Raw genomic sequence first — 288,358 nt, 5'->3', positions numbered from 1 at the left:
GCTACCTACTCTGTCCTGAGAGAGTTTTGGGGGCCCACTTCTGCTCATCTCCCTATTGTCAGGGTTGGGGGTCAGCCTTACCTGCCTCATCAGACACCACCACTTAATTACATTTTCAGAGACATTACCCACACCACTAACCAACAGGCTGAGCTGATAGCTCTCACCCGTGCCTTCCAATTGGCACAGGGACAATCTCTAAATGTTTACACAGACTCCAAATATGCTTTTCATATGCTCCTGTCCCATGCTGCTATTTGGAGGGAGTGTGGCCTTCTCATAGCAAAAGGGGGATCCATATCTAACTCAGGCCAAATAATGGCCATGCTGGAGGCTTCCCACCTCCCCAGGGCTATAGGAATTGTCCACTGCCGGTCTCATCAGACCGATAGCTCCATCATCTCTAGGGGAAACAACCGGGCTGACCAAGCAGCCAGAACAGCAGCCCTCCAGGGCCAAGTCTCACCTCACCCACCACAGGGAATCCATACAGTACAGCCTACACCCTCACAGGGAACTCCAGACACTAGACAAATTCTTTCCTATCTACACCAGCTCTTTCATTCTAATAATTTTGCTCTGTCTCAATTCGTAAAAGCTCACCTGCAGCCCACCTCTGAGGACTTACAGTTCTTAAGAACTATTACTGCCTCTTGTGAGATCTGCCAAAAAACAGATCCCAATACCAAGTACAGGAGTCAGCCTTTTCCCACCCACCAGACTAAAGGTTCCCTTCCAGGGACTGACTGGCAGCTCGATTTTACCCACATGCCCACTGTCAGGGAGAATTAAATATCTCCTCGTGATGGTAGACTCATTTTCAAATTGGGTGGAGGCATATCCAGTTTCTAATAAGTGGGCTCAGACAGTTGCAGACCTCCTTCTCCGAGAAATTATTCCTCGATTTGGGGTTCCTGCTTCTCTTCAGTCTGACAATGGCCCAGAGTTCACTTATCAGATTTCCCAGACACTAGCTAAGGCTCTTAACATTCCTTGGCATTTTCATACCCCATACCGTCCTCAATCCTCAGGAAAGGTGGAGCGTACCAACCGGTCTTTAAAAACTATTCTTACTAAGATGTCACAGGAACTTCATCTCGACTGGGTAAGATTATTGCCTCTAGCTCTCCTCAGGCTCAGGGCTCTTCCTAAAAAGCCTCTTCCAATCTCTCCATTTGAACTAATGTATGGAAGGTCAGTTCTAACACCAGGTCTTTTATCCAACCCTCCAACTGTCCCAGATAGCCTGTTAACTCCTCTTTTATGTCACCTGAGGTCTATTCTATGGAGCTACACAGACTGTTCATTACCTCAGCCGTGTGACAATAATTGTCCACCTCCAATACACATTGGGGATCAGGTTCTTCTCTTCCCTCCAGGCCAGCACCCTTCACCCCTTTCCCCTAAGTGGCAGAGACCCTTCAAGGTAATTCTTGTGACTCCTACAGCTGCTAAACTCAAGGGCTTTCCTCACTGGGTCCACCTGTCTCATCTAAAACCTTTTATCTCACCTCCATCCCAGAAAAATCTCTCTTCATATACAGTGAAACAAACAGGGCCTCTCACTCTCAAGCTCCAGAGGACATCAGGATTCACTGCCTTGTCACCAATTCCAGAGGAATAAGGTATCACCCCTTCCTTTCCCAACCAGGGGCACACAGAGCCGGAGGCAAAAAGAACCATAAAAAATATCCAGGCAGTAAGGAATAATGTAATACAACAATCTATCATTGTTCAATACTCAGCAACTGATCACTTGCGTTTCCTAAATGCTAACCTAATAAGGGAAACAGGTGTCTTAAATAAACTACCTCTAATAAGGCTTGTCTCAGATAAAAATTAAACAGAGTACTAAGGCCAGATCTACCTCAGGTAAATGTCACATGTCCCCATCTGGGCAGGCCAGATCTACCTCAGATAAATGCCAACTCCAGAATAAAATATTAATGATTCTATTTCTCTAAGCTTTTTCTATGTCAACAGTATCTTGTCAAACAGAAGGTTCCCAGCCACAGCACGGATAGACAGCTGCAGAACAAGGGTATGGCAGAACGCCATTCCAGGACCTCCCCATCATCATCCCAAGACTTCACAAGATACCCTCCCATTCCCCCCAAGAGCCAACCAATGCCCACTATTCAGCTGGAAGCAGTCTTTGAGAGAAATGTCGCCCCATACCCACTCAACCACAATTTTGTTCTTTTTTAAAAGGAAAGAGTCAGGGATAAAGGGTTCACAATACATCCCCATGGTTGGGCGTGTTTGTGCATGCCCGGCGGACCTGGACACTTCTGCCTAGCCAGTTCCAGGTCAAGATAGCCATTTCCGGGTCAAGGCATCTAGCGTGACCAAGATCCGTGACTTTGCATGTTTACTTTAAGTGCGCAGCGTAGCCATGTGATCTATGCACATGCATAGAGTAGTTACGATGACCTGTGCACGCCCAGCCCTTATAAGCCAGCGCCATATTCCCGGTTCCTTCTTCTTCTCTACACACGTGTCTCCCACAGGCCTGAGCACTCTCTGTCCCTTTTATCTCAATAAAACTCTTATTAGCGGATTCTGTCTTGTTTCATGACATTTCCTTGCAGGGTAAGAGCACAGTGCCGCAAAATAACTAACACAGACCTCAGATGATTTTCTAAGAATGGAGGAGAACAAGGGGTTATGAATATTTCTTCCCCTTATAAGGGCATTGATATCATCAGTGTGGGATCTCACCTGATTCACTCCTTAATGGTTTTCAGGGGCCCAGTTTGGTCCATAGCACCCACTTTAAACCTCACTTTTCTTTCTCCACAATTCCACCCTGTCTCCACTCGGCACTCCATGTTAGTCACTGCCTTACCAAAGTGAATCTCAGAGCATGTTTTCCAGTTCCCTTTTCATCCACTTTGATGAGTGAATTTACATGGAGAAAACTACTGAACTTTGGCCTACTGATCCCAAAGAGCTCTCCAAAGATCTATAAATTGACAGAAATTCTAAATAGTTGCAGATGTGTACTAATTGGCAGCTTCCCCCAACCCCTGTGTTATGGCAGCCTTGAATACTCATGGGACACCTGGAAATTCTCCACCTCTACCTGAGACACAAGCCAATCATGGAAACTAAAGAGGGTAGCTTTGTTTAGATGGTGGTCACGGTGCACAGGTGGCCACATCTGTCAGTTTCCACATGTTTCCACACATTGAAGTCATTCTCCTGGCCCAGTGAGAGAAAGCCATAGCCTCCTCCCTTCCACTGAATCCATCTCCTCAGGTTTGTCTTGCAGGCCACAGAATATATTATAGAGATTCAGCTGTGTATTAAAGCTATACTTTGACTGACCAAGGGTCTGTCAAATGGGAAGCCATTTAGCATGGAATATTTGGTGTTATACAGCCTTAATATTTCAGCTGTCTTCTGCTATGAAATTCTTGAGTGCCCAAATACTTCCAGACCATTTTGGCAAATAGCTGAGCTTCTCAGACACTATTCCACTAGGTACCAACACCCCCTACAGAGCCTTGGAGATAAGCAGGTGGTAGATGCATAGCTTCATTTCTTGTGCAAATGAAGCTTCAGACCATTCCCTTCCATCTGGCCTAGGGGCATGGCAAAGAGATTGACTGAGGACAATAGGGCTTTTTGCATAACCAGGTGCAGTATGGACTGGAGCAGAATTCCAGAGGAAACACAGAACCCTGTGGTCAGAGAGAGGAGAGGAAGACAGATATTCTGTAGAGGGTAAAGTAGATCTCTTGTAGAGTTTATCAGGGCCAGCAGTAAGGAGCCAGAAAGGATAGATGGAGGATGAAGGAACAGAGGACAAAGATGTAACCAAAAGTGTAAGGGCTTAGTTATTACCAGGGCTATAAGGGGACAGAAAAAGTGGGTACAGGGAGGAACTGAGACTCAGGACAGAACTGAAGCTGTATAAGAGTTTTGTCATAGAGGAATAAAGTTTATGGACAAAAGAATGTAGTGTATGTAGATCCCTTTCTCTCAGATGCCCCACTCCATACGTAGCATCTTTCCCAGGACTCTGGGAGGAATTTTTCCAGGGCGGGAACCTGGGAAAATTCCATTATCCCTAGGTTTGATATGTCCCAGGGACAACTTGATGTCTAATAATACCTTAGCAGTCTTCCAAAACACATAGAACTCTCTGCTTATGTACAGTGTAGTGAACCATAGACATGGAGTAAAGGCCACTTTAAGTACACTAGCAAAGGACTGTGGTTCAGAGTCTCTCCAGATCACACTATTGACACAATGGTGAGTCTGTTGGATCTGCTTGGCTTTCCTCATACTGCACACTGTGGAATAAGGACTTGAGGCCCCCAACAATCAACAATGCATGGTGGTGGTGATAGAGATTCACAATATGCCCCCATGTCCGGCAGACCTAGACACTTCTGCCTAGCCATTTCCAGGTCAAAATAGCCATTTCCAGGTCAAAACGTCTCACGTGACCAGGACCCCCATGGCTTTGCATGGTTGGGTAAAGCGCGCAGCACAACCATGTGATCTACGCCACCTGAGCCTGTGTATGCAGGCGCGGCCCAGCCTTTATAAGCCGGCGCCATATTCCTGGCTCTTCTCTTTATTCACATGTCTTTCCACAGGCCTGTGCACATCTGTCTCTCTCCCTTATCTTAATAAAACTCTTGTTAGTGGATTCTGTCGTGTTTTATGACATTTCCTCGCAGGGTAAGAGCGCCACAAATAACTAATAGGTGGGATTCCTTTCCAATCGGGACTGACACCAGTTTCAAGCAGTCCACAGAAAGGAGAATCATTCTCAGGCAGAAAATGGCTTCCTTGCATCGAAAACCACCTCCTCCACTAGCTGCAGGGGGAACACAGAGATTCACGGATAAAGGGAAGATGTCTCCCAGAATGCCCCAAACATGCAGACAACCACACCAGATCCCCACAATAACCCTGTGATACTCCCGGCTGTCTTGTCTCAGAATCCCCATAAACATGTATCCCTGTTGAACCAAGCTTCCCAGGTAGGAGTCGTGTAAAAATGTTCCCTTTGTGTGGGAAAGGGTGATTTGACATCATACATTATGACTAGAGGCTTTGGCCAGTCTGTTTCCAAAAGTGGAAAGCATGTGAGTGCTGCCCCATGCAGTGACAGTGTCCTTTATCCTAACTTGAAATTATTTAACTGGAGAATATTAGGCCACCAGACACCGGCTCTATTCCTTAATTATGATTAATTTTTAACTTTAAGGATTTAAACAGTTTTAAGATTTATTTATTTTTAAATTTTTACTTTTGTGTATGTGACTATGTACGTGCATGCCATACGTGTGCAAGTGCTCTCAGAAGTCAGAAGAGGGCATCAGGCCCTGCAGGTGCAGTTAACAAGCATTTGTGAGTTGCCCAGTGTGTGTGCTGGGAACCAAACTCAGGTCTTTTGGAAGAATAGCAAGTACTCTTAATCAACGAGCCGCCATCTATCCGGCCCCTTTAATTATTTCTTAATCCTATGAAATTTTCAAATTTAAAACCTGAAAGACTTAATCATTTTTAAAACCTCAAATTAAGCAAAAATATTCCCAGTATGACATACAATGCTCCCTATGAAGCCTGGCATTGGGAAACATTCTGTTAAAAATAAACGATTGTCAAGTAAAACTATTACTATGCAAATAAGTGTGCATTTTACAGCTAGGACACTAACTGTTGAGGGAAACCAAAAACTAGTTAGGCATTATTTCTTTAGAATATTTTCAAACTGGATATTTTTATTTTTATTTATTTATTTATTTATTTTGGTTTTTCGAGACAGGGTTTCTCTGTGTAGCTTTGCGCCTTTCCTGGATCTCACACTGTAGACCAGGCTGGCCTCGAACTCACAAAGATCCGCCTGCCTCTGCCTCCCGAGTGCTGGGATTAAAGGCGTGCGCCACCAACGCCCGGCTTCAAACTGGATATTTTTAAAATGTGAAATTATATGTTTAGAGAAATTTATATTTTTAGAAATGCATGGAGAAAATGTTAATATCTTCAAGGTGAGTTTTTCTAATATTTTATTGTTTAGAAAAATAACAAGCTGCATACATTGTTTATAAAAACAGACCCTTTGCCTCCCATACCATTAGCAGCTCAGTCTGGCATCTACTCACTGAGAACAAAGAATCAGTGAACAGAAAGAGAAAACAATAAAAAGGAATCCACCCTCCTGCCAGAAGATGCTCACATATCCCAGAACATCCCAACTCAACTGCTCTGTTCTTGGCTTCACCTGTAAGTTTCTTGGTTTCATTGGACCAACTGTCCATCTTCCCACTGCCTCAGTTTCTCAGGATGTGCTAAGGTTCAGATTGCTCCTACTTAGGAAGTACCAATTACAAAGCAGAGCATTGAAAAGGCTCAGCTTGTGCCTATAAAGTATATTTACAACTCCCTGGAGCTAGACAGGTCGGAGCTAAAAGTATCATTATTTTTGTAGTTAGGAAGTTAGAATCCCTTCCCCCTCACGCTTTATGCCTTTGAAAGAGCTCCTTGTTTTCTGCCTAAGTTCTGGCCCACAGGGGAAAATATTCTCTTTCAAAGGGTTTCTTTCATAAACAGGTCCTTCTTTTTAAGTGGGTCCCACTGATTATGTTTATTAACTTGTAGTCACACTTAAGGAAGGTTTCATTTGGTACTGGGAATAAAGTAGTATAGGCAGTCAGCCACACCCTAACCTAAAAAAGAAATAATGTAAAGAAAAGGCCTGGGGCATCCAGGGAGGCCAGCACTGTTACAGCTTGCTCAGAGTTCTTGCATCACTCAAACCAAGTGCAAACAATGACTGAGCGTACCAGAAGCCCTCCTCCCAGCCTTGTCAGAGATGAAAACCACCCAGCCTCAGAGCCACTGCCATGATTGCACAGGGAGACATCTCTGTCAATATCAGGGAAGCTAAAGATGTTCAAGCTGATCAACAGCAAATGAATTAACAAGCTGTCTTCTTGTTTCCTTTTGGCATGAGGTTGAATTCTCCTCTGTTCTCTGAGCTGGACAACTCGGCTAACTCTTTCTGTCATGTTCCTCTGACCTCATATCTTACCACTTGTCTTAATTCTATATTCTCTCCAGGAGGGAGCGGAAACAGAAATCGATTCAATGGAGACCATCTCAGGAGTTTTCTAGACTTTAATCAATTTTCCCGCAGGGTCATCCTTGACATTCTTTACAAAGGTAAAATCAGGTTGAAATATATGTCCAGAGCAGTCTTAAATAAGGCCAGCTGGACGGGTCAACCTGCTGACCAAGGATGTAGAGTAAGAAAAAGCAGTGGCTTCTGGAGCTCAAACAGCCGGAAAAAGCTGAGCACTGGAGGAGCTCTCTCCCCCTTCTCCCTACTCTGATGTCCTTGCCAGTCAAAGTCACAAAGCTCAATCAAATGCCTGTTCCCACCCAGCTCCAACCCTCCAAACATCATTCCCAGTCACAGGGTCTAGCCCACCCTGGGACCTCAGAAACTGTGATAATGATGCAATGTATTTTTTGAAACATCAAAAATGTCCTCAAAGAGTTCTACTTACTTGTGTTTACTTCCTGGTCTCTAAGCACACATGCAGCTGTTGTGATGCAGACGGTATATCTGCTCTGCCCTTCCCACTTTGCACATCCGCTGTTGTGGGAATTTGTTACCAATAGCTTTGGGGTACAGTCCTTATGGCATGGCTTCTTGTCTGCCTACATGATCACTTAAAAGAGGAGAGGGGGTCACCCTCTCTTGGGTAGTGGAGACCGAGTCAGGCAGCATGGGGCAGCATGTGTCAATTTCCATCTTTCCTGGACGATACAGAAGGACTCTGCAACTGGATCTACCTTATCCTGTATTGGTGAGTCTGTTTTCCCACAGCACCCATTAATAAATTGATATATATTCATATATACACCATTTTGGCTCTCATTTCATACCACCTACGTTAGTCAGGGTTCTCTAGAATGACAGAACTATAGGATGAATTTTCTCTAGAAGACCCAAGAAGAATATAATATTACCTGAGCAAACAGGAAGTGCAGAGCAAACAACATCCAAAACTATAGTAATGGCAGAAACATCTGGCAATCTGGACAGTCACCCAAGGTTTCTCTGCAACATTGGGGCATCCATTTTCAGCCTACAGGCCTAGAATATCTGACAGACTTTTCTGTGAAGCAGAAATTTTGAAGGACTGTCCTACCTTGTCTTGGCAAAGTTCAGCAGTTGCTGTCTTTTGTGTCCTGCTTGTCCAGTTTGGACAGCATATTATCAGCAGTCAAGGCAAGGGTAGTTGCTTGACCAAATGGCTAGCCTTGCCACATTGAGAGAAAACTCCATATGGAAGTTCTTTGATGTCCGTCATCCTTTTATGAAGTAAATTGGTGCTGCCAGGAGCAGACATGTCTCACTGTCATGGAAAGTCTTATATGATTAAAATATTTTAAATGCCATATTCTATAGGTCTCTGAAATGTTTGAAAACCATCTATCTATTTAAAATATATCACTGTTTAACCTTGAAAATATCCCTAACATGACTAGAAGTTTGATTGTTATAGATGACTAACTACTAACCTGTGTTTCTTAATTATTCTAAATGGTTTATAATAATAGGTTTTAAGGAGTAGAAATTTACATTATAATGTTAAATGAACTGCATAGATGCAATACTTTAAACAAAAGTAAACACACACACACGCACACACACATATACACATACACAGTATAACAAAAACAACCATAAATTTGTATCAATATACAAAAACCCATATCAATGTAAGGTATTTGAGATTAATAGTTGCTTTTCAGTTTGAAATAGTTGCTTTTTAGTTTGAAGTAGATTCAATAATCTACCTTTTTATGTATCATTCCTGTATCCCCTTTTTTTTCTTTTCAGAAAGAGATCCTTGAATCCAACCTCCTTTGCTTAGTTTCCTCCCATACCATGACCAATAGCAATTTGCAACCAGTTCCCCACAAACAATGATAAACATCCAAAAAATGACCAGAAAACATGCACCCCACCTCTTGGGAATATGATTGCCATGTTCTCTAGAGTGCTTCCTCCTCTCTGGGGGCAATGGCTTCTTTAGGGGACCCTGGGAAAATTGGGATATCAGTAAAGTCCTGGGAGAGCTAGCTGTATTATTTTTTGTTTAGGCTCTGGGTGATGGGAAAGTGTAGGGTTTATCTAAGTCCTGCCTGTGAGGCTTGACCACCTCAGCTAGCATTTTTGAAGTTGTTCTGGATGCAGAATTTTGAGGAAACTGCAACAGAAGCGTTTTGAGGTCCTGTATCACCTGGGCTACTTGTCTTTATTGGTTTCTGGTCTTTTTTTCTGAAAACATACAAACTTTTAAAGGTAACATTTATATCTGCTTTAATACATGTATTGAATGTGTAGTGTGCACAAGTCAGTTAAAGATGATTCTCTGGTTTATGATTGAGAACTTCTTAAAGTAAAACTTTTTAAGTCTATTTGGACTGTATAACCAAACCTCTATCCATGCCATATGAAAGGATGGCATGTAATAATAAGTCATAAGGACTCTGTAGCCAACAAGATATATAATGTCTCATATATACAGTCTCAGACCTGTTCCCATGTAGAGGGATCAGCATATACATCACCTGTCTTGTAGTCTTTCTTGGTTTCTTAGTCAAGATTTTTACGAGGTCTCCCCTAGTCAAATGTGATCTTCATTAATTTTGAAGAGAACCATAACTTTTTGTTTCCTGTGGAAAGAAAGGCATAATATCTCCCCAAATGCAACATATGTTCTGACTTCCAGTTTGAACATAAGACATTTAAAAAATATATAGTCTGATTTCATTTAGCAGTTTCCATTATCCAATGTCTGTCTGCAGCTATTGATTTTTGTACATTAGCATTTAAAAAATTCAAAGTCAACAAAGCACCATACAGGATCCAGAGGCCCTGTGTATTTCCCATCCCTACATGACTTATTCTTTGTATATTACTTTATTCTTTCTTTAAAGACTTTACTTTATTATTTTTAGACTATTTTTTATGACTGTCTATATCTATTTTCTTTTTCTTTATTTAGCATCTAAGTACATTTTTAAACACACTGTAACCTGTTCAGAAGTCTTGTTGGCCTGGACCTGTTTTCTGTTTGTTTATTTGTTTATGTGTTTGTTTGTGTGTGTTTGTTTGTTTTGTTTTGCATGTCTGCAGTCTCCTCTGACCTCATGAGCCAAATTTTAAACTGCTAGGCTACGGCTGTGTGGCTTTGCTTAGCATATAGTGGACTGGCGACTGGTTCTGCCCACCTTAGTTCTGTGAGAGCTTAGCCTCATGGGCAGGTACCAGCCCTGGAGCCACATTTACCTGCCCCAGCTCTTGAAATATTGTGTCTACCTGTGGCAGGTATTTGTACTGATTCTGCCTGCTCAAGTGCTCACTGCACAGCAGGGCCTCTTAAAAGAGCTATATGTGGCGATATTTTATTTGTTCATCCCAGTAAAACTTATCTGGGGATCAGAGAACAGAGCCAGCCACCAAATTAGACATAGAGTTCAGGTGTGGTAGCACACACCTTTAATCTCAGCACTTGAGATCTCATGTCTTTGCTTGGGAAGGACACGTGCCTTTAATCCCGGGAAGTGATGGCAGGAAGCAGAAAGGTATATAAGGCATGAGGACCAGGAACTAGAGGCTTTTAGGCAGTTCAACTAAGATGATCTGGAGGCTGAGAATTTCAGTCAGAGGATTTGTGGAGTTGGTGAAGTAATAGCTGGTGCCTGGCTTGTTCTGTTTCTCTGATCTTCAGTGATCACCCCAATATCTGGCTCCAGGTATTTTTTTTTTATTATAAGACCTTTTAAGGTTCATGTTACAGCCATGCCTTAGCACACTCCAGAGACCTCAGCCACCAGGAAGCTATACCAGGAAGCCATTTGTTCAGAACTTTTTTTTTTTTTTAGCTTTTTCAGGCCTTATGTGGATATATGTGGCTGGATGTTGGTAGCCACATGTAATGAATCTTTCTCTGTCCCACTAGATCCCAAACAATGACACAGAAACTTCTTATTAATTATGAAAGTTCAATCTATAGCTTAGGCTTGTTTCTAAATAGTTTTATAACTTAAACGAACCAATTTATATTAATTCTGCCACATGGCTCATGGCTGTTACATCACCTCTTGTATATCTTGCTTGCTCTGCATCTCCTAATGACTCCACCTTTCTTCTTCCCAGAGTCCCCTCTGTCCCTGAAAGTCCTGAGTATACCTCCATATTGGCCATTCAGCTCTTTATTACACCAATCACAGCAATATATCTTCACACAGTGTACAATTATCCAAAAAAGTCCCAAGAGTGGGAAAGGTTTCCAAGATGGGGAAAAACCTTCCTTATGTGGAGTTTTTATAGGAAGATGTCAGAAACTGGACCAAGGTTGACATAATGACTATAAGATTAGTTAGCACTTTGGGTATCAAGCCAATTGAGGGCTGATATGCATATCTCTCTAGACCAACCATGAAGATGATTATATAATGACCATGAACTGCCAACCCAAGCACAGGTTACTCCAATCCATCTGTGACTTGTTCTTTGTTAGCTGCCAGCCTTGACTATCTGCTGGTTGTTACTCACTGACTGGTGCTGTTGTCCTCTGACCTTGCAGGTGTTCAGTGATGTTAACTCTGCTAGCACATCTAGCAATAAGCAGCTGCGTTTCATCTTCATAACCCTTCACCTACAGGATAGTCTGGGTAGAAAAATTCTCAGAGGCTACTTTTACTTAGTTTATTACAAAATATGAGCTATGTTAAAAGCAAGAATATGTGAAAATACCTTATACATGTTCCTCGGGGGCTAGAGAGTTGGGGAGCCAGTCTGCCATCACTGGCTTTGCTTCTCAGAGCCTCTGTCTCCAATCAGATCTGCTTGGCTATTCCATGCCATAGGTCCTTTGTTTCTCATCCTTGGTATCCCTATCCCAAAACTCACCATTTCAACTCTGACAATTTCTTAACCCTGATGTCCATTCACACTATAACTTGTGTGAACAAATTGTCATATTTACCACAAGTTCTTTTCCTCTGTTACCTAACAAGGAAAGAGTAAGAAGAAAGCTACATGGCAAAGGTAGTACTGAAGGTAAAGTCATCAGTGCACAAGATCTCGAAAGAAATAGAGAAGTGGCCTAAATGAGCAGGCATACATTCCTCATGGCACAAGAAGCACTCAGAAAGGGAAATGACAAAGACAGCACAGAGCTTTTGGGAACTTCAAGGAAAATTATAGGACTTAACAGCTGGGGGGGGGGGGAGATGACTGATTGTGCAGGTACTGACACCATAAAAAGTTTTGTCTCACATGCTTCCAGAGCAATTTTTATTCCAGGGATGAGATACAAAAGAAAAGAAAGGGAAGGGTTTTTTGGTTTTGTTTTGTTTTGTTTTGTTGTTTTGGGTTTTTTTGTTTTTTAAATTTTCTTTTTATTTATTCTTTGTGTCTTTCACATCATGCATCTTGATCCCACTCATCTCCTCATCCCTTCATATCTGCACTCTGCCCTTGTACCCTCCTCGCCAAAATAAAATGAAATAAAATTTTAAAGAAAAAGAAAAATCTTGTCACACAATCTGTAGTGTGACATAGAGAGTCACACAGTATACATCTTTATTTGTATAATGTCCATACATCTTTATTTGCAAGTGTTCAAGGCCTCTGGTTTCTGCTACAACATCTATACTGGGCCCTTTTGGGGGCTCCTCTTGGATATTCTGTTGTTGCTGCTCTGTGTCATGAAGATCCTGCAGCTTAGGGTCTGCAGTACATGCCCCTTCACATACTCCCATGGGTCATAGATGGGGTAGATGTTGGGGTGGGCCAACTCATAACCCTAGTTCCGTGTCTGGGTAGTTGCAGGGTTAGTCAGCCTACCAGTTCTCCCCTGTTCTTACCACCACCAGGGTTAACTCTCCATCATTATCCTGACTAGTTTCCTCTATGCAGCAATGAGCATGGGGTGGGGCCAGTTCTGCTTTCATGCCAACAGGGCCAGCCCCACACACATACACCATCAGAGCCAGCTCTACTGTGTTGCCGAGGTTAGGTGCAGGGGCCACTTTCCAGAGTGGTCCAGCTGGTGATGGGCAGGAACAGCTCTGTGCTCTTACAACCTCAGGGTCAGCTCTCCCACCATCCACAGGCAGCAAGGGGTAAGGGGAGGGGAAGGGCATCTTTCCCTGCCCCTGCCACCAAATGGTAGATGAGGGGCAGGACTAGATTTCCCACACTCATGTTCTCATGGCTGGCTCACTCATACTCCTGTCAGGAGGGTCAGCTCTACTGGGCCGTCCAGGTGAGGTACAGGCCCAATTCTCCCAAGTGCTACACCTAGTAAGGGGCTGGGTCACTCTCCTGGCTATATAGTAGGTGTCAAGAAGTGAGGGGGAAATACCACATCACAGATTGGGGGGCAGGATCTACTGTCCCATTCTCATGCCCTCAGAGCCAGCTTGCCCATGCCCCCTCAAACAGTATCAGCTCTACTGTGCTGTCCAGGTGAGGTGTAAGACCTGCTCTCCCAGGTGCTGCAGCTGGTGAGGGCAGGACCAGTTCTACCTAGTCCAGCCTGACCTTTAGACAACCCTCGGGGTAGGGGAGTGTGGATTGAGAAATAATAGATATGAAAAATAGAGACATAGACGTAAAAGAAAAAGACAGAGAAAGAATAGCATTGGGAGGGCTCTGGGTCAATACCACAATCACCTTGAGTTTATTCCTCATGAGCTTTTTTTTTTTTTTTTTTTTGGTTTTTTGAGACAGGGTTTCTCTGTGTAGCTTTGCGCCTTTTCCTGGAACTCACTTGGTAGTCCAGGCTGGCCTCGAACTCACAGAGATCCGCTGGCTCTGCCTCCCGAGTGCTGGGATTAAAGGCGTGCGCCACCACCGCCCAGCCCTCATGAGCTTTTTATACACCAGCAAGGGGAGAGACAAAAGATCTCCTCCTCTCAAGGACACCATGGTTTAAGGTACAAAGTACAGACAAGTATAAATGCTTCCTTAATTCTCAAAACATCTAGTAGCCATGCCTTACACCAAAGCATCCTGTAATTAGGCCTTAAAGTATAAGACACCTGGTAGCCACATCTTTGGGCATAATATCCTATTATGCAGCCTTACAGGGCAAAACAAGCTCCAACTCAATGACCTTGAGTCAAGATAAAATAAGGCCACACTATGGAGTCTCTGTGGGCCCCCACAGATTCCCGCTTCTTTATAATATATAGGGTCCCTCGGAACCCTCAGATGACTGTGCCTGTCTTAGGTCATCTTCTTCAACCATCCAGTCTTACCCATCATTGGCACATGAATTGCTCATTCATGCCCTGTCTTAGGTTGAAAGATGGAAAAAGGGCTTACCTATCTTTGACTACCAGCCTCTGGAAAAATCTCAAGTGAGGTGCAGAGCTTAACTATGTAGTTTTGAATCAACTTTCCATCAAGAGTTCACAAGTAGCTTGATAATCATAGGCAAGCAAATAATGCCTAGCAATGCACATGCTCCTGTGGCTGCAATACCTCCTAATAAAGGAGTAAAGGATGACCAAGAATGGAATGGCCTTTTTAAATTGATCCAAGATGTCTATAGTAGTTTCAGCTGCATCAAGCTTTTTTTAAACCAGTAATAAGGACTCATTAGCCTCATACCAAATTCCTCTCAGATGAGCCCTAACCTTTTTCTCGTCCAGTAACACTTTCATTGTAAATAGAAGAGGTTACAAACATTATCAGGTGAACACCACAATTCTAGTGTATGATTATTAACAATGGACACACAATTGGCTAAATTACAGTTCTCTTAACCTTGATCCATTCAAGGGACAAGAAAATGTTTTTGTGTTTGAGTTGCTCCATCCCCCAAATACCAAATAGCAGCAAAACCTTTGTCCCATCTCATCAGTCAGGGAGGCCTCTTTGGTACCTCCAATTTGATTTCCTGACTAGTCTAGCACATTACCTCTGTAATAGTGTCCAAATGCTCTAATGAGTCTCTTTTCCATAAGGGGGAAATCTTTGAGACAGCTGTTCTCTATTCCTTCTATTTCTTCTGGGCAATCAGCAGATGAACACTATGCTGGCAAAGGTGACCTCCACATCCCAAGATGTAGTGTGGATAAATGGCCAAACACATAGTCACAAACAGGCATTCCTCAACTGGATTCAGAATAATTAGAACTCACAGATGTCTGGGAAATTTTGCAGCAAGTATATTAGGAAGCCAGGAACCATTCCTTTCCTTCCCAGACTAGGATGTAACATTGGAGGATCAAGAATACAGTGGCCACCAAAGGCCCTGAATACATATCTATTGTCACATGCACATATTTTAATTTGCCAAATTCCACAACATGAGTAATATCCATTTGCCATAAATGATTAGGAAGAAGGTCTTTAGGATTTACCCCAAAGTGAGGCAGAGGAAATACTGTAGGCACACATCACATTGCTTAACAATCTGATGAGCAACTTCCCTGGTAAGGCCAAATTGTTTTCTTAAACTTCTGTTATTTGGGCATGTGACTGTTGCACCAATTCTACCTGGGATGAGGTGACCATCCATGTTAATTTATCACTCATTCACACCCACACTCATGCCATCACTCATTCACACCCACACTCATGCCATCACTCATTCATACCCACACTCACACCATCACTCATTCACACCCATATTCACTCCATCACTCATTCACACCCATACTCATGCCATCACTCATTCACACCACACGACATACCCAGAAGTTCACACTTTCAAGCTACTTTCACAGACCTAAAAAAATAAATCACACACTCAAACCTTCACAACTTAGATACTTGCTGCAGCTCTAACTTTAGCTTCTCTGGCTTTTAACGTATCTTTAAACAGCTGTCTACTGTTACCTTGTTCTATATTTGCAATTTACCCTCAAAGCAAATCACCGCACTACCATTTCCTATCTGAGTACTCACTTCAACTGGTGGTGTCCCTCACTGGAATCCCCCATATACTAGGCCACCATCTGCCGAGTCCAGCCCAACCTTTGGACAGTCCTTGGTACAGGGGATTGTAGATTGAGAAATGCTAGATATGAAAAATAGAGACATAGATGTAAAAGAAAAAGACAGAGACACAGAATGGCATCCAGAGGACTCTGGGTCAATTTCACAGTCTCCTTGAGTTTATTCCTCATGAGCTTTTTATACACCAGCAAGGGGAGAGGCAAAAGACCTCTCCCTCTCAAGGACAAAGTACAGACAAGTGTGAATGCTTCCTTAATTCTCAAAACATCTAGTAGCCACGCCTTACACCAAAGCATCCTGTAATTAGGCCTTAAAGTATAAGACACCTGGTAGCCACACCTTTGGCCAAAACATTCTATTATGCAGCCTTACAGGGCAAAACAAGCTCAGACTCAATGATCTTGAGTCAAGATAAAATAAGGCCAGACTATGGAGTCTCTGTGGGCCCCCACACAGTTCTCTTATTAGTGCAACCAGTGAGGGACAGGACCAGCTCTGTTCAGCCCTATCCTCTCAGCCTTCAGTTGGAATCAAGAGCCAGGGACATCAACACAGACCATGGCTGCAGCAGGGCCATGAATCCAGACACCGGCCCTCACAGCAGCCCAGGCCCAGGCATCACCATGACTCTGGATGGTAACAATCAAGCCACCTACCTCAGCCCGCTTCTGGGTGCTTTCACCTCTTCAGATGTTACAGGAATTATTGACACCAGCCCTCTGCCATTTATAAGGAGCAGCAATGGGCATAGTCTTCTCCGGAGAGATGTGACCTGAGAAGGAGGTGTGTGTGTGTGTGTGTGTGTGTGTGTGTGTGTGTGTGTGTGTGTAGCGGGGGGTGGGGGGTGAAGGGGGTGGGGGATGGGAGTGGCACTCGGTCTCTCTTAGTGGTGCGGACTGGCAGAGAGCCACTGAGAAGCGTGGCTGGCAGTTTGGTCCCCACCTCCCTTGGGAACAAGGAGGCAGCCACAGCTGTGTCAGCAGAGGTGTGACAGCTCCGTTCTGTATCATGAGTGCACTGTGCTGATTTTACCTGTCAATAAACCATGACTTGATCCCAGACTTTCTTCCCTCTATCTGCCACCAACTTGGCTGCCTGAGTCCACCCACGTGGCCTGGCCACGCCATTCAAGGGCACAGGAGTTGCGTGCCCAACCCCTGGCTTTAAAATTCTGTTTCTGGGATGTGGAGCTGCTCAGGCACCTGTGGCCGCTCTGTCTGCTGAGGGGTCTGAGCGACTTTAGCCAATACACCCAGGAATGCTCCTAGTTGGTCACAACTGCTCTGCAGTCAACGTAATCTCCCGCCTTCACAGGGCAAACATCCCGGTCTTGAATTTCTGCCTCCTCAGGCAGGAACTCTTGGTCTGCTGCTGTCATCCTAGATAGGTTCTGCTTGGCGCACACAGACACTTCTTCCCCTGGCAGCTTCCAGGCCTGTAGCCTTGCGGATTTGCGCAGCATGCACTACCCTTGAGCTCGCGCTGGGAGTTTGCAATCCCCCCACCAGACACCCTGGTACCCATGCATCCCCACCCCCTCCACAGCCCACACGCCAGAGCCCTGTGTGCTCTGTGGTCTGGGCTCCCAGAGACACCGGGTGTTTTCCTGAACCGGCTCTGCTCTCTGGGCACCAGCGCCTCCTAAGCCTCCATTCAGCGTGCGGACTGGCCGGCTTTGGCTCCGCACCTGCTCCACCTGCTGGTCAAACATCGTTACTACATATGAACGCCTTCCGCTGGACCCAGCCATCCGAGCATTAGCTCCACCTACTGTCAATCAACATTACTACATCTGCAACAATTATCTGAGGATCTGACCTGCTGGTAAGTCACTGGATAACTTTTAAAAGATAAACTAATATATAAATTAATAAATAATTTTTTAAAAAGGGGGGAGAATAAAGGGAAAGGACAATCTGTAGACCTTTCCCAGGTCAATGGCTGCAAATTTCACATTGCAGGGAATTAGAACCCTGCTCACTGCTACTATGGACAGGATACTAGAAAAATTTACTGAAGAGATAAGCAACCTAGCTGGGATCAATACAATTTTAGTCGTAATTGTTACTAGTCTGGCAATTCATATCTTATCCTTAAAAATTGTTTAATAACAGTGCCAAAAATGAGAAATTGGCTGAAAAGATACAGGCCTTGGGACAAAATATGCAAGTTTTGCAAGTAGTCACCAAGGAGAATAGGACAGCCTTTACTGATAAGATAAAGGAAGGCCTTAGAAGTATTTACAAATGAAGAAAACAAAGAAATGACTGATAATATGTGATTCTTAGAACAGCTCACTACTCAGGAGATACAAGCCTTACAAAAGGCGACTACTGGTAAATTCCAAGCCTTAGAAAAATATATTAGAACTGACAATAAAAGTGTTCAAACAGAAACAGAAGACTTCAGAGGAGAACCAACTTCACCACTACCTTATGTAATTAGAGAAGAGAGGCCTAAGGTTGTTAAAACATCAACCATGATTTATCCTGTTACCATTTATCAAAGACCACCAAATGACAAGTATCCCCAAGGATATACAGAATATAAATGGAATCTTATACAAATGTTAGACTTAAAGAATACTAAGGAAACAATAGTTTCCTATGGTACGCATTCAGATTATGTGAGGCAGATGTTGAATACATGGTCCTCTCAAAGGACTGGAAACAATTAGTTGCAGCAGTATTGGAATATGGTCTTCAGTTAGAATAGAGTAGCTGGTTGAGAGAAGAAGCTACAGCCATTGAACAGCAAGGTAAGGTTAGAGGTTTTGAAATTTCCTAAGATCAAACCCTTGGTGAGGTCTGTTATGCTGATATGGATATTCAGGCTACATATGATGAGCACACCTTGTCCATATGTCATACAACAGCCTTAAATGCTTGGGTTAAGATTCAAGAATCAGGAAAGAGAACCAAGCCATATACTAAAATTGTACAAGTCCCAAAAGAACCCTTCACTTTTTACAAAGACTGACTTCAGCTGTAAACATAATGATATCAGATTCAGAAGTTAGACAAGTACTAATTCAATCTTTGGCTTTTTCAAATGCTAATTTATAATGCAAAAAGATAATTGGGCCTTTAAAGATCAGATCAGCACCCATAGAAGAATGAATCCAACACACGGTCAATATTGATTCTCTTAACCATGATGATTGTTGGGTAGAAGAGGTGATTTCCAAAGGGATAAAGAAATATCAAAATGTCAAATGTTTTAATTGTGGTAAACTAGGTCATCTAAGAAGAAATTTTAGGCAGGGCATTTCTAGAAACAATGTTTCATTTTGAGATAACCCAAACAGGAGGCTCCAACCTTCTGGATTATGCAGAAGATGCAATAAAGGCCAAAATTGGACCAATGAATGCAGATGAACAAGGGACAAGTATGGCAACACTTTACCAACAGGAAATGCCTTGGGGGCTCTCACAGGTCCCCATGTCAAACTTGGTTCACTCATTCCCTGTCACCATGGGGGAAACTCCTCCCCAGAGGAATTAATGAGCCCAGTGCCTATGGTAAAAAAAAAAAAAACTATTCTGGATGATATAATAGCTCTAGAAGATAAAACAAAAGTTTCAGGAGAAACCACAAAACAAATATTTTGGCAGACTTCTATAAATGATCAAACACCAAAGCTAAAGGTATGAATAAGTGGCATTGTAATTGAAGGCCCTTTAGATACAGGGGCAGATGTGACTATAATTGCACCAGAATCATGGCATCCAAACTAGCCTCTTCAGGAGGTAGATGTTCAGTTTTTAGGAATTGTAACCTTATCTGAAGTAAAACAAAGCATCAGTTGGGTTGAATGTATAGGGCCAGAAGGACAGAGAGGAAAATTGAAGCCATATGTGGCTAATATAGCAATGAATCTATGGGACTGTGATTTGTTACAGCAATGGAATACTCAAATTAACATTCCTCCAATCTCAGAAACAGACCATAAACCAATGCATATTTCTAGGGAAAATATTCAAAGGTATTAAAAAGAGCAGTCACGGATCATTCAGGCTATACAAAAGGGTGGAGGGTAACAACAGCTGTTGATCTTACAGAAGTATCAACAGCCCTGCCTTTATAATGGCTAACTGACAAACCTGTCTGGGTGGAACAACGGCCTTTGACATCAGAAAAATTACAGGCCTTAGAACAGCTGGTACAGGAGCAGCTCAACATATTTAAGAATCAACCAATCTTTAGAATTCTCCTGTACTTGCTACTAAAAAGAAATGTGGAAAACGGAGAATGCTGACAGATTTGAGAGCCATAAATAAAGTAATTCAGCTGATGGGCTCTGGACATTCTAGAACTTCCCTGCCTTCTCTGTTACCTAAAAGATGGTCTATTATAGTTACTGATTTAAAAGACTGTTCACTATATCTCTACAAGAAAAGGATAGAGAAAAATTTGCCTTCACAGTGCATACTTATAATAATTCTTGGCCTGTTAAGAGATATCAATGGAAGATTATCCCACAAGGAATGTTAAATAGCCCAACCCTGTGCCAATATTTTGTACAACAGTCATTGGAAATAATTCATGCACAATTTCCTCAATATATAATTTACCATTATATGGACATTATCTTATTAGCTGATTCAAATGTAGATACTTTAGAAAAAAATGTTTGAAGAAGTAAAAAAAAATTTTGACTTGCTGGAGATTACAAATTGCTCCTGAAACCATAAAGAAGAGATTCTATTAATTACTTAGGATATAAAATAGGTTTACAAAAAAGTCAGCCCCAAAAGGTACAAATCAGGAGAGATCAATAGCAGATGCTTAATGACTTTCAAAAATTGCTGGGAGACATTCCCTATCTATCACTATTGACATAACAACTCAAGAACTGAGTCATTTGTTTCAAACCTTAAAAGGTGACAAGGACTTAAATTGTCCAAGAGAATTATTAGCTGAAGCTGAGAGAGAATTGGCTTTGGTAGAAAAGAAATTACAGGATGCACATGTGGATTGTTTGGATCCAGAGCTTAATTGCATTCTGGTTATTTTACCCTCTACACATTCCTCTACAGGGATTTTAATGCAGAGGGAAGACATTATCTTAGAATGGATTTTTTTTACCACACAGAGTAAAAAATTAAAGACGCATGTGGAAAAGGTTTCTGAGTTGATTCTAAAAGAAAAATTAAGTCTTTGTCAATTGATAGGAATGGACGCAGCAGAAATTGTAGTACCTTTTACTAATGCTGAAATTTCCTCTTTATGGGCAGAAAATGAGTATTGGCAAAGAGCTTGCAGTAATTTTTGGGGAGAGATTAACAGCAGATTTCCCAAAAGCAATGGACTTGAATTAATAAAAAGAATAAATTGGGCCCTCCCTCATATTGTACAGGGAACACCAAAATCTGGAGCCCCTACATTCTATACAAATCATGAAAGGCAGATTATAAATCAGGAAATTTAAGTAAAGTGGCTCAAAGTTCTTATGATTCTGTCCAAAAGTCAGAATTATATGCTATTCTCATGGTATTAATGGACTTACAGAATCTCTTAATGTAGTCACTGACTCTCAATATGCAGAAAGAGTTGTTTTACACATTGAAACCATTGAACTTATTCCTGTAGAATCAAAATTAACTTCATTATTTTTACAATTACAGGAAATAGGAATAGGAATCACCCCATATATATATAACACATGTCAGATCCCATATGGGTTTGCCAGGCCCTCTAGTACAAGGTAATGATGAAATTGATCAGTTATTAGTAGAAAATGTGCTGGATGCCTTAGAATTTCATAAAAAAAAAAACCATGTAAATAGCAAGGGTTTGAAAAAGGATTTTTCCATCACTTGGCAACAAAGCCAAGGAAATTATAAGAAAATGTCCTACTTGTTCCTTGTATAATCAAACTCTGCTACCTGAAGGAAGTAACCCAAAGTGTAATCTAAGAAATAAAAGTTGCCAAATGGATGTGTTTCATTTAACAGAATTTGGAAAATTAAAATATGTACACCATACCATGGATACATACTCAGGATTTCAATGGGCAACTGCTTTGAGTACTGAAAAAGCTGATTCTGTAATTGCACATCTATTAGAAGTCATGGCCATCATGGAAATACCTGTACAAATTAAGACAGACAATGCTCCAGCATATGTCTTTAGTATAATTAAACAGTTTTTTGCATATTACAATATAAAGCATATTACAGGTATACCACACAATCCCATAGGACAAGCAATTATAAAAAGACCTAATCACACTATTAAAGAGATGCTAAATAAGCAGAAAGGGGTAATAAAGACCTCCAGAGATAGATTACATAATACCTTGTTAACTTTAAATTTTCTAAATGCTAATGAGAAAGAAAAAAACAGCTTCAGAAAGACACTAGACAGTAGAAAAAAAAACTACTGAATTAAATCAGTTTGTGTACTTGAAGGATGTGTTGACCTCAGAATAGAAATCAGGATATGTGTTACATTGGGAAAGGGGTTTTGCTTTTGTTTCCACAGGAGAAGAAAAGCTATAGATACCATTAAAATTAATAAAGATTCAATTTGAACAGGAGAGACCTCTTGATTAGGAGAAGTGATTATTCATCACCTGAAGTGGTGATTCAACATGTTCAAATGGAAAAACTCAGCAAATTAGGGTCAGGGCAGGGTCCTTTTGCCTTTATGAGAAAAAAGTATTCATCTTGAAGACATCAAGGACCTTTTTACAGATAGTCATCAAAAGATGAAGGGAGAACTGTCCAGAAAAAAATTACCAAGAGAAGGAATAATCTGTCCTAATGGTATAATTACTTTCTGCAGGGTTAAATCTCTTTACCTTTCAAAATATTTGTAGTCTCAACTAAATTAAAAACTAAAGATGGCTTTGGAGTTGGAGTGTGGCTCTCTCCTTTTCTAAACCCAAGCATGTTGTTAAAAGAAAATTCAGAGTCTCTGTCTCATATCTGAAGAGCCACCTGGTATGGGGCAGAAGAAACCCAAAATCTAGGGACTATTGCTGTCATAAGTCTCTTACATCTTTAATTTGACTCCAAAAGTTCTAAGGAACTTTTCTTTAGGTATAATACTATTTTGAAATTTAGACTCTCCATTTTGATATTAATAATGTTTAAGTTTTCCACAGTGAACAATAAACATTCCTAACAGCGATCTCTAAAGGATAATGGGGCCCCACAACAACAATTCTACCTGGATCATTATATTGCCATTAAGCCAATAAACACCACCCAAAGATTGGCTTTGAACTATAAACTGTTCAAAACAATTCTAAGATGGCTAGCTGAGATGGCTCAACTTTTTTGTACCACTCCAGCCAGAACTGCAAATAAGCTTTACCCATTACTCAGAGACTGGCTATAAATGTTGCTGCTAGTTTTACCAAGATTTAACCATTGCTTTGGGTTTTACAGGATCCCATAGAAATACCATCACCCCCTAGACAGCAGGGAGTAATTCTAAGAACAAAACACCCACTTTCTCAAGGTGGGGTGGATGGTTTTTGGTTTTTCTCAGGGTTATTGGATAATTTTTGTCAGGTAGGGAGCTTAGAAATAAGTTGTTATAGGGTTGGGGGAAGAACAAAAGAGATTAGACTCCAGGATCTTATTTGGAAGAGAAAAAGAGGGGATAGATATAATAGGATGAGAAGGTAGATTATTAAATCTGCTTGTAAACTAAAAAACCTATCAGTTTTAAATAATTTACATTGGTATGGATTCTTGTATATTGACACAAATTCCTAGTATATATATATATATATATATATATATATATATATATATATATATATATATATATCATATATAGTTTTATATATATAGTTATATATATCATATATATGCTTCTATTTCTTTTTAGGATAATTTTGTATATTGCTATATATTCAAAATTATTTTTGTTATATCATATATAAATTCCTACTTCTATTTAAGACATTTTTTATATTGATACAAATGTAAAGCTATTCCTTTTATACTGTATATGTGTTTCTTTTTCTGTTTAAAATATTTTTGTATATTGATACAAATTAAGGTTATTTTTGTCATATTGCATTATACATTTCTAACTCTGGTTAAGATAATTTTGTATATTGTCACAATTTCAAGGTTATTGTCCTTATACTGTACATCTGTTTCTATTTTTTCATAAGGTGTTACCTCTACAGCTTGTTTATTTATATAATGTGAAGCTTTAGTCCTTAAGGTATATAGGTTAAAAAGAATTGCAGGTTAATAGTCACCCATGTTTGTCAATCCTATAGTCATGTTAGTTACATTTTCTAAGTGTGCAGGGATATGTTCCAAATAGACACAAGATCTTCAGACACTTCAAACAACTACAGAATATGGCATTTTAAATGTTTTAATAAGTTAGAATTCTTTGACATGATACACACATGTCTGCTACTAGCAGCATCTATCTACTCCTGAGAGGATGATTGGCACCAAAGACATGCCATACGGAGCTTGTTTTCTTTTTGTCAAAACTGGCCTATTGGGCCAGAAACTGTCCTTGCCTCAACTGCTGACAGTAAGCACACTGTCCAATCTGGACAAGCAGGACAAAAAGTGACTGCCAAACTTTGCTAAGACAGGGTAGGACAGTCCTTCAAATTTTCCTGCTTCTAAAAAGGTCTGTCAGATATCTAGGCCTATAAGCCAAAGTTGGATGTCTCAACATTGCAGAGAAACCTTGGGTGGCTGTCCAAGCAGCCAGCTCTTTCTGCCATTTCTTACATTTTTTGGAAATCACTTGCTTGCACTTCCTGATTACTCTGGTAATATTATTTTCCTTCTCAGGTCTTTAATGGGATTGAAGACTAGATAGTTACGGTTACAGTCATCTCAAATCTTAGTTAAAAACAAATTAGAAATGAAATTTAAAGCCTTCAGGAAAGGACAATTATTGAAGTAATCTCTATATATTTGCCTATTACTTATGGTCTGGACATCTAGAATGTGTTTCCTACTTGATATTTGTTCTTCTTATATGTTGTGGGAGACCCACCCTCACCTTTTTCCCCCCAAGGGTACCCTTGAGGAGTGAGGGATAAAAGATTTAGATAGAAATATAGAGGGGAGAGAGACAGATAGAAACACAGGATAGCATCGGGAGGGCCTGGATCCTAATCCACTGGCCCCTTCTGTCTCTTCTAAAAGGGCTTTCTAAAGGAATGCCAAGAGGTGGAGCAAAAGACCTCCCCTTAGCACAGCCGAGTGCAGACCTTTCCAAACACCTGGTAACCACATACCTGGTCAGTCCATCCCTTTACACAGCCCTGCTGAGTAATGCAAGCTCAGACCTCCCTAGGAAACCTCTATGGGCTTCAACAATACGTAGTTTCATTTTTGTTAAGTTTATTACCTTTTCTTTCTTCTGGACAATATTTGATAATAGTTTTTAATTGTATATAGTTTTATTATGTTAAGATTAGAACCTTCCTTCTTAAATAGGTAAAAAGGGGGAAATGTTACAGAAATTCTTGTCACTGGCTTGCTAGCCAATTGTAAAAAGCAGCTTGGCCCAAAGGGCGTTGTCTTCTCTGGAGAGATGTGACCCAATAAGAAGCAGGGAAGGGTAAGGGGAGGTGGCCAGTCTTGCTGGCAGTGAGACACTGAGAAGTGTGGCTGGCAGTTTGTTCCCCATCTTCCTTGGGAATGAAGAGGAAGCAACAGCTGTATCAGCAGTGGTGTGGCAGCTTCATTCTGTATTGTGAATGTACTGTACTGATTTACCTGTTAATAAACACTGACTTTAACAGAATTTTCCCAGGGGCCTGCCCTGAGAAGATTCTTTCCAGAGTCCTGGGGAAGATGCTACATCAGGCATGGGTTATCTGAGGGAAAAGAATCTATGTCCATGCTCTTTGTCCATTAACTTTATTCCTCTATGACAAAATTCTTTCTATAGAGCTTCAGTTCCATCCTGACACTCAGTTCTTCTCTGTACCTACTTTTCCTGTCTTCTCATAGTCCAAACTAAGCTCCTATGCTTTTGACCTCATCTTCATCCCCTGTTCCTTCATCCTCCATCTTTTTTTCCTTGCTCCTTACCCCTGGCCCTGAGAAACTGTTCAAAAGATCTGTCTTGCCATCTACAGAATCTCTGCCTTCTTCTCTTCTCTCTGGCCATGTGGTTCTGTCTACCATCTACAGAAAATGCCTTGTTCTTTCTCTCCTGGCCATGTGACTCTGCTTTGCCCAGGAATCCTGCCCCAGTCTTTACTGTACCTAGTTATAAAAAACCTCCTTTGTTCTGAGTCAATTGCTCTGGAATGCCTTTTTCCATGTCTGGGGAAGGGAGGTCTGAGCTTCATTTGCACAAGAAACAAAGCTATGCATCTACAGCCTGCCTGTTTCCTAGGCCCTGTAGGGGTCTTACGAAGTGGATCAGCAGTAGGTCCGAGAAGCTAAATTGTTTGCCATAATGCGTAGTAGTATATGGGCACACAAGAATTTCATAGCAGAAGACAGCTGATACATATTAATAAGCTAAATAGCATCAAATATTCCTTGATAAATGGCTTCCTCTTGAAGGACACCTTGGTCAGTCAAGGAATACCTTATTATATACAGCTGAATCTCTACAATGTATTCTTGCAGCTCACTGCATGGGTTGATCCTAGACTTCTTTCCCTCTTTACCACAGCAGGGCCAACTCTTGGCCTTCAAGAATCAAGAGCCTTAACATCAACACAGACTGTGACTGCAGCAGGGCTATGAACACAAACATGTTCCCTGGCAGCAGCCCAGGGCCAGCCATCACCATGGCTTGGATGTCAATCAAGCCAGCAACCTCAGCCTGCTAGTCGGCACTTTCACCTCTTCAGATGTGCCTCTGTCCACAGGAAATGAACCATTCTGCCTCTTTCTCCCATACCACACCAGACATTTGCTCACCATAATAGTGCCTGACTTCCCAGTGCCACAAGGAGCCAGGCAGGCCTGTGTTTCCTCCTTGGCACCTGAGGTGAACTTCACACTGTGGGTCTCCTTGTCCCACTCAGTCTGTGATGGCACTGAGCAGGGACTGCTTCCTCCTTGGCATCCAGGGCTGACTGAAAAGGAAGGTTTATAGAGGCCACAAAATGATGAGTTCTAAGCTTTATAAAATCACTGTGACTAACTAGTCATGATGAATCGGAAGTGACTAGTGAATCGAAAGAACTGCTGGAATCTAATAAAACCAATACAATAAAGCCTGGCCAGTGGCCCTCAAGAAATCTTTGTATCCCTTAGGAAAAAGTCACCATCCTGCCTCTGGACATATAAATTAAAGAAAAGAAACTTTTCTGAACAATACAGTCCTCAGGACTCAGCTTTAAGGAGGAATCATTTGCAAAAGCAGAGATATCCTTTCTTCAACAGGGGTAAGGCTTAGTAGGAGATTCTAGCTCTAGTCATTCTCTTGTCTAGGTGTCTTTGCACAGCACATGAACTGCACAGATCCATGAGAAACAGCAGTGGCAACACAGAGGGAACAGATTCTCATAGCATCAACAGGAAGCAGTAACTGATTGGGTAGTAGATTGTATGCTGAGGATGATCTCAGATCCATGCCTTGCATTGCAGAACACAGGCTAGTGAGCCCAGACTCTAAATCCAAACACCCAGTTAGGCCATTGGTTGAGGCCCCCTTGTTGTTGTTGTTGTTGTTGCTGTTGTTGTTGTTGGGAAACAGGATTTCTCCGTGTAATAGCTCCAGCTGTTCTGAAACTAGCTCTGTAGCCCAGGTTGGCCTCAAACTTCACTTTCTCTGCCTCCAGAGTGCTGGGATTAAAGGCATGCACTCCCACTGCCAGGCTTATTTGGCCTCCTTCTTCTAGAAAGTATGATCTGTTAGAATAGATGGTGTTTTGTTCAAATAGGATTGTAGATAACATGACTATAAGCAACAGCCCTAGTTGAATAACATTCAGGAGATAGCTTAGCAATAAACTTTTAGTCCCTTATAATTAGATCATGGAGGCAATCCCCTCTTCACCCTGCTCCCCCTTTTATTTATTTATTTATCTCTTGTCAATGCAAAGGATAAAACTTAGGGCCTTGTACATGCTGGGCAAGTGCTCTGCCACTAAGCTAGGTCTCTACCTGCCCACCCTGCTGCCCCCAATTTCTACTCTAGATAAACATAAATTTCAGCTAGGACTTGTGAACTGGACCTTTTCATTAGCGATCGAGAGCTGGGGGATAGCAAAGAAAAACAGGTGAGTCCAGCCAGTGGGTGCTTGAGGAAAGAGCATATAATCATGTCAGTTGATAGGTTTTTAAATGGTTTGACCAACAACTTAAAAGTAGAAAGACAAGGCTAGACATGGTGATCACGACTAATCCCCACACTTGGGAGGCAGAGAAAGGAGGATCATGTAAATTGGAGCTCAGCCTATTCTACATAATGAGCCCCAGGCCAGCCAGGTTACCTAATGAGATCCTGTCCCCAAAAAATGAAACAAGGAGAAAATATAAATGAAAAGGAGATGAAAAGGGGGAAAAATCATCAGGCAACACCACAGGACAGGAGAGTGAAAGGTGGGGGGATTGGAAGGCACTCTTCTTTTGTTTTATAATCTTAATTCTCTCCTTTTTTTTTTTTAACTTCAGAAAACATCCATCTGGGCTCACTTTTAACCAGTGTGGTGTTGGTGGTAATAGCGGTTTTGCTGTGAATTGTAGAAGCCCTACCAATTCTGGTTATTAACTTCTTATCCAATGTGTGTTTGGTAAGGACTTCCTTCCTTTCTAAGTTTGTCTCTTCACTTTGTTGTTTTTCTTACCACAGATGCAAACCCCCTAAAGTCACCCACAAGGTCAACAGCAACTGAAGAACGCAAACAGCTTTGCAGAGGATTTTGCAGACTCCACTTAGAAACAGGGGTAAATGTCACAAGACAAGCAGAGGCCTCGGACTGACAGACTAACTCCCAGAGAGGTGGACACAGGGAGAGGGCCAGGCTGAGAGACCTAGGGCCTCCTTGTCCACCGGTCTGTGCTTGCTGCTGACACGTAGCAGTCCATGATGTTTGCTCTCCTCCAGGGACGTACACAGCAAGGGCTCTGTGCATGAGAGTTCATTCTGGCCCCACCTCTGCGCCACAGGGCTCCTATGCAGATGCCCATGACAGATCTGTAGGTGTCTGGGGAGAGTGTGTCTTTGGGACACTGTCCTCTGGGCTGTTTTTCCCTTCTATTTACTGCAGCATTATGATTTGAACAAGTTTCTGCCCCACACTTTCTCAACTCTAGAGAATTCTTCCAACCCCTGTGGGTATCCACCTCTTTGTGAGAGAGAAATCAAGGACACCTTCAGACTCGTGTCCTGAAGTACGAATTATTGTGCAAAACTTCCCAGACCGATGTAAGTTCAAAGGAGGCAGATACTTCCATTTCACTTAGGGTATACTTGAGGTAGAATGTGGAAAGTGCTACCTCTGAGCAGGCGGGAACCTTTAAATGGTACCTACAGTCATGTAGTTAATAACATGCTGGGAACTGAACAGCAGATCTGGTTTCTAGTCCAACACCATCACACATCTACCCAAACTACATTTGTCTGAAGTTGGCTCTGAGAAAACAGCTTTTAAGAAATTGACTAATTAATCCCCTCTGCTGAAGGGTAATTGTGGGGAAAGACAAACCTCTATTAGTTGTGCTGAGACCCTGTCCCTTCCTAACTATGGCTGCTACTGGCAATTTACTTAAGCTGTTTCACCAAGTGAGGCAGCACGCAGTGAGAGAAACCAACATTAAAGGCTATAGAAGTAAACTCCACCGGCTAACACAGTGGTTCGTGTGACCCTGGTCACAGGCTGCTTGTGGCCAAGCAGGTGCATGAAAAGGTGTTCAGCATCGTTAACCATCAGAGAAAGGCAAAGTAAGCCACAATGACCTCACACCTGTTAGACAAGCTATTGCCAAAAATGCACTAAGTAACAGGTGTTGGCAAGGATGTAGAAGTAAAATTGTCCTTCAGTGCCTCTGCTGGGAACAGAAACGGGTATAGTCATTATGGAACCCAACAGGGAAGATCTTAAAACTTATACCTAGAGCTTTCACACAGAACACAGCAATCTCATTTCTGCATATCCATTCAGAGGAAATAAAATCACTATCTCCAGGATATAACTGTACTTCCAAGGACATTGCAGTGTTATACACAGTTCAGATATGGAAATGTATGCACATATACACACGTGTATACATGTATGTAGACAGGCATTCATTCATGGATGTCTGTACATATGTATGCATATGTATAAATATGGAATTTGCCTGACATGGAGATAGAGTGTGTGATAAAAGATGGCAAAATGATGATAAGTACTTGGGGAAGTTAAAGAGTTCTTCAGTGGAGTCCTCAGTCACAAATGAGACACTTACATCACACACTCAGGTTCCTGAACCATCTCAGAAAAAGGCACAAAAAGATTGTAAAAGTCAGAGGTCCCAGCCTGGAGCAAAACTGTCTTCTGGACAAGATGGGAGCGTTCATGAACTTGCAAGCGCTGTGGCAGCCTGCACAAGACCTGCATAAGGTCAAGCCAGTCAGCACTCCAGTGCAGGGAGAGGAAGGCGCTTCCCGAGGTGTCAGGAACAGTTGACATCTGCTGAGGGAAAGAGTCGTTGTCTTTAATGATGTGGCCCCGGCAGGTCGAGCCTTGCCCCTCACCCAGGAGCAAATGGACGGCACAAATTGGATTCCATGGTTTATTTACTTTTTAAAAAGGAGGCTGATAAGTTGTGGAGGGTAGAGAATGGGGACAAATCTAGAAGGAATTAGGGGATGAATGGCGGTAAACAGAATCAAAATACATTGTATGGTAGTCTCAAAGAATTAATAAATATTGTGTTAAAATACTTTGTTATTGCTGCTTATAATAATATTTATTCTGATTCGGGGAAGAAAACACAGAAACAAGTAAATGTTTTTCAGATATGAGCAAATGAAGAAAATTTTCATATGTACACAAAACAATGTCACAAAGTCCTTGAACAAGAAAGGAATCCTGTGTCTAAGACAACAGTGCGCTGAGTGAAGTAAGCAGGAATGTGTGATCTCACCTACACGGCTACACTGAAGACGTCAGACTCAGAAACAGAGAGCAGAGCGCTGGCTATGGGAGTGGATGACTGATAAACGTGGGTATGTTGCCAAAGGGTTCAAACTCTCTGTTATTAGAGAATAAATTCTGCGGAGGGTGTTAACTGGAAGGGGGGAGGAGGAAAGGGATGGGAGGGGCATTTACTCAACATTCAATATATGCCTGTAAAAAGTTTAGAGAAGACAGGGAATCAATCTAGGAGCTTATTAATGGGTGATAAGTAAATTAAATGAACCATCTATAGATTTGAGAGAGACAGATAGACAAAGAGACAGAGACAAGATGAGAGATGAAGAGAAAGAATAAGCTCTAGAGGTTTAATGTACAGCAAACTGACTACAAAAACAAGTATATATTCCATACTTTGTATTCACTAACACAGAACCATGAAGTAGTTATGTGAGATGATAAATGTGTTGACTAGCTGATTACAACTATCATTTCACAATGTATATCATCAAAATGTCACCTTGTGAACACACACACACATACACACACACACACACATTTAATTTTTGGCTAGCAAGATGACTCGTTGGGTAAGGGCACTTGCCATCAACCTGAGTTAAATCTCCAGAACCCACATGGTGGAAGGAGAGAATTAGTTGCTACAAAGAATGGCCTCTGACCTTCATGTATGCACTGTAACACATGTCTACCCCTCTCCTCCCCAACACATACACACATTTCATATCCACATACAACAACTAAATACATCAGTCATTTAAAAATACATTTGATACATCAACTATAGCTCAACAAAGCCAAAGAACTTAAAAATAAAGAAGAGAAATAACAATTTGTGGAATGTGAGTAGAAGAAAAAGAGCTGAAACACAATGTGTAATGAGACATGATGCTGAGCACTTACGTGAATGTGTCTAGAAAATGTATACACAAAAACCTTGCTTCATCCTTGTGACAACGCCCAAGGCCACACTGCCAGACTCATCAGAAGCAGAACTGGAACGACCCATCCTGCGTCTAACCTAGGCAGGCTGTGGGATCCACCCCACTCGCTTCTAACTGAACTACGCTGCCGGTGCATCTTTGGGTTAACTTTTTGTTGCTATAAATACATCAGAAAGCAGCTCGAGGGAGACTTTGCTGCGTCTCTGCTCTCGTGTCTGCCTTGCTTCCGGGTCCAAGCACAGGACATCTTGGCAGGGAGCATGCGTAGAGCACAGAGGCTCACCCTGTGTCAGACAGTGATGGAGGATGCAGGAGGAAGGGTCGAGGGCCAGAATACACCCTCATTGCCCCAGTAACAAACTTCCTTCAACTAGGACGCATCTTCTAGCAGCCTGTTCAGCTACGAGATCTAAACACCTCTCAACAGCACCATCAGCTAGGGACCCGGTTTTCCACACACGAGCCTTTGGAGGGATGTGTCCTATGCAAAGAGGAGCAAACAGCAGCCACGTCCGTACAGCAGCCACGTCCGTACAGCAGCTGGTTCACTGCGGGGCGCAGTGACGATCGAAAGGATTCGCTTTCGCTTCACACCTGTTTACCTTTCAGCCAAAGACGTCGCCTCTTTCACACGAAGCTCGAACGTAAATTTATAAAATGACTCACGGCTGAGAAATGTCACAATGAAAATATATAATAAATGAAAGAGAAAACAACACCCCTCCCACATTACAGTGTGCAGACCACAAGTGTAGCTCACTGCACCGACCACTTTGGGGCCAACGAAAACACCTTGCTTTCTGGCCCGATGAGTAAGTAAGCTGGAGATGAAGGGAAAAGAAGCAGGTGTATGATGAGGTTCACAAGGCCTGCACACCACACAGCATGCGATCTTAGAATGAACGTTTCCTGGATGGAAACCTGCCTAAGGGATAGGCTAGGAAGCACGTGGGTGCCCAGGGTACCGACAGGGCTGCTTTGTAAATTTAAGGTGGGTGTTTCTTAGGAATAATCCCTGCTGTTCGTACTTGGTAGTTGATCAGTTTACTAATTTTGTAACTTTGTAAAACGCATAAAGAAAAAAAAAACATTTTGTTTTTTTTAGATAGTGTTTTCCTACATAGCCAAGGCTGGTCTCCAACTCCCGATCCTCCTGCCTCAGACTTTTTGAGTGCTGGGTTTCTAAGCATGTGCTACCACAGTCGCCTAACACTAAGAAAAGCGGCATAAGCAAAAACAGTGGTTCAGCACTAAAGGCAAGGCCTGCTGCAAAGCCTGACCCAGAGTCGATCCCAGGGACCCACATGGTGGCAGAGAGAAAGTTGTCCCTGTCCTCTGCCGGTGGGCGTGACATGTCTGCCTCCCCACCCCACCCCCTTACACACAAAATAAACATCAAAGCAAACCTCTTTTTAATGGTCAGTCCCCATCTACTGGGACAGAAATGTTACATAAGCCACCTGTTCCAGCTTGTCGCGTTCTGCCTGGAGAACAGGCTGACCTGGATGCAGGGGCCGTGTTTCCCAGTCACGGGCTTTGATGCCGCCTGGCCTCTGGTTTCTCAGTCCCTAAAGGGCGCTGACAGTCTGCACCGCTCTGGAGTGTCTCCTCTCCTCTCCCTTTCCTGCTGTCCGGCACTGAGGACAGAGCTATGGCTGTTGCTTAGCCACGTTTGGTGAAACACATCCAAGTTTTAGAAACCTAAGAAACAGACACTAGGGACAGAAAGGGGGAAGCGGCCGCGACTGTTTAACACTAGGAACATCCCGGCTCTTTGGGGATAAAGGCTGAGTATTGGAGGCGGTGTGGACCTGTGCTGGAAACCTCTCAGAAGACGGGCGGTACCCGGACTTCAGGTTTCCATTGCAGACGGACCAATGGCAGTTACACTGAGCCGTCTTTCTCGATTTGGCCACGAGAGGGGGGTGCTGCTTAACGGTTGGCGCTCTCGGTTGCAAGCTGCGTGGCTCCCCAATGCTCATCCCAACACAGGTCAAACTAAGAATTTTTGTGTTCAGTTGTGGGTGAGGCCCTGCCACGCTGTTAAAAAAAAAAAAAAAATTGAGCAAAGGGTACCTTTTGTCTTCTTTGCACCCAATAGAGTGAAAACAAATCCCCTCCCTTCCCAAACCCTTGCCCAGAAAAGATAATGCTTAAATAAGATTACCAGCTGCTGAGTAACAGGCTAAAGCGGATCTGGGAGATGCTCTTTGCCGACCTAATGCCTGTGATAGAAGCTCTGAAAACTGTGTTACTTCCTAAGAGACAAGAGACACTTGGGACAGCGTCCCCGAAGCATTGCCTAGCCCTGTAGACTCCTAAGGTATGTTTTGTAGAAAAAAAGTTGTATCTTATAATAGTCTCTTTGGGCAAAAGGAAAGTCATTCATTGAACTTCAGAATTACAATGACTAAAATCTGAAGAATAAAATGATTCCAAATGGTTATTTGGGGAAGATGATTTTGTGTCTTCCCTACCCTGTAAGAGCACAGAGGGCACCTTGCTCCCTTACCGCACAGATGTGTGTAGAGACTGCACCTCCACTAAAGAGACGTAATCAGTGTCACAGGGAGCAACTCAAACATGGAGCCACGAGAAGGACTTGTACGAACTTGATGTTCCCTCTAACTATTTCATGACGCAAAGTAATTTGGTAAAAAATTCTCGAGGAATAATTCAACCAAAACGAAAGTTAATTCTTGGACAAAATATAATATTCTCACTAAAGTTTGAAAAATCCCACTTACAATAGTATCAAAGTAACTAGGAAAGATTTGAAAACACACGCTAGGGGCTGAGGAGAGAGCTGAGTCAGGAAAGAGCTTGACACATAAGAATGAGAGCTTGAGTTTGGCCCCCAACACCCGCCTAAAAAGGCGGGTGTGGTGGCAGGTTCTTGTAGCCCACGCTGAGGGGCAGAGACGGGAGGGTGCCTGGGGCTTGCTGTCCAGCAATGGCAAACCAGTGAGTCCCGGATCTCAATGGGAAATCCTGTCTCAGAAACAAAGTGGAAGGCCTAGGAAGATGACTTCATGGGTAAGAGAACTTGCTGGGCAAACCTAAGGACTGGAGGACTGGAGTTCAAATCCCCAGCACACACATGAAAAGCCGGCCATGGCTTCCTATGTCTGTGGCCAGGGTTGGAGCACAGAAACAGGTGGATCTTGAGAGCTTCCTGCAGAGCCAGCTTAGCCAGCTCAGTGGGCTCCCACCTCAGTGAGGGACGCTTTCGCAAAGCAAGACAGTAGGGCGACAGAAGACACCCAGCATCTTGCTCGGGCTTCCACATGCATGCATATAGACACACATACATTTTCCACACATACATCATACACAGATACACATATCATTCCCCACATACAAATAAATATATTATATTTAGGTGTGTGTGTGTGTGTGTGTGTGTGTGTGTGCATGTGCGCACACGCGCGTACACACACACACATGCAAAAAGAAGGCATCAGGTATCCTCTGTCCCTCTCCACATATTCCTTTGAGGCAAGGTCTCTCCATAGCCCTGAGGTTCCTGTTTCCTCAGCTAGCCTAAAAGCCAACAAGCCCCAGATATCCTCCTGTCTCCACCTGTGGTGGTCTGAGTAGGAAGGGCCCCCGTGGACTCAGGTATTCAAATGTTTGGCCCATAGGAAATGGCACTATTAGGAGTTATGGCCTTGTTGGAGGAAGTGTGTCACTATGGAGGTGGGCTTTGAGGTCTTATATTTCACTGTATACCTAGTATGATAGCAGTTCACTTCTGGTTGCCTGGGATTAAGGTGTAGAACTCTCAGCTCCTTCTCCAACACCATGTCTGCCTGCATGCCACCATGTTTCCTGTCATGATAATGAACTAAACCTTTGAAACTGTAAGCCAGCCCCAATTAGATGCTTTTCCTTTTATAAGAGTTTCCACAGTCATGGTGCCTCCTCACAGCAATAGGAACCCTAACTAAGATATCACCCTACTTGGAGCTAAGATCATGTGTGTACCAGATACCTGGCTTGTTACATGGGTGGATTAGAACTCTGGTCTTTGTGGTTGTGCAACAAGTACTTTTAACCACTATGCTCTTTCTATCCCTCTGCCATGTCTTTTTATTTTTTCCAAATGGATGTCTTAAGGAATGGCACTTAAGATTACTCTTTGGTCTCTACAAATGTGCTCATACATGTATATGCGTACCTGCACATACAAAAATAACCCCACAATATATACACATGCATACAAAACAAATAAAACCTAGTGGACATATACATTGAAAATTATAACATACCCTTGAAAGAAACCTAAATAAGTAGAAAGGAATTCCAAGTTCACATACTTGAAGACATTCTTTAAGATCTTTCATACTGGTTAAGAGTGTCAGGCGTCCTAAATTGACCTCCAGATTCAACCCTGCTCCCACCAAACTTTCAGCTGGTTATTATTTTCAGAGGTTAACAAATTAATCCTGAAAGTTCTATGGACATTCAAGAAATTCTTAGTTGTTGTGGAATATTGCTGTAACTGTGTAAAGATGTGTTACATTTGCTTATATTGTGGAATATTTTAACTATGTAAAGGTTTTTGTATTTGTTTATGCTGCATTTATTTAACTATGTAAAGATGTGCTACATTTGCTTATGTTGCATTTGTTTAACAATGTAAAGATGTGTGACATTTGTTTCACCTTGTCTGTCTGAGGAACCTGATTGGGCTAATAAAAAGCTAAACGGCCAATAGCTAGGCAGTAGAGGGATAGGCAGGGCTAACAGGCAGAGAGAATAAGTAGGAGGAAGAATCTAAGCTTGAAAAGAACAAGGGAGAAAGAGAGGGTCACGTCCTGGGGCTAGTAAGCCAGGCAGTCACCTGGCTTACTACAAACACAGAGGAAGCAGGACAGTAGGACATACAGAATGAAGGAAAGGTAAAAAGTCCCGAGGCAAAACGTAGATGAAGAAAAACAGGTTGAATTAAGTTATAAGAGCTCGTGGGACAAGTATAAGGCTGAGCATTCATAACTGATAATAAGTCTCCATGTTATGATGAAAGCCTGCTACACTTAGTAGCTGGAGTGACTTGGAAAAGGTGAACCAAGCTGACCATTCCACACTCCCCAACACTACAGCTCACTGCCAGGCTATTGTGGTCCATCTATGTGGTGTGCCATAAGCACAGACATGCACATGGACAAAACAGAGCTGAGAGTCCAGAAATAAGTCTGTGCATTTATGATCAATTGGTTTGTGACAAGGGTCTCAAGATAATATAATAGAAGAGGGTTTTCAATAAATGGTGCTACAATAACTGCTATCCATGTTCAAAAGAATTAATTTAGAACCTTTTCTCATATCACAAAAATGTAACTCAAAATGGATTAAAATGCAATAGCTGAATGTGGAAGACAGGACAAAACTCCCAGGTGGGAAATGTAGCTGTAAACATTCCATCTTTGAATGAAACAATAGTTTCTTAGATGTGGCAGAGAAAACAAGAAAAACAAATACAAAAAAAATGCTTTTAATCAAAATTAAACTATTTTGTACTACAAGGAATTATCAGGAGAAAAATTTAAAAGACCGCCCACAGACTTAGAGACAACATTTAAATTTTACGTATCTGATAAGAGTCTAATATCAAGAATACATAAAGAAGTAGACATGGATAGTAAGAAGGCAACGGGTTGTTTTTTTTTTTTTTTTAATGAGCAAGAGTTTGAAAGACTTTTCTTCAAAAATAAGGCACAAGTGACCAATGAGCATGAAAAGACATTCGCCATGCTTAGTCATCAGGGGAATGTAAGTGAGGTCACAGGGAGGTACCACTTGCTCCCCACTAGAATGGTGTGCTAAGGCATGCACACTTGGCAACGGGGTAGAGAAACCAAACCCATACATTGCTGATGAGAACGTCAAAGGCTACCTTTCCTTTACAGAGCAGTTTGCCAGCACCGAAGCCAGGCAGGGAGGGATGAGTCCAACATTCCAGTCCTCGGATAACCGAGGGTAACTGATAACTGAAGTGAACTCAGGATACTCAGAAACAAGCTCATACAAAGCCCTCATACACGAGTGCCCAGGGTGGCATTTCCATGGTCCCCAGCCTCTTTAACTAACCCAAATGCCCTCAATAGACATAGAGGACACTGGTGAACTAATGTCCCATGAAACCAACTCACATAGCTAGGAAAGAGAAGAATTCAGGGTCAAGTTTTTAGCTTCTGTGTAAACTTATATAACTATCGCTACTGATTATTGTCTTCATATGAATGAAGAATTAATGTATGTGTGTGTTTGTGTGTACTATGAATGTAACTGAGTTTTCTCTTTTGCTTTATTTTAGTGTTCTTATACACTGTAATGTATGCTTTTAAAATCCAGTCCATTAAAGTTTTTAGTATATAGTGACAGAGGCAAGTTTCTATGAAAAAGTTAAATAGCAAAAATCTGAGTGAAGCACCCAGAAGACAAGGGTCAAATCACTGGGCTCTTGTTGGGGATATATTTGTTAGCAGCAGCCTGGAAAGAAATGGCTCAGAGGAATGGACTTCTGAGAGATGCTGAGATCAATGGCATCCCATTCCCTGTCTAAAGCTAAAGGGATTTATAAAAATTCCAGCCAGCTCATATTTTGAAGCAGAAATTTTGCAAAACACCTTTGCTGACAGCAACTGGCAGCAGACAGACGCTCTTCCTACAGCTTCCTTTACCCAGCCTTGTAGACTAGCAATGACCTCAAAGAGCTGGAGCCCAGGATGACATACTCTGGATGAAAACTAGATGTCTTGCCCATGCTTGACCACTGCCATATTTAACCCTTCCTCATTAAAAAGGTCCCTGAGCTGATGAAGGAGGAGATGCAGTGGCATCAGAGTCTAGCATGCACAAGTAGGAAATGAGGCCAAAGAAAACAGGGTCCCTCTGTCACTCTCCACCCCATCTGAATTGTACAGTATGTTGTTATTCACATATAAACAATACAGAAAACTGCATGACTCATAAGGAAACAGTTTGACAGCCTCTCTGAAATCAAATACACTCCCATGGTCATTGCTCTACTGGTCCAGACGGAGAGCACTCCGTGTGACCTCAAAGCTCCTCTTCCACTTCATCCTTGTCTTCCCTCCTACAAAGGCAGCCATGTTCCAGCTCTAACACCATCATCACTTTTACCTCACTTTGAACTTGAAACAGGGCCTCCAGATGGAGCACAGCAATAGAGCACTTGCCTAGCGTATTCAAAGCCCTGGGTTCACTGTCCAGCATGGCGGAAATACTCAGAGGCATCCATGCGCCCTGTCTGTATTTGCCATTTCTGTCAGAAGTAAGGTTCCTCCGAATCTGTCTGCATGGTGAGTGGAGTTACTGGTACGAGCATATGATGCTACCCGCAGCTCAACAGCACATCTCACTTCAATACATCGTTCTGTGACACTTCCCTCAGTGGGACACAGCTCTGCACATTAGTTTACTAGGTACAGTTTCAGTAGCATAAACGGTGCTCACATATCCTCATTTTCTCACTTGTCTCTGGTTTAGGATCTGTTATGATGTCTCTTCACAGAAACATTCACATAAGGACAATCATCACAACTAATAGTGCAAATGGGTTATGGTTCAAGGAGTCCGAGATGTTTATTCTTTGCTCATGCAGGTCAGTCCCTTTACAGGGGCCCATCCCCAGATCACATGACTCCCAAGTTGCCTTTATCACATCCCCATTACAGTCAGTAAGGAAAAATAAAAGATGCGAGCAGGAGGCTGTTGAATTAGGCCAGCCTAGAAATGCAATGCTTGTTCCTGTGCCCAAGCTTACCATAACCTATCACAGGTTGTCTTAGTTAGGGTTTCTATTGCTGTGAAGAGACAGCATGACCATGGCAACTCTTATAAAGGAAAATGTTTAATTGGGGAGGCTTACTTGCAATTTAGATGTTTCGTCCATTATCACCATGGCAAGAAGCAAGGAAGCATGCAGAGAGACAAGGAATTGAGAATTCTTACAACTTGACCTACAGGCAACAGGAAGTGGTCTGTCTCACTGGATGTGGCTTGAGTATATATGAGAACTCAAAGTCCACTTTCACAATGACACACTTTCTCCAATAAGGACCCACCTACTCCAACAAGCCACACCTCCTAACATTGCCACTCCCTTTGGGGGCCATTTTCCTTCAAACCACCACATTCCGCTCCCTGGCCCCCAAAGGATTGTAACAATATCATGATGCAAAGATGCATTCACTTCAACTTCAAACATCCCCCATAGTCTCTTATAATGGTCTCAAACTTATTTAAAAGTCTAAAGTTCAAAGTCTCTTCAGAGATTCATGCATCTCTTAACTGTCATCCCCCTATAAAATCAAAATCAAAAAACAGATCACATACTTCCAACATATAATGACACAGGATATACATTACCATTCTAAAATGTAGAGAAGGGAGCACAGTGAGGAAATGCTGGACCAAAACCTAGCTGGGAAAATTCCAAACTCTGCATCTCCATGTCTGATGCTGAAATGCTCTTCACATCTCCAATTCTTTTCAGCTTTGTTGACTGCAACACACTTCTTCCTCTTAGGCTGGTTCCACTCTCTGCTATCACTTCTCCTCAACAGGTATCCCATGGCTCTGGCCTCTCCAACATCTTGGGGTCTCCAAGGTAATCCAGGCTTCAACTTCACAGCTTCACACAATGACCTCTCTAGGCCTCCCCATACAGGGACACTCTGATAGATGATTAGCCTCAGTGGCTTCCCTTAGGAGTACAGGTAAATTCCATAACCCATTTCTTCTATTCTTAACTCTAAAGCCAGAGCCACATGGCTGAGGCTGCCAAGTTCTGCTGCTTGCTGGGGCTGGAACATGGCCCCTTCATTCAATTACATCTTCACCAGGTTTCTGTTTTCCATGATTTCCTTCATTGCCTAAGCTTGGCTGTCCTGGAACTCAATCTGTAGACCACACTGGTCTTAAACTCAGAGATCTGTTAGCCTTTGCCTTGCTGAAATTTATTGCTGCCAGATAGACCAGACTCCAGACAACCCAGGGCTCAAAAGGAATCCATGGCATTGGTGTATACTAAGACTTTTCCATCTGAGGGGGCTAGGGGAAAAGATATTCACACACTCTCTTGATGGTTTCCTTCAGACCTTTTCTTTATTCTTCTTTTGCACTCTCTATTTTTTTATTTCCTTGGTGAGTTCCTTCTCTCATTCTTGATGTTCTTCTAATTTTATCTTTATTCTTGATGTTTCCTTTCTAGTTCCTTTTAATTCTCTCATTTTTGATATTTTTCTTTCTAACTCTCATTCTTGATGTTTTCCTTCTAGCCCATTTTAATTCTATCTAACTCTATCTCTATTCTTTCCCTTAAAGCTTATATACCCCAGCAAAATCTTTCAGGCAATACAAAAATCACAATGTGATTACATTTTGGTTTTCAAGTAAATGATTACAATGAATACAAAACAAACAGTAAAAAACAGCATGTTTTCCATATCCTTTACATGATTAAACATCTTACATATTACAGGTGAAAAAGAAATTATCCCAAGAACCTACATACATTCATACCTGAGCAACTTGTTATAGTTAACCGTGTGGGCAAGCAAGGTATTCTTCTCAGCCACGTCTTTTACTGGCAGGCTGCAGTTTTGTAGTTACAAAGAAAGGGCCAATTACTTTATTACTTATCTTGAAAGGTAATCTTATAAGGAATTGTAAAGGAATCGCAAACGTAAACTTATATATGAAAAAGAATCAGCCAGCTCTACTTTAAATCTTTGGGGTACATACCCACTCATCAATAGTTTCTTATATCAGGAGACTGAGCACAAAAATGGGCACAAGGAATTAACCATCACCTTTGATCACCAACCAAACCTAGCAAGGAAAGTATGTCAGCTAGCAGCAATTGGGCTGCTTTGTATTTTAGTCCCTAACCTAATGAATCTAACTCAGCTATGTGTCCTTGTGAACTTTAGATTGTTTTCTGGGGTTATTAATTGTAACATTATTATCAAAGCATCTGATCTAACCTGAAGTTATTATAAGGCTTTGTTTCAGCTAATGATGCACACCAAAACTTGTGACTGCATCTTTCTTTCAGCATTAAGAGAATTAGAGCCAGCCTGGCTCCTGGGGACTCAGTTGTTTTCCTTAATCATTAACCTGAACTGTGATCTATGTAGCTTCTTAGGTAAAACTAATATAACATTTCCTTGTATTTATTTTTATTTATCAAAACTCCGTATAAGCTAACATTATTATTATCAATTAAACAGTACAGCTTAGGGAGGAATCATCTTTATAGTAATCCACAGGTAAAAAATGCCCAGCAGAACAGGATGTTTCCATGAGACAAACACACTGCATTACAGGCAGTGGGGATCTCCCGTCACCCAGTCACACCATCCCAGATACCAGAGAAATATGGCAGCAGCAAACACATAAAAGCACAGCAGAAGCAAACAACATTCCAGGGTCTGTGGTCTCAGAGGGCTTTGTCTGTCTGAGATTGACCCATCAGAGAGTTTCTTCCTGGAGGGCTGACACCTTGAACTCCAACTGCCACCTGCTGCTCCCCTGATATGGCCACTGGCAGAGATTAAAGGTGTGCATCACCACACCCAGCTGTGTTGTGCCATAGTATGGACCAGAAAAAAAGTCCCCTTGCCACATAATAATCAAAACATGAAACACATAGAACAAAGAAAGACCATTAAAAGCTGCTACAGAAAACAGCAAAGTAACATATAATAAGGCAGACCTATTAGAATTATGCCTAACTTCTCAATGGAGACTCTAAAAGCCAGAAAGATATGGACAAATGTTCAGACTCACAGAAACCAAGATGCCAGCCCAGATTATTATATCCAGAAAAACTTTCAATTACCATAGATGGAAAAGACAAAGTCAAATTTAAACAATATCTATCCACAAATCCAGTTCTACAGAAGGAATTAGAAGGAAAACTTTTACCCAAGAAAGTTAACTACACCCAAGAAAATACAGACAATAATCTCACACCAGCAAAACTCTAAGAGGGGAAACACACACAAACATACATACACACACTACACTACTATAACAACATAATAACAGGAATTAACAACCATTGGTCATTGATATCTCTCAACATCAGTGGACTCAATTCTTCAATAAGAAGACACAGGCTAACAGAATGGATGCAAACAGGATCCATCCTTCTGTTGCACGTGAGAAACACACCTCAACATTAAAGATAGACATTACCCAGAGGAAAGTATTGGAAAAAGATTTTCCAAAAAAATGGACAAAGAAGCTGGTGTAGCCATTCTAATAACTAACAAAATAGACTTCAAACCAAAGATAATCAAAAGAGACAGACAAGTACATTTTATACTCATCAAATGAAAAATCAACCAAGATAATTTTTCAATTCTTAACATCTGTGCCCCAAACACAATGACACCCATATTTATAAAGGAATCACCACTAAAGCTTAAAACACATATCTACCCTTACATATTGATTGTGGGAGATTTCCATACCCCATTATCACCAATGGACAGAACATGCAGACAGAAATTATACAGAGAAATACTGGAGCTAACAGATGTTATAAACCAAATGGACCTAATAGATTCTACAGAACATTTCACCCAAGCACAAAAGAATATACTTTCTTCTCAGCACCTCAAAGAACATTCACCAAAATTGACCACATATTCAGTCACAAAACACGACTCAACAGATCTAAGAAAACTGAAATAATTCCCTGTATCCTATCAGATCACTATAGATTAAAGCTGGATTTCAACAACAGAAACAACAGGAAGCCTACAAACTCATGGAAACTGAACAACTCTCTACTGAATGACTGCTCTGTCTAGCAAGGCAGAAATAAGAAATAAAGAATTCCTAGAATTCAATGAAAATGAATGCACAACATACCAAAACTTATAGGACACAATGAAAGTGGTGCTAAGAGAAAAGTTCATAGCACTAGTTGCCTGCATAAACTCGTATCAGCAACTTAACAACACACCTGAAAGTTCTAAAAAAAAAAAAAAGAAGCAAATAAAACCAAGAGGAGTAGATGGCAGGAATCAAACTGAGGGCTAAGATCAATAAAATAGAAACAGAGCAATACAAAAAAACAATGAAACAAAGAGTTGGTATTTTGAGACAATCAACAAGATAGACAAACTAAAAGATAGAGAGAATGTCAAAATTAACAAAATCAGAAATGAAAAGGGGCCATAAAAACATACACTGAGGAAATCTAGAGAATCATCAGGTCAGACATCAAAAAACTGTACTCCATAAATTTGGAAAATCTTAAAGAAATGGATGATTTTCTTGATAGATACCACTTACCAAAATTAAATCAAGATCAGATAAACAACTGAAATACACCTATAACACCTAAGGAATTTGAAGCAGTCATTAAAAGCCTCCCAAACAAAATAGCCCAGGGACATACACTATTAGTTCAGAATTCTACCAGACTATAAAATGTCAATACTTTTCAAATTATTTTGCAACATCAAAACAGAAGAAACATTGTTAAATTCATTTCATGAGGCCACAGCCAACCTGATACCCAAGAAAAAGAATTACAAAACAATTTCTCTCATGAACACTGATGCAAAAATACTCAACAAAATACACACAGAATCCAAGAAAACATGAGAAAGATCATCTACCATTATCAAGTAGGCTTCATCTTAGAGATTCGGGGATGATTTAACATACAAAAGTCTGTCGATGTAATCTACCATCTAAATAAACTGAAAGAAAAAAAATGATCAACTCATTAGATGCTGAGTAGCCTTTGACAAAATCCAACACCCCCCCCCCATGATAAAAGTCTTGGAGAGATTAGGAATACAAGAGACATACCTAAACATAAAGCAATATACAGCAAGCCTATAGCCAACATCAAATTAAATGGAGAGAAATTCAAAGCAATTTTACTAAAACCAGGAATAAGACAAGGCTGTCTACTCTCTCCATATTTATTCAACAAAGTACTTAAAGTTCTAGGTAAAGCAATAAGACAACCAAAGGAGATCAAGGAGATTAAAATTGGAAAGGAGGAAGTCAAGGTATCATTATTCACAGATGATATGATAGTATGCATAAGAGACCCCAAAAATTCTACCAGGGATCTCCTACAGCTGATAAACACCTTCAGCAAAGTGGCTGGATACAAGAATAATTTTTTAAAAAAATCAGTAGCCCTCCTATATACAAATGACAAAAGGGCTAAGAAAGAAATCAGGGAAACATCACCCTTCATAATGGCCACAAATAATATAAAATATCTGGGGTAACTCTAACTAAGCAAGTGAACAACCTTTTATAGCAAGAACTTCAAGTCTTTGATGAAAGAAATTGAAGAAAATATCAGAAGATAAAATGATCTGCCATGCTCATGAATCAGTAGGATTAAGATAGTAAAAATGGCCATCTAACCAAAAGCAATCTACAGATTCAATGCAATCCCTATCAAAATCTGAACACAATGTTTACAGACCTTGAAAGGATAATACTCAACTTCATTTAGAAAGACAAAAAACCCAGGATAGCTAAATACAATCCTGTACAATAAAAGAACTTCCAAAGGTATCACCATCCCTGACTTCAAGCTGTACTACAAAGACACAGTAATTTAAAAAAGCATGGTATTGGCATAGAAACAGACAGGTTGATCAGTGGAATCTAACCTAATACCTAGACATAAATCCACACACCTATGGACACCTGCTTTTTGACAAGGAAGTCAGAAATATACAATGGAAAAATGAAAGCATCTTCAATAAATGGTGCTGGTTTAACTGGATGTCAGCATGTAGAAGAATGCAAATAGATCCATATCACCCTGCACAAAACTCAAGTCCAAACAGACCAAAGACCTCAACATAAAACCAGACATGCTGAACTTGATAGAAGAAGAAGTGGGGAGTAGCCTTAAACACATTGGCACAGGAGACAACTTCCTATATACCAATAGCACAGACACTAAAAACAGCAATTAATAATTGGGGTCTCACAAAATTGAAAAATTGCTATAAAGCAAAGGACAAAACTGCAGCCTATAGAATTGGAAAAGATTTTCATCAACCCTACATCTGACAGAGGGCTAGTATCCAAAATATATAAAGAGCTCAAATTAGACATCCAAAAAACAAATAATCCAATTACAAATGGGGTATAGATTTAAACAGAATTCTCCACAGAGGAATTTCAAATGACTGAGAAGCACTTAACAAAATGTTCAAAATCCTTAGCCATCAGGGAAATATAAATCGAAAGGACTCTGAGATTCCATCTCAGAGCAGTCAGAATGGCTAAAACAAGAAACAAGTGGCAGCTCATGCTGGCAAGGATGTGGGGCAAGGGCAGCACTCCTCCATTGCTGGAGGGATGAAAACTTGTACAGCCACTTTGGAAGTCAGTGTGGAAGTTTCTCAGAAAACTGGGAATTGATCTACCTCGAGACCCAGCTATACCACTCCTGGGCATATACCCAACGGATTCTCCATACATCATAAGAACACTTGCTCATCTATGTTCATAGCAGCTTTATTCATAATACCCCCAAACTGGAAACAATCTGGATGTCCCTCAACCAAAGAATGGATAAAGAAAATGTGGTATGTTTATACTCAGCTGCTAAAATAATAATAATAATAATAACACCATGAAATTTGTGGGCAAATGGATGGAACTAGAAAAAAAATCATCCTGAGTGAGGTAACCCAGATACCAAAAGACAAACATGGTGTGTACTCACTTATAAGGCAGTTATTAGTTGTAAAGTAAAGGATAACCATGCTACAGTCCACAGACCTAGAGAGGCTAAATGACCAGGGCAGCCCAAAGCAGGATGCATGGATCTCTCTGGGAAGTAGAAATAGAATAGATTTAGTGGGTAGACTGGGGGCAGGTGAGGATGGGAACAGGGTGATTTGGGATGGAGGGAGAGATGACTAAACCTAGTGCAATGAAAACTCCCAGGAATCTACAAGGATGATCCTAGCTAAGACTCTTAGTAGCAGGAGATACAGAACCTGAACTGGCCATCTTCTATAACCAGGCAAGACTTCCAGGGGAGGGATTAGGACACCAACCAAGCCACAAAACCTTCTACCTACAATTAGTCCTGCCTGCAAGATGTGCTGGGGTTTACCATAACTTGTGGGGACAGCCAACCAACTGGCCCAACTTGTGACCCATGCCACAAGGGGGATCCCACGACAGACATTGCCTGGAGGGTCCAGATCCAGAGGCTGGATAGCCCAGAGGCCTAGGATAAAACCAAATATGATCAGTAAAAATTAATAATAATAATAATAATAACAAAAACCAAGTCAATTAAATGCTTCCTAATGATACTCTGCTATACTTGTAGACCAGAGCCTGGCATAATAGTCATCAGAGAGGCTTCATCCAGCAACTGATGGGAGCAGATGCAGAGACCCACATCCAAACATTAGGCAGAGCTCAGAGAATCCTGCAGAAGAGAGAGAGGAAGGATTGTAGGAGACAGAAGGGTCAGGATACTACAAGAAAACCTACAGAATCAACTAACCAGAGCTCACTGGGGCTCACAGAGACTGAACCGACAACTAGGGAGGCTGCATGGGTCTAACCTAGGTCCTCTGCATATGTGACAGTTGTGTTCTTGTGTGACTCCTAACAGTGAGAGTGGGGGAGTATCTCTGACTCTTTTGCCTGCTTTTGGGACCATTTTCCTCCTACTGGGTTCCCAATCAGTCTTAATATGAGAGTTTGTGTCTATTCTTGTTATAACTTTATATGCCATGTTTGACTGATATCCCTGGGAGGTCTGACCTTTTCTGAAGGGAAAGGAGAAAGAGTGGATCTGGGGAAGAAGAGATGAGGGGTGGGAGGAGAGGAGGGAGGGGAGATTTCAGTTGAGATGCAATGTTTAAGAGAATGTTTATTTATCAAATAAAAAAATAAATAAATGAACATATCTGAATGAGAAAAAAATAATGTGTGGCCACTGTATTTCTTACCACATAAGAATGACAACTCCCTAGCCTCTTGCTGGGATGCAGAAGGGAGTAAAGCGGAACTCACTCCACAGCCAGTGACGGCCGAGGAATCCTGGGAGAGCATGGAGCAGGCGTCGCTCACCCCAGCACCTGCAGCATTTCACCCCAAGTGACTGACTGCCCTCTCAGGCATCACCCTGCAGAGACCGAAACAGAGAAGAATCAAGGAGAAGGAACAACAGCAGGCATCAGAGCCCATGTGGAGGAGCTTTGTGTTACACCGTGGGGCAGAACTGATGCCTGTGACAGAATTATTGGTGGGCCTTTTGATCATCAAGTGGAGAGCTGTCATAAATCACAAAGATAAAAGACAGTTTCATCTAGAAGACTGTGCCGTCTCCAAACATCTGGCCTGGAAAGGATCAGGGGTGAGCGTCACTCAGCTATCCTGCTGTGGAATGGGCTGCTGGACTGCAGGTATACAGGCCAAGTGTCTAGGCACAAGGATTAATGACCAGACAGGAGGGCTGGTGACCCAGTCACCCTGTTATCACTCAGCCTGGCTAGTAGACATCCCTTCAGGGTCGTGCTATCCCTTTGTCCCTGTTGTTCTGTTTATTAAGTTAACTAGTCTTTTCTCCTTAAAAGGAAAGTGGTTTCCCTCCTCTCTTCATCATTTTTAAATTTTAATTGTAAAATACACAACGTAAGCTTCACCCTCTTGACCACCTCCAGCTGCAGTACTTAGGTCAGCACTGTGCTGCTTCCTTGGGTTGTTAAGAATGGAATAATCCGTTAACTCTTTAGCATTAAGCTGAGGCACTACTGTAAACAAAACAACCCAAATACACTCAAGAAAACAGGAAATACAAGGTCTCTAGCTCTGTTTTCATCTGTGCCTTTGGAAGGTGACCAGACAGCATGAAATAGCTGGGCTAATCCAACCCATACACACACACACACACACACACACACACACACACACACACACACACATATTGAAAGTTAGACAGCCAGCCACACACACACACACACACACACACACACACACATATACACACACACTCTGAAAGACAAACAGATACACACTGAACTCCAGACAGACAAACATACACATACAAACACTGAAAGACAGACAGACAGACACACATACACATACACACACACACAAACAAACACGGAAAGACAGACACACATACACACAAACACGGAAAGACAGACAGACAGACAGACAGACAGACAGACACACACACACACACACACACACACACACACACACACACACACACACACTGAATGGCAGACATGCACACACAACTTCGGGATCCCAGGGAATCCTCAGTTGCTAAGGACTCTGATTGGCCTGTGTTCTGTCTACCAGAGCTGATAGCTCGGGATTCTCAGTCCACCAAGAACAACAAGATTCATTTCTCCTGTTTCAGATTTCCCAGCAGTTTTATTATGTCTGTGATGTCTCAGAGAGGTGTTCCAAGTCACCTTCTCTGTTTTATTCAACTCCCTTCTGCTGTGGGATGTTCTGTATGTCAAATTGCTCTGATTGGTCAATAAATAAAACACTGATTGGCCAGTGGCTAGGCAGGAAGTATAGGCGGAACTAACAGAGAGGAGAAAAGAAAGAACAGGAAGGCAGGAGTCACTGCCAGCCTGTCATGGCGATAACAAGCAGCATGTGAAGATGCCAGTAAGCCACAAGCCATGTGGCAAGGTATAGATTTATGGAAATAGATTAATTTAAGCTATAAGAACAGTTAGCAAGAAGCCTGCAACAGCCATACAGTTTGTAAGCAATATAAGTCTCTGTGTTTACTTGGTCAGGTCTGAGCAGCTGTGGGACTGGCGGGTGACAAAGATTTGTCCTGACTGTGGGCAAGGCAGGAAAACTCTAGCTACCCCCTTCTCATGAACACAACTACTAAGACCAGGGGAAGCCCTGAGTAACAGTTGTCATGGGAACCTGAGTCCCCCCGCCCCTTGAGAGGCAGAACTTGCTGCTATGTTATAGAATGAGGTAGTTTCTTCATTGCCAGGATGTCCCAGCAATGGCAGACAGTGCAGGCTGCATCAGGGACCTCCACATCCTTCCCTGCGTGGGCCTGGCTTCCTTCATCCTGTCCACCTGTGTGTGCTTCCAGCGGTCGGTCCCTTTATCATGGATGAGAGCCCACTGTCAGCACTTTCTGTGTTTAATGAGACTCCAAAGCCTGTAGCCACTCCCCAGGCATTACTATTTGCTCAGCTCCCTTGGCCACCAAGCCTAAATGGAACAGAAGGAGCAAGGCATATGAAATGAGCAGTGTGGTGTGACGCTATCCTGAGACAGCTCTCAGTCAACGCTCTCTCTTTACACGGGTCTTTAGAGATTGTCAGGGACAATTTTATTCAGATGTTTCCAGCAGCCTTTGGCAGGTGAACTGATTGCATCTCAATGCCTTCATTGGCAGGTGAGCAATTGTTGCTCACAGAGGCTCAGATAAAAGGGCTAGAAAACTGATATGCTAAGATCTCTGTGCATGCGAGAAGGAACTTGGCCCTGGTTACTCACTTTTCTAAACACGTCCGCCCTCACCAAGGCCATTCCAACAGTGGCAGCTGTGGCACCTGTTGTCTGTAGAGCCTGAAGTAAAGTTCTGATTGTCACAGAGAAGCAGAACCAATCAGTGGAAGGAGTTTTAAAAAGACATGACTTTTGGTCTTTTTCAAGGGACTTAGGGATGTGAGCAGTATGTCCTCACTACCAAAGGACATCTTCAGATTTGGACCAACCCCGGCAGGTGACAGGCCACACTGCTAAGGCAAGGGAAGGAACAGAGACTACTCATGCACGTGAGGATAGCAGTTCGCCCACAATGTGACTAGGCTGTTTGGAACCACAGGATTTTGACCAGTTTTATTTCCACCACTCTGCTCTCCCAGCAATGTGGCTACAGTTACCAATCATGGAAAGAATAAGAAGCTGAATTGTCATCCCATCCCAAGCAACAAAGTGAACCCCAGCGATTCTGCTTAAAATCCCCTCACAGATTAGATGATAAATAAATATAAGCCACAAGTTATTAAGCTCCTAACCAATGCTTATGGAAAAAATAGTAAAAATACTTTTTGAAAGTAGTAAAATTACTACTGTAACAAAAATGTGAAAACAGAAAAAATTTGGTGGTAAAATAACTTGTTGACAAATTATTTTGTATGTGTGTGTAGTATGTATGTATATGATATATGCATGTCTGTTATGTATATGATATATGTACACCCATGCCTACTGTGCAGAGCAGAGGGGATATCTGGTGTCTCCCTCTATCACTCTCCACTTCATTGCCTGGAAACCAGGGCTCTGGCTCCTGATTCCATGAGGCTGGCGGTCCAGTGAGCTCCCAGGGTCTTCCTGGCTCTGCCCCTAATGCCAGGGTCACAGGTGTGGACAGCCATGCCTGGCTTTTGATGTTGGTGCTGGGGAGTCCAACTCATCCTGATGTTTGGACAGCAAGCACTCTTATCCACAGAGGCATCGCCCCAGCCTCCAAAATATTTTTTAATTGGTGTAGGAAATATTATTCACACTGGATGTATACAGTAAATTTTCTGATTTAAAACTGATAGAAAACCCAATCTAAACAACAAAAATGAATCTTACAGAAATAATAGCTGTGCTGAGTAAGCCTTCATGAATAAAGTAGATGTCCTCTAGAGGCTAATTGGTATATTAAAAAGAAAAATCAGAAAAGCATAGACAGGGGCGGGAGAAATGGTTCTGTGTTAAAGAGCACTCGTTGATCTCATGAAGAACTGGCTTCAGTTCAGCACCAACATGGTGACTGACAACTGCTGGTAACTCCAGGTCCTTTTTCTGACCTCTGCAGGAACCAGGCACGGATATGATGCACACACATACATGCAGGCAAACATTCGTACACATGAAATAAAACCAATCTAAAAAAAGAAGTGAAAAGGCAGCATACACAACTTTATAGTGCCATATACAGTAGATAAAATGAATGACGAAATAGGTATGTTTTGCCTGTAAGAAACACACAAAAGATAAAACAGAAACTTACAAAATCGACACAAATTCAGTTCATGGGAACACATCCATAAAGGTAAAGTCGAAACAAAACTCTTCTCGATTGAAGCTTGGTATTTGGTTTTCACTTTCATACAACATAAATGTTTTACATATACCACAAAGTAGAATTAAATCAGAAACCTGGGGGAAGGAAAACTCAGTAAAGTCAGAAACCATTCTAACTAACTAACTATATAGATATATATGCATATATATGTGTATAATTAGTAACAATCATGTAGAGGAATAAAGCCACACAATTAGAACACTGTGCTAATGGACAAAGTGTCAGGACAAAGAGAACTGTTATGTAGTCTTAAATTTGATGGGCGCATTGTTGTTATTGGTTCTGAAAGTGCGAGGTACTGTAACTAGGAATAACATAACAAATAGAAAGACACTGAAGAACCAGGGGTTCATTGGCTGGAGAAATGGCTCAGCAGGTGAAGAGGTTGTTGCATAAGCCTAGAACCCACATTTTAAAAACCGCCTGACTTGACAGTGCGTGCGCTCATCTGAAAACCCAGCCTCCCTTCAGGGCATGCGAGGAGAAAGAGAAGGATGGCCGAAAGCTCATGCACTAGTGAGCTGACACAGGCAGCAGTGAAGTACAAGGAGAGACCTGTTTCAGGCGAGCGGAAGTAGAGGGCTGAACTTGCAGTTGTGAGGTTGTCCTCTAACCACCACGAGCTCGCTGTAGCATGGTGCGTACATTCATGTACACACGCACACATGCATGCACACACATACTCATGAACAAGAAGTTTCAATGTAAAAGAAAAATATATGTAAAATGGAATGGGCAAAGAGGAAAAATCCTTTATGTTTATTTTAATTAGAAGTATCAATATGACTGATAAAAGTATAGTCCTAGCTTAATCTATTGAAAAGGTCTATAACATTCGCCATTCAAAGGAGCAGGCCTCTGGATAAATAATTGGTTACCAGGTTTGTATCAGTCTTGAACATTCACCAGCACGAATGAGTTCCCACAGAGACAAGCTTTGGAAGTGAAGCACCGGCTGCATGCAGAAGAAAAGAGTAATGATGGCCACGGACTTCACACAATAAAAGAATACCAAACACAGATGCTCTGCAAGACAGCATGCCTAGACTATTCCAGGCAGTCATTGGCAAGAGCAGTGGGAAGCAGAAGATTGTTCTAGACTGGAGGAAGAGTACAGATATATTCAGAGAAACAAAGAGATAACATAAGAATATCCAAAAAGTATCTCTTAGAAAGGGTATCACATTTACTGCATTTATCAGATCCTCATGGAAGAAGCACAGCCCCAGAACCTGAATTTCATTCTTGGGACACACTTGGTGGAAGAAGAATCAACTCCCCCCATATCTAAAGGGCTTTTCAGTGTGCCATGTTAACAAGTAAAGACTCTCTGGGTTTCTGAATTATGTCTGTGAGGTTGTCAGTGCTGGAATGAGGTAAACTGGTCACATCATCCAAGAAACCCTCCTTGTTCATTGAACTAAGGGCTCCAAACAAATGTGTGTGTTGGATCCAAGTATCTGGTGGGAAGCAACATAAACTTGCCCTAAGGAGTAGAAAATGGGATTGCTGAAAAATGTCTGCCAGGAACCAGCATGCAGTTGGCAAGAACATGGGCAGAGCATGATGCATGCCTGTGATCCCCACACTCAGGAGCCAGGAGAGCCAAGTGTTCAAAATCAGCCTGGGCTATACAGTGAGACCTTGTCTCAAAAACATCAAGATGTTGCTCAGTGGTAGAACTCCACCTCTCTATTTCACTCACTAACTCAGAATTTACCACAAATCCCACCAGCCTCTGGTCTCACCTGCAAGAAGATTCTTGCCATAACTTGTTGAGAATTGATATATGGAAGGAGGCAGTCTCCTTATATTGACTGATTGACTGATTGATTGATTGATTGATTGATTGATTGCTAGGCCTGAATGTCCTATAGTTTAAGAAGCAAATGAAGTACCCCCCCAGCCCCCATCCTTAATTGGAATCTGCTTTAAGACCTAATGTTGGAGTCCAGGAGATTAAAAAGTCTCTAGTTTTCACCCAGAGTTTGTTTGCCTGCTGTAACAAAAGACATTTGTTAAATTAAGGAAATCAGCCTGTTGCTTTTGTTTACAAGAAGCAGCAAAAGAAACCAAGAAGTCTGCTTTTAAATAATCGTTAGCAAGCTGTATCTAAACATAAGCACACAGGATACAGATGAGGCTATTAGATAAATGATTAAATGATTTGGTAAGTTAAAATAATCACTTGAAAATTAGAGGTGAACTCATATGAATGTCACATAGTGTTCTTGTAACTTAGGGAAAACATGGCAAGAAATAGTCTCCTTTGGGTCTTTATGAAGAAGCCATTAGTCCCTACAAATGACCATATGGTGCTATAAAACAGAGGCCTGATTTAATAATGTTTATTTGATATTTTCTGGGTTTCAAGTGCCTTTAAAAAGCCAGGGTATACTTTTCTTTGGGAAATCAAAAATGCAAAGAGACCACATCAAGTTCCCCAGTCTGAACCAGTCTGAACTAGTTCCCAGGTCTGAACTACATAGCTAATATTTTCTAAGTGGGATACGGAAGGGTGGGAGAGTGGGTGAGTGATGGGGCTCCCTGCACTTCAAAGGGGGTGCTGGGAAGCAGGTGGGCTGCCCTGTAGGGAAGGTGAGGGACAGTTGCTGTGTTGGAATGCACATGTGGCAGGGCAGCAAATAAGGTCCAGGAGATCAAAAGGAAACCTGAAAATCACAAGTCACCCCAATCTGTCCCTCTCAACTAGGATTACAGCAGCAGGCAGCTGAGAGCCAGCACCTGATCCTTTCAAGGTCAGGAGCCAGGACTCCAGTGTGTCTGTGAGGGATCCAAGGCAGTCAGCTTCACTGCTGCCAAGTACAGAATCCAGGGCAGCTGGAGAGCTCAGCTCCAAGAGCTTCAAAGTTCACAGAGGAAACCTGCATTCCACAGGCTTCAGGGCTTGTCTGAGCATCTCTGTAAGCCCTGCTCACTTACTAATGCTCACCAACAGTAAGGGATGTTTTCCCAAACTAGGTTGTTAATGCCCAGGTTGACCAAGGACAGCCTTGTGTCCTTCTGCCCTAAGCACAGTCACACACATGCAGCAGAAACATTTATAAATCCTTTTGTGTATAATGGGATCCAGTTCCAGCACCTTACTTGTTAACCCCTGGTCTCTTTCCAGACATGGGGGGATGACAAAGGGGGAAAGCCCTTTTTAGGTTGATTTAGATTTAATTTCCCATACGCAGCATTAGCAGAATCAAGGAGTGAATGGCCACCGAGATATAGCAAAGGGCCTGGTGGGAACTATTTCCTTGAACCTTATGAAAAGCAAAAAAAAAAACCTAGTCATTGATTCCTCTAATTAGCTTTGTGAATACAAGCAATTCACAGGGTACTCTGCCCTCTGGTTTCTCCCACTGGTGCAAATGAAAAGTGTTGACTAGGTCAACATAACATCTTAAATGGTGGCTCAAGGATTAAAAAATCAGTCACCGTTTTGTTCATGTGTGTCTTAATAGATCCCATTTCCAAAATTAAAATTTTGATTGACTTCTACAGTTTTTATTTAACTACTAACATGGAAAACATGTAAAATGTGGTCACAGTTTGGGGTCCCTTGAAGCAGAGACCCTCCAGGCTGAAAATAGTTCTTTTCTTTAAGCTGGAATCACACTTGTGTGAGTAATATGAGCACCGTTACACAGGCCTTTTCCTCCTCAGTAAGTGCTAAAATCTGGACGGGTTAGAATAAAAGTAGACTTAGTTCTGGGGCTAATATGTGTGGTTTATTACATTTCATATCACATCTTGTGTGGTTCAGTGTGTCCAGGAGCAAAATTTCACAAAATAACAAATCTAGTCTAAATCCAGTGGTTAAGTCATGTTCTCTCTGCTCCGATCCCTAGTAATGTTTGCTTATTTGATTTGATTACAAAAGAGAAAATCAATAAAATGCTACCACCAGAAAATTTCAAGCTGTGATTGCTCAATAAATGTATTCATTCAGTTGTCAGAAAATACAGCAAATCATCTGGCAGAGAATTTATGTTGTCTGACTTGTGGGATTGAAGATGAAGCCACAGCCAATGAGGAGGAGACACCAGTCCTTGGTAGGGAAACTCCAATCACAGGATAATCAAGTTTGCTGTTGGTGATGTCTAAGATCTGTCTTTAAAGATAACAGGGTCTGAAAAAAATCTAACTCTGTCACAAAGATCTCTATGTGGGGGGGTTTAAGTGCCACTGACTCTTGGTGACTTTCACAAAAGGATTTTAACTGGGAAGATCTCATCATTAAATGGATAGGGTGGCGTGAGGGCTTGGCAAGGACAGCAAAGGTACAAGGTGACACAGTGTCACAGTGACATCCCTGCTGGCCATTGTGTCAGGGGTTTGACAGCACTCAACCTGTCGTGGTTTCTACCCACATTGTTTTCCAGGATTCCCAGACTCTGTTAGGCTTAATGTGCTTCTGACAGACACCATCCCTGCTTGTTTACCATGTTGCTCATGGCTGCCCTGACAAGTACAAAATATGACTGAGGAAGAAATATGTCAAATACAGCAACATCAATGTGGATCTGAGTGGGAGCCTAGGGAAGAAGTGAAACCGCTGGGACTGGCTACTTAGTTCAGGAGGTGGTGCAGCAGCTGACTAAAGAGCACAGTTTTATAGCTTCGGGTACCGAGGCTAACGCAAGCAGGAAATGGAGGAAATTTATTATGTTGGCCTATGCTGCATAAGACTGTAGTTACACACACACACACACACACACACACACACACACACACACACACACACACATATGTGTGTGCACATGTACGCATATATCTGAGCAAGATGGTATCTTGTTTGAAAGGAGAAGATTCCAGTACTGTTCAGCTGCTCAATGTAATATTTCTGGGCTTCCTCTGTAACTGTGAAATCACATCACTCCCTTAGCATCCTCTTGAGTCGCCGGCGACTTTTCTTCGAATCCATTTCAGCAGAGCCCTAAGGAACTTGAGTGCCCATCTGAGCACTGGATATGTATCTTGTTGCTAAAAGGAGCATGCGAGGAGCCTCCATTCTCTGCTCTCTCCTCACAGGAACTGGGTTTTCTTGATTCAAATCACGAGCCCTGGCACTCAAGTGCTGGACAGTCTAGGTATAACCACCTGATCCCTCACTTTGGTTGGCACTACCAAAGTCGATATCCTAGCCTCTTACTGCCCACCTCCCTTTGCATTAGCTTGGAATGCACAACCCCACAATGCCTTGCCGCTGACACAGTCCAATTCACTTCAGTTCTCTCCAACTTTTCCAATGTCGTTAAAACGAGAAGCTAGGTCTCTAAAGGTCAAGGGTGTGCCCCCAGAAGTGCTAAGACTAAGCAAGGGATTTTTTTCCTCAGAAAAACGTTTTCTACAGCTTGCTAGCTCAGGTGGCCTCTCCGCAGCCAGTCAGCTGCATTGGTGTCAGGTGGGAGCTCGCCAAGGTACCCGGCCTTGAATGGCTCTTTCTTGGCAGAATCGATCCTAGTCCCTCACCTGTACTTCTCTGGATTGTTCTCCCAAACAAATACATTCAAATATGAGTTTTGCTGGCTATATTCCCTCCAAAAACTGACCTAAAACATCCCTGATATTTCAAAATACATTATGCCCAACCTTCATCTTAGATCTCAGCCTTACCTCTTAATTTCCCCAAAGTTGAAGATGTCCTACACATTTAAGGTGTGTCTGCCAGCTTGAATTCATATTGAAGGAGGATGGGATTGCTAACCTGTGGTTCCATTTTGTTTCTCTCTGCCTTGTTCTTTCCAGGGCTGTCCTTCCCTCAGTTTACCATGAAGTCCAGGATCATTGGTCTGATAGGCCAACATTGGGAAAGGGTATTTTCTCACTTCGTCCATACTAAAATTAAATGGTGTTTGGGTCCAGATCCTCAAAGATGTGCCATACTTCGGCATCAAGGAACTGTTTCTAGTTCTTGGAAAGCCCTTCGGTATTTATAAACCGCCTTTTCAGCCCTGTATTTGTGCATATGTTGATAAATTTCACTCATGTTTTGCCATGACACATGCAGCTTGGTTCCCAGAACCATGGCTAGGGGTAGTGAGGAAATGAAGAATGGACAGACACACAGACACATGTGAAGCTGGGATCCAATGGGGTTCTTGTACCACTACCATCATAATGGGGAAGCTCAGTAGCTGCAGCAGAGCGGGGAGGTTAGGTGGGCTTGGAAGGAGGACTCTCTGGGTGAAGAGTCTCAGGCTGTAAACATCCAGGAGGAAGCTGCAGTTGCCATTCTTTGCACATACTGGTCAGTCCTCCATAAACACTCAGACTGGAACTAATGAGTGTCTTCTCACCCCTCTTCAGTCTGACTGAAACTGGTAATGGCTTTGCCAATTGTCCCACAGGTCTGAGGCCTTTGGAGTGCTATGCCCATATCAAAATGCACATTCACTCAGGACTTCACTCACTTGGGGGCTTCCTCCTCCACGCCTCACCAAGGGTTGATAATGGCTTCCAATTCTCAACCCAAGAAAAGACTGCAACCTTTGAAACCATATCTGTCTTTGGAACTCATCCTCTGAAAATCTCATTTCTCTTTATTAACTGAATATTAACTAAGGTGGTTGACAGTGGCAGATTCATCCCCATAAGGCACTGACTTTGTCCAATAATTCAGAAGAGATGTCTGCAAATGTATCAGCCAATGCTTCCTCTCATCAACAGCAACATTTCCGTTTTCCCAAAGTACTGATGAGAAATAATAAGGTGAACAGAGTCCATGCTAGTTGGCGCTTTTATTATACATGTACTTTTTGTCATAGGGGAGATAGTTACACTAAAAACTAATCACATGCCCACAATCTGAAACTGAGGTCTGTCTTAGGGTTTCTAATGCTGTGATGAAACACTGTGGCAAAATGTCACTTGGGGAGGAAAAGGTTTATTTGGCTGATGCTGCCACATCACTGTACAGGAACACAAGCAGGTAAGGAACCTGGGGGCAGAAGCTGATGTAAAGGCCATGGAGGGGTGCTGCTTGCTGGCTTGCACTGTATGGCTTGCTAAACCTGCTGTCACAGATAACCCAGGGCCACCAGCCCAAGCATGGCACCACCCACAGTGGGCTGGGCCCTCCCCCATAGATCACTATTAAGAAAATGGCCTACAGCCCAATCTTATGGCGACATTTTCTTAATTGAGTCTTCTTCCTCTCTGATGACTCTAGCTTGTGGCAAGTTGACATTAAAAATTAGCCAGCAGAGGGTCATTATGGGAGATTCTGCCTAAAGTCAGTCTGGACTATATATGGAACCTCATCTCAAAAATGCAAGGTCTGGGCATGTGGCTCAGAATTAGTGTACTTACCTACCACGCACAAAGCCCCGGGTTTGCTCCCCAGCACTGAAACACAACAAAGCCCTTATCATGCTTTATATCTTCTGTGCCATAAGTTCCCACAAGTCATATGAGCATGCCTGTGATTGCCTAGATTCTCAAGTCTGAGACTGTCACGTGATCTTGCAGTTACTAACTGAGGCCATTATGTAATCAGGGTGCATTTGACTGAGGTCCAGATAACACACCTTTGTCCTGCCTTATCTTGCACATATTTGAACCCAAGGACATAGTAGGACAGAGAAGAGTACAGAGAATGATGACCGTGCTATCAGCCATTCATACTGTGTATTCCCTGCATTTGAGCAAAGTGATGTCCATAGCCAGTGAACCCCATCCACAAGAGCTTGCCCTCTTGAGAGGTTTTCATCAGGCTAAGAGCGCACTGCAGGTAGATGATCGAGAATATACCTCTCCTCTCCAATGGAAAGCAATGCCCATCCCAGACTAGATTGCTGAGAGCAAATAAAAAAATTAAATATAAAATAAATACAGAGATGATCCAAAGCAATTCCTCAGTAATTTATGACATGGTTGGTATGGAAAAGTCACATACAGACTCACAAGGTTTACTTCAGAATATCTGCATCCCTGCCAGGCCCTCAGTTCTCCGTTTAAACTGGAAATAAGGCAGTTTCATATTCTGGTTTTTCAATAACAGAAACCAACTATTTTGTATTAACCTGTCTTGGTAGGCCAAAGCCAGGGATATATTAGCTCTTGATAGTAATATATACAAATCCCACTCACTTCAGTGGGGACAGTGCTGTGTGTGGAATAGTTTACAAAACTGTGCATCTTTTTGGCTGTCCCAATAACTAGGGAGCTGTACTGATAGCCAGTGAGAACAGCGACTCTAGACAAGCTGACAACACAAGAATGCTGTGGAATAATCCTTCTGGACACTGTGAAAATGTGTTGCTCTAATTGTTAATAAGAAGCTGATTGGCTGATAGCTAAGCAGGATTTTCAGGGCAGAGAGAATTCTGGGAAGAAGGACAGAGTCTTGGGAGTCATGAGCAGATGCAGAGAGAAGCATGATGAACATGCCGTGATGAAAGAAGGTACTACCATGTGGCAGAGGTTAGATAAGAAATATGGGTTAATTTAAAAAATAAGAGGTAGCTAGTAACATACTTGAGCTATTGGCCAAGCATTTATAATTAATAATTAAGTCTTTTGAGTGGTTATTTGGGAGTAGCTGCTGGGACACAGAGAAACTCCACCTCCACAGAAATTTGTTCCATGTTCCTGAGAATGTTCAATTATTGATCCACTTCCATCAATAAGCAAAAATACCCTATATTGCAACTGTCTATAAACACTCAAACTGGGATCTATTGCTTTTTATTTATAAACAATAGTGCTTCTTTGAAAACTCAGAAACTTCAGAGGATACGTATCAACTGAAATGGGAACACTTCAGTATTTTTACAGCCGCTAGGTCCAGATCAGTACAAACTAGCTAAGGGTCTCCAGTGTGCCTCTGCTTTATTGGTGCACCAGGAGTCTCTCACTTTTGTCCTTTGCGTTGGTGTTCAGAACAGAAAGCTTTAGTGCTGAAGGTACAAAGGCCTTTCCATGCAGGTCTTAATTCAACATCTCTTCGTGCATTAGACTTGACAATTTGGAAGCCGTCACAGAACTTACTATCAGACTCACAAAGCTTTCAGGATAATGAATTTGTACCATAGTTTGTAACTTATAATTAAATTGTCATTTCTTTTTATACTAATTCCTAGCAGAGTAAGTGGATCACAGAGATCAAATTTTCCATCAGAAGGGTAATTAATTACCAGAGCCAGGGCTAAACATTCATTTTAAGTTTTATTTTAAAATTGAAAATTTTTCATCTGGATATGTAGTATGTTTTCCACAATACCTAGCTATAATACACATTTAATATTTTGTGTATATATGCATGTATGTATGCATGTATGTATGTATTTGCATGCTCCAGTGCATGTGTAAAGGTCAAAGATCAACATGCAGGAATCAGTTCTCTCCTTCTACCATGTGTGTTCAATGGAAGGAACTTGAGTGGTCAGCTTGGCAGCAAACTCCATATATGCTAAGCCATCTTGCAGGCCCAATACACTATACTTTCAAGACTCAATATATAATCCATAGATGGTTGTGAAAGATCTTCCACTTCAATAAATCTACTTAAAAGACCGCAGTTGTACATTTCTTAGCAATGGTCACTTCAGAAGACACCATGGTATGTCCAGTGGTTCTCAGACATCCACCTTTGTCTCTCTGCACTGTTACAGTGACTCTAAGACATTTATGTTGCCAGTGTTCTGACATGGAATGATAAGTGGACAATCCCATCTGTTTCAACCTTTTCAAACAATGGGACCTCTCAGAACACAATTCCATGAGCAATGATTTCCCTGTCTTTAGCCACATCTCAGGATGGTGATGAACTCCCAACCCCAGACAGACCCAGTACCCCTTGTTCCTTCTCTTGACAGCTCAGTGGCCTGTGCTATCTTTAAGGATTATTAAAATAGTCTGACTTTTTCCTGAAAAATAATGCTCTCGTTCTGAGTAGGCAGGCATCCTTAAAGCCTGGGTAGGCTTCTAATCCCATATTAATCCCAAGTGAAGAACTCTCATCCCAAGTTCATTAGCACAGAGGTGCAATGCTCAAAGGAGACCCTCAGAATTCCCTCAGCAGCAAGAGGTGCTCTTTGGAGCCCATGCCACAGGTGTGTGGTTGGAGGTTGATGAAGGCCTCTGGTTGGAGAGCAGAGCACACTCAACGTCTGAACTGTCACTAAACAGTCCTACTGTTAAGTGTTCTGTTCTGTCACCACTGGTTAAAGCTGCTAGAAGGAGATGACAGAATGGTTGAACTCCTAACATTAGCCTTCAAGCTTAGGGACTACTTCCTGTGCTCCCCCCCAACCCCAGGCAAGGCCAACAGGCTCGACACAATCAAATCCCGAGTGCTACAGGCCTTGTGCACCAACAGGGTCCTCTGGGTGTGTGAGTAGAAACGGGTTTAAAGTAATTTGCATGCTTATGCTTTTTAAAGAAAGTGCAATTCTCAGTTTTGTCAAACTCTCCAATCACAAGGGCAAAGGTGAAGATGGGCAGCAGGGTCACACTATGAGCAGAGTGCTGGGACTGCAAATGAGCTCTGTTTATTTATGGATTTCCCAAAAGAACTTTAGTACTGTCTGCAGGGAGGAAGACAGCTGAAAACAGAAGATAAACTCACACAAGCAATAGGAAAAGGCAGTTAGGTGTGTGTGGGGGGGGGCGGTTGCCAGGCATATTTTTATAGTTAGATGTTTCATCAGTTGGTATTATTTCTGTCAGTTTATTCAAGATGTTTTCTTAATCCTCCCTAACAGCCCACTGAACCAGGAACAAAGATTTGCCCTTTCCTGTTCTTTCTCCAGATCAAAGTATTTCTCTCTAGCCACAGTGTTATTTTGTAGCCTAGGCTGGTCTGAACTTGGGCCCTTCTTACCTGGGCCACCCTTTACTGGGATTACAGGGGTGCACTACCATGCCTGGTGAGGTGGGGTGGGGTTACAGGTGTGAACTACCATGCCTGGTGAGGCAGGGTGTCTTTCAGAGCAAAATTACTTCAACCTCAATTTTTTTCTATGCTAACTTACTCCTTTCTCTGAGAATCAATAATTTCTATCTTGAGTGTGTATACCCAACAGAAAAGCAGAACATTCTCCATTTAATATCTTGAACATAGGGAGAATGTTCTTGGGGTGCAAGGTTGGGCTTTGAAAACTCTAGACTTTCTGTCAGAGAACACTTACTAGGCATTTTAAGTGTGTGTTTATTAAAAAGCATAGTAAGGCTTATAGAACAGATTATATTTTGATTTTTGCTTCAGAATAATTTTAGAATTACAAGGCAACTAAAGGACCAAAACTCGTGTTGTACACTGTCACATATACTAAATTAAAGTCCCAAACGCCACGATCTTTACTTCTATAGGCCTTCAGACACTCGTACCTTTGGAAGGTCTGTCTGGGAAGCTTCCACCACTGAGCTACCTGACCCCCACCTTCTTTGTGTTTGTAACTTTGAGACAGTAAATTGGCCAGGCAGGCCTTGAGCTTGCAACCCTCCTGTCCAGTTTCTCTTAAATCTTTTGTAATAATTACTCTTGGAGGACACAGGGGATGGGGGCAGAGAAATGGGCAATTACATGAACATCAGCAAAAACTATGCTATGTGTTGATTTGGTTTACAATCTTCAAGAGAGATGTAAGTGGTTTTTATGCTTCAGGTACCATGGTGACTGGCAGGAAGTTATAAAGCTGGTGACAGGTTTATGAGACACCACATATTAGTAGTAGCCCCAACTGCAATTTATGTAAAACTGTCCAAGTATCTCTCTATACGTAGGTCCAGAATCATGGCACATTAGCACTGGATGCATTAAAGTATATGTTAGTACTTTGGTGAATATTTAGAATATGTTTAAAACTTGATATTATCATAACTGATTTAATTTGAAGAAGGAAAAATAAGCCAGATATGGTACATAGCTGTAATCCCAGTACTCAGGAGGCTGAGACAGGAGGATCTTGAGTTCAAAGACAGCCTAGGTAACATAGTGAGATGGTGTCCAACAATGGCTCTTTGAGATAAACTCCATGCACACATCAGCCTGCTGCTTCCCAAGAGTTCTAAGGCCAGGATGAGAACTGCATTCCCTGGAGCCCCTTAGTCAGCAAAGTCCAGAGACCTACCAGTTATTTACCAGAATCTCTGGCCTCATCCACCCGGCTGACAAAAGTCCCATGGTGTTCTGTTTTTGAACCAGTGCCAAGGTATACTGTTTCAAGAGGGTCATCAGGTGATCCTGAAATACATCGATATGTCAGTGCATCTGGACCAGTACCCCAGGACATGTCCTCTGTGATGCCCTGGAGCTTTCTATGCTCTGAGCATCAGCCTGTTTCCTCATCCTCAGACCACTCCTCAAGCAAATGGTGAGCCAAGGCAATATATTTTAGAGTTCTGGCTCCACGCCAGGTTTAAGAACATAGGTTCCACATTAAAACCACATCTGGCTACCTCTCTACACTACAAAAGCTTTAGAACATCACAAATACTGTAGTCAGAATCCAGGCTTTGGAGCTGATGACTTCTGAGTACTGGCTTCATCATTAGCATGCTGTAGCCATCAGTAAATACAGGTACTTCAGCCATTAAACCGTTACATTATCCATTTCACAGTATTAATTTTTTATTTTAATAGTCTTATTGTGATTTAGCTACATATGGCACATTTCAAGAATACAGATTAGGGCATGCAAAATGGCACAGAGGCTCTTGCATGTTTGTCTGACAACCTGAACTGAATTACCAGACCCCACAAGGTGGCAGGAGAGAGCCATCTCCTGAGAGCTGGCCTCTGACTTCAATGTGCACTTTGACACGTCTGTCTGTCTGCTCCAGTGCTTGATTTCATGCCCCTCCCACCTCGCTCCCACTTTCTCACGTGAACAATGAATAAAATGAATTAAAAGCGCAGTTTAACAGCATATTTACAGAACTACACAACTATCACCATTACCTGATTTTTAGAATATTTTCCTCCAAAAAGGAACTTTACATCCATTAAAGGTTACTTCCTGTTCCTTTTCTTGCACAGACCCTGGACAAGACAACTCACCTCGCACCTCTGTAGAGTTCCTCCTCTGGAAGAGCTCATTGAAACAGAACCGTGCCTTGGCTGGCCCCTGAGACTGCTTTCTTTCACTTAGTGTTTTCAAGACTTATCACGTTGAGACATGTTGAAGTATTGTTAAATACTTCAACACTGCTGAAGAGCATCGCACTGTGTGAGCGTACACCTTGTGTACCCACTCACCTGCTGACATTTGTGTCCCTTCTATCCCTGTGCTATTATTAAAACTATAGTGCTGGAAAACATATTCGATCACAAGGTTTTACGTGGAGGCAATTCTTACTTATCATGGTACAAACCTAGGGACAGAATTACTAGCTCTTAAGATAATCCTCACCAAACATTTTGAAGAAATGGCCAAGTGGTTTTCCAGAGCAGCATTTCATAAGCCCATTGGCAACCCCCCACCCCCACCCCACCTCTCTCTCTCTCTCTCTCTCTCTCTCTCTCTCTCCTTGTTAGTGTTTATTAAAGACATATTACGGACTATGCATGGTGTTTTCATTTGTGCTCCCCTTAGTGTGGAGCATCTTCTCATGCATCCTATTTGCACATTTTCTCCCTCTTCCTGCTCCACCTTGAGGAATATCTATCTAGACTCTTTGCCTATAGTTTTGCTGGGCAGTTTGTCTTTGTCATTATTGAGTTGCAGTTCTTCACGACTCTGGATACAAGTTTCTTAACACACATATGACTTGCAAATACTTTCTCTCTGTAGGCTAGTGGTTCTCAACTTGTGGGTCATGACCCCTTTGGCAAACTCTATCTCCAAAAATATTTACAATTCATAACAGTAGCAAAATTACAGTTATGAAGTAGCAATGAAGTAACTGTATGGTTGGGCAGTGGATCAGCACAGCATGAGGAACTGCATTAGCAGGCTGAGAACCGCTGCTGGAGGTTGTCCTTTTCCTCCACAGTGTTCTTTGAGCCACAGCATTTTCACTCTGATGAAGTCATTTACTTCTTTTTCCCTTAGCTGCTTGTGTTTTTAGTGCCATATCTCAGAAAACGTTGCTTACTCAGGTTAAGAAAGACTCCCATGTACTACAGAATTCTGGTGAAGAGTCATGGGCCGAGTGTCTATGAAATCTGATAATGTAAATGTCAGCAGAAAGTAAGCAAGCATAGCAATCAATACCATCACTCAGAAACTTCCTCCAGCTCTGCTCTCCAGTTCTATCTGGGTGGTTTGGGTTCCACATAACTGTGCTCTTTCAGCTTTTCCCCGGGTTGAACTGGCTGGGTCTTTGATTTTAGTTAAGACTATTCTTAACCTACTGTCTCTGGATACCACAGACTCTTTCGTGAAAGCAAGGGATCCATCTCCTTGCTTGTGCTGGGTTCTGGATTGTCCAGAAGAGGGCAACAGCTAACTAGAAGAGCATCCCCTAGAAAAGAGAGCACTGGCCAGACAATGCCCATCATCAGGGCATGAACATGCTCCCCTGTGGATGCTAAGTGTTAAAGGGCACAGGGTTTTCAATGAACTTAAGAACTTTTCTCAACATGTGGTATATCATGCTGTTACCAACTTCCCTTATCTCTCCCAAAAAGTCACAGAAGTGGCTTTCCTGCCATACTTTCACCAGAATAAGATCTCGAGAAATACCACCCTGGGCATGGGGTTGTATCTCTATTCAGATGAGACTTTCAAGTTCATATTTTGCCTACTTAATTCTATAGGTCACTTGCCTTTTGGAAAACAGCAGTAATAAGAATCAGGATTAAATTCACTGCATATGGCCCAAAGCAGAAAGTCCAGATAGCCCCTAACTTATGGTTCTGCTTTACAATGGTACAGAAGCAAGATTTCAATAGAAAGCAAGCTTGGAAATTTGACACCGGACCCCTATCCTATATAGCACCATGCAGTACATGGTGATGCTGGGTGGTAGTGCAAACCACACCCATAGTCCAGTCACATGGTTGCAATGACCAACACTCTGTACAATGGGAACATTAATGTTTGGGAGGTCAGGTGATTAAGCACATTCTCAATTCACAATTACTTCAGCTTAGAATGTGTTCAGTAGGACACAACCCAATTTAAATCAATGAATGTCTATGTACTACCTGCCCATCTATATCTACTTGGCATTGTGGGAAAGCTTAGGACCCAAAGCAAACTTTTTATATAACTATGTATGGGTATCTGATGTTAGCTCCTAGGGTCTTCCCACATTCTCCAAAAATTACATCAGTATTGCAGCTCATGAAGGCTACTCTAATCAAAGTCAATTTTCATATTACAAAGGCCAGGTTTGTAGCACAGTATGAAAATTTGCTAGCATTTAGAAGGCCCTAGGTTCAACCCCCAGTACCAAAAAGGTAGGTGGGTAGATAGGTAGGTAGAAAGGAAGGAGACTGACTACTCACAGTGAGAAGCTCGTCATGGGCCACTCTTCGACCCTAATGTCCCTTATAAAACTCTGAATACAACAAATGTCCTGAGATTTTGAGCTTTGCAGACTCCACATAAGATTCACTGTCTCAAGCTACCAGTGCTGGGATAGGGCAGTGAGTGCTCATGCTTGCCCCCAAAGCCTCAGTGTAGTTTGACCAGTGTTCTTGGCTTAATCCTTACTCCATGTTAAACTGCAACATCCCCAGCATGCCCAGCTGGAGTAAGTGAGTGACTTCTCTGTCTGTCTCTGTCTTTCTCGGCCTGGACAGCTGGGCAGACAGGGAGCCACAAACTAAGTTAGAAGATGTAAAATGTGGTGAGAAAAATAAGATGTCAAAAAGAGGTGCCAAAGGGCTTTGCGCACAACTCATCCGTTTCAGTTCTTTGTATGTGATTAGCAGCTTGCAACCACAGGGCACAGTTCATGTTTATTTGTTCCTTTGATGTCTCAAAAAAAAAAAAAAAAGAAAGAAAGAAAGAAAGAAAGAAAGAAAGAAGAAAAGGAAACAGCAGCTGATGCTAAAACTCTTCCAAGACAATCCCCAGTGTAACTATTCCACACCAGGCAGTCTTAGACCTGGGCTTTTAGAAGATCTTCTCCAAAGATGGCTGGGCAGTGTAATAGTGCCTACTGTGGTCTCACTTGTGAGGTGAATTATCTACCATTAAGCCTTAGCTTTCCAAATAGCTTGTCCCAATCTAGTTATCTCTCAGATGTCCTGATGATTCATAAATCCTGAGGCCACTCTGAAGACAATTCTATCCCATGCTAGGTCTTGCCCATGCTACCTGCAGACAAACATGGGGTTGCCATATAGCCATTAGGGGCTGGCGGCTGTATTTATGCCTCGGATTTTATGCTGTATTTACGACTATGTATTATTATAACTGTTGAATTGTTCTAGGAAGTATCTCTGCTTCCTGATCTTCGGAGCTGTCCATTTTCTCAGTGTTTCCTTCCCTCCTCGCCTGCTCAGGTCTGTGTTGTGCTAATGGCTGTAGGTGGAAGTTTCTGTCCTGCCTGGTCCTGCAGCCATTCAGTTCCAAGAGGCTTATATTGATTATAAACTGTTTGGTCTATTGCTCAAGTTTCCAACTAACTAGCTCTTACGCTTAAATTAACCCATAATTCTCGTCTATATTTAGCCACGTGGCTTGGTACCTTTTCTCAGTCCAACATTCTCATCTTATTTCCTCTGTGTCTGGCTGGTGACTCTGTCTCTCCCTTTCCTCTTCCCAGCCTACTCCTACTTCCTGCCTACACTTCCTGCCTGGCTATTGGCCAATCAGCATTTTATTAAACCAACAGGAGTGACAAATCTTTACAGTGTACAAGAGCATTATTCCACAGCAAACAGCCATCTGTGGGATGTCCAAAATGGCTTCCAGGAAACTTGCTATCCTTCCTCTACCTAACCTCAAACTTTTGAAATTATGGTCTCTTTGTGCTAGCCCCTTAACTTTCTTACACCATATGTTCTCACCATGCTGGACCGATTCATCATGACCTCTCCACTATAGCCTTCACCTTTTGGATTCAAAGCAATGGGATTTGAAAATCATCTAATGAGCAATAGGCACCCCACTCCTCTCTTAGTGGTCTACCATGCTGAGTCCCCTTCCTTCTCTTGGGGCACACTGTAACCCAGGCTCTTAGTCCCCATCCCCTGGGAGTTCAGCTCTGGCCTGTCTCCTCACTCTATCTGTCCTCTCAGTCCAGCTCAGTCCCAAACCAAACATATGTTGGTCTTCTGTTCCTTCTTCTGCTCCTAGTGAACCAGCTTGGAAATTTTGTTTCTTCTTGAAATTGGAGTTCTAAATGTATAATCTTCATAGCAGTGACTCAATAGTTTCACCTCTGACAATTACTAGAACTTGCTTGATTTCTTTCCAAATTATTGGAGAGCATTAAGAACTGATAGTACAAAGAACATGATCCATCCCTGATATTTCCTAGAAACAGGCCCACTAATCAATACAAAGCAGTTATGATATCACCGCCCTCAGAACACTATGGTATCAGCTTCATAAAATAGCCAGATACTAATGTTCCTCTCTCATAGCCTATACAAACTTTACTGTCCTGAGTTTATCCAGTGTTATTCAAAATCCAGTCTTTTTCCTTGCAAGATAGGGTTTCCATTTGGTACCATTTTACACACTCTTCATAGGAGTCGTGAGAACCAACTGGAATTCTGGATCCACCCAGTCTCAGCTGATGTTGCAGGTTGTGTGCACTGCCTCTGTAACTAGTTTCTGTAACTGCAGAATAGAACAACACCAACGTTCACCTCATGGTGATTCTTTCACGGATACAAGAGATGAAACATACAAAGCATTTGAATGTCAAAACTCATATTATCCAGTATTACTGATAGTCATGAAAAGATGATTAATCATCAATCAAAATTCTAAAGAGCCACTCTAAACTTGCATTACAAAATGCAATGCTATTCTTATGAAATGTGAACGGAGTCCTACTAAGTTTTACCTCCATGACTACACCTTAATAGAAATTAACTGACTCTAAAGGTAGAAGGCTAAATCATCGCACTCATCTCTACACCAACACCAGACAGTGGCCTCTGTGAACTGGCTGGCAGATGAACTGAAGGGAGACATTTTAAAAATCTTACTACTTGCAAACTAGGTATTATTTTACCCATGTAAGAAAATCCCCCAAAGTAACTGCATAGTCAACAAAAACTGAAGAAATCCAGATAGCTCTGCAAAGGATACGGCAAACATCACTTAGAAATAGGGGCAAGCCGAGCATGGTAGCACATGCCTTTAATCCCAGCACTTGGAAGGCAGAAGAAGGCAGATCTCTGAGTTCAAGGCCAGCCTGGTCTATAAAGCAAGTTCCAGAACAGTCAGGGTTAAACAGAGAAACCTTGACTCAAAACAATTAGAGAGGAAAAACTAAGAAAGAGAGGGAGAAAGAGGCCGGGCGGTGGTGGCGCACGCCTTTAATCCCAGCACTCGGGAGGCAGAGCCAGGCGGATCTCTGTGAGTTCCAGGCCAGCCTGGGCTACCAAGTGAGTTCCAGGAAAGGTGCAAAGCTACACAGAGAAACCCTGTCTCGAAAAACCAAAAAAAAAAAAAAAAAAAAAAAAAAAAGAGAGAGAGGGAGAAAGAGACAGAGAGAGACATAAGGAGACAGAGAGAAAGAGAGAGTAGGAAAGGAGGGCGAAAGGAAAGGAAAGAAGAGAGGGAAGGAGGGAGGGAATACTCACAGGACAGCCATCTCAGGCTGACAGGAGAACGACTCCTGGAGAACACGCAGAGAGAAGGGTCAGGCCTGCATACCTAGAGACTCCATGTCTCAGGCTGTGCTCGTCAGTGACTCACAGCCACTCAAGGTGTGCTCTCTTGCCCAGGGACCTGGCACAGTGAAGGCTCCTGCTGGTGAGAACTCATTTTGTTCCCATCTCTGGGCAGCTCCTGAGTAACTGTCCTGTGACTAACTTTACAGTGTGGGAAAGTCTGTCGAGACAATGTCCCCACTATGTCTTCTTTCCAATCATCTAGCGATGCGGTTTGGCACCTACCCCTCACTCACCTTAGGGATTTCTCTTCTAAGAACATGCTAGTAACCTCTGCCTAAGAATGATTCTTTGCAGTGACCAGAGTCACATAAGTGGTCAGAGAACACTCTGTGATGACCAGGAGAGTCTCCTCTGCTCTTTTGACACTTGGTGCAACTGCTTATGTGAACTGTGATAGCAATCCCAGTTAGGAAGGGACGAGGTCTCAGCACCACTAATAAAGGAGTGGCTTTCTCCAAAATTACCCAGTCAGCAGAGGGGATTAATTAGTGTCTTTTTTTGGTTTTTCGAGACAGAGTTTCTCTGTGTAACTTTGCACCTTTCCTGTAGACCAGGCAGGCCTTGAACTCACAGAGATCCACCTGCCTCTGCCTCCCGAGTGCTGGGATTAAAGGCGTGCGCCACCACCGCCCGGCATTTAATTAGTGAATTCTTAAAAGCATTTTTTTCGGTCCAGCTCTAGTTTGCCATCTGAAGTTAGGCAACCCACACATCCTTCTGTTCAAGCTGTAGTTCACCACTGGAGGTAGGGCACACATGCACACTTCAGGGGCAGGGGTTAGCCATTTGAGATTGGGGGCACACTCATACTTCAGCCACAATTCCAGTCATTTGAAGTCTGGAAGGGCATCCTGATTCTCACCCCCACACCACGTGGCTCAGGGTATCAAGCCAAGAACCAGTCCCACACTCAGTCTCCACCCACCTCTAGTTCCTCTCTACAGCTCTTCCTCATTTACCTAACAGCAAGGAAGGTCCATGCAGCAGACCTTGTCACTTCCTCCATATCGCATCATCTTTTCTTGGCCTCTCCCAGGTTACAGTGCCTGTGGCTCAGCCTCGTAAGAGATGAGATTGTTCTTTACATTATTTGAGTTCCTACTTGACCTCTCTTTTCTCAGTCCACCATTAGCTAAATCTTGTATGTATCTCACCCTTCCTTTTTGCTTTGCTTCTACCATTGTTCCTCCTGTCCGGCCCCCTCCCCTAGTTCCTATCTAGCATCTCAATACTGATCTTCCCACTGTGAATTCTTTCTTTTTTCTCATTTTTTCTACTTATAGTCACAATAAGTGATATACTAAGCAGTATACACAATGTTATCCACATCTTCCAAACAACTGGTGTTTAAGAGATGACTGTTTCATAGTCAACTGACTATTTTCACAGTGGGTAGACTGCTCAACAGTGACTTTTTACAGACAGTCCTCAGCCTTCAGTGGGTGCTGGGGATGGTAGAGCCTGGTGCCCTAATAGTCTAGGAGAGGGAAATATCACCTCATCCCTACTACAACCTAGTTTTTCATGAACATTGTAAATACATCCACTAAAAGCATAAAGGTGACCTGGAAACAACAACATTCTAATCCCAGCTGGGCTGGTCCCAATGTAAAAACATCAGGAACATGAAAAACAAAGGTAGTCTGTCTCCTCCAAAACCTACAAGCCCACAGAAATGGCCCCCAATGAAAATGTACCTAGACAAAGTTTCAGACACACAATTCAAAAGAATAGTTATAAATATGTTCAAACAACTCAGCCAAAAAGGATATATATATTTGTTAAAGTTGCTTACTGTAGCATTATTATGGCAATTGATAATCACTATGAATCTAAGTAGTATAATATCAAGCCCAAAGTGCTCATTAAGGAAGTCCATGCTTTATAATGCATTGTTCGTTCCACGTGCCTTGACACATCACTACTGACACGTGTTCACCACTATGATTTCAAATTGGATACTTTTATCATCCTAAAGATTCAGTGTTTCACATAGTCATCATTCCTTCTATTTCACCAAATCCCTAGTAACCCTCTGATCCAATTAGAGAATGAAGTCTCAGCAATAAACGCCATTTAGAATTAGGCTAGGTGCATATCAGTAGATGAACTGATGTTCAGGTATCTCTGTGGATGTTGATTTATTAGAAATCTCCAGGGATATACCCAGAAATGGTATGGCTAGGTCATATGGTAGTTCTATAGTTAATTTTTTTGAGGACCCTCCATACTGATTTCCATAAAGGCTGAACCAATTTGCATTCTCATCAGCAAATGACATCAATATCATTTGTTAATGTTTGTTTTGCTAACGATAGCCATACTGACAAGGGTGAGGAAATCTCTAGGTGCTTCTAACTTGCATTTCTTTGATGGCTAAGGATGCTGAGAACTGTTTTCACACTTATTGTTCATTTAAATATGAAGACACAGGTAAGTAAGAATAAAAATGCTATACCACTCAAACACTAATTAGGAGAAAGCTGGATTTTATCTGTTAACCTGAGACAAAGCAGACTTTAAGAGAAGCAGTATCATCTAGATAAGAGGCCAAGTAAGCTACAAATGTGCCAATTAATCATACAGACAATATGAATAAAAACTAAAACATGATGCATCTAATAAAGAAGTATCAAGGACACTGTGATGCATTATCTGATGACAGAATTACATGGAGACAGAATGACACCGGTAGGGCTGGAGAGATAGCTCAGTAGTTATATACTTACTGTTCTGGTAGAGGACCTGGGTTTGGCTCTCAGCACGCGTATCAAGTGGCTCACCACCATTTGTAGCTCTAGTTCCAGGAGACTCAATGCTCTCTACTGGCCTCCAAGGGCACCTACACACTTGTGGTGCATATATTTATGTTCAGATACTCATGCATGCACATAAAATAAATACATTTCCAGAGTGACAACTGTAGTTAGATAATTTCTCAGTAGTTGTAAGATCAGCATTAGCAGGGATGCAGAATTAATGCATCATAAACTGCTGGCAGGAATATAACATGCTAAATCTACTTTAGAAAGTTAACTGGTAGTTGCTCTTTAAATTACATAAGTATTTGCACATAATTTAGAAACCCTACCCTGAGAATTTGTCAAAAAAAATACACACACATGTTCATAGACTTGTATATGAGTACTTATTCTGACATCACCTGGTGTACTTTAAGACAATCTTGATGTTAACATGAAAGCTAGTCTCATACTCTATAGGCTTAAAACACGATCCAAACAAGACTTAACTTTATGTCTGGTGCCAGCTTTACTTGTTAGTAAACAGGCCACTTGAATTTTGGGTCAACTAGCTATAAATCCCACAACCTTCTGAGGGGCACTGAAAGTTCAATAGAGAGAATCCAGAATTCAGGAAAACACTATGCCTATGACTGTAGTATTACTTTAATGTAAACAATTAGGGCGAACCAAAGAAAGAGGTGGCCTTGGAGGTTCTGCAACACAGAGTTCTATGAGACTTTCTGTGGAATCAGTCCATTATCCTTGTTATAGGAAATGCAGCAGGGCCCAAACAGAATTACATGTGCTAAGATATTCCACCACCAAACTGAAACCTAAGCTGTTTGCTTCTGAGAGTTGACCTTCATAGAAATGAGGAAATGACAGCTAAATCGAACAAAGTCAGCAAGATTGTGTTCATATCTTAAAATGGCCAATCCACCACTTCTTATTTAATCCTACCTCTACTTTCCCTGCCTATAAAACTTCCCTGCTTTCCGTAGTTCACTGGGAACTCCTTTTGATTTTGCAGACAGGATGCTGCCTGATTCATTTTTTAAAGAGTCGATTCAATTGTTGAAACTAAGTTTATTGAAATTTTGTTCTTTGTATCCATTTTGCACAATTAATGTGTTCTCCAATCAGGAAGTACAAACAATGCTGGGGTATCCAGACTTCTGCTGTGTGATCTTTCTGTATGCTGTGCATGTGTTGCTCTGATTGGTTGATAAATAAAGCTGTTTGGCCAATGGTGAGGCAGAATAATGTTAAGTGGCACATTCCAAATGGAGAGAGAGGAGAAGAAAGGAGAGTGGGGCAGATGCTGTGAGCCACTGCCAGGGGAAGCAAGATGTGAAAGTACCGGTAAGCCCTGAAGCCACGTGGCAATGCATAGACTAATAGATATGGTTATAACAGCTAGCTAGCAAGAAGCCTGAGCCATAGGCCATCCAGTTCATAATTAATATAAGCCTCTGTTTACTTGGGACCAAGCAGCTGTGGGGTGTGGATGGGAGAGATTCATCCCGACAGCAGGGCCAGGCAGGACCAGAGAAACTTACTACTTACAGACTTCTTGGGGTTTCATTTTCACTGGCATAGCTAGATGGTCATGAAGGTCATCCTTCACCCCTTTCATGGTTTATCTTTCTGAAGAGTAGTTCCATCGTACATCATCACATGATTAACAGATGACTTTTAATATCCAGGAAAAATCTCAGGATGTGGAGTTCATTCTTATACTCACGGCAGTTTTATTCATAATCATCCAAACCTTAAAAATAACTCAATTGTCCTCCAACTGGTGAATGGATAAATGAACTGTGATGCATCCAAACAACACAGATGAAAATGTTTCTGTTAACATTACTGTTAAAGTCACTGGGGAACTGGGAGGGGGGTGTCATATTCTTCTTTGGAAGCTGCTAGCCAAGTTGTTCTTGCTCAGAGAAATAAACTCCCTCCATGCTCATGCAAATGACCCTAATTCAATGCAGTGGGTAACCAACAAGCCATAAAAACAGAAGGGGGGGTTATTGGAAAGAAAAGGGGACTGGCAGGAGTAGGAAGGGTGTAAGAAAGAATCATGGTGAAAGGGTATCATCAGATACATACGACAAGAAATAATGAGTCTAGAGGTTCTCAAATGTTCTGTGAGACTGGGGAAAAAAGTTATTGAATACATTAAAAAAGTTTTTTACATTACCAGAATCTTAAACCTTTAGGGAAGATAAACAAAAACCCTTCCTTGAACCATTTAATCAACATAGGGAATTCAGTATTTAAAATGGGCTTCCCAACAGGAATAAACAACCAAGTTTCACATGACTAGAAACTTAAATATTGCTATTTATTCACTTCAGGACAAATGCCTATCGTTATTTTAAATGGAAATTATCAAACCCATATAATTTATCCAAGCACTCTGTTTAGTATTACCTAAGCTTCTTTAATATTTACATATCAAATTATAAAGACTTTGTATTTTATTTTAAAAACCAAATGCTATTAGCATTCTTCTTGCAGTTATTTGATAACATACATATCTTCACTTCTTGTAATCCAGCCATTGAGACCAACAGGTGGGCTAGCAAACTTACTCACTACTGTTTTTGTTGTTTTGAGTCCTAAAAATCATTTGGTTCTCTTAAACTTAGAGCAATTCCACTTAAAGTGGCCCATTTATGTTTATTTGTCTCTGTCAAACTTAAGACAACCTGCTGAGTGTGTTGGTACATACTTGTAAATGGAATACTCAGAAGGCTAAGGCAGAGAGGTTATGAGATGGAGAGAGACCAACGTGAATTATATAGTGAGAGTCTATCTCAAATATTTCTTACACATGATAAGAGTTTTAGCTGAGTCTTGAGTTTCCTGGAGATGCTGGGTGAGTTTAGTGATGGGTGCCTTCCTATTCCAGGATATATGAATGTTCTGCTTGTAACACTAAGCATCTGCCCACAATCTGGCTCATCTTTCTCCTTCTGAAGAACAAGAAAAGTCAAACTGCTCAACAGGCTACAGGTTAATATGAAGTCACACATGCTAGCAGCAGTCTCTCAAATGTGCCAGCTCATTCCTGATCACATGTACATTCTTAATGGAGTCATTACAAAACCAAGGACAAGTGCCTCAAGTCTTCAAAACCAAAGGAAACAAATTGCACATTTTTTTTTGTAAATCTCTATATGCATCCTTTTCTACTTAATAGTTAAGTCTGTCTTTTCAGATTATCTTCAGTAGTGCAGAGAAATGACCAGTTTCTGTACCTCATTAAGAGGCTGAGAGACACTGAGCGGGTCTGACGGCTGCAAACACAAGGTCAACAACCACCCTTGTAAAGGCTACTTTTCCAAGGACAAAGAGCCTTTTCATTTACATTCACATGTGCAAACACAGAACACACTGACACACACACGCACTTTTACAACTTCACCCATAAGTCAAAAATCCAAGAACAAACTTACCAATGTGTAGGAGATGAAAGAGCATGGAGCTGCTTGTTTCCCAGCAAACATAAAAAACACTTTTCTTGATCAGTTTTTAAAGTTCACAGTACTTTCTAAGTAAGACAAATAGATGATTTAACCACATATAGAAAAAATTGATACAGGCTGAAACATCAACAACTAAATCCTGTGGGTGAGACCAGCTGTTGCCTGAGATTATTAGCCCTCAGGACAGGCAGAAGAATCAGACAAATGGTTGCTTGATAAGAGGATCAAACCACAAAAACTGGCTCCGAACCCTGCCTCTATCAAGTAAGAAATAAAGCAGCTTTGCACTAATCAAAACCGGAGCCAAGTTTACCAAGACCCAGGGAGACACAGGGACTGAGTGACGGAAAACGGAGTCGGCACGGACTCGTCACTGGGGGCAGGTGTGCCTGGGGCTGGTGAGGGGCATTTTGTAGTACCATCACCTGGCACCCCAGGAGGACATCTACCCACCAAAGGAAAACTCAAGACAGAAGCATTTAGGAATGTGTTTACTTGCAAAGAATACAGCAAAGGAATTTTCAAGCTTTAGAAGGACAGACTCAAAACGTAAAGGCTACTAGGCATTTGAAAAAAAAAAACCTTCTGTAAACACCAGTTACTCAGTTATTAAGTAGTAAGCTATGGAATAAATGATCAATTTTCTCTTGTAACCATTTGTCTCACACTTCCGTGGACCTTGAAAGCCAGCATATTTCATTATGCCCTGTACTCCCAGTTATGGAGTGGTTATGATATGAAGGTAAAGGAAAATGCTTGGTGCTTCTGCCTTCACCCCACCCTACTCAAGGCAGTTAGGGATTCATTTATCTTTCATTAGGGAAACCACAGGCCCTCAGCCATGGCCCTATCAATGTTGTCAGGATGCCTGCCACAAGTATGAAAACCCGGAATGTCCAGTGCCAGTACTGACTGAGAAGCCAGACCATCTGGGGTTGGCTGCTTTAGTACTTCTCAGCTGCAAAACAAGCAAGTCCCACCTATAGACTGGAGAAGACAAAACTGCACCTGTACCTCGTAAGGCTGCTGAGACCATGGATTAACTGTTCGCTCTGGTAATCTTCATTGGAAATAAATGTCATTCTTCCAGTTGCTTGGACTGCAACAGACATCAATTTCATCTTCATGTAATTTGTTTCTGCCATGTTTCCACTTGAGGGTGTGGATGCTCCAACACTGTACAACTTCTCATCCCTTCCTTGGAACAACTGCTAAAGAGGTGGTAGAGCTGGCCTGGCTGTTGCCCTGAAGGAAGGGCTGCCGGTCCGGCTGCCCCCTTCTCAACTGTCTGAGAACTTTCTTTGTTGTAGGAGTGGTCCAACTAATAAAACAGCTCATTAAACCTTGACTCTATGAAAACCATAGTCCATATAGAGCAAGTTTCCTTTGAGTCTGGACTTTTGGGAAAAGTCAGGAAGCAATGGGAAGGGATGGGATGGCCTAGGCACAAAGTCTCAAAATATCTCACATTTGGTCCTAAGTCCTTGCTGGGAGAACTGAGTGCACCTTGTGTGACTTCCCTGAGAGGGGCACTGACAGTTTAAGCTCGTCACTCCCGAACTTCAGGAAAAGCTTTGCTCGTCTCTTGTCTAGCTTACTGACCGCATTACTGTGGTATGAGGCGTCTAGTGAATCGGGGGCAGGGGGGAACCAGGGGGACTTCCAACACATACTTCTATTGTTTTATTCCATTCTTACTATGTAAAAGATCACTCCCGCTTAAAAGATCACATTCAATATATTTCTCATATACTGCATTGATAAACATGACTTGAGAAGTGCATTGATAAGCATGACTTGAGAAGTACAATTTTCATTCTGAGCGCCTACAAAATTTCCTGAATCAAGCATATTATTTGTCTCAGCCAAATTCCACTTAACATCTGCTGTCCAACCAGCTCTTTATTTATTTACCATATTTTTTGTTTTCTCCCAAAGACTGGGCATTTTACAAACAATTTAAAAAATTATTATGTCCCAAATCCACATTTTTTGTTGTTCCAGTACAATTCACATTTCCTAAGCAAAGGCACTACAACTCTCCAGTGACTATCGTAGCTCAACATTGGAAACATGATCCTTAACTGCTGATGTCAGAGACTGTGATCAATGAAGCTTAGGAAAGGGGTAAGCCCAGGAGAAGCTTTCAGAGGCTCTCTCAGAGCCTGGTACAATGCTCTGAATGTGACTACTGCACCATTCTGTAGAACACTATGGACAGTCCTGTCAGAGCACATCTTAAAGGGACTGATATTTAAAGTATTGTTCTAAGAAATATTACACCAATTCATAGTGAGGTAATAGGTATTTATTTGATGTCTGAGCAGTCTGTGGATCTAGAATAGAACATGTCTAAAATACCAGTCAAAATATGAATTTCAAATGACATAAAATACAACTTGCTAATGGATTACTATTTTTCGATCTTTGTCTTTTGGAAAAATCACTATATAATTTTAGGTGACAGGAAAAGATAAAAGTTTCTTGAAGACTGTATAGCCAATGGTTTACCTCATAAAAGAAAAAAATAAATCCAGCTGGTTTTAACTATTCAGTAGCTCATCTATATTCCTGGAACTGGACTGCTCAATTTCTAAATTGAAATTAAAGAACAGAGATTGTAAAAACAAGACTGAGCAAGCATTTTTAAAAATAGCACATATTGCCAAATAAACTCAATGAAAGTGTTTGTTAATACTTTATTAGTATTTTCTAATGGACAGAACATAACACAAACCAAATCAAAATTTTAATCTTTGTAGTTAATAAAAATAACTGACATTCTGATGATTTCCCCTTTGTTAAGGAAGGGGAGCAGTGATAGAGCAGTTAGGCACAATTGACACTTATGTACAGTGATATGCACAGGTAATTTTCTAACAGTTAAAACCCTAAAGTGTGCTCTGTAGTTCTCCCTTATCATACAGGAGCCATGCTCCCATATGCAACATTTCTACTAATAAAGAATCTCACACGAGTGACAAAGACTTTTAAAACAAGTCCTTAATTAAGGTGCAGCAACAACGAATCCAGTTGTTGGATTAAGAAGACACAACTATATCTCAAAACATTAAAAATGTACTTATTTTACAATTACTCAAATAAACATGCATTAAATGAAAATATTGCACAAAATTAAAACTTTAGATTGTGAAATTTATGTTGTTCTTAATTTTTAAAAAATCGGTAACTTTCAGGTCACATTTAACTGTTTGATTTATTTTTCCCCCAAATATCTGCAGCACAAACTCATAGTGATCAAACTGAAATATTCAAGAATTTTTGTTTGTTTGTTTTAAATTAAGGCTAACGAAGTGCATCCATTGGTCAATGGCACAATTGTTTCCAGCAACTACATGAATACCCTAATGATAAGAAATAGTCATCTGAGTGCTATGTTTAAGTTATACAATCAAATTTTAGGTGAATAAGCTGTGATGGTTTCTAATTAGTTACATATTACCTGAAAAAAAGAATCAGAAAACCCCAAAAAATGATTAATTTTGAAGGTCCTTGCCTAAAGGCACCACTGACATAAAAGCATTCAGAAACTTAACATCGGAGGACATAACGCCTCTTCGTGTATCTGTTCTTCACACGGGCAATAAATGCACGGCATACAACATCACGAGTACATGTGGCACACTGCATTTGGCCTCTGGGTTAAATACTCTACACAGCTGGACCAAGTCACTCAACAGGCTACCTGCAGCCATACCACAGCCCTACTCTCCGCTGTGCAGACATTTCTGCTCCTGAAATATACACTCTTCTCAAAAAATTACTTTAAAAACATTTACTCAAATGGTTGTGTTTTCACTCTCTGTTCTGTTTTGGTATGATTGCAGTTGTCTTGCAGGGCTGTTAGGAGAATGTGCACTTTATATGACCTTTTGTCCCCTGGTTAACAGTCAAGTTTTCTCACTTTATATAGAAATGCATTTCACATGTACACACTAGGCTCTTGCATGAATCCTTCTGTATATACTTAGATTTATTCATGTAAAAATATAATTGAAATGGGCAGGGATATGATGTATGAACATCACTGCGCTTGTGGCCATGCTGATGCTCCCTACAGATGTGTTTGACACATCCAATTAAGCCTGGGGCCTGGGGCAGAGAGAGGGGCTGGCAGGGCAAGGACAGGATATATGGTGAGTACAAGAAATAGTTCTTCCACCAGAACTTATGTAATTCTGAAAGACATGCAACACATGCTGAATATATGCATACTACAAATATGCACAACAGCACTGATAAACATCATAGAGCTTTACAGGAAGGCTTCCCTCTGTTCACAGGCTTTCCTGGGTGGGAAGGATCTAAGTGAAAGCAAGACACGAGTATCTTGTTCCAATCTTAAAGCTCCCAAATAACTGGGATATCAGTACTCTGTCCTTTACTATGAGCACCCAAACTTTCTTTTAATACCAGGATACTGGCTCAGTGGTCTGAAAAGTAGCTTCACTATTTTAAGGTTTTAGTGTTAAATATTTTTAAAACAAAAAGAGCTGATATATCCAAACCCTTAGTCATTGGAAGTATTTAAAAGTACAGAAATCCTGCATACATGGGATATGAAGACTTCTTAATGGACAAAATGGGGGAATACTAGGAAATGTAAAGGCTTCAAAACTAGAAAAGGTATTTTGTTTCACTGATATATAAAATTATATTAGGGAGTTAAATGTATACACCAAAGGGTTTTGTGTACTAGCTTTATTTAGAATTTTACATTATGCGAAATATAAATAAAAGCATATTTTAAAAAATAGTACAGTTCTGTTTTCATTATTTATTTTCATATATGTACACATAGTAGAATTAGGCATCTGTATGTTTACATAGGACTATAAGCTCATTAATCCTTTGATTTGCTATGTCGGTAGTTACCTAAGGCATGTCTAGATCATATGATTAAAGTTATCATATGGTAACTTTTAATAGAGTACTGTTTAAATTTCCAATTTTTAGGACAGAATGTATTTGGCAGTTCTTACAATAAATAATTCCCCCTCTATATAATCAGTAATCTGTTAAAAGATTTAAAAAATTTAAACTTAGAGCTACCACATGCTTCTTCTGCACAGAATGCCAAAGGGAAAGTAGAGAGTTGAATACCTTAAGAGCAAGCTGAGCCCTTAAAGCACATAAAAATCAATGAAAATTTATACCAATGAATAATAAATCCAATCAAATTCTAGTTTTGATTGGTTCTATTTTATAGTGCTTTACACAACAAAACTGTAATTTTGGGAAAGGGTTATTTCCTATACTGAGGGCATTCTGTCACTTTTCCCAGACCTTGAAACATCTGTTCTAAAGATCACTCACCTGCTGACCCACATGATATCAAAATGCTGACAATGACCCACAAGATCACCAAGGGAAACAGACCTCTCCCAATCACGCACTGCAGTCTCCAACTATTAACCAAACTAGTGACCTCTGACCCATTGCTTTGTGCTTCCCTTAGCACTCATACATACACTCTGGCACTTCGTCACTGGTAGAGAATGCTGATTTGTTTGGAACAGAAGAGAGCAACTCCATTCTTGAATGAGATGGGGGCAGTATCCTCTCAATGTTGCAAATTATGCACCAAATCATTTAAGACACAGGAATCTCTCTTGGTGTTGGCTGGGTTACAGATGAGCATGAGAAGACCCAGTCTTATGGATGTACTAGTGATTTGTTGAGACACTGAAAGACTGTTGTAGACGCAACAGTATGTGAGTTATACCCCGAAGAGCTGTCCACACTATCAGTCCTGGACAAGAAGAACACCAGCTTTACATGCTGGAGTGTCACCTTTTCTGTAAAGAAGGCGCTTGAGTACTTTGAAGTTTCTGTTTATATTTCTGCATCTGCTTTGACCTTGAATGAAGTTTGTTGAAAAGTTCACGGAATTTATACTGTGGAAATAAGGTTTCTAAAAAGCCTTCTAAGAAGACATACACCATTCTCCTATTTAACTGGTTGTGCTGAAACATTTCAAAAACACGAAGAATACCTTTCCGTGTTGTTTCAGCTCCAATAATGTGCTTCAGTTCATCTGTATGAAGTAGAGAAAAACATACAAATTCATTCTTCAGAAAAAGGAAATACATGCCTAAACGATGACCATAAATCAAGACTCTACAAAGCATACAGCAGAGCAACTCATAAACAGCAGATATTCAGTTCATGAGCTATGTATAACAGTCTAAAGCCTCTGCGAATCTGCATCCAGCATCATCTACCCACTAACACTAAAGACACAAAGACAACAAGACAGAGCAAAGTAAAGAACCATACTCCCAGGTTTCATTTCACAGTCACAATCCTACTTCTTATTTCCATGCAATACTCACTCTCCCCACCAACCACTGAACCAAGATCTCAATAATCAATATCCTTATAGTTATACAGATTTGTAAGACTTTAGTAAGATGTTCACGGTGTGGAGATGTTTACAGTGAAATAACAAGAAAATGTCCTTTGCAGAAACAATGACTGTAGCAGATTTTGTTACTTGGACAAGACAAGGATGGGGACAAGGAAATTAAGGATTATCCCTGGTAAACAAAACTTAAAAAAACAAATCAGAAGTAAATAAAAAGTGGTAAGAAATGAGAGTAGAGAAATGTGGCTGAAGTTAAAAACTCCTGTACAAGAAAGTAAAGAATGGAAAAGCTGCCAGGTGGTGGTGCCCTTTTTCCGTGAATCCCAGGACTCTGGAGGCAGAGGCAGGTGGATTTCTGTGAGTTTAAGGCCAGCCTGGTCTACAGAGTGAGTTCCAGGACAGCCAGGGCTGTTACACAGAGAAACCCTGTCTCAAAAAACAGAAACAAACAAACAAAAATAATGGAAAAGTTGTCATGACTATGAGGTCAAGTAAGTGTGGAGCTTACATGAACACCACCAAAGTACCACAGATAGAACACTGGATAACTGCATACGAGTGTCTTGGAACTATTCATAAATGCCCCAAGAATAAAACAAACCAGTATTTTGCTGTTAGAAAGAAACAGAAAAATTTAGCAGTTTGCAGACTTAGAATCTATAATATTAAATAAGCAAGGTCACACAATCACAGAGAGAGAAAAAAACCCTGTGTTATCCCTCATACGTGGAATCTAGTTAATAATGTATATATATGTAAACAAAGGTACATGTCTGTACTACCTAACATGTAAAACAAGAAAGGCTAAATATTAGATGAGGAAAGGCTGAAAGCGGGTAATAGACATGAGGTATGAAAGATGATATAAAGCTGTTTTTCTAGTTCTAATTCTGCTGTGGATTTTTCTTTTTGTTGTAGATAAATGCATAAAAACATATTCAATAGTGAAAGAACAGCTATTCTAACTGTACAGAAATTCAGTGAAATGTATAGACTCTGGATCTGGTTAATTTTGGTGTATGACGTTTACTTGCAAAGTTTTTAATATTAAATTTTTAAAAACATACAAAAACTTGTAACTCCCAAAAAGTCTGTATCTAAGCAGAGATACACTATAATTTAGCACAAATATGTGACTCTACTACAAAACATAGGATTAAGTATACATAAAAATCAGTTTTCATCTACCCTCAACTTCTTTAGGTCTTCTTCACAGCAAGGCCTTCCCTGGTAATTCTCTCTGCAGCTGAACTCACCTGCCATGGCCTCTTCTCTTCTGCTGTATTACTGTTCTCTTTAGATCTGATCACTATCTAACACACTATGTTTATTTCTTTGTTTTGTCTGTTGGTTCCCCCTCAAAGAACAGCAGCTTTAGGAAAGGAAAGCAATGTGCACAAACGCCTGGCACACAATTTGGTCCAGGTCCCATGCGTACCTATGTGACTAAGAGTTCCTGCGGCTGTGTCGGCCACAGCACAAACTGCTTTACTGGGACACTGAGGAACAGCCTAAGTTACTGTTTCTTTTAATTTTTCCAAAGTGCCATTTCTTTACTTTATGCCACCATATTTAACCACATATGGGAAAGTAACAGCAATGTGGCAGATTTCTAACTTAAGATAGAAAACTAAACACTGAAAAATCTAATTTTAAGTCATAAAAAAAGTCAGGCATACTAGCTTATGCTCGTGTCTTTAATCCCAGGACTGGGAGGCTGAAGCAGCCTTACACTGAGGTCAAGGTCAGTAGGGGCTACACAGTTGTATCAGACCACTGTGTGAGACTCCACCTCAAAAATTAGAAAATGAAGGAAAGAAACAAAGTTAAATTGTAAGCAGAAAAGCAGGTAACAACAGATGAAAGAACTTATAAATCCATCTTGTCCATTCCCTATATCCACAATTAAAACAGAGGTACAATATATCTAGGCATTTATTTACAGCTTTGCATTTTTAAAGATACTTGTGACACAGGGACAAAACTACCATCTCCTTCTCCAGGCCATAAAAGCCCACTGGTCACAGGCTCTCTTTATGAGAGAAAAATAAAGGACAAGTAAATCTATGTTAATGCAGTATCACAAATAGATACTCAAATAAGAACAACAGAATACTCAGTTATGTGTTAATAAGGATTAATAATTGATCTATCAGTTAACTGCATGTAAATGGACATGCATTCTAAGTTAAACATTCTTTCTGAAAAATTCAAATTTCACTTTGTTTTTTAAGATGGGTCTCATGTAAACCAGGCTAGTCAAGTGTTAGGATTCAAAGCATGTGCTGTGACGCCTACTATATGCAGTGCTCGGGATCTCTTCGGCTTTGTGCATGCTAGGCAAGCTCTCTGCCAATGAGCTACATCCTCAGCCATACTCATGCCTTTCTTTAAAACAACAACAACAGAAAAAACAACAGGCTGTCCCCTAGGCCATGGCCTACTAGTCCCAAGTCACACTCATATTTGTATCAGCCCATCCATCTGTCATGTTGTCTTTACATAATTTTCAAAACGTTTCAAAGCAGCAGAGTAAGCTTTTTATCATTCGAAGATGAGTCAGAATTCTGATACTCACTAACTACAAATCTTGGGTCAGTGACTTGGAGCTGTTTCCTCATACACAAAATGATAAAGTTAATAGTGACTTGTTTCAAAGGGCTGTTAAGAGGATTTGTGAGCAGGTATGAGAAATGCCTCGCATAGTACCCAGTAGATAGTAAGCCATCATCTGGCAGTCAGTATAATAACAAAAATGAGCTAAACTAGCATAGTGTCAATGTCAAAAAGTCAGAAGAAATACAAATAAATCAAATTTTAATCAAATGTGTTCACTTACCTGGCATAACTGCAAATAATTTTGTTTTTCCTGCAATTCTTGTTCTCATTCGGATAGCTTTATCTCTGCATGGAACAGTCTCTGCTAAAATGCCATTGGGCCAAAATGCATCTCTATTTAAGAAAATTAAATAATATTTGTAAGTAGTTTCATTTTCTAATGGTAATAGTTGATAACTTTATTACAAACTGCTAAGAAATAAAATATTCAAACCAAGATAGCATTTCTAAAATTTTACATAGACAGTAACAAACATTATCTAAGAGCAGTATTCAATTTAGGCATAAAAGAATATAGACACAAAAAAGCAGCAGGTAAGTTCTTGCTCCCCAGTACTTCACAAACACTAATAAAATGGAGTATGTGGATCAACACATGACAGACATTTAAACTCCAGAGTGGGTGTGTGCTAAGTCAACATCTTATTCAAATCCACCCACAGAGCTCCGAACTTGGAAAGCCTCTCTCGGCCATGGCATTCCCATTCCCATCTAACTCAACCAGCATGAGTCTCAAGCTGATGCCTATGATGTATTTGCCATCTTCTAAGGATTTCAATCCTGCTTCTTGTTGTCTGGCCCAAGGGGACCTGGATTGAAAAAGAGAAACGAGGCTCTCTAGAAGACCAGAGTCCACCTTTGACCCTGAGGCATCCTGTCAATACTGTCTTCTACAGATATGTAGAAGCCCCACCCATTGCTATTGGACATGCCTGCAGAGAAATCATCTTAATGTGCACTAGAAACACCTTGGCTGTAAGGAGATAAAACCATCTTTGTTGTGAAGACCTTCTACCTGTTAAGACAATCCAAACATCTCTAGAGAAAGGATCCACATGGGGTTAAACTTCTCCAGCTGAGTGAAATCTACACTCAAGGCTGAGAATCACTGCTACAGGATTCACTGGCCCTAACTAAATGAACACACCAGGGCCGGTAGTCAGACTCTGGAAACAATACAGTACAAAAGGGAGAAACTTAGCTTCTGATCAGAAAAGAGCTTCCTCCTTTTCTATCCCCAGAGCCTTTGGGCAAACTACTTTCCTTCTCTAACCCTCTACTGTCTCACAGCCAAGTGAAAGCAAAAGGCACACCTGATGAAAAGGATATAAAATCAGGGAGAAGCAAGTCAGTACAACATTGACAGTTCCCTTCTTAACCCATCCTTACACCTCAAGTACCGATGTGAGGAACCCCTATGCATTGTCTATCGTAACACTTACAGAGGGCTCACTTCTCTATTTGCTTTCTGTGCTCTTCTGAAGAAACTGCATCTTATCTCTCTTCGGTGACTGACAGAGTGCTCTGAACACATTTTGCAATATAAACTTAAAAATTACTGTGTTAATGTTGTTTTATTTGTACTGTCCTCAAACATTAAAGATTAATGTATCAGATACAATTTTCTAAACTCTTCACTTAGTGATTTCTATGATAAAAAACGTTAAGTTTATGAAACAGGGTTTTCAAGTGCCCAGGCTGGCACCTGAATTCACAACACAGTCAAGACTAATCTTCAACCTCTGATCCTCTTGCCTCTACCTCAAATCCCACCAGGCCCAGCTTTCTAATACTATTTCAGTGATCTTAAAGCTGTTCTATGTGATAAAATCTCACCTATCATTTTAAAAATGTTCCCTCTGCATCTTTGCTAGTCTGGTTTAGAAAAGTCAATAGCTCCACAGAACAGAGGCTTATGTATTCTAATTATCATGTGTGCATATGCATGGTAGGTATATCTGGGGGAGTGGGCACAGGGGCCACAGTACACATGGAGGTCAGAGGACAGATGCAGAGGAGCAGACTCCTCCGTCACCTTTATGTGGACTCAGAAGATCAAACTCAAGTCGCCAGGCTGGTGTGCCAAGTGCCTTTACTGTTCAAATTATCTCACCAGCCCCAAATATGTATTATAAGTCTCATAAGTCGTTGTTCATCCAAACCAGTGTTAAGACCAGGAAAGAAACAAAACCATTAAGTTAAAAGACAAGTACGTATAGCAATGCTAAACTCAGTACTATGTCTTAAGATATACCTGAAACGCTTCACCGAGTCAGCTACTTGTTCGGGTGAGGTCATCCAGTCAACATGGTCAACTATTTTTCTGAAAGTTAAGAAATTTGAAAGAGTAAGCTTAAAGTCTTAGCAGGCAAATACAACTGACACAAGTCTCACAGTAACACTTTGAGTGGAGATGAGCTTCTTCTGAGAAGAGGAAAGCTAACGATCTTTAAAAGCTCCAAGGAAAAAGTCCTGATAACACTGAGCCATTCACTTAGGGAAGCGAAGTTTACGGACAGTGACATCGGCTCTAAGGAAGCAGAACAGCTACCTGTTAATAGTGTCACCATATGTGGCTCTAATAAGCTGCTGGAGCAGGTTCTTGATATTCCTTCGCAGCCACTGGTTTCTCTCTTTTAAATCAAACACCTCATCCATCAGAAGAAGCATTACCCTAAGTGGAATATTGTCATCCACCTGGAAACAAAATGAGACATAAAAATCAGGATCACTGTTTAGCTTCGTACTGTGAATGACTATTTGTACTGAACGAACAGCAACCACCTAAGATGTCAGAGAGTATATGACATTAGAGTCTTCAGAAGATGACACTGCATTTTAATTCAGAAAAAAAAACGTGTCTAACAGGTACTTTTATAGAACACAGAATTTTACAATCCTGCGATGTTAAGTAAATTCTAAGGTTGTAGTTTTAAAAAAGCTTCTCAAAGTCGATTCATGATGATAATCTTACAGAAATATGATTTAGTTCTAACTTTTAGCACTCTGGTAATATAATATTAAAATAGATAATTATTTTCTGGTAATATTTTTTCATAAAATAAAAAGTATTTTGGCCAGGTGGTGGTGGCACATGCCTTTAATCCCAGAACTTGGGAGGCAGAGGCAGGTGAATCTCTGAGTTCAAGGCCAGCCTGGTCTATAGAGTGAGTTCCAGGATAGCCAGGGCTATACAGAGAAACCTTGCTTCTTAAAAAAACAAACAAACAAAAACCAGAATAAAAGTATACTTATTATCTATATTTAAACAGATGAAACAAACAATGTTTTGCTTAATTAAGATGTTTTATGTGTGTGTGTGTGTGTGTGTGTGTGTGTGTGTGTGTGTGTGTATATGTGCGCACACACATATATATACAACTATTTTCAGGGAAAAAGAAGTTAAAGCACAACCCATTAAGTAATTAAACTATCATTATAAAATGAACAATTTATGGAAATTTTATGCTTCAATTGGTACAGTTAATATTATGTTATTAATATTAATATATTTTATATAATTGGTATAATTAATTAGTGAATACAGTTAGCAAACCTAGAAGAATTTAATTAATACACCTAAAGCTACTATAATTTTTGCAGACTTTTTACCACATATTGCTCTGTTTGGGCATTTTTTATCTTACTGACCTTTTGCTTGTACATTATGGTTTCCAATTTTGTGTTTTTATGGCTTTGGGGTTTTGTGCATGTGTGGGTTTCTTGTGTTTTTTATTTTTTAAAAAATTCTGGGTTTTGTTTGTTTGCCTGTTTGTTTTCTAAAGAAAGAAAGGGAACATAGGTTGTGGAGTTGGGTGGGTGGATTGTAGAAGGACCTAGGACAAGTCGGGAAAGGGAAATATATGATCAGAATATGTTATATGGAAAGTTTTTATCAGTTAGAAAAGAAAAAGGAAATTAATATACTTTAATCATGAAAGCCTTCATACAATAGTGCAAAATAATAATTAAAAACCAGCTGGAATGCTTTTATGTGAAAAATTATGCATACCAGTAGAAAATTGTTACTGATTTAGAACTATATGTAATGGCTGATCATTTTATAATTTTTGATAGTTTGATACTCCTTTCCCTCAATTCTGTAACTTAAATAATGAGAAAAGGCATGGGTTTTAAAGTTTTACTACTACGTTGCAAGCATTTGATTAGTATAGTTTTTATGCCATGAATGGACAGTTTATAACTTAAACACACAGCGGGGAGAGTGACTCATTTCATTATTATGGTAGAAGAAATACTGCTCAATTATGTGATTAAAATAACAACATAAGTTTGCTAACAAGACAGTACGAAAAAAAGTTAAACTATAAAATCCACATAAAAGATGCTTACAGATATTGTTAAACTCATGAAATATTCTAAAATGACCTTGAAGAAGCAAAAAAACATAATCAAGACAGTTTATTGTAAACTAATCAATCTGGAAACTGAGAAAGGAAATTGTAACTTTAAGATAAATCTGTCTAAGAGGCCAGAGCTGAAACAGATTCAAAAACACACAAAAACTGAATCACACATATAATATGTAAGATAAGGAAAAAAACAAAATAGTGGCTAAGATGGACTTCCAGAAAATGGTGCTTAGGCCAGCTGAATGCTTATCCAATCTACACATACAATTAATCACAGACAGAGTGCAGATTTAAATGCTTCCATGGTAAAGCGAGAGAGCCTGTAAAGGAAAACCACAGGGCAGCATCACTGTGACCCTAAGGTAGGCCAATCTACATAGAGTAAGTACATTGGGGGGGCATTTCAGATATACACACATACACATGCACACATAAAGTAAAGAAAGAACTCATACTCAGATTCTATGCAGCATCCACGCTAATAAAACACACAAAAGCAAAGACAGCTGAGCCAATAGGAAAATGAGTAAAAGATCTAGATACCCATAAGGCCACTGAATTAAATTCACGTAATTAAAGGAGGCCAACATACATGAATCTACATGAAGCACAACCACGACTTAAGGCCGAGTCACAGAGATACAAATGTTGGCTCTCGGCAACATGCAGACCATGAAAACTCTCGTGTGCTGCTGGTGACAACGAACGCGGCACAGTCAGTTCTGGAAAAGTATTTAGTAGCACATGCTAAAGTTTAATTTATAGAATTCACATATATTTTCTGACTTAGGAATTGAATTTCTAGGTAGAAGAATGTGTATATCTTTTTCAATTTTAAGATATGGACTAAAATGTTTCTAGAGTTCTATGCACAATCCGACACACAAACTTACCAGATTCAATCCACATATTACACAGACACAAACACTGAGAGAGACAACGACAGGACACAGAAGACCCTCACAAAGCTCAACAACAACAGACAGACTAAGGAAGTACACCCTGTGGAGTTTCATTACCAAGTACAGAGTCTGAAGACCAGGGGAAAGAGTGGTAAATCCATGGTAGAGGAGAAGGTTATAACAGCAAGGGAGGATTTGGTTTGTAGGGCCCTGATAATTTCTATTTCTTTGTTTGTTTTTTTAAATTAAGAGTGTTGATATCAGAAACATGTTCAGTCCATAAGAATTCACCATGCTTAACCCGATATGGGAATCTGAACGAATGAAACATGCACATTTATTAAAAAAGTCTGCCAAACATATTAAAATAAAATTACAGAATAAAAATTAACTCACATTATCATCAAGTTGAGCTGAGACTCGACAATGTTCAGGATCTGAATCAGTCTTTGTAATTAAAGGAGGCACCTATACATTTAAAGTAATAAAAAGTTAACACAGTAGCACAGTGAAATAACCTAACACCACCATAAACCAAAACAAACACCAGCATTTGATTTGATTTTTGGTGCAACATATTAACAAAGCTTAACATTCTAAATTTTAAACTCAACACGGTCAGGGAACAGCGCTGCAGTCTGCTTTTACTTTAAGACCTCGTGAAAGTATGTTAACAGGTTTAAGCAATTAACCAATTATTTGATGATCAGGAAGAAGGAAAAACCAGTGTTAGCTGAAAAACATCTGGAAACAGAGCACGTATTTTAAAGCCCGGGAAGGTCTGATGATGTTTTCTGCTCCAGGTCATATGAGGTAGGACCAGCAGAAGGAGTACTGCCACTCATTTCAATGTTTCACTTTTCCACAGACACATGTAAGGACAAAGCACCACTGAAAGGACAATGTTTAACAGAAAAGGAACTCTAACATTAAGGAAAATCTGTGTTCAATAAATATGTGTACATGTCATTCATAATCGCATGGAATTAGATATTACCTATGTTTACAACAACTCAAGTGTTAGGTTTATGCTTTGTCTTTTACAGCTTTGATAACATCCTTAAAAAACAACTATGTCAAAATTATTTTAAAAGTGTAAGTTAAAAATGCAACAAAGGTATTCGGTAGAACCCCACTGTCTAGGAATGTAATAAGAAAGCTTCCTGTCACTTCTGTACCACCCAGGGGTATGCACATGAGGACACACCCGCACACTGACTAGGGAAGGACCTCCCTTGACTTTGATCTGATGGGCCTCCACTGTTTGAATCAGGAGAAATTGAGTGAATATTAAGTATAACTCATTTACAAGTACAACTTATCTATTTGCAAAGAAATCTACACCATGAAGAATCAAAATAGCTCAGTGTAATAAGTTGATACAAAATATTAACTGTTAATTTTAAATATTTATTATAAATGAATTTTTAAAAATCTACCACAACAGATTGATGAAAGGATTTTTTAGTGTCAGTTTCTGACATAAATTTTCCCCTTTAGCTTTTCTTTTTTATAGATGTATGTCTGAAAATTTGGGGAAGTAGCTCAATACATTTTAGCTGACATAACAACAATTTCCTTTACATACCACTGGGAATCCTCTTACCTTAAAGAACGACTGCTTTATGTCTTGACCTAACCTCTCTGACATTCTGCCTACGTTGTCTGACATTTTTGTCACTCCCTCTGCCAAGCTATCAGGAAGGGATTTTACTGCATTTGAAACATTCCTCATAGAGTTGCGAAGTGGATTTACAAAAGTGTCCATCTAAAGTGAAAAAGAAATTATATTCAGATCAGTTACACAACTCAGAGGCAAAGAAAATATAGAGTGCAACCATGGGAAGAGGAAATGATTTTCTAGTCAACGATATGCCATTCATTGCATTTAAAAAATTATACACACACACACACACACACACACACACACAAAAACCAACTGTTGACTTGGTGCACCTTAAAATATATCTTGATAATGCATATACACGATTTTAAAGTTTGACTGGGGAAGACAGTGTTAAGACAGGAACATAAGCCTTCATTGTTTACTTACTGAAGGAATTCTGAATACCTTCCCAAATAAATATTGATGCAAATAGAATTAACCACTGCATACTTCCACCATAATCCAAAGCAATGGTGAGATATTTGCCATAGCATGAGACATGTGCCAAAGAGCTACAGAGAGTTGGACTAGCCAAGAGAGAGAAGTTCGCTGAGGTAAGCAAAGCCAGAAGGGTGGGGTCACCTAGGCCTTTTGACACCAGACATGGAACTACAGCTACCAGATTTGTAGCTTCCCTCCTGAATTTTGGTCTTGCTTTGGTCCAGCATTTCCTCACTATTCCTCCAACTTTCCCTTCTGGAATGGTGATGTATATTGTGTGAAATTACATGTTGGAAGTTTGTTATTTACTTTTTAATATTTATGGGCGTTTACAGTTAAGAGACTGCCTTGAGACTCAGAAGAGCCTTTGGACTTTGTGTTCAGATGTGAAAGACTATGGAGACTAAATGCATTTTGTATTATGTATGGCCACAAGCCTATGGGGGACAGAGAGTGGAATGTGATGGTCTGAGTGAGAATGGGCCATATATTTGAACACTGTGTCCACAGATGGTGGACTGTTTGGGATTTGTTGGGGAATGGGCGTTGAGGTTCACAGAGTCATGCCATTTGCAGTGTGCTCTCTGCCTCCTACTTGTAGATCAGATACAAGCTCTCAGCTGTCCCTGACGCCATGCCTTTGCTCTGACACCGTGGACTTTAGCCCTCTGACACCATATGCTCCATAAACTCTTTAATCAAAAGTTGCATTGGTGTTTTATCACAGCAACAGAAAAGTAAGACAGCCACCAATAAAGCTGCTATGCTTTATGGAATACTCAACCTTAATCAAGAACACACAGGTAGAATAACTTATTTATTTACTTATATTGTTGCTGCTGCTTTGTTTTCAAGACAGGGTTTCACTGTGCAACCCTGGCTGTCCTGGAACTCTCTCTGTAGACCACGGTGGCCTGGAACTCAGTGATCTGCCTGCTTCTGCCTCCTGAGTGCTGGGTACTAAAGGCTTGTGCCACCATGTCCAGCCTGATATGCAGGATTCTAAGAAAGGACCTTATGAGAATATCTATCAAATATCTATCACATTTAAGACACACAAATAATGAGAAAACTGCAACATTTAATATAATGTAATATTCACTAAAGAGAATTTCATAAGCATAAGAGTCCATCTTATGATTACTTCTACAAATACAGGTTTTATTTAAAAACAGACCTAGAAAGTGTTCTGAAATATTCTGAAAACAGACAAAAAACAAACTTTCAAACCACGAGGCACAAGAGTAAATCATGGAGGCCAGTGCAAGCACACCGAACCCATACAGCTGTCTGTTCTTTAAGGTGCCATCTCGACTCAGTTCTCTGTTCTAGTAGCACAACATACAATGGAATTTTAACTTAAATTTATACTTCTCACTATGGGCAAAATTGTGATTTCGCATCACAATGTAACAGTAGAAAAGGTACATCTAAGTGAGAGAAAGGCTGCTTGGCAATTATTCTATTAATTGTTCTACAGATTTTTTTTTTAAAAGAAATAGGGAAAAGTAATAGTCTCTAAGATAACTTCTTAAGTTGTGGAAAGTCTCTCATAAAATGCTTATAGATGAATCTAATGGCCACTTAGGAGATTCTTTAGACTTTATTAAAAATTAAAAATATAAATGCAATTAACATATATGTACTACTGCTGATTATTTAAAAAGACAATGTATATTTATCATAGAATTTCTTTTATCTCAGAAGACTTATCAATTCTTCTGTTAAAATTAAAATAATCATAAAACAGAAAATAAGGAAAATACCTAAGAGAAGACTGGAACACATCCCTATTAACATTTAAGGTTGGATAATGAATGCAACCACTCTGCAGAAAGAGTATGAAAATATGCACATGCATATATGTATGTATATACACACACACACATACACACACACATACACACACACATACACACACACATACAGTTTACTATTTTAAAGTCTATATATAGAATTTATTTTTAAAACATTCAACTTAGGAATGTTAGCATCCATTACGTTGTAGTTTAAAAAAAAAAAAAAAGGCCTCCAAAGGAAGTGGCACTATTAGGAGGTGCAGCCTTTTTGGAGTAGGTGTGTGCGTGGCCTTCTTAGAGGAAGTATGTCACTGAGGGGGTGGGCTTTGAGGTCTTCTTTACTCAAGCTATGTTCAGTGTGGCACACAGTTGCCTGTTGCCTTGGGATCAAGATGTAGAATCCTCCGCTTTTTCTCCAATACAATGTCTGCCTGCATGTCACCATGCTTCTCATCATGATGATGATGGACTGAACCTCTGAAACTGTAAGCTACCCAATTAAATGTTTTCCTTTTTTTTTTAATGACAAGGAAGGACTTGGAAGGATGGTAGGAGCTTTTCTGTTTTTATTTTGAATTCATTGAAGACATCCAACAATGTGCAAAGGGTTACTGCATATCTTCCCAAATTCTATTACTTCTGCCTCTGCTCTTATAATTAACTGCAAACATTCATTAGTTATCTGTAAGAAACGTTTAAACACAGAATAATATCTTACTTGATTTATGCTTTGGCTTAAAATAAAGAGTTACATCTTCATTTCTTGAGAAAACTGAAGTAGCAAAATGAAAAGGAATACCATGAAGGTTGCTAGCAAAGAAGGAACAGGACTTTGAAGGCCTGTTTACAAGGCTTCTGTTCATATCACAATACATAATTCCACAAACAGGTCTGGTTTCATATTTTAAATGAACTAAAACACTTTAAATAATAAACATTCCACTCAGCAGGTAAAAATACTTTCAGAACACATCCTATTTAACATTTTTTTCTCATCTTTAATTCAAATAAAAGACACTTCCTCCCTATAAAGAACATTTCCAACTCAAAATAATAAATAGCTTGTAACCTATTTTAGGTTTCCTAATGGACTAAGTTTGTTCCTTTGTTTTTCCTTCTTTCAAGCTCCACTAGATCATAATGTGAGCTTGTACATAAGGTAAGATGAACCAGTCTGCCTCCATCTTAGGCTTGAAAGTCATTTTATAGTCAAAGACAAACTAGGCTCATTCCTGTTTTGATAAAATCTGTTTCTCAAGGATTGGCTAGGCCCCACCTGTAACCTTAACTACAAATGGTTCTGTGCTCCTGTTGTGGGAAATGGCAACCACATCTTTGTTTCAAAAAGTTGTTACAACCATCTTGCAACCTTACCTTTGTTTTAAAAGGTTGTTATGATCACCTTATAGTTAAATTTTTGTTTCATGCTAATGTCTCCTCCTGTAATCCCACCTATTTTGCCCACCAAATCTGCCATTGGAAACTCCCTACCTCTGAGCAATAAAAACCTCTTCCTCACATCCAATGCTGATCTCTTGAACCCCACTTCTGGGGAGAGACAGCCAATGTACACAAATAAAAAAGCTTGCTTTAATTAACCACTTGAGTAATTTGGCCAGGATGGTTTGGACTGGCGGTCTTTCTGCTCCTGTCTTTGGAATTAACAGATCCTCCAGGCAACAGTGCAATGATTGAAGCCACCATGCCAAGACGTACTTAACATATCATTTTAAAACACGTGCAAATCTCTAGTTTTCCTCTATCAAAAAGGAACCACGAAAGAGTATCTGAAGAGGAGATTCAATAGCATGCTTACCTTGCGAGCAAAGTCACCTTTCCCTTTACTGTAGGCTTTGTTCTCAAGGAAATCAAACACACAGTGAGCCAAAGCTGGGGATGCCTTCATCATCTCAGGAGTTAAGAGTAACTAATAGGGAAAGGAAGGGAGTTTAAGATGGCAGGGCAGTGGAAATTATTTTTTATAATTTCATTTTATAAGAAGTTAAGACTATAAAATACTTTGACTTGACTCTATTTTCTGACTCTACAACTTAAACACATTAGAAAACTGTGTTGTTTATATAATAATGCTCAAGATTAAAGTTAAAGAAAATAGAATTTTATGATACACATAAACAAAAACATAAAAGTTCAAAACAAAATACTGCTTACACAAATGCTAATGAACTTAATAATCTAGCTTTGATCCTTCTATATCACAAGTTGTGACATAGTGAGTTCAGGAGCTAAAAGTATACAGTAGAGCCACTTTTAAAAATAGACTTACGCTGGGCGGTGGTGGCGCACGCCTTTAATCCCAGCACTCGGGAGGCAGAGACAGGCGGATCTCTGTGAGTTCGAGGCCAACCTGGGCTACCAAGTGAGTTCCAGGAAAAGGCGCAAAGCTACACAGAGAAACCCTGTCTCGAAAAACCAAAAAAAAAAATAAAATAAAATAAAAAAAAATAAAAATAGACTTACAGTACCTCATTTGGGAAAAGTCATTTTATCAACTATACAAACATAACTGATAGGGATCTTACTAGAACTAAAATTGACTATTTTTGAAGCAAAATGTTTAAGAATAGCTTTAGAAATGTAGCATGTATGCCTTCAGCTTTGAGCTGGGAGAAAACAAAGGTCAGCAGCCACACCTTTGCCTCCTCCTCTTCCTGTCCTTTCAGTACACATAACAAGGAAGGACAACTGCAGTTTTAAAGCCAGCCAGTCACACGTGGGGACATTTAAGAGAAGAGATTAAAAAAAAAATTCTAAACAAATTATTCAGCTTTTAAATTTCACTAGATTCTGAGGGAGGAATTTACTAAATCTTTTTCTAAAAGAGCCATATAGTAATTATGTAGGTTATGACCATAGAGTCTCTACTGTAACTATTCAAATCTCCTGCTTGTTAAAAGAAAGAAAGAAAGAAAGAAAGAAAGAAAGAAAGAAAGAAAGAAAGAAAGAAAGAAAGAAAGACAGAAAGACAAGAGAAGAGAAGAGAAGAGAAGAGAAGAGAAGAGAAGAGAACAGCTCCAGGCAACAGATAAAAATTCTTGGTTGCAAACAGACGCTTATCTGTTGGCTGCAGTTTGCAGATTCCTCCTGCAGAGACAGGGAGCTAAGTAGTGGGACACTATCAGCTGTGGTGATGCCTTTCTGAGACATGCAGAACCGTTACAAACACTTACTAGGATAAACTGAAAAGGTTCATTACCCACCCCCCCACCCCCCCACCCCCGGGTAATTCCTGGGTATTCAGGTGTAACACTTGTATCTCTGGGCATTCTACTAGCCTGTGCAATATGTAACTTGTAAAATATGTTTTGTTATTTCCTATGAGGAAATTTTATGACCAAGACGGTGGATCCAAGAAGCATCTTCAGCTATATTCCTCTCTTGAACTATTCAGAGAACAAAAAAACATTCTGGTTTTTGTGGTAACCGGAAAAGTTACTATGTATTGAATTGGGAGCATGTAACTGTTGGGTATACCATTATGATATATCTAGTCACAATAATCTGAAAAACATGTTACACATGCTCATGTAAACATAAGGAAACAAGTATTGAGTGCTTAAAAGAAAATGTCTAAATGTATCACTAAATATAGAAACAGTTAATAAACTATTAAAAAGACTACATGTCACACTGGATACACTCCTCAAAATTGGTTATCAGTCCACTATTACAGCAAAACACTCAGTTGTGGTTTTGTTCTTACTGCTAATAAGGCTGGAGATAGAGCCAGGGTCACAGGCATGCTAAGTATATGCTTCACCAAACATAACTCAATAAAGAAATCTACTCTACGTGTGTATCATAGCAAATGAAATCTGTGGGAAATAACAAAATGCCCTTACCTGCAAATAGGCATTTAAATCCTTTTTCCTCTTCTCTAAAAAGTCTCTGTCCATGTTGTTAAAAGTCTTTTTACCAGGGAGCTTCAATATGCTGGACAGATTTTCAAACTAGAAAAGAAAATACATTCAACTGTTCTTTTAAGAGAAATAATTTCCACTTAACAATTTCTCTACATGTCAAAAGTATCTTCAGATAATTTGAGGTTATATTTTCTTACATTAAACATCACAAAAAAAACTGCCCCCAAAGCCCAAAATACAGTCACCCTTCTTTATCATGATGAAGAATAACAAAGGAAGATAACTGATGAAAATGGGCATTCAGCCATATGAAGTTTCATTTTGGTGTTCTCAGATTATTCAAAATGTCATAGTAAAACAGTAACACCTTTCTTAGCAACCATTTGACTCATGAACAGAGTATTAAAGATTTAAAATTTTAATCAAAGTTATGATATTATGGCTTGTTAAAATCTAAAAGACTAATTTAATATGACAATAAAATAATCACGGTATTATATTTATAAAGCAGAAAAGACAAATTACTAAGTATAGACATCAACTATATTAAACTCTGTATACATCTATAATAAGCATTAATAATCTTTCCTCATCACCATATGAAAAATAGGCTCATGGATTACATATGAAAAAGACCTAAGAGTCACTGTCATGTTAAAGCAATACAGCAGTCTAGCCTTCACAGACTTGATGTTTAGGTACATCTTAATGGTCCATGACAGTAACCTACTACACCTTCTCAACACAAGCTGTTACTACAGCGGTTGCTCACATGGCCTAAGGGCAGGGACTTTACTAGGAACAGCTGGTCAACTGCTGGGACCTGCAGCCTTGGGCAGTTTCTTCCCTCTTTCCATAGTAAACACACTGAAGCAAGCAAAGCTTTTAAAACCATCCTTTGTTTAAAATATATTATCTCTATGAAGAAAACCAATCCTTATTGCAGAGGGGACGGGTGTTCAGAATCATGTGGATCTTCAACACAGTGAACTAGCTCACGGTTGTTTAGAGTGAAAATATGAACAGGTTCATTGCCCATTGCATATGTAAAATAATTCTTTTCCTTTGGTCATTATCAAGAAGAAAAAACGGGCAGGAGCAATACATTGAAAGTACTGTGTAGTAGTGATAATTCACAAATCTGGTTACATATAAAGCCAGAAGAAACAAGTCTTCATTGAATATACTAAGTAAAATAGACTGTCTGGTTCAATGAACCGCCCCCCGCCCCCTTTTTAATAAAAAATTACAAGGTGGAAGTCAACATCCAATGCTGTTTTAAAAGACTGACAATTTCCTAAAATATTATTTATGTATATGACTATAAATTACCCACTTAGTTTCCTTTCTTACCAAAGAGTAAGGGTCTGAACCGCATTTTCTCAAGCTCACTTGCTGAAGGCCTCACCTCTAGTACCCCATACTGTAATCATATAAGACCAGGTCTTTAGTGAGGAAATTAAATTAATCCAAGACTTCTGGAGTAGGCTGTAAGTCAACCTGACTCTGTGTTATCCTTGTAGGAGGACAGCATACATCAGGAATGTACACATACAGGAAAGAGGCCATGTCCTTGTCTGACAACTGAGAAGACTTAGGAGAAGCCAACCCTGCCAACCCTGGACCTCAGGCTTCCAGCGTTTGGAATGACTGTCATTGTGTGATTTACCCAGTCTGAAGTATTTTATGAACACAAATGCCAGTTATCATTAAAATAAGAATTTCCCCATAAACTTTAAAATGTTAAAAAACTACAACAATAACTTAACATCACAAAATAGAAAGTCTGGATTTTAAAGACACAATCCTTAGTGAGTTATCTGCCTGTACATCAGTATTCTAAAATACTGTCACAGGAAAAGGCGATAACTTTTATATAACCTATCAATACATACAGAAATATTTTAAAGAATGAGAATAATTGAAAAATGTCCAAACAAGTAAGAATTGGCACATACTAAATCAGAATGTCCTCTAAAAGGACTCATATACTGAATATAAATCATAGACACTCTAAGCCCAAAGATTTTATCTTTCAACATTAAACATATTGGGTTTAGATTCTTAATACACCTCTAGAAATTTGATGAAGCAGGTATGAAACTATGCTATGAGAAATTCAAAATGTGTAATACTCAAACACTTAATGATCGTATTCATTTGTAAAATGAGTATTTAATAGCATCAATGACATCAGTGTGTGCACTCCTACAGACTTCACTCAGGGAAACAGAAATGCACAGTATCTACAGGAATGTATATTCCTAGAGTCAAGGCACTGCCTGCCTGGTTCACTGTTATTTTCCTAGAACTGAGTAGAGTCAGGCACATAAGAAAAACTTAATAAATCTTTTTAAAATAAATGGTCAGTTCAAGCCATTTTTAAACGCATATAACATTCAATTTTTAACTCTTAAGTTTATCAACCTTCTCCATAAATGTAAGACTATTTATTAAAGTCTTTAAAGAAAATAAATGATAGTTCATTTACTTAGATTTAGAAAAAACATTATTCACTAAATTAAGCAAAATGACACTAATTTTAAAATCATTTATTTCACTTTTAAGCACTACTTATTTATTTGTGTTAAGAGAAAAATTGTAACTATTTGTTCACAGAAAAATGTCCTATAAAACCAAATTCCCATTAATTTGCACTAAGTGAAACTATTCTTGGCCATTAATAATTTTTAAAAACTTATAATTGGTTCAAGTGCATGAAAGAGCTACATGAGCTGCCTGCTTTTAGACAATGATCTAATACATAAGAAGTAAGCAGTTTTTCTCCAATGTGAGCTGGAGAGTCCTTCATAAAAGATTATTAACATAGAAAAATATAAAGGAAGAGACATGTCCAAAGACAGTTACTTATTTCATTAAAAACAGTCCTATTAGTGATGTTCAGAAGTTGATCAACACCTCCTGTTTTTAATCATTTCAAAGCTCTAGTTTATCTTCCTGTATCTGCTAAATATTTTAATGAGATTATCATGGTACCAACCATATTTTTCCAAATACATTAAATGAAAAGGACATTTTCTGATTGCTATAGTACAAAGTCATTTGAAATCCAATTAGGTGTTATCTTTATTTTATTGGCTTGATATTACTTAGATAACTAAAATTTTGAATCAATCAAAGACTTTCAACAGTGAAAATAAGCTCCACAGATTACCTATTCCATCTTAACTGGTATTGTTTTTTCTAAGTTAAGGAGGAGAAGAAAAAATAGCTTTTCAAAAATAATAAAGAAAAAGTTTGTTTTCATTTAACTTTAAAAGTCTTTATAGTTATTTCTGCAAAATAAGATTAAATTTATTAAGAATTTAAAACAGTATTTGGTTAATGCCAGGTTCATTTTAGACTGTGGTTCAATATAACTTAAGCAGGTTTTAGCAACATTGTTGGATGGAAGTACCATTCAAAATAACCATAGCTTTAAACTATGCCTCCAAACCCACTACTGTGTTCAAATGAGCAGCTACAGCAGTCTCCTTCCCTGCTGCAAACCAGCATCTCTGCAGAGCACAGGATCTCCTCCCTCCCTCCATCCATTTGTTTTCTCTCTCAGGTCAGAAGTGACATTCATTTAACTCTTCCATTTTAAAGTACCACTGGTGCTTTGGTGTTACTCCATAATGAGCAGACTGGTTCAAGTTTCCACATCTGATTTAGTGGCTCATTGCTTAAAATCATGGCAGTTATATAAAAAATCAGTACCTTATTTTCTCTCATTAACTTTATTCACTGTGAACATTCTTAGAGAAATGTAGATCCAAAGCTGAACCAAGAAACAGTATAAAGGCCACAAGTTTTACAAACCTCATTACCTGCTCAGTGATTCTCATGTGGAAGTCATGGAAGTCACTATACCGCCGATAGGTTTTCCACATCTCCTCGGTGTTTAGACTGCGCCGGTGGACAGTGATGGCATAGAGCGCATATGTCTTGCCATGATCATTACAAACGCCTGCCACAGCATATGGGTCATAGTCAGCATATACTAGTCATTTCAAACAAATGAAGAGGAACAAAAGACACAAAAAGGAGGAAATGAAGAACAAAAACAAACAAACAAAAAAAGACAACATGAAGAATTTGAAATGACAGACAACAGAATGGCAGCAATGATGAAAGAGATTCCAGTCCTCTGTGCTCACATGACTACGGTATTATAAGCAATGACTACAACATAAGACAAGTTAAAAGTCTGATGATGCCACTGGCCACTGGAATCTCTTCTCAAGAGCTTCTATTCATTTTTAAGAATATTGTCACAGTACTATTCAGTATACTAGGAACCCAGAAACCAAGCAATAAGCTTTTACTATTTATTTATAGTTAACTAAAATCTGTTCAACTAAACAACAACAAAAAAGCTATAAGGTAAAGCTTATCTCCTGGTAATTCTTTTCTCAGAATTACCAATTACAGTCAACAATTTACAGATACAGTTTATTCTGGTAAGTTAGCAACAACAACAGCAATAAATAAATAAATAAATAAATAAATAAGTAAATAAGTAAATAAATAAGTAAATAAATAAAGCCTTCATCCTTCTGACTTTCCACACACCATACAAGCCAGGGAGCCTTTAAAGTTGAAATCTGTTTCTACTTTGTACTAATCTTAGATAAAGAGAAGAACTCTTAATCATGCTCTTGTCTTTCTAAGCTTACTGTTTTACTCTAGAGCAGTGGTTCTCAATCTTCCTAATGCTGTGACCCTTTAATACAGTTACATTGTGGTGACCCCCCACAATAAAATTACTTCGCTGCTACTTCATAGCTGTAATATTGCTACTATTAAGAATCATAATGTAAATACGTGATAAACAGGATATCTGATATGCAATGCCCAAAAGGGTTGTGATGATGTCACTGTTGGGTTGAGAACCACTGTTCTAGGTCTCCAAAACTTCATTACTTTCTTTTCATGTTTATCTAGTGTGTATCTACATGTAGGAGTGTAAGCATGTGTGTACATTCATAAAGAAGCCAATGATAAACATCAGATATCTTTCTCAGTCTCTCTACTTTTTGTCTGAGCAGGGTCTCTCACAGAACCTGTGAGTTATTCACAGAATTGACTAGACTACCTGATCAGCAAGCCCCAAGGATACTCTTCTCTCTACCTGCCCAGCCCTGTGTTTCCAGGGGCATGCTGAAGTGCTACCATTTTTACATGGATGCTGGAGATCTAAATTCCAATCCTCATGCTTCGGGGGCAAGCACTTTACCAATGGAACCATCATTTTTCCTCATAGCCTACGGCATCTGTAAACTTCTTCTTTCATCCGTTTTTAAAATATTGCCATGTGTGGCAGGCATCAAGGCTGTTTAGCCCCTCTATTCTAGTTCTTAATTGGGTATTTATCTTAATTATAATCATTGTATTTTTTTTATTTTACATTCTTTTCTTGGTTCTTTTCATGCTTGCCTTAGGACTTATTCTTCTATTTTTCAACATATTTAAGTACTATTAAGATGATAATTTCTGATTTTTCAAGTATACAACTTTCCCTTACTGTGGCTCCTATTTCTTCCTGGAGCTGCTTTCTGAAATTCACATTCAAGCTTAGGCATCTGAGTGGTCTGGCTTATGAAATAATGCACCAGGAAAGCTGTTACCACTGTAAGTGGTTTTCACACAGCTGGCCCTCTGTATACTTAAATTCAGCCAACTGAGCACTGAGGATAATTTTTAAACATGCTTGTACTAGTATGTACAGATTATTTTTATCCTTATCCATAATCTCTAGCCAATATAGTACATCAATTGTTTATACAGCATTTCATTGCATTGGGTTATCAATCTAGCAATGATTCAGAATACATGGGAGGATATGCACAGGTCACTGCAAATACCCTATGACTTCCTAAAAGAGGACAGAGTATCTGTGGATTTTGCTCTCTGAAGAGGTTTGGGAATGAATATGCCATGACTTTCGGCGGCAACTATACTAGCTCTCTCTGGATTGATACACTGGCGTACATAATAACTAGACAACAGTGAAATGCAGATACACTCACGTAGGCACATAAACCGAGGCTTCACTTCTGGGGGGATATCAGATACCATTCCCTATTATGACCTTCGCATTTCTCAGTCTTTACACTTGAATCTAAACTAAGTTTTCCTAGTTCTTGTTCACATCAATCTGTCCTTTCTGACACTGAAAGGGAAGAGTTCTGCTCTCCCTAAACTAAGGGCACAAAAATGCCACCAAAACTGAGATACACCATCTTATTTTCTCGTTTAGACAACAGGACAAGTGTTACTCCTTTTTTCCACGGAGAAAACAGACTCAAGGATTCCAAATGCAGGAGCTGAGCAAAAGGCTCTTTAAGTTACTGTGAGCCTCACTAGGCATCACTGCTTCTTCACTGCCCAGAACTGCTCTTCCTCATGGCTATGGCACCTGTATACTTTTCAGATACTTTTACAACACTGCCATGTGTGGAAGGCATTGTGGCAGTTTAGACTACTACATTATCCAAAACTCTAACATATAATGATAGATTACAATGACCCATAATTGTGAAAAAAAGAAAAAAGAAAGGAGAGGTTTTAGAGCTGACTAAATGTTTTGCTATCTTTCAAATCATCTAGCAAAGGAGTTTCTGTGTACCTTCTTAGTAAACTACTTCAATACTATAAAAGTAGATATCTATATTGGCAAATATACATGAACAAAGCCTCAGTCTAACAATTTATGATAACTTTTCTAAAATTTGCACTTCCTACTTAAAATTGTCTTTCCTTCCCTTTACATATATTACCAATTTTTTTATTTGGCCAATTTAAATTATATCGATGATAATATTAGTAATAGAAATTCTTTAGTCATCACATTCTACATACACATTTTTGCAGTATGCACTGCTCATTTTTTTTTATTTATTTTTTATTTTGCAATACAATTCAGTTCTACATATCAGCCACGGATTCACTTGTTCTCCCCCCTCCCGCCCACCTCACCTTCCCCCATCAACTTTCTCTTACAGACTCAGTCGTATCAAATAATAGATGACTTTTCCAGTAAGTTAAAGATTCAGCTTTTCTAAACACTGTTGCCAGATCAATAAAGGATTGGATTTATCAATTGTGTTCAAGGGATGTTTGGAAAAGATAATGTAGAAGCCAATCAGGCAGCTCATCATAACCAATTACAAATTAATGAGAACAGGGAGAATAGCAAGGAACAGAAGAGACAGAGAACATGTAGAAAAGTACTTTTCAAAGGATAATTGAGATTTGTCACAAATTGTTAGGGAAAAGAGACCACCCAGGTGCACATACAGCAACAAGAATAATGAGGTTAACATTTTTAAATGTCAGAAAACGGATAATTTTGATGAAAGAAAAAAAAAAACAGTAGAGGTCATGGACCAGTCTTAGAGCAGCAGAGCAATGAACTTCAGTTTTATGTTCAATAACAGAAATGTTAAGGACATGAGATCATGGATCAGTGTCCAGCTGGAAAAATAAATACTGAATAAGCACCCATATATGATGCCTGTCACACATAAGCAATTACTAGTAGTTAGTTACACTTATAGCTATCTCATGAGATAGGCATTTCTATCAAGGTTCTACTTGATAGGTGAAGAAATTCCAGTAGCTAGAACTGAAGCTACAGAGTGAAGGTCTGAGCCCAGGCAACTGGTCAAAGCTGTGCTCTTAACCCCACTATATGATATTGCTTTCCCAGAATTTCTGTATGTTTCAATGAGAGAAAAAACAATTAATTAAAAATGGTTTGCCTTATGCTTTCATGCATTTCAAAGAATAACATACTGTTGAAAAAATAAACAACTGATTAAACAACTAGAAAATCAGAACAGCCTAAAGAGAAATATTAACATCAGAGAAATGGACATGAATGTCCTCTTCTAGACATAAAATTTAATATTTCTAAGAAATAAAAGACTATTACATGAAAAGACATCCTTAAATTTAGAAGACAAGCCAAGAAAGAATATGAAGACTTTCTTTAGTTTTTTAAAAACTGATGGAAAGAAAAGGTGGGACAGGTGCTTCAAAAGTTCAAAGGAAAATAACAACAGGACCTCTACTTTAATCGACAGTGCGCTCTCCAGTGATGTCTAAACCGACAGTAATAGATGTATTCACCACATGTAAAAGGTGAAAAAACACCTGACACAACTTATTCCAGAAATCTAGCAGATGTGAGGACACAAATGAGTCTTTAGCTCCACTGAGAATAAGAAAGCAAAGCCATACTTAAAAATGCAGATCACTACTTTTCAAACTAGATTATGTATCAAAATCTCTTTTCAAAATCTAAAATGTAAAGTAAATGAAATCTGAGACATGTATCTCTGTATAATACAGCATTAAGTATAGCAAAAACACTCTTTGCACTCTAGGCACAGTGAGAGACCGGGGAGAAAACTACCATTTCTAATACTCATCAGCATTACTTATGACTGTCACAAGGTCCTAGGTGGCTCAACTCATGAAAGTATCTGTGAGGGCCTTTGAGAAATGTGTACAAGTTCTGTCTATCCAACTAACTCTGCCAACTCTTAAGTACATGAAAGCAAATACAGATTGGAGAGTTCTGCAACAAAGAAATAGAAATTATGAAAGGGATTACCAGCAAGATTCAAGTTCAAAGAGGAAAAGACTGGTTCTAGAATTTCCTTGAAATGATAAAATGCTTAGAAAGTAAGCATTTTCAAATGTTAACAGTGGCAACCTTAGAGAAGAAAAATAACCAAATATACAAGCAACCAAACATTACAGGAATTAATGAAGAATTTATTTCAAGAAAACAAAATCAGAAAATATGACCATAAAACATGCTGAATGGAATAATAAACGGGAAGGTAACAGGGATGTTACAATCGACCATACGTAGGAGTAGCTGCAGCATCAAGCCACTTACCAGTGTCAGAAATGTAGGCATGAAGTTGTCCAGAGTCATCAGAGGACACACTGGAAAGGTCATCCAAAGACTGGAAGAAAAATTAGGGAACAAGACTTTACAGGAAGAGTACTAAAAATTCTGTATCAAAGGTCTACCACTCATATCCCCTCATGTCCATTTCACACTATGTGCATGGCCACCACACCTGGACCAGGATGCTCTGCGTTTACACTGAGAGAGCTGATGAGGAAGCTAAGCTCCTGAGCTCCTGGAACTTGGGAGACTGAGGCTGAAACCTTGAGTCTCAAATTGAAACAAAAATAAAAAAAAAGAAACCATAAAACCAAACAATTTAGTAACAACATATCACAATAGACTCTTTAACACTTATCCACATACAATAACTTATTTTCAATTATAGACAATATAAAGGAAGTTAAAAATAGGAACTCTTTACAATAAAAATTTTAAGGTGAAATACACTACAGATAGATTTATATTTGTTAGCACTGTTGTTAACAGAAATAATCAGTTAATTTAGATTACTTAGCACAAAAGGAGGGTAATTACACCTGCATCATGGGGTATGTGAGATTAATGAGAACACATGTAAAATATTTAGAAAACTGCCTACTATAATAATTAGCCATTATGACTATTTACCAAATGGAAGTAAGTCCAGGCTAAGACTTTTGTTAGTAAATTTATAATTCTACAAACAAAACCATTACTGACTGACCAACAATTAATTTAACTATTAAATTAATTGAAGTTAAATTTTAAATCCCTTGGCTACATACACATGCACCCCCCCAACAAGCATGTCGGCAAGGCAGACCGGGCACACAGACAACCAAGCAAGGCAACCTGAAGCTGCTCTTTGAAGATCCTGCCTGCAAGGTTCTCCTTGAATGCCAACAAGGACAGCAGAGCTGGGGTGACTCCCACCACTCTCTGATATAATTGCTAGACTCTATCTAACACTGTCTGTACAATGTGCTTATGATCAATACTTTTTTCCCTATTGGGCACAGGATTTGGGATTTAGCAGGTAGAACGTGCCATTTGTCATTTGGCTCCAACAAAAACCCCTTTGCACTTAATCTCTAATAAGGTTTAATGCATTTAATAACAATTCCACACCTTTGTTAGGACATAGAATAAGTGAAAATATTTTGGAAAGAAGTAAAACACATATACTTTAAGTGTTCATGTGGTGCACACAAAAATGTTTTCTTAATAGAAACAGCACAATTTAGATATAAGATTATTTTACATATCCAATATCTACCTGTAATTTATAAACTATAAGTTCTTTTAATAACAGCACAAAAAAAATCACAAATTTTTCAAAAGTAAACATAACAATCTTCTTACATATAATCAAAAAATGATAAAAATCTTAAATATTGTTGCAAATATCATGTACAAATAATTATAAAATAGACTATAGCTGGACGTGGTGGTGCACGCCTTCAATACCAGTACTCGGGAAGCAGAGGCATGCGGATCTCAGTGAGTTCGAGGCCAGCCTGGTCTATAAAACAAGTTCCAGGACAGCCAGAGCTTCTACACTGAGAAACCCTGTCTTGAAAAACCAAAAAAAAAACCCAAACAAACAAACAAACAAAAACCTCGACTATGAAACTCCATATGATAGAACAGTATTAACCCCAGAATTACATTCAATTTGGCAATTTGGAAAAAGTATTGTTTGATAAAAGAAAATTGTGATTTTTAAAACAAGCGCATGAATATTGTCCTAAAATAACCACAGTTTATAAAGCAATCCTTGAGGTAACATTCTTAAATTTCTTACAAGGAAAAGAAAATGGTTCATTTGTTTGTTTGTTTTCTAATTGTATGTTATGGCAACATTTAAACAGAATTTTTTTCTCCCTCTTCACTGTTTTTATAGACTGCTGTCCAGGTTGACAAAGAAGTCTAGGATTCAAACGATCCTCTTGCCACAGTCTCCAGACGATCTGGGCATATCGGCAAACTTTCCTTGTCAGCTCAGCAAACACAATTACGATGTCATTGGTAGAGCTAGCAGGAATAATGTATCCACTAATCTCAACAGGGTGATGTGTCAAATAATCAATGCATTAAGTATCTTTACTGCTTAGTACATTGCAATCAACAACTATGTTCAGTTTATAATCCTATTTAAAATTCAGCCAGTCACTAAAGTTTTAATTCATATCATAAAACAAATCTGAGTGACTCCAGCTACATAAAAGCCGGAATTTAAAAGATTTATGAGAAAAACAAAACACTACAAGTAAATGATTCCCAATGTGACTTTTGATTTAGAGATTTTTAGATTCCTTTTAACTTCTAAAAGCACCTACTTTAGACAGAGAGAAAAAAAATCACATTTTACTACTGTTTAAACATTTGTATAAACAGTATAAGTAGGAATATTAGAAAATTTCAAACTGAGAAAAGTTTTCAAGATTTGCAAAGTTTATATTTGCAAAGTATATGACAAAAATTATTGCTAACACTGAATGCTCTAAAAACAATTCCTTTTTATATTATGACACTTTGAAATATAACAAGTAAAAAGTTTAAAAGCATTTTAAAAGTTACAAAGAATCTGGCGTGCCTATGGCTGATTTGCTTCAGTTGTTTTGCAAGTTATACTCTATGTTGAAAAGACCGTTTACTCAATGAGGTTATTTCCAAATAAGGAGCAGTAGAGCTGCCAATAGACCTCTGAACTTACTACCCTTACCTCTCGGCCATCTCTAAATGACGAACTGAGTATTTCACAGAACACTAGCATTTCTTCCTAATAGTACTCTAGGAGATAAGTTATCTGATGGCAAGAGCAGATATATAGGAGAAATAATATGTTCATTATTGAACATACAACAAATTATTGCCAGTGGAGTTTATGTGCTAAAAATCTATCATTCTTAATTCTCTAAATAATAAGATATAATTGCTATAAAATTCTGAATAAAAAACCCTTTTTGTAAGGACTTGAATTGTTTTGATGCACACGCTACTACATCTGTGGTAGGTTGAATGGGACTGTCCTCCCCAGGTGCCTATGTTTACATGCTTAGCTCCCAGCTGTTTGGGAAGGAAGTGTGTCACTGGATGTGTGTGGTCTTTGAGTTTTCCCAAGCCCATACCAGGCCCAGTCTCTTGTGGAATATTTAACTATGTAAAGATGTGTGACATTTGTTTATGCTGCATTTGTTTAACGATGTGAGGGTGTGTGTTAAATTGTGTAAAGATGTGTTGCATTTGTTTCATCTTGCCTGCCTAAGGCACCTGACTGGTCTAATAAAAAGGTGAATGGCCAAGAGCTAGGCAGGAGAGGGATGGGCGGGACTGGCAGGCAGGGAGCATAAATAGGAGAAATCAAAGCTCAAGAAAGAGGGAGAGAAGAAGAAGGAGAAGAGAATGAGGAGAAAGAGAGGGACACACACCTGGGGCCAGGCAGCTGCCAGCCAGCCAGCCATGAGAAGCTGGGAAAGTAAGATATACAGAAGGAAAGAAAAGGTAAAAAGCCCTGAGGTAAAAGATAGATAAAGAGAAACAAGTTAAGTTAAAAGAGCTAGCCAGAAACAAGTCTAAGCTAGTCTGAGCATTCAAAATTCATTAGTCTCCATGCCATGATTTGGGAGCTGATTGGTAGCCCAAAAAGAAAAGGCCTGGTACAGTCTCTCTCTGCCTGCACATCAAGATGAAGCTTGCAGCTACTTCTTCTCCAGCACCATGTCTGCCTGTCAATCAATGAACTGTCTGATGCTGTGAGCAAGCCTTCAATTGCATATCTTCTTCTAGGAGCTGACTTGATCACAGTGTCTCTTCATAGCAATAGAACAGTAACTAAGTTGACAGTTATCCCAAGAATTTATTATTTCTTTTGAAAGTGGGAGAAAAGTGATTTAAAGCTTTAAGGATAATATATATATGAATATAGCATTTAAAGTGATGAAATAATTCCTTTTTTTATTTTAAAGATATGGCCTCACTATATAGCCCTGGTTGGCATGAAACTCACTATGTAGACCAGGCTGGCCTTGAGATCACAGAGATGCCCTGCCCCTGCCTCCAATATGCTGAGATAAAGAAATCGATTCCTTTATAAAATTCAACTGCAGCTTTGTAGGTGTGATCTAATCCTCATTTTTTAAAAAGGAAAATTCAAAGTTGTAGATGCCTTACAAACTTAACATTTCTTTAAAAGCATAACAATGTCTTTTCATTCTATAGGGCAGCTTGAAGCTTCTTATTTACATGTATTAAAAGCCTGTCACATTATTTTTGAGTTATTTTACTAATTAAAGTACTCGTAAGTAGTACTTACCAAATTTATGCTTCCTGTAGGAGACCCATTAAAAGATTCTACAAAAGGAAAATAAAGCATAATATGCAGCAATATAGCTGAATATACAGCAAAAAAATGTACAAAGCTGTTGCTTTATGTAGGTTTAAACATCAACAATACAGCTCATATAAAAGCAGAGCAACAATAAAACTGTTTTACGCTTCCAAATATCTAACCTTTTAAATCTCCAACTATCATGTAATTAGACATTTAAACGAAAATATGCATCACCTGACAGGTGCACACAAACTCACATGTAAGTACCAAGTAACAATAAGTAATCGTTTTTATACCTTTTCTCATGTATCATATGATGTTGTTTAATGCAATGCAAGTAACTCAGAGTTGCAAGGCAAGAACTCAGAGTGAAGCCCATTAGGTAATTACAGAATTATTTTCTTACTTCTGTCTCTGAGTATTAAAAAATGATATAAATAATATCACTCTTCAATGTGAGATACAAATACATGGATCTTAAAAATATCTAATAATCCATTGTTTCCTCCTAAATTCAGCATAAAACATTACCATCTAGATTCTGAAATCACTGTATGCAATGCCATTTAATTAAGCAATAATGATGAGAAAATAATTTTGTAATGAATGTTAGGAAAGTATATAGCTAGGCTTGATGATGGATTCTTACAAAGAGCCAGAGAAATCAAAAACAGAAAAGGAGAAAAATGTGCACAAAAATGTCGAGACTCACAACTTTGGATGCTGACTTAAAAAAATTTTTTTTAAGCCTTGGAGGAAAATGTAAGTGTCAGAATAATAACAAAAAATGTAAATAAATGTTAGCAAATAAGTCAAGTAGAGATTAATAACACTAATGACTAATAACAATAATCACTCCTTTGCTCTTGGGTTTGCTACATATCTAACCAAATGAAACTTTAAATTACAGTGTCTCTGCTATGGTAAAATACTACTCACACACAATTTAAAGTTCATGTGCCTTTTCCAGACCTTACTAATGTATAAATTTGACTAGTTCAATGAATCTTCAACTAGACTGCATTACTTGGACAGTTCTCAGAGGGGCCTAAGTAACTTGTTATAGAAAGGGCACTTCTTAGTTTCCCAGACTTCTGATCACAAAAAACAAATGGGAAACTTCATCTAGAAATACTCTTTGGTTCATAAGCAGATGATTCTTACAGCAAATAAATATGCCAACTGTCCTCCTTATATGATTAATGCTTCCTACCCTTCTGTGGTCTGGCAATCTCTTAAGCCTTGTGACCAGAGAAAAGTCTCAAAAATAAGTAACAGTACAGAGAGATGTAAGCAGTAAGAACTCAATGCGAGAATGCTAGACCTATGATCTGAAATCCAAATATAAAAGACAATAAATCTGACAGCCATTTAAAATTATGCTGCATATTATACTATTTCTCTAATATCATTTTAAAACTGGCTTTCAATACTGAATATTTTCTGTGTGTAAAATGCATAAAAAAATCTATCAGTTAAGACAATAAGGTATTAGAAAGCAATGAAGCATTATCCTAAAGACAGACACATAAATGTGGGCAAGTAGATGGCTTAGCAGATTAAGGGCGATGGCTGCCCTGGCTGTTTGAAACCAAGAACTCACAAGGTGAAAGGAGAGAACTGACCTGCAAGCAGCACTCCACGTGTGATACATGCACACATACATACGTGCACACGCACGCACGCATGCACACACCCCCATATGTGTATTTTACATATATATAATTACAAACTACAATCAGTGATTTAATGTGAAGTCACTCAGTAACTGATATATGAGAGAAGTCTATTTACTTTAGAACAAAGCCAATTCAAAAAATCTTAACCTAATTTATATTTAAAGTAAGTAGAAGGTTTGGACTGACTGGTGGGAAGAGCGACTTGAGACAATAAGCCAATCCGACTCACAGAGAGTATGTAGGTACTATCAGCATCTCAAATCACAGAGCACTTAGGGTATTTGATCATGATTCAGTTTATCTTGTTCCATTCTGGGTTACACAACAGACCCACTTCAAAAGCATTAAGAAAATTTCCAAATGGATGAAATGAATATAAGCGAACACTTTACAATAGATATTTTAGCATAGTGAGCTGACAGAAGAAATACAGATAAACTGTACAATTTCCCTATGCCTCTCCCCCACAAAGTATAACATTTCAAGAAATAAACTACTTCCTTAACTACACAATCATAACTAAAGGCTTAAGTACTCCTAGTAGATTAATGTATCTCTGTTTTCAAGTGATCTTGTCCCAAAAGCCTATGGGTAAGTAAATGGTATAATCAAAAGATGTCCTTCAGGCAATTAGTTCTAAATTTTCCAATTTACTTTATCTTCACATTGTTTATTTATTTAGAATATCCGAGAAAGCTGTTCAAATCTTAATAAAGCCCCAGAATTTCATCACAGTAAAATGACCGCTGGATCGAGGAATTCATGTTTGAAGGCCTTGTGCTCCATCATAACATGTTAGTTTCCACTTACACAACCTTTATGCCTGTGCTTTAACTCAAAAAAACATTTTCACACAGAGAATTCTCTTTAAAAATGATGAGTGAGTTATGCTATGATGATGAAACAATATTCCAGATTTACAACTGACAAAAATGAATTAAAGCAAATAAACTATAAGACATAAGCAATAATCAGGAGAATGAAGGTAAAAATCTAAATACCCTCTGACTCTTCCAAGTGCATATCATACTAGAACATGTCGCTCACTCTCAGTATCATCGTTTAAAAAAAAACTAAAAGACTGAAATAAATTACTTGGGGGTTTCTAGGTAAAAAAGCATCCTAATGTGTAAGCTTTAGAAAAGGACACAATTAAAGCAAACAGCTACCACACTGTCCACTGCTTTACAGCCTGGGGCCTATTCTCAGAGGCCTTACTTCTTTCCTCATTTACTCTTCACAAAAGTATCACTTCATCACCACTGATTACCAAAATAGAAATCATCATAAAAATATTCTGGATGACCCTTATTAAGAAAACATTCTTATTCTCACATTCCCTTATATCCTTTAAAATATATTACAATTTACATTTGTAGTTTAGAATCATCTTTTATCATGTTTAAAAGGTCATTCTTTTGGTAATCAGAATGCACACTGAGACACACACACACACACACACACACACACACCTTTCTACCTTACCTCCATCCCCATCATCTGATCCTCTGAAACTAGGATCTTTTAACATGTCAAGCTCGGCTAACATCCGCACATACAGTGCATTCTGCCTGAAGGAAGGATAAAACCTTTCATCCCGCAGCATCAATTCATATACCTGTGGAAATAATTGAGGTATTCAAAACTTAACACATATTACTACATGAAGTATCACAAAATCTCTATTCCTGTTTTTCAATAATGTATCATTATTTAAAAGGTGTCAACAATAAGACAGTTTAATAACTAATATGATATTCTGGACCTTGCAGTGACTAAAAGGTTCCTACCTTAATGTAAGTTATGTGATATTATGCCATTTTTTATGCTCTAGGAAGTAGTGTTTTCTAAGGAACAAATACATATATGAAAGTTTATATTAAGATGAATTTTGATGCACGCTTTTTTATATATAGATATCTACTTACTGAATTTTTTTTTTTAAGATTTATTTATTATGTATACAGTGTTCTTCCTGCAGGCCAGAAGAGGGCACCAGATCTCGTTACAGATGGTTGTGAGGCACCATGTGGGTGCTGGGAATTGAACTCAGGACCTCTGTCTGGAAGAGCAGCCAGTGCTCTTAACCATTGAGCCATCTCTTTAGCCCCTACTTACTGAATTTTTAGACGAGTATCTGGCTGTTTCTTCAGATTAAACAGAGCAACACCAAATAAGAACTTTTCTCAATGGCCATTCAAGGAAATAAAAAAGTCATTTACATTCTTACAATTAGCAATTAGGAGTTATTACAACCCTAATATCTTTTTAGTAACTATTCTACTTTAAAAAAAAAAAACCTGTATGTACACAGAAATACTTTTTCAAGAAACATGAAATATTAATACCTTTCTTTGAATGTCATCAAAGATTTCTGGAGTTGGATCTTCATGATTCAAAGTATCTGCTAATTTTGCTACTAAATAATCATCAACAATAACTCTTGGAGATGCCTAACAGAGAAAAAAATTAATGATCTTGGTAATTTCTAAATATAAGTAAACAGTAAAAACTCAGAGTTAATAACAGACTCCTATCATTTAGAGCAGCTGGCAGGTACGAATCACTGGTTTACCAACGACATTGCTGTGTTTAAGAAATCTAAAACACAGCCAGAGCGTTTTGTTTGTCCTGTAGACTGCAGGACACTCACGAAGGTTTTCTGTTTGAAGAGTTGTTTACTTTATGTGTCTAAGTATTTCTTCTGTGTACCACATGTATTCCTGGTGCCAACAGAGTTCAGGAGAGGCTGCTGGGCCCCTGAAACTGGAGTTCCAGGCAGCTGTGGGCTGCCCTGAGGGTGCTGGGAATCCACCCAGGTCCCCCGGAGAGTACTTAGTGCTCTCACCTGGTGAGCCAGCTCTCTAGCCCTGGCAGACAGACTTAATTCTTGATTTTTATGGAGCAAATTTCATCTTAGTAGGCCTTACTCCCAAAATTAAAAAAAAAAAAAGGAGATAATTCTACATGAGGTTATCAAAATCACTATTAAGGATTAACAGAGATTTACTTAAGGCATAGTTGTATAGTGTTTGGCACACAGGATACACTGTCATCAGTCAAGCAATCAGTAGTTATTTAAGTATTATAGGACTAATTTGACACCAGATAACCTTCTGAATAGCTATTAAAAGACTACCATTATCCTAAACTTATTTTAGTGACCAATGTTGCAACAAAGCTCCAATGTGATGTGGGAACAAAATAAATCTTAAAGATGAACGTGTTGCTAGAATTTTCATTTCAAAACATATGCAACAGATGCAGAAATACAAAATCTGATCTTTCTTTTTATATGGTACTGGGACTGAAGGCCTGTGCAAGCTAGACGAGTGCTGAACCACTAAGCTCCATATCCAGCTCTCTTCTGCTTCCTTCGGCACACCCCGTCTCTTCTATCCTTCTGACTTCTGTCCATCAGGTCCCCGAATCTGAAGGAACTACCAGTCTTGACTTGGTCATTTAGTATTTCCATGAACTTAGACATACTAATTAGATTTTATAAAACTGATTCCTCCCTTGGACAATAAGAATAAATATGCACAGGAAGACTGTCCTGTCCTTAGGATTAAATAAGGCAAGGTCACTGAAGCCATCATACCCAATATAGTAAGTATCACAGAGTATTATGAATACTACTACCAAAGATAGAAAACAGGGACGACAATAGACCTTACCTTCTCAGACAAATACTGTTCATAGATTCCAACAGCAGCTGCTCTTAGCAGACCTTTGGTTTGGCTGGTCTGATGTTTTCCATCTCTCTGACGACTCGATAGAACCTCCAGCTGCTGCTGGGCTGTAACCCGGTACCCTTCCACTGTCATCCAAAAGAAGAGATGAGCTTGACCTCCAGTTTGCTGCATATAATCTACCAAACCAGAGCCACAGCAACAGTTACCAATGTCATACTTTTAGGTTCATATTACTGTATGATACATAAGAAGAGTTACAGTTTCAAATACCCAAACTCTATATTTCACATACTAAAGTGGACCAGAGAAAGCCCATGAGCTCTCCACCCTACAGAAAAAACTATGGGCAACAAAGAGATTGGGAGACATAGTCTTCCCCAGGGAAGAGCATACCACTTGGTCATCCAATACTAAATGGTCAGCCCTGAAAACACAACTATAAGTAACATTATACATAAGGAATAGGGTATTCCTTATGTATTAAGGAATATATCTGTATATACACATGTGTGTGGAACAACAATTAATGAAAAAAGAGGTCACTGATTTGACAGCAAAGTGGGGTGTATGGGAGGGTTCAGAAGGAGGAAAGGAGGAAATGATGGGATTATACTAATCTCAAAAAAATAAAGAAACATAAATAAAGGGTTTAGTAAATCTCTAATGTCAAAAAGTAAATGTAAATTGGTTAAGCTAAATAAAACAGGAGAAAGCTTTTTGTAATTGTTTTTGAGATAGAATCTCACTAGTGGTTCAGGCTGGCCTGCAACTTAAGAGCTTTCTACTGAATCCTTCTGCATATAGGCATAAATCACTGTGCCCAACTTAAAGCTTTTTAATATCATGTCTTGATGATAAAATTCCTAGTGAACATGCTACATAAACTTTATATAAGTAACTACATAATCAATATTCAATTTTTATTCTGAAAAAAGATTAGCAATAACATGTAATTTTATAGGTATATTAAAATTACATTTAGCATTGTATGAAACCATATATACTTTGTTCACATAAATAATGATTCAAAGATTTAAGTATGCTGGAAATGTCTACCAGATAAAAGTAATTTTAATGTGATATTAACAAAATAATATGTAAGTACTAAAAAAATATAAAAACAAAGTATCTCATTCATACATGAATATGTTATTTCACATATCATGTGTTCCCAATAAAGTATGATTTTTTGTTTTGAGACAGGAACTCCCGTAGCTGAGGCTGGCCATGGAACTGCTATACAGCTGACAAAAAACCTTGTTCTCCTAATCCCAATGTTTCCACTTCCCAATACTGAGCCAATAAAGTACTGTTTCTCAATGAATTTAATTCACACTAAACTCTTCTTTGGTTTATTTTTAAAATAGGCAAATGTTCATTGTTATGAAAAGCATTTATTTATTACCAAAAAAAAATAAAATGTCTACCTCTATGGTTTCTAAAGAAAAAAAAGATAAGCTGGGTGGTGGTGGCGGCGGCACACGCCTTTAGTCCCAGCACTTGGGAGACAGAAGTAGGAAGATCTCTATAAGTTTAGGGCCAGCCTGGTCTACAAAGTGAGTTCCAAGACAGCCACGACAGTTACACAGAGAAACTCTGTCTCGAAAAACCAAAAAAAAAGGGGACGGGGGGAGGAAAAGATGAACTCAAATTGGAATGCAAAATAATAACCATCCAAATTCACTAATATCTTAAACTATTAAACTTCAAGCAAGGTAGCAGAGTAAGAAGCCAACAAACTCTACAGTGAAGTACAGGCAGGGTCTGTCTAATGGAACACTGAAATGAAAACTCTGAAAACCAGGGTAAAGACCTGGGAAATTAAACTCGCTGAATGTAAAACAGGACAATCATTGAAAAGTAAGTATAGTGGTTCTTCAAAAAATGAGTAAGAAAATTATGATTCACTAATTCCACTCACTGTTATATACCTAACGGAACTGAAAGAAGAATCTCAAAAGGCTGCTTATGCATCCATATACATTGTAACCTCATTCTCATTAGCAAAACTATGGACGCAACCCAAGATTCCCGTGAGGATGAATGGCTATGCAAGGATACTGGGGGCCGGAGAGGGGAGCACACATGCACACATGTGTGTTTATGGATGTGACAGCCTTAAAAAGGAGGGAAACTCTGACATATGCTGTAACACAGAAGAAACCTGAGGATATGCTAAAAAAGTAAGTCCATCACTTTAATAAGTACAGAATTCTGCCTTATAACAGAAGAACCATTTTAGGGAGATAGATGGGGGATGCTTGTACCTTAATAATGTATTTAATATCACTGAACTATACACTTAAAAGTATTAAGTTTTAGAATTTTTTTTACTGTATTTTACCACAAGTTTAAAACCAAAAAAATTTAATGTCAATATTATTTAAAGTTTTACCTACCCATAAAAAATTGTAGTGCAACATTGTCTACAAGAATGCTGTCCAAAGGGACTGTACAAAGTTTCCCAAAGTTTGCTGCTAGCTTCACAGTATTTATTTCCTACAGACACAAATGAATACAAGTTAGCACTTTAATCACCAATCATTCCAATCATTAGGGTAGGATGTTTATATAAATATAAGGAAAATGCAACATTCTATCAGAATGTGACAAAGACGAAGATTCCCCTTTTCATGCATGTTGGTTTCCAATAAAATACTCTGCTGAGTGACTCTAAATCCCTACTCATTTTAAGAAGTAGTTATCAAATAATCATTTAAAATATAATAAGAATTCATTTCCTCCAATACAAAATAATCTGTATCATTGTATTTTCATGTATTCTCTATTTCCACATATTCTAGTGTAAAACAAACACTGCAGGAAATAAAGGCAAAAGAATATGCTTGAATGCTTCCCGTATTCAAAACCACTCATTACTTTCATTTTGATTGGCATTTATCTAACAGGAAAACGCTTCCAAAGAGCAGTGTTGCTTTTAACAGAGTAAAACCTCTGCTACTGATAGAGAAATTTTATTTCTTTTCAAATATAGTGAACTACACAGTCAAATCAACCGAACAAGATAGCTACCTGCAAAGAGAACTTTGATTAGAGAAAAGGTTCAAAATGTAAAGAGCGTTAGTGCCAGGCACTGGGTTGGGTACATTCTACACAATACTTCCTGGTTTAGACTGTACAGCAATCCTGCTGAGTACGACCACACCGAGTGTACAGACAAGGAAAGCAAACATCAGAGAGGTTGGTTTCTGTCTGCACTGATGGTCCACTGTGGGCAACACCATCACCAGCGGGCTGAGTCTACGCTGTGTCAGAAACTAGCAGCAGAGTGAGCAGAGCAGGTCAGGAAGCAGCACTCTCTCATGGTGGCTTCTGCCCCAGGTCCTGCCCTGCCTTCCCCTCATTGTGGATTGTGGCCTGGCAGTGTCAGACGGAGTCTTCCTAAGCTGTTTTATCACAGCAGCAGAGCCAAGGGAGACGACCTTGAGAGCACAAGTTGGCCATCAACCCATTCCCTTCTGCACTCATCTCCAGTCACCTCCAATGGGCCTTCATGCCAACTTATTCAAACACCGTGAGCTGGCAGCAGACCAGCCCAACATGCTGTACTGTTACCTGGTGGGACAATCTTCACATGTTGTAGTGCGTGTGCTGATGCTATACAAACTACCATATCACTCTCGATATGCTCCTAAGCAGTCCCTCAAATCAAATCTCCATTGCTTCTGACAACCATCATTAACATTTGGGTGATTTGTACTGATTTTTGTGCTAGAACCTCAAATGTTTCTGAAACAGTTATCACTTTCACTGTCTTGTCATTTAAATTTCACTTACTATCACTTAAAGCAGACCTTATTCCTGACAGCTGTAACAGACCACATCCTCTAACACCGAGACCCATTTCCATGGCTCAACAGAGAGCTGTAGGCCAGAGCACTGCACAGGGTAGACTTCCAGGCAGTGCTACAATCAACCTTCCTGAACTGCTTTACGACAAATCTGTCATGCTCTAGCATATGAATCTCTTTGGGACTAAGAGTATGCTCAATTGGCAAAGTGCTTGCAAGCTTCAGAACCCGAGTTCAGATCCCCAGGATCATATAAAAATGCCAGACACAGAGGCTTGTATCTGCAACCCTCACACTGGGGTGGAGAGCGTAGAGACTGGGTTATTCTTAGAGCTCAGTGGCCAGCTACTCTAGGTGGCAGGCGAGCTCCAGGGTCAGTAAGGGATCCTATCTCAATGAGATAGAAAGCAACCGTGGAAGGCACCTCTGGCCTCCACATGTACTGTACTTGAGTATGCACACACACACTCTTCTGTTTAAGTCCTGTTGTACGTAGTTCCATTAATTAATATCCTATTTTTGTCACATGCTAGGATTTCAGTCACCATGAAGTTTACAACTAGGTGTTATTTCAAAAGTATTTTATACTTACTTTGCCTGACTGTAACCGCTGTATTCTTGAGTCACATACTTTCTTTACAAATAATAAGCTATTTATTTGATTTTTAATAGTGTTAATATCTGAAAGAAAAAAATTCATTATAAGCTAAAAATTGGTTGTAGTTTTTCAAAAATACTTAACACACTATAATTCAACAAAATTATCAATACAGCAATTTTGCTTTAATAAAAAAACTATGAAATTGCTTCATAAAATTATTCATATACTTTAAATTAAATCATACCTACTATCTCTAGGGACAATTGCCATAACACCATCTTCACGTTTACTCTAAGAACATGTTAGTACAGTAAGGAAGACTTAATCTGAGCATTAAAACCCAGAAATTTCTGGTTTCATTTAGGCAACTGAAAAGCTTTATTAAGGGTACGACAGTCCTCGAAGAGAGCACTGTCAGAAGAGTCACTTACCATCACCAGCTGTGTCTAAGGACCTAAGGTACTGGAGCTCTTCGGCCGCCTTATCTCGGACTGCTTCCAACTCTCCAACATTGTCACTTAACTTAATGATGTTCATAAAGGCCTCATAGTTGCAATTTGAATCACGGATCTAAAAATAAGGTTTTAAAGAACAGATAGGAGAAGGTTACTTACTAAGAGAAAACTTCAGCACTGAATGACAGCTATGAGCCAGGCACCAAACGGAAAAAGCAGTGTGTTCAAGCACTTACACTAAAATGGATCACACTAACAAAAGAGATCAAGCTAAACACATGACATCCTGAAAAGCACAGACTCATGCTCAGAAAGAGTGGTGATAGCAAGGAAATCAAGGTGGCTGGAGCTAAACCAAGATGACCTGGACAACAGAGGATGAGCAGCAGGAATGGAGTAAGAATTCTACAGTATAAGGGTTTGAGTGTTTTACTCTGAAAAATCAAAAAATCCAGTCACTGGGTTTAAACTAGAAACAGTTTGACAATCAAGTAGAGAAGAAAAGGACAAAGTGCGGGAAAACATGGCAGCAGCAGTCATGGGGGTGTGATAAGGAGGGTTATAAAGTTCCCTGTGCAATGTTTTACAGTTACATCTTTTACAAACAGTACCAATAGAACCAGCTAACATACTAGCTAAAGTGAGAAATGAAGAGCACTAAAACTTGTGGCCTAAAGAACAGGAATAGTGGAGCCACCGCCAAACAGGATAGAGACAGCACTGGAAGAGCGGGGTCAGGGAGCTCTGAAGCAACCAAATGTAAACATTAAGTTTGCTTTTTCATAGGAAAGGCAGGGATTCAGGAAAGACTAGGCAACGGTGATTTTCAAGTCACTGACATAGAGGCAACACTGTGTCAGACCATGAAGCTGCATGGGAAGCACAGAGAACAAGTGTGGATTGAAAGAGGAACTATCCTAGATCGAGCACACTCAAAACAGCAAAAGACTAAGAAAGGCCAAAATTTAAAATTGAAAAAAAAAAAAAAGCGAGGTGTTATAACCAGCCAAGTGTTGACACTTCCTCCAAAGAAACATCACCTCCAGGAGGGAGAAGGTGGCTTGCGAACCTCAGAAGGTAAGTAAGTCCCATGCCTGGGAAAGCTGACCCTTGGAAGGTTCTTGAAGGCCCCCTCCAGCTTTAGGAGCAGGCAGTAACTGCTGGTTGCTGGGGGAGGATAAGACTAGCCCAGACCAAGAGACTTCGCAGACGTGCAGAACTGCCTCTAAGACCTGCAGCTTTTTTTTTTTTTTTTTTTTGGTTTTTCGAGACAGGGTTTCTCTGTGTAGCTTTGCGCCTCTCCTGGAACTCACTTGGTAGCCCAGGCTGGCCTCGAACTCACAGAGATTCGCCTGGCTCTGCCTCCCGAGTGCTGGGATTAAAGGTGTGCGCCACCACCGCCCGGCAAAACAAGCCCTGGAGCTCTTTTTTTTTTTTTTTTTTTTTTCCGGTTTTTCGAGGCAGGGTTTCTCTGTGTAGTTTTGCGCCTTTCCTGGAACTCACTTGGTAGCCCAGGCTGGCCTCGAACTCAGAGATCCGCCTGGCTCTGCCTCCCAAGTGCTGGGATTAAAGGCGTGCGCCACCACCGCCCGGCAAGACCTGCAGCTTTTGGAGTCATCCACCATGTTGGGGTGGGCTGTTCAGTTATCAAGTACTTTAAAGTCACCCCTGTTCCTTCTAAGTCACCCTCTGCCCACTCCCCTATTAGCAGTCCCAATAATAATTCATTGGTTTCTTTGCTGTAATTATTACTTTGGTCTGCCATGGGTTCCCTGTCTGAAGTAGACATATGCCATGTTGTGTCTCCCAGGAAAGTTTCCCACACAACACCAAGACAGTGTTTTGTAAGGGTGGAAGTGATGGAAATATAAAAACAGGAAAAAATACAAAGATTTCAGGGCAGATTAAGGATACAGATGAGATGGGCAGTCATGAAGTTATAATGAGGGTAGATGCCCCCAGCACAAGCACACTCAGCAACTACTGGGGAGGAACGGAGAATAAGAGTACATTAGACTTAATCATGGCTATCACACGGTGAGTAACAGAGCATCACTAAACGATAATCCCAACCACTGACTGATAAAACACTTTCAACGAGGAAAAGCAACCGAGCTGTGAAAAGGCAGCAGACCGTCTGAGACGCTGTCCCTCTCACAGAAAACCCCACAACGGGGACCGCAAAGCACAGACCTCAGAGACAGGCACAGCCACGGCACGGATACTCGCTCTCATTAGAAACCAGACAGCAAGTAGACAAATTGACATTTCCAACCACACACCTTTACAAGTACTAAAATAAAACTGTCAAACACTCTAGAGAAAGTGAAAGTATTCTGGACTCTTAGAGTAAAACATATTTTACGACAAGCTAAGGCTCGGTGAGCTTGAAGACACTGATGCCCATAAACCTTGAAAATTATACAAATCCTACAGGAAATTGTTCAGAATAAAATAAGAGCAAAATGATATTTAGAATTATAAAAAATTAGGATTATTAAAAATGATACATAAGAGTTTTATTTTTCCTTTGGTGTTTTTTTTTTTTAAGAAATTATGATACGCCGGGCGGTGGTGGCGCACGCCTTTAATCTCAGCACTCGGGAGGCAGAGCCAGGTGGATCTCTGTGAGTTCGAGGCCAGCCTGGTCTCCAAAGTGAGTTCCAGGAAAGGCGCAAAGCTACACAGAGAAACCCTGTCTCGAAAAACCAAAAAAAAAAAAAGAAATTATGATACAAAAAGCCTAAGTTGCACTAATGAAGAAATTGTATGTGTGTATAGATATATAAAAGAGTCCACAGAACAGGGAGTTGAAATGATCCAACTGGCAAGGCTCACAATGGATATGAGGGAGTCAAACATTGTTCTATGCATATGTTGATGAAGTGGTTCATTCTAATTTTTATAACAACCACTAAAATAGCAATAGTTACAAAAGAGAGGAGGAAGAAATATTAGCTGAAAAGCCATTTGGGCTACTAAATCAAATACTAAGTATTATAGTGAACTAATAAAAAGCAAGAAGTGAAGCCAGAAAATCAGCACATTAAAGGCCCCACACTTTTAGAGCCAGCAAGATGGGTGTCCTCAACATTTCATAGAAGGAACATGCAACCTGTACGAGCATTGTTCAAATTACTCATCTCTGCATATACAGGCAGTGAAAGCTACAACTTTAAATAGTAGTAACACCATAATAGTAAGGAAGGTACTAGAAATGTAGAGAGTACTTTAAAAATAGCTTTCACTTCATTTCTTTAATATACTATTGGTTAATCATTCTGATCTCCAAACTCTGTTTTTACTGCTAAAAACCTGTTTCAAATACAAGCCACAATTTCAAAAGGTACTTACCATCCATATGACATATTGATTAATATAATCAGGATCACTGAGTTGATTTATTAATGGAAGAAGAATTCCTCGTGCAAGGATTTCCTAAAAATAAATTTAAAAATAGATAGCTTAAGCGTCTTCTCCAATCTACCATAGTGTAAGTTTCCTTAAACAACAGTAGAGTTATGATACACATGGAATATGGAATCACTGCAGCCTAAAAGGCGAGCCACAATTCCCATACATTAATGAGATATAAGTATCAATACCAACTGAAACATATTTCTATGAGGCTCATACCACGGGAGGGAGCCCATGCCTGACACTGCCTGGAGGGCCAGCACCCAGAGGTTAAATAGCCCAGAGACCTAGGATAGAGAACCAAACACAACTGGCCAAAAAATAAAAATAAAAAAAGTCAGTGTAATGATTCCTAATGACATTCTGCTATACTTGTAGACCAGAACCTGGCATAATCGTCATCAGAGAGGCTTCATCCAGCAGATGGATGGAGCAGATGCAGAGACCCACACTCAAACATTAGGGAGAAGTAGGAGGGAGAGACTGAGAGGAGTGGAGGGAGGGGAAACTGAGGTCAGGATTAATATATGAGAGAAGGAAGGAAGGATGGATGGATGGATGGATGGATGGATGGATGGATGGATAGATAGATAGATAGATAGATAGATAGATAGATAGATAGATACTGACAGGCAGGCAGGCAGGCAGGCAAGCAGCAGACAGATGGCAGACAGACAGATGGCAGACAGACAGACAGAGCAAGCCACATCTCTATGAAACCAGAGGGGAATAAAAATCAATAAAAGAATACCTCTGGAATATTAGTATTTGTGTGAATTTTTAAAAGACAAAATATTAGCATAAAGGTGTTTATGGATCCAAGCATCTATATTAAATATATTTAAAAAGAAAAAAAAACACTACTTTCAGAACTGTCCACTTCAAGTGATGAGATGGAGTAAGTACCATGTACTATCAGTAGCATGGGCTAAACCTGGGTAGCTGGTATACAAATGTTGCCTCTACCTGACTATTTTCCCAATAAAAATGTGAAAACTTAATAATATCAACTCACATACTCTAAATACAGTCCCACTCTTTGCAGTTTTTATGCTCTTATCTACTAAAACTCTGCCCTCCCTGTAATGTTTTACTCAAGAATCAATTATCCTTGTGTCTTTCCCATCATGCATCTCCATCCCATTCATTTCCCCATCCCTTTGTATCTACCCTCTGCCCTTGCAACCTCCCCTCCACAAAAAAAATATAATAAATTTTTTTTAAAAAAAGGAAAAATCAATCTCGTCACGGAAGCTGTAGTGTGACACAGTGAGTCTTACAGTAAATCCTTCTATCCATACATCTTTAGTTTCCAGTGTTCATTGCAAAGAATAAATAAAAAGGAAAAAAATAAAAACATAAAATTTGCATTTTTTTTAAAAAAAAGGACTCAGGGCGGCTGCAGGATATCCCAGAGGAGTTCCGGTGAGGATCCAGTGATGATGGTGTATCAGAAACCGGAGGCCTTGAGCCAGACCAGTGACTACTCACTGAAATGAACAACTGCTAGATACACTGACTGGATGAAAGGTACACTGTGTGACACACCCAGGCTCCCGTGCTACCAGGACAGATGAAGAGCTGTTGGAGAGGGAGGAAAGATGGAGAAGCAAAGACAGTTTTTTGCTTTTCGTTTTGTTCTTGTTTTCGTTTGCTTGCTTTGTTTTGGTTTGGTTTCTTTTCTTTTTTCTTTTTTTTTTTTTTAATTTTCTTGGGGGGAGCACTGCAGGGGTGAGGGGAGGACTGGGAGGATTGGAAGGTGAGCAGAATTGGAGTGCATGATGTGAAATTCCCAAAGAATCAATAAAGAGATTATGTTTTAAAAAAATCAATTGACCTATCAGGTGTGCCCTGATCCTTTCAGCTGAAGGCTTTTCCACTTCTAAGTTTAAAATGCATCTGTGCCTGTATTTAGAGTATTTGTCTCTTAGCGGTTTTGTTGTTGTTGTTGTTATGTCTTACATTTCTCTTATACAATAGCACTGCCTAGAAACCCTTGGTGTATAAGTGAAATTCCTCAATTGACCTAGTCACTTACTCATCTTTAAAAATACTTACCACTCCTCTAGGCTATTTAAGTCCAAGATGGGCATCTACTTACATGAATGGAAATGAAGGCTTAAGAACTTAGAACTGACACTACTAACATAGAATTTTTTTAGTGGGTATTAACCATCCCCTGATGCCTGTGATATCTAAAGTTATCAAAATTCATTTTTTGAGAATACTGGTAACGCTAACTTAACACAATATATTCACTTCCTAAGTAAAAGACCAATTGATTCTCTTGGCAAATCTCTAATTTATCAGCACCATTTGTTTATATACGTGTGTGTGTGTGTGTGTGTGTGTGTGTGTGTGTGTGTATCCATGGATACACACACACACACACAAAGACCTCTTTTTCTTTAAAGAAATATTTTGTATAATCCTGCATGAATAAAGTTTTGCTGACAACTATTACCTCATGATAAATTAATATATTTAACAAGCAGTAATGCAGGCACCTGTAATTTCTAGAAACTGGGGTTCTTTACAGTTCTAGATTATAAGGAATATAGTTAATTTCTAACTTTTTATTTATTTATCTTACTTCTAAGACAGGGTCTTAAGCAACAGAGGCTGGGTTCAAACTTTCTATGTAGCTGAGGATGACCCTGAATGACTAATTCTCCTGCCTAAGCCTCCTAGCTTTTGATGTTACAGGCATGAGCCACCACACTAGGCTTTCTAACTGCTTTTAACATTTTTATTATATTTAAAATTCCTTTCTTCAAATTCTGTTTATGACCCATGTGTTCAAACTTTAAAATGTACTTTGTAAGCAGAAAATCCAATCCCCAAAATCATTTTTCAGAGTTGTTTATTCAAAATAAAAAAACACATTGGAAATAACTATGATTTTATGTTTATTATTTAATATAATCAGCGGATAAGTCTTAGAAAATTACTCTGGTCTTCTAATTCTCTTCATAGAGTCTCTGGCTGTTAAAAGGTTTGTCACAGGACTCTATTCACCACAGTAGGCAGCCTCTGGCTTGCAATTCTAAGTTTAAGACCCCCAATTCCTTTCACATTTATTACATTTGTGGGCACACACACACAAGCACACAACTCAGCACTTGTGGAGTTCAAAGGAAAACTTGCAAGGTCTCCTTCCATTGTGTTGGGAGTTCCTCCACGCAACAGGAACAACGAAATCCATACAACAGAAAGAGCTCTTCACCTATTGTTTAACCTAGGCAAAATGTCTGCTGTGAAAGTCTGAATCTAACTACTAAGACAAGAAAACTGACACAGGACTAAAAGTGCAATGAACGAAACTGACTGGTTGAATGCAGCATTGTAGTAGACTAGATTTGACCAAAAAGGATGAAATCGGGCCAAAAAGCAATCTATCGTGAGACAAATCGGCCGACCATCCTGCATCATTTTAAACAACAGCTTCACTTCACAAAGCACATCTCCATTTCTGGCTCTACAGTAGCGTGTATGCCACACCAGAGAGAAGACCAACAGACTTTCATCCTTCATCACAGCAGAGACGCTTGTCTGTACCTGCTATATACCACATACTGTGTTAAACACTACACTCATAACAATATAGATAATGGCAGGTATGCTCTCAGTTTACAGTTCATTATGGAGAAAAGTACCAAGTTAATAAACAATAATATATACATACATATATATCACTTTAAATGTGGTAAATACTAAGAAGAAAAACTACTGGGCCCTGTCTTCAGTACAGGAAAATACAAAGGAACTTAAAATTCAGTGGTCACAAAAGAAATCGCTGATGAGGGATATTAAGATATAAAAACTGAAGATATGGCTAAGAGAGTAACAAAATCATTCTGAATAAGATGAACAAAAGTATGATACAACTATCAATGAGTGGGGAAAAAATAGTACTTCTTGGGGAGAAAACAAGTGTTAACGAGAACTGACTGGTGACAGAGCTTTTATCCTCAACTAAACTCTAGTTGGTTACTAGAACTCTCTTCCAAATTAGACCTCAACCTTTCTTCATCATTGTATCTTACATTTTAACAGAATCCAGCCAAAGGTGTTTAGCTACAATGCTTCCACCTTCTCAATATCTGATCAAATTTCTCATCCTCACTCTTTGTACGAGAGGATCATCCTGGCCTACCTCTAGCAGGAATCCTAATGAGGGTGTCTCACTACAGGCACCCTTATCTTTCATATGCCTCTGTCACAGTTAGTGTCAGTCGTCAACTTGATATAAGCTTAGAGTCACTAGGGAAGAGGGAAGTTCAACTGAAAACAATCTGAATCAGACTGGCCTGTGGCCATGTCTGTGAGGCATTTCTTAACTGCTACTCGATGTAGGAGGACACAGCCACCATGAACAGAGCCTGACCTATAAAAATAAAGGGAGCTGGCATGCTGGTGAGGATGTGAGGTAAAGGGAACATTCATCCACTCCTGGTGGGAGTGCAAACTTGTATAGTCACTCTGTAAACCAATGCGGCAGCTTCTCAGGAAGTTGGGAATAGATCTACCTTGAGATCCAACTATCATTCTTGGTAATATACTCGAAGGACTCTACAGCCTACTACAGACACTTGCTCATCCATTTTCATCGCTGCTCTATTTCTACAGTAACCAGAAAGTGGATACAGACTACATGTCCACCACCAGATGAAAGAGTAATGAAAACATAATGGTCAAGCCACTGACTATGAATTTCCACTTGTTTTTCCTAACCTCAGAACTGGTTCTAGTTCTATAATGGAGCTTTATTATTTCCCCTACTTTACCATTCCTGAATATAATACCTTTTTGGAGCTTTACTACAGATTGGGTTTTCTGTGATATTATGTCATAAAGGCCAGAGATAAAAGTTACATCATACAGAACCTCCAGAAGGACCCCAGATTTGAAAAACTTGCTTGATAGCTATATTATATTAAAAAAAAAAAAAGATTAAACTGCAGACATGACATAGAATCAAGAATCAGACTTCCATTCTGATGGGGATTTTTTTCTTTTATGTGTGTATGTGCTTATATGTGTCTGCTACATCATGACTGTGGGTACCCTCAGCAACTTAAAGAAAGTACTGGCTCCCCTGGAACAGAGTTACAGGTGGTTGAGCAGCAGATATTCTTAACCATGAAACCATGCACTTTCATTTCGGACACTTAGGAGTTTAAAAGGTAACTGAGTTAATCAAATAGCTATTTCACATGAGAAGTGATTCAGAATGACATGGAATTCAGATGCGAAGTTTGGGCTAAAGATACAAAGTTAAAGCTCATAAGCACTTGGACGTGTTTGAAAGCACAGAATGTGTAAGTGAGACCAGGGCTTGGACTGGAGAACTTAAATATTTACAAAATTAGGCAGAAAAGTTCAAAAATAACATAGATCTGACTCTAGTAACAGACATGATGAGAATGAACCCCCCTTTGGAATGACTGGCCCAATAATTGGCTTTTACATGAACAGTTTACCCTATCACACTGTTCTCATGAAAACATACCACTCCCTTCCTGTAAATGTCATCAACACACCTGGGAAGTAAACTAAAACCAAGCTACACAGATGCTGGAAACTGTGGTACAGACTCAACAGCGCTGTAGGCACAGAAGCAAGGTTGCAGCTGTTGGTACTGTGCAGGAGAAAGGCTAAGGTGATTACGAGTTTGCACGCTAGGCAGATGCACTTTCACTTAACCCCCGTTAACAGGATATACTCTTCTCATTTCATTCATAAGCAGCAGCCAAAGCCAGAAATCTGCATTTAGGCAGTCTTACACAAAAGACTTAAATTAGAGAATACAATTTAAGAGCACTGCTCTCATCTTAGTCATGCTCCAATTGGGAAAAGCCAATTCTATTTTAAAGTTTCTGTCTCAAAATGTTACATCTATCTAAGCTAATTTAAGAAAAGCTGTAAAACTGAAGACATTTTTTAAAAATCTATCTGTCTTGTTGGCTAACAGGTCCTCATGAAATGCCCTAAACATCACAAGCTATTGCCAGGGCTATTTGGTTGCTCAACACAAAGTGATGGTAAGGACCTATTGCTGAAGACAACACTTAATTATGTCATCAAACATGAAGAGTTAAGCCAGTGCCCAACTAGAAGCTTCACCCCTAATGACTAATGTTCAAAGTGCTGGAAGGTATTCTGCATGCTACTGGAGGAGGACCGTGACTGTGACACTCAGTGTCACCCACTACAAAGCCCAGGACTTATAACAGTGACGTGCGTGCCTGCATGAGGAGACCGTGCAGTGATGGCACAGGTGTAACCAGTCACTTTCTACCTGGATTTAAGATGGACACCGGTAAATGGACAAGAACCTGAGACTAGATAGATCGTGACTTAAAGGAAAACCTACTACTATTCTTCTGCTAAAGGAACATACCAATAAGGTGACTCCTAATGACATACTGTTATACCCACAGATCTGTACCTTGCTCAACCCATCCCAGAGAAGATTCTTGTTGCATTAGGATGGAATTAGCAGAGACCACTACTGGATAATGTGCAGAGACTGAGTCTCTGGATCACTCATTCCTAAAAGTGATGTCTTCACCAAACCCTTCCTCTCAGAACTAAGGAAGCTATACAAAGGAGGAAGCAAAAGGATTTTAAGAGCCAGAGGTGATGGATGACTTAAAGGAAACACTATCTTCTAGCCACAACAGGATTTACATATGCGCTCAGAGACTGTGGCAGCATACACAAAACCTGCACAGGATCAAGAGACAGGGTCCCAGCACTGCACTGCGAGGGGGAAGTAGACCCAGAGTCCCACCTCTAACCAAGAAACTATCTGTAACTGATGCCACTGGCAAACAGAAAATCAGTTTTCTCCAATGGAGTCTCACTGGGTATAATAACCACACTCCAGGGAAGGCCCCATGCCTAGGGGGTGTTGAGCAACACAAAACACACTCAATGGTATTTTGTGGACATTTTGTTTTGTTTGCCATGATTTGTCATGATGGACTATTTTGATGTGATTTTTTTCCCTTTTTTTGGAATTTTCTGTGTTTCTTGATTTTTGTGTTTTGTTTTGGGAGAGACGCAAAAAGGAACATAAAGTTGGGTGGGTAGGGATGTGGGGAGGATCTCAGAGAGAAAACATGATGAAAATAGATTGTATGAATATTTTTTCAACTAAAACAAAGTCTGTCTGTATTATAACCAAATATTAAAGCATCTAGCTCTAAGGCAGTTCTCAAAGTATTGGCCAGTGACCTCTGGGGAATTCAGAAAAGGGCCCCAAGATCATTTCTCCCATTTAAATACTAACCAGGCCCAACCCTGCTTAGCTTATGAGATCAGACAAGACTGGGTGAGCTCAGGGTGGTATGGCCATAGACCAAAATCCTTTCTCAAAGAATGAACTGAGTCAACGCCCATTTTCCTGATACTAAGACCTTATTTACGTTCTCACTCTCAATCTCTAATAAGCATACAGTAAGATTTTAAAAAGGACAAGATGGCATGTCACTCATCTACCAGCTAATGAGTTTGTACTTACATGCTCTTCTGATTCAGCATTTTGTTTTTGTATTTTATGATACGTACATATTATAGATGAAGAATCACATTTTAAAAGCTCCTTAATGCTTCAATAATTCTGCAGTTTAACTGGGTCTCGAGGCCAAAGGTTTTGAGAACTACTGCTCTCAGTTCCTTTAGGTCATGATTTGGTACGAATTTACGCTTACCCTGACAAAGTATCGCATGATCTTGTTCTGGAAATCTCCAGGAGGTAGCAATAAATATAATAAAACCTCACACAAATCCCTTAGGAATCCTAAAAACAGAAAAAGTAGCCATAATAACATTAGAAAATCTAAAGTCTCTACCTACTTTTAATACAAGAAACATTTTTAAAAGGTTCGTGTTCATAACAGCTTCCCACTTCAGTACTTGCACCCCAGTATTCACTAAATTGCCTTCACTGCTCTCCAAATCGTTACTCTTCATTAATCAAACTCGCATCAGTTTGAACCAGTCTTATTAATCATGAGAAATTTTAACGACAAAATTGTTTCCCTCTAAGAGTTTCAATATACAATGTACTCTCTACTTCTATTATGTATTATCCTTGTATACTTAAAAGATTTTGTGCACGTAAAGATAACTTCTATTACTTATTTCAGGAAAAAAGAAACACTTCTACAATATCAGCACGTACTATCAATGCAGGGCTACGTTCTTCTCGTCTACTGATGTAAGAAAGCGCTCCCATGCACATATCTCACTCCATTGTATGGACTGTTATTTAACTGTTATTTCACACAATGCTAAAGGCAGTGAAAACTAAACTTAATAACAAGTATAAACAGGAGAAAAGAAAAAATAGGAAAGAATAAAATCATAGAAAAGGCAAGAGAACAGTTTAGCATGTCCTCAAACCTGAAGAAAATCACTTCCAGAACTACTGGTGCTTCCTTGTGGTTGTTCTCACACGGACACCTCTTGGGAAAAAATTCAACAGCTAATACCATTGGTAAAATTACATTCCAAATAGTAAATGTCTAACTGTGAGACTAAACTGAAATAAAAAAACAATAATAAAAAAGCTCTGATTAAAACTTGTCTAACTTCCCATCAAGTGAAATTTTACCTGAACATCAAGAAACACTTACTGCAGTAACTAGTCAAACAAATAAAAAAGCACATAATAATCTAAATATTTTATTTGAAATTAATTAGAAAAGAGTTTAGGAAAACAGGTATACTCTTAGGGTAGAGATAATAAATTGAAGAATAGAAATTACTATAGTTCTTAAAATGTTCTGTTGTTTAAAGATAACCTTCAGAATGAGAAAAGCATGCAGAGGCTACATGTAAGAGTTACAATAAAGTCATGTCTTCTCTATGCAAGCTGTCCTGTGCAAGAACGATGCCACCCAAGATTTGCTCTGCTAACTTGTCTCTAACCTGAGACTGTTTGCAAAAGAGTTATATTAAAAATAAAACCTTCTTCATCTTTCGGAGAAGTGCACACAAGATCCCGGCAAACATCCTTCTCCATTTCAACTTCAACTTCAAAAAAGGTTTCTACCAGATCCTCTGCTGTACCTAGAACAACAAAAACAACTGAGAATGTGCACAGGGATAAAAGACTCTGAAACCCTAACTTGAAATGAAATAAAGTCAGTACCTTTGACTTGGTCATCTTTCTCTGTTGCCCTCTGTTGAGCCTTTCTGAACACTCGTAGGTGAGTGCCAAAGTCATCTACAATGCGTGTAGTAAAGTAAGGCTGCCAGTCTATTTCTTTTGACCTTACAGAAAAAACATGATATCATTACATAAATGCTTTACAGACACGAGTCACATTCCCTGGAGCTGGAGTTGTGGGCAGCTACAAGCTGGTTGTCGTGGTGAGAATTAAAGGTCCTCTGCAAGAACTGCGGTACTCATAACCACAGAGCACCCCTCCAGCTCCTCAAGTTAGATTTTGTTCCTTAATTATTTTTGTATCTTAGATTTTACTACATGAAACTCTAAGTATATCAGCTCTTATTTCACTTAGTCTTATGACAATATATTTTAATTAATATCCAAAGGCATAAAAATACAATTTACATTCTTAAAATTGGTAAATATAGTAAATTTTTCCAATTAAATCTGAAATAAGCCTGCCCACGGGTACATCATGTAATTTCTCAGCCCAGATACAAAATACCTGAGATATCCAGAATGTTTCCATTTGTTTAAGAGTATTTCAAACACTTTGTGGTTTCTTCTGAATCCATTCTAAATTTTCCACTCTTTCTTTTAGTTACACAACCTATGTTCTGAAACCAAATGTCTAGGATAAATTATTTCTTCTTGCATATACTAGCGCTTGAAACTATGACCACTAAATAACAAGACATACAGAACCATTAGGCTAAAAGATGATGGTAAGTATAAAATATATAACACTCTTCAGAATATAAAATTTTCAATATTAATCTTATGAAATCACCTAGTACTCTATCTCAACAGCAACAAACTTAAAAAAAATTCAGTAAAACAAATAAAAATAGCACATAATTCTGTTAACACTTTCAGGAGCATACCTAGAACGAACAAAAGTAAGATACGTTCCTGAAGATGCTGGGCCACGAGAGAACCCAGGGCCATGGGACCAGGAAAGAACACATTCACTGACCACTGACGACAAGCATACAATGAACAACTTGTACACACGTTCATTTCATGGCTGGCCCTGTTTATTTCTTTTCAATGGGAGGCTTTGCAGTATAGCAAATAAGGCAGTCTTGGCAAAGAAAGAAAAGAAGAGATTGAGAGTCCAGGGGATGAGTGGCACAGACAAACCCACACTCTGTCTTCGGGGGGTGCAGCTTCCCCAGCAGCCTGCCGCTCACAAGGAAACCTCCATAACATCCACATCCAAACAGAGCTGCCACGAGGAACACTGAAGAGCAGTGATGCACCGAGGAAGTACAGATTACCTTCCCAAACAAACCTCATCTATCCTTGACAAGGCACTGCTCTAGTCTGACAGACATGAGAAGATGAACAAACTGCACGTACACAAACAACAGCAGTGTCGGAATCTTTAGGAGCTGAGAAAGGATCAATAGTCTCAAGATACAAGCACATGTTTAAGCATACAAACCAACCTGGCAGCAATTTTTATTATGACCCTCTAAAATCTAAAATAAAAAGTTAAGCCCAGCAGTCACCAGAGGTCCTTCCACCATTGTCCTTATTCAAAGAAATGAATTTAACTCAGTCATGTTGACACACACGTACCCAAAGCAAGCAAAAGCTAAGGGCTCTCGAGTCAGCTGGGGCTACCCACTGAACTACAGACCAGCTTTGACTCCACAGTGATATGCTGGCCTTACAAGCCATTTAAGTCACAATCTATGTGAGCAACCTTCAGTTTTGTAAAACAGTGAACTCAATTATTCCATAAAAGATTCCTTCTAACTATTTTGGAAGAAAAAATAATATATAATATTTCATATCTGTTTTCCTTTATAGAACAATGCCATTTATTAATTTACTGAATTGTTCCAAAATTAGAAGTCATTTCAAAGCCATCAATTCATTGGAACATGTGACATTTAAAATTAGTAAAACCATCAAGTAATGTAAACATTTAATATAAACTATTCAAATATTTAAATCTAGATTTCTATTTTTTAAAATAGAAGTATGATGAGGGTGAAAAAAAAGTACACTACCTCTATTTTGACTTTCTTACAATTATATGCAAAGAGAAATTTGAACTCCAAAGAACACTGTAAGGACAATATCATTGTTTTCCATATAGAAACAGGAGGCCATACTAAAAATGTTAATTATCTGTCTTGACAAAGGCAGAAAACAGTTTAACAATGGAGTACTTTTTAAAATAGTGCATGATAAATATGAAAGAAATGAGATATGAATATTAATAAAAGCCATTCAGCTACACATTCATGACTCAGCTTCCTAGAGAACTCCTACTATCAATTGCTCTAAAGCTATGACTAACGCCAAAGCTCTGTTCACTTTGTCTACAATGCTCTTCCACATGACACTCGCTGCGCTAAAAACACCTGGGCTATTACATAGCAATCTGACTAATACTTTCATGCTGTTACTTATAAGGTAATAGTCCGTGAATTTAAAAGAACATATTTTCTCTCTTTCTCTGTCTCTCTGTCTCTGTCTGTCTGTCTGTCTGTCTCTGTCTGTCTGTCTCTCTCTCTCTCTCTCTCTCTCTCTCTCTCTCTCTCTCTCTCTCTCACACACACACACACACAAAAAAAAAAAATGTAATCTAAATAGAACATCTGTATCACACTCTCTTCGCCAAGGCTTGGAGACCATCAGAGAGGGAGCAGGGCAATTTTAAGACCAAGGGCAAAGGGAAAGTCTACAGTAGACCAGTGTCCGCCAGGAACGACAGAGCAGCAGCACACATGGACCTGGAGCTCCATGACTGTATGCACACGACCTGCTCACATCAAGCCAGCCACAATCTTGTCTTTAATTTTAAAAAAGGATAGAACATAAAAAAAATCATCTTGGATATCTTTATTACTGATCATCATATGTTTAATTGCCTATCTATAACTCTAAAGGAAAAATATCTGATTTATAAAATGCAATTTTCTTCTTTAAATTTCTTGAATTAGCTGTATTTAGCCATAAACTGAAAATCCAAAGATCACTGCTAGTATTTCCTGCATTTATTTTTAATGTCACTGTTATATATAAATATTTACAAAAATAGTTGAAATTATACAGCACATGCTATTTTGTAAGACCTTCATTTCAATACATTTTCTATATACTTAATGTTTATGAAGAAATGTCTTAACGGTAGAGTTGGAGAGAAGGCTCAGCAGTTGAGAGCACTGACTGCTCTTGATGACCAGGGGTCAGGTCCCAGAACCTACACAGCAGCTCACAATTGTCTACAACCCAGTTTTAAGGGGATCTGATGTCCTCTTTTCGCCTCTCCAGGTATCAGGCACATGGTGCATATACATAAATGCAGGCAAAACACCGACACACTTAAAAAAGGTGTCTACTCCTAGACAAGTAAACTTCTTTTTTAACAAGACAAATAAAAAGTATTAATACTGAATGTCCTTCACCTCTGTCACAGGCAGGCAATTATACCAATTAATTACAAAAACTATGAGAGAAGTACAGACAAATGAGCATAACTGTCCAAATGCAGACAGGCTCTCTATGTCCACCTGGCTGTCCTGGAATTCGCTATGTAGACCAGGCTGGCCTTGAACTCACAAAGATCCTCCTGCCTCTGTCTCCTGAGTGCTGGGATTATAGGTGTGCACCACCATGTCTGGCTTCAATATTTATAAAGTAGAAGGCAAAGTAGAGCCAGTAATAAAATACAAGTAACCTTACTTTAAAACAGAGCAAGGGTATGCCTAGACACTTCCTTAATGGTGATACACTAATGGCTAGTAAGTACGTGAGAGGATACTCAATGTTAATGTTCAGAGAAATGCAAGACAAAGCCAAAATGAAATGCTATCTCACTCCTACTAGGTAGCTATAATTAAAATTGACAGACAATAACAACTATTGACAAAGATAGAAAAAATATGAAGTTGGTAATGAGAATGTAACACAATGCAAACAGTTGGAAGAAATTTGCATTTCCTCAAAATATTAAGTACATCTACCTAAGAGAAATGGAAATATTTATTCATGTAAATAATATGTGATGAGGATATCCCATGGTAATAGTCTACTATTCTATTTACCTTTTAGTTAAAAATCCCTTTCATTTGGAAGCTATTTTTCCTATTGTAATACATGACATATCTGAATTTTTCTGTGTAACTATAAGAAGCAATCTTACCTAGTAGCAAACTGAATGAGTGCATTTTGAAGAGTTTGCCTAATTTCAAGAAGAAAGGACTCATCATCGCTTAGTGTGTAATACCAGTACTGGACATAATCCCTCAATGAAAACTGTATAACCTACAGCAAAACATTAGGGGGAAAAAAACACCTTTTTAGGATTTAAAAACTTAACAGCAGCAAAAACCAAACAACAACAACAAAACACTAAGACAATTACTTGCCAACTTATATTCTGCTATACATCTTAAATTGTGAAAGTAAATTCCTGTCTTCACTACTTCATGTTAAAAACTGTCTCAAAATGATGTTTTGACACCCCAGCTCATGACTTCCAGTTCTTAAGGAACACAGCATCTATGACTACCCACGTTCAGGTGGACAGTGTGGAAAGGGAATGCATACTGAGTGCTGGCTGCAATGAGTGTGTGATGAGACGTAGGCAGAGCCGATGGACATTAACGTGAAGAGGTTTCTGAAGACTCCCTCGCAGATCCACTGTGACCTGATTACAAAACTAACAACTCTATTAACACGTTGGATGCAGCCGGTATTGCTAGTCCACAACATCGAGATTATGATTTCTACAAGTCATATAAACTAACTACAGGTTCAAAGTATAAAGTGCATGATCAGAAAATATCTGAGAGGGGGTATCTTTACCTACTTCTAATTAACACTTTTAATCAAACCAGAGATAAGCATCTTTAAAGGAATAAAACTAACTCAAAAGTCTAATTTACCAAACCACTGAGCTTGATCAACAAGACTGTCATATTAATATTTTAAATTATGAAATTACTAGACTATCAGATGTCAGCAAAACTTTTTTCTAATACAGATTAGAATAATGGCTATCATGTTAAATAAACCGCCTCATTATAGGGACCCAATAAATAGAATTATTAAGTATAAAATTCAAAGTCAGCATTATCATAAAATTTCAGAACATTAAACAGCTAAGAGGTACAACTTAGTATTTGCAAAAGAAATATATCTCAACTACAATAGATGAAATTCAAATACCACATACTGAAACTCACTTGCTGAAGAGGTTCATCAATTATATTGGCACCCGTCAGTCTTCTGTCGATCTTAATAGTCCTGCCTTCTCGTTTCATTTCTTCTAAGCACTTAAGGAAAACCATAATATGTTACTGAGTATTTCCTTGATTTCAAATATCTCCAGTTTGCTTCAAATTGATTTCTTATTACACTTTCCTTTATTTTCCAGCCAATAAATAATTTGCTAATATAAGTATAAGCCAAACTTGATTTCTCAGGGTAACATTATTAGATATCCAGGAAAAAAAAAATCTATTACCATTTTCTACAAATTCGACAGGTATAGTAATTGCTACTGTTCAACCAACCCTCCAAACTAAGAAGTTAATGTTTCTGATCTGTCAATTTACTGTCTTTACTAATATTCTCCATGTTGTTCCCTTTCCTTTTCTAGGGATCAAGAGCATATTAACTATCAAATGAATTCACTTTAAAGTTGATTTTAATTAGAGACAATTTTAAACAACAAGGAAAATGTAGTTCACTACTTTTAGTAGTCATTAGACTGACCATTAGCCTGAGAATAGGGAGAAAGGAAGTGAGGACTCTTAAATAAATCTAAACATCAATACATAGTCCTGTAACAAATAACACGCCAATAATTGGGTCCAGGCAGACAATACAGATTAACATTATAATGAAGCTGAGAGAGTCCTTTCACCTAGAGAAGAAGCAAAAGAAAAGGAAATCACAGATGACATGAGAGATTAAAAAAAGGAAAAAACAAAACGCACAGACCACTCACAGCCTAAGATTTAGCAGGAGTTTTTACAGACTTCAACAAGCTCCCTTAAAAACCTTGAAAGTAAGAACCCAAACACTACAATGTTTTTATTAGGCCACCTCATTCATTCATTCATTCATTCATTCATGATCTCACTATATAGTCCTGCCTGGAACTCACCATGTAAACTAAACTAGGCCTCAAAAACAGAGATCCACGTGCTTTGGTCTCCCAAATGCTGGGATTTAAGGCAATTAGAGGAATGTGACACCACAAAAGGTTAGACCACATTTTCACGGTTTCATTTCACAGTTTAGATGATGCAAATACTTATTTTTGCTCTAGAGTGGTCAGAGTACTCAGTACAGAAACATATTGAACAGTCAGCTGCCTAGAGCAGGAGACAGGATCACATGCCCTAGGTATGTAGTAGGCTAGATCACCTAGGTTTGCCTTACACATTCCATGGTACTCAACTGATAAAATGCCTCAATTAGTAAGAATGCAAACTTATTGTTAATGTGTAAGTATATATAAAATGCATGTTTTAGGTATAATATGAACCAGTAAGTTTTTTTTCCATAGACTATATTTACAAATCATATGTTTTAAATAACAAGTCAAAACTATTTAGTATCATTTATAAAAAATGGATTATAAATATCTGACTAGTCTTGACTTTATCACTATATAAAATCTTAATTCTTACAATGCTTTCTAGTCTCTGTTATGTATCTTCCAAATGAATGAAAACTATACATGGCTAAGAAAGAAAAGGCCTAATTCCTTAGAGAGTCTTGTAAACAAAATCAGAGAATATGGACTAATGGAAGTTCTAAAGAAACAGGAAAAAAACAAGTTTAGGTAATTAAGAAAGTTGTAAGTATTCCATCTAGCTATACCACTCTTGGTACATGGAATTTGTCTTCAGAAAGTTACGTCAGTATTCAGAGATGCCTGCACAGCCATGCTTACTGTAGCATTATCCAAGATAAAGTCAGGCTCCAGATGAATAACTTAGAGTAGGCACGAAAGGAAGTATTACTACACATAAAACAGAATAAAAGCAGGCCATTTGCAGAAAAAAAAATGGACAGATCTTGAAAACAATGTATTAGTCAAAACAAGGCAAACACAGAGAGACAAGTAAACAAGGTCTCGTGGTCTCTCTTGTATGTGGAAGCAAAAGACAACAGAGAGTGCAGAGAGACCATGAGGATGAGGACGGGGCTGGGAAAGAGAGAAGAGTCCAAAGAGCGGACGTGATCAAAGCATGCTTCTATAGAAATTCCACAGTGAACCCACTAATGTATATAATTAATATGCATGAATAATAAACAGGATGAAGACAAAGGTTGTAATAAGTATTCCTCAAATACCAGCTGATTAAAATAAAATACTCAGAATGGAGTGGAATTCTTTCATTTTTATAATATAAACTAATACTGTACATGACTTACTTCTTCAGCTACATTTTAGTAGGGAAGTGACTTTAAGGTTAAATTACTGGCATCAATTTCAAACCATTTGCCTCGCCACAGAAAATGAGACCTCCATCACACAAAACTTGAAGGTATAGGAACTATGAGGCCTATGTAGCCACAGGATGCAATACCTACTTCATTTATAAATTGATACTTTAACAGAAAAATAGCATTATTCAGAATGATAAAAATAAGACCTGAGTTTTTAAAACTACAAACACTGTATAGTTTAATCGCAAACTATGCTTTTCAAAGTAAATAAACAAAAAGCGTACATTTTTCTGATTCTTATTCAATTTACTTCTCTCAAACCAAATATTCATTGGTATTCTTACAAATTATATAAATAACAGTTTGATATTGAGAGGAAAACAAATTAAACTAACCAATTTCTATCTTTCCCTCAAAATTACATTTCCATTTGTTTACATGTAACACTAAGAAAGTTTTCAAGATGATGTTTAAGCTCTCAGGAAGTTCTCAGGAAGATCAAGCAGCCCCCACGAGTATGTGAATGACAGCCTTGCTGGGCCATCCAGATGGAAACACTGCCACCAAGAGGTGTGCCATGGCTTTCACATTCCTGTACATGACCTACCTTAGGGACCCCAGATGATGTTGGAGGAAGAAATGAGTGTTCACACTGCTCTAGGTGTTTTTCTGAGTTTGTTTTCCCATACAGGAGAGTAACCACTAAACCCCTAGGGGGAAAAATAAGTATAGATTAAAAAAAACAACAACAACAACAAAGTATTTCTATACTTTATTATACTTATTACTGAATATGCTGACCAGACTTTATGAGTTACCATTTCTTAAAATTAAGTCTAGAAATTTAGAAAATCAAGATTGACAAATTTTGTTAGGCTCTGAAGTTTAGAACAGCTAGCAATAGTGAATTATATAGTGTTTTTTGAAGTTGTACTGAAATAACTTTTATTTAAAAACCCCAGCTAGGCAGTGACAGTGCACGCCTGTAATCCTGGCACTCGAAGGGCAGAGGCAGGCGGATCTCTGTGAGACTGAAGCCAGCCAGGAATATGTAGAGAGACCCTGTTGTGAAAAACCAAAACCAAACCCAAACAAAGGGCAAAGGGGAGGGAGTCAAAACAGAAGGAGAGGGAGGGAAGAAGGTGAAATAACATGGATGATGTCTAAGAAGCCATAAGAAATCATATCATTATTTATTTATCTAAAATGACATATACATTCCAGTCTCTGTGTGTGTGTGAGTGTGTGGGTGTATATATGTGTGGGTGTGTATGTATATTTGAGTGTGCATATGTATGAGTGTGTATATGTATGTGCATGAGTGTGTGTGTATTGTGTTTCTGTGTGTGTATGTATCTGTGTGTGCATGTGTGTTTGTGTATGTATATGTATGAGTGTATGTGTGTATGAGTGTGCATGTGCATGAGTATGTGTACTGTGTTTATGTATGTAGGAATGTGTATATATGTGTGCATGTGTGAGTGTGCATGTGTTTGAGTGTGTATGTATGTGTGTGTGTGAGTGTGTGTGTGTATATGAGTGTGTGTGTGTGCTTGTATCTTCAGAATTCGAAGTACATATTACCTGCAGTATGGCAGATATTTTTTACTAAGATTCAATTTGGTCCTGTTTCAGTTTAATCTGATTATTTAAAGTACTTACAATAAAGTAATTATTAAAACTTGTATTCTTAAGAGCATGACTGATAAAATACTAATCTTAGCCTACGATGCAACAGTAAGAAAGCAAGTTCAAAGAACACTTGTAATTACAAACAACCGGTTGATGCTTGTACTTATGATGTTTAAATAAAACTAGGAGCTACAATTGGCTGGAGAGATGGCTAAACCATTAGAGGCTAAATGCATAGTCAAAATGTAGGGGCTACAAATGACTCAATAACCCAACTAGCCAGGCGTTGTGGTTCATGCCTTTAATCTCAGCACTTGAGAGGCAGGTAGATCTCTGAATCTGAGGCCAGCCTCGTCTACAAAGTGAGTTCCAGGACAGCCAGAGCTGTTAAATAGAGAAAGCCTGTCTTGAAAAGCCAAAATAAATAGATAAATTGATAAAATAATCTACCCAATATATATAACAAAACATCCTGAAATAATAATGTACTGACAATTTCCCATGATTTTTTTAAAAAAATACATTGTGCTTTTCTCCCCAAAAGTATTTTTCTTAATATTTGTAAATAAAAGATTAGCTTTAACTGTCTATATCACCATATCATTTTAGACAGATAAACTACAGTACTTTAACATTTGTTAAGATTTTTATTTTCTTTAATCAAAGAGCAGGATAGGTTGTCCACAGGAAAATATATTCCTGTCAAACATACACATTAAGTAAATAACAAAAACACATCTTTGAAAACTTAGTAAGAATTTAATTAATAAAAAAGCAGAGTCAAACTAGCAAACAACTTTGAATTCATGATATGTCATCACTTGACTTTAAAAGGAATCTATTTGTTGCTTAAATTTACAATACATTGAATGATACAAAGTTTCACTGAAGGGACAATCCATCCTCACAATCAAGGCTACAAAAAGGGAAGATCTAATTCAGAAGACTATGAACTTGTTGACCAAAACTGAGCATTCTGAGAATGTCTGATGAGCTAATCCTCTCCAACTGGACAGGGCCCTCAGGAGGTTCAGCGGGGCCGTAGAGAATCACACTAATTCATGGCACAGCATTAGCCTGGAATTCCAGACTCCATCCTCTGATTCTAAGCATTATCTAAAGAGGTTTTACTAACCTCACCACACCTTCCAAAAATCTATCTTTATCTAAAATATTTATAGAATTCTAAGTATCCAAACCATTTTTGGAAGTTATTCCTTGATAAATTAGCAAATTCAGAAAGGGGTCAATAAAACTTCTAGTAACTCTGTAATGAGTAGACGGTCACCCTTCTGTCTCTCAAATCTGTCTTTAATTTACTGTTAAGAAATCCTGGTGGGGGTAGTGTACACCTTTAATCTCAGCACTCAGAGGCAGGCAGATTTCTAAGTTTGAGACCAACCAGAGTGAGTTCCAGGACACCCAGGGCTACACAGAGAAACACTGCAGAGGAGAAGGAAAAAGAAAAAAAAAGACAGAGAGAGATCTTGTCTGCCATCTTAGAACTCTCATCTTCGTCTCTAAAGCTCAACTTTCCTCTCTTTTGGTGGTGGGAAATATTTTGAAATACTTTCCCTTCAGTCTTGACAAAGAGCTCAATTAATAAGTTAGAAGAATCTCTTTCTTTTAGATTCTAAAATTTAGAGACACATCTCTTTAAGAAAAAGAATCTTTCCAATCGGTAGAAGCAGCCCTGACCCTGGGGGAAAGGACAACCATTCAAGTCGGTGTAGCAGAGATCCCTTCCAGCTTTGGATCTGCATATTTGGTTTCAAACATTCTGTACCAACGTTTTCATTATCAATTAAGATATTCTGAACTCTGTGTCACCTGACTCCTGTGGTTGAAATTGATTTATTTAATTATTTCAGTACAAGATACCGTATCTAGACAATTACTAAGAAAATACTGAACCTAACAAACTCTACAGTTTTGTGGAATCTGTGACAGAACTGCTCAGTAATCACTAGTGTGCTATCCAGAAAATGACCAAACATGACTTTCAAGCCTCCAGCCTGAGGAGGTGCTGGGTAGTAGGTGCCATCAGAAGCTACCTCTTCAGTGTCTTACAGGCTCTTACGTCATTGTTGACATGTACAATAAGCCAAAGCACCTGAAACGCCAAGGTGTTCTGCTCAGAAACTCCTCCAAATGTTTGGAGGTTTCAAAAATATTTTCAAAAAGGCACAGGAAGTGTATATCATACACTAATTACATAAAAATGGACTTTCTAAATATGCACATCAACAACAAAATACTCATCCAGCTGAGCTGCACTGGATAGTGTTTCACAGGCGTGCTACCATCTAGAGTCTCCTTATAATTCTAGTCTATACCAACTGTTCTGTATACAAAGCATAATAAAGTGGCATGTCACCATCTACAGTCTCCTTATAATTCTAGTCTATACCAACTGTTTTGTATACAAAGCATAATAAAGTGGCATGTCACCATCTAGAGTCTCCTTATAATTCTAGTCTATACCAACTGTTCTGTATACAAAGCCATAATAAAGTTTGGCTGGAACCTTCTTGGTAAAGGTTTATCAATTCAAATGAAATCTTAAACACTGAAAACCAAGTAACCATAAAGAGAACACAATAAAAGCAAGAACTTATCTGAACTGTCTGGATCAAAGTAAACACATTCATCGGAGGGGACCATTATTACTTGACATCTAATCAATGGACTAGTATCTCCTATAATGTAAAACTAGATATATTATCTCAGCTGATCATAACATCACAATTTCATCTTTAGTCATTGAGACTTCATTTTTAAAGATAACCACCACCACATACAAATGGGTATCTTAATTTTACTTGTTTTTTTTAAACTTTAGTGAACAAAGTCTGATAAAATAGCATTCACGTATAAATCATACTGAGTTCTCATTTTGTTTCAATTTTAACAAAATAACACATAAATTATAAAATCATCGTTGTGCATACTTACCCTCCCACAAAACAGAGGATATAAAATGCCAAATAAAATATTACAAAGGGTCCAAAGGTTACTAGAAAAAGGACAACGCCAAGGCTTCCCCATCCCCATATGGAGAGACTGGCCTGAAATAAAGCAAAGGGCAGGAGGAAGGAGAAGTTAGTAAGAGCCAAAGAAAGAACTCTTCCTATGAATCGGAACAACTTTTAAGTTGTTTTTAATTTCTTCTTTTAAACACTAATGAGTCTAAATTTCTCTCTTTATACATTTATGGTATCATTACAGAATGTATTAAAATATTCACTTTTGGAAATGTCATATATCTTTGGATGTTTATTTCCAAGAAACAATACACAAGAGATTTACAGAGCTCATCAACAAATATTGAGGAAAAAAAAGTGATAAGAGATAGTTATACAAATTACTCAATGAAAAACTTGCATGAGAGATAAATTATTTATAAAATAACTGAATATTTATATTTGCAAAAGCATAGAGAAAAGTTTGAGTATCCATCATTATTATTAATAATACTTTAAAATTCAATCTCAAGAATCATAACACAAAGAAACATTTTAATTAAAATTTCAATGTACATAATCTATCTCACTGAAAATTATGGTACCTTTGTTTTATCTAAATGCTACACAGAAATTTATGAAAATGTACTTGAGAAAATTGCACCACCAAAGCTAGCCACAAGTCTAACAAAGCATTCCCAAAGTTTCCGTCCTTTAAAAAGAGAAACTAGTCATCGAGAATCACCCTGTTCTATCTAGTAAAAGTATTCCTTTGTTAAGGGCAAACTGGATTTCAGCAATTTAAGTCATAATGAATAAATAAAGACATTCAATTCAAAAAGTTTCTCCATCAATTTGCTGTGTACTGTGATGTATACAAAGATGGCATTTGTCTCCTGTTATCAAGAAGCACAGAGAAGAATGTCTTATAAGACAAAACAATTAGACACTGAACCAAGAAAAAAAAGGGATAGAAAGCATTGCAAGATGTTACACTAAACAAAATTAATGACAAAACCCAGACAATACGCATTATGGACTGTGAATGAAAGGGTTTATGCATTCATCCACCAGCCACTGACTGCTTCCTATGTGCTAAGCACAGTTCAAGGTGCTGATACAAAGCTCAGACTTGTCAAAGCAGCACAGCCTTCATGTTCATACACCGCCACAGCTTACACTTCAGAGGGAGCAAACACAGACAAGCGAGCACACAGTCCGTCAGCTGGGATAGCTCCTTCAGAGAAAATCACCAACTGTGACGGCTCAGCAGCTCTACTGACTGGAGAACACAGGAACAGAAAGCTTCCCCAGGACTTATTTAAGGGACAGTATTTCTATTTATTCATGTCTTCTGTGCTCTTCATCAGTCTTTTTGCCATCACCACCGCCCTGCTTCCAGGAGTAGCACAACTATTGCTCATTTTTATTTTTATTATCTGCATCCTGGCCACTGATACCTTTAACCAGAGCCAGAATGGCTGTTAATTAATTTTCTGTCCCATCTTCCCATTCTCTTCCTTGACTCAGATGGGAATAGTACTTCACTCACAGAAGTGGTTACCTGTCCTTCCTCCTAAGAACTCAAAGTAGGACAGTGATTGGAAATAAAGCAAAAAGCAGCCTGGTACCTCTGATCATCACTGAGCTTGGCATATAACACCTACACCTCACCACAGTACTGCCCGATGCCCTGCAACAGCACACAGCGCCTATACCTCACCGCAGTACCACCCGATGCCCGGCAACAAAAAACATTGTTTCCCAAGGTCCCCCCAAACTCTGTTCACAACCTCCCCCAGGAGCTCTGATAAGCTCTCCAGAAAGGTGAGAGCAGACATGGTCCAGGAACTACCCAGCCCACCTTCTCTAACGCAATCTGACTTCATGTTAGCAGTATTACCCCTTCTGTTTATAGATTTATGCTTGCTCATTCCAGAGCTCAATAACTTGTTGATTAACAACATCCATACATTTTTAAAACAGTGAAATGGCTGTCACAGGACAAAAAGGAGCCTGTAACTGGAGGACAGGAGAGCCTTCACACATACTTCTTTACCAGGTTATTTGGTTCTAATTATAAAAATCTATTTAGTCTTAACGTTTGAATTAGATCTTCCTCAATTAAGCAAATTTCAAGGGGCTGGCAAGATGGTTCAGTGATAAACGTTCCTGCTGCCAAGCCTGAGGACCTGAGTTTTATCCTGGGACGCACAAGCAAGAAAGAACCAACTCACACATGCTGCCCTCTCCACATGTATGCTGTGGCATGTTTATACACACACAAAACAAAGAATGAATGAATGGACAGATAAAAATGCAGTATCTGATTTTTTAAATAAATTTTCAAAGAAGTAATCACAATTAATTGGTATGACTATACTCGAGACTGGCTGCAAACTAGCTATACGTATAGTCCAGGCTGGCTCCAACTCTGAACAATCCTCTTGCTTAGCCAACTGAGGGATGGAATTACAGGTAAGTGTGCAGCACTATGCCCTCAAGTTTTGATTCTTCCAGGTCTCTAACTTCTCCTTTGAAAGACAGCAAATCATTTAAAAAAAAAAAAAAAGCCTTCTCATTCATTTAAACGAATTTTGAGAATCACTATAATGTACAAAATTCCAGCTATTTAACAGTAAGTTAATGATACTATATACACATAAAAAGTCTACAAAGCAATACTTTGCTTAATTAAGGAGAGAAGTTTTGTCCTGTTTTTATTTATTCTTTTGCAATTTCCTTGTGTGTTTGTGTGTATACTTGGATCTCACCCTCTGCCCTCACACTTCTTATACCCTAGGCAATCACTGTGCAGAACTGTAACCCCAGACCCAGGGGAAATTTAAAACCCTAGAGACTAACAGAATTAAGCATGTCCAATTAAGTCAGTCAAGTGATCATTTGCTTTGGTGTTAATCACTTACAACTATCTGAGAATTTCCAATTAAAAATTCCTTATTGAAACATCAGAACAGAGCACTGTCCACAAAAGACTTTCACTGAATATTTTATCTAATGCTAGCTAAAATTTTAATTCTAATTATTTCCCAAAATGATCAAGGACAATGAAATTTAGGATAATTTTGTACTATGTCAAAAACCTTCACAAATTCAGACAAGTATTACCTAAAAATTAACTAAAGTGTATGCCAAAAAATAGAAGAAATAAATCTACAGGGCTCATTTACATTAAAATAATCCTTAATATTTTCCCTTTTTTGTTTTCTGCTAAACACAGAAGTCAACCCTGGAGTCTCTTTGCTGGTTTATCCAGGAACCACTCATAGCTCTAAGCTGGAAACCTTTGAGGTCATCCATGGCTTCTCAAGCTTCAAGTACCTAAGCTTCGACTCACAGCATGGGAGCTGAGGCAGGCCCCAGTGTTTTTCCAAACCTGTCAGAATGGTTTAGACTTTAGACCCAAGGAGATTATATAGTTACAAATCTTCCTAAATTTAGTCTCCTCTAAAATCTAAAAGGTTCTGGAAATCAAAACTATACTAAACACTCTACATACTACTTCATTTATTCCTTGGAATAACCTAGAAAATAGTGAAGTAGATGCATATACTGCTAAAAAAAATTTTATGGGCTCCAGAGTTAAATGACCTAAGTTCAAATTTCAGCTTCACTATTGATTAGCTGTGTAATCATCACATGCTTTCATTTCCCCATCCAGGTTACACTGTTACTGTGAGGAACAAATGAGTCTGTGCTCCACTGGTCAATTTTAATGCAACCATTATTCTTCTTTCTAGTTTAACAATATGAGTGGTGGTAAATTTGCCCAGCACATAGGAAATCATGGAAATGATCCCAGCACAGTTCACATACAGGTAATCCCTGCACTCCAGACATGAAAGCAGGAAGGTCCAAGTTCAAAGTCACCCTCAGCTACAGTGAGTTCAAGGACAAACCGGGCTACATGAGGCCATGCCTCATTTTTAAAAGAAAGTGTGACACGCATATATATTATTTTTATGGGTGTTTTGCCTCCATGTGCATCATATGTGTGTCTGGTGTCTACAGAGACCAGAAGAGGGTGTCAGATCCTCTGGAACTGGAGCTACAGACAGTTATGAGCTGCCACGTGGGTACTAGGAATCAAACCCAGGTCCTCTGCAAGAGCAGCCAGTGCTCTTAACTTCTGAGCCATCTCTCCAGCCCCCAAGTACATTTTAATACATTATATGGAAGAGGGTAACCAAACAGATAGGGCCAAGAATCTTAAAATTTATACAAATTCAATGCCAACCTTAAATTATATATAGTTCAACAACCAAAACAGCCCTAAAAATGGCACTACCACAAGCCTAGTCTGTCTTCCTCCAACCTTATTTTATCTGTAATAAGCTGGAAGCTATTCTCTAGGGATTTAAATTGAGTGTTATCTTGACAAGAGACCCAAGCTTCACTTAAGATTATAACGCAATCAAGGTCTGGTATATACAGGCTAGTTCACTAAATATTAATCCATTCACCAGCTAAAAGGAAAAACAGAGGCTAGAGGAGAGAAAATAAGGAACAGAATATGGAGACCAAGTATGAAAAGCGATCCTACATGGAAGTGCTCCTCTTCACCTGACCATATGGCTTCAAGCATCACACAGTCCTGCCAGGACAACTCATGCCAACACTCCACAGCTCCATCCTCCTCCTCCCCGGGGAAGAACACATAAAAATAGTAGCGATCTCTCAGCTAACTCCACATACTCTGGCACAACCAACCTATCTAACTGCTATGCTTTTTGGGGGCAGCCACACAAGCATCTTAGGTACTGATACCGAGTTAACAGCCAACCTTCTCTTTCCATGATCAGTAGCAGAAGGACAAACATCCTCTTTCACTGTCCCCATTCAAGGTACCTCGTGTACCACTGGAAGGATGCCTAAAGATGGTGACTTGGTACCAAGTTTTAGATACCGCTGTGGAGTAGGCAGGGGCAGAGGACAAACATTTTGGTCAGGTACTTTCATCTGAATACCCTTGGATTTTCTCCTTCCCAACTGGAGGGTAACCACAATAAGTAAGTTATACCTCATACATACATTTTGGTTCTTTGGTAATAGAACTACTTTCTTTATACACTTCTAAGACAATTACTTTCGTATATGTAGATGACTTGCAAGTCTTTAAAATCTCTATTAAAAAGCAGTGACAATAAATGATCTCTCACAAGCTAAGAGGGCTCCAAGAACCTAGCAATAAAGACAGTATGAAAAACTGAGCTGCTGGGAATCAGTGGCTTTTTAAGAATGCATTTATTATTGCTGTGTGTGTACCAGATGTGTCCATGCACAGGGTCAGGGGACACTCTGTGCAAGGGGCACTTTTCTTCCACCTTTGCATGGGTTCTGGGGATAAACTCAAGTTTGTACAGCAGTACCTTTACCCACTGAGCATCAGATCTGCTCAAATTCTGTGTTTTTAAACTAGAGTCTATCAGTTTTAGAATATCTACACCAAGTGTAAAGTTATAGCAGGTAAACCGTACTGTATATTATTCATTCAGGATACAAACTAGGTTAGGCTTCATTCTTCTTCCTTGCTACCACAATGTAAGCAGTGGAATCAACAAATTAGGGAGGGACCAAAAGCAACTACAGTATTAAAATTAAATTAGAAAATCACATTTCCTGAATGCTTTCTGCTGCAGAAAGAATATTAAAACTACATAAAATGCTTATGGGGGTGTATAGAAATAAACAATCCTGACCAACTTCCTACAAATACTCTTTAAGTCAAAAATGCAAAACTGCTACAATTCTCTGGACTTCTGACAAGAGGCTTAACAGACAGTGGGGTACAAAACACACTGACCAAGAAACTACTAGAAACCTGGCCAGGTGGTGGTGGCCCACGCCTTTAATCCCAGTAATTGGGAGGCAGAGCCAGGCGGATCTCTGTGAGTTCGAGGCCAGCCTGGTCTACAGAGCAAGGTCCAGGTCAGGCACCAAAACTACACAGAGAAACCCAGTCTCAAAAAAAAAAACAAAAAATAAATAAAAAATAAAAAGAAACCACTAGAAATCTATTTCTCTATCATAATAATAACTGTCAATAAAAACTTTTTAAAATAAATTTTAACGCTGAAAGATTTTTTTCAAAATAAACTTGAGGGCTAGAGAGATGGTTCAAGGGTTAAAGGCACTAGGGGGAATATTCCAGAGGAGCTGTGTTCGAGGGTTCTATTCCCAGCTCCAATAGAGTGACTCACAACCATCTATAACTAATTCCAGGGAATCTGACACCTCTGTGTAACATGAACCTTAATAGGTCTTATTAATAAAAACAAATCCGAGGCCAGGTATGGGATGAATGCTGGAAGATCAGAGAAACAGAACAGGCCGTAGCCACCTCACCTTGCCAGTTCCTCAGCTGATCCTCTTTCCTCAGACTGGAAGCTTCTGAGTCCTCATCTGAATGGATCTGAGCTGAACTGCTGCTCGAAAGCCTGAAAGCTTAACCTGCCTACTTCCTGGTCCTCACGCTTTATATACCTTTCTGCTTTCTGCCATCACTTCCTGGGATTAAAGGCTCACTTCCTGGGATTAAAGGCGTGAGTCACCTTGCCTGGTTGTTTCCAGCATGGCTTTAAACTCACAGAGATCCACATGGATCTCTGCCTCCCAAGTGATAGGATTAAAGGCGGTTGTGCCACCATTTTCTGGCCTCTGTAATCTAGTGGCTGTTCTGTTCTCTGACCCCAGATAAGTTTATTAGGGTGCACAATATTTTGGGGAGCACAATATCACCACACCTCTGGCTTCCCTGAACATCAGACATGCAAATGGTGCACGGACATATATATACAAGCAAAACATTCACATACATAAAAAAGTAAATACATTTTTTAAATTTTTACTTAATGTGCAACAGTGTTTTGCCTGCATGTATGTCTGTGTGAGGGTGTCAGATCCCCTCAAACTGGAGTTACAGACAGTTGTGATCTGCCATGTGGGTGCTGGGAATTGAACCCAGGTCCTCTGAAAGAGCAGCCAGTGCTCTGAACTGCAGAGCTATCTCTCCAGCCCCATAATTTTTTTAAAAGACTAAGTTTTTTAACACTCTCCAAAAAACAAAACACACACACATAAAAAATGATGACGCCCTCACCTCTATGTTATGTCACAAACATTAGTAGATGCTACTAAAACAATGCTTACTTAGTGGCAGGGTGCTAACCTTCTGACAGAATTTTCATTATTTAGAAAACATGTTGCTATTTATAAACATTTCCTTTTGCCAGATTAAGGTCAAATTTAGATTCTTTCAGCTAACATTGATGTATATCTCATATAAAAAATTCTCTTAAAAATAATTGAAAGCAACAATGTAAATATTCCAAGGAATAAGACACTTAAATCTCCAGTGTAAGTTAACTATGTGAGTTAACAGAATCCATTATACCAAATGATGATGATGATGATAATGATGATAATAATTGATCTTATTTTGAATTAACTATCTCTATCAGCATATTTATTCTAATTATTTTCCCTAAATAAAATTGTATACTCATAAAATACTCACATTTATCAGTCATCTAAAAAGAGAAACTTACAAATGCTCCTTCTTTACAGGTCAAGATAGACAGGTTCTGTCAGACAGTGGGATACAGGGGACAGATCTTAAGACAATATCCTGTTCTACAAATAGGACCTGGAACAGTACCAATATTTTACACTTATGAAAACTACACTCAATGAGAATAATCACATATAGAGAAACTCACTCTGGTGTTTTACAGCATGGTAAACTGATGATGGATCTTCAGTGGAAAAATATCCTAAGAATGGCAACCAAAACACTTCTATCTTTTGAAAGAGCCTTTAAGTATTTTATCTTTCAGTAAAAAGTAATGCTGGCAGGTCCAACAAAATATATCAAGACTACTTAGAAGAATGTCTGACTCAGAGTCTAGGGTAGAAATATTTTTAGACTCTTCAAGCACCAGAAAGTTACTGAAGACACATGGAGAGGACTCAGGAGGCAAGCTGAAGAGCCCCCTGGCCCACCAATGGCACAATTAGAGCAGTGGCTGTGGTGATTGGATCCCAGTGATCTGAATCCCAGTGATCTCTTCTGAACTGGCAAACAATCCTGTCACTATTCTTAAAGAATAGTAACAATTTTTTTAAAAAAATTATGGGGCAGGAGAGAGTTAAACAACCATCAAGGCAATCAATGTTGACGAAAATACAGGTTTTTAAGAAATATTTCAGATAATGACAGATGTACTGTAATTCTTAATGAATTACATGTTTAGCAATAATCTAGCTGTTAACCCTTGGGAGAAAAAGCAGAAACAGATGCCTTGTGGAATAAAGTTATACAGATATCACTATCTGTGAAAAGGTGTTACCGGAAAAAGTAAAATCAAACCTGAACCTTACTTTAAAAAGTAAAATCAAACCTGAACCTTACTTTAAAAATGCAGAAAACTGAGAAAATGTTATAGATGCCATGGAGATGAATTCAGAAAGGGCAAAAATGGAAGAAAACAAACTGTTTCTTCAACAACTGAAGCTCACGGGATAAAGAATGACAATGGACTAGAAAACAATTTGTCGATTAAAACAGCAATGTGCTGACATGACTCAAATGGTCTTATACAAGCACAGTGGAAGAAGGAAGAGGAAGAAACACAAATCTGGGAGCTCTAGGCACTGTTAGAATGATGATATTAATAAATTACTACTTATTTTTAGTTAGTATAATGATATTATAGTTGTTTTACCAAAAGAAATTTTTAATGTATTTTCAAGATGAAATCAAACACTTAGAACTTTCTTCAAGATAATCTCCAAGGTTCTTAGTGGAGAAAAAGGAAAAGGAAGCAGCTATAGTAGGCCGTGGCTGACAAGTGCCTAAGCTGGCATGAGCTCAGGGTGCTCAGTACACTATTTGTTCCTACTTTTCTGTTTAAAATCTTTCACTGGAACGTTTCTAAAACACAACAATCATAACACTCATTTGGACAATTAAGTACATTTTTTTCTCAAGTAACCACTGCAGGGAAATAAATATGCTGCATCTTTACAGCCCAGGAAACTCGATTTGGGTTAGACATTTCCTATGATTACTTAATAGTGGTGCAACATACACGAAGCTATTCAACTAAGAAAAAGATGATTTTAAATGCAGAACTGTTGGGCATAGTGGTGTACACCTTTAATCCCAGCACTTGTGAGGCAGAGGCAGGGAGATCTCTGGGCAGCCTGGTCTACAGAGTGAGTTCCAGGACATCCAGGGCTACACAGAGAAACCCTGTGTGGAAAACCAAATAATAATAATAATAACAATAATAATGGCTGAGTACTGAGTTCTAATATCTTGTTTTATGTATAAGAAAGTAGACATTTCATCTAAAAACTACTGTCTTTCAAAAGATTGTTTTGGAGGTTTCAGACTGATTCTACAATAATTGGTTAGGTATGTGTCAAGCCTTAATGTTGAAAGTATAATCAAATAGCTTTTGCTTGCAAGGGAAAGAGACTGAAAATATAAACTCAGCATGCTAGATTGTGCCAGAATCTCGGCGTTCAGCAGCTGGAGGCAGAAGCTCTAGAGTTCACGGCCTGCCTGTTCTATGGTAAAAAGGAAGATCGGGAGAGGCAGCCAGACTGCTCGGCAGGCTAAAGAACTTGCTGCACAAGCTTGACTACTCACACAGGAGAGCACCTACCCCAAGTGTCCTCTAACCGCCCCCCCCCCCCCACGCACTGTGACACACATACACACCATACACAGCGAGGAATTTTGTAAACTGATCTATCTATTCTTCTTTCATATACTACATCCTGACCACAGCTTCCCTCCCTCCTCTCCTCCCAGTCCTTTCCCCACATACACTCCTCCTCCTCTCTCTCCAGAAAAGAGCAGGCCTCCCAGGGATATCAACCAAACATGGAATAACCAGCAGTAAAGCTGGGCACATACCCTCATATCAATGCTGGAAACCCAGAAGGAGGAAAAGAGTCCAAAAAGCAGGCACAAGAGTCACACGTGTAACAACACAAAAAGCGCCACAAACTGGGTGAGGAATCGTTTTTTAAAAAAAGTCAGTGCTTCCAGGCCTGAAGCAGCTCTCAAGCTCCTTTTAAACTGTCTTCAAAGGGCGGTCTCAGGGGCTGGGAACCTGTCTCAGAATAGAGTGCATGCCTACTACACACCAGAAAGGCCAGACTCAATTCCCAGTACCAAAATAAAGTTGAAACCACACAAAAGACACTTTTGCAGTATGATAAAAAAAAAAAATACTAGTTTTGTTTTGTTAAATGACCATGTTGCCAAACTGCCTTCTAAACATTTATGCTTATACACAAGAGTCATTCTGCTCCCAATCTTAGCCAGAGAAGCTTCTTTGTGCAGTGGGCAGCAGTTGGAGCAGCGACTCATGAACGGTTGGAGCGCCGACAGTAAGTTAATGTTCTGGCTCAGCCCTAAACAGGATATGGATACCAACACCCTATGCACCCAGTCAAGGCTCCCAGAACATCACAGAAGGGGGCAGAAGTAGTGGAAGAGCCAGAAGATGGGCAAAGTGCTGGGTGAAATGCTGTATGCTAGACATGGCAGGGCCACCAACTCAGAGCCTCCCTGCAGGGACTGTTCCTGCATGAGACAAGCCACCAGACAAGTCAGCATCACAGCAGGCGACCAGCAGGTTACAGAAAGAGAAGAGGAGGGGACGTATAACATGAAGGTGAGAGGAGGCGTTCCGAGTGTCTGAGGGAGTGGAAAAGGGGACTGGAGGTGGTATGACCGAAATACATCAAAGGATAAAGAAAAGATAAGAAAAAAGCCAATCTCTTTCCAGGAATTCAGCCCATCTCCTTTTCACTACTGTCAAGAATATTTCAAAATATAGTAGATGATGCTGGTGTTTATTACAAAGAATTTAAAAACTGAGAAAGTTGGTCCATTTCATTTTCCCAACATATAAGTTTTCTTCCCTTATACTCTAATTTCTAAATAAATATTTAAAAGCCATTACAGATTGATGTTTCTGGCTTTTCTCAAAAAAAGAAAGAGAGATAGGGAGGGAGAGAGGGAGAGACAGAGGGAGGGAGGGGAAGAGGGAAGAAGGAAAAGGAAAGGAAAGAAAGAAAAAAGAAAAGAAAATTCTGGCTGGGATCAGTGAACCTAAGATCTCAATAAAGCTGTACTGAGACGGAGCCCAGCAGCAGTATCCACCCGAGAACGAGCATGATGTGCAGCAGTCATGGCCCCACATGTGCTATAAAGGTTTACTTGATGCTGAGTCTAATTTGGTTTGAAAATGGTCTCTCACTAGGTTACCCACTCTGGCCTTGAATTCCTAGCCTCAAGTTAACTTCCTGCATCAGTCTCCGGAGGAGCAGTCATGCTGCAGAGATAAAATTTTACTCCTGTTTGATTAAAGAAACAAGACATTTACCTGTACCTAAGATACAGATCATCACTGCATAATTACATTCACTGCATTCACTATCTCTGTTATTCCCGTCCTTAAAAGAAGGGATCAATGCATATCCAATCACTGAAAGGAATGTCAGAGCCCTGTTAACCCACCCTCGTGGAGCTTGCTCCTCCTCTCAGTTAGCAAAGCCCACCCATTTTCCCTGAGTATCTCCTGAGCTCCCCTCTTCACTGTCAAAGCCTGAGGCAAACCCTTGACTGTGGGTAGATGGTGGTGGTTTGAATGAGAATATGGGGCCACAGGCTCATACACTGGAACATATGGTTCACAGTGGGTTGACTGTAGGTAGGATTAGGATTAGGACATGTGACCTCCTTGGAGGAGGTGTGTCAGTGGAGGGAGGTTTTGAGGTTTTAAAAGCCCACACCAGGCCCAGTCTCAATATCTCTACCTCATCTTTTGGATCTGATGTAAGCTCTCAGTTACTGCTCCAGTGCCATGCCTGCCTGCCTGGTACCATACTTCTGCCATGATGATCATGGACTACCCTTCTGAAACTATAAGCAAGCCCCCAATTAAATGCTTTCTTTTATAAGTTGCCTTGGTCACGGTGTCTCTTCAGAGAAATAGAACAGTGACTAAGACACTGACTCTCCTACATTCTCCTTATTGTTAAAACAGTCTTTGGGCCGGGCGGTGGTGGCGCACGCCTTTAATCCCAGCACTCGGGAGGCAGAGCCAGGCGGATCTCTGTGAGTTCGAGGCCAGCCTGGGCTACCAAGTGAGTCCCAGGAAAGGCGCAAAGCTACACAGAGAAACCCTGTCTCGAAAAAACCAAAAAAAAAAAAAAAAAAAAAAAACCAGTCTTTGATAAAGATTATGAAATACCTGCCTTTTCCATGAGTTAAGACCAGTTAGTTCTCCTGCTTCTGTTTGCTGGCTGGACTACTTTTCCACTCTAGCAATATTCTCTCTTTAGCACATTCTCTTCAAGAGCCAACACAGTGTTATCTTTCATGAAGAAAGCTTTTCTTTTTAAAAATCTGTGCTGGGTAGTCTAATGTCAACTTGACACAAGTAAAATTATCTGAAAACAGGAAATTGAGAAAATGCCTCCATAAGATCCGACTGTAAATCATTAATTACTGATGTGTGAGAGCTCAGCCCATTGTGGGTGGTGCCATCCCTGGGCTGCTGGTCCTGGGTTCTCTAAGAAAAGATGCTGAGGAAGTCATGGGGAGCAAGTCACTAAGCAGCTCTAGATTCCTGCCCTGTTTGTGTTGACTTCCTTCAGTGATACGAATTATAAGCCACATAAACCCGTTCGTCTACATGATGCTTTGATGTTTCATTAACGCAAAAGTGACCTAACTAGGACACCCAATGTGCCTCCTTACACCCTTAACTTTAAAAAAGTCTAATATTTTTCATAATGTAAGGTATGGAGGAAGCCCTGAGTGAAGTCCTTGGTTTATGTGTACTTTTACATGGGTATAGCCTGGTGAGGATTCCAAGACCAACTGGCCCATGGGAAACTGGCCAAGCTATTACTCATATGGGTCAGGCTGAAGAGAAATGGCAAAAGCTTCTCTCAGGAGTCCAAGTATGAGTGTTTATGAGTGACTGATGAGTACGTGAAAAGGTTAACATTGAAGCTTCCTCCTCCCTGATGCCTACAGCCTATAGAGACTAGCCAACCATGCTCCATCCTGTACCTGCTGAGAGAGATTTCAAGTACCCTTGAAAAACAGCACCTGAATCCAGCTTCACTGGCCATGTATGTGTGTCTGTCTTTTCTTTACTCCCACACCACCAAGCCAGTGAAAGAAAAGAAACATATAACAATGAATGAGACTATGAATTTGAAAACGAGCAAGGATGGATATACAGGAGGGTTTGGGGGAAAGAAAGGGAAGAGGGGAAGAATGAAATTATATTATGATCTCAAACAATTTAAAAAAATTAAAGCTAAATGCATCCAACAAACTTGTCTATAGATCTCTACTTCTTAAGAACAAAGTGAAAAAAAATTTCCTTATTCTTTACTCAGTACTACAAAAACATGTGTATACTTATTTAAACTGTCTATTCCAATTCTTTCCTATATTCTATAGATAAAGACCCTACAGTTTTCAGTGAACACACCAAGAAGCTCCTACTAAGTGGTATATATCTTTTAGGTGTTTTTTCAGAAACAAGTTATTCCAACCCCAATTCTCATATATAACTTAGAAATGATGCAGTATGACAATTTCCCCTTTATTTTTATATTTCTATACACTTTTATTAACTGGATCATACAGTAGAAACTAAATATTTAACCATGAATAATCCACTTAGCAAAAAATAATGCAAATAATGTGCTAAAAATTAGTCTATCAGTCAAACTACATACAAAGACAGAAATTAGAGAATCTAAACATGACTAAAAATAAGTAAAAAGTAATTTTAAAATAGAGAATCCAGTACCAACTGTTCACAGGCTTTGAGGATGCAGACTCTGATGCCTGCCATCCTAGGCTTGGGATGATACTTAGTCTTATCCTATTAGAATTGATAAAACTGCACCTAAAGCTCGGGTAGCCGAAGAACTAAAGAGCCTTCCTTCCCATCCTGCTTCCCCAAGGTTGCAGTCTACAGCACATTGAAATGATGACCGGAGTTACCAGAAAGTCACACCATATAGTCTAACATAACAATGCCACCCATCACAGCCAAAGAAAAACCTGAATTAGTGTTCTTGCAAACACTCTAAATCTGCCCCTATAACACTAACACTGCACAATGCACCCCAGAGAGTTCACTAACAAACCACCACTGGGTTTAAAAGATGAAGAAAATCCACAGCCTCCTGAATGTCAGGTAATGAAAGGAATCAAGAGTAAAGAGAAGCAGCATAGCTGCTCCTCAGTTTTCATCCTGCAAGTGAGCATATCTAAACTATGCATACCAACTTCCATACAGCCCACCTACCACAGTATGCTTTGGACATCGGTTAAACTCCATAACCCATCACAAGCTTCATCCACCTGACATCACAGCCTCAACAAGTTACTCTGAGCTTCATAACTTCAAATACACTGAAATTAAGTAACTATATACAAGATCATCTAATTAAACAAAATAGGGCCAGTGAAATGCTTCAGTAAGTCCAAGTACTTGCTACCAAGCTTAGCAACCTGAGCTTGCTTCCTGGACCTACACTGTGGAGAAGGAAAAACTGACTATCAAGTTCCTCTTCGTCCAACACGTTACAGCATGCACACGTGCACACGTGCACACACACACAATAAATGTAATACAAGCTTCTAAGTCTAAAATGTTTAATCATGACATGCATCTTGCTTAGGAAATGGGTTTTAATCACTAGTTAACATGGTGATACTATAATTATGTGCAAGTTGTGGTTTCACATAGAGTACTATTTTCTTATTTCTCCTGTAAGTATTACCAAATTTACTGTTTTACAGTTTATTTTATTCTGACTAAAAACACTGAAATTGTATGAAAATATTTTGATTAAATTCTTGATTGAAAGCAAATTCATAGTCATCCTATTTACCTAGGCCCATTCTTAAAGCCTGAAAGTACTGGACTTCTACAAGTTTTCATTTTTAAAGGAAATTGAAGCAATCTACTAACAGTCATGTCTGGTGTCTCATATTTTCAAGTTCAATGGTACAAAAAAATCAAGTTACATGTAAAATTAGCAAAATGGGTCGGTTGACGGATTTGGCGGTGCATGCCTGTAACCCAAGCACTCCAGAGAACTATCAAATTTCAAACCTAGTCTGGGCTGCACAGAGTTCTAAGCCAGCCTCAATCACATCGGGGACTCTGCCAAATAAATAACCTGTTTTTCTTTTATCAGTATGAATCAGTATCAATCACAAATTTCCAGTTCCATATAGCTTTTCCTTTAGACTAAGGTAAGTAGTTTTTTTATAAACTTATTTCAAATCACCATGCATAAAATTCTAATTCAGAAATAAGAGAAGTTTGCCTAGATAAGATTACTTTTCACTCTTTCTTAAATCCATACTAATATACATTGAAAAAAGTAAAATCTAGCGAATCTGGGACTGAGCAACTTAAATTATTCCTAGAAAGCAGCAAATATAAAAGTGAAACCATACTCTGCACTTTGCCGGTCATTGCTAGGCACAGACACGACAGACCCCAAAGCAGCACAAATGGGAGAAGAGCAGGAGACGAGGCCAAACTCCACTCTGAGATGCTGCAGCCTTGTTGGTTCTTGTCAGAAAGAGCAGCCGGTAACCATTCCACTCACTGAGGAAGCTGTGGGGCAACAGCCCAGATCCCCAGATCGTGGGTCTCTCCTTGGATCCCATAGAATCAATCCACACCCTTTAAAGAGGACACAAGCTAGAACTTCCTAAGATGGTCAATGCATCAAAGGTTTAAACTGGCACCTGAAGACTACTCATCCAGTGTCCAATTATAATGCACCATGGGACTGGTGCACATGGTTTTTGGACTACTTCTGAACGTAGACCACCTGATACCATGAAGCAGTAAGTTTACGGCTATCAATCCTGCCCCCTACTCTAACCACAGTCCTTGCTCTTCATCCAATTTCCCACATTCCCTCCTTCCTAAAACTTCCCTTTAGGCTCACTCTGCTCCACGGTACAAACACTCCCACATTACCAAGAATTTCACTATCTTGCATAAGGAAAAGCTGCTTCCTCTGAAACCTTCTCCAAGACTGCTTATTCTTTCATTTGTCACTATTATCATAATTTGCACTTATCACTATCATCTCAACTTTAAATCACAAGCCATGAGCAGTTTCCTACAAATACACACACACACACACACACACACACACACACACACACACACACACACACAATATCCCTGCTCCTGGATAATTCTTGTTCATTAGGAAATACTTCAGGAAGGGAGAAGTAAGAAGGAACTTTAACATTCTACTACCAGACTATGCCACCTACAAACTGCATCCGATGAACTGAGGATGGGAACCATGGCATCACAATTTCCAATGTGCAGCACGGTTAAGGACACTGGCGGATTAAAAAATTTTCCAGGTGACTGCCATCTGCAATCACATAAAAACTACTGATTTCCAAACCTTTCACTGCACGTGGACACATAGGATCCAAAACTCTTTTTATCCCATATACTAGATAACCTGAGTCATCTCAAAATACACAAGGAGAATCCACCTCATACTCTATTTTTAATAAGCACTTCCACATCGGCCAACATGCACTACAACTCTACTTTAAGCACGGTAAAACTAGTCACCCCTTTCATGTTGTCTTCTTAAAAGGAAACGCAAAGATCCCCCATTTTACTCTCTAAGCCCTCTAGCTTGAAAAGTTAGTTATGCTGACTGCCCTACAGTCCACTGTCATTAAAAGTTCCCAATAGCTGGTTATCCTACTTTTCCTTTTTGTCCACTTCTATGGCATTCTGCTTTCTAGGCTGAACTCCAAGGTTCACCATTTCAAAGTCTCTCTTGCCAGTATCCTCATTTATCACTGGATGCTGGAACTGCTTGAACTTTCCCATGGTCACCAGATGCAATAAGGTTTATGAAGGCCTAGCCCTGAGTCTGCTCTGTTCACTGTGTGCCTGGTGGCATACAGGCAGTAGATCCTAAAACTCTGTGCTGACTAAGTACAAGCACAACCACAGACAGACCTGACAAAGCACTCTAAGGAAGGCTTGGGAACCAAGACTCTCTTCTTCCAACTCCCAGGGATATACCCTCATCATCTCACTGCCCTTCCTGAGAACATACCAGCTTCTGTGTACTTCCAGCCCACTTGTCCTCGAATTCTGAGTTAAATCAACTCAGTAAGGAACTACTTTTTCCTGAGCAGAAAGGTAACAATAAACAAGAACTACTTAAAATTAGATGAAGATTATCAAAGAAGACAATTAACAGCAACAGACTGGCTCATTTTTCTAAATTTAATGAAAATTCTCTCATACGCACATACACAAGAAAATAATACAAAAAGTGATTATTTAAAATAGAAACACTAGGGACTATGAAGATGGCTCAGGGAAACTGCTTGCTATACAAGCGTGAGAACCTGAATTCAGATCCCCAGGACCCACAGAAAAGGCTGGACATGGCAGGGTGTGTCTGTTCCCAGTACCAGAGATCAGACAGGCAGATCCTTGGGCCTTGCTGACCAGCCAGTCTAGCCTTATGGTGTGCTCTGGGTGCAGTGAGAGATATGGTCTCAAAAAACCAAAGAGAAGGGGTAGCTTAGTGGTAGAGTGCTCGCCTTGTATGCATCAGCCCCAAGTTGAATCCCCAGCACTACAAAAATAAACACCAAGGTGGAGAATACTAGAGGAAGATACCCAATGTTGAACTCTGACACACACACACACACACACACACACACACACACACTCACACACACACACACTCACACACTCACATGCACACACACACATACACACACTCACACATATGTGCGTGCACACACAATGAATGCACATACACATGTGCACACCAGAAAAATAACACTTTCAATACCTCTGTATTCAAGAAACATGAAATTTCTACACTTCTTTATTCATCAAGCAGCATAGAATTTTGAAAAAAACAATACAGTGTAATCAGTATTTTGTTACTTTCCAGTGGGACAGGCTACTTTTCCTACAAAAAAAAAAAAATCTTAAGGCATGTTTTGTATCTTCAATTAACTATCAACTTTTTAGCATGCAAAGAAACCCAAAACTTTAGAGCGAAAGAATATATTTTTTTTTCACTTCTGTGATAAAGAGGAAAACTTTTAAATCAAAATGGTTTTTAAAAATGACTCTAAAATATCATGTCAACATTTGTCTAGACATAAGTTTTTCTAAGTATTTATATGCTTTTTTCCATTAAACATACTTAATTTGGAACAAAAGGAGTTTCTATCAAACATCTTCTGGACATTTATTATAATAGTCTATTTTTTTCTCCACTAGACAATTAATAATTATGAGTTAAATTAATGTACTATCCAGTAATTAGACATCTTTTCATATCTTCAATGAATTCTATTTAATTGTACAGAATAGATTTCCTTTAATGTTAAATCAGACAATTTCATTTGTAATTTCACATGAATATTGTAGTAAGATATATTAGATATATTAAGTGAAAACATGTTATAAATTTGTATATGTATGAGCCCTTTTAAGAGCATAAACATGTCATAATATAATTTTTTGTGACTGCCTGCATGAAGAAATGAGACTTCTATATAACAACTCAAAGTTTAAACAGAAGCAATTTTCTGAATTAAAATGACATGATCTCTAAGTTATGATACTTCCTCACCTAAAATCAAAAAGAAAAGGAAAAAAAAGCTGGATTTTCATGAAGATTTTTTTTAAATGTTGTTAGGGTTTGGAGAGATGGCTCAAAGGTGAGAGCACATTGTGCTCCTACAGAGGACATGGGTTCCATTTCCTGAACCCACATGGCAAATCACAGTTCTCTATAATTTGTTCCAGGGACTCCAACAACCCTCCTCTGGAAGCTGGGGAACACTGGGGGCTTTCATAATGATCACGATGTAGTCCTTAATTGTGATGTATTTCTTAAAGTCAACAACAGAAGCCAATAATAAAGCTGTCCATGTGACCCTGGTAAGAAAAACTCTGTTTAAGTACAAATAAAGACGGCCTGAGCTATTCAGGGCCACTTGAGTGCAATCTACTTTGTCAGAATGTTTCCTTGCGCTGACACCCGTTCCCTGTCTCAGGACCTGAATCTGAGCCTAGGCTGGACCCCAGCAGAAAATTACTTCTGAATAGACAGGGTTTTGAGTCATTATGTTCTTTAGTGTCACGAAGAAATTGTTTTAATAGAGAAAAACACTATTCAATTATATTTTTCAAGGCAAGAAAGAAAACATCAAAAATGAAATTAAAATCTTGTCCATGTCTCTCTATCAGTTCCTACTCTATAATACTGTTCTCTTTAGATTTTCTCTGTGTAGTTCAAAAACTGTAATAAATATGTGATTTTGACCTAACACAGCACTGTTTAGCATTTCTAGTTAGGCATACTGCCTACTGTCTCCTTGTCTGTTCAACTTGGGCCACATTATGTTAGCTAAAGATCCTTCAAACATCAGAGTCATTCTCTGTCACCATTTAATTCTAACAATAGCTCAATTCCAAGAAAATTAACCTCAGATACTTTAGCATAACTAAACTCAGTTTGCACAACAACAAAGCTCCATTTACCAGTTGTGATGGTAAGAAAGTTGTGATGACTAAGAATGCCCCCACAGATACACAGATTTGAATGCTTGGTCACCAGGGAAGGTGTGGCCTTGTAGTAGTAGATGTAGCTTTGCTGGAGGAAATAAGTCACTGGGGTGGGTTTGAGGTTTCAGATGCTCAAGCTAGGCCTAGTGTCTCACCCTCTTCCTGTGGATCCATATGTAAAACTTCCAGTTCCTTCTCTAGCACCACGTCTGCCTGCATGCCATCATGCTTCCCACCGTGAAAATAATGGACTAAACCTCTGAACTCATAAAACAGTCCCAATTAAACATTTTCGTTTATAAAAGTTGTTGTGGTCATGGTGTCTCTTCATAGCAATAGAAACCCTAAGACACCAGTGTTCCTCTCTAAGTACACAAAACTTGTACCACAGCAGTTCATGGCACAAAGCAAAATAGAACATATTCACAAAGGACCTATGTTTGCCCTTCACCCATACAGACTATGACAATGCAGGATACTGGGGCTGAAGAGATGGCTCAGTGGTTAAGAGCATGAATTGCTATTGCAGAGGACTCTAGTTCAGTTCCCGGCACCCACTTTGGACAGCTCACAAACACCTGTAACTCCAGCTCCAGGGAAATCAGACACCTCTGGCCTCCAAAGCACAAGCACATACTCACACATATATACATTGTCTTAGTTAGGGTTACCATTACTGTGATTAAACACCAAGACTAAAAACAACTTGAGGAGAAAAGGGTTTATTTGGTTTACGCTTATGTATCATTGTTCATCACTGAAGGAAGTCAAGACAGGAACTCAAGCAGAACAGGAACCTGGAGGCAGAAACTGATGCAGAAGGCATGGAGGGGTGCTGCTTACTGGCTTGCCCCAATATTGGCTCAGCCTGCTTTATTACAGAACCCAGGACCACCAGCCCAGGGATGGTACAACGGGCAATGAAGAAAATGCCCTACAGGCTTGCCTACAGCCTTATCTTAAGGAGGCATTTTCTCAGCTGAGGCTCCCTCTGCTCTAATGACTCTAGCTTGTGTCATGTTGATATTAAACTATAAAAAATAATAAAAATAAATCTTAAAAAATACAGACTACTTCTGGCACTTCCAACTCTTAGTTGATACTTTCTTTTTTGTAATATCCGTTCAAAGGGAAATCACTTCTTTAATGGTAAGTGTTAGAATTCCTAGCCAGTCCCCCAGCTACATGACCAAGCCTGCGCTGTCCAAAGCCAGGCAAGATGCTTAGTCATCCAGGGCCTTACGTCCTACATAATCCACATGCTGTGTGATCACGTAATCTGCCCACAGTGGGCTCATGTAATCTGTGCACATGCATGGTATAGCTACATAAGCCTACATGCGCATGTGGGGGGGGGGGACCTATAAAAGCGGGTCCCACCTATTCCTTCCCTCTCTTCCTGCACGGTCATTCCATAGGCCTGTGCACACCCCTTCTATTCCCTCCCTTAATAAACTCTTACAGTGGGTTTTGTTGTGCCTCATGGCTTCTCTCACACGGTAAACAGAGCCATTTAACAAATAACAGTAAGTGGAAAAAGTAGAGACTTCCCTTCTGAAGCACAGGTGAGTCCCCTAACTTGCCACCGACCCCATCCCTGGGCACCAGCCACTCCGGGGAAGACCTGCCCAACTTGGCCCCAGGTTCTGGGCACCGGGCAGTTTCCCTTCCCGGCAGGTGCCCTTCTAGCCCCACCTGGAAGGATCCCCTTCTCCAAGACCCCTGGCGGACCCTGCGGTCTCCACGCCCTGCCCCCACGCCCATCTGCCTGAGCCCCAAGCCTCTTCCTGAGACTTAGAGGCCGGCCCCCAGCTGCCATCTTGCCCCGGACTTCCCTTCTGAAGCACAGCACAGCACAGCACAGGAGAGAGAGAGAGAGAGAGAGAGAGAGAGAGAGAGAGAGAGAGAGAGAGAGAGAGGGAGAGAGGGAGGAGAGAGCACCCATCCTCCCCCGGACTTCCCTTCTGAACAAGAGCTCCCATCCTGCCCCGGACTTCCAATTTGGACAAGAGAGCTCCCATCTGGACAAGAGAGAGAGACTTCCTGAATCTGTCAGCTCTGTCTGAACCAAGTGTGCGGATAAGGCCAAGAACGAACCACAAGGAGATGGGCAGACGTCAAGGCAGAAACACATACAACAAAATGAATAGCAATACACCATCACCAGGCCTTAGCCCTCCTCCAACACCTAGACCTGAACATCAAAAATTGGAAGAAGCAGAAGACAATAGCCTTATGAATGTCATCATGAAGAAGCTAGAGGCTCGTGTAGAGGAAAAGACAAAAAAATGTGAAGAACGTTGTAAACAACTAGAGGAAAGGGCAAACAAATTAGAAGAAATCAATAGTCCTGGAAGAGAACAATAAAATACTGAAAGAAAATCAAGAAAAATCAATGAAACAAATGAAGGAAACAGTCCAAGACCTGAAAAGGGAAATAGAAAAAATGAAGAAGACACAAACAGAGGGAATGCTGGAAATAGAAAATCTGAGAAAACGATTGGGAACTTCAGATGCAAGTATAAACAACAGAATGCAAGAGATGGAAGAGAGAATCTCTAGCGTTGAAGATACAATAGAAGAAATAGATTCATCAGTCAAAGAAAACACTAAAGTCAACAAAGTCATGAACCAAAATGTCCAAGAAATTTGGGACACCATGAAAAGACCAAACCTACGAATAATAGGGGTAGAAGAAGGAGAAGAATACCAACTCAAGGGCACAGAAAATATATTCAACAAGATCATAGAAGAAAACTTTCCCAACTTAAAGAAGGAAATGCCTATGAAGATACAGGAAGCCTATAGAACACCAAACAGACTAGACCCCCAAAAAAAGTCCCCTCGCCACATAATAAGTGGAAAAAGTAAAGTAAGATTGGCACTGTGCAACCTAACACTGATGCCCCTCATTTCTTTCTTAGATAACAGGTAGACTTTAACACAGCAATGAGCTACTATTAGCTCAGGACCTTTGCTAGCTTTTAACTACATCTAACTCTGAGAACCCTTTAATGAGTAAGTTACATTAACAACTATACTCTAGAGAAACAGAGAAAGAAACAAAAAAAAAACAAAAAAACAAAAGGACACAGAAATGGTCAAGTCACAGAATGAGAGAATGAACTAAGCCTGATTTTAAACTCAAGGTATATTTTAGACAATTATTTTGCAGACTGCCAAGCACTTTCATTTGTTTAATAGGGGACAGGTATATCTCTGAGATACAATAAATCTGAATAATCAAAAGTAATTTAGCAAGACTGAAATTTTCAATTAATTATAGGAAAAAATAGAAGTAAACAAGTTGGCATCTTAAACTCCTTGATACTTTTTAAGAATCTTACCAAGAATTTTCAGGTATCAAGGTAACTTTCGGGGTGTGCTCTAGAGCTAGGGAAGTTCAACATACGCTTCCTTTACAAGACCAGAACAAAGACAGCAAGTCAATGACCCTAACTTAAAAACCAGTGGGCTTCACCTAACTCAGAGATGGGTCTTTTTCATCAGGAAGAGTCGTGCAAAGAAATTACACTGAACTGCACCATTTAAGAAAAACATAGATGGACAGGCAGTGGTGGTGCACGCCTTTAATCTCAGCACCTGGGAGGCAGTGGCAGGCAGATCTCTGTGAGTTCGAGGCTAGCTTGGTCTATAGAGTGAGATCCAGGACAGGCACCAAAACGACATAGAGAAACCCTGTCTCAAAAAAAGAAAGAAAAAAGAAAAATATAAAAACTATTTTATTTTATTTTTTCAGCTTGCAAATAAACATGAAAAACATTTCTACACTCAATCAAATAAGTGTAACACAAAATATAAAAATTATGGATGTTAAATATTCTGTGGAGCCTTTTCAGTTTATTTGAGGGGAAGAAAAGGGTGAAGGCTGGGGAGAAAATTCCAAGAGAACACTATAGGCCTTAAATCATGGAGGAAAAAGAGAAGCAGGGGTGTTGCGAGGAGGGGTGAGCAGCACACACAGGGACAAGTTAAGAAGCAGATATGGATTCCCACAAGAGACTTGATACTGTGTAGAAAGTTACTGTAACAGAAACACCGGGCTCCCTGAGAACAAAAACCACTTTACTATTACATGAGCCTGCCTGGACATCTGCTGTATAAAGAGACTGAAATTATTTATATGTTTAAATATCCACAATTTCTATTTACATAAGCAAATATTTACAGTAACTTGGCCCTTCATATCGTGCATATTGAAGGGGTTTATTTTACGGCTCCTCACCTTTAATGAGTTGTAAAATACTCACTGACCTGACTTTCTAAGACTTCTACTCAGTTGTCTGGAATTACTTTACATGAACTGTGTCAAGCAGACAGGAGCCACAGCAGCTCTATCAGAACACCGCACGACAAGGACACTTTTAGAGTGTAATGAGAGTGAGTGTACTGTAATTTTCTCTTTCCTTTCATAAAAGCATGTGGGGACCAAAGAAACACAACTGTTAACTAAATTTTCTGATTCTGACTGATTTATATTATACAGGTGTCATCCTTCTTGATTTCCTCTTGAAATTAAGTATAAATCTAATTCTTAAAATTCACACTAGAAACATAATGCCTAAGTTAAAAGTTACCTGGCTCCAAGAGGACAATGCTGTTCAGCATTTCAGTCTCTTCAATGACACACAGACAACACAGAAAACAACTCAACACAATAAATCCTAAGTTTAAGAAAGAAACCACTTGCTATTTATATCCAAAGAAATAATCACAAAGCATAGTATTTACTCAGTGTCAGTTCTAAACAGAACTTAGCATATATTACTTCACTTAATACTCATCAGAAACCTATGGGATAAGCACTATGAATGAGTTTTATAACTCATTCTGAGAAAACTGCAGTTCAGAAAGGCTAAGTACTTCACCAAGGTCAAGAAATGTTTAGAATGACAAAAATTATATTCACACTCAAATAACCTGGTGCCAGCCATCCTCCTAACCAAAATACACACACTTCTTAAGAAGGTCAATTTGTGATATGAAGAGTATCTTTCACTCCTAACCAAAGCACACACACTTTATGATATGCAGAGAGCATCTTAGCTACTTTCCAATTGTTGTGACAAAACTTATGGCCAACGCAACTTATAGCAGAAAGTGTTTAATCTGGTTTATGGTGTCGGGGGGCTAGAGTCCATGATGGCTTATTCAGTGAGATCTTCTCATCCACGTCATTTCCCCTGCAAACACCCAAGTCCATCAGACTGAGAAAGGCAAGGTGTCAGGAATAGCTGAGAGCTTGTATTTGGAACCACAAACAGGAGGCAGAGAGCACAATGGAATGGTGCAAGTCTTTTTGAACCCTTAAAGTCCACCCCCAGCGACACACCTCCTCTAACTTTCACTTCCTAATCCTTTCCAAACTTTCCCATTAACTGGGGACCAAGCGTTCAAACATATGAGCCTATGAAAGCCATTCTCATTCAGACCACCACAAAGCATTAGAGGACCTATACAAACATAATCTAAGTCCATAAACATTCCAAAGTTTTACATGAGACTTAATTATTTAACTTTCTAAGCTATTGGACATTCATGGGGGGAGTGGGTTTCCTCAATTATAAAATAAAATTTAACAAGCCATAAAATATTCTCAAAGCTTATTCATTTTTCTAAAACCTGTATGTAATTAATATGCACTAATTAATGCTAATAATTTCTAGCTATTATTTAGTTCTGTACCTTTTATGTATTCTATTTTTATTTATATTTTTATATTTATATTAATTCTTTATATTTTCCCCAACCTCTCTCTAGCCAAGTTCCTTCTAACAGGATCAGACTATTGCAGTATTTTGTGTTGAACACTTCAGGAAAAAAAAAAAGCAAGCAAGCAAGCAAGAAAAGGTAACACATAAAAACACTGATCATTCTACAACAGTTGCAGTCTGGTTAAACATCAGTGCTGTTTGTTATGAGAAAAAAAGCATATCTCAAGTTCAGAAACAGAAATCAAGAACAAACTACAAAGTACCTTATGGCTTGTAGAAACACTGGGTAACGTACATCATGACATCTTGAAGTCACATCATTACCCTATAAAATTTATGTAATAATTGAAACATACTGAAATTCTGTCTCACAGTTCTCTCTTCCACTTCAATCCATTTTAAAACCTGCAAGCCTCAAGAGATGGTGACCTGAAAGGCCGTTTTTTGCATATGTTTGTTGTCAAATAACAACAATAAGAAAACTTAAAAACATACAATGCAAAGGGTTACATATCTATCTTCTTCCGAACCACAAGCAGGCTAAAAATAGTCTCAATGTTCCAGGAACGAAAGCAGATAAAACAGCAATATCCAAGGACTTCTCAAAAATATGAGGGTAATGTCAAAGAGTCAAGATTCACCTTAGGGTTTTCAGAAATGCACGAGACTGAAATGTCTCAGGAAACAGTTATAAAGTCAGCAATAATGAGCTATGTCAGTTGGCACATACTGGCTTCTGCTACTACAGAATATGCTATGGAGATCATCACGTTAGCTTCACCAGCTGAACAGAGTAGAAACAGATTATCAACAGCAAACTCTCCTGGTACACAGTACTCTGTAAACAATGGGTGAATAGATGGACAAAACAGCCCAGCAGTGCTCTGTATAACTAAGAAGCACTATAATCCAGAGACTCTGATAACACCTGCACATTTTAGAAATGTGCCCTGCCCCTAAATTTCTAACTCTAAAATCAATGATTATTTTTATTTATACATACTCGTAAACATAGCATTAAAAATCATCAAACTGAAGCATTCAATGAAGTCATGAAAATCAGCCTTTTTGTACTTTTCTAAACAAAGCCTTTACAGATGTATCTAGATCAGCAATAAAAATTTTAGGAACTCATGAAATCAGAATACCATGTAGTCAGAGAAACAAGATAAAAAATCTACCTCGTCAAATTCATAGTTTATTAAATAACCTGTTAAGATTTTTTTCTCTGTCCAAAAAACAAAGACATTTACATTCCTAACTGAAACCCTCCTTGCTCAACCGTTTGTTTCTTTTCTTCTTTCTTTTTCTCACTCTTTTTTATTCGGGGGAGGCAGAGGTAGGTAATCCAAGTCTCTAGAAACATAGTGTTCAGGCCATGGACTTAACTATTTAAGATTTCTAAGACAAATAAGAGCCAATCATTAAAAGTAATTATTGTGACATCTTAAGTTTATTGTACACAATCTTATCTAAGTTATTGTCCACTCATTAATTATTCTTGAGGGGATGTTTAATATTTATTCTGTCAACACATACTTTAGCATGAAGCACCCAATTTAAAGTTCTGTTTAGACTACAGGGACACCACTTTGATCATCAGTCTCAAGGACTCACAGTAGTAGGAAAATAATGAACATACAAACAAACAAACAAACAAACAAATGAACGAAAGTACGTGGAGATCAGACCAGGGTGCAAGTATCATTTTCACTAGGGTAATGAGATTTGGCAGTCTATCAGTAAAATGTGATAAGGCTACTCAAGAGTCTTTAGAAAAACAAAAAACAGACTCAAAGGCCTGACAGGGTTAGTTTAGTGACAGACAGCAGCCACTAAAAAAACAAACAAAGATTCACAGAAGTCCTCTCTTTAGAGCACCTGCAGCAGTAAAGAAGACAGGACACACCCCAGCTGTAAGATGCTGAATCAGAGCATCCAAATGCACTAACAGCTTCCCCTGGAGTTGGATGGGTAAGTCAAGTCATACTCTACTTTGAACCACATTCTCCAACCTCTCTTCTCTTGATTTCACTCTTTAATAAGATTCCTTGTTTCATTCTGACAAAAGAATTTAAGGCTTCAGTTTCGATGGCCCAAGTGGCACAGAACTCAACTGAGCCCTGACAGTGAGGCTTCTGAGCACAAGTTTCTAGTGTGACTCACATCACCAGATCTTACTCGAATTCTTCTAACACAGGGTAGCCATACTCTCATTTGGTAAACAAGTCTACCTTCAATACAATTTGAACTAAAGCCTTATAAATATTATCTACAACACCCAGTTTCAGTTTTCTTTTTATGAATTTACCAAGGTATTATTATCTCAGTTTTACTCAGAAGGAAACTAATGCTTACAAAGTTCAAAGGACTACTTCAGGATCCCATCTTAAACAGGGAATTGTGACTCATCCCTTATAATGCTCATACAGGTTAATTTGCTTGTTGCCTCACTCCTGTAATAATATTAGTAACAGACTTACGTATACATTACCATTATTCCAACATATGCATTTGCTCAATTACAACCATTTGTTAAAAGTTTAAAATGATTTAAAAGCTATCATTTGCTTCAATTCAAAGTTCCCTCTTCTAAGTATTTAAGACAATATTATCAAAATAAAACTTGACTCTGAAATTTAAAGTTAATTCTAGAGTACTGTCAAGTGAGAAATACATGACAGTTTGTGAAACCACAAAATTTCAAGACACAGTTTTTTAAAGCCATAATCGGAGAAGTTTGCTCAGAAAAGAAATCTGTGAAATGGCTTATCTTTTCCATCAAATGGCTCATTAGTGGCCAGCACAGGGAAACCTGAAGGACAGAACCTAGTTTCCTCCCTTCTAGCTCATGCTCCCTAGTTTTCACTGCTGCTTAGTTAACTCGCCGTGTTGATTCCGCCTATCGCAATCTACTTCACATATCCCCTCAAGACTTTTACTGTGCACTAGAAATGACACAAATCCTCAGCAAGCATGAGGACTACACACAGCAGGAGGATTAAATTAGAACACAGCACCTTTATTATCTGCGAAAGTATGCAGGTAGTGTTACATTAAGAAACATACAGCAAAACTTCCTGCAATGACCATGTATGTATAAAGGTCTGAAAACTCTTGAAACTTATTTCCTACTCCCTGACATTTCTTTCCCCAAAATAAACTATAGGAAAGTTTGTAAATATGTAGCAAGTAATGTTGCATGCTTCTCATCATAATGTAATAATATACCAATTACACAATCCTTTATAAATTTGTGTGGGAATTGATCATCAAACTTTGGGGTGTAAGGTCAGGGATGGAGCACTTACATAACATGCAAAAGGCTTGTTTAGGGTTGTAAGTGTTAACTAAATTGCTTTTGTTTGCAATAGTATCACCTCTGTGTAGACAGGAGGCATGTGACACAGATCTATAACCCCAACTCAAAAGGCTAAGATTGAAGGATCCAAAGTCTAAGGCCAACTTGTGCTACATGCTAAGACCCTATTGCAACAGAAAGGAATTAGAAAAAGAGAATATAGGCATGGTGGATTAAAAATAATCACTTTATGTTAATGTCCAACCTCTGAAAACGTGTAAAAAATACAAAAGTCAAGTCCCTTAAAATTCTTGAAAATATATATATCATTATTATTTTCCAATTAAAAGTAAACCTTAAGGGTTTTTTTTTTGGTGTGTGTGCGTGTGTGTGTGTGTGTGTGTGTGTGTGTGTGTGTGTGTGTTTGTGTGTGCACATGATGGAGGAAAATATGCCTACCATAGTATACTCTGGAGATCCAAGAACAACTTTGTAAAATCAGTTCTCTTTGCCCACCTTCACATGAGGTCTAGGGATTAAACTCAGGTCAACAAGCTTGTATGGCAAATGCCTTTATGTGCTGAGCCATCTCACAGGCTCCAAATAAAAGTTCAGGGATGGGGAGTTCAGATCCCCTGCACCAGCATAGAAGATAGACCTAGCAGCACAAATCTGGTGTCTGTCACTCCTCTGCTGGGGGCAATGGACACAGGCAGATACAGGGGCTCACTGGCCAGCTAGCCTAGCAGAATCAGTGGGGTCCAGGTTCAGAGAGATTCTCTCATATGTAAGGCAGAGAGCACTAGAGAAAGACACCCTTCCAAAACCCCTGGCTTCCACTTGCACAGGCAAGCACACACATTATGTGCACATGCCCACACACGCATGCATGTATGCATACAAAAGCACATGTGCATGCAATAAATAAGATAAATAAATTTTAAAGATAGAAAACTCATAGAATGGTAAAACATATTTGCAACCATCATTCTGGTAAGGAGCTACAGTTTAAAACATAAGAATTCAAACAATTTAAGAAAACCCATTTTAATAATGATCAAAGAACATGAAAGACCTACTATGGCCAACATGGAAATGAAAAACTGTTCACCATTGGAAAAATGCAAATTAAAGCTACAATGAGATATTACTTCATATCTACCTGTTAAAATAGCTACTATCGAGCCGGGCGGTGGTGGCGCACTTGGGAGGCAGAGCCAGGCAGATCTCTGTGAGTTCGAGGCCAGCCTGATCTATAGAGCAAGATCCAGGACAGGCTCCAAAGCTACACAGAGAAATCCTGTCTTGAAAAACCAAAAAGAAAAAAAAAAACTATTATCAAAACAATCAAGGATACCAACAGCAGCATGGAAGCCAGTACAGCTGCCAAGGAATAGGACACACGGCCACTCTTCAAAAACAAAGCAGAATTACTACAGCACCTGCAGTTCACATCTAAAGAACTTTATGTCAAAGGGATATGTGCGCTGTGTGTGTGTGACCACACTGTTCACAGCATCCAGACAGGTAATCAACTTAAGCGTCTATCAGGATGAATAGAGGGATCGTTTACTACAAGACGGTGAACATGCAAGACACTATGCTAAACGAATTAAACCAAGCAAGGAAAGAAGTGCTTCAAAATCTCACATAGAGACCACAAAATAAACTCACAGGAAGAGTGACCATTACCAGAGTTCATCCAGTAGACATGGCAATGGTTGGTCAAAGGCTACAAAGTTTCAAATAGGGAGAAGTTTTGAGGTGAGTGGCTTAATCCCAGCTCTCCAGAGGCAGAGGCAGGGAGACAGATTTCTGAGTTCAAGGCCAGCCTGGTCTACATAGTGAGTTCCAGGTCAGACAGGGCTATGCAGTCTGCACAATGAGACCCTGTCTCAACAAAACAAAACAAAACAAAGTAATATTCAGCTTAGCTCTTTTAAACATGCCAAACAAGGAAAGTATACACCAGCAAACCAGGGTCATTCCAGTGAAAATCTTCCACGCCCTTTGTAAAGTCCTTTTCACACCTCTTCACATGCCTTGAATACCAGTAAGCCTCCAAAGTTCTTGTTCTGGTTAGCAGCCTTTACAATGTCATTAATTAATAATTAAAGAAGCAGCTCATATAGTTTTAGGATTAATCGATCCCAAGAGTATTTCCACCATGAATACACTAATCAATAAAATCCAGCCATATTTTACGTAGTCCTTACAGGCAAGTATATGTGTGCAGTCATGTACTTAAAGGCCCTTCCTTGATGTGCAACCATCCACTCAGTCTCACAGCCTCAGCACATGAAACACGAGCATTTCTGGAAGTCTCCATGGTCACATAACTTTGCCATAGGCTATAACTGTATCACTTTCTTCCTGAGTCAATCACCCATGGAAAGCAATAAGCAGCCCTCCAGAGAGGAAACTGATTTCATTTTCTTTGAGCAAGCAGCCTCCTAATTTATCTGAACCACAAAGCCTTTTCATTCTTTAACAAGCTGGGACTTCTAAAAGTCCTACCATTAAGGCCTTTTCCACCTATTTTGTATCTGTTAACCTTGAAGTAAAACACTACTTTATTTAAAGTTCACTTAGTGTCCCACATCCACACGCGCGCGGCACTCTCTGTCTCTCACTCTCTGAGAGTTGTGGTGTCTGTGTTTGAGGCTGGCCTCATGCGGCCCAGACTGGCTTCAGAACCACTCGCTGGTCTTGCCCTCTAGTCTCCAGGTCTCAAGTGCTGGAACGCAGGTCTGAACCATCTCGCCTTCATTATCTGTACATTCACAGAAACGACAACTGACTGACACTGACAACTGACCACACAGTCCTCCATCACCTACACCTTCCCTGAGCAGTCACAACCTGTGCTATACCTTCTCAAATAAAGAACACTTGAAAAGTTCACTAATGAAACTCAGCGATACTTAACAACATTTTAATACTGAGAAAATTCACACTAATTAAAACAAATTCTGACGTTAAAAACGTCCCTATTTTGAGATGTAAAGTTAACTATTAATAAGAAAAAGGCCAGAAAATATTAAGCAAATAATTTTCAAACATATCATGATAAATTTTTGCACGTTATAGGAGAAACATGGATGAAAATTAGTGTGAATTCTCTCAGTATTAAAATGTTGTTAAGTATCACTGAATTTCATAGTAAACTTTTCAAGTTTTCTTTATTTGAGAAGTTATACTGGGTTGTGACTCGGGAGTAGTTATGACCGCTCAGGTCTTAACAGGGACCAAGAGAGAGGAAGAAATCTTAACTGACATTAAAAAGGAGCTTCATCATCCCTGCTGGAAAATATGAATAAACACAAATACAAAACAAGTCTTTCAAATAATTCAACTGCATTCAAAAAATTTTAAAGCAAAAAACGAAGCCGAAAGTTAAAAATAAGAACTGCCTAACTAAGCCTATACTTCCAATTCACACTAATATCTGTTACAGGTTTCAAAGTTCAATGTACATATTAGTTTGCTTATTTGAGTAATTTTCTCTTTTGCCCTATTTAAAGTAGTTCTTAATGAATAACTCTCCCGTTCTCTCTTTTCTGAAGTTTCAATTAAGTATATAACTTGACAAATGTAAAACTGAATGGTTTCATATGAATGCTTATTACTGATCTTATGATCATTTATCTATGTAAGCCCACTTGGCTGTTTGTTTTTAATTAAGACCAACATAGTAACAATATCAGAAATGGAAACGGGGTGGGGGGTGGGGGAGGCAGGGATGGAGGGGAGAAGGGGAAGGGAGTAGAGAGGAAGGAGAGGGAAAAGAGGATTCTACATTGGGGAGACACAGCACAGAATTCTGAATGAGAGGACTTAAGTGTGACTCTCACTCTCTGGTTTTTAATCAAGGTATTCTCACCTCCTCAACCTGTTTTGTCAGGATGCTAATGGTGACAGTATCACCTACCTTAACTCTGTGTGCTGACCAGGGAGACGGCCTACTGCACCTGACTAGTAATAGCGTTAGGAGAACCTCCCATGATGCAGAGCAGCACTGTAGATTATATTGAGATCTAATATTAACTAAGACACCTCCCCTAAATCCCAAGACCTGCTGGCTGGGGTAACTCACCACTTGCAGACACATACACAAAGTCATTTGTATCTTTAAATGTTTCAAAATGGGACTGTTTACCAGGCTTAAAAAAAAAAAAAGCTAAGTTCAGCAAAAAGTCTCAAGTAATGAATTCTCTTCTATTCAACTGCTGACAACATCCAGACAAGGAAGTAAGAGGTTTTAAAATTGGTCAAGAAAGCTGAAAACTACTCACGGAAAGGCAGCTGCGGAAAGTGGTGGGTTCTGAACTGAGTCAGGAAACCAGATTTTTAGTTTCAACTCTTTCACTAACAATTGTTGACCTTGGACAAGTCTCTGGGCTTCAGTCAGCTTATCTATAAAATGTCTACTGAAAATCACAGATGAGATCAAAGTACAATTTAATCTGAGTTTTAGTTTAGAGAGGCAGCCCAAAGTCAGGCTTGATAAGTGCAGGAACTGCCCAACAGTGCAACACTGGCTCTGCCACTACCAAGCCTGTGTGCTGCACGTATGTACGTGTACATGTACACACACACACACACACACACACACACACACACACACTGCAACAAAGGACAGCTTACTACTGTCTCTGACCTGTTTAAAATACTGAAACATTAACTCATATAAAAATACATATGTTTAGAATGAATGCTCAGTCTATCGAAATCAAGACAGTTATGCTTGTATATATAAGCACAGTATTTTCGTAGTGAAAAGATCAAAACTCTAAAAAGTTTTATCAAGTGGACATTTCCTACTATACATTATAGACAATAGCGAAGTTATTAAAATAAGACAACTTCTTACTGAAATATCAGAATAAAGGAAACTGAATTGCTATTTGCTTTTTAAATATACAACTAATGACAACTTATGATACAATGATATTCTGTGACAATAAAAGTAACCAGAAATTTTTTTTTTTTTAATGTAGAACTGGGAAACATAAGGTGAACTTCCATCTCCTAAAAATGTATGGTTCATCAGTTAACAATCAACCAGTAGGGACTCCCCAGGAGCATCATATATGCCAGATTCTGGACACAGATGAAGTACTTAGCTTCTTAGCTAGACAAGTTCCAAAGACTTGGAAAGTCCAGTTTGTCCCATTGTGTCATCGCTTTTAACACGATAAAAGCCTCTCAGTCGTCTCAAATACTTTATTTCCTTTTTGGTGAGTGTAGGACTGCTTCCCAGTGATCATTAACACTGTTTATTCATCAGCTCACAAAAAAATGTCCAAACCAAGTCCCTAACATCAGGATCCTCACAGAACCTAAAGTGAGCAGGTTCACAAGCGTCAGCTGTCCACACCTGCACAGACCATTCACACAGCTCTGTCACCTCCGGTCATTAAACTAGTTGCACCGATAAAGTTCTTCTCCCTAAAGTATTGCCAGTGCAGGCAAACTCTACTTCTTCAAAGTCTGGCGTCTGCACTGGGCAGTGGGCACTAAGAAAAGGGAAACTGATTGGCTCATCATCGTTGCCCTACTTCCATTTCAGGTCAAATGAGAGAAACTGTTCCACAGAGAGAAGCAAGGGGGCCACCCGCACGTCAAGGAGGTGGATGACAGTCTGAACTTTGGGATCAGGAGACTGCAGGAACGTGACGGGATGTGGGGGCAGAGGAGGAGGGCGCGCGGCTCGCGAGGGTGGCTGGAGGAACCTGGCTCACTTCGCCGAGCAGGCAGAGGAGAGGCGGAAGGCAGAACGGAGCGCTCGGGCCGGCTGCCACCACGGCCAGGATGCTGCCCCAGCCGGGAGGGGAAGGGCCCCGCAGCCCGCGGACGGGGACGGGGGCCGGCAGCGGGACGCGGGGCCACGGCCGCCTCGGGGCAGCAGCGGGGCGCGGACACCGTGAAGGAGCGGCGGCCGGAGGAGGTGGAACTCTGCCGAGTCAGCACCGCGCCCACTCGCTGGCACTTGTGGGATCCCGGCGGGCGGCCGGGCCGGGCCGGGCCGCGGAGCAGGTCGGGCCCAGCGCCCGGAGCGGCGTCGGGGACGGGCTGGCGCCGGCCGCCCGCCCGCCCGCCCGGCAGGTAAACACTGGGCGCCGCTTACCTCTGTTAACATCATTACACCCCGGGGGAGTGAGGTCCTCCCTAGCCTCGCCGCATGGCAACAGCCGTAGCAGCAGCGGAAACTGCCCGGGCCGCCGCCAACGGTGGCAACTGCTGCTTCGGTCCTGTCCCGGGCGGCGGCTTTACTCGGCTTCGCTGGCTTCCCCCCGGCCCGGCTGCTCGCGACGGACGCGCCGCCATCTTGGAAGAGCGACGTCCGCGTCCCCCCGCGACGTGCGCTCCCATTGGCCGGCGCGCCGGGCGCGGGCGTCTTGTGACCGTCTCCATGGCGCCGGCGCGCGCAGGGACGGGGGCGGGCGCTGGGCCGCACGCGACCCGGCTCCGGCGCGGCTGGCTGGGTCCGGGCCGCGGACGGGGCCCGCTGCGGAGGCTGAGCGCCGGCGCGCATCTCCCGGACCCCGAGGAGACCCCCGAGGGCTCGGCACGCTCGGCCGCCGCCTCCGGGCGCGGTGGCTGGAACTGCCGCCCGCGCCGCCGCGCTTCTCTCCGAAACTCGGGCAGGAACTTGTCCCCGTCCTCCCAGCGCTCAGGGACTCCTGTGCTGGGCGCGACAGGTTGTAGATGTGATCCGGGCAGATCGCCTTCACCCCCGATCCTGGCACAGATAGGGCTGCTGCTTTCCTGATTGGCCAGAACCTGCCTACGCTTGAAAGCTTAGTGTTTCTTCCATAGAGACCCTTAAAAATCCAGCAGCTTTTTGCCCGATAGCTGCAGTCTCCACAGCTTTATTGGGATTTTATTTTAAGCTGTATGTAATGTGCTTATATGTCAGAATAAACACATTTCGATAGATGTCTCTGTAAGTAGTCGCGTATAGCTCCTGAGACCCAGACACCTCTCAGTCCACCTCTAATGTGAATAGTAAAACCTCCCGCTTCTTTCTGAATTACTGTGAAGTAATTTTCCTGAAGAACCTCTGCTGTTACAAACGAATTTGCAAGGAAACTGAGAAGTGTTTGGACTTGAGAAATAAAACACTTGCATCGCGTTCTTACAAAAGGTTTATGAAAGGGGTTGTGGAAAACTAAAGCCAGCAGTTACTTCCTCTGTCCTGGAATCTTTGCCCTTAACAATGGTACTATTGTGCTAAATGTAATTTAAGGATGTACTCGTAAATTCTCATAACAGTCAGTAAAGCATTACAAACCCTGTATTATCTCTATTCTGTTGTGTCTACCCAAAGAAAAATTGATTTAAGCCATCATTTAGACTTTCGAAAATAGAAACTGCCTGTTCCATTCAAAGTAATAGCAAAGTAGTTTTTTTGTTTTACTCTGCAACTTATATCTAATTTCTCTTTTGCTGGAACAAGAACATTCTCACTTCTTCAATACAATAAAATATATTTCCAGTGTTGGCAGATTAATCTGTAAATAGGAAACAAGATTAAAAAGTACAAACTGCATTGATGCTAAGAGAAACCAAGAGAAGAAACAACAAAGAGCCTGGAAACAGATACTGTTTCGACCTGTAAATAAGAATGCAGAAGGTTCATTAATATTTAAAATAGCAACTAGTGAATTAAAACTGTAATTTAGGTGTCTGGCCTGAGTAGTCTGTTCTATTTTCTCCATGGTTTTCCCTTCATAGAAGCAAGATACTTTCTCTCTTTTTTGTTGGGGGTGGGGCAGGGATGCTTGTTTTTTTGGTTTGGTTTGGCTTGGTTTTTTGAGACAGGGTTTCTCTGTGTAGCCCTGGCTGTTCTGAAACTGGCCTTGAACTCAGAGATCTGTCTTCCTCTGCCCCCTGAGTGCTGGGATTAAAAGTGTGCTCCACCATCGCCAGGCTGTTTTCACTTTTTAAAAAAGTGGTAAATTAGGAGCCCTTGCTGAACATGCCCAAAACCCTGGGTTAAATCCCCAGCAGCACATAAATCAGGTATATTAGTAACAATTGCCTATAACCCCAGCTCTTGGGCTGTAGAGTCTGGAGAATTAGAAATTCAGGGTTAATGTCAATTAAAAATAAATAAAGCAAGTTCAAGGCCATTCCAGGATAAGTGAGACCCTGTGTAGCAGGAGGGGGGAGTGGAATTTGAGTGTAGCTATAAACAAGGTTTGCACACAAACCTGTGCTGTGACATGGATGTGCCTTAGCATTCAGAACTGTGTAAGCCTGGGAAGAAATCAAGATTACCAGCCCTTCCAATCAAATTTTCCAGCCAGAATCTTTTAGCATAGCCTTAAAAATCCTGTTCTGATTGGCTTCCCAATCTCCACCTACCAGCCACCTCCCAACACCTTCCACACAACTTATTTCTGCTAGGCCTACTCCCTGCTCCTATAATAACTGGACATCCTATTGCCCAAGACCTTAGAACAGTTAACTGTTGGGAAGAATCTTCACCAGCGCCAGCAAAGACACCTACCCTTGGCTCCCAGTTAGAGTGTTGCCCCTTCCCTACCTTCTCCCTTTCTTTGCTGTTCTCTTTTTCATAGTCGTTATGCTCGCTAGTTTTTTCTTATTTTCTGCCTTCTAGGAGAATGCAAGCTTCATGAAATCAGGAATTTCTCTCATGTTCAGTGATGTCTCCTTGGTGGCTGAAATACTGGACTAGCGTGTGGTGCAGAGTGGATGCCCAGTGTTTCTTAAATGAATGGTGAGCCATTCCCTAAGAGATCTCAGAAAATTCCCTAATGAAAACTAGAAACAAATCCTTTTTGTTGAAAATTGAATGTTAGTTAATTCTTATTCTTATTTTGTAATTATGGGATCATCACTTCAGTCCCTGGAGACCTAGAGGGTGCTCAGGACAGGCTGTGAACTGTGTATTTTCTTTGTGGTACTAGGAACCTAGGCCCCATTGTGTGCTAGGAAAGAGCTATAACCAGTGAACTATATCTCTAGATGTCTTGTAACTCCTTGTTTTTATACACAGTCTCAGTGTGTTCCTCCAGCTGGCCATGAGCTCTAACCCAGGATGGCCTTGAGTTTTCAATCCTGCCTCAGCTCCTGAGTAGCTAGGATTATTGGCCTATACCACCAAGCCTGGTTTCTCTTGACTGTCTTACATATATGTTGCATATGGGTCAACTTACCGACAAGGAAAGCAATAAAGTAAAATACATTATTGCAGAAAGTTTCAGAAATTGAGTTATGTAGCTGGAAAAGAAAATGCTTACCGAAGGAAGTAACTCTAAAAATCTAAACAAAGTAAGCCCCAGTTTAGAAAGGGTCACAACTGCGTCCCATGTGGCCTCAAGGACATCCTGCTCCTATCAGTTGATTAGGAGGAAACCTGAGATGGGAGGATGCTGGGCTGTGGATAAGAAATTTAAAACAAAACAAGCTTTCTTAAGAAGCACATGATACTGCAAGCGGTTTGGTCCTGACAGCTTGTGGATCAGCCTCACACTGGAGAGGATGTCACAGAAGAGGGCGAGGCAAAAGTTAAACCACTGACCTTGATGTCTAAGCCTCCAGAGACTGAGAATATCCATTGCCAATTTCTTTGGTTTTGAAGCAAAAACTATTTCTACATATTCAGCTCTCCACCAATTGAATCTGATTTCATTTGGAGAAACTGAAAAAGTATATGTCATTAACTTCCCAAAGAAATTGCATCTATCCAGCAATTTTCATGTTTAAATTTTAGCACCATAGGCCGATTTAGTTTTATTGGTAATTCACAATTATGCAGATGAACAGTGTATAATGTAGTGTTGTAATATATGTATTCACTTAAAATTCAAATTAGCAAAATTATATCTTTTATCATCTTTATGACAAAACCTTCAATATCCTCACTTCTAACAAATTTGAAATAAGTCATCCACTGATGATGTACACTGTCCTCTATCTACTGAGTGTTAAGTATTATATTTTCATTAACGAAGTCCAGTGCTGTGGATATCGCTCAGTATAATTAAATGCTAATTGGCCAGTAGCCAGGCAGAAAGTATAGGCGGGACAAGCAGAGAAGAGAATTCTGGGAACAGGAAGGCTAAGAGAAGATGCTGCCAGCCACTGCCATGAGTACCAACATGTAAAATACTGGTAAGCCACGAGCCACGTGGCAAAGAATAGATTAATAGAAATGGGTTAATTTACAGTAGAAGAACTAGATAACAAGAAGCCTGCCACGGCCATACAGTTTGTACCCAATATAAGTCTCTGTGTGTTTACTAGGTTGGGTCTGAGCGGTTGCAGGACTGGCAGGTGAGAGAGATTTGTCCTGACCGTGGGCCAGGCAGGACCAGAAAAACTCCAGCTACAGTCCAGAAACAAAGTCAGGAAAGCAGGATTAGAGTAACATATTGGCCACAGACTTACAGTCTAAGAACAATCAGCAGGACATCCCCATTCTGTTAGAAGTTAGTCAGATAATTCATATCTCAGAGCTGTAAAGTCAAGCTTTGAGTAGCCCAGCAAGGATATACTGACCTAACTCAATACTAAGACAAACAGAAATAATATGGGGCTTCTGCTGTCAGTACATAAAAGCCACAAAATGATAATGTTCATATATCTCTTCAATAATAGCTCTAAAATAAAATTACACTAAAATCTGTATAGAAGTACATATTACGAGTATGTAAAAGCTGATACTTTAGTCATACAATAAGTTAATGGTATTCCAATCAATAGTTTTAAAAACAAATACTTTGGCTGGGAGTTGGTTCAGTGGATAAAATACTTTCTGTTCAGATCCTAGCACCTGAGTTCTGATCCCCAGAACCAGTGACAAGCTGATCTAGGTAGCTCTAATCCATAATCCTGCTATTCCTCCAGGGAGAAGAAGTTTGAAGGCCAGCTTGCCTGGTATCCGCAACAGGAAAAACACCAGAGACTTTGCCTCCAATGAAGCAGAAGGCAGGGGCTGCCTCCCATGGTCCTCTGTCCGTACATGTGCCATAGCACATGAACACTGCCCCCCTCATGCATTATACAAACACAGAGTTTTGTTTGTGTATCTAAAACTGCAAAAGTTAGATGTAGACAACTTTTAAGCATTTTATTCTTATTTACAGAAACAGTTTTTCGGTGCCTTTTAGTGCAGGCATACTAGCAGGCAGTTAGCATTTGACTGAGGCCTTACAGATCCAGGTTTCGCAGGTCGCTTACCAAGAGCACACAGGACCTCACTGGAGTGGAGTTTTGTCACTGTGAAGTGCTTCCCTCTGCCCTGCCCTGCTCCTCGGAAGGAAGTCACAGTGTGCGGTCCATCCCTAGAGCATGGAAATGTGCGCTGCTGGGGACAGTGCACTAACAGCTTACTTGGAATTATTTTCCATGAGAGAGTGGTCACTTCTATATTTTGAAAAACTTGTTTGTTTGACAGTCTCGTACAAATAATGAGTTTTCATCACTTAGCGTCTCCTTCTGTCCTCTTTCCTCTCCCCCCAAACCCTTCTCCCTGCAAGTCTACTCTTGCTTTCCTGTCCTTTTGCATCTAACCCATCAAGTTTCATTGCAGTGTCTCGCCCAAGCATGGATGGGAGGTCACCTACAGGAAACATCACATCACCTCTATGGATATGGGTACATAGATACTTCTTTCATACTCTTACTTATAGTCCGATACTAGTTCATTGTTCCCATTCTCTGCTTTTTATCCAGTGGAGTGCTTTTAGTTGCCCTTTGTCCCTTCCCGTGTTCCCATCAGTGTGGGATTCGGTGGTTTTTTTAGTTTGGTTCTTCCATTTTTTGTTTGTTTTTGTTGTATTTTTGTTTGTTTGGTTGGTTGGTTGGTTTTCCTTTTGGCTACTTCCTCTATTTCTGGTTGCATAGGCTCTAACTGGCCCTTCTTTGGCCTAGCCTATAATCAGCCATCCCAAACAAATTTCAGTTCTATTAATTGGGAAATAATACTAGAAACAAGACTTGAACTCTGGAAGTGATGTTACTCCTTGAGCTGTTGTTCATGTTAGACCAGTGGAGTCATAGAGCCAAGAAACTACATGAGTTACTTTTCTTCTTGCTGTGGAAAACGTCCTGATAAGAGCAAATTAGAGGTTAGTTTTGAATCACTTTCAAGAAATATGGCCCATCATGGCATGGTGTCATAGCTCAGCCTACAGCCCATCATGGCATGGTGTCATAGCTCAGCCTACAGCCCATCATGGCATGGTGTCATAGCTCAGCCTACAGCCCATCATGGCATGGTGTCATAGCTCAGCCTACAGCAGCAGCAGATTGCAGCTTGTTCAATGTAACCAACCAGGTGTAGAGACCCACCCCAACAACCTTTTCTGTCAGCAATCCCACACAGTCTTAAAGATTCCACAACCTTCCAAAACAGTGCTCTTGGGTAGGCACCAACTGTTCAAGCACGTGCATCTGTGGGGACACTTTGTATTCAAACCAGAACAGAAATACATGTATATACACCCATTTGTATTTATATATAACCATCTATATCTATATTAAGCTAAGCATAGCTGGGCATGCTAGTACAACCCTATAATCCCACCACTTGAGAGGTTGAGGCAGGAGTTTAAGGTCAGCCTGGGGTATATGAATTACTATCTATAAACTAACAAAGGGCATACTAATTTCTTCAATTCTGATTTATACCAGAAGGACCATTCTAGCTTCCTCTCCTTAATTATGTGCAATTCCTACTTCAGTAGTGAGAGACCAGCTTCCTATCACTTGTATATATTTACTTAATTGTTCAATTTTAGTATGTGTATAGAGGCAGAAGAGATTGTTCACTCAGTAAAGTGGTAATTTTGAAAGCATGAGGACCTGAGTGGGATCATCAGAACCCATGTACAAATGCCAAGCATGATGGCATGCATGTGTAATGCTGGCACTTCGGCGGCTGGAACAGCCCCCTGGCCAGTCACCCCAGGCAATGGTGGACTTCAGGGCAAACAAGATCCTGAAAGGAGGACCACACTCCTGAGGGGTGACACTAGATGTTGTCCTAGTGCACGTGCGTGTGCATGCACACACACATACACACACACACTCTCTCTCTCACACACACACACACTCACACATACACACAAAGGCACATGCAAATAGTCACACACATGCATTTATAAATGTGTGTATAGCAATATCAGAATTATTGGCATGTACTCTCATGGAAAGCGTTTATCACCCGGAGTACGGAGCTGACACCTGCAGAAGCTCTTTTAAAGACCTCAACCATTTCCAGAGTTACTTAGTTCAGCACCCCTTGTCCCATAACCTTCAGTGAGATTGTTTCATGTGTTTATAATACAGTTAGATTCCTGGTGGAAGTTTGCTTTTGCTTTTGAGATCTGTGTGATCTAAATGTTTACTTAAGGCTTTTCTTTGTTTTGTTTTTAATTTGTGAATGTTGCCTTTCCTCCTGTGCTGTTCCGTGAGTCTTCACAAATGCTTAATGTCATGTACTCGGCTTCACAATAGCATACAGAAAGCTCTAGTGACCCTAAACATAAGAGGAAGTACATGACAAAATTGCTGTTACATGATTGTCTGTAGATCTGAGCAGCCAGTGATTTTATTGCATCAACTTATTCTCTATAATACCTAACCACCTAATGCTTACTAAGTTTTTACTGTGTACCAGATTCTAAGTGCTTCACAACAACCCTTTAAGATAATACTGGTTATTATTCCCATCTTACAAAGAAGAAAAGTAAAGCCAGAGAGTTAAAATATTTTGCTCAACTTTATACAATAAATACAATAGTACAGTCAATAGTTAAAGAAATGTGTATGTACATATGTGCATAAAGCTTTGATATATATACATATCATTTTATATAGACATGTGTGTAAATCATATAGAAGTAGATGATTAATGATTGTTATGTCTGTATTTATATTCAGATGCATTAAGGTGATACTTAAAACTGAAATATTTCAACTATATTTGTCTTCAACTTGACATGAACCACAAGTGTGAAGACTTTGACCTCCTGTTTTTGTCTTCAAAGGAGGAAATGAGAAAAGGAATCAGTTCAGGACGAACTCTATTAGTCTCCTTATATAAGGCTTACCTCAGCTGGTTCCATGTTTACAGAGGAAGGGTGAAATCAAAGACTGCCATTATATTGCTTCCTGTCTTAGTAGCCGAACAGCTAGGGTTGCTGGCTCTTTTAACTGTTTGTTCTAAGAATTCTACTACTTTTCCATAGCAATGTGTCAGTCAGGCAGCGCAAAGTTAGGCTGCCACGCCTGCACCCCTTCATCAACGATATTTTTGTTTTCAGTGAAATTTTTAAACTGAAAACTACTTGTAGTAAATAGACAAACAACTAAATGGAGGAGAAATCACACATGTGCCCCGAGTAATTATTGCCTATGGAATAAAAATAAAGCGAGAACAGAATGTTTGCAGCGTGGCCCTGCCTCTTGGTATTAATAGAACAAAATCCTTGAAGTGAGAAATCACCAGTTAAATTTTAGTTTCTTTTTCTGTAAAGGTAGATTGAAACATAGAGTTAGAATTAGCCCTGCTCTACAGCCCATAATACAACTTGTTGTCATAATCGCTGGACAAAGCCTAGGCCACAAATCAAAAGCTTCTTAAGACTCCTTTCTGCTTTAAAACCGTGATACTCGCTGACAAGAAGCAATCTGCAGTTTCTTTCTTATCACTTTTCTTCAACAAGCACATTCATCACCACCTCTTACAAGCCACGCTGCTGCACAGTGCACAGGCTGCTGTGAACCGGTCTGTGTATGGTAATGAACCTGTCTTGCCACCTTCCCTTCAGATGAGACACCTCCTGCTTCAGAAAGCCGTATGTGCAAATAGCCTGAGCAGAACTCAGAAGAAATGAGGGAAACCAAAAACAAAAACAAAGAATACAAAAACAACAAAAAAACCCCGTTGACATATAAGAGCAAAGTAAATAATTAAATAAGGGTGTGTGGAATCAGTCTATTACATCTATAAGGTCATTCATCTCTTTTGGATGGGTAAGATTTGTAATTTGTCTTGTTCATTAAATCAGCAAAATGCTGAGGGCTTCACATTTTATTTTTAAAAATAGATGTCCTTTTCGGGTTTTCCTGTTGCTGGGGAAGCGTTCTTTCCGTTGCTAACAGAAAGCTAAATGTTCTGCCTTGAATCCTGTTTGCTTTTATTGGTAGGAATGCTAGACGGATGGATGAATGAAGGAACATATACTTTTTTCTGTTTCTATAAAAAAACAAAACCCACCTGCTTTGAAACACGTGATAGTCTAGTTACCAGGTAGTTCTTTAATAGAAGCATGGAATTTTCTCATTTGTTTATGCATTGTTTCTATTAATCTGAAAGTGGGTTGACAATTCAAATGTAAAGATTGCAGATGGCTGCTGAATTCATACTGGGAACACTTACCATCACTCACCGTCTGGTGATTAGGGCTTTTAAAGAAGGCATTTCTGCTCTTCACATCTTTGCCTGACAAAATTTAGCCTCTAATAAGGAAAAAGGAATAGCTGGTCTCTGGCTCTTACTTCAAATCCTACAGTCACAGGATTACAACACAAGCCATCTTGTTCACCTTTCTGTAATTACAGTGTGATTCTTCTCTCGGTGTCTCAGTTTCTTTTCATGTTGCTATCATAAAATATCCTGACAAAAGCAACTGAAGGAGAAAGGATTTGTTGTAACTCACAACTCAAGGTACAGTCTGTTATGAATTATTGTGCGGGGAGGGAGGGACGACCCCAAGGGTGTCCAAGAGTGCAGGGGAACATGCTGGGCAGATACAGTGGCGGGCTGGGGCAGATGCATGCCATGCAGGCATGGTGGCAGCAGTGGCCAGTAATTCACACCCCAGACGTTTCATCCACATGGAGAGTTTGATATAATAGAGAGATGAAGAGGAAGATAGGAAGAGAGACAGAGAGACAAAACAGAGAGGAAGAAAGGAGAGATTGAGGGGGTGCACCTCATGGGAGGAAAAGCAAAAGAGAAAGAGAGAGAGAGGAAGGGGAGGAGTTTTTCCTTAGAAGGAGGCTTTTACGTCAGGATGCAGGGCAGCATCAAAAGGGTGAGATTCCAAGGGGTAAGTCAGAATATTAGCATTCCTCCATTTTGATTATTATAAAAAGAAGTGAATTCTGGAAGCAAGTGGGGAACAAGGGCACTGAATTCTCGAGGCTACTTCAAGCTGACAAGGGGCAAAGTGGGCAGTGGGGAAGCCGGGAGTCACACCCTGAGCGAAGAAGCACAGTTGGCTGTCATTGTGGAGATCTCCCGTGTCTATTCCTTGAGGTTGCTAGGAGAAAAAATAGATTGCTATCATTGGCCTTATGAGCTGGGCTAGCCATAGATAACTGCCAGAAAGAATGGAACGGAGATGTGCCCTGGTTGTACAGAAGAGACAAGGGTGAATGCATGAGACTTGAGAGCAGATATGTCCTTCACTGGGATATCATGGAAAACCAGGATCCAGTTGCTGGGCAGGTGCCTGCCTGAGCCTGGAGAGGTGGTACTGGCAGAGAATTGAAGGATGTGTTCTTTAGGAGTACAGAAGCCATCACATCTGCCATTTCTCTGGAGGTGGGGGTGCATCCATCCCAGGTGGCATCCTCGGTTGGAGGTTGGCGTCCTCAGAGCTGGTGCCAGCTGGTGCAGGGGCTGGCATATCTGGAGAGCCCCTTGGCCCAGGCAGGGAAGGGAAACTGCAAAATATGCATGAAAATGGGTGAGGTCGGGCTGGAGAGATGGCTCAGCAGTTAAGTGCACTGATTGCTCTTCCAGAGGACCTGAGCAACCACATGGAGGCTCACAACCAACTGTATTGAGATCTAGTGCCCTCTTCTGGCCTGCAGGCATACATGCAGGCAGAATACTGTATACACAATAAATAAATAAATCTTTAAAAAAAAGAAAAGAAAATGGGTGGGGTCAAAATGGGCTCTGGAGACTGTTAGTTTTCATCAGACCAGATTTCTTGATGCAGTAACAAAACTTTTCCTAGGGCCTGTAGGTGTCTGTAAGACAGCTGGAATAGATTTTTAACAGGAAACTTATTAAATGAGCCATCAAGGTGCTTGTCACTTTGGGTCATTAAACACTGTCAGATCTGAGAAGGATAAATTTAAGAAGTGTGTCAGCTTTCCTATCTTCATATAAACAAACCGGGATATACTGAGAGCAGTCAATAGTAAAAAGTTACATTGAAATTTGTTCTGTGAGTTTATCCCATCCGGTGACAAGGTCAATTGTGTCTAGACCTAGTAGTAGCCCTAGGAGAGGGGGTCCTGGGAATTTTATATAGAGAACTGAGAAGGCAGCTGAAGCAAAGCCTGGTCGTCAAATGGAATCAGAGATCTGAGAAGGAAAAATCACATTTGAGTGCAGACCAAGCAGCTTTTGAATCTGTTAAAAATGACAGAGACCAGTCCAAACCCAGTTAGCCATACCAAGGTCTTCACATCATTGGCAGAAGTATCAGAACAGCATCAATCTTCAACCCATCAGGACCATGAGGTGAGAGTTTTTCCTATGGAAGAGGGACATAGGGAAGACTGAGCTTATTTTATCTAGGCAAAAGGGGTGCAATCAATTCCCAATGTCCTGCTGTTTGTCCAGTCTGGGCTGGGTCCTGGAGGTGGGTGTCACATTTGGGCAACTTGCCCAGAGGTCAGTGTTGCCATTGTCCAGATGTAGACATCTTAAGAGACCTTGGGTCACTGTTAGGATCTGGGAGTCTCTGTCTGATATAATAAGATTTTTGAGTAACATTTTAAATGCCATATTCTGCAGATCTCTATTAGGTCCTGTCTATTAAGTCCATGACTGGACCTCCACCCTGCCCAGATGGCTGGAGCCTGAGAGAGGCATCTGGGGAATGCCAGGCCAAGGCCTGAGGACTTTTCCTCGACATGTAAAACAGTGGTGAAACAATGTGCAGCAGGAGGTGATTCCCTAACCTCCCTCCATACCAATGGCCTGAGCGATGGGTGCCCCGCCCATGCTGCCCTGAGTCAAGATGGTGGTGAGGTCATCTGACCTACCTGTTTTAGCCTTAGCCAAGATGGCAGCTAGACCATGTGGTTGCCCTTATTTAAGATGGTGCCTTGATCACATGATTGCCTTTAAGATTTGCCACCTGATCACATGATCACCCCTATCAAATATGGCACCTGACCATGTTCATGTGGGTTTTTTAAAAAAATAAACAGCAGATAAGGAACAGATAAATTGAAGCATTTAAAGGTCAGTCAGAAAGAAATATAGATGACCACATCAATCATACATTTCCACTTGCACATAGGAAATAGTTTGAGGCCAGCCTAAGCTTCATAGGGACCCTGCTTAAACAACAACGAGCTGTGTGTAGATGTGTGGTGGTACACTATTAAAATTTCGGCAATAGAAACAGAGGCTGAGACAGGTGGATCAATAGAGTTTGAAGTCAGTCTGGGTTATAACTATGGATTTGAGCTCAACCTGGGACACATAGAGACATAATGAGACCCCCATCTCAAAATGCAAAAATAAATAAAAATAAAATGGAAAGAAAAGATTACCTGACTATCCTATGCTTAAGATAGGACTTAAGGCCAGGCTATAATACACTTTTAATACACTTTTAATCCTAGCATTTGGGAGGTAGAGGCAGGCAGATCTCTGGGTTTGAGGCTAGCTAGGGCTACACAGTGAAACCCTGTCTCAAAACAAACAAACAAAAAACCACAAAACTGAGACACACAGAGAGAGAGACAGAGACAGAGAGAGAGAGAGAGAGAGAGAGAGAGAGAGAGAGAGAGAGAGAGAGAGAGAGGACTTAAGAAAATTTGAGGCCTTAAAGTTAAATTATATATTATTATGGCCTTAAGTATGTCACTGTGAAAGACTCTTCTATTTTTAAATTTTTTAATTTGTGTGTGTGTGTGTGTGTGTGTGTGTGTGTGTGTGTGTGTGTGATCAAAGAAGCCAAAAAATAGACGAGAGTGTTGTGCAGCTCTTCTGGACCTGACTAATAAACGACTGTGCGTCACCTCATCTGAGTGTTGTGAACCAGACTGAGGTCCTTTGGGAGAACAGCAACTGCTCTGAAACCACTGAGCCGTCCCTCCAGCTCTAAAACCGTTAGGGATTTTTGTTTTGTTTTGTTTTGCTTGTTTGTTTGTTTTAAATAGTTTTGAGACAAGACCTCATTTTGTAGCTCTGGCTGGCCTGAACCCGTTGTGTAGACAAAATGGCCTCAAACTCCAAGATCCACCTGCCTCTGCCTCTGCCTCCCCATTTTAAGGATTAAAGGTCTGTGCCACAATACTCGGCTCAAAGCTATTTCTTCTTAAATGGGAGTTTTTACTTTAAAGGTGCGTGTATTTTTCTGGGTATTTTTTTGAGTTTTATAGTTATATCAGAAATTATGATAACCATGAATCTCTACTTTGTGAAAATATATTCAACTTTTTAACTTCCACATTTAGGAGCAAGTTGTCGTTAATTTGTGGGCCATTGCAGGGGCCCATAATGTGTCCATACCTTGATCTGTGGTGTGACTATGCTGTGTGCCCACCTACTCCGTTCTTTCTGAGCCTGGAAGGAGATTGAGTCTCCTGTCTATTGAGGTAGGGTGCCTGACTCAATCCCATTGGTGGAATGAAGCAATCCTCTTCTTGCTGTCTCCTTAAGAAACACTGAATGCTACACATTGAGCTGTATTTACTCAAGATGCAAAAACTCATCTACCAGATTAGATTATTTATAAAAAATATGAAGATTTTTTTTAAAGTGACAGATTATTGTTGTCAGGGCAGGTGGCAAATACATGCCCTAGATTAAAGCACTGTCTAACCAGGGGACTGCTGCTTCTGCCCTATAATCCCTAGAATGATGGGCCTGTTTGAGAAACATCCTGAAAGAGATCTGTAATACATGCATGGTTCTCAGATGAGACCTGCGCATGGCAGATTGAACATGCACTCCACAGAGGTTAAAACTCAGAAGCCTATGTGGTGGCTATGTCTGTCATCCCAATGCCTTGCAAGTGAAGATAGGAGGATCAGGAGTTCAAGATCACCTTCAGCTATATAGTAAGTTTGAGGCCAGCCTGGGCTACATGAGGCCCTGTCTCAAAAATGAAGAAATTTACTCCAAGAAAAATCAAGATTTAGAAGGCATCAGGTCACCTTCAGACATTGCTCTAGCCTGACTACCCAGAGAAGCAAACCAAGGAAATAACAGGACAGGAATATGTATCAGTGAGAAACAAGTGTGAGCCATGAGCAGGAATTTTGAATTAATAGAACTTACCCAGAGGATTTTAACAGTTACTCGTGAAGGATGAGGCCAAATTAAGAGCTGAGGAGGAGAGTGCAGCTGGTGGAAGCAAGGGGGCTAACCTTGTCAAACCCACTCACGCTAGCTGTGCGTCTTGTTACCTTTAAAACTCATGGCAAAGGATTGCTGTCTTTTTTAAAACAGAGATTAATACTCCATGTTTCATTTGCCTGTGAGTCCTCTGCTAATACCTGGCAAGCCAATTTCAATCTAGAAATTTCTGAGTCAAAGCTTACTCCTTTTTCTACTCCCACAGTCCCATTCTGAGTTCTATGAGTTAATGTGCCTTTTGAATGCTTGATTAAAAGCTCCTCTCCTTTTCCTTTTCTCCCCATCTAGAGATGGCTTGTTTCTCCAACTTAACAACCTTTCTCCTCTCTCACTTAAGGGGAGATAAGAACTTGAGCCCAATAAAGTTGTTTTCTTCTGCTCAATTGTAGAAATCTTACCCAGAGTTCGGTCCTAATGCAAACAAACTTTTCTTCTCTTGATTGTAAACTGCTAAGTTCACACATTTGTTGAAATTTTATTGATTAACTTGATATTATCCATTGAGCCAAACTGATCAGAGGATTGAGTAGCATGGATATCAATATGACTTGTGTATTTCTGCCTCATGTCCATGAACCACTACTTGATGCTGGATATACTGTACCCTAAGGAGATAGAGTCTGTTGCTTACAAGTTGTCCTGTGTTCTCAATGAATAACAAATGAGCTGCATCAGCTGCATTTTCTTCAACTTTCCCCCCTCAGGAGCCTAGAATTTTCTACTTCCCCAGACCATGGCATTTCCCTCCAGACAACTAATAATCATATTGATAAATCTATCCTTTGGCCCACCCATCCTCTTTCCCTTTAGGGTAGTCCCCAGTCCCTAAGCCATCATCTACAACCAGGAGCTCAGGCTGTCTGTGAGCTGGGCTCCATCAGCGCACAAACATGGCCCTGTGGTCTGTCATTATCAGGAAGAACAAACCAGAAAGTATTGAACTTATGTTCAGTCAAGTCTGATCACACTGTCTTTCTCTTATTAGTTTATCAATCACTTTTAGTTTAAACCAGTTGCCTAGAAACATTTTTGTTGTTATTTTGAGGCAGGGTTTCTCTATGTTTCTCTGGCTGTCCTAGAACATGCTATGTAGATCAGGCTGGTCTCAAACTCACAGAGATCTGCCTGCCTCTGTCTTTAATGCTGTTATGAAAAATGTTAGCTGGCCTCAGAAACGTTCATTTATTGCCCAATTATTCTCATTTGTTTCTTCTGTTTCTTAAAGGTTCTAAGGATTTGAGTTACAAGAAAGCCATCAAGGAAGAGACTTTTGTTTTCCTTGCTGAATACATAAAAATAAAATAAATATCATGTTTCTCAGTGTTATTTATGCTAGTCTTAAAATGAATGAACGAATGAATGAATGAATTTTTAAAAAGACAAACTAAGCAGCATTTGCAGGCTATCCCATGTCACACGTTGCCCAGCGCAGTTTTCGAAAAGATTTTTAGAGAGTGAAAAGCACAGATACAAATCACAAAATGAAGAAATAGGAGCCACTTGTGGTCGTACACACTAGCCACAGAGCCAGACAGGCTTCCAGACAGGCTGCGGTGGGCTCCTTTTTCAGTTAAACTATAAAAGGACAGAACTAACACATTTTATAAAAGTGATACAAAAAGCTTTTTATCATTTACACTATTACAAAAAAAATGAGTTTGCAAAATCCCAAAATAATAAATACTGCAAAATCTGTCAAATCACAAAGTGAAACTACTCAAACAGAGTACTCTGTTTATACATACCTACAGAAATACAGTTGTGGAACCTCTTTCCCCAGACAGATCTCAGCAGAGCTACTGTGTCAGCTCTCTATAGTTGAGGAATAGTGGTTCCAAGTTGTTTCTTAACTGGCCTGTTCCTGTTTAGGATCATGCAGGCCATCTGCTAGGACTGTTTTGAACTGGTTCACAAGATCAATTGTTAAATTTTTATTATTTTTCTAGATGATTTTCTGTTGTGTAATATTTTGTTTATGTTCTGACAAATAAAGCTTGCTTGGAGTCAGAGGGTAGAGTTAGCCACTAGTTAATCATAGAGGTCTGGAGGTCTGTATAGAGAGGAATAGTAAGTGATAAGGCGGGGCAGGGATAGAATCATGGCCCTTTTGGTTGGAGGATCCAGAGAGGTAGGAAGTGACTGTGGCTGCTCCCTTACTCCTCTTATCTTTCAGGTTTTAACCGATATCTGACTCCTGGTTTTTACTGATAAGATTAATTAGGTTTATGTTTCAATTTTCTAATACAATGATTAAAATTAAAATATTTAAGTCAGGTGCAGCAGTAGATGGCTATCATCCCAGGAGGTAGGAAGTAGAGTCAGGAACATGAAGAGCTAATTTAAAGCCAGCCTTGGCTACATTAGCAAGTTAGGGACCAACCCAGGTTACAAGAGACCCATTCTCTAAAAACAAAAAACAGGAAAGAATAAATTAAAGTATATAAACTTACAATCAATAAGTTACATATAAATGTAACAAACACTGCAAAACCTTCACTTCATAATTATTTTACTACTCTGTGAGGTTAGCTTGAGTTCACTGTTGGCTGCTATATGGGGAAGCACTTTGAGGAGTGTGCTGGAGCAGAAAGCAAAGCTTAAGACTCTCTAGTTAGGAAAGTGATCAGGAAATGCACAGTGAATTTAAAGGTTTCCATGATGAATGTTTACATCATGAGTATCACCATGCTGCAGCTCAGCGAAGATATGGCTCCCACTACTGACAAGATAAAGCCCTGGCAGCTCACCTGCTAATGGAAAAGAAAATAGCAGACAACATTCATCTTTGTCAAATACTTTCTGTCACTTTTAGCTACATATTAAGAATACAGAAGTTCAGCAAAAGTCAGCAAAAGCATTAGAAATCACGAAACAATGCACAAGGTATTATTTTGTGTGCCATTTGTTGTATCAATAAAACACATTTTAAGTTTATATGCACATGTGTATATCACATACATTGTATGAATATTCCCTAAGTACCCTCGGGAAGCCAGTTGATGTGCATAGTGTTGATAGTTGACCCCTTCACACTGCCTCAGTTTATCCAGTGGTTGCCAACATTTCCCCTCCTCCGTTGTCTCATTTGAGTAGTTCTCCTCAAGATGAGGAAGACAGTCCCTTGCCAATTATCTCAGCTGTCTTAGAGCCCTGATTCAGGAGCCCTGAGATGTTGGCTACAGAATTTCAAGAGTTCCATTTTCCTTCCTACCCTTCCTGCCACAGTGGTCTTCAAACTGGATTGGTGCAGGAGGTGTAATTGGAGGACAGCGGGCCTCTGTGGAGATGGACTCCTCTGGGTTTGATGCATAGATGTTTCTTCTGGGCTCACAAGGCTGGATCTGTTAGCACGTGTGTTTTCTATCAGATGAAAATATGTCTCCTCAGGAGAAAAACAAGATCACTCAACTAAGACAAGCGAGCAATCATGGGGAGCAGGTAGTCTCCCGCCAGTGCGGTTCCTCCTGCAGGCTCTGCGGCCCGCTGCCCTTATTCTCTCTTCCCAGAGAGCCACCAAACTCCAGCACTCAAGGATGGCTCTTTGCCTTGTGATAACGTGAACCAACTCTCTCCTGAACTAGTACAAAGCGCTGCCTCAGCATGCCTGCCAACTTCCTGAAACCGCACAAAACTGTGCGTAATTGTGTTGAAGGGCACCTTTGCCCTGGAACAGGGTTCATAGCTATCGTCAGATTCATGAAGGAACGATACATCCATGAAATCTCACCAAAGTTCATGTAAATCAAAACAACAACAACAAAGCTGTGTGCTGCCATTTGCTTAGCGTCTTTTGCTCTAGTCTGGAGTAACTACACGCACCTGAGGATACTTGTGAGTCTGTCTTTACCTGATTTTTAACCTAGATTTGAGGCCTTCCTCTAAGTTTTAAATCCCAAAGGAACTCTGGGTTTTCATTTGATTCCTTCTTTGCTAATTTCTTCACATACCCGCCTATTTGTGTATGTGTGATATTGTTAGCACATTTCTCAAGACAGCCTAAATTAGGAGGCATTTTTTATTCTCTTGATTTATGAAATTTTAAGGAAGATGGGCATCTAAGAAATCAGTGTCTTTATTCTACAAAAACTTTAAAAAATGGCTTCTGTGTATCTTTAGAAATAACTTGAAAGAAATATTAGGTGTTAAGACCCAGTTTGAATCGAGACACAGTGACAGATGTCTGTTGTCCTAGCATAGTGACAATGGAGACAGGAGGATGGTGGATTGAGGCTGGCCTGTGTGTACTGTCCAGTGAGACAAGTCTCCACAATTTTTTCCCTGTTTCTCAGATGTTTTAAAATTACTTACAAACAGGCTTCCATGCTGAGACCAAGTTATGAAATAGGAAGATTCATTATTGAGGTCAAATTAAAGCTGGACTCAGTATGAGTGAGGAAAGAGTAAAACATATGAAACCTATCTTGTTCTCTTGTGATGTTAGCTATCAAGCAGAAAAATAATTGAACTTGATGAAAAGCAAAATAAAGTGTTCCCAATACTACGCATCCAATATCTTTACTTCAGGAAAAGCTAAAGCAATTTCAGGGGGTTATTTTTGTCTAAAAAGTAATTTATTGCTTGGGTAAGCATGACACATGGGGTTTTGTGAGCCCTGCTCACCTGGCTGGAGCAATATTATATCAGCTTTTGTAGTTTTGGTTCATTGTACCTACGGCACTAAAAAGAATTCTTTGAATCTCCCCTGGAATATAATGTGTACAGTAGTATAATAAAGTGCTTTCATTGAAAGTAAATTTGGTTTGAAATTTAAGTTTTTTAGAACTAAAACACCACCTCCTCAGACCCAAGAGACAACATTATAAATATCCTAAAGTGAATGAGCTCTGCTTAAGGCTTATACATGAATACAACTAAACTAATGAACAAGGCTTCTGATAAGCACATGGAAGCTAAAACTAGGAAATGAACTGGACCATTTTATGAAGAAATTTGCTACTTTCATTGTGTATGATTACTTGAAATTTAATGTTGCCTCTCAAAACCCACATAAGTCATTAAGTTGCCATCTGACAACCATTAATTGCCACAAAGAAAGAAATTCTAGCCCCAGCTTCAAGACTGCAGCTTGTACATATGGGTAGTTGGGTAGTCTGACTTTTAAGGTTAGCTCTGCTTCTTGGAGTATACTTACCTTCATCAGTCTCTCTTATTCTATTAGCTACATTAATTTAAGTGTTTACTGGGCTAGGTTGATAGATAAGCATAATACTGAAACCATATTGAGACATAGATGAGAAACAGAGAGAGAGAGAGAAGAAGGTCAGTAGGGTGTGGGCACAACAAGAAGAAGGAATTCGCCTTGTCAATAAGTATTTTGTTTCATCTGACTGTTGGAGACCTGATCCTTTCTGAAGAGGAAATGGAGTGGGAGGAAATCTGGGAGTGGGAAGAGGCTAAGAGGAGTGGAGGGAGAGGAAACTGTGGTTGGAACGTAAAAACAAAAAACAAACAAAATGAGCTTGGCACCAATTAAATAATTCTTGTATGTGACGACTCCTTACCAAAGGCTTTATGGATACTGAAGAGCCTGGGAAACCCTACACACTCATGCATAGATAATCAGTAAAGAGTTAGAATGTTGTCACCTTTGTACGTTGGAGGGAACATTATGAGTAAATGACACACACACAGTTTGTCAGGCTTAGTACAGTTACCCAGGAAGTGTAGCGAAATATCAATAAAAAGGAAGCATGGCCAGGCATAGTGGACAGGCCTTTAATCCCTGCATGGGTGGGGAGAGTTGAGAGGGTCTCTGTGAGTTCAGGGCCAGCTTGGTCTACACAGCCTGTTCTAGGCCAGTTAGGAATACAAAGACCCTGCCTCAAGCAAAACAAAACGAAACAAAAGCTAGTAACAAACAAACAAAAAAGGAATCACAAACAATAGCGTTCCAACTGTTAGGAAGTCAATCTTCCCAGTAGACGAGGACGGCAAGATCTTCCATTGCTGGCAGGATTTCTGCTAGAAGCCTGCTGAATTGTCCTCTGTTGGGTGACTCCTGCCTCATTTTCATTTGCAAGCTTGTGCTTCTGTGAAATATCAGCTCAGCCAGCCCTGGTTAATAGCCTCGGTTACCTTCTCTTTTTGTTTATAAATAAATGTCTCACTAAGCTAGAAAACTATCTTGAAATCTTTCTTACAGTGTTTCCTGGGGCGTAGCATCCACCTGGGGTGCAGCATCCATAGTTAGTCCTAGGCATCCACCTGGGGTGCAGCGTCCATAGTTAGTCCCAGGCATCCACCCGGGGTGCAGCGTCCATAGTTAGTCCCAGGCATCCACCCGGGGTGCAGCGTCCATAGTTAGTCCCAGGCATCCACCCGGGGTGCAGCGTCCATAGTTAGTCCCAGGCATCCACCCGGGGTGCAGCGTCCATAGTTAGTCCCAGGCATCCACCCGGGGTGCAGCGTCCATAGTTAGTCCCAGGCATCCACCCGGGGTGCAGCGTCCATAGTTAGTCCTAGGCATCCACCCGGGGTGCAGCGTCCATAGTTAGTCCTAGGCATCCACCCGGGGTGCAGCGTCCATAGTCCTAGGCATCCACTCGGGGTGCAGCGTCCATAGTTAGTCCTAGGCATCCACCTGGGGTGCAGTGTCCATAGTCCTAGGCATCCACCTTCATGCTTTCTCTTTCTCTTCCTTGATTTGAGCCTTCTACCTTTCTTGTTCTTAGATGAACCTAGATGAACACTGAAGATACCTCAGGACTAGGAACAGGAGCTCATAAGGCTGTACCAATTCAAGCTGAAGTGCAAAGGGTTCTTAGATGAACCTAGATGAACACTGAAGATACCTCAGGACTAGGAACAGGAGCTCATAAGGCTGTACCAATTCAAGCTGAAGTGCAAAGGAGACCAAACATTGGTCTTGAAGTGTCTGTCTGGTGAAAAACGCTCTACTACACCCGAGGTTGAAAACCCTCCTCTTTTCAAACCCCAACTATATCTTTTCCACTAGCCTTCAAATTTGAGTTTCTTTCAATCACCTTCAAAAATGAATGAAAATGAGGAATGCGAAATAATGAAAGGCAATAAGAAGAAAAGTATGCACATCAAGGTCTGATTGGAGTAGGTCTAAAACATTTAAAATGAAAATTATTTAATTAAAAATACCAAATCATAACTTTCAGAATTTTGGGGGGATTAGTTTTGTAGATAGCTGATTGTCCTTTGGTTATAAAATCATTATGAAAATACCAAATGAGTCATATTGCTTGCCTTAATCCATACAGCTGTAAACATAGATACAAGGTGAGGGACAGGGCAGGGGGCTTAGGTTTATTTTTTTAGCATGTATATGAGTGTACGTTTTCATATACATGGGTGTATGTTTTGTGGGGTGTGTATATACATATGTGCATGTGGGTGAGAGGCTGGTGGTCAACCTCAGTGTCATTCCACAAAAGCTACCCACCTTGCTTTTTGAGACAAGGTCTCCCATGCGGATGTGGAGTTCAACTCCCTAATGTGGGGATTACAAGTGCATAAGACCATGCCTGGTTTTTATTTATGTGGGTGCTAAGAAATAAACTCAGGTTCTCCCACTTGGGTGTTGTCTTAGTTTTGGTTTCTATTGCTGTGAAGAGACACTATGAACATGGCAACTCTTATAAAGTATTCAATTGAGGCTGGCTTACAGCTCAGAAGGTTAGTCTCTTGTCATCATGGCGGGAAGCATGGCAACACATAGGCAGACATGGTGGCTGGAGAGCTAGCTGAGAGGTCTACATCTGGATGGGCAGACATAAGGAAGACAGTGAGACACTGGGCCTGGCTTGAACATCTGAAACCTCAAAGTCCACCCCCAGTGACACACTTCCTCCAACAAGGACACACTTACTTCAACAAGGCCACGTCCCCTGAAAGTGCCACTCCCTATGGGCCTATGGGGCCATTTTCATTCAGACCACCACAAGTGGTAAGCACTTTTCCAAGGAAGCTACTTCCCTAACCCAACAAATTAAAAATTTCACTCGGATATCATAATTTCAACTGGACAGTGACAGTTAACGAAAGTCAATTTTGAGTTATTTAAAAAGCAGAGGATAATAATAGGCTTGCTGGATGTAATTTTATAGAATAAGAAAATTGTGAATGAACTGTAGAGACAGTTCAGAGAAATTCAAGCAGAAATGCTACTGATCACATACCAGCCACACCATAGCTAGTTGAGCACCATTGCTTTGAAGGGTTGAAGGGATTTGCCCTCTGTTAAACTAAGCTTCTTGAGTTGAGAGGCCTATCTTTATATGCAGAGGTCCTACAAAAAATGTAACTCAACAAGTATTGGTGCAGTTTCTTAACTTACTGTTGAATGTTAAAGGAACTGTTCTCAGGTGAAACTTTACCTTCAAATGACTTCTGAAGGTGTTTATAAAACACATACCCAGTCCCGCCCCCAATAGTCTGCACTCAAGACTAGACTTTACAAGTTCTAAAAATTGATAGAAATTTCCATAATGATTGATATATATGTAAATATAAAGACTCCCTAGAAGCAATCTTGTCAATGCCAGGAACAAGGCAAGGATAGCTACTCAACCAGGATTAGAGATTTTAGCTAATCCTATCAAAAAGGAGAAAATAAGAAGTATAAAAATTGGAAAAGAATGAAATTATTCAATTACAAACACTATGTTGGTAATCTAAAACCCAAGATAATGCTAAGGCTAGTACAAAATCTAAAAATAAGGAAATAGACATTTGATTAACCTAAAAATCAATATTTTGCACAGATAGAAACAACAACCACTTAAGTTATATAATTTAAGAAATGAAATATTTGGAAATCTTAAGGGAAAAGTGTGCTAAATTTACTTAAGGAAAAGTGTTTAAAGTGTTCTTATATTCAGAAAGTAGACCTGAAACAGTTGAAAGACATTCCTTGTTTTTGGAAAGAAAAACTTAAAACAAAAAACCCACAAATTTCTTTAAAACTAATATTTAATGTAATATGATTTCAATAAATATAATCTGAAATTGTTTGATGAAGACAGATTAATCATAAAGTTCATATGGAAGAATGTTAAGTATTCTAAATAAAGAAAATCTAATGAGTTGAGGCTAGCTTTACATGATATAATTATACCATAAAACTTCCATAATTAAAAAATGCAGTGTAGATGCATGAATAGCGAGACCACTGGAACTGAATGTCAGATCCAGAAATAGATCCAAGTACATATAGAACATAGGAAATGAGAACCATACCAACTTAAATAAGTAGAACAAATGATGGATTTTTAAGAAAATATATTCAAATTTTAGACTTTGAGAAGAAAGACAAGATTAGACTCATACTTCATCCATACAAAAGAGATCCTTAAATACATCTGGTATCTAAATGTGAAACATTAAATTGCACAATAACTCAAGGAAAAGATGAATAAAATTTATTTAAAACATGAGTGTAAATTAAGATTTCTAATCATTAATAGAAAATATTTTTCTTTGTGATCCTTATTGCTGAAACCTTGGCCTATTCTCATAAGGACAGGAAAATCCAGCAAAAGGCATCTGGGGGTTGAACTCTGAAGTCAACTACAGGACTAGCTAGAGTGTCCACTAGGACTGGGAAAGCTGTTTGTGTGAGTGCAGCCTGTTTCTACCCTCACAGTGTTACTCATTTCACTATTGGGGTTCTGCCCTTCCTTTCATATCTGATAGTCCTTCAAAACTAGAGCTTCTAGCACGTTTGTCTAGTACTAAGAGACCCTGTGTAGCATTTCCTATAACCTTTTTGCTGTAACATTGTACACTGCCCCTTAATTCCCCATACCATTAGTTACTGACTGAGGACCTGTTGTGCAATAACCCAGAATCTGATGATCATCAAGTCAGCTTGTCCAGGTGTTTGTACTTCTTTGTATGTACTATGTGTATCCTGAAGTGATAGGAGTCCTTGTTTTGCTTGCTGTCTCTATTACTGTGAAACTTTGTCAGCCCACACCACGGAGTCCCTCCTTTCTGACCTGTGTGGGCGTGTACAGTAAGTGCACACTTTGGTCCCTTTTCCCACCACTGTGACAGAACTCCTGACTAAGGCAGGTTAAGAAAGATCAGTCTTGGCCCGTGGTCTGAGGGGGTACAGTCCATCATGGCAGGGAAGGCGTGGCATGGAGCGTGAGGCGGCTGGTCACATGGCTTCTACAGTCAGGAAGCCAAGCGAGATGAGCCACGGCACTCAGCTTGCTCGCTCCTTTGGTCTGGGACATCAGTCCTCCAAGTGGGTTTTCTTCTCTCATCACAACTTCTTCGGGAAAGCCCTCACGGGCACTCCTAGAGGTGTCTCCTACTGACAATGAAGACACCATTACATTGAGAAATAAGTTTAGGCTGTTTAATATTATAGTATATTCTCTCCTGACTGATGTATATATCATTTTTACATTCTTAGTTGAAAAATATTTGTGGAGTCAATGTCATGTGCTAGGCATTGTGCTGGGGAATACAGAGAGATAGCAATCCTGGTTTGCCCAATATTACAATAGAGCCCATTTAGTGCCACAATATGTTGTGAGATCCAGGAGGCAATGTGAACAATAAATGGGAGAGCCCAAATGAGACAGCAACTTGAGGCGAGCCTTCTCAGAGGCAGCTGTTTATGAGTCCAGTTATATTGTAGGAGTAAAAGTTAGCTAGAAAAATAAGGGGCTGGGAAGGAAAGTCACTTAGGCAGTCAGAACATGAAATGAGAAGTTCAGATGTATGAGGCACAGGATGCCCTGATGACTCACCAGTATATAACAATATACAGATTAGTATTTTGATATTTTGTTTGTTGTAGCTGGGGCTATCAGGCAGGAAGTCAGTTCAAATAGGAGCTAGCACATGACGTAAGGCATATTATCATTTTATTCCTCTGTGTCCTGTTTACCCACTCTTAAAGATGAAAGTACTGACCTGCTTCACAGAGATGTCATCTAATTGATACTTAGAGTTGCTCTGAAAACATCAAGCCCCTTTCAAGTATGAAGTATCAGCACAACTTTCTTGTGAACCATGCTGATGAAAGACAACATGGTTTTTAAATCTTCAGGCTTGAAGAGGGTAATTGTTCTCTTCCTCGAGCGTGAAAGGAATTTTTACTGATGTCTCTTTAATGATCTCAGCCTGAAGTGGATGGAAAAGGTATGATGGTCCCATGAGAAGAACTTCACAGAAGACAGGAAACTTTGAAAGTTCACAACACTGGGAAGAAGAAGCATAAAGGTACCGTATTGTCCTCTTTCAAACTCAGATGTCAATGGTAACAGTGGTGGTATCTGGAAAGATCAACAGGAAAGCAGAGAGTTGGTGGGCATGTCCTTTTTTGTATTATTATTATTATGTACAAGACAGTCACATTTAAAAATATTTTAACTTTATTTTTAATCATTTATAAACGTGTGTGTGTGTGTGTGTGTGTGTGTGTGTGTGTGTGAGTGCAGGTGCCTGTGAGTCCAGAAGAAGGCATCAGATGCCGTAGAGCTGGATGTTACACAGGCTGTTGTAAGCCTCCTGACAGGAGCTCTGGAAACCAAACTCAGGCTCTCTATCAGAGCAGTACACACTCTTGACTGCCGGCCCAACTCTCCAGCCCTCTGAGTCACATTTTTAATAGTCCAGTCATAGGCACACCTATAGTGTAGGAATGAGAATGGTACATGATATTTATAGAACATTAACCATGTGCCAGCACTAGGCTAAGCTTTTGATTTTTTTATTCCATCAAATCTTTAAATTCATGACTGATAATAGATATATCCATGAACATACTTACATGCTAATTTATAAATCCTTAATTGAAATGTGGTAGAATGTAAGTGTGTATTTTCCTTACTTTCCCTTATGTATAGACTGCACAATTGTCTTATTGGTATGATTTTATGAAGACTGAAGATTTCATTTAATCATGCTGTATTGACATGTAATTTATTTATTTATCACCTACTTCCTATAGAAAATAGCTTTTGATCTCTACATATTTGCTTACTTCTTATAAGTTCTAACAAAAAATTAGTCTAATGATTAGTAGATGTTATCAAGGGTCAGGAATTACCAGAATGAGAAGCTGGGAGAAATTAAACAGGGAAAAGGTAAGGCCCAGAGTTTAGCATCTTTATTGGTTCAAAGGGCAGTCAACCAAAAGGCAGAATGGGGTTGAAAAAGGCATAGTAATTGGGAATAGAAAGAAAAATAAATCTTAAAAAAGGAAAAGATTCAACCTTGAATTTGAATCACGACACTGGTTAGAGGAAGAAAAACAAACTCAGGAGGTCAGTAACCACCCCACACCCAAGTGCAAGAACCTGGGATTCAATCCCAGGTTCATTTACTCCCTCTCTCTGTCTCTCTCTCCCTCTGTCTCTCTGTCTCTCTCTGTCTCTCTCAGTCTCTGTCTCTGTCTCTGTCTCTCTTTCTCTGCTTTGGTTTGTAAATTCACATACATATGTGTGGAGGACAGAAAATCAACCTTAAGTGATATTCGTCAAGAACCATCCACCTAGTATTTTGAGACAGGGTCTCTCATTGCTTGGGAGCCCACTGGTTAGGCTGGCTGACTTTCTTTGCTGATTGCATCTCCCCAGCCCTGAAGTCCCAGATTGTCTAATCCACAGCCTTCCTGGATCTTTCAGCTTTATAATGCTGCTGCCTGTGTGCTCCATGCTTTGTTACTGTGGCAGCCTTGGTAGGGATGACTTTCTAGAATCCTTGCAAAGCATCCTAGATGTAGGTTTGCTTGTTTTGTTTTGTTTTGTTTCTGGTTTCATTTTGTTTTGAGATTTATGGCTGAAAAGAATTGTTAGGATGACTGTAGAGGCCTGGAGACGGCTTGCTTGGCACCTGGTCGGTTATGGAGGATTTGTGAGTTCAAATTCCAACCTCATTGCTCACTGACTGTGCTCCTTTGGGAAATCACTCAAACTCTGTGCACAGGTTTCTTTGTAAGATAGAAACAAGAATGATGTCTTGCTCAGGGAATTAAAACAAAAAGATGAAGTGATACAGAACTGTAAGTGTGTGGAATACTGCCTCGCACACAGGAAGTATCCATGCCAGCTTGTAATAGTCCATCTTAAATGGCAGGAAGCTATTCGGATTAGCTATGGTGCCTAAAAGGCAATGGGGTAAGCGGGGGTGGGGTGTGGGGGTGTGGGGTAAGGGAGTTTGCAGGGGGAATGAGATCCTGTAAGACAGACAAAACCAGCTCAGTGAAGAGGGAATGAAGAGGCACTTTTAGGCAAGCTGATTTAATGAATGAGGCACACTATCAAAGTATAAGGAGTGAATGAATGCAGCCTAGCCATGCAGAAACGTCTAGGGATAAGGAGGAAGCCTGCTTCGCTTCTCTGTTCTGCTGAGTTTGGAGGCAGTTGGGATACAGGAGTCTCACAGAAGATGAACACAATGGAAGTGTGCTTGGGGAAAGTTAAGAGAAATGGAGGCCGGCTGTAAAAGAAAGACTTACTGTGTATCTTCTCAAGCGGAGAATATAGATTTAAACAGATGACGTGAGAAGGGGGAGGGGCTATCTGAGGTGAGGGAGGGGCTATCTGAGGTGGGGGAGGGAGGACCAGAGCCGAGGGGAGACAAGACAGGGTAAGGAGGATGAGTAAGTACAGACTACAGCGATTTACAAGTGTGACATTCCCATAATTAAGTCCATTATTTTGTATCCTAACTAAAACAGAGGAGAGAAAAACCCAGGTTAAGCCTAATTCGTCCTCGGGCAACTGGCCATTGGTCTGTGAAGATAATAATGGAGATGAGGGGGAAAATGTGAGAGAGTTTTATGGGAGAGGATGGGCCTAATGAGGGTGGGTGGAGAGCATGAGAATGAGGAAGTAGTCAAGTCCTTGAGGAAGGTGAGGTCATCCTAGGAGGCAGAAAAGGGTCAACAGAGGTTTTCCTCTCACGGGCTGCTTTGCAGATCAGCCAGGTGCAGGGCCAGAGCAAAAGGTTGTTCAGGCAGCACACACGCACCTCAGCATTCTGTAATCAAAGCGGCAGGAAGTAGCTAACTTCTAAATCCTCAGCTCAGATACTCTTGATCTTGAAACCAAATCACCATATGCCCAGAGAAAGGTGAGGTGGGACCCACGAGACATGTGGGAGGTAAGAGGCAGGAAGATTTCCACACTGTGATGTGGTTAAAAAAAAAAAAAAAAAAAAAAAAAAACTGGGTGGAAATGAGGCTGTTCACTGTTTGTTAAGCCGTGTGGGTTTTGTTCTGGCCACTCTGTTAATTTCAGGGGTTTAGCTAAAGGTATGGTTATAGAGAAACCTAGGTATCAACTGCCCAGACCTCACCACTTAGTTCGTTCAGGTTTAGGCAGTGGTCCTATCATGGCAGAGAAGCCTCCGGCCCTGGTGTGTGAGTGTAAGAAACAGCAAAACCAACAGGCTATGGCTGGAGGAGTGGGGTATTCATAACATGACTTATAACATGAAACATTCTAAATAACTTGACCTTTGGTGTAGTGTCTTCGTTTGCTAAAATATTTAAAGACTTCCCCAGAGATTATTTTGATTCTTATAATCCAATATGTCTCCTACTTTTTGGTAGAACTTCAAACCTGTAGAGACATAGCTTCTCTGGATAAAGGACAAATGGACTCCACAGTGAAGGGCTTGTGTGTACACATTAAGTATGAGATGTGTAGGCTGACAGGCTGACGGTTGGCCTTGATGCTTTGTTTTGAGCCCAATTCCAGTCTCGACTCTAGGTGGCAGTTTACTCCACCACTTAGGCTCTTTAAACAGGCAACAGATTCATTCACAGTTTTTTCATGAATGCATAATTTTGTGTAAAAATTAGTTCCTGGCTCTCAGGATCTGTTAAAAATAGGTTTGGTTTTCAGAATAAAATCATGGCTCGAGGTACAGGTTTTCCGTGTATCTTATCATTCTTGGTTTCATCAACTCGATAGGATAAAGCAGAAGAGAACAGATAAAGATGAATGTTTTAGCCATAATTTTTTTGAAGAATGTAATCCGCTTAAGCATGGCAATAGTTCTCTGTCAAAGCTGGCTTCCATCATGCAGAGGAGAATTCAGTCTGAATGATTCCTCCTTGAATGTGTAATGTTCACAAATATTGAGCCTGTTCGGAACTCTTCATTTTTTTGAGACTGTTTAGGATATAGATTTGATTGAAGGAAAACAGTTCTACAAACGAACCGAAACGAGAATGACCTGTTTCTTTGTATCTTTTTATATAGATAGCCATAGTTAGAGTTTAGATGGCAGAGACACAGTTGTGCTGCACCATTCCAAACAATGCTTCCTCACACACTCACATCCAAACACATTTGTATGCTGTGTACTGGTTTATTTTTATAAGGGATTTAAAAATAGAATATGCGAGAAGATAACTCTTTAGCCCGTGAAGAAGAAAACACAGGTACGACCTGGCGGCCAGCCTACCTGACATACTGTGCTTTTAAGATTTTTGTTGTTGTTGTTTGTTTTTTCGTTTCAGTTTTTTGAGACAGGGTTTCTCTCTGTAGCCCTGGCTGTCCTAGAGCTAGCTCTGTAGATCAGGCTGGCCTCAAACTCACCTGCCTCAAGGTGTGCACCACCACATTGCACTTCTAAATAAGAAGCATGGCATGCCATGCTCCTGAGTATTCCCAGAAGTCACAACATTGGATTCTGAAGTAGTCTGAGTAGATAGTAGCTGGCCTGCTGGAGAGTCTGGCTGCCTGACGAGTCTCCTTTTATGTGCTTGTTCTGTACATAGACCCTGGTGATATGAGCACTCACTGTCCAATAGGAAGTAACGTGCTAACCTATCCCAGCCAATAGACTCCCACTGTATGAGTGGTTGGTCACCTGCAACAAGAAGATGCTGTTCCCTGAGTGCTTTTTCTCTGCACCTTTTAGTGACCCATGGACATTATGGTCTTGTGTGTGTGTGTGTGTGTGTGTGTGTGTGTGTGTGTGTGTGTGTGTTGTGTGTATGTGGGGGGATGCCCCAGTAGTGACAACAAACATCTATCACGAAAACTTTTCATTTTAGAATTTTTTCAGTTTTAGTATCAGCAGGAGAAACAAATGCATAAAGGATTTAAACTTTACCTTAAAAATAGGATTTCTTTAAATGAAGGATAAAAATAGAGTATCTTTGAATGAGAAATAAGATTATGTTGTGCACAGTGCCTGGCACATAGCGTCCTGCACACTAGTTTTTCTTATTCGTATTGTTCTGTATTTCATAAATATGTGGTTCAATTAGAATCTCAAAGAGCCTGGCTAATGTGTCAAACTCCTAGGAAGCTTTTGTTTGTAAGTTGCATGATTGGACTTGTCCTGTTCCTACGCCCTCCTCTATGTAAAAGGAACACTAAAAAGCTCCGTACAACAAAGGGCACCATCATTTGAATGAAGAGGCATCCTACAGAATGAGAAAAAAAAATTTACCAGCAATACATCCCTCAGAGGATTAGTACCTAGAATACACACACACACACACACACAAAAAAAAAAAAAAACAAAAACAAAAACAAAACAAAACAAAAAACCCTAAAAAAATTCTACCCCATCAGAAAGACAAACAACCCAATTCAAAAATGGGGTATGGAACTAAACTGAAAGTACTCAACAGGAAACAGAAGTGGCTGAGAAACACTTTCAAAAATGTTCAGCATTCTTAGACATGAAAATGCAGCTTAAAACCACTTTGAGATTGCATCTTACCCAGATGTTGTCAAGGATGCAGGAAAGGGGAACATGTACCCACTGCTGCTGGGATGTTGTAGTCATTATGGAAATCAATGAGAAGATTTCTCAAAAAGTTGAAAACAGATCTATCATAAAATCAAGCCATATCACTCTTAGGTATACATCCAAAGAGCCATATCCATGTCCATTGCTGCTCTATTCATAATATACAGAAAATGGAAATAGTCTAGATGCCCATCAACTGATGAATAGATAGAGAATATTCCATTTGAATATTTATAGAGGTCAAGAAGTTAGGAAGGGTCTGTGAATGTGGGACTTCTGTGAAGGGAGACAGAACACACTACTATAAAAGGTTAAAGGGGAATGATAGAATGAGAGGGATAAATGAGATGGGACCTGGAAGGACAGGGTAAAGCAGGAATTACAAGTAGGGATAACTAACACTGAAGACATTTCTAAAAAGGCATATGGAAATGTATTGCTGTAGAAATGTCTTAAAAGATATACGTACATAAAGAGCATAAATGGAGTTACCCTATAATGAGACAACAATACCCCTACTAGATACAACAGGCTCACACATAACTAGACCAATATCAGGAATTGGTTACCTCTTTTGGAGTTGTTGGCTATTGAGGGCCTCTAGATTCCTCCAAAAACTATAGGCTATTGTCAGTGTCCTTTGTTACCCTCCAGACTTGATGATAAGACCCTGTTGCTGAAGACATCACATACTTGTATCCCAGAACACAGAGAAATCAAGCTTGATACTCACCTAGAAGCTTCAACTGACTGGCTAGCTTTCATAGTATTGGAAAGTGGTATGCATGCTACCAGAGGAGAGAAGTAATGGCTAAGCTTGCCTTGCTGTGGACTTTGCAAGCTACAACAGTGACCTGCTTGGGAAGACATGCCTTCTAGTGCAATAGCGGAATTCCTGAACATTGCAGGAATAACTAACCACTTATTGATTAGACTTAAAGAACTCTCTCCAAGCTGAACACCATATCTGGTACCAGTTTTGGGGCCAAGAATTTGTGACTAGGCAGGTCATAGGCCCTAGGGAAGAACCTCCTCTTATTACTCTGCTAAACGGGCACAGTATTAAGCCAACTCCTAATGATGTATTATACTCACAGATCAGTGCATCTATACAACTGCATCAGAGGAGCTTATTTTTGCAGTAAATGGCAATTAACACAGAAACTCACAACTGACAAAGGGACAGAGAACAAGAGTGTATAAAATGCTCATCCTCAAGTGGGACATCTATATCATATGCTTTCTTTCAAAGGCTCAGGCATCATTTTAGAAGAGGGTGCAGAAAGATTGTAAGAGCTGGAGGCAGAGGATGATCACAGGACACAGTGTTTTCTGGGCACGGCAGGTCAGTTGAACATGTAACTTCACAGCACTCAGACAGCAGGCAGAAGCACTGCAAAAGTGAGCTCAAGCTAGACAAATGCCAACATGGAGAGCAGAGGTGGGCATCAAGTTCCCACCTACAGCTTTCGCTACTGAGAGAGGAAGACTAGTTTTCCACAAGGGTGAGACGCTGGTGGGTTGGAGCACTCTAGGGGGAAGGACATATTCCCAAGAGCATATGGGCAGCACACCTGTACATGCTGGGTTTAAAAAGAAAAGAGAGAGGATGCAGAGTTGGGTGTGTGGGGAAGTAGGGGTGGATCTGGGAGGAGTTGGTGGAAGAGGGCAAATATGATGAAAAATCATTGTACAAAAATGTCTAAGAACTAGTATGAAGAGTTAGACCAGCACCTCAAGGCAGGGTAATGGCTAGACAAGGATTCTAGAGTAGGACACTTGCAGTAGGGTATAAAGCTTGGACAATTGGAAAAGGCTGAAATGCAGTGTTGAATGGCCAAGGAGAAAACCCAGAAACCATCTGAGGAAGCCTGCAAAACAGTGGGCAGGCAGGGCACCAGAGGAAGTCTACAAAGGAGAATTAGGCCTGGTAGGTAGGTTTTGTTGACATTTGGAGTTTTCAGCCTTTCTTGGCTGTTGCCTGAGCACACTGCCTCTGGATGGACAGCCCTCCTGGGATTCTTAGGAGGATTTGCTACACACTATCTTAAACCACCCTTGCTCTCCAATTCTTAGGGGGCTCCAGCTCCCTTTCTGGTTCCCTTCCTCTTAGGGATGTTAGCTGTATCTTAATACCGCCACTGTCATCCAACTGTCCACTACCCTTATTCTCTATGAAATCTCACAGTGAATAACAACTCTCTCAGCAGCACCTCTAAAGGGTCTTTGATCATTCATGACTGAAGACTCCCAGCTCTGTACCAATTTCACAGTTTGTCTATTGCTACTCTTCTAGTTAAAACCACAGCTGCAAACTATTGCCTGACTGTACAGCATAAGCCCATTCCAACTGTCTCATTTGGTAAGTCTGTAGCTAGAGTTTTCCTGCCTGGCCCACAGTCAGTACAAATCTTTCTCACCTGCCAGTCCCACAGCCTCTCAGACCCGACCAAGTAAACACAGAGACTTATATTAGTTACAAACTGTATGGCCGTGGCAGGCTTCTTGCTAACTGTTCTTATAGCTTAAATTAATCCATTTCCTTTAATCTATACCTTGCCACATGGTTCGTGGCTTACTGGTATCTTCCCATGCTGTTTGCCATCGTGGCGGCTGGCAGTGTCTCTCTGACTCAGCCTTCCACTTCCCAGCTTTATTCTCCTCCTTGCCCCGCCTATACTTCCTGCCTAGCCAACGGCCAATCAGTGTTTTATTGATTAATTAGCAACACATTTGCCATACATCCCACAGCATAAGTCAGTACTGTTTTTTGTTTAAAAATATTTAAATTTGCTTTTTATTTTGTGTGTGTGTGTGTGTGTGTGTGTGTGTGTGTGTATGTGTGTGTATGTGCTTGTGCATGTGTATGTTCTTCTGGGGGCTGGAGGTGGATGTTGGGTGTCTATTTTCTATCACTCTCCATTTTGTTTTTTGAAGCAGAGTCTCTCACTGTAGTTGGAGCTCATCTATTGACTATATTGTTTTGGAGCAAGCCTCCAGGATCCTTCTGTCTCTACCTCTCCAACATTGGGATTATAGATGTGTGTTTCTACACCCAGCTTTTTTAAAAGCTGTTGATGGTCTGAAAGCAGATGCTATGCTCCCACAAGCATGTTACTGAATCATTACTTCCACCATAAAAATGTCTGGTATTTATATACATTATGCCCAAAGCTTTGTAACCTGCCAGTCTTTTTATGTAAGTCATTATAAATAATAATCTTTATAAAAGAATCATTATTATAGACATTTATTAAGCATTGTCTTATTTAATCTTTCTTTTCTTTTTTAAAGGTTTGTTTTTTTTTTAGATTTATTTATGTTATGTATGTGAGTGCGCTGTCTGCATGTACACCTTTATGCCAGAAGAGGGCATCAGATCCCATTATAGATAGTTGTGAGCCACTATGTGGTTTCTGGGAATTGAATTCAGGACCTCTGGAAGAGCAGCCAGTGCTTTTAACCACTGAGCCATCTCTCCAGCCCTTAATCTTCCTTTGCAATGGCCACATGACACATACTATCACTAGCCTTATTTTAACAGTGAAGGTCTTTAGGATTTGAAGTCATTTGTTCCAGGTTTCGGGTCTGAGGTATTATGGTAGGAATTTAAACAACTGAGGTGCTCTGCATACTTCTTAACAGACTATTGCAAACTTTTACTGCTCTTTCCTAAAAGTTCCTGGGAATCCTGATTTCCAGTCCTTCCAGCAGGTGGTCTCAGCTTCTGTAGGAATCTGTAGGAAAACACTAGCAAGCAGGAGAACTATATTTACTCCATTATCCACCCCTTAATGTGTGTGAAAGAATTAGCAGTAGCATGTCCTGGTCTTCTTATATTGCTTTACCATTTCTTCTTTTACCTGTTTTAAAATTTTCATTGTTTTAAGTGTGTATGTGTGTGTGCGCACACACGCACATGCATGCATGCATGTGAGTGCAGGTGCAGATCCCCCTGGAGCCGGACATACATGTAGTTTCAGACGACTGATGTGATGTGGGTGGTAGGAACTTGGGTCCTCTGCAAGATCAGTACATGTACTTTTTTTTTTTAATCAAGAGATTTTTTTATTCATTTCACACACCAACCACAGATCCCCCTCTCCTCCCTCCTCTCACTCCCTCTCCTCCAGCTTTCCCTCCACCCAATCCATCCTCGATTCACTCCTCCAAAAAGCTAAGGCCTTCCATGGGGAGTCAGCAAAGCCTGGTACATTCAGTTGAAGCAGGTGCAAGCACCTCCCCCTGCATCAAGGCTGTGCAAGGTGTCCCACCATAGGCACTGGGCTCCAAAAAGCCAGCTCATGCACCAGGGATAGATCCTGATCCTACTGCCAGGGGCCCCTTAAACAGACCAAGCTACACAACTGACTCCCATATGCAGAGAGCCTAGTCCAGCCCCATACAGGCTCCACAGCTGTTGGTCTAAAGTTCATTAGTCCCCACCAGTAGTACATGTTCTTAATCACTGAGCTATCTCTCCAGCCCTTCTGTCTGTTTTAAATAACACACTTTTAGTTTTTAAAAGTTTAGTATAATGACGTCACTTCCCACCTTCTCTCTCCTTCCTCCAACTCTTCCCATGCACACATAACCACTCTCTCTAAAATTTATGGCCTCTTTTTCTTTTGATTGTTGTTGTACACACACACATGCATACATAGACACACATATACTCATATATAAATGTGTATATATTCATAAATACGTAAACAAAGCCTGCTATACCTGTATGTTACCTGTGTGTATATACACTGGCGTTGGATAGCCAGTTGGAGGGCTCTTCCCTGCGAAAGACTGTCTCACCTGCTCTCAGCAGTCCCGAGTTGCCGTGGGATTGAGGGTTGTTTAGGCTTGAGGTCGGGAGAGCTTTCCCCTCCCATGTTGTCACTTCCAATGATGTTCTCATGGTTGCTTTTTCCCACCTGATCCATCTACAGCACAGCTCCTGCAAAGGCTCAGAGGTCATTGTAGAAGAGGGGGCAAAGATCTTAAAGCCAGGGGAACAGGAAGTTTGCTGTAACATAAGTCTCATCAACATAGCTCAACAAGACCTTCTGTATTTTTTTAACCTCTCTCTCTATCTGCTCTTTTCTCATGGGCTCTGAAGGTGATCAAGTCTTTATGATCTCATTCAATGAACCATTTAGTTGGCTCCTCCCTTCAACCACTTTCACTGTTCACTTTCATAGCCAAGCTTCATGGAAGAGTATTTAGCATCTCCCATCTCAATCCTTTTGATGGTGAGATCCAGGAGGCTAGAGCACATATCTCTTCTGTTTGCTGCTCTACTGACTCTTTTGATGGTGAGATCCAGGAGGCTAGAGCACATATCTCTTCTGTTTGCTGCTCTACTGACTCACCCTTCCACTAGGCATAACAATGCCTAGCCCAATAGGTATTTATTAAAGTCTTGCTAAGTTATTGAAAAGATGCATAGATGTGTGGGATAAGAATGCTTTTGAGGGGCTGGAGAGATGATTGTGGTTAAGATCCCTGGCTGCTCTTTCAGAGGACCTGGGTTCAATTTCTAGCACCCACATGGCAGCTCACACCTGTATGTAACTCCAATTTCAGGGCTTCTGACACCTTCACACAGATATACATGTAGATATACATGTGGGCACCAGTGAACATAAAGTAAAAATAAGTTATATATTAAAAAAAGAATGATTTTTATCAACATGTTTTCAAAAGCTTCAGTAGTCCTGCTTCACATAAACCAAAATTTACTATTCCTTCATATTGTTTCTCCTTTGTGTATACATATAAGCTTTCTCCTTGTGTGTATATGTACACAGCAATCACAAGGTAAAACTTTTATATCAAACAAGCATCACTTATATAATGTAGTGATAAAAATATTTGTATTTGCTACTGCTATTCTTTGAAGTATTTCCTCTGGGACAGAAGTTCACTTTCTCTATGGATGAAATCTAGGGTAGGATAATTCTCTGCTTACTTTTGGATGACTAGCTTTGTCACAATCCTGGGCTCCCTAAGCTCACAAAAGCCTTCATTTTGCAGAAGTGACGCTCTCCTGAAAGGGGGGGTTCACACTCCATCACAGTGATGAAATCCCTGTTAAATGTCAACACAATGAATGAAACTTTATTTGGGCTCATCTTTTCAAAAGCTTCAGTCCATGGTAGTTGGCTCTGCTGCTTTCAGGAATCTGAAAAGTCAGAGCATGGCAGTGGGAGCATGTGGCAGAGGACCACTGCCCACCTCTTGGTGGCTAGGAAGCAAAGAGAGAAAGGAGAGCCCTGGGTCCCAGTGTCCCTCCTCGGGTATACTTCCAGTGACCTAGTTCCATCCCCGTAGGCCTTGTCTCCTTACACTCTCACCACTTCACAAAAGCACCCCAGGCTGGCAGCAATTTTAGGCAGCTCTTCCTGTCACTTTCTATAAAACTGGTGGGCTTTCGTGTACTCCTTGAACTTGTATGCCTCTGAGGGAGTTCAAGAGTCAAACCAAAATAGGGAGAATTTAGACTAAGTCTGTGTATATGTGTGGGACCTATGCTGTATGCACATATGATAAACATATTCAAGTTAAATTCAACTGTCATATAAATGATATATAAAGTTGATACACACATATGCATATATAAATTCCATGTTGTCATATTCTAGTTTCCTTGTTACTTCTCGGATTCCCTCATACTAAGCCTTGTTTCTTTCTCTTGGCCCAGTCTTTCTGAATTCATGTCTTTTAATGTGGATTTCTCTGCAAGACAGTTTTTAATTGTCTCTCTTGCTCTGTGCATGCAAGTCTATCAGCCAGTTCCAATCTGTGGACTCAGATCATCCTTGAAGGGAAGGGTGCAATTTCTACCCACTTGGGAGTGCTTTAAAGGAAGGCATCACATCCTTTCATTCTCTGAAAATGGAACTACCCTCCTGGCATCCTAACACTGCTCTTATCTTACACTTGTTCCTTGAGACCCAGTAGAAGAAAGAATCCGAATCTGCCAAGCCACACATTTTGAGTATGAAGTGTTAGTCATGTGAAATATTAGGTTGAACCTAGATAATACAAACTCTTATTGTACACCCCATTGGCTCTACACGGGAATGTCACAGATTCAGTATCGAAATTTGCAATAATCAAACTCTTGGGAGTTTCAATATTACAGTTTTAGGCAGTTCTGTCCGCCCCTTCCCATAACACCCACTGGTGGGCGTTCTTGTTACTCATTGATCATGCCTGCCCCCATCTATTTGACCCTCCTGCCATTCACTTTTTGGCATGAGTAGCTCGGCCTCTGTTTGTGCCTAGGTTCATTATGTGGCAGCTGTTTGCATTACCATCTCATTATGTCACTGAGGGGGAGAGGTTTCCATGGTGATGCCAAACTGCTAAATAGAGATTTTACTACATTGAGATTTTATCTCTTTGGGGTAGCAGTTCCAGGGGAGCTGGGCTAGAACCTTCCCAACATGAAAAGTGCTTGTAAATTTCCCTTCTGTTTCCTGAGTCTGTGCTTTATTCAGTGAAGGTATGCTGTCATTATGAATTCTTCAAAGATAGAAGGTGATAAAGAAAACCAATAGTTGTTCTTTATATTTACTTGCCTTTCTGATATGTACGTGGAAGTTGCTAGAATAATATTGCATAGGAAAATGATTTGACCTATTGCTTTTTATGATTGCTCCACCAGCAAAAGAGACTTTGTATCCCAGGAAAAATTCTGCAAAAGAATTAGCCAGACCACTGATATAATTATTGCTTATGCTTGGTGGCTTCCTAAGTTGTCATTGCCTGGGGAAACAAGGGTCATAACAACATTCAAATGATTAGATCATACTTTTTCCTCTCACAAATGAGTGACACTTAATTTCCATTAATTGCTTTGTGCTTAATCCTGCATGTGCAGGGGGGATTTTGTTAAGAAATTTTCCCTGGCTGTAAGCCTTCATTAATTTGATCTTCCCCAAAAGCAAATCTATCCATGACAGAGAATTTTTTTCATCACTTACTTGAAGACTTTTAGTCAAGGCAAATCATATTTGTAAAATACTTTTAAGTTCTTTGTGACTTGCTATTTTATTTGATATGACAGCATTCTACTACCTAAGATACACAGCAACTAAAAGTTTTTAAGATAAGTAGCACTGACATTATAAAATAATTAAGTGTGCCATTAAGTGAATGGACTAATAAGGTAAGTATACTGACCATGAGTAGATCAACACAGAATGCAGTATGCCATGGTTTGGATGTAAAATGTCCCCCATAGGCTCATGTGTTTCAACACTCAGTACCTGGGTGGCCGTGCTGTTTTGGGAGGCTGTGGACCTTTGGAAGGAGGGGATCTAACTGGAGGAAGTATATCTTGAAAAGGAGATGGTACCCAAGGTTTGTATCCTACCCTACCTCCTGTCCTATCCTGCTTCTTGACTGCTGAGATGTCAGCAAGCCGCTGCCCCATAGAGGTCAGGTATTTGATTACTGTGCTAGTGAATTTTAAATGTCAACTTGTCACAACCTAGAATTACCTGAGAAGGGAGTCTCAAATGAAGAATTATCTAGATCAGGCTGGCCTGTGGGTATGCCTGTGGGGGATTGTCTTGATTGTTAATTGAGGTAGGAAGACAGATCTTGAATGAGAGCAGCTCCATTTCGTGGGCTGGACCCTGAACCATATGAATGAGGGAAGCTAGCTGAGACCAACGGCAAGCAAGCAGGCAGCATGGATGCATTTGTGTCTCTCAGCTCTTGATTGTGGATGTGACATGACTAGCTCCTTTTGTTCCTGCCTTGACTTCCCCCCAATAATAGTCAGCTGAAATTAAAGCCAAATAAGCCCCTTCCTCCATCACACTGCTTCCTGTCAGTGACAGAAGGAAATTAGGGCATCACAAAGAGGACCAAACCTGTGATTTTGATCATCAAAATATTGTTTTCATGTGTGCAGTGAAATTTTACTATTATCAGTATAGAGAGTCTCCTATCATGGCAAATCTTCAACAAATTTCAACCAATAGGAGGTGAATCAGAATTACATTCTCCAGGGAACACTACGTGTTACAGTTGTCAGTAAAATCCTGTATCTCCTCACGTTCTTCACAGTAACTCAGCATGGATACTGCTATTAAGATGTTTAAGTAACTCACCAGATGTCAAGCACCCAACTGGTATTAGTATTAGAATTAGGATGTCCTAGTGTTTTGTTTCTGACACACCACCAGGAGGAGGAATGGAATCCTTGTACTCATAGTCGATCTCTAAACGAAGCAGGCAAGAGTTCTGTAGGTCATCTCTGAACAATTTTAGTGTACCACCACGAAGGATAGAATAGCAAAACCTAGCACAAAAGCCTGTTTTAACGGAGAATTTTATATATTAATAGGCAGTACTCTGCAGTATTTGAGGCAAAGACATTACATATTAAATGGAAAATAGACCAAGTACATAGGGTATATTTTAATGGCAAATTCAAGTTTCTCCCCTCCAAAAGACTGCATCTCAAGGAGCCCCAGGGGTCGTCATTACTATTTATTCTAAGCTGCTTCTATTTCTAACTAGTCCCACTTGTAGGAAAATAACATCTGTGTCTACATGAAATGTAACTCAACTAGTATCCTTCCTCAGTATTCTGATACAAGCCATAGGATGGAAGAGATGCCATTTATAGCATTGATTCAAGCCAGGATGGTCAGTTTTGCCTTTTATGTAAGTTTGCACTTGAATTCAATTTCATTTAACCCCTAGCTACAATAAATAAAACTCTCTTTTTTCTTATTATAGCATTTTTATTTACATACCTTGCAATTTTTTATCCAAATGTTAAAGGAAAGTGGTGGACCTGTGGGTAAGAGAAAGAGAAGTGCATTGACATGGTTGATCAGGATCCTCTAGCCAGGATATTTCCAAACTGTGGGAGATGGACTAGAATAAACAGACTATTCAATCAAGTGTTTGTGGAACTGAGTCCTTTTTTTAGTGTGTGTGTGTGACAGGGTTTCTCTGTTTATCTTTGGCTGTCCTGGAACTGACTCTGTAGACCAGGCTGGCATCAAACTCACTGAGATCCTCCTGCCTCTTCCTCCTGCGTGCTGGGATTAAAGGTGTATGCCACCAAGCAGGGCTCAGACCTAAGTCCTTTAAAAATTACAATTATAGACAAAGCCAAGATCCATTTGACTGCTAGCCAAGTATCACCTGGTACTATTTTTGTGTAGAGTATTATTGCCAAGAAATACCTTCACAGAGAGGGAAAGTGTAATGACTTTTCTGTCCTATAACTGCAGATAAGAGCTCAATGTCAAAATGCATCGCTATGCCTCACCACATAGCTAGAAAGAAAATTAATCAACATTTTATGTGTGCAGATGGAAATGCTTAAGCCGATTTTACAAACCAATTACTGTTCAGTTCTCAAAATCTGAAACTTGTTCAAGATTTAATACACACTGGACAGCCTCAGAACCCCTTGAAGAATAATAATTCAAACTTAATGTACAATGGAAACTGACTCCCATTTCTGTATTCTCTAGCCTGTATGTTTTTCAGTTAAGGTAAGTTATAATTCAGGGCCATGAAGGAAATGTCTGAGTAAAATATGTCTCCTGCTGATTGGCGCTTTTCAGAAAGACTTATGCAGCATATTTCTGGTGATGTAGTAGTGTTGCTATTAGGGGTCTGATTCTGCACTCCTTGTTCAGAATAAATGTCCTGAGGATTCCGGATAAAGATAGCTGAGTTTAGGATCAAGAAGCAAGGTTTTTTATGGTAGCATTTGTCATGGCTTAACCTTCAGAATTACAACCAAAAGTAAAACTCTGCAAGGTTTTCATTGTTGCTTCTTCTAAGTTATTGACACTTAGGTAAAAATACTTTTTAGAGTTATATTTTAGTTTTATCCAGACTATAAATAATACATGTTTACAGTATACAAATAAGAAAAAAGATAAACTAAAATCAAAATCACTCATAATTGTACCACATATAGATAATCTTATTAATATTTCAGTCCTTGATGTTTATAATATGGCCTCATTAGTACATTTAAATAATTGATATGAAAACAATATTAATGTATTAAAATTTATCACTTTCTTCTGGATTTCAAACTGTGATGTATCATGCTGTAACTTATTTAGTAAGCAGTATATCTTTCATGTTTTGTATGCCTTTAACAAGGATCAGCCATGAAAATGATAAACACCAGAGTGTAAAGTATTTCATTATATGGGTCTTAATTTTTTGTTTTATTACTCCCTAAAAAATGTTTTGAAAAATTTATATACCCCATTACTAATTTCAGTCAATGCTTAAATTTTTTATCATGGGTTTCATAGTTACAAAGCATGCCATTTCCACAGTATTAAAATATTTAAATTAAAACTGTTAACAGTGCTTTTAAATATAGCTAGAGCAATTTAGTGATTTGATACATTTACTTAAAATATTTAAGGCTGTTTTAGTCAAGAAGTATATATTTTTTCTTTCCCTCCTTAGCTTCATATTTCCATTTATTAATATTCTTTTTACTCTAATACAGTATTTTTATGTTTGGAAATATTTATTTTTAAAGTATTTATTAGTTACACCTTTATTTGCAATCTCTGAAAATAAATGTGAATATAATATGGCATTGGTTAATTCATTTATTTCTGGAACTTAGGGGTTAATTATCTTATGCATTGAGTTATGATGATATTTAATGTGAAATAGTTGAGTCATGTTATCCTAAACATCTGCTTTTCTTAAAATTCTATTAAACATCAATAGGGAAATTTTATCACCAATGCACTCTTATTCAAAGAAAATTTTAAGGCTGGGTGATGATGGCGCACGCCTTTAATCCCAGCGCTCAAGAGGCAGAACCAGGAGGATCTTTGTGAGTTTGAAGCCAGCCTGGGCTACAGAGTGAGTTCCAGGAAAGGCCCCAAAGCTACACAGAGAATCTTTCAAGAAAGAAAGAAAGAAAGAAAGAAAGAAAGAAAGAAAGAAAGAAAGAAAGAAAGAAAGAAAGAAAGAAAGAAAGAAAACTGTAAACTTAAAACTATCAGTATTTTTAGCAAATGTTAGTGAATATATTTTTCTTCTTTCTTTTTTTTGTTTTTTGTTTGTTTTTGGTTTTTCAAGACAGGGTTTCTTTCTCTGTGTAGCCCAGGCTGTCCTGGAATTCACTGTGTAGACCAGGCTGGCCTCAAAGTCACAGAAATCTGTTCACCTCTGTCTCTTGAGTGCTGAGATTAAAAGCATGCGCCACCACCACCCAGCTAACTTACTTTTCATATTTTTTTAAACAATATCAGCCTACTAACTTACCTCTAACATTGTCCTTTCTACTCAAACTTGAGACAAGCAAAAGAGGGAAAGACAGATTTTTTTTTTTACTACCTCATATTTCCTTGAAGTCATTTTCTTTATAAAAAAAAAAAAAGCCAAATCGTGTCTTAACTAAAAGAGATTTCACAGATACTATAAGTTTGAATTCCTGTTGGCTAGCATCTGGCCTGGGGAGTGTAGCCTTAGGAAGCTGAGCATGGTAAGAGCTGTGGCTTCCATTTGGTAAAATGGACAAAAGCCTTAGGCAAGGAGGACAGGACAGTGCACATGTTATCAGGACACAGGAAATTACATATTTAAAAACATGAAGGAGCTGGGCAGTGGTGGCGCACGCCTTTAATCCCAGCACTCGGGAGGCAGAGGCAGGAGGATCTCTCTGAGTTTGAGACCAGCCTGGTCTACAGAGCAAGTTCCAGGACAGCCTGGGCTACACAGAGAAACCCTGTCTCGAAAAACCAGGCTCAGGTGAATGTTACAGATTCAAGGAAGTGCTGGAGACACTCTGCAGGTGTCAGAACTTCATGGAGGACACATCCTAGGAGCTCATTTAGACCTTTCCTCAGTTCGAATGTCTTGTTCAGTCATCTTTTCTCTCAAGCTGAATCTTTGCCCACTCTTGCCTGTTGACTCCTCCACCACTTTTACTATTGATTTGTTTTTCATTAATTCCATTTTCTCATGGCGTTTTCTCTGAGTTTTCTTTGTGCATCCCTTTGGCTGCTTGACTTCTTTAATACTTGAAACTACGGTTTTACTCAAACAAGATTCTGACTTACTTAGCTTAATTTCTGCTTGGACAGCTTTTTGTGGCTTCTAGCCATCTCAGAGTCTGGAACCTCATAGTTCAGAAGCCATTCTTGTCCCAACTGCTTTGGTGACCAGAGGCTTGAGGTAAGGATCTCAACAAGGGCACATCTTTTTGTAGCATGTTTCTGTGTCCTCACTAACACTGTCTTCTATTTGGAGTAGGTTTGTTTGTTTGTTTGTTTGTTTGTTTATAAAGCCTAACATAGTTGGGCATGATGACTTAAGTCTGTAATCCTGCCAGAAGAAGGAGTATTGTCATGATTTTGAGGCAACCCTGAACCATAGCCTGAGAACCTGTTGCATACAAAACAAAACAAACCCACTCATGAATAAATAAAGCATTATATTATGATCATCCTTCCATGGCCATAACTATTCCTCTATATCCCTTTCATGCAATAATTACTAAAGGATTTTGTACATTGTACCTAACTAGTCTTTTAAAAATCACAGTGCTTATAGGTCATCCCACCATTGTTTAACTGGTACAGTCTTGGGCTTTGAAATTCCCCCCAAATTATGATTTAACTGGTATGGAATGTGTCTTGGATTTGGAAATTTTTTTCTTCAGAAGACATATTTGGGGACCATAACTAACTGTTGCACAGTGGCAGTGACTAGACCCACAATTTATTTAATGTATATTGATGTATTTTTAAGGAGTTGTTACAATTTCACTATTATAAACAACACTATCTAGAATTTTCTTTTAGCAAAGCTTTTTTCTTATCATAATTTTGCCTACTTGCATAGGACAAAGTCAACTATTAAAATGATTGGATAAAAGAAAGAGGAATATTTCCCAACCTACTTTAAAAAAAAAAAAACTACCAGTTTACACTTGTGTGAACAATAAAAGAGTCTATTTTCCTGGATGTGATGGTGATCTGGCTGTGACATCTGTCATCTCACTGATTGCCAGGGTTGATGTTGCTGATGTGGCTAAATAAACCAATGTCCCCTTCTGTGGTGGTTTGAATAGCAATGGTCCCCATAGACTCATGTGTTTGAATGTTTGGTCCATAACAAGTGGCACTATTAGGAGGTGTGGCCTTGTTGGAGGAAGTGTGTCCCTGTGGGGATGGGCTTTGAGGTCTCAGAAGCTCAAGCCAGTTCCCTTCTTGCTGCCTGCCATTCTAGATGTAGAATTCTCAGCTCCTTCTCCAGCACCAGTCTGCCTGCACGCTGTCTTGCTTCCTGCGATGACAATAATGGACTGAACCTCTGAACCTGTAAGCCAGTCCCAATGAAATGTTTTCCCTTATAAGTGTTGCCTTGGTCATGATGTCTCTTCACAGCAATAAAACCCTAACTTAAACACTTTTCTCCCTCATTTCTCTCCATGCTACATACTCAATTGAAGAGGACCACTTTCTCTGATGAAGAAGGATCATCATATGGTCAAGGGTGCATAAGTACCTTCACTCCTCTGATAGAACTTCCAAACAGGCTCTTAACAATCTGTTTTCCCTTTCCTAACTAGCATTGTACATTAATTTCCTTTTCCTCCTTGATGAGAGAGAATAGTATATTTTAACATACTGTTATGTGTTACTTCATCACTTATGTGATTTTTCCCCCTCTCAGTTTATTTTGTCTCATTATTTCTTCTTCTATGAGTTAACACCATTTGTTCATTCTACTCTCTCCATGGCAATCATCTGTTTGATTTTTCTTCATCCACTAGAGCTATAGTCACAGAGAATCCATCAGATGTTACACGTAGTCAGGATCAGTGTTTGCCTTTTCTTGTTTTACTTTTCATTGCAGATTTCTTATCAAGTCAAAATAGTCAATATTTAAAATTCAATTTTTTTTGGTGAAGACCAAATTCTTTGTTCAACAACTGAACTGAGTCCCCAGAATCCTTTTCTTTTCTTTTTTCTTTTTTTTGATTATTTTGTGTGTGTGAGTGGGGTGTGTGTTTGTCATTTTATTACAAAATAAAAAAGGAAAAGCCCCCAAAACAACCAACAAACATTATTATCATTTTCCAAACCTTCAAAACTAACCTTTATTAAGATTCAACTTATCTTTTTTTAATGTAAAAAGAAAGAAAACCAACTATTGTGATGTGCTATCATCTCACAACTACTGTTGTGGTGTGCCATCGTCTCATACCTAGACTGCTGATTCACTGTTTGCACCCAAGTCTTACCAGAGGTCAAGCTAAAACCAAGTGCTGCAAAAGCTTAGCCTTGCCAAATGGTTTTCTTTTGGTAGTACCACAGTCACTGAAACACCGGAAGCTTGCTGGATTTACCAACACTCAGGGAAATGATGATGACAGAAAACATCACATGATGTCCATCTAAAGACTCCCTTGCTCATTTCCCCCACAATCAAATTCTTAGATTAGAAAAGTTAAGAAACAAGTTGGTTCCCCGTTGCAGTACGTGGCTTCTGTGCCTGTCTGTAATGTAAGTCATAGATACAGCTCTCAAGTTCTGTGGAAAGTTAGCATTGAATTACTGGCTAATGTTACTCTAGAAGAACTGTGTTCATTACAGCATGGATCTGAACCAACTCACATATCCTTATAGTCGTCCTTCAGTTTATGATGCTGAACGTATGGTGCTCTGGCTTACAAGAGAATCACAAAGATGAGATTGCCTTGTAGTCTCATTTAGACAGTTAATTTTATCTTTGTTTTCTTTCATTGTGTTTCTCGATGGTGCAAAACTAATTGGCTCTTATCACAGTTACATTACCTTCAAAGGCAGATAAAATTAATGCACAGTAAAAGATCACTATAATCAGAGATATCTGGTTGAAATGGAGAGACGCTCACTTAAAGTGGCCGCACAATCCCAGAGGACTCTGGCAGAATACTAAATCAGGACTTTCTCCAGGTTATCATCCTGGGCTCTAGTTCATTATTTTGTATCATTTGTTTTAACCTTGGATTGTCCCCACTACATCTGCTCTGCTGTGATTAATTCTGCTGATGGAAATAAACTGTCGAAGGGCGACACCGCGCTGCATGACTAATTAGCAGACCAAATTATGTCCATAAATTAACATTTTGTTTTTATTCATTTAAATAAATCAAAGTTGTCCAAAATTATTTTGAGTAGATCGCTTTAATATGAATTTAGGCTTGTACCCTTTAGCTGGGTCAGTTTGTATTCTTTTTGCCTGCCCTTTAGCCAACAAATTCTTCTACGTTTTCTAACCTTAACTTTCCCGAAACTCTCCAAGCTGGGCTGTTGTTTCCACTCAGCCAAAGGGAAGGCATGTCTGGTTGCATGCTCCACTACCTTCTCTGTTTTAGCCCTCCCTTCCTCTTTCTCTCCTGCCCTCACCCTTGCCCATCTCCTCTTTCTGTTTTTAATTGGTCATGTGGAAATGGGTGTTGTTAGGAAAATCAGAATGTTTCCTGAAAGGATCTTTGAAGGCCTCCGTCAGAAGAAAAGGCTAACCAAAGACAGGCACTAAGGGGTCTTCTTCAATGTTAGGATTATTTTTATTCTGCGTGTGTGAGTGAGTATGCATGTGCTTGCTTATGAACACAACTGTGGAGACCAAAGGCTGACATTGTGCGACACTGTTTTTGGCTAGACCTGCTGGCCAGGGAGCCACTTGTCTCTGCTTCCCTAGTGCTGGTATTACAGCTGTGTGTCAACACACCTGAGTTTATGTGGAAGCTGGGGATCAGAACTCAGGTTCTCATGTTACCCCCTGAAACAGCTACAGCCACCATTTTTAAAATGTCTTGAATAGTGGTAGTAGGTCTTAGCAAATGTTAAAAATCTGCATAAGAATTCAACCTTGAATGAATATAATTTATAAAACTGGTATCATTTCATCATCAGGAAAGAAGGCCAGGAAATGTTTTTGTGTATTCTGCAACACTAGTTGCTTGCTTCTGTAGACTGTAGACCACCACTCAGTCTTCCTAAAATACTGTTTCATTGTCTTGTTTTGATAAATACAATTTAGCCCTTTTCAGGAAGAGACTTGCTAATTGCCCCTTCAGCAAACTGAATAACCTAAGCAGTTACAAGTCTGCAAGTTAATTGAAGGAAATTCTCTATACACTTGTCATTACCATGTACATAGGGGCTGTGCTGGAGTAGACTTCTCCCCATCTTAGCCATGCTCTGTTTTCCCAAAGGGCTTCCACTGGCAGCTTGTTTGACAATGAGAGCATTCACTCCGTGGAAATCTGCAATGCTAAAATCAGGACTTTTGGGTTCTTGACAGCTGGCTGTAAAACATTTACAACATTCCATGATGCTAAACTCAACTCTGTTATAGTGCCTACCCTATCTAATTCTCAGTTGGTTCGTAGCGAAGGGTATACCCTCTGTACCCCTCTGCCTTGCTCTCTCTCTCTCTCTCTCACTTGCTTGAAGTCTCCACTGCCTATTTGTAATATATATATATATATATATATATATATATATATATCAATATCATAAAAATTGATGTTTAAAATAAATGTCTAAACTGAGCATGGGTGGTGCATGCCTTTAATGTCAGCACTTGGGAGATAGAGACAGGTAGATCTATGAATTGGAGGCCAGTTTGGTCTACATAGTGAGTATCAGGACAGCCAGAGCTATATAGTGAGAGACTCTCTTCAACAACAACAACAACAAATAAAAAAAGAAAGAAAGAAAGAAAGAAAGAAAGAAAGAAAGAAAGAAAGAAAGAAAGAAAGAAAGGAAAAAGAGAAAGAAGAAAAGGAAGAAAGAGAACTAAATGCCCAGGAAAATCTCCCTGAGTGAAAGGTCATGAGGTGGTTATTGACCAGCCTCAATTCACCTGGACCAAACACTGGCTCAGTTGCAACCCCAGACAGATCACTTCATTTCTGATGCTTAGACAGTCTTCCAAGACATAGCCTGAGATGGGTTGTGCAGAAGCAACAACATGAGAAGAGGACTTGGCCTGTGAACAAAACAAGTCCAAATTGGGGATTATGGGGGAATTTGATTGTCTAGATTATTAGAAGTTCTTAAATGCAAACCAGAACTTATTAAGTACAATAGACAATAGGAACCTATTATGGGCTGATTATCCTTAATTCAAAAATATGAACTCCAATGCTCACAAATCCAAAACTTTTAGCATAATGTTAAAAGTGGAAACTCTGCCTCTGACTTCCATAATGTTTATAGTAAAAATTCAAGCTCATTAAAATTATTGTATAAAATTCTATATAATGGTTGCTTAACAATTTTCTAATTTTTTCCTGGCCCAGGAAGTAAATACTTAACTGGTCTCAGGAAATTCCTGAAACAAGTAAGACTCACAAGTCTCCTCCCCTAAATTGTGGAAGCACTGAAGAATTTCTGGGGGAGGAACCCCTCCCTCTATCAGCTGAGTAGCCTGAAGGAAACTCTGTCAAGCTGCCTACATGTTATTCAGAGAGCTCCAGGACCATAACTTTTGTAAGCTGTCCCCAATGCTGGAGTGGGCTTCTCTGTCATCCATGTTCCTGTAAGTAGCCCTTTACCCATAGTCCTGGGAGTGATCTCAGTAAGTTCATTGGTTCACCTAATTTATTTGTAGTGAAGTTGCTATTTTGGTCTGTTACTTTTCCCTATGTGGGTTAAGTAGACATTGACTGAATCTCCCTAGGAAAGTATATACAACAAAGATACAGATGAAACATACATAAATTGCATGTTAAGACTTGGGTTCCATTCTTAGCATATTTCACAGTCTTCTCTCTCTCTCTCTCTCTCTCTCTCTCTCTCTCTCTCTCTCTCTCTCTCCCTCTCTCTCCCCCTCTCTCTCTCTCCGTGTGTATATATGAAACTATTGTAAAATCTGAAAAAAATAAATATTATAAATTCCAAAATATTTCTGGCATTAAACACTTTAGATAATGGATACCTAACTTGCATTGGGCCTTCTAGCATCAAAAAGATGAAATTAAAAGAGCATCCTTGAGGTTCTGGAGAGGTGACTAAGTGCTTAAGAGTATTTGCTGCACTTGCAGAGGACTGAGGTTCAGTTCTCAGCTTCCATATAGTGGCGCACACTGTCTGTAACTCCAGTTCCAAGAGGACTGATACCTCTCTATCTTCCTCAGGAACCAGGCATGCACATAGTGCACAGACATACACTCAAACGTACAAAATAAAAGTAAAAAATTAAATAAATAAAGGGTACCTTTGAAGATTTATCTTGTCAGGATTATGTCATGTAGGGGAGAAAATGTGTAGGTGAGGATTTGTGGGGGAACAAATAAAAATAATAGGTAAGCTTTGTTAGAAAACACATAGGAATTCATCAGGATAAAGCCAAGACTAGGGGAGAGCTGCTCACTGAGGTGGAGGTTAGGGTGTGGGGAGAGAAAGAATTGTCCCATGAGCTCTGGGGAGAGAATATGGAAATCAAAGGAAAAACCTGGTCTCAAGGCTAGTGAAGGGGCTTGTCAGAGTGCTAAGGGATGCTCAGAACTAGAAACTTGATCTATAGAGTGGAACTTGGTTTAAACATTTGCCATACAAGCCCATATATTCTACTACTGATATACTGTAACTTCCAACTGTGATTCCATGATTTCTGTAAAAATCTGTGACACACATCTATATACATAAAAAATTTAGGATTTTGCTTGTTTTAACATTTACTAGCTATGTAAAAATGGATAAATAGCAATCTAGGTTATTTCTTAAAATTTTTATGCCATATTTTCCAAATTTTGTTACCAAATAGAGAAACAAGAGGCAAAGATTCATCAAAGTAAATTTGTTAATTGAGGGATGTATGTTTCACAGAAAGGAAAGGAAAAATAGTGTAGAGTTTATTTCATGTATAAATCATGTACCAAAACTTTTGGAGCTGTTCTATATAATGTTGACATTATCACCAAATAAACTCACATCATATTCTTAAGATACAGTTGTCCTATATTTTGTCTACACTATTTCTGTGTGTTTAGAAGAATCAAGGCCAGGTACTACATGAATGCCCTGACACATTGACCACCATGGGATCCCAATAGTCAGGTCAAACAAACAATGTAGGTGTGCATCAGCACATGACTGGCAAAGTTGTGAAATATACACACAGTGGAAGTTTTACTCTGTCATAAAGAATAGAATTATGTTATCTGGAGAAAAGTAGTCAGAGTTGGATACCATTATGTTAACTGAGCTACACCAGACTCAGAAAGATAAGTATCTAAGTTTTGCTTACATGAAATTTAAGGGGAAATGACCTGAAATTTGAACAACTATTTCATATGTGGCTGGGAGAAAGGGAAGCGGAGCATTACAAAGGTACTTGGGGGCTGAATATGACTGAAGTATGTTCTCTTCATGTAGGGGGAATGTCTTAGTGAAATCCCATCCTTCAGACAATTAATATACACTAATGAAAAAAAAAGTAAAGTTTTAAACTTAAGAATGGCAAGAAAGCTTTGTTTAAATCAATAATATGGATATGGAATATTTTTGTCTTAATTATGGACACAAAAAATCAGAGGTTCAAAGACATATAAACTGGTAAGTAATACAGCTAGATAGCAAGATTAAAATGATGCAGGAGCCAAATTTCTGTAGCTTCTTGGGGAGAAGAACTGTTGTCCTCCTTTTTTAAGTGGTTGCTGCCTTTAAAGCCACAGCTGTCCTAACCAGCAACTGCAAATCCTCCACTACCAGCAGCAGTTAGGCCACAAGAGCCACAGCCTGAGGGAATTCTGTTCCCTCACGGTCCGACTCTTGCAAAATTACAAAGGCAACTTAACTAAACCTCTCTCCCTCTAAAGAACTCAAGATTCAAAGGTTAAGCTGGAATTCTGCTCTTCAGAGAGGCTGAATAGCAAGAAGCTCATCTCCTCTCTTTGCTTGAGTCGTCCAAAAAGCCCTCTGTAGCTGGAGTTTTCTCCAGTCCCACCCAGGCCTGCAGCCACTCAGACCCAAATAAACACACAGATGCTTATATTAATTAAAACTGTATGGCCTAATAGCTCAGGCTTCTTGCTAGCTAGATCTTACATCTTAAATTAACCCATTCCTATAAATCTGTACCTTGCCACATGGCTTGTGCCTTACCGGTATCTCTACATCTTGCTTCTCATGGTGGTGGCTGGCAGCATCTCCTGACTCAGCCTTCCTCTTTCCAGAATTCTCCTTGTCTGTTTATCCTGCCTATACTTCCTGCCTGGGTACTGGCCAATCAGCATTTTATTTATCAACCAAATCAGAGTGATACACATTCACAGTGTAAAGAATGACATTCCCATCAGCCTTCCTGCTTCTCCTCGCTCCTCCTTAAAATCCCTTCTCCACCTGGCTCCTCCCTACCACTTCTTGTCAGCTAGTTGCTGACTCAGCCTCCTGACCACAGGTGAATTTTATTTAATTAAACACATCTTTGCATCATTAAGCAAACGTTCCAGGGCATAAACAAAAGTAACACACCTTGAAATAATATGCTACAACAAAGAACCCTTTGTGAAAACCACAAATTGCTCACATGTTGCTGTGAGAATGGAGGTTGGGTTAATGTTTAAGACAGCAGAGTCTGGGGCTGGAGAGATGGCTCAGCAGTTAAGAACACTGGCTGCTCTTCCAGCTCAATTCCCAGCACCCATGAGGCAGCTCACAACTATCTTAACTCAAGTTCCAGGGGGTCTGACACCTTCTTACACCAAGAATATAAATAAAAAAAAATTTAAAAGACAAAAAGAAGTGCTGAGGAAGATGAATAAGAAGCCTTGTAATTGGGTGTGCCACTGCAAAACTAGACAGATAAGAAGAGGGACCGGGTTCTGGGCTGGTCGCATCCGCGTGCCCCTCTCAAGCCTCATTGAGGAGCATGTGCAAGCCACTCTTGTCCTTTCATATGTTCTTGCTTCTCATGCAGCAATTTCAATTTTTAACTTTTAATTTTTAAAGATTTATTTATTTTTTAGTTTATGTGCATGCATGTTTTGCCTGCAGGCATGTCTGTAGACCACATATGTGTAGTACCTACAGGGGCCAGAAGAGGGCTTTGGATCCCTTAGAGCTGCTGTGAGCCTCCCTGTGAGCACTGGGAATCAAACTTGGGTCCTCTGGAAGAGCAGCCAGTGCTTTCAATGGAGCCAGTTTTCCAGCTTTTTTTTTTTTTTTTTTTTTTTTTTTTAAGATTCATTTGTTTAGAGCCAGGCAGTGGTGGCACATGCCTTTAATCCCACCACTCCCAAGGCAGAGCTAGGTGGATCTCTGTGAGTTCGAGGCCAGCCTGGTCTACAGAGCAAGTTCTAGGACAGGCACCAAAACTACACAGAGAAACCCTGTCTCGAAAAACAAAAACAAAAAGATTCATTTGTTTATTTTATTTTGTATGTATGTGTGTACCACATGCATTCCGGTGATTGTGGAGGCCAGAAGAGGGTGACGGATCCCCAGGAACTATAGTTACAGGTAGTTATAAGCCACTTGATGTAGGTTTGGGGAACTGAACACCTAGGTCCTCTGAAAGAGCAGTAAGCACTATTAACTGTTGAACCATCTCTCCAGCTCCTAATGCAGCTAATTGTAGCAGCTTTAGTAAAGATAGCATCAACAAAAGCTACCTGTTTCAGGAGGGCACCTCAGACCACCCCATAGACATGGAGCTGAACATGAGGTGATTAAGAAAGATTGCAGCTACATATTGATGTCTGTGATAGAGTCAACAGCAAAGCCACATGTTCTTATATAAACGTGAGAACAAAGATGTTTAGTGTAATTAACAGCACTTGAGATACCTGCAAGGTCAGAGGCTGTGATGCTAGTCAGTGACTAACAGCTAGAAGACAGTCAAGGTCAGCAGCTAACAAAGCACAAGGTAAAGATGGACAGAAGTGGCTGTAACTATCCCTAACTGGGTGGACAGTTTATGAACTATGCATGTCCATACAAAACTATATTGTGAAAGGGACCATCATACTCAAAAACCCTCCAACAAACTTGAGGTCTATTTGGTTTTTGTGGTGGGTTAAATAGGAATGGTCCCCCATAGACTCAGGTATTTGAATGTTAGGCTTACAAGGAGTGGAACTATTAGGAGGTGTGGCCTTGCTGGAGTAGGTGTGGCTTTAATGCAGGAAATGTGTCACTGGGGGCAGGCTTTGAGGTCTCAGAAGCTCAAGCCAGGCCTAGTGTGCCTCAGTCTCTTCCTGCTGCCTGTGGATCCAGATGTAGAACTCAGCTCCTTCTCAAGTACCATGTCTGACTGCATGCCAGCATTCTTCCCTTTTCTTTTTTGCTCTGCTTCAGCCAGAGAGGTCTTCTTGTTGCTCATGTGAGTGTGTGTGTGTGTGTGTGTGTGTGTGTGTGTGTAAAATGGATAAGAAATGGTCCCAAAGACTCATGTATTTTAGGTTTTGTCTTTAATGTGACAGTGTTCAGATGTATGTATGTGTGTGTGTGTGGGGGGGCTTCCTGAGAGCTGATTGGATCATGAGTTCTAAATTCACCAGTGAATTGCTTCCCCGTGATAAATTCATAGCTCAATGGAGGTTTAGAAAATGCGGCCTCGTTGGAGGAGGCAGGTCTCTATGTATGGCTTCAGAGGTAGACCTTGTGTCTGGACTCTCTCTCTTGCTTTCATTCTCTCTCTCTCACTCTGCCATGCTCATGCTGTCTCTCTCTTGCTGTCTCACTCTTTCCCCTTTTTTTTTCTCTTCCTCCCCTCGTCATGGTGTCTTGCTTTGCTGAGATCCAGAAACATGGGATCTAAGCAACCACAGGTGAACAATTCTGAATCTTCCCTCTTTTAAGTTACTGCAGGTACTTTGTCACAGCAACAAAAAGTTGATGACTAGATGTATGCTTCTGCCTTAAAGTCTTGGCAGTGGCTACCCGACATCTTCTGCTATTCCCCAAATGTTCAGAACCCATTTCCTTAATCTCTCTTTAAGAGGTAGGTCTGTTCAATAGAAAAGCCAACTAGTAAACAAGAAGGAGTAAAGGCATAATTTCAGTCTGTAAAACAGATACTAGTCATTGCTTATTTCCAAACCAGAGACAATTTAATGTTGCAAAAAGAGATCTCTTTCCTTTGCATGAAATGATGAGTTATTCCAGGTATCACATAGCATGTACAAATACATCAGGGCTAAAATTTGATGGATTTCTGTGGAAGAGAGGGAGGAAGGCTTGTAGGAGCCGGAGGGTTCAAGGACACCATAAAAACCCCACAAATGAATTAACCTGAGCTCATAGGGGCTCACAGAGACTGAAGCAACAATCACAGAGCCTGCAGGGTCTGACCTAGGTCCTCTGCATATATGTTATGGTTGTATAGCTTGGTCTTCTTGTGGGATTCCTGACTGGTAGCAGGGGTGTGTCTATGACTCTTTTGCCTGCGTTTTCGACCCTGTCCTGCTTTTGGGTTTTCTAGTCCAGCCTTGATATAAGGGGAGGTGCCTAGTCTTATTGCAACTTGATATTGCCATGTTTGGTTGATGTCCCTGGGAGGCCTGCCCTTTTCTAAAAGGAAACAGAGGAGGAGTTGGGAGGGGGGCTGAGAGGAGAGGAGGGAGAGGAAACTGTGGTTGGCATATAATATATGAGAGAAGAATAAATTTTTTTTTAAAAATTAAATTAATGGATTTCCTGGAAAAGAAGGAAACAGAATAATGAGTACAATGGCTTCTGAAGAAGTCACTAGTTGCATAACTAATCTGGACAAAATGTATTATTTAAAACCATTCAATCATGGCCTTATCTTTTCTAATTCTTGCAGGATGCCTCATGGTATAATCATCTGACTGTATCTCTGAAACATCATTAGGATTTGGGAAGCATGTTAACAAACACTTGATGAAGCCACTCTGAAGAAAACACCATTAATCATGTCATCTGATAAAAGACACGTCAGGTCTGTTTCGACATTTACATTCATACTGAATTTCTGTAGACAGTCCTTGGTGCATAGAGATTAGCCATCTTTATTGTGAATGAGATTAGGAATTAGGCATCTTTTTATTATTTAACATAATTTCTTCATTGAATCGTTGAGAAATTCACATCATGCACCCCAATTCTGCTCACCTCCCAGTCCCTCCATATCCTCCCCTTCCCCTGCAGTGACCTCCAAACAAAAATTTAAAAAAATCCAAAAACCAAAACAAGCTAGCAAACAAATACAAAAAAAAAAATAGAAAAAACAAACAAAACCTCCAAAGAACAAAACAAAACAACAACACAGAACCTCTCCATTCCTCCATCTTTCCTGCCTCTCCAACACCTCTTCCTTCATCCCGGTGCATTGGGAGCCACGGTGTGTCACTCAGTTGTTGTAGAATATTATTTTAAGGTGTGTTACTTTTGTTTATGTTCTGGAACATTTGTTTAGTGATGCAAAGATGTGTTTGGTTAAATAAAATTCACCAGCAGTCAGGAGGCTGAGTCAGCCACTAGCTGACAGGAAGTGGTAGGGAGGAGCCAAGTGGAGAAGGGTTTATAAGGAGGGGTGAGGAGAAGCAGGAGGGCTTTTTGGAGGACTCAAGCAAGTAGAGGAGGTGAGCTACTTGCTATTCAGCCTCTGAAGAGCAGAATTTCACCTTAACCTTTGAATCTTGAGTTCTTTAGAGGGAGAGAGGTTTAGTTAAGTTGCCTTTGTAACTTTGCAAGAGTCGGACCGTGAGGGAACAGAATTCCCTCAGGCTGTGGCTCTTGTGGCCTAACTGCTGCTGGTAGTGGAGGATTTGCAGTTGCTGGTTAGGACAGCTGTGTCTTAAAAGGCAGCAACAATTACATAGAAGGACAACACCCAGTAGACCCTTCGCTCCATTAGCTTTACTGGCAAGTGTTCATTGTGATGAGTCACTGGCCTGGTTCAAGGCTTCTGGTTTCTGGTACACCATCTTCACTGAATCTTCCCCGAAACTCTGCTTGGGTATTCTGAGGTCTCCCCAAGTCATGGAGATCCTGTGGTTATTGTTCCTTCACTGACCAGCTCAACTGCCTCCCAGATTCACAGTCCAGCCTGGGGATGGCCCAGCCTAACATCTCCCCATCTGGGATTAGGCATTTTTATTGTGAATGAAATATGGGATTAGGAATCTTTATTGTGAAGGAGAGATGTATATTGTTTAGATCTAATTTCTCAAAAGGCAACCTACCCAAGATGCTGTGATTTTCAGTTGTAGATGCTTCCCAGGGCAATTCTCTTTGCTCATTGCTGCTCAGTTCCCCCAAAATGTACAATTTCCAGTGCATCAGTCATCTACTGGAAATACATTACAAAACCTACAAGAGTGCCCCGTGGCTCTTTTGAGTAAATGAAAAACCTTAGGTTGTTATTTAAGACATTTCATTATTGCTAGGTTTATCCTTCATTAGGGAATTTTCTATCAACTTAAAAAAATCCGTGGAAGCATAATAGCTGAGAATCCAACATTCTGTTGTCTTCTGAGAGTCTGCCCTTGCCTCCTCTGAGAAGGCTGATTGTGCCCATGAGTCACATACCTAATCTCTTTTGCAAAAGGTTATCCAGGCACACCCTGGGGCCTCTATCCAGAGCATGCTTTACCAACAAGGAATTTCTTCATTTTAGCATCTTTTGCAAATCTAGCTAGGCTGAGAACTTATCAAGTAATTGGCTTCTGGCTCCCAGCTCTGTTTACTGTGTTGTTCCTTCCACACTTCTACTGTTTTCTCTTGTTTTCTTGTAAGTAGCACAGAGGAGTGACGCTATCTATAGTGTTTAGGCTCCAATCTCTGAAGCCAAAAATGTCCAAGTTCACCACTTCCAGGTTGTTTCTGTTCAGAGCAGAACTACTCTTCTGCCATTTTACAAGCACAGACATTCCTTTAGCTTACAATAATCTGTTTGCCATTTTGTTTTGAAGCCTCACCAGAAATACATCTAATATTCATATTTTGCTAGCAGTCTGCTTATGGTAATATACACATACACACATACTCTATCACACACACACACACACACACATATGCACACACATATACTCAAACTCACACATATACACACATACATGTACACACTTGTACTCAAACATACACACATATACATTCACACCACACACACATAAACACACATATACACACATGAATATACACATACCATACATACTCATATACTCATATACATACATACAACATATACATAAATATGTATACATTCACATGCACACATGCACACATACACATTCACATACCCACTTCAAAACAATCTAGCCTTTCTTTTCTTTTTTTTCTTTTTTTTTTTTTTTAATGTATGTGGGTGTTTTGCCTTGCCTGTGCTGGGTGCCCAAAGAGGCCAAAAGAGCACATTCAGTCTCCTGGAACTGGAGTTACAGAAGATTTTGAGCTCATATTTGGGTGCTGGGAACTAAACTTAGGGGCTCTGTAAGAACCACGAGTGTTATTATTTTTTGAAAAATCTCTCTAGCCTGGCTAGCTTTGTCATTCATGTTCAGACCCTAAAATCCTTCCAGCCCCTACACATTCCCTATTCAAAAGCCTCTTCTAAGGCAGGGCATGCTCGGGGTGGAATGACCATAGATTGGGACCTGAATCATATTAGTTTTCTAGACTTGCAGCCAACAAGCTACCAACTAGATGGATTTAAATACATAATATTTACTATGCAAATTGATAGTCTTCATTTACTTTGTATTCTGTGAGAAGTTTGTCTCAAATAACTGGTTGCATGAAATTGACGAGCCTCATTTAAACAGGGGAACAGTCTTACTATGAGTCAATGCAGAAGCTGCACTGTAGTGTATATTATATATGTTCATATGCACGATCAAGGAATTTATTTATTTTCTTCAAGAAAACAGGAGGATCATAGTATTAAGCTGTTACTGATGCCACATGAAAACGCTCATCAGATACATTGCTACGGTCTGGATAGATGAAAGCCTGAATAAAGTCCATGAAAATATGTCCAGAGGCTCATTCTCCACTTCAGAGAATTTGTGTAGACAGCAGGAGTGGATGCCAAGGCAGGAGATCAGGATCAGGAGAACACCTCCACAGGGACTCATGAGAATGAGTATCCCAAAGATGATACAGTTATGTGCTGCCTTCTGCTAACACAGCCAGTTGCTTCATTAAATGGAACATGTGCGCATGAAATTCCTGCAAGAATACTGGGTGTGTCCTGAGAATCTAAATTCTGCAGAATTGTGTGTACATTCCTGTTTCCACTACTATAGCCTTATGTGTTAATATACTGTAACAAAACACATTCAAAAAATCCTTCATGAATTTTGCTCACTTTTTTTTCCAGATGAACTTTAGAAAGGCTTGTCAAGTCTGGTTTATTAAAAACTCCTATAAGGATCTTCATTGGGTTTATGACAACTAGATAATCTGAAGAAGCTGTCAGTGCAATTTCATCCTTCTTATTCAGGTTCTAGTATACTCATTTCAGACATTTTCTGTATTTCTTAGCAAATGTTTTCTAAGTTTGCATGGGGGTTTTATTACTACTGATAGATGGTATTGCTTTAGACTGTGGATCTATATAATATATATGAATGTATCTCGGGCTGTCTGGCCTGAAACTCACTATGTAGCATAAGTAGACCTTGAACTCTCAGTCCTCCTGTCTCGGCTTCCCAAATGCTGAGAGTTCAGTAACTTCAAGCAATACTTTTTAGAAGGAGCCATAATGGTAAAGTTTCTTAATCTTTTAGTACTGAAAAAGATTTGCCTTAATACTGTCTTCAAATCGGAACACAGGAAGTTGGGTTTAAACTATTTCTTTAGAAATAAAAAGATGTTTTGTTCTATCCTGCTTATTCTCTGGCAGTTCATATGAGAAGCCAAATAGCCATTTGAATACTGCTTTTTAAAATCTATCTTGTTTTTGTTTCAACCTTTAGAAATTCTTGAGGCTTTTCTCTATTTTCTTGGAGATGAGAAATTTCACACAATCTTTGTAGCCACCCACTTCCATACACACCCAGATTCTGCGCTGGCTTTCCTTAAAAGACATGAGAGCATCGTTTTGAAATACAGAACCAAGGTATTTGGGCAGGCCAATCTACTACAGTGAAAGAAGATGAAACATAACTGTTGAAACTGACTGGAAGGCACTGCATGCCATCTAAACTCTACCATGGTGTTGGTACATGGTACAGCAAAACACCTACTGTAATATTGCCGATCATCTACCAGAGACCTTGCTTTCCATAGACTGTGAACAGCTGAACCCAGTTGCATATATGCCCAGGAAGAGGACACCTGGACAGAAAGCTAGAGTGAAAGGAGGCTCCACTGTGTACACTTGATGATCCCAATGCTGGCTTAACCCGGGAGCTGCTCTTGCCTCCCCTTGAGTTTAGAATCAAGGAGAGCGGCTAGGAGTGCCCAGGGTGCTTGCTGAAGTTTCCCATAGGCTCTGGTGAACTTGCAGCACGTGATTGTGTTTGATAGATCAGTGGATTTGTGGCTGATTTGTCCTCACATAGTTTGATGCAACATGTTGGGAGATGAGAAACCTTGCAGGAATGGGGCTCTGTGAAAGCCTCAGGGCTCACAGTCGAAGAAGTCAGAACGAACCAAGTCAGGAAACCCCACAATCCCCTATCTCGTGAGGCCACAGTGGACACAACTGGGCCTCTCATTGAACATTCCATCAACCACAGAGGCAAAATAATGAACAGGGTTAATTTTTATTTCATCTTACTGCATTTAAAATTTATGTCATTTTGTTACAAAGGAACATGACTGAACAGGTAGGAAACAGATTCTCCGTTGTGAGTTCTCCGGATGGCTTCTGCAAGAATCATAGAGATGTCAATCACCCAGATTTTGGGGCAGTGCTTCATCTTGTCCTCCTGAGGTATGGTATTAGTGACCACTACTGCTTCAAAGCTTGCACCATTGATGCGAGCAATGGCTGGGCCAGAAAAGATTCCGTGAGTCAGGATGGCATAAACTCTGGTGGCTCCTGCTGAGAGAAGTTTGTCCGCTGCGTGGCAGATTGTACCACAAGTGTCAGCCACGTCATCCACAAGGATAGCCACCCGATCCTTCACGTCACCCACAAGAACCATGTGGTCCACTTCATTGGCTTTCTTCCGTTCTTTGTGAATCAAGGCAAAATCCACATTCAAATGGTCTGCGATGGAAGTGACCCTCTTGGCACCCCCAGCATCAGGAGAGACTATAGTGCAGTCCTTCCATTCAGAGATATTCTCCCTTATCCACTTTAGGACAGCTGGCTCTGCATACAAATTGTCTACTGGGATGTCAAAAAAGCCCTGAATCTGAGAAGCATGTAGGTCCATGGTGATGATGTGATCTGCACCTGCTATAGACAGCATATTTGCTATGAGCTTCGCAGAGATGGGAGCCCGGCTCTTATCCTTTTTATCCTGACGGGCGAAAGGGAAGCACGGGATGACTGCAGTCCACCCGGCTGGCTGAAGCGATCTTGCAAGCATTGATCATGATCAAAAGTTCTATTAGACTGTCATTGATTTCGCCACAACTGCTCTGAACGATGTAGACATCCTCTCCGCGCACACTCTCACCGATTTCCAGGCAGGTTTCCTGGTTGCTGAATTTCTTAGTTACCACCTTGCTGAGCTCTAGGCCCAGGCGCTCAGTGATCTTCTGGGATAAGTCTTGGTGGGAGCTGCCGCTGAAGATTTTGATGTTTGGCATCTTGGCCAGAGATCCTAGATTGAGCTGCTCTGGGCTCTGCCGCCTTGGAACGGAACTGGGACCACAGAACTAATAGCTTCCGGTCATCGCAGCGGGTGGTTATGAAGCCGTTACTGTCCTTCCATAACGGCTGTGCTAACCTGACCCCAAGTCTTTTGAAAAAACAAAAGGCTTGGTTGGCACCTACTGCACACTTTCAAATTAAGACTTCCAACTGCATGGGAATTTTCCTAATGTTATTATTATTCTTATTAATTTTTCTTCTTTTGTTTTTCCCCAGAAAGGGTTTCTTGGGATATATCCCTAGCTGTTCTGGAACTAGTCCTGTAGATCAGAACTGGCCTCAAACTCAAAGATAGATTGCCTCTGCTTCCTAAGTGCTGGAATTAAAGGCATGAGCCACTGCCTGGCCCATTGTTATTTATTATTAACTTGCAGGGAACGTTTAAATTTGAATATACTGAAACACAAAGCAAGGTTCTTAAACAAGTTTAAATAGAAAGTTTCAGACTGGAGGAGGTATGTGCAAAGTGTTGTTTAGTCCATTTCTTCAACAGAATAAAAAGGCAAAAGGTGGGAAAATGGTATAAATGGGAATCAATTCCAGAGTATTGGCAAGTACCTCCAGGTTATATAATGGTGGGGTTGTTGTATTAGTTAAATAATATTCCTGTGTGTCAGTCGTTTTGACTTTTGCAGATGTATCAAAATCTGAGCCCACAGGCCACATGTATCCTGGCATAGCTGTGACTGTAGCTCAACATGTTTGCAGATGGCAGCACCATGTCACAGCGTGTAAGGCTTGGACGTCTCTGTTGGGTTTACGATGATGAGCTGCAAATAGCAACTAACCTAGATGTTCAAAGAAACAGCGTCTGGGACCAGCATGTGATCATCAATACGTATTAAAACACTTATTTTCTACAAGAAGTCTGAGAAACATATTACTTGGTTATAAAGTTTTATTTTTATATATTTATGAGATATTATTATAGAGTCATGTAAACAACTAACAGTGCCCATGTTAAAATGTCACATCAAAATAGCATGCTAATGATCTAAGAACATCCCTTGACATTAAAATACCTTCTTTTCTCTTCAGTTCATATTCTTTGTGATTGACAATGCATGCCAACTGCTTTCTGTTCACAAATCTTCATTCATGTTTTTTCCTTAAAAACAAATCCAACAGAAACACCTGTGCCATGTAATTCATCCCAAATGAGCTATATACAGTGATTTGTACAGAAAATCCTGAAGCTTAATTTAGAAGCACTAAAAAGTACTTGCAGCTTTAATTAAACTGATTTTTCTTTTAGTGTTTTCAATATGACACACATTTTCAGTTTTTAATGAAAAACAAAACAGATTTTTAAATAGATTTAATATTACCTAAATAGGACTGAATGCTAATGTAAACATTTAAAACTCATAGCTGGTTGTATTTCTCTTGAGGTGTTAACTAGAAGCCATTTTTGTATTGCTGTTATTTTTGATCTGGCTGTTGCTATACCTCATAATTCAAGGGATTTGTCTAGAATCATAGTATATAAAGATATAAATGGCCTCAGAGACCATCCAGTCATTTCATATCCCAGTTCACAGCCAAGGAACCCAGGACTGGAGAAACAAGCTACCCATGATTTACTACTGACTCACTAAAGCTCAGTGTATACTAGGATGTGGGCTTCCTAGATTTCCAATTATAGCTTTTAGCGGTCTGTCATATTAGGCCCTTCTCCCCACCCCCTAGTTTATTAGAATGATGAGGTGGGGAAAGTGTGCAGAAATATTTGCATAAAATTTTCTTGCTTATCAAGTAACTACAACAAAGAACAAATATGACCCCAAATGTCCTGGTGCTGAAACAACCTCTGAAATTTCCAGAAGGAAATGAACCACTGATGTCATAGATTGTGATGTCATAGATGGTTATTCTGACATTTTTCAACTTGGATAGATCATACTGGAATTTCACGTTGTTCTCTTTGTTCCATAGGTTGAGAGAGACAACTGCCTTATCATTGACTGCTTCTGGAAAAAAAAGTTCATGTAGCAATAATACATATTGGATAACGTTCTCTCTGTGGAGGTATTGCTTCTTAGAAAATTGCTCTAGAAATGAGAATGATGAAAGGGAGAAAAGGCTGTATCTTTCTCCTTCTCAAAACAAGAGCGCTTTAGTATCATTTCCACAGATCTGTGAGGATTGTTGCATTTTGAAGGTCTTTTGAGTTAATAACCATTTTATATATATATATATATATATATATATATATATATATATATATATTATATTTCCTTCGTGATAGTTTCTTGCTTCACTGCTTGTTTTTTTACCCTTCACAATTCTGACATAAATAATTCAAAGACAGTTCTGATGCAGCTTGATCAGCTAAAGAGAAAAGAAATCCAAGCAGTCATTTCAGAAAGCGAGGAAAATGGTTGTATTTTAAGTTAAATAAATGCTTTCACTAAACACACTTACAGTTGACAAAATGCTAGATGTTTAGGTGGCAATTATAGTTCTTTGATAAACTGTCAAATCTTGTCACAACACATGTTACAAACAAGGACAGATTTAGATGTCCTTTATGACAGCTTTGTGTAGGTTGGGAATGTGTGACAGTTAATTTCAAGCAAGGAACATATTTTTCTTTCCAGCAGTTATCTTCTTGTTGATTAGGAAGACTTTCTTTGTGCCTTTAATCTTGCTCATTGACTCACAGTTCCAGATCATTATTGTAAGACTGCCTTACCTCGTCGGTTTGATTCATAATCATCAACCACAATACTGGGAGGAAACAGTTTCCCACTGAGATTTACATTTGGTACAAATGCTTTAAAGTTTGTTTTGTGGTTGTTTACAATTGGAGTTGATGACTGTGTGTGTTTATCAAGCTTTTGCTGGAAGTCTGTCATCTTGTACAATGGATGTGTAGGTAACAGCTAGGTAAATAAGGCAGAATGAAACAAATAGGAGAGCGGGAGGGAATTCTGTCATTCAGAAGCGTGGCTTTGATTATGAGGGTTATGTTAGACTCATGAAGGTGTTTCTGAAGTGTACTTTGGAGTTTCTTTTAAAAGTCTGGTGAACCAAACAATCCAAGTATGAAATAATAATCATGGAATAACAATGAGATTCCAGGAGCTCAATGATGTACCAAGGTAATGACAGATAAAGCAATATGTAAAGAGATTCCATAACTACCACATTGCAAATAATAAAATCTCTTTCTCATGGCTATGTGAAAAAAATTGGAGTGTTTCAAAGCAGATTCTGGGGTGATTTGCCATTTCATGTATAATCTCAGTTTCATACAAGTAACAAAAAGTTATCAAAATTAAGGAACACACAACTTCCATTTATGTTATTGAAATCTCTTTAAAAATGTACTTTTGCAGTACTCAGGAGGCAGGGTTAGGTGGATCTCTATGGGTTCAAAGCCAGCCTGCTCAACATAGCAAGTTCCAGGCCAACCAAGATCACAGAATGAGACCCCATCTCAAACAACAACAAAAAACAAAACAAAACAAAACAAATGTACTTTTTGATACTTTGAAGGGCAAAGAAGAAATGTATATGTGGTGGTTTAAACAAGAATGGCCCCTTAGGCTCATATATTTGAATGGTTAGTCATCAGGGAATGATTTGAGAAGGAAGAGAAGGATTATGAGGTGTGGCCTTGTTGGAGAAGGAGTGGCCTCCCTGGAAGAAGTGTGTCACTGGCAGTGGGACTTGTTGTTCTGTCTAGTACAATAACTGTAATCAACCTTGCCTTTGACAACTCGGTGCTGCCTCTTGGCCCCTGCTACTTAGGGACTTAATTAAATCCATTGCATTCAGTTCATCCAAATGAATAACTTCTGTATACCTTCAGAACTCTGATTGGTGTTTGTCATCAGAATCGGAGGTATCAATATGGCATCATTTACATACACCTGATCCATGAGGTCTACATTGTTGGAAAATACATGAAGGAAGTGAATAACTTCCTGTGGCTCTTCAGATTATCTCTAGGTGGAATGAACAACCTATTTTGTGAAAGGCAGAAAAGCAGGGAACTGGGAAGATCAGGTCAACATGCTTACTAGAAGGATTAACTAAGGAATCTCCCACAGCATTTATGTAATATCTGGTCAGTTAATAAACAATAAATTGGAAATGAAGCTTACCCTTTTTTCTCTTCAGTAGTGACTATCTATTAATAATAATGATTTTTCCAAAAAAGCACTGAAATAGCTATCCATTCACATAAATGAAAACTGTGGTGTGTTTGAGAGTGCTTGTGTATCCAACAATTTAAGACAGATCAGAACTACAGGGAAGACCGGGTAGATCACAGGTTCATAGACTCCATTCCCAGAGCTGCTAATCAGCACTCTAGCTGGGATGTCAGGGGAAGTGTCTGGGGTTTGTGTTTTTAACCAAATATATTGGCTGGATGCTTCCAATAGCATTTGGTGTTGTCTTATTTACAGTCTTTAGTGTCATTGTTGGCACTGGATGGGAATCCTCCTGCCTCAGCCAACTGAATGCTGAGATGACAGGAACGAGCTGTCATGCCCAGCAAACTTGTTTCTTTTTGTACAGCTTCTATTCCTTTCGCCAGGCTCATCTTGAATTCTTCGGCTTATCTGTCCCATTGTGTCAGTCACTTGAGTGCCAGGGTACTGGAACTACATGCTTTCATTACTATATTTCCAGCTAAATTTTATATATAGTATTTTTGCAGTATTTCTTTTTTGTTTAGGTAAAAATATTTTTCAATTTTAATGGCGATTGCCTGTTTAGGAGTTTAAGCATGTCTTTCCTCCTGCTCTCCTTTCTACCCCTCATCTCCCTCCTTTCTTTCTCCTTCCCTTCTTTCCTTGACCAGGAGTCCATGTACCTAGGTTGTCTTCAAACTGGTGACTCTTGCTTTTCTCTCCCAAGCACTGGGATCATAGGCTTGGGCTAATATGCTTGTTCACACTAATTTTTCTTCTTTTTAAAAACAGATTATTATTTTTTTAATTATGTGAATGTGTGTGTCTATGTATGGGTATGTAGTCAGGAGTACCAGTGCTCATATTCACTCTTAACCACTAAGCTGTCTCTCCAGCCCTTCACCTTCATTCTTGAGAGATATTTTGGCTAGTATATAATCCTAGGTTGTCCATTGAATTTCCAACCATTGAAACTCTAACCGTCACTCTTTGGTATTTAGTTAGTGCTGTTTAAAATGTAGCCTCCTTTGAAAATCAGCATTTCCCCTCTCACTTGTTTTTAAAGTTTTCTTTTCCCTTCCTCCTCATTTCTTTCCTAACATCTCTCTTGCTCTGTATATTCAATGTTATCTGTTTAGGTGTCTATTTCTTCTAAGTCATTAGGTGTGGCCTTTTAAATCCATGCCTTAGTGGCTTTTATCAGGTATAGAAAGTCTTCCTGGTTTATCTCGTCAAATATTTCCCCTAAATCTTTCTTCTGTTGTCACTGTTGACACACGACACATCTTTAGATTCTATTTTCTAACAATCTGTCTCTCATAGTTTTTCCTCCCCGCTGCATTCTGCATCCTCTTCTCTGAGATCTGCCTTAAGTTTATTCTCTCTTCTTCCTTCTCCTCCCCTTCTTATTCCCCTTCCCCCTCCTCTTCCTCTTCTCTCTCTCTCTCTCTCTCTCTCTCTCTCTCTCTCTCTCTCTCTCTCTCTCTCTCTCTCACTCTCTCTCTCTCTCTGTGTGTGTGTGTGGGCAGGTGAGCAGAGGCCAGAAGACAACATCATGGATTTGGTTCTCTTTACTTCCATCTTTATATGGGTTCCAGGTATCAAACCAAAGTTCCCAAGCTTATGTGGCAAGCCCCTTATATACTGATCCAATTCACTGGCCTCTTATTCTCTTTCACCTGGGGGCTGTTATGCTATCAATTAGGCCTGCTGAGTTTTAAGTGTTAGTTACTGCAGTTTTGTTTGGAAGGCACTTCACTGAGTCTCTTTGCAGTGTTTCTGGGGGATGCTTAGAGGTCATTGTTCTTCATCATTGTCCTCAAACTTGTTCTTGCTTGACACCTTAAAAAAAAAAACACAAAAATTACTATAATAGCTGTGTCCAACCATTTGAATCTAAATATTGTAGAATGTGCAGCTATTATTTATTCTTTCTTTCATGATGACTTCTCTCTCCTTTAGTGCTTGTTTATATTTAACTCTATACTATCATAGTAAGAGAATTTATTTGAGGAAATTGTTTGAAATAAAAAATGAGTTTTTTTTTTTTTCCAGAAAGAATTTGCTTCTGACCTTTATCTGAGTTGCTGTTAGTTTGGGGCCACCTCAATCCAGCATCAGGCTCTAATCTCCCCAGATGTATTATGCCCCTAGATTCAGAATTATGAAGAAGGGCCCAAGGTCACAATTTGCAGAGTTCCCCTCATCTCGTTCCACATTTCTTTTGCTCTGTCATGCTCACTAGTCATCACTTCCGGCTGTGGACTGTGGGGTGGGTCTCCTGCCTCACCACAGCTCTAAAGACAGAGAACTCTCCCAATCCAATTTAATGATTAGACCTTCCCTCTCTAGACACTTCACCTTGGGAAGACCCCTGGGCCTTAGCTTCTTGGCCAATGACATAAAAAAAGACTGAAGCCTGAGATTACAGCTGGTGGTGTTTGTCCGTGACTTCTGTGACTTCCATGACTCATTCAGCACAGCCAGTTCTCGATTCCCCTCCCTGAGTTGTGAAGTTAACTGAATATCCATGCCTTGGCAAAAACTGTCTTGGATGATGGTTGACAGTAAAGGCTGTCCTGGTGCTTAATAAAGACAGTACAGTGGATAAATCCATGGAATCTTGTTTGAAGTAATAGAAAGTAGTAGTCTCAGATCCTATAAGAAAGTGCTTACATGGGTTAGCTTTTAGGATCAGTGTCTTAGGGTTACTATTACTGTGATCAAACACCATGACCAAAAGCAACTTGGGGAGGAAAGGGTTTATTTGGCATCTGCTTACAAATCACTGTTGATCATTGAAATAAGTCAGGGCAACAAACCCAAACAGGGCAGGAACCTGGAGGCAGGAGCTGATGCAGAGGCCGTGGAGAGGTGCTGCTTACTGACTTGCCTGCCATAGTTTGTTCAGCCTGTTTTCTTATAGAACCCAGGACCACCAGTCCAGGGATGGCACCACCCACCATGGGCTGGACCATCCCACATAATCACTAAGAAAATGCCCTACAGGCTTGTCTACAGCCTGATCTTAGGAGGCTTTTCCTCAATTGAGGCTTCTTCCTCTCTGATGATTGTAGCTTGTGTCAAGTTGGCATAAAACTAACCAATGTAATTAGGTTATGTAAGATTGTTTGATGATAATGAAAAGGCCATCTAAGTTCCATCCTAACCTTTCTGACTGACAGCACCTTGGAAATGAGGTTACATTAGATTTATGGTGTACTCCAGGCCTGCACTAACATATACTGAATTTATACAACGAATGTGCACTGTATACACTACCATCTGGAAAGTCATCTTTAAAATAAATGTTACTTTGTAACTGTTGTTGACTTTAGCAGTTGCCTTTACCAACAGTCACTTTTTGTGTAAATACACTCTGCTTCATATTCTTATATGTTAATAACTTCTTATCAATTCAATTCATGAGCTCTCATTTAAAATGAACTACAACGAGAAAAGAAGAACCAGCTTATTAGTGTCAATCTGCTTTATTCTTTCTGTAGACATGAGAAAAGGAAAGTCTATGAGTGGTAATATTTTTTGTCTTGAAATTTATGTATTTTTAAAGCAGCATTTTACTTTCGATAATTTAGAGTGTTGTATCTGTTGGAGATGTAGAAAAATGGTGGTAAATGGTGTTTCTAAGTATGAGTAGTACAGAAATAATTGACTTCTGATCTTCAAGTTTAATTTAGCTGCAGAGGGGTGAGGTAGGGCTGTGGATGTGCATAAGGGTCATACCAGACCAATGGAACTTGAATCCTGGCTAGGCAGTTTGATATCTGATGATGTTGAGCACATTTCTTCACAAACCTTTGCCATGATTTTCTCATTTATGAGATGAATAATTGTAATAGTAATAATCTATTAGTATTGTGAGGATGAAATAAGTAAAAATAAATGTAAACCATTTCAAACTTTATATATGTGCATCACATGTAGTTTATAAGCATGATTTGGACATTATTCGCATTTATTTATTTATTTATTTATTTATTTATTTATTTATTTATTTATTTATTTATTTTGTGTGTGCGCGCGCGTGCGTGCGTGCGTGCGTGCGTGTGTGTGTGTGTGTGTGTGTGTGTGTGTGTGTGTATACTCAGACATTCTGCAGCATAGTGGGGAGGCCAGATGACAGACAGTTTGTGGGAGTCATTTTTCTCTTTTTGCCATGCAGGTCTTAGGGACCAACTCATGACATCAGTCTTGCAGTAAGTGCCTTGACCTACTCATCCATCTCACTGGTCCATGAGCATAATTTTTGCATATAGAATACAAATAGGTGTCAACAGTTTCATAAAATAACATCAAAGTCCTAGTCTACACCCGAACCTCTGTAGATTTTACGTTTCCTCCCAAATTCTTCCTCTTGGAGGGCCAGTAATAGTGAAGTGGAACAGGCAAGTGTATGCTCAATTGCCATCTTGAGAGAGGGAAGCTTTTCCAATGGATTTCCTAGGTTAGTCACTATTGGAAGGGCAAGGTGAGGAGAGAGTGTTGAATGAATCAGTGGGGTTATGCTCTACAGAACTGAAGGCAGGACAACGTGGTCTGGGGAATAGCAACATGGTGTTCATGAATAGTGTGGTGTGAGATTAAGACAGGTCTTTCTTGTGGTGATATTTTGTTTGTGCTCTAACAAATAAAGCTTGACTGGAGATCTATGAAAACTAGCCACTAGAGGCCAGGCAGTGGTGGCACACACCTTTAATCCCAGCACTTGGGAGGAGGAAACAGGAAGTGATATGGCTGGGTGGAGAGAAGAAGTGAAAAGGTCTTTGGATTCAGCACAGGTAAGAAGTCTCTCTCGTGGCTGCTACTTTACTTCTCTGATCTTTCAGCATTACCCCATATCTGACTCTGGGTTTTTATTAAGACCAATTAGAATTTGCACTATACTTTCTATGAATGAGTGTCTATAGATTTCCAGTGAGTGTGGAGACTATGTCCACAAGTGGACAAAATTTTATTCTATCCATGGCCCATGGTATGTTTATATTTATTTTGATATTTTAATGCATCCTTATAGCAACAGGCTCTCTCCATAGAATGAGCTAGGAAAACATTTCTTCATGAGACCATGTGGAAAATTATTGGTTAACCAGCAGAAGATGATGTACCCCTTTTCCAGTCAAGGGTTAAGTGTAATTTAAAATACCAATCACAAAATCTTTTGAGTATTTTAGCATTTCATTCTTGGAGCTCTTTTTTGTCTTACATTTTTGTATATTTTATAGAAAAAATGATGACTCATAAACATGATCTCCTTTTGATGTAATTTTATAATAGTAAATTATTTCTCACAGCAAAATATCACTGAAATATTTAGAACAAGAAAACATATGCCTTATTTTAATATTTCTGGGGAAGCAAATTCTATGGATCCTTTTGATTATTTTCTTTTAAATATATGAGTCATATAGGAAATTCTCTTGTGTCTTGTTTTTCTGATGAAGTTTAATAACTCTTCATGTTTGTGTACCCTGTGAAGACTGAGAGCAGGTGACATGACCCTCTTTGTACATTAAGTACCATTATTTTAAAGACCTCTATTTTTATCAGGACCTTCACTTTTCATCCTATTTCTCAGTCTTTTGATCAGTTTTACTGCTCTGGTTTTTTTTAATTGAGTCTAAAGAATTCTCTTGTATCTGATCAGGAGAGCATACCTTGCACACCAGTGCTTAGCTGCCATTCACATATCTCACCATCACATCACCACACTTGCCATTTTAGGAACTGCAAAAATGTTTCATTTGAGTTGGTACATTATTTCCTGGCATTTATTTGAGATTCAAATAAATTAAAGCCTTTCGAAATTATATGCCCTCCTTACATAACAATGCACACACACACACACACACACACACACACACACACACACACAGAGGGAGAGACAGAGAGAGAGAGAGAGCTAATGAATTGTGATAATTCATTAGTAACTACTAAAGAACAGCACGATGTGTTCTGGAGCTACATGAGGCTGATGGCTATTTATTACACATTAAAAGACTCACACACACAGGTGCACACACACACACACACACACACACACAGTGCAAGAAGAATGAAAAGAATGCATTTCAATGACTAACCGAATAGTATGTCTTTTAAGAAGTGAATAATAAGCAATAAACAGTTCTTAAATTGAGCCATTAGATTTCATTAATGATATGCTTTTAACCTTTTCACTGTAAGGTTTGTCTGTGTGATGTCTGTTTGAAGTCTGCAACCTGTCATTAGCTAAGTAAAATTGGGATAATTATGTTATGGAAATGGGACCAAAGTTGGTAAGATAACTCAATGAAATTTAAGATTCCTTTGATCACTATTAGTCTACCGTACTGGTTCTTGAACTTAGGATTCAATCTAAAGTGTGGTCTAAAGTCTTATTTTAACTTTCTGTCTTCATTACAGCATTCTGTCAGTTGCTGAATGACAAAGTTTTTATTCTTTTTTCACTTGTATCTTTGTCTTTAGAGCTTCCACCACTTTTAAAAATAATTTCTTTTTATTTCTAATTTGTGTGTGTTGTGTGCACATGTGTGCAGCTGTGCACAGAGTCCAGAAGAGGCCACTAAATCCCCTAGAGCTGGAGTTACAAGCTGTTGTAGGCTGCTCAAGGTTGCTGGGAACTGAATTCAGTCCTCTGGGAGAGCAGGAACTGAGCCATCTCTCCAGCCTGTTCCTCTCATTTCTTTCTTTAATTAAAAAAATTATGTGTACATGTGTGGCTGAGCATATGCATGTGCAGGAGCCAACAGAGGTCAGAAGAGGCATCAGATCCCCTGGAACTGGAGTTGTGAGCTGCCATGTGGGTACAAGGTATCAAACTCAGGTCCTCTGCAACAGAGCCTGTGCTCTTAAGCACTGAGCCATTGCTCCAGCCACAATTTCTAACACTGAAAAATTGTGGAGAAAAATTTCATGAAGTCTTCCTTTCCATATTTACCTTCTTGATTTGTTAATTAAATCTTTCCTTCCTTTTCATTGGGAGCTTTCAGATTATCTCCAGCCATTAACAACTAATCAAAATTTATCTATGATTCAAAATAAAAATTAGTGAACAACTTAACACCCAAGTTAGTGAAATTTAACTCCTTGAAGGCTCCATGTGTTTGGATGTGCTTACATCATTATTTTCCCTATAACCTAGTTACAGATCACTGAGCTATAAGTTACGTGCAAGCACTGTTAGGATTTCATGAATATTTAGTGCCTGTTTCTAAGTCTGTGAAGTCTCATTAATCAATGCTGCTTTCCTCCGTGCCACATGGCTGTGACTTTGGTGCTATCTCTTTGGAATGATAAGGGTTGAGTTCCACACAGTTTTCATATAAAACAGAAGAGGGAAATATCAATGCAAGCTCTTCTTTTACTGAAATTACTATGTCATTTACAGACCAGTGCAGAGCAAAATCAAGAAGCTATTTTTAATTTCATAAACTAGAATCCAAAATATTACCATGTGTTTAATGCCTGAAAACTCCCTTGGTGGATTTTTCTTTTTTAGATTTCAAAATTGTAAACATGGATGTCAGAGATTTTATTGGTAAGTTACCTGCTCTAGACCAGCAAGTTTCAGCGCAGCCAATCATTACACTTCCTTGAAATACAGATTTCCAGACTCAACCATAGGACATCTTTTGACTCAGTAACTCAAGCGATGCTTCTCATTCTGGGGTGTGCATTCAACTCACCTGGGGAATTTTTTTTTTTTTTTTTTTGGTTTTTCGAGACAGGGTTTCTCTGTGTAGCTTTGCGCCTTTCCTGGAACTCGCTTTGGAGACCAGGCTGGCCTCGAACTCACAGAGATCCGCCTGGCTCTGCCTCCCAAGTGCTGGGATTAAAGGCGTGCGCCACCACCGCCCGGCACCTGGGGAATTTTTAAATGTTACCTCAGCATGAACCACAGAGAGTTTGATGTGTTGGTCTGGGTCACCTTAACAATAATCCCAACCCTAGTCTTGATGCTAAGTCTAACAGCAACTTAGGCTAACATTCCTAGGCTGGAAATGTCATTCACATTTTCTGATCATGAATATGGATTTTATGCTCAATCTTTCCTAATCATCTTCAAATATTAATATTTTTAAGTTTATAAGATTTTGCTTATCTCCTAGGAGAAGCAATGGCTGACTTATCCAAACAAGCTCTGGTGTGGAGACATGAGGAAGCCTGCCTAGCTCAGCAGGAGAGCTTCTTTGAAATTCTGGGAAATCTTCCTCTCACCACAGAAGAACCCAAAGATAGAGACTGTAAGGATACCAGAGTGAAGAAGCTGATGTTCTTGTGTCTAGGACAACTGGCCAGAGGTCTGCTTTAGCTTGAGTTTGCTCCTCAACTATGTAATAGTAGAAAATGTTGATTGAGTATTTAAATACTGACTATAAGGCAGAGCACAGGAAAGGAAATGTCAGGCATGAGGACATGAATTAATTTTCCCCAGATCACATAGCTAGGATGCTGCAGACTTGAACCCAGTCTGACCCTGGTGCTCTCAGGGCCACTGTGGCATCACTCTGACTAGTGAGATTGCAATGTGAAATAATTGTCACAAATGAGCAATGTGCAGGCAGATTGAATCTCACCTCATTTATGTAATATCAACATGCATAACTTGATTTTTCCCAGTTTTAATGATCCCATATGTAAAATGGGCTAACAGTAAAATCTTGAGATTTTTCTTGAGATTTTCTTGAGATTATTATTATAAGGTTTTCAACAGTCACTCTGGTGTCTGCATTATACAAGCTTTTCCATCTCACAGTGCCACATGAAATTACTGACATGAGCGTGAGAATACGCAGCTCTCATTTCCATCCTTTTTTTTACGTGCTAGGAACTCTCATTTGTCAGTCACCCACTTAAGTCTTCAGTTATCTTCCATGCAAATTTAGATGCTATATTATGTGATAGCAACGGTTTCTTCTCACTCTAATATTGTGTGATTCTGGATATTACAAAATAGCAACAAGGGTATATTTATATATGTAAACTGTACATATACTGAGAACTGCAATTCTCACCCACCCGTTCATCTTTTTAGTTCCAACAATTTCTTCTTTATTCTGGGCTCATCTGTCAAAATGTAGAAGTAGAATACTGTGATTTCTAACTTTTTAGGAGTCTATTAATCTCTCTCTGTTAACAACCAGTTGCTTGAAGTACAGTGGCTCCTATGCCTAGCGATCTTTCACATTCATTTTCTATTACCATAGAGAAATACCTGAAGTTGAGTACTTTACAAGATGCTGAAAATCCATATGCTGTGGTGCCAGCTCAAGCCAGCCTTCCCCTGTGTGCAGTGCGTCGTGCCTCAATGGCACCCTCATAATGGGGATGTCCGAAAGGAGGCGATATCACATGGCAGAACAGTAAACCATACCAGGAAGAGCCTCCCAGGCTGGGGATTGAACCCAGGGCCTCACACATGGCACATGAGCACTCTATGTCACTACACAATAGCCCAACTCAGCCTAGTTCTTTTTATTTGCTTACTTAACCATTCCTTTGCATGTGTTTATGTATGCGATGTTCATGCATGTTTGCACACATATGAAAGTATGTGTGTACATGGGTGCATATGTACATGTGTGAATATGTTATGAAGGCCCAAGGCTTATGTTGATAGTCTTCCTTGATTAGCTCCTCTCACTAATCAGCTACTATAGCTATTCAAATGGCTCTACCATCCCCTGTCATTGCATCCTGAGCACTAGAATTGCAAGTGGGTGGAGAGCATTTATGTGAGCACTGGGAATCCAAACTCTGCTTCTTATACTTGAGCAGCAAATATTTTCTCCTCTAAGCCATTTCCTTCAGCACCCCTACTCATTCTCTTATTAAAATTACATGTGTGTATGTGTGTATGTATGTATGTCAGAGGACAACCTAGGTGCTGTGGAATATTAGCTTAATGTGTTACATTCATTTATGCTGTGAAATATTTGTTTAATGATGCAAGTGTTGGCATTCTTTTATGTTGAATTTGTTTAACTCTGTAAAGCTGTGTTACTTTGCCTGTATAAAACGCCTGATTGGTCTAATAAAGAGCTGAATGACCAATAGCTAGGCAGGAGAGAGATAGGTGGGGCTGCCCAGCAGAGTAATAAATAAGAGGATAAATCTAGGCCTGAGAGAAGAGCGAGGAGTGAGAAAAGGAGGAGAGGAAGATGCCAGGGTCCAGACACTCAGGCACACAGCCACACATGGAGTAAGAAATAAAGAAAGATATATAAAACAAAGGCAAAAAGCCCAGATGAAAAACATAGTTAAAGTGAAATGGGATAATTTAAGTTAGAAAAGCTGGCTAGAAACAAGCCAATCTAAGGCTGGGCATTCATAAGTAAGAATAAGTCTGGTATTTATTTGGGAGCTGGGTGGTGGGCACCCAAAGAGTAAAACAACAACAACAACAACAACAACAAAAACCTACATTTTGATGTACCAATGTGAGGCTGGGATAGCCATCTAGGGCCTGGGAAAGCTGGGGGGAAAAAAAAGAAACTCTGCTGCACAGTAGAGCATTTAAACAGCCTTTTTCACACTAAGTAGAAACAAAAAAAACTAAGTAAAATATGCCTGCTGTAGTGCAGGGCACCAACATTCCGGGTCGGGGGGACTGAATGCAGTTCTTGGACACCTATCTCTGACCAGGCCCATAAGCTTTAGGTTTGGCTTTTAGCGACCTAAAAAGTAGATGGAGTCAGCTGCCAAAGCTTCAGCAGAGGTCCTAACCATGCCACTTAGTAGTTCAAGGGCACATGTGGTCAGAAAAAAAATAGAGATATGCAGTAAAAGAGGTCTAGATGGGATAAAACCTCTAAACGGGTCCATTGTGTTTCAAAATGTGAGTAGGCTTAAGAAAAGAGAAAGAGTATAGATAGTCATAGAAAGAAATAAATAGTTAAAAATAATAAAGTCTTTAAAGACAGAGTAAAAGTAATATAAAAGAAGAGGCTGCATAACACTAGAAAATACACAGGGAGTCTGAATGTTATATAGTATTGTGTTGATTTTGAATTTTTTGATTGATGATAAGAGAAGACAGCCACAGAGAGGCATGAGACTGAAAGAGGGACTGTTGAAGTAAACCAGCCTGGATAGTTTATGAATGCCTTCACTTTAAAATGGAACTCAAAAAAATGCATGGCTTTCGGGAAGAAGTTTTGCTTTTATTTTCACAGTAAACGAGAGGCTGTGGATTCCTTCAGAGTTAATATGGATTCGAGGAGACCTCCTGAATCTTGACAGGTGACATAGATAAACAAAGGTTATAGCTGGTCTACCCAGGACTTGGCCATTATCTCAATTTTCTTGGGGAACCCTAAAGATGCCTTTGCCCACAGGCCACAGGAAGCAGTCCAGAGAAGACAGAAGACATTCCCAAGAGATGAGTGGATGGTTGTTGGCTGGGTTATTTGGTGGGTTATGGATGTTTGTTATCATTTAGGGGAATATAGGAATACAGGATAAAAAGACAACTATTAATTTCAGATATTTTGCCTTGGCATGAATTTTGGTATATTGATACAAATTTAAAGTTATTTTTATTATACTGTATATATACTTCTACTCTTGTTTGGGGTATTGTGCTTATGCTGCTCATTTAAAAATACAATGTATAGTTTAAAAATGAGGTTAGTAGCTAATCTATAATAATCAAACTTGTCATCATATAAGGTATGTTTTCAAGGTTAAATAGACATGTGATAGATGATCTTCAAATACTTTAAAGACATACAAAATATGGCATTTAAGATGTTTAAGAACCTGAGGTTTTTCATGACAGTGTGACATATCTGCTCCTGGCAGCACCAATCTATTTCATAAAAGGATGATGGGCATCAAAGAAACTCCATATGGAGTTTGCCTTCAATGTACCAAGGCAAGCCATTTGGGCAAGAAATTGCTCTTGCCTTGACTGCTGACAGTATGCTGTACAGACTGGACCAGTGCAGTGCAGAGGAAAAAGACTGTTGAACTTTGTCAAGACAAGGCAGTACATTTCTTTCAGATTCCTGCTTTATAGAAGAGTCTGACAGATATTCTGCAGGATACAGAGGAAAGCAACTGATGAACTTTGCCAATACAAGGTGGGATGGTTCTTCAAATTTTCTGCTTCACTGAAAAGTCTGCCAGATATTCTTGGCCTATAGGCTGAAAATGGATGCCCAACATTGCAGAGGAACTTTGGGTGACTGTCCAGTTAGCCAGATGTCTCTGATGTTAGGTAATATTACATCGTTCTGGGGTATTTGATAGAGTTAAACACTAAATAGAGTTACAGTTTTTCTTAGTCATAATAGAAAGTAAATTAGGTATAAAACTTTGGAATCACTAATATAAGACAGATAATAAAGTATTTTTTCTGAATTTGCTAAATATAAATGGACTGAATATTGTAAATGTAATTCTTACTTGATAACTGTTTTGTGGTATATAGTTTTACTATGTTAAAGTTAAAACCCTTTCTTTTTATTTATACAAAAAGGAGGAAATGTTGTGGAATATTAGCTTAAGATGCATAACACTTGTTTATGCTGTGGAATATTTATTTAATGATGCAAAGATGTGTTGCATTCTTTTATGTTGCATTTTGCCTGCCTAAAACACTTGATTGGTCTAATAAAGAGCTGAATGGCCAATAGCTAGGTAGAAGAAGGCTAGGCAGGGTTGCCAGGCAGAGAGAATAAATAGGAGGATAAATTTATACTTGAGAGAAGAGTGAGGAGTGAGAAAAGGAGGAGAGGAGGACACCAGGGTCCAGCCACTCAGCCACACATGGAGTAAGAAGTAAAGAAAGGTGTTTAAATAAAGAAAGGTAAAAAGCCTAGAGGTATAACATAGCTAAAGAGAAACAGGATAATTTAAGTTAGAAAAGCTGGCTAGAAACAAACCAAGCTAAGGCAGGGCATTTATAAGTAAGAATATAAGTAAGAACCAGTCTCCTGTATTTATTTGGGAGTTTGGTGGTAGGCACCCAAAAAGTAAAAAACAAAACAAAAAATCAAAAAGAAAAGTAAACTACACCTATGTGAATCATTTCTCTCCTTGCACAATGTGGGTCCCAGGGATGGAGCACAGGTCTGAAGCACCATAGCCAAAATCTTTACCTGCTGAACCATCTCAGCAGCCTGGTGTTCTCATTTTATCCTCTTTTTAAAAGTTAAATAAATAAAATTAAAACAGCATTAACTGAGGATCCCAGGAGACATACCATAATCCTTTTGAAGGGCAACACCTCATCACCTATTGACAGCTCACTGTATCCTACTTCTTAAAGGTTCAGCATTGCCTTAGGACACTGCCACACAGAGACTCAAAGTGCCAACCATGGCTCCTCAGCTACTCACTGGCAACCCATGGAAATTTATTTCATCTTCTGTTACCTAGTCTTTTATTACTAGAGCATAGTATTTATCAGATGTTGATTTCTAGTTGTGCCCTTAAACATGAAAAGAATGCAAATACTTTTCAAATTTACTAAAAAGTTGAATTGACAGAAATTTCTCTCATAAAATACCCAGAAACCTTTCATACCCTGTGTCATTTGTATTAGAACAAAATAGGATGCTGTTTCCAACTTAGGGCAGATTTGTTTAGATTATAATTTTACACTCACTTTAGTTAACACATGTTCTTTATAAATCAGAGTCAGATGTCAAGATTCGCATGCTAATATTTTGTTGAAAATGTGCAACCCTGCCTGAAGCTGCTGGCCTTAGGCTGGCAGAACAAACCGCTGGCCTGCCGGATTGGGCTATCAGGCACCATTATGGTGAGTAAATATATGGTGTGGTGTGGGAGAGAGAGAGAGGCAGAATGGTTAATGTCCTGTGGAAAGAGACAGGTCTGAAGAGACAAAGGTGGTGAGGAAAGGGTTGGTGTGGGTAACCCGCTTGCCACCCAGGGTCATGGTACCATCCGGTCCTGAGCTGTGGCCAAGGGCCATCCATGTCTGAGTCTGGGGCCCTGCTGCAGCCATGGTCTGTGTAAACGTCCATTGCTCCTGTTACGACCTAAGGCTGTGAGGATAGGGCCTCACAGAGTCGGCCTGGCCCCTCACTGGCACTATAGCACTAGGAAGAGCAGGCCCTGAACCTCGCCTGGGCAACACAATAGAGCATGAGAGAGGGAGAGCTGGCCCCACCCCTCGTCTGCCATGTGGTGGCATGAGCAAGGGACAGATGCCTTCCCCCCTTCACCCATTGCCACCTGCAGCAGGTGGGAGAGCTGGCTTAGGGGCATGAGATCAGGACAGATGGCCCGGCCCATCACCTGTGGGCTCCCAGGCCAGAGGAGGGATGTAGAGCATTGCGCATGCCCTGGACGCTCTCAGAGAGCACAGCAGGAGTTGGCTGCTCCTTGCCCAAATCAGGTATGGGCCCACTCAACTCCACAGAGACAAAGGCCATGCCATGTTATAGTCAGTTAAGCTTCTGTTTCTCTGCCAGAGCTGACTCCTCAGAAGTCACGTGACGTGACTGGCGGACTGCTAACCTAACTGATGAGCTTGGAAAGTCCCCGCCCTCACTGTAGCTCCTTCCCGCTGACTTCCACCCACCATGCTTTGGTATTTGAATTGGTGTGGCAGTAATGTTTGGCTGTCTTCAATCAGGTCCACATATGCAAATTAGATGCATTTCCTCCCTTGTTCTCTTGTCCCCCCTCCCCCCACTTGAGCTATATAAGCTAGCATCTTTACTTCAATAAACGAGCTGTCCTCTGACACCGTCTCCTGGATCATTCATAACCACCATGCTCACCTTGACCTTGCTCCCCAGCTCCCCTGCACCCTGAGACTGCTGGTGCGCAATGGCTGATGAGGTCAGGGGACCCACACTCACCAGCTGCAGCACTTGGGAGAGGACCTGCACCCATCTGGGCAACACAGTAGAGCTGGCCCTGGCGGTGTGGAAGAGCCTATAGGAGGGGTGAGAACAGGAGAACTGGCCCCACCCCTTGCTGCCTGCAGTTGGGTGGTCTAGTGGGGCAATGCTGGAGACTGCTCCCTGGTGGTGATGATGAGGAAAAGCCGGTGGGCTGACCAACCCAGCTGCCACCCAGGCCCAGAACCAGGGCTATGAGTTGGCCCACTCCAACATCCACCTCATCTATGAACTGCTGGAGCATGTGAAGGGCCTGGTCCTACAGATCCAAAGCTGCAGGATCTCCAGGACACAGAGCAACAACAGGATATCCAAGAGGATTCTCAGTGAGGGCCCAGCATTGATAGTGTAGCAGAAGTCAGACTAGACCAATGACTCATTGCAAATGAACACTTGCAAGTGAAGATGGATGGACTAAAGGGTTTACTGTGTGGCTCACTGTGTCACACTACAGCTTCCATGATGAAAATTTTTTTCTTTAAAATTTTACTTTATTTGGTAGGGGAGGAGGGGTTTGCAAGAGTATAGGGCAGATGCAAAGGGATGGGGAGATGAATAGGATCAGGATGCAGGATGTGAAATCCATGAAGAATCAATAGAAAGTTAAAAAGGAAGAAGAAGAAAATGAAATGTGCAACCACGTGGCAACTTGAGAAGGAGAAGGTGAAGTGAGGCTGGGAGGCCGGGATATGTTTGGTGACACTACCTGCCCATCCTCACCACCAGGGCCAGCAAGCTCAGAAAAAACGGGGTTGCTACTAGGTGATTGATTCTAATAACGTGAGATATTGAGATGGGCTATTTAAAGACATCATACCTCAGAACACTCCACCCAAAGGAATGACGCCAAGGATCTGATTCTGTCCCACTGATCAAAATGCTCTCATAGACATGAAGCAAATCCATTTCAGAAAATGAGACTCTGAGGATAGGGAACCCAGCATGCTCTCACAGAATGGGCCTCCAGAACATTAAGGGTAAACAAGAAGAAGCTCATGGTTCAGGAAGCAGGTGAGACTAGGCATGCTAGGGAAGTTGCACACTACCAATTCATGTTGTATGTGGTGATATATCATGTACCCTAATAAAATATGCCTGAAGATCAGAGAACAGAACAAGCCACTAGATTAAACATAGAGACCAGGCAGTGGTGGCACACACCTTTAATCCTAGCACTCGGGAGGCAGAGATCTGTCTGAATCTCTGTGAGTTCACGGCCACACTGGGCTACGTGAGATTGGTTTAGTCTAGGAGAGAAAACAGAGCCAGGCAGTGGTGGCACACACCTTTAATCCCAGTACTGGGAAGTACACATGCCTTTAATCTCAGGAAATGATGGCTGGGTGGAGAAAGGTATATAAGATGTGAGGAGACAGGAACTAAAGGCTTTTCGGCAGAAGCATCCCTTTCAGCTAGAGGCTTTTTCAGCTGGAGCGTTTCGGGTGAGGACTCAGAGGATTTCAGAGGATTTGTGGAATTAGTGGTGAGGTGAGACGTGGCAGTGGCTTGTTCCTTTGTCTCTGGAATATCTGGCTGCAGGGTTTTTATTAATAAGACCACCTATGATTCAAACAACACTGTAGCTGATGCTATGCCATTGTTCCATGACCCAGTGTTGAGGCATCTTCAAATTCTAGGTACTCTACTCTACCAAACTGCAAGCATGAATTTATTAATTAATGCTATTCTTCCCCCACAATAACTACCAGGAGAGTTCATTTCAAACTTGAGCATGCAAGGATTCACTTGGTGTGGACTCCTTCAGTATTCTAGTTTGGTTCAGGAGCATACAAAATGGGTATATGACAAGATGCCGTGGCACTATTTGAGAGTTTCGTGACAGTGTTTCGTAGAAATGCAGAAGTGTTGGCTTCTGACTTCAACTACTGAAATAGAATCTTTGCATTTGCTTGTTTGTTTATTTTTATTTGTGCAGTCTTGAGAACTGAACCCAGAGACTTGAGTATGTCAGGCAAGAGCTCTAAAACTGAGCTACATTCCAGCCCAGAATCTTGGTTTCCTAAAAAAATTCGTAGATGATTTGCACACACATAACTCTTGAATAACATCACTTTGGTTTAATAGTGTACTTCTCCATCTAACCAGAGTGAAGTCACAATTTTGTTTTGATTTGCAATCCATTGTAGACTAATACTTTTTATGAAATGAAGTGAGTAAAAATGAATTATTAAAAGAAGACACTCTTTAAAAAGACTTAAACATATAACTATATTGATATTCAATGAGATGATAGGAAATCATCTTTGCCAAGCTACTTCAGAATCCTTCCTAGATTTGAAATCTTCAGGCTTATACCATAAGCTGAGATTAGAGAGTCATGGAAGGTATCAGTTGGTGAGCAGACATTGAATGGTTCTTGTACTGCAAAGTAAGTTTGACTTTTTCATTTTTGTAAGTTTGAAATACTTTAGCAAAAACAAACATTTCTCAACCTCTGCAATGCAGCATTATAGTGAAAACACACGCAGCACTTTGTTTAAAGACAGTATTTTTCTTTATAATATATTATAAGATTGAGCTGTAAATTATAACTTTTCTGCTTCGTTCCCACCCTTCCCCCTCCGCTGGCCTTCCCCTTAGCTTGAATATTTCTTTAGCGTGCTGGGTCTGGCTAGCTTCAGGAAGCTCCTGCAGTTCTCAACAGAGTTGAAATGCAGGTGGGTATTAGGTCTCCCCCGCACTTAACCTTAGTGGGAGCAGGTTGTTTGGAGCCTTTCCTAATAGCAGCTATTCATGAAAAGGAGACTTGGAAAGCCTACAGAGAGTGAACGAGTGACTCAAGAGAGCCGGGGAGATGATAACATGGGGACTATGATTCTGTGCTCAGAGGCACCATGGATTTATGACTTGAGTGATAGAATCATTGTCCAAGTAGAAACAACCCAAAACACCAGTGAGCAAAGAAATGCACAAAAGATTGTTGGCTGTAAGAATACATGTGGCTTTACAATGTTTGACATTAATTTATTTGGGTGTAGGAGTTGTGCACAGGTCTGGAGCTTAGAGGATAACTTGAACATGTCAGTTCTCTCTACCATGTGGGTTCCGGGGATTAAACCTGGTTTATTAGGCATGACAACAAGCAACTTTACCCACTGAGCAACCTCACTGGCCCTGGCTTTAATTTTTTTTTCAAATTAGAAGTTTTACTGGAAACTCCAAGTGTCAAGAATAGGTATATATTGCATATACATGCACTGTTTTGTTTTTATGTATTATTTGTATATATGTGGGTATGCATATATAAACATAAGTATGTATATCTAGTGCATATATACAGATAGAACATATAGATACACACAGATGTATCAATAAATTTTCCATTCCTCTTTAGAGGATTCATTTCACAGTTTAATCCTAGTTTTGAAACAGAAAACCTCACTTATCTGGCAGAGACAGAGGTTTTAAGGAAAACTACAAAGAGATCTCAGAGCCCCCAGAGTTTGCCTTTAAATTTTATCCTTCATGAATTTTTCCTATATTTAAAACATTTTTATTATACCACATGGAATTATCTGCAAACTGATATGAAATCTATACTCATAGAATCTGATTACAGACTTTATAGGAATCCCTGAGAAATACTTCTGTCTTGATAGTATCTTAACAACACCATGCTTCCTAGATGAGGCTCATTTATTTTCTAGATATTTCTTGACATGTTCACTCATTATATACAAGGTTCAAATAATTTATTCCACCTTAAAAAAATTCCACTATTTTGCATTTGTATCTGAAGTCTGCCTCAATATATGGAACACAATGGTGTGCCAATCATCCATCAATTTTCTTTTAAACATTGGATGGGTCCACCCATGAGCAAGCTGTCTCAGGGACATTTGGAAATCTGTTCAGATTAAATGGAAAGCAACCACTTATAAGGTAGATGGATTTACTTTACCTTTGATGATCAGGGTCAGTCCTCAGAATTACATTGTTGGGATGGAGGATGAGAAGTTGATACAGTGTCAATCCTAGGAGCATCCTGTATAAGAATGTGTTTTGTTCATTCTTGTAACCGTAGTGTGTAGCGTAAAACAATGCTCAGTGAAGGCTGGTGACTGAGCAAATGAACTTGATTTCTGAATCACATTCATATTTTGCCATATGACTAAACAAAAGAAACTCAGAATAGCGAGAGATTACTCTATCTTCTCATCATGGCAAAGCTGAGGGAGGTTTTCTGTTTATTACCTACCCGACTCAGGTTGTGTTGATTTCCATGCTGACTCGTGCATTACCTGTTCACTGGAAAGCCTGTAAAAGCAACCTGCACTCTCGCTCTTGTTTGTCTTTGGGTATGCTTACTCCTCTATCTAGTCAAGTTTTTATCCTTTAAAACTAGACCTTCATCTCTGCCTCTCTGCAGGGAGAACTGTTTACTTCTGTTTGTGTACTGACTACACGAGGCAGAACCAGGCATATCGCCATTACTGCCGTGGTGGTCCATCCATATTCTCACTGTCATCTCCTGTGTCCTGGAAATACGTGATGGAGGACAAACACGGGCTTTGCAATTAGACCAAACGGAGTTAGGCCCTTACTGGAGCACTTCCTGAGCTATGCAGCTAAGCTATGTTATTTTACTTGCTGACAGTCAGCTTACTTGTCTGGAAATGAGGACAGTGAAGTCTTCCTTGTGGGGAGGAAGTTGTGAAGATTAAGTCAGGCAGCATATGTAAACGTTTGGCACTTAATTGGTACCCAGTAGACAAAGGGCTGAGTAGGCACTCACTACTTGAAAAATATTTAAGATTGTCAAGGGCTCTTACAAAAGGGAAGACTGTGTAGCAAATCTATGATGGCGAATTCAAAGTCAACAGGAGTGCGGAGGATGCTGCCGAGCAATGCAGCATTGTCTGGCTTGGGCCAGACCCTGTTCTCCATTCTCAGTACTGGAAACACAGTCAGGACAAATCTTGAGTTCAGGCATCATTCTTAGAATTAAATCTAGTTTAGGGTTATAAATATGGAAGGGAAGAGGCATGCTAGCTTCTTCCTGAATCATGCACATTCATTATGATGAATGATCAACAAGCGATATACTTGCCTTAAGAGTCTGTGGTGGAGTCAAACTGAAGAATGATCGGCGTGACAGTGGCGCACTGGAGCATCGGAGCTCACCAGAGTACCGCCTTCCAGATGAGGCTATTCTTGAAGGACTTAATTTAAGCTTCCCACTTAGCGTTTCATGTGACTTGTTTTGTACAATGACAAAGCTGCAGGTGTTAACACAATCTCAGAGTTTAAAAATGTGCCTGTGGTATATTTAAAGTGACCAAAATAACGTTTTAAAAAAGAGTCAGAAAATAAACTGTTGACACAAGTCACCAAAATACTCCTGCCTGAGAAGTAAGATTGTAGCTTTTAGTCACTCTTGCTCGGCCAAATGCTCTCATGACCTCACCCCACTTTACCTTGCAGTCTGCTCCTGTGCTCGGCTTCTTTTCAGAGCCTGCACACTTCGTTTTGGGGTGAGTCTTTTCTTGACTTCACCATTAACTTCTTACCCTGGCTATATTTTAGGGCAGTAATTTACCTTTCTACATCCTTTTATTCCAACCAAAACCAAAGTTCATAGCCCAGCATGCGTGCTTACATGGGGCATATCTACTGAGATATAGCTAACCCAGACAGGCCTACCTGGAGCAGATGTGGAGAAAACAGACCTGGTTCTTCACATAATGGACTGTGAACTTCCCCTCAAGGGCAATGGTAGAGTTGTTGGACTCACTGGCTGGTTTCTAGAAACTGGTAGTGAAAGCATGCCCAATGCTACTGTAGTCATGGAGAAGGGCCACCCGTCCAGTGGCTGAGGGGCTGAACCTTCCCTGCACTGTCCTGGAGGCAGGCAGAAGGTGAAATGGAAAGGCAATTCTGGATGAATCCAGAAGTCTAAGTTTTAACTGGTCCTCCAGCTCAGCTCCCCTTCCCTTTGTGTGACTTGAAGAAGAGTCTTGGAAGAGATTTCTTAAGTGAGAAGCTAATAAGTCATGAAACAAAGGGCTGTCATATGGGGTGAACAATCAATCTCCTTTATAGCAACTATGTTGAAAGATGAACCTGAGTTCCTGTGACTAGGACAGTATAGTCAAAAAGCTGAATGAGAATGTTAAACTTGAACCAGAATCCTTGCATTTTCATCTTCCTGATTTTATTCTTCCAAAGTACTAAGCCTAAAGAAATTTCTAGAATCTGAACTTTTTCTTGAAGGAACGACATTTAAAGTTTCTTACAGTTTCTTAGAGGAAATTATTTTTCTATACAGTCTTTCAATTAGACGAAACTGAACATGACATTTGTAGTCTGGGAAGGGAGAAGTACCCCACTAACTGAGAAAAAAATATTGCTCATGTATGTAGAATTAGATTCTTTCTTCCTCATTTAATACCTGTTCTTGAGGGAAAAAAAAACCTCTAAACTCAGTAAATTCCCTCTTTAAGTGTATGGCGGCACTTCCATTTTATCTGATGAATCTGTGGAAAATGAAATACAATTAGAAGACATTGCAACAGGTATTCTTTCACTTAGAAAGTCTAACTCTCTCACTTGCCTCCATAAGGTCAACGAAAGGCAAGACATTAATCTTAAACATACTGAGTCATCAACAAGAGACTAAAAGCTTGAGAAACCAGCATTTGACAAGTCCATGTCCTACCAACTCCATGCAGGATGCCAGTCAAGACAAGCACTATGTCCATTACAAAATGCAAATGTTGTTTCTTTACCGAGACAAGTGGTAAGGTGTCAAATTTTAATCCTGTAAATGTACATGGTGACTACATGGAATATTCTCTCCATTTTAATAAAATATCATCCAGTTGAAGTGCTTCATACATTCATGGCCCTTAGAATCTTCAGCTCCAGTATATTACACTTCTTTAAGTCATAATGCCATCATCCTTTTAATCAGTGAACATAAAGCATCCCCATCTATCTTTTATATTTACCACTATGACTATGACACATTTTGTAACTGGTTATTCTTTCACCCAAGGTTTAGTGCCTTTTGCTACTGATTTGTTCAAATATGGTTAGGTCAAACACATAACAGATTCGGAATTAAGAAATTTGGAAGCCTTAGATTAGTCCAGTGCTTTCAAGATCCTTTGCAAAAGGAAATAAACTAATGGTTGGCAGGAAATGCCTGTCACAAACAACATGGACAGAAAATCACATGGCTGTGTTACAAAGCACACCAAATCACATGGTTGTATTATAGAACATATCGGATTACATGGCTGTATTATAGAGAATACTAGATGTTCTAGCAGGAATTTCAATGATAGACATTAGTTCCTAGTACTTTATACAGTGTTTCACACTTTCTATGGAGTTTATTTCATATTAATTTTAAATTAATAAACAACTATTGAATGTTTGAAAATATAAACAAATGTGAATGAGTAAAATTAGTCATTCAAACTCCCAGTACTCATTTTACATATTTTTGACAAATTTGATTTTATATGCAATATCACATTCTGCTCTTGCATTTAATAAGAATTTCTCTAGTCTTTAAAACACCTACAATACATTTTAAAAACCAAAAGAGTATTTCTTTCTTTCCTATTTTCATGAAATGAATAATTCATGGTAGTTGTAGAAATTCCAAATATTCCCTAAGTGTGTATAGCAATAGTAACCCACCACAGAGAAGTAACTGCAGGAAAATTCAATGAATATCCATCCAAAATTTGGCCCATGAATCTAAACAAAGTTGTATGCATGTACACAAATAAATATATATGTAAACATGCAATGTTGGTGTCACACCACATTATATGCATTTTTGGCAACCTACCTTTTTGCATAATACATTTTTAACATCTCATTTTTTAACATATCCCTTATTCTTCGCTCTTTTGAACAGTTACATAGGGTACCATATCAGTTAAAAAAAATCATAGTAGCCACATTGAATTGCGCTGAATGTTCTGGCATATTTAAACTTTTCTAAGTGTCCATTCCTCCATTAATAATGACTGGTTTTAATATTTTGGTTTTTTATGTGCATGGTTGTTTTGTTTGCATTGTGTTTGTGTGCTATGTGTGGAGGCTAGAAGAGGTCATCCGATGTCCTGGGGCTAGACTTACAATGGTCGTGAACTGTCATATAGGTGCTGGTAATCAAAGCTGGGTTCTCTGGATGAGCATCCAGTGTTCTTGATCCATGAGCCTCCTTGGCGTCTCCTAAGAGTCACACTAAGCTCAACACTGGGGGAATAGCTTAAGTCTTCTGATAAATACTATGCACTTTCTGTGGCATTTGCCCAGCCATTTTGTATTTCTTATAAAATTCTTGCATTTATTCATCTTTGTCACTTTCTTTTCATCCAAAATATCTTAAAAGTCTTTTAGAATTTAAATTTGCAATTCTGTCATTACTGGTGACATGCTTTTCTAAAATTTGGTTTACATTTAAGGAAGACAACTGGGTAGGGAGCTGATGTCTGGGTGAAAGTTTCTCCTAGGTAAAGTTCATGGTGGCTCCCTGTTTCATCTTTAGTCCCTTGTCAGAGTGTTCAGAGAATGTGTGACATTTAACGTGTGCTTTACAGGAAGTAGGAGATAGGTCTCCAAGAACAACACTGGCGACCTTCAGTGAGCAGTAATACCTAGTGTGAGAACGGGTGTAACTTAGAATCCTGTCCAAGTTGAAGTTGCTGGAAGTCATCTGTCAAATTCGTGCCTTCAGAGTGATCATTTTATGGAATCTTTGTTCGGGGAATTACTTTTCACCTCAGTTCAATGTTAATTTGCTTGTAAGCAAGCAGAATGTGGCGACATTATTTCTACCCTAAGAGCATATGCGTGTTGTCCCATTAGTAGTAATATTTTCACCAGAACATTGTTGAACAACAGCAAGTGATAACATTAGCAGGCAGTAATCAGAAATTTGACAGCTTTCTTCACCATTCACATTTTTTCCTTCGAGGAGGCGAGAGATGTAAATTGAATCGAACACTCCAGAAAATGATTATTAACTGATGTTAATGCAGGTGCCACGATGATACTGAAATATTTGTCTAAAACAAAAAACAAATCGATTTTCTGACATCACTGTATCCTTGTCCTTTTATCTCACAAGACAGAAAGAGAAGGGGGTGAGTTATGCACAATTTCTTACCACCCCAGAAAAAGAAGGAAGTTCTCAAGCATGAATTTCTTCAATTTTTTGCTCCGGAACCTGATGTTGCCCAGCTTCTGTTCCATATTCATCATTTTATCATCAACTGTGAAGGAAGATATACTTCTTTTGTCTAGCTAAATGCTTCCTTTGATTCTGGGAAAAAGTTTTACTTTGTCACCCAATGTGGGTGCCTTTTCCAGCAGGGGTTGCATGAGAAGACAAAGCCTTAGGTTGGAATGACTGTTTCTGTTTTCAAATCTCTCATGGATGTTACAGCAATAATATCTTTCATGATGCAAAAGAGAGACCTTAATAATAAGGTGCCAGGAATTCTTTAAGATACGAAGGTTATGACTTCACGCTAATCAAACACTGGTGGAGAATGACCCTTCACTTTGTTTTTCTCTGCACAAACATAAGTGGTTTTATGCATTTCAGATTCCTTCGGCACTAACCTCGGTTTGCCAGCAGCCACAGCAGCTGCAGCGGCTTCTTGCTTTTCTTCCTCCTCTTTCTCCTTGTTCTTCTTTTCCTTTTTCTCCTTCCTCTTCTCCAACTTCGTCTTCGGGTTTTTACAGATCTATTTTACTTTTATGTATATGTTTGTGTCTGTGTGTAGATATATGTGCCTGTATGTGCAGATTCCTGAAGAGGATATCGGGTCCCCTGTAACTATAGTGACAGGCCACCTGATGTGAGTGGTATGAACTTCACTTGTGTCCTCTGCTAGAGCAGCAAGTACTCTTAAATGTGGAGCCATATCTGCAGCCCAAACAAGTAGATTTTGCTTTTAAAATGTTCTTTTTCTTTTCTTTCTTGCTTTTCTCTTGAAACCAAAGGTCCCTTCTTCCCTCTGCCGCCTCCACAGTAGTGAAGTAGACATTGGGATCCTATCTTCTCACATTTCTCTGAAGATATTGATGCTATGGATAAAGTCTCCCCCTTGGCCCATTTTCTATTTCCTCTACCGTACTTTTTCATGTTTTTTTTTTTTTTAAACTCATTCATCACTGTGGTGGGTAGCTGTTCCAGCTTTGACCTGGAAGTACTACCCCTAATGAGGCTTCTGGTAACTGCCATGCTTACCTATGACATGCCCTGGGGCAGGGCTGAGATGGGAGCCCTTAAGACCCAAGATTCTGATGTCCTGGTCCTCTTGGTTCCTAGTGATCCTGGATGCTGGATGGCAGACCGAGCAGAGTTCTCCATAGAACCTTGCTGGACTGCACCTCACCTCTCCTGGATCCTGTAACCAACCCTTTTACTGGTTGTAAGTTACCCCAAAATAAACCTCCTTTTTAACTATGTGGAGTTGCCTTGTTAATCCCCATAATACATTACCCTCAAGCTGATGCCTAAATTCCTTAGCATATAATAAATAGATATTTGTTGTCTGGCCTACATTTTTGTTTCTGGTCTTATTTCACAGGATTACAAACTGTATTTGCAGCTATCCACACTAATCAGCAGTTATATTAAGATAGCAAATTCTTTTTAATTGAATCTGAGGTTAGTTTTCATTGAGTTCCTTCTCTCACTTGTTTTTGTGTGCTAATTAACGTCTTTAAGCAATTTCTCTCCTTTTTTCTACCCTTTTAGCCTTCCTTTGCTCCTGAAGTCATCTCTGTGCTGTTGGCATCATTGGCATCCTTCTGATACACTCGACTGGCTTTGTGATTACTGGGTCCAGTTGTTTTGTCCTGAGTTCCCAGACCAGCATACTCTACTGTTTTTTCTTTTGAGGCATTGATTGTAACTCTTTAGTGTGTCTTCCCAAGTCACCTGCAAGTCTCGTGAGGGCAGGACTAGCACCTCAGTGTAACTCACATCTTTGATGCCAAGCACAGTGTCGTCCCAGCAGCTGCTGCTTTATCTCCGGCTTCAACTTCCGCCGTTCATTCAGGCCGTGTGGGAGACGTTCTCAGGTCCCTCCGTTCCCTTCTCTTCTGACTTGTGACTGTGTTTGGCCAGTGAAGATGCAGCAAAAGAGAAAAGGCATTTATTCACTCGGCTGTGTCTGCTGCCTCCGTACTGAGGGAAACTGTCTTCACCTGGCCTTTCCAAACTCACATTTGCAATCTTCTCCATCTCCTTTAATGTCTTTCAAGGATGCTACTTAGAGATTACATATCTCGGGTTTCATTTGGATTCTGGATGTGGAAAGAGTCAAAGCAGAATTAATCTGATGTCTTTATATTTCTCTGTCTCCCTCCCTGCTCCATCATCTGGGTTGCTTTTGTTCTCAATTCAAAAAATACAGCCCCTCTCAAGAGACTCTTTCCAGGGCTCTCCTCTGAATTCCAGTGATCTTGGTTCTTTGGGCTCCAAAGTGTTGTGCTATTATGAGTCCTGAAGAACTGCAATGTTTCTTTGTAAGTGGCATATAAGTTCCTTTGTTGTTGTATATAATTTTACAGTTTTTGTGTGTCCGCCACCACAAACATGATACAGAACTTTTGCATCATCTTCCAAAATTCTCTAGTAGTAACTCTCCTACCCCTAGCCTATGAAAATCATTGTGTAACCCAACTTTAGCATCTTTCAGCAAATCCTAACAATGGCAGTATATAATATGTAGCTTTTGGGTTTGGTTTCTTGCACTCAGCAAAATACACTTAAGATTCATCTGTGTATCTCTATGAATCCTAGGTCTCTCTTCATAGTTCAATACAGTTCTGTTGTAGATGTACCACAGTACGTGTATTAATCATTGCTCTGCAGACTTTAGGTTGTTGTCCAGCTGAGGCGGCAGTAAATGAAGCAGTTATAATCATTTGCCTACATCTTTTTTGTGAAGAGGTACAGTCATTCATTTTGAGTGTTAGCGGCCAAGAACCTGGGAATAATCCACCAAAAAAGACGGGGTTTGAGTAACTCAAAAATTTATTTAGAAAAACTGATATCAGGGTTCGGGCTCCACACCACATCCCTGAGGCAAGGGCTGAACCGGAAAACCACAAAGAGACAGCTCTTAAGTCCCATCCAATCATAGTGTATATGGGGAGAAGCGGTTGGGGACTTTCCATGGAGACACACTTTCAGCCTATCAGGGAGTTCGTGTTCGGACCGGCTCTGGGCCAACCAATCAGAAGGGAGTGGAATTTTACACCTGGGTTAGGGGTTTGGGGTGCTGGAGCTTAGCCTCAGGAAATTATGGGTAGCGGCTCAGGTCAGAATGACAGACTGGGACAAAATGGAGTTTCTGCTGCAAACTAGAATCTAACACTGGTAAATACCAAGAATTTCAAAACTGGTTTTTATAATGTTCTCTCATTGGTGCTGGCAATATTTTAGGTCTTATGTATGCAGCCTGGACAGGTGTGTCCCTGATGGTTGCCCCAGCTGAAGAGGAGGTTAGCATAGTTAGCAAGCTGAAGAGTAAAAGATTAGTTTATGCATTCTTGATAAAGTCAAGCCAGAAGTTAAGAACCAAGAATGAAACGGAAAAGCTGAGGAATGAGGCGGTATGGAGGAAGCAAAACTAGGTTTCAAACACTTCATCCAATGTATCCTGCCACCTGTCGCTTTTAAAATGAGAAGCAGACCAGGGAGCCACACGAACTGCCACATGGCAAACACTCAATGTCAGTTTCTTTCCTAGTATTGGCATCTTTACTCCAAATTCATCTCACCTTGACTGTTAGAGTCTCCTCTCTTACAGCGTGTGTTTGTCTCCTATTCATTTCCTGGGCAGTAATTGGCTATTCTTTTCCTCTGTTACCATTTCTGGAGTCTCTAGACCTCTGTGGGCCCACATGCCACCATGATCCTTGGCAATATGGTTGGCTTGTTGGAAGACAGATATATATGTGTATACACACACACACACACACACACACACACACACACAGACACACCCCAGTCATAACAACAATAGCAGTATCAATTAGTGCCAACATTATTGTGCATTTATTTTGTTCCAGGAACTGTAATCAGCACAGGCAATGGACATTTAATGTTCGAACCAATTAAGTGTATTTACCTCTTATGTCTTCGCTTTATAGGCAAGGACACAAGCACAGAGGGGTTGTGATATGTTGACTGAGCTAGTAAACTCATCTTCTTGGATAAAAATTTCTGTGTAGCATGTTCAACTGGATGTCTAAGATTGCTTCCTATTGTTATGATAAAACACCATAACCGAAAGGAAATTGGAGAGGAAAGGAATTTCTTGGCTAACATGTCTCAATTTAATTTGTCATTGAGGGAAGCCAAAGCAAGAACTCCAGCAAAGAAGGAATCTGGAGGCAGGAATGGAAGAATACTGCTTACTTGCTTGCTCCCTACAGCTTAATCAGTTGCATTCTTACATACCTCATCTGCCCAAGAAGGGCACTGCCCACAGTAGTCTAGGCTCTATCAGGTATTAATTAAGAAAATGCCACACAGACATGTCTACCAGTCAATCTGATACAGACAATTTTTCAGTTGAGATTCCCGATTCCCTCTTCATCAGCAACACTGTGTCATGTTGACAAAAAAGAAACCTAAAACAACCTGTAGATGAATTTCTAAACCGTCTTATTAAATAAGAAACACAGAGCCAAATACAGAGGTAATAGTCAAAGAGATCAGAGCAATAACCACAACCAACCCTAGCTTACCACCAGCAGTAGCTTCCACAGAAAGAGTCCTGTGTGACCTGTGTTTTTATTGCCTTCCTATTCTGCCTTCTCATTGGCTCTAAACCCAGCCACATGACTTCCTCGTCTCTGCCTGTCTATACAGATCTCCAGGTCTCTATGGTTGGTACCGGGATTAAAGGCATCACCACGCTTGGCTATGTCCTTGACCACACACAGACTCTGCCTGACATGTGATCAGATTAAGTGTGTGAGCTACCACTGCCTGACTTCTGTTTATGGCTCTGATCTCCAGGCAACTTTATTTATTAACATACAAATGAAATATCACATTTCAGCACAAATAAAATATCACCACAACAACCCAAAACAACAACAATAAAAGACAACTAACCAGCACTCTGAGCATATAAATTATGGGAATTGTATAGTTTCATTTGAGGAAACTTACCAGGATAGGAATAGATTCACAAAATGCCTTTATTTGGAGGATCGATTGAAGAAGAGAGGAACAGTTTGAGGAAGGCTTTTATTGTCCTGGTGAATAGTCAATAGTTATAACACAGTTGGTTGAAGTTACCACCAATACAATACTAAAGCATATAGTAATTTATTATATTTAAAGAGTTGTTAAAGTTATTGTTTGAGAATTATATATATATATGTATATATATGAACACTAAATATATGTATATAGTGTTTCAGTGAAATCCGCTTCCCCTTCCCTCCCCTCCAACCCCTCCACTATCTCGCCACTACTTTTCTCTCCTAACTTCATAGATCCCCTTCCCCTCTTTCTTTTGTGAATGGATATAGAACTAACTCGTAGAGCATGGGTAGCCTTACAAAGCCTGCATCCCTGAAGAAGACTTACTCTCCCTCCCCAGCAGCCATCAGTTGTCAATAGCTCCTCAGCTAGTCGTGGGACTTCATGAATCTCCCCTGTCCAGTTTAGATTTTGTCTAGCTTTATCTAGACTTATGCAGGTCTCCTGTATGCAGTCCAGCCAGTGTGAGTTCATGTATGTGATGGCCCTATTATGTCCAGCAAATACTAGTTTACTGCAGATGTCCACTACTTCTGCCTCTGACAATCTTTCTGCCCCTCTTTTGAGATGATCCTTGAGTCTTAGAGTAAGGGTATGGTATAGATGTCCCTTTTAAAGAGGAGCACTCCGTAGTCTTTTATTCTCTGAGTCTTGGTCAGTTGTGGGTCTCTGTATTAATCACCATCAACTCAAAAAGAAGCTTCTCTGATGAGAGTTGAGAGATGCAATGTTCTATGGGTATACATGGAAGAATTTAGGGTGCAGTTTAATACTACATCCATTTAGCAGGATAATGATATTAGGTTCGCTCCTGAGACTATCACCTAACCAATTATAGGTTTTGGTTATTGTCTTAGTCAGGGTTTCTATTGCTGTGAAGAGACACCATAACTACAGCAATTCTTGTAAAGGAAAACATTCAATTATGGTGGCTCATTTACATTTCAGAGGTTCAGTCTATTATCATCATGGCAGGGAGCATGGTGACATGCAGACAGACATGGTGCTGGTGGATTAGCTGAGAGTCCTCTATCTTGCAGTCAACGGGAAGCAGTCTGAGACACTGGGGAGCATCCTGAGCATAGGAAACCTCAAAGCCTGCCCCCTGCCACGACACACTTCCTCTATCAAAGCCACACCTTCTCACAGTGCCACTCTCTATGAGATGTGGGGCCAGGTGCATTCAAACCACCACAGTTATTCTAATTTTTAAACCAAGTTTTTGAGTTGGCATACAGTGAAAAGGTTTTATTTTAATTTTATAGTGGTGGGGATCAAACCCAGTGTCTCATACATGTTAGGTACTTAGGCTCCCATTGCCCTGTATTCCCAGACCCTGGTTATGAATTATACACTTCAGATTATCTTTCCCCTATCTTTTCATCACCTCCCTCACCCCTTATTTCCTTCCTTTACCCCATACTCTATCTTTCTTTTCTTACCATGAAAGTAGCACTTGCATTTTTATATACTTCAGTTATAAGAATGCTGTTGTAAGTACAGAAAAAGATCTCCAAGGCTGAGAGATGGCTCGGTGGTTAAAATGTTTGCCTCACAAGTATGTGAGTTCAGATCCCCAGCACCTACATTAAACAATCCAGTTATGGTGTGCTTCTGTGATCCCAACACTGGGAGGTGGAGGCAGCAGCATTCCTGCACCTTGCTGACTAGTTAGTGTAGCCAACTGATGAGCTCTAGGCTCAGTGAGAGATCCTGCCTCAAAAAAATATGGTATAGAGTCATAGAGAAATGATACATGACATTGACCTTTGACCTCCACAGCAGCATGTGCACATACATGACCACCCATACATACACCATACACATACACACATGTGTGCACACACATACACAGGCATATATTTATAGAAAAATTGCTCTGATGTAGCTTGCATATGATTTTAAAATATAGTTCCTTACTCTTTTAAAGAAGGTACAACAACTAGGTCTAAGAGGAATGTTGATTTAATTATCTTTGGCTATTAGTGCACAGGTCAAAGTGACTTCTAAATAACACTGAAAATATGCGTAAGTTAAGGAGTATTCTCTAATGCTTGAGGTATTTGAAAATACTGATCTAAAGCAGAATATTCAGTTACCATATTTTCAGGAAGTTTTCACAAACTTAATTTTTTTAACAAATAGTCTAAACAGTAATGTGGCCTTTTTCTATTAATTACAAATTAAGCTTTAGTGGAAGATAAATAAAAGGAGTATGGTTACTATTCCACTGTTCCTGGTTGTAAATGGATGAATACGGAGAGCAAAAACAGTATTGCATAATTCATCTTACATGAATTGCAGTATCTTAAATGTATTGACAGTGAACAGCCATTGAGTGTTGCTGATTGATGGGAGATGAAAGGACAGATGTGTCCCAGGAGCATATTTACCAATCCAGATGGTCCCTTTTGAGTGATAAAATCAGAGGAAATGAAAGGTACTTACACAAAAGAAAAGAAAGAAAAACAAAAATTTAGTTTGTAACATCACATTTTTGATTGTTTTAGAATTTCCATTTTTAGATGAATTTCTCACTTGTGTGAATTTATGAAAGGCAAATTATGACTTACAGTATTTTTTTCTCAGCTACCCACTTAGTTTTCCATTCTACCTTCTTCAAACAATTCCATTCTGTTAAAAATGTTCCTCGCAGCCCCGTGTTTACACAAGGAATTCACTGAAGAAGCAGGGTTGGGACTCGGGGCTTTGGACCACAAGTGTCTTTTATAATTGCCTCCTGCATGTACTCGCAGTAAAATTATGCTCAGCAGGTAGCTTGCCTCCACAGCAACTCGATGTAAGGTGGATTAAAAGCACCAGAAGGTGTAACAGACAAATGAACTCTCCCGTTTGCAAAGGCAAATTATAAGATATGAAGACCAAGACATAATGAAATCCTGCAAATAAAGATCATCACGAAGATATCAGCATCCTCAAGCATCCACAGTGCAAGGTTAATGTATTGAACTCATTCACTTGTCCAGTTTCATTGCACACCCTTTATATGCTCAGTGTTGTTCTAGGCACCCAGGTGTGTAACACAGAAGGGGATAGAGATCATGGACATTGTGGAGTTTGTACGTGGTGAAATGGAGAAAAGACATAATAGAGATCAGAGAATCCCAGTAAGCTAGTAGTGCTATCACCAGATGGGTTCATAAGCCAACACCCCACAATTCTTAATTAAGGACTGATACAGGAGGGTCCAGCCCATTATGGATGGTGCCATCCCTGTATAGGTGGTTCTGGGTATATAAGAAACCAGGCTGAGAAAGCCATGGGGAACAAGGCGGTAACCAGCACTCCTCCATGGCCTCACCACCAGCTCCTGCCTCCAGGTTCTTGCTTTGCTTAAGTTCCTGTCCTGGTTTCCTTCAGTAATTAACTGTTACCTGGAAGTTTAAGATTAAATAAAATTCTTTTTCCCTTCAAGTTGCTTTTGCTCATGGTGTTTTACCACAGCAATAGAAACTGAATGAAGATAGGGGAGAGCTGAGCAAGGCTTTACATTTGGAAGTTGTCCACATATGGGCTGTATTTCAGGTGCCTGGGTGGGTGCACTTACCAGTCCCAATTCTCAGCCCAAGTGCTCATGACAGTCGTACAAATATTTCATTCCAGACGCTTTGATATGCTAGAAATGTGCTCAGTGATTACAGTAAGCCTGGGATTTCCTGTCCTGTCTGCCTCCGTCTTTGCTGTCACCCTCATTATAAATGCATCTGTTGCAGCTCGCTGGTGTCAAGCACAGAGGATGACACTCATACAGTGTGGACCAGAGAACCCCCAGCTCCACTATGAATCAGTGAGATCTGAGGGTCAGACAGATAACAGTGACATCAGACACAGCTAAACGAAATCAAGTGCTCTTCTTTGCTCCTCCTCTCTTCAAGTTCCACCAAAGGTCACATCTCTTTTCTTCACTTGCTCCATACTTCCTGGTTTTGGACTTGTTTACTCTATGATTTGAATATGGTTTGTTCCCAGGGTGGCAGAGTTGGGCAGTGTTGTAGTGGGAGGTGCTTGGGTTATAGGGACAGGGGTTTCATGAATGGACTTCATTCCTGAGTAACTTCCAGCTCTTAGATGAAGTGAGTGGCTTCATTCTAAGAGTGGGTTATTGTTATTAAGAAACTCAACCCTTTGTCTTCTCTCTCTGGCAGTTGCTGGCTTGCCCCTCTGTCTTCTGTCATGAATTGGAGGCTTCAGGATGTCACTAAAAGAGGCCAAGCAGAGGGTAGGGCCTCCCCAGCTTCCAAATGGTCAGCAAAATCACTGTACTTTTCCCTTTTCAGATCACCTAGTCTCATGTATTCTGTGTTAGTCACAGAAAACATACCAAGATACATGCTCTCTATCCTTTGGAAGACAAACCTTTCCATGTGTTTAACCAAATTCACTTTTCTCAAGAGCCAGTAGTAACACCCTTTTGTAATTTATTTGCCTTTAAATGACCATCCATTCTTAGCAAATGTTTCTTCAAGTATCTACCCAACAAAGCAAATCTTGTAAAACGTGTATGCACATGTGTGTGAGTGTGTGTGAGTGTGAGTTATTAATAAAAAGCTTTTCTAAATCAATACACATTTGTTCTCATTTGGATAGGGCCTACAAAGTAGGCTCAAAATGTATTATTTTTATTTGCTCATATTTGCATAAAGAGCAATATAAAATGCCAAGAAAATTCTGATCATATCTTCACAATCTTTGTACTCATCTTTACCATCTGATTACTTATTCATGCTAATATAATTATTCTCAAGTTCTCTTTCCCTGCCATATAAATCTGCATTATTGGATAATTTGATAGTTTTTACATTTTAACATTTGTGGATAATGGGTTGTGCTGCCCACACCCCTAAGCCGAGGAAAACCTTGATGAAAAGACTTTTCCTCCTTGCCTAAATTCATGCCCCTTTCTCAGGTAACCTGAATCCAAATGGTCAAACTGAAGTTAAAAGTGGCTCAGGCCCCTCATCCCTAACCGGGCCAGTGGGGAAGGGTCACCCCAGTTTCAGAGCTCCCTGGGCTCAGGCACATCGCTATGGTTGCACTTCAGCCCCACGTCTGCCTCTGCTCAATGCTGTATGCTTCTTTTTCCTCCTGGCCTGGGCACCAGTGTTGTGCTTGGTAAGCCGCCTGTGCGTCAAGGTCCATCTGAACAACTCCGGAAAAACCACCTGCAACATACCCTCTCACCGTGTCCTAGACTAGTCAAGGAGAACAAGATTTCCTCCCACATCCTCTGGAGGTGCCCAAATCTCTTGGTCCTGTGACTCAGTTGGCTGCTGACCATTTTTCTGGATTGTTTTGATACCATTTCTCCCAGCAGTAGCCTCCCTACAGCGTTCTTTCCTGTGGGTTGCCCACTCTAAGCTTCACGGATATGGCAGGAGACCGAAGACTGTTAGGCAAGTGAAGCTATTACAACTAAACATGATTGAACTCGAAGTGCAAAAGACAGCACAAAGACTCATAAAGATTTAAGCAATCCCCAGAGACACCTCCCAGAACTTTTTCTTCTCTTTCTTTTTTCTTTCTTTTTTTTTTTTTTTTTAGGTTTTTTTGAGACAGGGTTTCTCTGTGTAGTTCTTGCTGTCTTGGAACTCACCCTGTAGACCAAACTGGCCTTAACTCAGAGAGCTGCCTGCCTCTGTCTCCCAAGTGCTGGGATTAAAGGCATATGCCACCACTGCCCCACAAGTTTTTAGTTTCACAATATTCCCTACCCTATAAGTATCTTCATTCATAAACTTCCATAATGTACCTTTTCCTTCTCTTGTAGGAAAACTCTACTCTCAACCTAGATGATGTCTAGGATGTTGTTGAGGCAGTTTCCAACATCTGATCATCAATGCAATTTGCAGATGCATCTTCTTAGTTTCCCTGTCATTCAGTAATTCAAGATCAGTCATTCCCCGCCCCCCTCCAAAAAAAAAAAATGAAAATTTCCAGTCAATGATATTGATGTCTGCACAGACTGGAATTCTTTATGTGGAGAATTTAAAATGTGCAGGACAGTTAAAGGTGGCCTTGAGTTATCTCAGCTCTTTCCCCTTTCCATTTCCGCTTTTACCCGTATGTGTTGCTTCAGTTCTCAGATTTCATGTTGATTTAATTCTGGCTTTAGCTTCAGCTTGTCTTCTAAGTCAGTTGTCATTTGTCCATCTCATTTTCTGCCCCTAAACTTGTGATGCTGTCATTCCCTTCCCCTGAGTCTTTTGCTTTGTGGATGTTTTCCCCTCCCCCTCATTTTTTTGCTTTGTGGATGTATGCTTTAAAGAAAAAGCTTCCTTGTCAATTCAGAAGTTAAGACAAATATATGTTCAGTACACCATATTTAACTCCAAGTTGCCCACACAGTTAAACATTTTATGGATCCTAATTTTATCATGAAATTATAGAAAAGTCAAAATTATGAAATATTGAAACTAATTCCCCAGAGTATTCTGGGTAGCATTAATATTTTGGCTACTTTGAATTTAAATCAGTTTGAGATAGGAGTAAAGAGGATTTCTATAATTCCATATGAAATACATTAAAATAGCATTTTCAATATGAGGATTTTAAAATATAGCATGTTATCTTATACATTTTTAGCCTTTTCTGGGTAAATAGTTGCTTTTTACTTACAAAATTTCCAAGGCAGAAAAACAAGAAGAAAAGAATATTTTCCCCAGTGAGCATTTTCTTAACTTTAATTTCTATCTTCTGTGTCCTATTTTTTTTTAACCTCAGTTTTTGTCAGGCGATAAAGTACTTTATTTTTAAAATCATGGATACATTTCATATTTAAAGATGACAAAATGAGCCTTTCTTATCAGCAAGTCAAAAAGTTAGTTAGTCAAAGTAGCTCTTCATCCTCGAGTGTTGGTGGACAAGACTGAGCAAGCCGGCAGCTGAGAGGCGAGGACGCACATTTACCAGACACCTTCTAAATGCACAGCACTTTTCTAATTGCAAAGCATTGCATACCCTTCAAATGTAGCTGTTGGAGCTATTTTTCAAGAGCTTTGATTGATCACTAGGAAATTTTTGTTCCAGAACAAGAGCTCAAAGTTTCTTTTTTAGGAATAGAAAGATGCTATCAATGGTGTGGGGTATTTACAACGCCTTGGATTCACTTTCTAGTCAGGCTCTTTTTCAAGGTATAAAGATAAATATATCCCTAAGAGGTACAGGGTTGACATTATTTTTTTAAATATTTCAAAAATGCACACCAGGGTTGAGAGAATAATGAGGAAATATATAGACCTAAATTGATACATTAATAATTAATTCAACAATATCCTTATTGCTTATTAGACTAACCTCCAATTATTGCATCCGCTGTATCTTGTTGGTTTTGATGTTTTTGTGGTCATTAATGGCCTCTTTAAAAATTATATTGTGCTTTTCAATTGTTTGTTAGTTTGAATGTGAACTGCCACACTAATGAAGTAACTGAACATGAGATGAAATGTTTTTTCTTTCCTTTACACATACTGCTTAGCAGGCAACCTGAATGCTTTTGTTAGTCTCCTAAGCTGTTCCAAATTTGCATGGTTGGACCGGTTGACCACCTTCTTTTGAAGATGCGCAGGAATATCACTTCTCTAATGTGGCTTCTGGGAACACATTACAATGGAAAGACTGTGTTTCTGTCACAAGTAAAAATGACCAGTGCTCATCATGTCAATACTATTAGTGTTGGACACACCCCTTGACAACTCACGTTACATAACTGAAACACACATGGGGTGGAGGGGGGAGGGGAGGAGGGAGGGAGGGAGGGAAGCAGGGAGAGAAAGAACTTTTTTCTTACTGGTGAGATTAAAGCTTGGAGGAACACAAACATGGCCTAGATACTTGAATTGAGTTGGGTGGGAACTGCAGTGTTTGTTCTTGGGAAGCCTTAGACTTCCAGGCTTTGATGAAGCTTCCTGGTGTGCCCTGGAACAACCATTCAATCAGTCGCAGGACAGCTGCATTGCACACATTTTGCGGTTGCCTGATATAAAGATTATTATAGTAGAATCTAGCTTATACTGCAGTTTAAACAAAAAAACAGGTGGCACTTTCTTAGGACCAAAGGGGGTTTGAGTGCTAACTAGTGGAGGTGCTGGCAGGATGAAAGGGGTCAACATTGAATGCCAAAGTGCTTAGGGATGGAGAACTTCTGGTATTTTTGCAGCAATAGTACCAAGTTCTTAAGACCTCTAGGCCCGAAGCTTGGAGGCCTGGCAACAAATTACCAAACTCCCATGACCACTGGCTGTGAGACTTCAGCTGAACAGGAACAGAGACAGGGCACTAGCAAGAGAGCTGAGTATTGGTTCTAAGTAGTAGGGCCTGGCCTTTCTTCCCTATTTCTCTGCTGGCCAGATGCCACCCTAAGCATACAGACAAGGGACCCCTGGCCATGCATAGGGCAGACAATAGCCCTGAGCCTAGAGCTAGACTGGGAAGAGAATAGACCCGGAGAGGGTAGAACTTTCTCTAAATGGAAGTTGTGACCTGATTACTATGAAACTGAAATTACATTGAAATTAAACTGAAAATGTGACCTGGTTACTGGTTACCAATAACACAAAGTCACAATAATGAAAGCTGAGCATACATGAACAGTTATGGCTACAGTCCACAAAGAAGTGACACATTTAATAATGTACTCAGTTCTTGATCCACTCAATCATCTATTTGTTCACTCAGGGTGAGTTATTTTACCGTATAACACAATTCATGCTACAACTGTAAATGAAAGTCGTCTCTCTGTATATGAGTGTGCTAAATGTATGTGTTCCTGTCTCTGTAATTGCATGCACCCCTGCAAGTCTAGAGGCCGGAGGGTGACATTGAGTGTCTGCCTCTATCACTTTCCACTTTATTTTCTGAGGCAGGTTTTGAATGGGAATGAGGCAGGTTTTGAACTCATTGAACTGGAGATGTGCCGTTTTGGCTACATTGACTAGGCACCAAACTCTCAGGATCTGTCTGTCTCTTTAACCCCCAGCCCTGGGGTTCCAGATGGTGCCGCCATGCCTGGAATTACCTGCAATACCGGAAAGTGCTTTGTGGCAGGCATTTTACCTGCTGAGCTATCTCCCACACCCACAACTTAAATCTTAATTAAATACAAACTTCTCCCTTGTTCATGTATCATGAGTCCAATCCAGGGAGGCAAGGAAATAGCCAACATTTTATGTGATGAGTTTAAAAGGCACATTCAGGATATCCAGGACACTTTCATGTTGAAGGGCTTGAGAAAAGTTTTGGAAGCTGAGCCTGTAGAGGGAAAGGGAAGACAGGCGGGAGGAAGCAGGGCTATTGATGAGTTTGTAGAGAAAGGGTGAAGTCGATGAGTCAACAACTATCAAAACCAGGAACTCTGCATCACTTGCCCCTCTGTGCCTCAGTTTCCTCCTGGTTGAGAAAAGTGCATTTGTCTCCAGGGTATTATACTGGGATTAAGCAAGTAAAGAAAATGCTGCCCGGCGTGAAGATGGTGATCATGACACCAATCACCATGGCGAAATAATTCTTCCTGGTTGTTATTGATGAGAATAATAAACACCTACTAAACTTTATTTTTAGTAAAATGGTGTCATCTGAGTGAGTCAGAAGATGGGTTACACACAAAAGTATTACTAAATTCAGATTTAAGTTTGCACTTCAGTACAGACACTTTAAAGAAAAATGTGTGTAGGTGTAGTTTAGACTACAGACACCTCCCAATGAAGTAGTTCATGTCCTGAAAGGCCAAAGATCTACATCCAAGTTAATTTCCTTGTTCCCCTTGGTCTTGACCTCTGCTCTCCTTCTATAAACACAATCTGTCTCAAACTATCCTCCTGGGTTTCCTTGGCCTTGCTGCCCAGGAATACTGTTTTCAATGCTCTTTCTATCTCTTCTCTGCTATTGCAAAGGACAAAGAGATCGCGCAAGTAATCAAGATTACTGAATATGAGTCTTCCTAGGACTTGCTGACTTTATGCTAAAGTGTTATGAGCTTCCTTGTTTCTCTCATATTTCTCCATACTAAATCTCTTGTCTTCTGCATTCAAAACTGTGCGATAGGACTCTATGTTGCAACTTCAGCACCTTGATTAGGAGCGGGGCCCTGGAGTCAGGCTGCCTGTGTCGGAATTAAGCTCCATTATTCATTCATTAGCTGTGGGGCTTGGGCAGTAATTAACTTTACTCAGTCTTCTTCAGTGGTGACAATTATAAGTACCTAAGTTGCAGGGTTGTTATAAAAATGACCTAGAATAATTTGTAGACAAGCATCATCCCCAGTGTCAGTTATATGAGAAATCGTTAATTGATATAATTATAATATAGTAATGGTTAATCGTCTTTATCATCTTGAATGGATTTAGAATTACCATGTAGGTGTATCGATGAGTGAATTTCAAGAAAGCTTTAATTGAGGAAGGCAAACTCACTTAACACATGGCAATGGCATCCGTGGCTGACTACAGAGGAGAAGCGAGCAGAGCACCTTTGCTTCCTGACCAGCCTTCTCCTGCTGTCCTACCATCCCTGCCATGGTGGCCGATACCTGTAAAGTACTAAGCAGAGTAAACTTCTCTCTTCTCTCAGTGGCTTCTAGACAGGTATTTTATCACACTAATTAGTGAAGTTAACTAAGTACCTAATACAGAGAATTGATACTAGTAAAGTTAACTAAGTAGCTAATGTAGAGAATTGATACTAGTAAAGTTAACTAAGTAGCTAATGTAGAGAATTGATACTAGTAAAGTTAACTAAGTAGCTAATGTAGAGAATTGATACTAGTAAAGTTAACTAAGTAGCTAATGTAGAGAATTGATACTAGTAAAGTTAACTAAGTAGCTAATATAGAAAATTGATACTAGTAAAGTTAACTAAGTAGCTAATACAGAGAACTGATACAAGTAAAGTTAACTAAGTAGCTAATATAGAGAATTGATACTAGTGAAGTTAACTAAGTAGCTAATATAGAAAATTGATACTAGTAAAGTTAACCTAGTAGCTAATATAGAAAATTGATACTGAGGAGTTGTTGCTGTGATAAAGCTGAAATGAGGTCCACCCACCTTTGGAATGGGTTTATGGTAGACAGGTAGAAGATCCAGCCCTG

General features: G+C 39.9%; 2 protein-coding genes and 3 long non-coding RNA genes across 10 annotated transcripts; 2 read left to right on the top strand and 3 right to left on the bottom strand.

The window, feature by feature from the left end:
• Positions 1 to 81,865: 81,865 nt before the first annotated feature.
• Positions 81,866 to 182,387, bottom strand: Snx13 (sorting nexin 13). Of its 4 annotated transcripts, none has more exons than XM_059279668.1 (26): positions 182,192 to 182,382; positions 147,333 to 147,445; positions 143,353 to 143,455; positions 140,525 to 140,614; positions 139,480 to 139,601; positions 135,297 to 135,418; positions 135,113 to 135,214; positions 133,852 to 133,940; positions 126,071 to 126,154; positions 122,693 to 122,831; positions 122,253 to 122,341; positions 120,248 to 120,347; positions 117,831 to 118,024; positions 116,502 to 116,606; positions 115,639 to 115,771; positions 112,457 to 112,494; positions 108,145 to 108,214; positions 103,061 to 103,233; positions 99,210 to 99,317; positions 97,163 to 97,273; positions 93,047 to 93,208; positions 91,837 to 91,908; positions 88,717 to 88,862; positions 88,420 to 88,488; positions 86,386 to 86,498; positions 81,866 to 83,216 (listed from the first exon to the last, which is right to left on the bottom strand). In XM_059279668.1, exons 1-26 carry the CDS (start codon positions 182,204 to 182,206, stop codon positions 82,969 to 82,971), a joined length of 2,910 nt encoding a protein of 969 aa, XP_059135651.1. In that variant the 5' UTR covers positions 182,207 to 182,382; the 3' UTR covers positions 81,866 to 82,968. The 4 variants fall into 4 exon arrangements, with proteins under 4 accessions (XP_059135651.1, XP_059135652.1, XP_059135654.1 ...); XM_059279669.1 differs by having other exon boundaries at positions 103,061 to 103,200; positions 182,192 to 182,381; XM_059279671.1 differs by lacking the exons at positions 143,353 to 143,455; positions 182,192 to 182,382 and having other exon boundaries at positions 147,333 to 147,431.
• Positions 182,388 to 182,504: 117 nt separating this feature from the next.
• On the top strand, positions 182,505 to 203,218 carry LOC131924392 (uncharacterized). Of its 3 annotated transcripts, XR_009382881.1 has the most exons (4): positions 182,505 to 182,765; positions 184,691 to 184,810; positions 191,665 to 191,770; positions 195,940 to 197,598. It is a non-coding gene; the product is annotated as an uncharacterized LOC131924392 (long non-coding RNA). The 3 variants fall into 3 exon arrangements; XR_009382882.1 differs by lacking the exons at positions 191,665 to 191,770; positions 195,940 to 197,598 and adding an exon at positions 203,134 to 203,218 and having other exon boundaries at positions 182,510 to 182,765; XR_009382883.1 differs by lacking the exons at positions 191,665 to 191,770; positions 195,940 to 197,598 and adding an exon at positions 197,667 to 197,765 and having other exon boundaries at positions 182,510 to 182,765.
• Positions 203,219 to 205,980: 2,762 nt separating this feature from the next.
• LOC131924225 (uncharacterized) lies at positions 205,981 to 218,260 on the bottom strand. Its single transcript, XR_009382821.1, has 3 exons — positions 217,976 to 218,260; positions 207,362 to 207,723; positions 205,981 to 206,750 (listed from the first exon to the last, which is right to left on the bottom strand). It is a non-coding gene; the product is annotated as an uncharacterized LOC131924225 (long non-coding RNA).
• Positions 218,261 to 231,492: 13,232 nt separating this feature from the next.
• LOC131924150 (uncharacterized) lies at positions 231,493 to 242,316 on the top strand. Its single transcript, XR_009382800.1, has 5 exons — positions 231,493 to 231,727; positions 233,566 to 233,745; positions 237,959 to 238,093; positions 241,023 to 241,597; positions 242,073 to 242,316. It is a non-coding gene; the product is annotated as an uncharacterized LOC131924150 (long non-coding RNA).
• Positions 242,317 to 242,845: 529 nt separating this feature from the next.
• Positions 242,846 to 243,987, bottom strand: Prps1l1 (phosphoribosyl pyrophosphate synthetase 1 like 1). Its single transcript, XM_059279374.1, is given in 2 exon segments — positions 242,846 to 243,605; positions 243,607 to 243,987. Coding segments are annotated over 2 exon segments (957 nt in total). The 5' UTR covers positions 243,862 to 243,987; the 3' UTR covers positions 242,846 to 242,903.
• Positions 243,988 to 288,358: the final 44,371 nt, after the last annotated feature.

Source organism: Peromyscus eremicus, chromosome 14 (genome assembly GCF_949786415.1).
Source record: "Peromyscus eremicus chromosome 14, PerEre_H2_v1, whole genome shotgun sequence".
In the NCBI taxonomy this organism is placed as follows: domain Eukaryota; kingdom Metazoa; phylum Chordata; class Mammalia; order Rodentia; family Cricetidae; genus Peromyscus; species Peromyscus eremicus.
Note: the sequence above shows the minus strand (reverse complement) of the source record. Positions and strands in the feature narration are given on the sequence as shown.

What these genes read in the sequence shown, in the direction of transcription:
- Snx13 (XM_059279668.1), bottom strand. An exon ending in TCATGCGATACTTTGTCAGG is followed by an intron (nt 126,155 to 133,851) that starts GTAAGCGTAAAT and finishes ATTTATTTTTAG; the next exon opens with GAAATCCTTGCACGAGGAAT. An exon ending in ATCAATATGTCATATGGATG is followed by an intron (nt 122,832 to 126,070) that starts GTAAGTACCTTT and finishes CCTTATTTTTAG; the next exon opens with ATCCGTGATTCAAATTGCAA.